At 44.4% G+C, this 263,402-nt stretch overlaps 3 protein-coding genes across 3 annotated transcripts; all 3 read left to right on the forward strand.

Moving 5' to 3' along the window:
* Positions 1-18,710: 18,710 nt before the first annotated feature.
* LOC115167734 (ribonuclease inhibitor-like) lies at positions 18,711-19,604 on the forward strand. Its single transcript, XM_029722376.1, has one exon. The coding sequence runs from the start codon at positions 18,892-18,894 to the stop codon at positions 19,594-19,596; it is 705 nt and encodes a 234-aa protein (XP_029578236.1). The 5' UTR covers positions 18,711-18,891; the 3' UTR covers positions 19,597-19,604.
* A 93,988-nt stretch (positions 19,605-113,592) lies between these two features.
* mafa (MAF bZIP transcription factor a) lies at positions 113,593-236,486 on the forward strand. Its single transcript, XM_029721279.1, has 3 exons — positions 113,593-114,995; positions 129,305-129,375; positions 234,701-236,486. The coding sequence occupies exons 1-2, from the start codon at positions 114,028-114,030 to the stop codon at positions 129,330-129,332; spliced, it is 996 nt and encodes a 331-aa protein (XP_029577139.1). The 5' UTR covers positions 113,593-114,027; the 3' UTR covers positions 129,333-129,375; positions 234,701-236,486.
* On the forward strand, positions 169,385-196,819 carry LOC115167602 (proline-rich extensin-like protein EPR1). The gene is made up of 2 exons (XM_029722190.1): positions 169,385-169,684; positions 194,930-196,819. Exons 1-2 carry the CDS (start codon positions 169,385-169,387, stop codon positions 196,817-196,819), a joined length of 2,190 nt encoding a protein of 729 aa, XP_029578050.1.
* Positions 236,487-263,402: the final 26,916 nt, after the last annotated feature.

The following is a 263,402-nucleotide window of genomic DNA, read 5'->3' on the forward strand; positions in this document are numbered from 1 at the left end:
GGGCAATGGGCAAGCTATATGCAAATAAAATACTGTGTTGTATACTGTAATACTTACCATAGTGTTTTTGCGGTCTACAGTATACTGTAGTATTTACTAGAGTATTCTACAATATAATATACAATTCTATAGTAAGAATTACACATGATTAATGGATACTACCGTGTGTAGTATAGTATTATACAGTATACTACAGTTTACTATAGAATTCTATAGTAAGCAGTGTAGTATCTTATAGTAAAATATAGTATTTTTTTATTTGTGTGTGTGTGTGTGTGTGTGTGTGTGTGGATGTGTGGATGTGTGTGTCAAGTAAGTATCAAAAGTAAATGTAATTGCTAAAATATACTTAAGTATCAAAAGTAAAATTACAAATCATTTCACATTCCTTATATTAAGCAAAGCAGATGACACCATTTTATTTATTTTTATTTATTTATGGTTATCCAGAGGCACACTCCAACACTCAGAAATCATTTACAACGATAAGTGTGTGAATTGGACCATTTTCCTGTCCTGCTAAGCACTCAAAATGTAATGAGTACTTTTGGGTGTCAGGGAAAATTTATGGAATAAAAATGCATTATTGTCTTTGGGAATGTAGTGAAGTAAAAATTATCAAAAATATAAATAGCAAAGTAAAGTACAGATACCTCCCAAAACTATTTAGGTAGTACTTTAAAGTAGTTTTACTTTACACCCCTGTCTGTGCATGCGTGTATATACAGTGGCTTCGGAAAGTATACAGACCACTTGACTTTTTCCACATTTTGTTACGTTACAGCCTTTTTCTAAAATGGCAAAAAAAATTGATCCTCAATGTTTTTCAATTTAAAAAAAATAATAAGAAGAAATACCTTATTTACAAAATTGAGCTCAGGTGCATCCTGTTTCCATTGGTCATCCTTGAGATGTTTCAACAACTTGATTGGAGTTCCCCTGTGGTAAATTCAAATGATTGGACATGATTAGGATAGGCACACACCAGTCCATATATGGTCCCGCAGTTGACAGTGAATGTCAGAGCAATGAGGTCAAATGAATTATCTGCAGAGCTCTGAGACAGGATTGTGTCGAGGCACAGATCTGGGGAATGGTACCAAAAAAGGGAGGTGACCAAGAACACGATGGTTACTCTGACAGAGCTCTAGAGTTCCTCTATGGAGATGGGAGAACCTTCCAGAAGGACAACCATCTCTGCAGCACTCCACCAATCAGGTCTTTATGGTAGGGTGGCCAGATGGAAGCCACTCCTCAGTAAAAGGCACATGACAGCCCACTTAGAGTTTGCCAAAAGGCACCTAAAGACTCTCAGACCATGAGAGACAAGATTCTCTGGTCTGATGAAACCAAGATTGAACTCTTTGGCCTGAATTCCAAGCGTCACGTCTGGAGTAAACCATGCTGTGGAGATGCTTTTCAGCTGCAGGGACAGGGATACTAGTCAGGGTTGAGGGAAAGATGAAGGGAGCAAAGTACAGAGGAGATCCTTGATGAAAACCTGCTCCAGAGCACTTAGGACCTCAGACTGGGGCGAAGGTTCACCTTCCAACAGGACAACGATCTGAACATCTCTGGAGAGACCTGAAAATAACTGTGCCACAACGCTCCGCATCCAACCTGACAGAGCTTGAAAGGATCTGCAGAGAAAAATGGGAGAAACTTCCCAAATGTTTTATTTTATTTTATTTTACCTTTATTTAACTAGGCATGTCAGTTCCAAATTCTTATTTCCAATGACGGCCTAGAAACAGTGGGTTAACTTGTAAAGGTGTGCCAAGCTTGTAGCGTCATACCCAAGAAGACATAAGGCTGTAATCTCTGCTATATGTGCTTCATCAAAGTACTTAGAAAGGGTCTGAATACTTATGTAAATGTGATATTTCAGTTGTTGTTTTTTTATAAATTAGCACAAAATTCTAAAAGCCTGTTTTCGCTTCGTCATTATGGGTTATTGTGTGTAGATGGATGAGGAAATAAACTATGTAATCAACTTCAGAATAAGTCTGTAACCTAACAAAATGTGGAAAAAGTCAAGGGGTCTGAATACTTTTCGAAGGCACTGTATGTGTGCTTTATGACCATGGGTAACTCCTCAATCCTAATGCATGTACGTGTTATGTTGTATGTTGTACCTTAATCAGAGCATATTTACCCACACACTATGAGTGAGCCATTTGTGTAGCATGTCTGACTATCAGAAGGGAATTGGTCTGTGCTTCATAAGCATGTCTACGCATGCCTGTTTCCTTTGCCTTCTCTCAGACAATGCTGCCTCTCCTTTCTCATTAAGACAGAAAAAAACAAATGTCCTGAAGAGGTAACAGGGAGAGAGAGAACAATACCCATTGTGTGTGTGTTTGTGCGCACGTGTGTATGTGTGAATAGATGGTGTACAGATACCCTAGTGTGTGTGTGTGTGTTCGTGCGTGTGTGTGCATGCGTGTGTGTGCGCGTGTGTGTGTGTGTGTGTGTGTGTGTGTGTGTTTGTGTGTGTGTGTGTGTGTGTGTGTGTGTGTGTGTGTGTGAACACACAGCAGGCCCATTTCAGGGCCCTGATTTGATTGATAAATCCTCGCTGACGGTGGAGGAGAAAAGAGGCTCCATATAAATGGGAAATTAGCAGTGAACGTCGTCAAAAATAATTAACTCCCCTCCGCACCGCTGTCCATTAGGCCTGACACTCTGACACGGGAGAGGAAAAAAAACGCTCGTGTCAACTCTGGCAGCCGCCCGCGTTGATCAGATAAACATTTTTTTGTTTTGTTTTGACGCCTGATTACAAAATGATTAGCTGGCGTGCCTGTCTCCTCCTTACCCTTCACCTCACCCGCTGGGTGAGTGACAGATGAGGTGATCCTCTGCTGGGGCCGTGTAAGATGTCTACCTCCGCCTCCGTCCTCAGCACTGCAGCATGGGCTACATGACATTGAGGCTCGCTGGGTTTTAAAAACAGCTATTTATTCAGTTCAAACAAAACCTACTTTTTATTTTATAAACCTTGATGTTACAGAGGAGAAAATGTGTGACTAAAGTTGGTGCATTTTGGTGTATTTTCATTGTGAACATGTGGGAGCTCATGTTGTTGTATTATGCTCTATAAAATGTCTCCCTCAAAAGTGATATTTGTGTTGATGAGAAAACATTTTTGTTGACATGGTCCACTACAGTATTCTCAATTGCAAGTGTATTATTGTGAAGAGGCTGTCCTTATTGTCCAGTTATGGATTATGTTAACCATACTGTTCTATCTAGCTGGGTGAATCATTCATCAAACACTCATGTCCCACACCAACTTTACTCCACCACAGATTAGACACTGATAGTATTCCTGGTGGGACTGTATGCTAGAGTAATAACAGTAGGCCAGAGTGTCAACCTGGATAAGACACAGACTCTGTCTGACTGCCAGAAGACAACTTTGCCAGGAGATATTCCTGAATCATCATAATGTCTGATATAGGCCTACATAAAGTACATGGAAATTGGATTTACTAGATCAGCTTCGACATGGTTTAACTTACTGAATGAAGAGTCCAACTATTTGTGAGGTTATTTTGTTATATTTCTCTTGTCTCTCTCTGTGAGAGGATGCCCTTTAGTTGCTGCAGTAGCAGTAGAAATGTTTTCACCGATCACCCACAAGGCTTTAGGAGCTGATATTTTGATAAGGCCATGATAAGAATTTGATAAGGACCGTATCTTAAATCTGTGGATTTATTGATTTACTGCATGTCTGTATACGGCTGGCACCCTTCTCTCCCTCCTCTCCTTCCTCCCCAAACCATTCTGAAGATATGAGGATCTCAGAAAGGTAAAAACACATTACGTAATAACATTCCCCTCAGGTGTGGGGTGTAAAAGAATATAGGTACAATCAAACTGAAATCAAACTGATAGGACATGTTCACCTAGTCTTTGTATTACCTCTAATTACCTAATGTGGTTGAACTAGTTGAACCACTGAGCGTTAACACTAATGGGTTAAATGAAGGACCTAGTTATAGTGAGGTTATTGAGAAGTATTTTAATGGAACTTGAATGCTGCTACCTATGTTGGTCCCTAATCACCTGTGGAGAGACCTGTAGTACAATTGAATTAAAAGCAAGCTGTCACAAATGCAGGAATACAAATCAATGTGTAAATGGTCTCATAATTATTTGGTGTTTGTGTGCTTTCATCTGCTCTCTTCTGAATATATCATAGTCCACACAATATGGCTCACTGAGCTCAAGGGCATGATAGCTGAACGGTTGTCATCTGTCAGATATACAGTAAACCTGGTCTGGAATTCTTTGGTCCAACTGTACACATTCCCAGAGTTTAGTATAACAGCTGTATGTACCAAGTCACCTTTGAGTAAAATGTTTTACAATGTTTCATACATTTTATTATTGTGTCCTTTTTATAGGGAGGCTGATAGCTGGCTGCTAATAAGGAAACATAAGCAGTAAAACCATAAAGGCAGGTAACTACTGCCCGTCACCTGAATGCTGTCAATGTTGATCTCCATTTTTCGCCAATTACAGTAATAAACAGTATAATTTCGACTTTGGACCTCATTCACACAGGCTGCGATCTGCTGGATCCCTGCCAGAATTACTCTGGGCTACTTGTGCCATAGTAGCAATCTATCACTGTTAGGCATGCATTTACTATTGGTCATTTATGAGTATGGATAGCATCTAGATTAATGTATGAAACTATTTAATTTAAGCATAGGGCTGCTTTCAAAATTGTACACTATAATGGAGACAGCTTCAGAATATGTGCCCCGAAAATAGCTGAAAAAGTTGAAAAATCTGGTTAAAAATTATTTGGGGGCATAAATGGCTTCCATGACATGTAATATTTTGTATAACTACATTTTATAAGTTTTGGTAGTCATAAAAAAACGTCTGATTCCTTGTGAAATGTACGACACCGCGCTTAAATCCCATCTTTTAGAAAATTCAAGGAGAATAACCAATCAGTTAAGTGAATATAAGTGGTGTGATAAGTCATTGTTGTTGTAAGCCTTGGATATCAAGCTAGATAGGGAAATTAGCCATGCAAAAATGATTTAGCTAAGCTCAACTTCAGCAAATTGCATATACATGTATATCAATAAAACAATTACAAGTACAATACTGTCGGCTTTTGATGTACAGCAACTTTCTGCACCAAGGAAAAAGGAAACCTCAACCAGGGAGAGATGTGTGGGTGTCACTTAGCTAGCTAGCAAGCGTTAGCTTTAGCTAGACTTGGCTCACTAAACTTTAAAGGCTGTTTTCTAAGAAGAGAATCCCGTTTAGCAATTTGCAAAGGAGAAAATGCTTGTTTAAAATGTGATTCTATTTACATTTTTGCTACTTGAGATTTGGTTTGATGGGAGTCAGTTGCAATTTATAGTTCAATATGCATAATACAGTATAATATATAATACAGTGTGTTTCAAAATGCAGGGTGACAGCAACTAGAATCACATTCACTCCATTGGCCTTGGGTCTAATTCATTGTGACATATTACTAGAATTGATGCGCCATAGCTCACAGCTTTGCCCTTATCCCAACCTGGAGAGGACCAGAGTTAGGAGCATGTGCAGCAACACATGGAGTTGTTCCTTGGCCTTTGGACACTGATTGCTGTGATAGCTCTGGAGTTCTGGTCACAATTCAGAGCACACTCGTTAAGTTCAGGCAAGTTTAGAAATAATTAACCGTGTTCGAAGTGCATGGAGGAGAATGAAACTTCCGTTCATAAGAAGATAATGACCTGATAGGACAGATAGCAGTGTGCTATCATAAATGAACTGAGAGGGATAGGGAATGAATGCATGCATTAATGAATGAATGCATGAATGAAAGGTATGGCTGGCCGGGTGTTATTAGGCAGTTGGTGATTGGGCAGGTCATCAGTTTAGGAGATCATCAAATAAGCTCTTTGCCTGAGATATACCATACTGTGGGTTTCTTGCATACAGTCACTGGGTTCAACCTGACTTAAAGTTGCACTCCTGAATATCTGAAAAGTGGAGGGTATTTCCATGGAACAGTACAGTGCACCTTTAAGTGCTGCCACTCTGATAGTATGAATTCTAGGACTTTTAGCTTTGACTCTGAAAACCTCCCTTGCAATAGCACAGGGATACCCAAGTCCAGCTCTCGCAGTAGTTGAAAAGTAGTTATTGCAAGCTAACTGTCCCCTGCAATAAAGTTTTAGTAGGTAGTTCCATAAAGGTGAACGTGCTGGTATTTCCTTCTGTACCAATGTGACATTGACCTCTGAGTAGTACTGTTTTACTACATAGTCATATAAGAAGTTAGGTGGTTATATGTTCCCTTCAAGCAGAGGGAATCAGGAGCAGCATTGAGTGTTGTACTTCTGAGGCGATACTGTAAAACCCAATATAGATCCAAATGATAAAAATATTTAATTTCCTTTCAACTTAAATGCTATTTCCTTAAACACTTAATAGGCATGCGATGGAAAACATTGTTGTCATGGGTGTCGTAGGGTTTAGAGAAAGACGCAGCGGAAAAATGTATACTCATCTTCTTTTATTAAATGACAAAGAAGGAAAAAACAAAACAAACACGTATACAAAAAAACCACGACGACAAAGAACAGGCCGGTAAGGCACAAAGTTATACACAGCAACAATCTCCCACAAAAACCCATGAAAAACAAACTCCTAATTATAGGACCCTCAATCAGAGGCAACAATAACCAGCTGCCTCCAATTGAAGGTCCAACCCCAATTAAATAAACATAGAAATACAATAGACTAGATAATACATAGAAAAATACTAACATATAACATAGACTAACAAACCCCGGACAAATATATCAAATACCTCTCTATATAAACACATACACAAAACACACCCTGAACCACATAAATCAAACACCCCCTGCCACGTCCTGACCAAACTACAATAACAAATAACCCCTATACTGGTCAGGACGAGACAATTGTCTAATGGTATAGAAATCTGAAATAAACACTTTTTTTCTCATCAACTTGACCAATCCACATTTTATAATTTTGCAACCATCAGAACTGTAATGAGAAATGGCATCGCTGGCATCTCTGTGCAAATGTTGATACTTAACTTAACTTAAACATTAATACCTTAAGAACTTAATAGGCATGTTATGTAAAACATTGTCTAATGATAAGGATATCTGAAATTAAGTCATTTTTTGTCTGAAATATCTAAATTGATCAACTTGACCAATCCACATTTTTGAATTTTGAAATCAAAATCATATTTTTGAAAGGATCAATTATTTTCTGTGTTTTCTAGGTATGTACAGTGGCTTGCGAAATATTCACCCCCCTTGACATTTTTCCTATTTTGTTGCCTTACAACCTGCAATGAAAATACATTTTTGGGGGGTTTGTATCAATTGATTGACACAACATGCCTACCACTTTGAAGATGAAAAATATTTTTTCTTGTGAAACAGACAAGAAATAAGACAGAAGAACTGAAAACTTGAGCGTGCATAACTATTCACCCCCCCAAAGTCAACACTTTGTAGAGCCACCTTATGCAGCAATTACAGCTGCATGTCTCTTGGGCTATGTCACTATAAGCTTGGCACATCTAGCCACTGGGATTTTTGCTCATTCTTCAAGGCAAAACTGCTCCAGCTCCTTCAAGTTTGATGGGTTCCGCTGGTGTACAGCAATCTTTAACCCTTTCACACGTACCATCACACGGGGTGTGATCGTTCTACAGTGGTCCCTGAAGCGTACGATCACACCCCGTGTGATTAGAACACTCATTTAGAACGCTCATTTAGAACGGCCAGTTTCGAATGACGCAACAATCAACATTTGAGCTGGCCACACTTTTTTTCAGAAACTATTTACACAAACACAGTCCTTACAAAGTTATGTCCAGAATGTGAGCAGTTTATTTTTGGATGCAATGTTCAGATATTCATAGAAGTATCTATAGCATAACACAATCATCCTAACCGGAAAAATGTAGGCTACATTTGTCCTAGCACTGAGGAAAGATTGACGCAACACAAGCGGTCATATTTTCTAACTCTCGGCTGACATAAACTACACTATGAATTAGCCAATAGCAATTACTATGTACAATTAATCACATCACGGGTGAGCTCACCGTTGATGAAAATAATTGAGTAAAACACTTTCTAGAAATCGAAAGTAATCCGACGATTAGTTTCAGCGCGCAGCCATGCTTTTTTACCTCACAGAAACCGAAGATAATAAGAGAAGACAAGATGAGTTGTTGAAGGGGTGTGGTCTACCATCATTCACATCCTACATTCACTTCCTGAAGTTCTCAAAAAATGAGTGAACCCTTACTCACCTCATTTTGTTATAGCATCTTTGGTCCGACAGACAATCAAGTGAAACCCAGAATGCATTGTATGTCAACAAACATGGCTCCATACACAAAGCTGGAATTAGCTTAGCTCATCATAATCAGTACAACCTTCAAAACATTATTTTACACACATACTATGCGCCCTTTACAATTTATGCAAAAATCGGAACGCATTATTTATCACGGGTAATTGAAAAACATAAATAAAATAGTAAATATATCAATAATACCACACAAAACATTTTCTGACAGTGATTTATTGATACAAATTGCGCGTTTAGGCAGTCAATCACAGTAACCTCTCACTCCCACTCTGAGCCATTCAGTGTTGTTGTTTATGTAACAATCACATCCTGGAATGGAGAGAACGTTCGAACATCACGTGCATAAAAAAACTCACGCTGGGGCGACCGTTAGAGATATTTGGAACTCACTCGTGAAAGGGTTAACCTGTCTGGGCTAGGGGGCAGTATTGAGAATTTTGGAAAAAATATGTTCCCATTTTTAACTGCCTCCTACACCAACTCAGAAGCTAGAATATGCATATTATTGTTCATGTTTGGATAGAAAACACTCTGAATTTTCTAAAACTGTTTGAATGGTGTCTGTGAGTATAACAGAACTCCTATGGCAGGCAAAAACCTGACAAGGTTTCAAGCAGGAAGTACCCTGTCTGACAAGGAGTGGTGCGTCTTGCATCTTTTTATTGAAAAGTAAGGATCTTAGCTGTAACGTGACAATTCCCAGGGCTCCGATAGGCTCTCAGAGCCCGGGAAATAACTGAAGGTTTACGAGGGAGCCTCAGGCTGAAACACATTATCACCTTTTGTAAGTGGCTGCTCCGAGGACCTTTGAATGAGGCGCGTGCACGAGTCGCTTCTGAGGAGAAATTTTATTCGGCTGTTTAGGCTCAATGCATACTCCCGGTCGGAATATTATCACTTATCTACGAGTTAAATGGCATAAAAATTGGTTTTAAACAGCGGTTGACATGCTTCGAAGTACGGTAATGGAATATTTAGACATTCTTGACACGCCAATGCGCCATGCGCGGGACCGTGAAGAAGCATTCTGATAGTGTCTAGAACTCACGAACACAACGTCGCTGTTTGGATATAACGATGGATTATTTGGGACCAAACCAACATTTGTTATTGAAGTAGAAGTCCTGGCAGTGTATTCTGATGAAGAACAAGCAAGGTAAGAACATTTTTCTTATAGGAAATGTGATTTTGGTGGAGGCTGACCTGGGTGGGTATCTAAATAGCTAGCCCTGTAATGCCGGGCTATGTACTTAGATTATTGCAAAATGTGCTTCATCCGAAAAGCTATTTTAAAATCGGACATATCGAGTGCATAGAGGAGTAATGTATCTATAATTCTTAAAATAATTGTTATGCTTTTTGTGAACGTTTATCGTGAGTAATTTAGCAAATTGTTAGTAAATTCCCCGGAAGTTTGCGGGGGTTATGCTTTTTCTGAACGTCACATGCTAATGCAAAAAGCTGTTTTTTGATATAAATATGAACTTGATTGAACAGACATGCATGTATTGTATAACACAATGTCCTAGGTGTGTCATCTGATGAAGATCATCAAAGGTTAGTGCTGCATTTAGCTGTGGTTTGGGTTTATGTGACATGATATGCTAGCTTGAAAAATGGGTGTCTGATTTTTTCTGGCTGGGCACTCTGCTGACATAATCTAATGTTTTGCTTTCGTTGTAAAGCCTTTTTGAAATCGGACAGTGGGGTTAGATTAACGAGATTCTTGTCTTTAAATAGCTGTAAAATAGTCATATGTTTGAGAAATTGAAGTAATAGTATTTCTAACGATTCAAAAATCGCGCCACTGGAATTTCAGTAGCTGTTACGTAGGTGGGACGAAATCGTCCCACATACCCCAGAGAGGTTAAGTAATACCACAGATTCTCAATTGGATTGAGGTCTAGGCTTTGACTAGGCCATTCCAAGACATTTAAATATTTCCTTTAAAACCACTCGAGTGTTGCTTTAGCAATATGCTTAGGGTCATTGTCCTGCTGGAAGGTGAACCTCCATCCCAGCCTCAAATCTCCGGAAGACTGAAACAGGTTTCCCTCAAGAATTTCCCTGTATTTAGCTCCAATCATCATTCCTTCAATTCTGACCAATTTCCCAGTCCCTGCCAATGAAAAATATCCCTACAGCATGATGCTGCCACCACCATGCTTCATTGTGGGGATGGTGTTCTCGGGGTGATAAGAGGTGTTGGGTTTGTGCCAGACATAGCGTTTTCCTTGATGGCCAAAAAGCTAAATTTTAGTCTCTGTTCATCGATTACAGCTCAGCATTTAACACCATAGTACCCTCCAAACTCGTCATTAAGCTTGAGACCCTGGGTCTCGACCCCACCCTGTGCAGCTGGGTCCTGGACTTCCTGACGGGCCGCCCCCAGGTGGTGAGGGTAGGTAACAACATCTCCACCCCACTGATCCTCAACACGGGGGCCCCACAAGGGTGCATTCTCAGCCCTCTCCTGTCCTCCCTGTTCACCCATGACTGCGTGGCCATGCACGCCTCCAACTTAATCATCAAGTTTGCAGATGACACTACAGTGGTAGGCTTGATTACCAACAACAACGAGACGGCCTACAGGGAGGAACTGAGGGCCCTCGGAGTGTGGTGTCAGGAAAATAACCTCACACTCAATGTCAACAAAACAAAGGAGATGATCGTGGACTTCAGGAAACAGCAGAGGGAGCAGCCCCCTATCCACAGCAGCGCCTCTTCAACCTCAGGAGGCTGAAGAAATTCGGCTTGTCACCAAAAACACTCTCAAACCTTTACAGATGCACAATCGAGAGCATCCTGTCGGGCTGTATCACCGCCTGGTACGGCAACTGCTCCGCCCATAACTGTAAGGCTCTCCAGAGGGTAGTGAGATCTGCACAACATATCACGAGGGCAAACTACCTGCCCTCCAGGACACCTACACCACCCGATGTTACAGAAAGGCCAAAAAGATCATCAAGGACAACAACCACCCGAGCCACTGCCTGTTCACCCCGCTATAATCCAGAAGGCGAGGTCAGTACAGGTGCATCAAAGCGGGGACCGAGAGACTGAAAAACAGCTTCTATCTCAAGGCCATCAGACTGTTAAACATCCATCACTAACATTGAGTGGCTGTTGCCAACATACTGACTCAACTCTAGCCACTTTAATAATGGAAAAATGTATGTAATAAATGTATCACTAGCCACTTTAAACAATGCCACTTTATATAATGTTTACATACCCTACATTACTCATCTCATATGTATATACTGTACTCTATACCATCTACTGCGTCTTGCCTATGCCGTTCGGCCATCACTCATTCATATATTTTTATGTACATATTCTTATCCATTCCTTTACACTTGTGTGTATAAGGTAGTTGTTGTGAAATTGTTAGTTTAGATTACTTGTTAGATATTACTGCATGGTCAGAACTAGAAGCACAAGCATTTCACTACACTCGCATTAACATCTGCTAACCATGTGTATGTGACAAATCAAATGTGATTTGATTTGATTTGGACAGATATTCCAATCTCCGCTGTGGAGCTTTGCAGCTCCTTCAGGGTTATCTTTGGTCTCTTTGTTGCCTCTCTGATGAATGCCCTCCTTGCCTGGTCTGTGAGTTTTGGTGGGCGACCCTCTCTTGGGAGGTTTGTTGTGGTGCCATATTCTTTACATTTTTTAGATAATTGATTTAATGGTGCTCTGTGGGATGTTCAGAGTTTCTGATATTTTTTTATAACCCAACCCTGATCTGAACTTCTCCACAACTTTCTCCCTGACCTGTTTGGAGAGCTCCTTGGTCTTCACTGTGCCACTTGTTTGGTGGTGCCCCTTGCTTAGTGGTGTTACAGACTCTGGGGCCTTTCAGAACAGGTGTATATATACTGAGATCATGTGGCAGATCATGTGACACTTAGATTGCACGCAGGTGGAATTTATTTAACTAATTATGTGACTTCTGAAGGTAATTGGTTACACCAGATCTTATTTAGGGGCTTCATAGCAAAGGGGATCAGAAAGATTTCTGGCTCCCAGGTGTCCTTTATACAGGTAACGAGCTGAGATTAGGAGCACACTCTTAAAGGGAGTGCTCCTAACCGCAGCTTGTTACCCGTAAAAAAGACACCTTTCCACAGAAGCAATCAATCAGATTCCAAACTCTCCACCATGGCCAAGACCAAAGAGCTCTCCAAGGATGTCAGGGACAAGATTGTAGACCTACACAAGGCTGGAATGGGCTACAAGACCATCGCCAAGCAGCTTGGTGAGAAGGTGACAACATTTGGTGCGATTATTCGCAAATGGAAGAAACACAAAAGAACTGTCAATATCCCTCGGCCTTGGGCTCCATGCAAGATCTCACCTCGTGGGGTTGCAATGATCATGAGAACGGTGAGGAATCAGCCCAGAACTACACAGGAGGATCTTGTCAATGATCTCAAGGCAGCTGGGACCATAGTCACCAAGAAAACAATTGGTAACACACTACGCCATGAAGGACTGAAATCCTGCAGCGCCCGCAATGTCACCCTGCTCAAGAATACATATACATGCCCATCTGAAGTTTGCCAATGAACATCTGAATGATTCAGAGGACAACTGGTGAAAGTGTTGTGGTCAGATGAGACCAAAATTTAGCTCTTTGGCATCAATTCAACTCGCCGTGTTTGGAGGAGGAGGAATGCTGCCTGTGACCCCAAGAACACCATCTCCACCGTCAAACATGGAGGTGGAAACATTATGCTTTGGGGGTGTTTTTCTGCTAAGGGGACAGGACAACTTCACCGCATCATTTGACGGGGCCATGTACTGTCAAATCTTGGGTGGGAACCTCCTTCCCTCAGCCAGGGCATTGAAAATGGGTCGTGGATGGGTATTCCAGCATGACAATGACCCAAAACACACGGCCAAGGCAACAAAGGAGTAGCTCAAGAAGAAGCACATTAAGGTCCTGGAGTGGCCTAGCCAGTCTCCAGACCTTAATCCCATAGAAAATCTGTGGAGGGAGCTGAAGGTTTGTGTTGCCAAACGTCAGCCTCGAAACCTTAATGACTTGGAGAAGATCTGCAAAGAGGAGTGGGACAAAATCCCTCCTGAGATGTGTGCAAACCCGGTGGCCAACTACAAGAAACGTCTGACCTCTGTGATTGCCAACAAGGGTTTTGCCACCAAGTACTAAGTCATGTTTTGCAGAGGGGTCAAATACTTATTTCCCTCATTAAAATGATAATTTTGTAACATTTTTGACATGCGTTTTTCTGGATTTATTTGTTGTTATTCTGTCTCTCACTGTTCATATAAAACGACCATTAAAATTATAGACTGATAATTTCTTTGTCAGTGGGCAAACGTACAAAATCAGCAGGGATCAAATACTTTTTCCCCCACTGTAGGTAGGTAGGTGAAAAATGACTCTGCAGTGATAATAAACAGAGTAGCAGCAATGTGTGTGAATGAATGTGAATGTTTGTGTGTGTGTGCATCAAATGGGGTGGTGCTATGCAACGCATTGGAGGGCCAATAAAAAACCCTTGTATAGGCTGCAACCTATATATAGACATAAACACACTTGACAAAATTGGAAGGAGTCTCTCACTCTTTCTCAACTCCCCTCCTCTCTCTCTCACCCAACCAGCATAGCTGGTTTCCTGTTTGCTCAAATGGGTTGCCCACACACTCCCCGCTCTCAGTGACAGTAAGGCAGCGAGTCAAAGTTGAGCGCCACAACACCACACTGTGAAAAGTGCATTCATGTTACAAGAAATGTTTTGTATTGAGACTGGGGATACAGAGATTTGGAGGGCACTACCTTAAAAATGAAGGCGGGGAATGAGAAAGAAGAGAGAAGAGGAGTCAGAAAAGGAGAGAGAAGAGGGGGACACTGAAGAAAGAAGAGAGGAACCCTGGCTGTCCCAAAAAGAAGAGAGGAACCCTGGCTGTCCCACCACAACGCCACACTGTGAAAAGTGCATTACTGTTACAAGAAAGGTTTCGCATTGATACTGGGTATACAGAGATATGGAGGGTACTACCTAAGAACAGAGGAGAAGGAGAAAGAAGAGGCGTCAGAAAGGAGAGAGAAGATGGGGACACAGAAGAGAGTAGAGAAAAGAGGAACGCTGGCTATCTCAACAATGGAGCGACACTCTCTAGAGAGACTGAATGAAAAGGAAAATGAAGATGCTGAGTTTGTGGACAGGCACGTATCTCATTCAGAGGGTTTCCACGGTGATGCACACAGCAGATCACCTGCTCCAGAAGTGTATGATCCATCAAGAGGTGTATTCAAATATTCACACTGCCCGGACCAGAGAGGAACAAATGAGGGAGCTGTTCAAGGCCTTAAATTCAGGGGGAATAAAAGTCAAATCAGCCTTCCACAGGATCCTACTGAAGACAGAACCTGTCTTGGTCCAGGATCTGGGTGGAGCTACGTCGCCAGCCATGGACCATGATCAACAGACTAGGAGCACAGCACAGGTGAAAGTGGGTGACATTATACAGAGAGTTAAAGAGAAACATAAAGCCAGTCTAAAGGAGAGGTTTGCATTTGTGTTTGAAGGTATGTCAATGGATCAAACACTCCTTGAAAGTATTTACACACAGCTCTACATCACAGCGGGTGGCAGTGGGAGGGTTAATAAAGAACATGAGGTTCAGATGTTAGAAAATGAATCCAGGAGAAACAAACCACCATGTATTCCAATCAACTGCAATGACATTTTCAAACCCTTAAGTGGACATTAGGCAGAACGGTAATGACAAAAGGCATCACTGGCATCGGGAAAACAGTATCTGTACAAAAGTTGATACTTGACTGGATGGACGGAAAAGCGTATCAGGATGTTTATCTTTGTGCTCCCATTCCGAGAGCTGAATTTTTTTTTAAATGACCAGTACAGTCTTCATTAACTTATACATTACTGCCATCCTGAACTTAAAGAGATAACCAACACAAATACATATCTTGGCCGTAAAGTAATGTTCCTCTTTGATGGTCTGGATGAAAGCAAACTTCCATTAGATTTTTGGCAGAACAAGTAGTTGAGTGATCTAACAGAGATGTCATCAGTGGATGTGTTGCTGACAAACCTTATCAAAGGAAATCTGCTCCCAAAGCTCTCCTCTGGAAAACATCCAGACCAGCAGCTGCCAATCTCATACCCTGTGAGTGCATCAACCAAAGGACGGAAGTACGAGGGTTCAAAGACAAACAGAAAGAGGAATATTTCAGGAAGTGTTTCAGTGACAAGCGATTCAGTGAAAAGAAGCTGGCCAGTAGAATCATGTCACAGATAAAGGGAATGAGGAGTGTCTACATCATGTGTCACATACCAGTCTTCTGTTGGATTACTGCATTGGTTTTTGAGGAAATGTTGTGTGAAGATGAGTGATGAGATCACAACTCTGACTGAGATGTACACTCACCTTGTGTTTATTCAGACAAACCTAAAGAATAAGAAGTATGATGGGCAAAATGAGCATGATCCACAAAGAATCACGGAACAAACAAAGGAATCATTCTCAAACTGGGGCAGCTGGCATTTGATGAGCTGGTAAAGGGAATATCATGTTATGTGAGGATGACCTGAGACAGTGAAGCATCTGTGTACTCTGGGTTTTGCATATACATTCTTAAAAAGGTGTCTTTGTGTTATCAGATGAAGGTGTACTGCTTTGTTCACCTGAGCTTTCAGGAGTTTCTTGTTGCTCTTTATGTGTTATACAGCTGTGTGACCAATGTCATAACGTTGGATTGTTTAATGTGACGACAGCTGTTCATCAAATGATTAACTCTTTATATAAATGTGATTAAATTAATCAGGTAATTATTAAGTCAGTAACCTGGGGCACCATGGGAGAGTTTCTATTTCCCAAATTAACTCAAAGAATATTAAAATATCGATTTTACAACAAATTAATTTATTTCCTCTACAGTCTCATTCTGAACGTCACATAATCTGCACAAACCAGAGTCACACTAAATAAATTCGTACCAAATCAAATCAAATCAAAAGACATTTATTTATATAGCCCTTCTTACATCAGCTGATATCTCAAAGTGCTGTACCACACCAATTGAGTTGATTATTTATTTACTAACAAGCTAAAATGATAATATAAGATACACATCCACACAGTCTGAGCTATTGACTAGAACTTAATACACTGAAACACATCCCTAGCGGGCCAACACAATATGATGCGTGAACACAAAATGGGGATTTCAAAAGAGAAAGAGAAAGAGTGCATGAGAGAAAAGCACACGGGTACATTTGTAAACTATGCTTAGTTTAACCCTAACCTTGCTCAGAACTGCTTATGGGTTAGAATATAATGATGTAATTACGTGTCGAAGGTCGCCCTCCGATGGGGTGTCTCTTCGTGGACTTGGTTCGCCTTCTCCTCTGATGACGGCACTTCTTCGGTTACCGGGTGTAACTCTCTGATTGTCCTCACTATGTCAGTGTCCTTTCTTTTAGTGGTCTGTTTCCTCGCCCTTGTTCTGAAAGAGGGATCTTCTGAGGACGGCTAATCTGCCATATAGGTGGTTACAGAGTGGGAATGAAAGCAGTGTAGACACACGATTCCTTGGAGAGAATAACCGGGTGGTCCTGCTTGAATTCACCCTCTGAGACACAAAAAGGTTCCTTTGTCTTCTTCAGCCTCGTGTTGCGTTTTGGGGTTACAACTAATTGGACCTTGGCTGCAGCTCGTGGTCACTTAGTCATAATGTTAATTCTTAACTCACGTTTTATACCCTCGGGTCAGAAATGGGCGTTTCCGTCTTTAGGGCAAGTTCTCTGGGCTTAACTAGTTACGAGGCAAGGTCTGGATTTTGCTCAAATCCAATTTACACAACTAACTTCACATTTCATCTTTACAAAAACTTTCTCTTTGATCTGGACATTTTCCACACAACATGCATTATGCAAACGTCAGGTACATATGGTGAAAACTCTTCAAGTTAGAATGTTGTTTTCGTTATAACATCGTCATTTAACTTTTAATAACATAACAAAAATGAAATTCATTTTCATATTCCATCTATCGTCATTGCTACGATATTGGCTGACAAAACATATTGTCCCAAAGTCCATTTATTGCATGTTACTGTTCTGGGGTAGGTTCTCCATAGGCCCATCATGCATTCCATTCATCCACACTGAGAGGAAAAGGGGATTTTGTCTGCAGCCTTAATATTTATAATGGGTGTGAGGTGTCATAAAACCCCCCATCTCCATACCTCTCGATCTCTTCCCCACTGGTGGGTGTGAAAGATTACATCACATTTACATTTAAGTCATTTAGCAGACGCTCTTATCCAGAGCGACTTAAAAATTGGTGCATTCACTTTATGATATCCAGTGGAACAACCACTTTACAATAGTGCATCTAAATCTTTTTAGGTGGGGGGGGGGTTAGAAGGATTACTTTATCCTATCCCAGGTATTCCTTAAAGAGGTGGGGTTTCAGGTGTCTCCGGAAGGTGGTGATTGACTCCGCTGTCCTGGCGTTGTGAGGGAGCTTGTTCCACCATAGGGGTGCCAGAGCAGCGAACAGTTTTGAATGGGCTGAGCGGGAACTGTGCTTCCTCAGAGGTAGGGGGGCCAGCAGGCCAGAGGTGGATGAGCGCAGTGCCCTCGTTTGGGTGTAGGGACTGATCAGAGCCTGAAGGTACGGAGGTGCCGTTCCCCTCACGGCTCCGTAGGCAAGCACCATGGTCTTGTAGCGGATGCGAGCTTCAACTGGAAGCCAGTGGAGAGAGCGGAGGAGGGGGGTGACGTGAGAGAACTTGGGAAGGTTGAACACCAGACAGGCTGCGGCGTTCTGGATGAGTTGTAGGGGTTTAATGGCACAGGCAGGGAGCCCAGCCAACAGCGAGTTGCAGTAATCCAGACGGGAGATGACAAGTGCCTGGATTAGGACCTGCGCCACTTCCTGTGTGAGGCAGGGTCGTACTCTGCGAATGTTGTAGAGCATGAACCTACAGGATCGGGTCACTGCCTTGATGTTAGTGGAGAACGACAGGGTGTTGTCCAGGGTCACGCCAAGGTTCTTAGCACTCTGGGAGGAGGACACAATGGAGTTGTCAACCGTGATGGCGAGATCATGGAACGGGCAGTCCTTTCCCCGGGAGGAAAAGCAGCTCCGTCTTGCCGAGGTTCAGCTTGAGGTGGTGATCCGTCATCCACACTGATATGTCTGCCAGACATGCAGAGATGCGATTCGCCACCTGGTTATCAGAAGGGGGAAAGGAGAAGATTAATTGAGTGTCGTCTGCATAGCAATGATAGGAGAACCTTTAATCCACACCTTTAATCCACACCTTTCACTCTCGCACTCACATGCAAGCTATGTGAATCACTAGCTTCCATTCTCCAATCTGCAGACTCACCACTGAGAGAGCTTGACCTAAGGAACTTTAAACTGTTTGATGATGATGATTATGATTATTATTATGATCATGATGATGATGATGATGGCAGAATGACAATCCTCCTTAGTTCACTGAAAGGTCCACACTCTAAATTGGAGACACTAAGGCTATACAGATGTTCCCTGACCAAGAAATGTTGTGAAGTGTTGGCATCAGCTCTCAAGGCAAGCCTCTCTTCCCTGAGAAAACTGGACCTGAGTCACGATGACCTGCATGATACAGGAGTGAAATGGCTCTCCGCTGGTCTGCAGAATCCAAACTGTAAACTGGAGATACTAAGGCTATCATTCTGTGGCGTGACAGAGGAGGACTGTAATTATCTGGCATCAGCTCTGAGGTCCAACCCCTCCCATCTAAGAGAGCTGGACCTGAGCTTCAATCACCCAGGAGAATCAGGCTTAAAGGTTCTTTCAGCTAGGCTGGAGGATCCACACTGTAGATTGGAGAAACTCGACATGGACCATAATGAAGAGTTCTGGGTGAAACCGTGGCTACTTAGGAAGTATGCTTGCAAGCTCACACTGGACCCAGACACAGCACACAGACATCTCTTTCCCTCTGAGAGGAACGAACAGGTGAGGGTGATGGAAAATAATCAACAATATCCTGATCATCCAGAGAGGTTTGAACACTGGCCACAGGTGCTGTGTAAAGACGGTCTGAGTGGACGATGTTACTGGGAGGAACAGTGGAATGGGATTGAGACTAAGATTGGGGTGTACAGTGGAATAGGATTGAGACTAAGATCGGGGTGACATACAAAGATATCAGCAGAAAAAGACATAGCCGTCTCTGTAAACTTGGATCCAATGACAAATCCTGGTGTCTTAACTGCTCTGGAGAATATACCACTTGGCATGGTTACTCTGTCTGCCACAACAATGAAGAGGATACCTCTCCCTGTCATGACTTCTGCCAAAGTCGATTCCCCTCCTTGTTCGGGTGGTGCTCGGCGGTCGACGTCACCGGTCTTCTAGCCATCACTGATCCATTTTTAATTTTCCATTGGTTTTGTCTGGTTTTACTACACACCTGATTTCAATCCCATTCATTACATGTTGTGTATTTAACCCTCTGTTTTCCCTCATGTCCTTGTCCGAGATTGTTTTGTTTGTTATCGGTTTCATGTATTTTGTATTGGTGAGCTACGGGTATTTTTTACCCATGTTATTTTTATGTACTTTGGTTTTGGAGTTCGTGTTTGTTTATTCTTTATTAAATAACTCCAGTTATACTAAGTTGGTTTCTCCTGCGCCTGACTTCCTTGCCACCTACGCACACGTCGATGACAGTCCCACCCCCCAACAACTCCCTTAAACCCCAGGGAGACTCCCAATCCGCCAAAAGAGTAGGGTTATCTGAACTGTCCGGCCGGCATTTTGTCCTTCTACAGAGTCTCCTCTGACACAGTGACACACCTGAATACATTCCAGACCACATTCAATCAGCCCCTCTACCCAGGGTTTATGCTTGAGCTGGTGCCCTACTCATATAAATATGATATTGGGCATTGTTAGGATTTGACACCTAGCACTATCCTTCTCTGTTGTACAATTGATTAAAATGAGAAAGAATGAAGGAACTGCCATCATACATTGGCTTTACTAATGTGTCTGACATATCTGTTATACATACCACTGTTTAATTATGGCACTTTTGTTATGTTGTACTTTGTTTATATTCTTATTTGTTATGTTGCTTGATTTGTAAACTGTCTTAAAAGCATTTAAATACATTACAATTTAAAACAACGCTATTTCTCATCCCTTCATAATGGTCAGGTTAAAACTTTATGTTTTAAAAAACAATTTGGATCACATTTTATTTGGTTCACAGGTATACAAGGCATCACATTTCAGTCTAGATTTTGGACATTGTACAAGGGCTAGATGAAATAATATGTCAGTTACAGAGTATCCATGATGCTTCCTCAAAAGACTGGAGACTTTGCATATTATAAATCACCTTGGAAACACACATTGATACAAAATCCATAATGGGCACATCATGTTCAGAATGATATTCAAGCATTCAGGAGCACCACTACAGTCGCCTGTTAGCATGCATTTTGCATTTATTCACCAATTAAAAATGCATTCAGTATGGATTTGGAGGTGCTATGTAAAGCTACAGCGCTCCTGTAAACAGATTATGGTCCTGGGGGACAGCGTGATATTGAATGACTAAATACTATGATTTATGATAATGATAAGAGCCGCAGTGTTCCTACCCTCAGACCCTTAACCCTACATGCAGATTAGAAGAGCAACACTTTGTCAGTACTTTTATATCACATGGAATCATGGGCTTGGCTTTCAAAAAACTTCCCAGTTATGGATATATCTACTGTACGTGTTATCTCAACTCTGTGTAGTTTCCTCAACATTTGCAGGGATATTCCGTTGAAACTAATAATGAGATGTATCTTTGAGTCATAAGGAAGAATGCAGTTGCTATGTTGTAATGTCTTGTAAATATGTTTGTGGTTTGATGGTTGTCAGTCTCATCAAGCCCTTTTGGTAGTTGAAGTTCATAAAGTTGAACTTACAGTACACATGGGACAAAAACATGCGCACGCGCACGCCCACACACACACACACACACACATCACACATATCACACATACTGTACATGCACACACGCACATGTTCACAGGCTGACACACAAATTCTATTTTAAAGGGAACATCAAGCCTAAACCTGAATACCCTGCCCCTCATTGGAGTGAGTTTCTGATCTCCTGGCTTTAGCATGCATGCCGCTAGCAGACACTACGTGGCCTATGTTAAACAAGTCTCGGTGCATGTGAGTGCTCTGCGAGTGTGAGAGAGGTGTTGGTTAAGACCCTGCTCATTTGAATTGACAGGTTGAACGCCCCTCAGAGCGAGGGGAGATTTGGGCCATCACTGGATGTGACAGAAGAGATTAGGGGAGTAATCCCGCCTGGGCACTGGGGAATCATCCACTGTTCAACCTGCTCTTATCATCTGATACTACCAAGCTTCACAGTCGGCGTAATGAATGAATCTCCTAATTTACAACCCGTTCGCTTTGAGTTTCTGTATTCAGCACTCAGAAGGAGACTAAATGTATTTCTGTTTCATTCTAAGGCCCTGCTTTTATCCGTTTAGCTGTGGGTTTGTGAGCCTTTAGAATGAGTGGTAAATGTAATGTAGTTTAGTTTTACCATCAGCCTTACATCAGATCAGCTAATTATTGGGGGTTTTCTGTGAATCCTCTTCTTCCTCTCACGGAGGCCAGAGAATAACTCTAGCTCTCTGACTTAATGCATATTGGTGAAATAATTTACAGGCCTACCATTTCCCATTGGAGCCTCTACTGTAGCTTGCCAATGAAAGCTACTCATAACAATATTGAATATCGATGTTAACCTAGCACATGACAAACACAATATAACATCCTTTGTATAACAGCAGAAACCTCCTGGTGTAGTAATGTAGGTGCTGAACTGCTAGACATAAAATCTCAGATTGAAGTCCCACTCAGACTGCCCCTCAGATTAGCTGTAATACTGTACCTGCAGCTCATAGTGAAACTGAAGGTTTACTGCGATAACTCTTACGTGCTCTTTATCCCACTGAAATACAACCAAGACCCTTTATTCCAGATCCTTGCCTCTTCCCCACCCAGAGATGCCTCTCTCTTATTGCCCCTTCAGAATACCATGCTGTAATCACATGACACGCACGGCTGGCCCTAACAGCATTCTTTTACAGGGTGATAAAATCTAATGACATCTCAAAGGTTCCCAATGCAGAGCAAAGCACAACTCCAGGGAACACCCAGGGCTCACAGTCATCCTCTGACATATAACTGGGAGAGAGTGTGCTCCCTGTCACGCCTGATGTAACTGTGTCTGTACCTGTATGTATGGAGATAGATAGGGGATAGATACATCTGATCTGATCTGATGAGGGTAGTTAGGGAAATGAACCTTTCATTTTAGCAATCTGCAATTACAGTGAGGATACCGTTGTGTGGATGACATATGATCTCTATATGTCAGGTTATGTCAGGTTTATGATAACATACAGGCACTATGACATAGGGTCTCCCCTTTGATAACCTGACTGATATGAGAGGTGGTCTGACTGATAGAAGAGTAGTCTGATTATCTACAGCATATTTTTACCTATATACAGTATGTTATGTTGCTATGTACAAATGACTTTAGCATTGGACCTTTCCTGTGTGATAACCTGTTTTGTCAGTATGAACTGTGTCACAATGATTTGATGGATCCAGTCCATGGAGAGTTAATGTGTTACCTGTTTAGTGTCATGTCATGTGGTCGGTGGTGACATTGCCCTGGTACTCTCACAGAAGTCAACAGCTGTATTAATGCATAAAGGAGCTAATAAATGATACAAGTCAAGATCACCATACTCAAAGGGGTCAAGATCAAAGGTCAAGATCATACCCAAAAGGGTACACCAGAAGTGGTGGAAACCTCTAAGGAAGTGCCCAAAGTGAAGCCCCTGCTCGATGAATGTCTATCTGTCATCAGGGGAATGTGGACAATGCCACACAAAGCCAACATGATGAAACTGAAGTAGGTCATCAGAGGGGCCACACTCAGATCTATTCCCTCCACACACATATTAGATACAAAGACACATGTACACACATACATACACAGACGCACACACATCACACTCACGTACACACAAACGCATACAGCGGGCAAGGTCATGCTCCTGATAGGAGAGCCTGGGATCTGTGGCACGGTGTTGACAAGAGCAATATCCATCAGGCAGAGCTGAGGTCGCCCTGCTGTCAGTGTGTGATTGTATTAAAGCAGGCCGGGCGTATCTGCCGGCTCCAGGAGGACCCCAAGAAGACCCCAGGTGCTTCCTGCTTCCTGGCCCTGGAGGCCCCTCAGTACCCCGACCTACCTACGCCCTGCCCTGACAAACTCTCAGCTGGGCATGGTGTGGAAAGGAGCTGGAGTAACCTGAAGGACAAATAATTGGACTCTCATTGGGTCCATAACTATCGCTGCATTACAGAAGATAATATAAAAGTGCAAATCCTATTCACACACATCGGTTAAAATATAGACGCAGAATGTGCACGCCCATGCACGCCCATGCACACGCACACACACACGCACACACACACACACACACACACACACACACACACACACACACACACACACACACACACACACACACACACTGCTGAAAGCCCAATATTCAAACAATTGTTTAGCTATTTCCCCTACTTTCCTAAGAGTAGAACATCCATATTACACAAAATGTTACAATCATATTAGATTAATAATATTCCAATTAGTCTGTAAGCAATATTGATCGTCTAAACAGAAATGAATGTTTTCCAGCTAAACTTAATGCAGATCTGAGAGGAGATTGGTTGCTGTGAGATGCTGTAGAATGAATGGTTGGAGAGCTAGCAGGCTTTTGCATTGTAATAACCATATTCAGTAAAATCAATAGCCCCGGAGAGGAGGCAATAATACAGGCTAACTGCAGGAAATTAAATCTCACTGAGGGAGAGGGGCCAGGTGGGGGAAGTAAAGGGATTTGTACTGAAATGATGTCATTTCATTACGGAGAGACCGAGTGAGAGTTGGCCCTGTAACATTACATTTTAGACCAGGTTCTACAGCACAGCATTAGTATTATGCTTTTTACTACCATTGCACATTAGGACACATCAAATACAATGATCCATTTATATATAATTACCATATTTATTCTGCCCCTCACAAAAGAGTCCCCTTTTTAAGCTTAGCAGATAGATAAACCCGGTACAGCTACTGTAGTGTTGAAGGATAATTTATTGCCGCCGCTTCGTAGATACAGTAATAGTGACTGAAATGACTAAAACTGAAATATAGAAGGAAAAGACCAACGAGTAGGACTTATTATATGCTAGCTGAATACTAGGCTTAATTCTCACATGTTCATAAACACAGAAATAAGCAGTATTATGCATTAAATTGGATGCAAATAATTCCCCAAAACATGACAAGATCAAATTCACTGAACAGATATCCATGTGGCTAACAAGAAGATTCATAAATCTCATTAAAACGATCACCCGTACAAAATATCATCATGAAGTCAATTAAGAACAAATTCTGATTTACAAATAATGAATTGAATGACAAATGTGTTATGATTAATTTTACTTAGAGACAATGCTTCTACAAAATGATAGCAAGAAGGATGGAGTTTGACAACATCTGAAGCTCCACAGTGTGACTTTCACCATTTTGGAATGTAAACCATTCCTCTTCTACAGGGTTTAGCATATTAAACGAACAACACACATCGACACAGGACATGGGCCTCATGTGGTCAACAACGGAATTACATGATCCCCTGAAGGAACTCAAACCCAACAGCAGGGGCTAGAAAAATATTGTTTATTTTACTCACAGCATTGAGGGAAGCATGTTAACTGTTATTAAAATGTAAGTACTTTAAATTGAATCCACTTTAGACAAATGTACATGTTGAACATGTTTGTAAAATACATAAGCATGAGACCTATTTTGTGATCCAGCTGGTTTGGGGAGAACATTGAGACACACACTGTTATTTCTGACCACAGACCACGTAGAGGCTTGAATGTAAGAGACTCTCTGAATATAAAGGAACAATGAGGGACCAGGAGTAATGTGGAGCTGCCCCTTCCCTGAACAAGTAGCCCTCTCACTCTGCATCGCAAAGTCAACCTGACATGGTTCCCCCTTCTCACCCCCACACGTCTCCTTTCTCCCCCTCACCTCCACTACTCCAGATCTTAATTAAAGCTCTCTCCCCCCACTCCCCCTCCCCCCTCTCCCGACCCCCGTGCAGCAGGATTATGGGATTACAACAGCGAGGTCCACTCCTGTGAAAGCCCACCGCGGCGACCAGCGTGGGCCGGCAGCCCCGTGGCACTCCGGAATTCTTCAGCAGGACTAAGGGAGCCCCGGCCTTTGTGAGCCGAACAGCGGGATGCTCCCGGCAGTCACCCATGTTTCCATCCTTTGGAGAGAGAGTGCTTGCATAAAATGAGTAGCCACGTATTCATTGGATTGGAATTCCATTAAGTAGGAATGCCCAAATTACCCCGAAGAGGTGCGAGGGGTGTGGAGTTGTTGTTCACCCCCTTTAGTGTGGCAGAATTAATAAGACTATTATCCAACAATTACCGCTATGCGCAGAACCCAGGATTCATTTCAGTGGAAATCCGATGCCACTAATTAAAACTGTTGCCATCGCTCCGGCCTGAGAGTGATTGTCTCAGAAGATACATTCCTCACCAAATTACAAAGGCAATTTTATTGGTTGGAAAACTGAGAGCAATTATTTTAACGAGCATAAAGCATTTTCTATTGAGCAATAGTCTCGGCTGATCTAATATTAGCGTCCGTAGCATAAGCAGCAAAATAAAGAGTGTAGCCAGCAGCAGCAGGAGCAGACAGTCAGGGGAGAGAATGAGCCTCCTTCCACAGAGGGCTGTAATCTAGGGGAAGAGTCGGGCCCCTGCTGCTTCTCTCTGTGTGGCCACAGACTGTCTGGCAATGGCCCATACAGCAGCCATTTTTACAGGGCAAAGATTCATGAACACACAAAGACATGTGTACGCACACCCACACATATACAAATAGAGGTATGCACACCCACACATATACACTAAGAGGTATGCACACCCACACATATACAATAAGAGGTATGTACACCCACACATATACACTAAGAGGTATGCACACCCACACATATATATTAAGAGGTATGTACACCCGCAAATATACACTATGAGGTATGCACACCCACACATATACACTAAGAGGTATGTACACCCACACATATACACTAAGAGGTATGCACACCCACACATATACAATAAGAGGTATGTACACCCACACATATACAATAAGAGGTATGTACACCCACACATATACACTAAGAGGTATGTACACCCACACATATACACTAAGAGGTATGCACACCCACACATATACAATAAGAGGCATGTACACCCACACATATACACTAAGAGGTATGCACACCCACACATATACACTAAGAGGTATGTACACCCACACATATACACTAAGAGGTATGTACACCCACACATATACAATAAGAGGTATGTACACCCACACATATACACTAAGAGGTATGCACACCCACACATATACACTAAGAGGTATGTACACCCACACATGTACACTAAGAGGTATGTACACCCACACATATACACTAAGAGGTATGTACACCCACACATATACACTAAGAGGTATGTACACCCACACATATACACTAAGAGGTATGCACACCCACACATATACAATAAGAGGTATGTACACCCACACATATACACTAAGAGGTATGTACACCCACACATATACACTAAGAGGTATGCACACCCACACATATACAATAAGAGGTATGTACACCCACACATATACAATAAGAGGTATGTACACCCACACATGTACACTAAGAGGTATGTACACCCACACATATACACTAAGAGGTATGCACACCCGCACATATATACTAAGAGGTATGTACACCCACACATATACACTAAGAGGTATGCACACCCGCACACACACACACATACAGCCTTAGATTTGGCCAGGTATTGATAGGCCTATGGTTGACTGTCTCTGAACAACTGTATGTTTCCATGTTTTGTGGTTAACCATATCTTATTCTTCAATGCTTCAGTAATGGTAGCTAGGAATTACACATACTGGGTAACTGGTTTCTACTGACAAGAACAAAATCACTAATAACTAATAACTGTCATTTAATGATTGGTTCTTGTTTTTAACTTGTTTGGCCCTGCACTGGTTAATGAATATTTGGTTGGTTTATTAATATTAGGTTGGGAAGAGAGGGACAATATCAGGTGTGGTAAAGCGCTGCTGTTAATTGCAGTTGAGCCTGTGGAATGTTTAGGCAAACACAGAACTTTACTGATATTTTTAGCTTAGAGATTATGTGTAAAACACCGGTATAGCAACCATTTCAGTGCTTGTGTGTGTGTGTGTGTATGTTTGTATATGCACATTTGTGTGTGTGTGTATGCTTGTGAGTGTGTGTGTGTATGTGTGTGTGTGTGTGTGTGTGTGTGCCCCCTCTATGTCTGTATAATTACCGTGGCATTAACAACCAGTATCTATAATTCCCTGATGCAATTAGATGTGTTCTTGACACTGGGGATCTCCCCAAACTTATCATTACTGATGTGCAAATTATACACATACCTCTGACATGCTCCCCAATTAGTCACTTTGTACTGTTAATTAAGGGACATTAATCTGGTGTGTGTGTCTCCGGGAGCGTGGGCTGAGACTGGCAGCACTACAGGATCAAATGAAATGAGAGAGAGGCAGGGGGCCAAATCATGGCACGCTGGTATGTGCTCATTTGGCCTGGGCCAGGCACGGGCCACGCCTCACTGAACACAGAGAAAAGAGCCTGGATGAACATACACAGTAGACTGTTGTATTATGACTGATGATAGGGGTAATGTGTTATGATACCTGTTATGGGTTGTGTTGGCATATAGTATGCTGCTTCATAATGCAGACACTACAGTGAGGGAATGAATCATTTGCATATAAATTAGCATGTATCCTCAACCAATTGACCGGGAAAATGGAATTTAGAAAAATTCTAATCCCTGCTACTGTATGTTGAAAAATACCATAGCATCTATATGTTCAGCTCACAATTCATGACAATAAACATATTCCACATTTCACAAACTCTGTCCTTGTATGACCTGTGGTCTCTGTCCACCACACAGATAAACTGTATCTTACCGCACAGCCCATACTGTACAGCACACGGTATGCTATCCCTCCACAGAAAACTATTGGGCAAATTGAAGCAGATCTCCCATCCACATGTATTCATCAGCCCTCCCACCTCATTCAGCAGTGTCCCTTCATCCCCCATTATATTTCTAATTAGTACAGACCCGCTCATCCAACAGGCACTGTGGTCGGAGGTCCACTGCCAATTTTAGGACAGCCTCGGCCTCAAGCCTCACTGAGGATGCAGCATCACATGGCCTTACACAGCCCACTGTTTTTCTGTCACTGTTCTCTGTGGATGGTGCTGTGGAAGGTGCTGTGGATGGTGCTGTGGACGAAGTGCGATCCATGTAACTCTAGCTGATACGACAGCATGTATTATAGATGAGTGACACTTCGTATTGGAGCTACTCGTTATGGCATAAGTGCTATAATGCATGATAGTTATACCTGTGGGATGGATGTTCTGCATAGTAAGCAGAGTCTATTCATCTAATTCTACATTCAATGTTTCCTAATAGACATAAATGTTACACTCACTGAATCTCAATACACAAAAGTTGCATATTCACTAAGCCTCAATGCATACACCGCTTTTTGATTTGTTGTGTTGCCCTGGGGTGGTGGAGAGAACGGAAATCCATGTAGCGTAATATGTATGGAAAATAAATATGTAACGAGCTGTTTATCTGACTCTGTCCTCAGTCTCCTGCACATCTGGACCCTAAATTACAATGGCTGAAAACAAGGGGAAATTTACTGCCGTCCTGACAGGGTTTCAGACTGGGCACCAAGCCCAGTCCCCCAGTCCCACACGGCCCTGGAGCCCTTACACATGGGGGCCATTATTTGTAAAGTAGCTGTGGTGGCACCAGGGAATGATTTGAGAGGCGAACACGTGTACTGGAAAACATGCTGCCCAAGTGTGTTTACCCGTTCTTATCACATCCACCCATCTGCAATAAGTGGTGAGGAAAGAGCGTGTCATGTCGAGGTTGGAGATACAGAGAGATTACCGAGCCACTCAAACCCCAAAATCTCCGTCCCGCTCCCGCCTGTCTCGCTCCTCAGAGATGGATTATCTTTGGAGTATCGTACGGTACTTGAATGAAATATTCACACACACGTCTTTATCTTTCCTGGCGTTAGCCGGCCCACCACAGATATACATAGTAACTACAGTGGTAGTTAAAGTACACTCGCACAAATCACCGTGCCAGGACAGAGAGGAGATTAGAGGAATGAGTAGTAGTGGTAGAGGCTGTAAGGGGGAGTGGCGGTAACTTTGAGGAATGTTGTGCTCATCATAAAGAGAGAATGGGTTGGTCCTTTGTAGCTCAGTTGGTAGAGCATGACACTTGTAACACCAGGGAAGTGGCTTCGATTGCCGGAACCACACATACATAAAATGTATGCACACATGACTGTAAGTCATAAAAGTGTATGCTAAATGGCATATACAGTATTAGGAAGACATCAGGACAGAGAATATACAGACAAAGAGAAAGACAATTGTGGAAAAAATAGAGAAAATAAATGAAGAGACAGTGAGAGGCAAAGAGAAGGGGAAGAACAGGAACAATTAGAGGTGTAGAGGCAAAGAGATACAGACAGGCAGACAGACAACCAAGAGACAGATCGAGACAGAGAGAGAAGATGAGTGAGATGGGGTAATTTGCCTGGCCCATAGCCCCACAGTAAACCCGTTGGTTGGCCGTGGGTCTAGGCTGTAGACGGACCGTCTCCTTCAAGTGCTGGGTGAATTAAGCTGTGGTTCCTCTGGAGGGCCCCAACCAGCCCCAGCAACGTGCTAAACCCAGACGTTACTTATGGCTACCCACGAGGGCTTAGGCCTAAAGACTTAGGACTTACACTGTGCAGAGAGAGAGTTGGAGAGAGAGAGTTGGAGAGCGAGAGAGAGAGAGAGAGAGAGAGAGAGAGAGAGAGAGAGAGAGAAGATAGAGATTTAGAGGAATACTAAAAGCTCTCATGAAAAAAGCCACAAAAGAAAACCAGGACATGATGAAACATGTGGCCAACACCACTCCCCTGTCCCCTCAACAGTCCCCTCACCATTCCCTCTATTCGGCTTTCGCTTTGTCACGGCTCGACCAAGGTCCCGGCTGTGGTCCGGTGGTGGTCAGGGAGGACCAGCACGGGTACAGATGCTCTCAATCAGGTCCTCCAGACCACGGCTGTAAGGGATAGTACCTCACAGAATGGCGATGAGTAGTAGAGGTCAGCGAGAAGCTGCTTTCAGCATGATGATCATTCCATGACGGAATCTGCGCCATTCCTGACTTTTCCAAATAAAGGATTGGGTTTCGTCCCAGAGAGGGAAAGGATGAGCAGTCCTAGGAAGAGGGAAAGGATGAGCAGTCCTAGGAAGAGGGAAAGGATGAACAGTCCTAGGAAAAGGGAATGGATGAGCAGTGCTAGGAAGAGGGAAAGAGGAATTACAATGGGGCCATCATATTAATATAACCACAATAAGATAATGTTATGGTATCACAAATAAGGGGAGCAAGTGAGTAAGATTATTCAAAAAGACAAAGAGCATCTGTATTGACTGTCCTTAAATGCTCTTGTGGTGTAGAAAATAAAACCACTCAAAGTCATTGCATAAAACGCTGAATATCTTGGCACTAATTACAAGGTTTTTCCTAACAGCCATAGCACTTCTAAATGACTTTGACAGTCACCTCTCCTTGTTAGAACAAGCTCTGATTATTTCATTGCACAATGCTTCAAACCACATCATACACATGCACTTAAAAGGTATTTGATACGGGCCTTCTAGGCTGGTTTGTTAGACTGTGCCACTCATATCAGAATGGGCAATGTGCGGTTAATAAGTTACTGCCTGTGAGTCATGCTCTGTATCCAGCCATACAACATGGTTTGAGCCGAGGCATGCCTAGGCTTTATTGATAACAGGTCTTACAGGGTGCTACCGATGGCTCCATAGTAAACATAAATCATCTTGCTGCTTTTAATAAGACGGGGCATAAGAGAAATGTCAAAGATATGTTGAATGAGCTGTCAGGTCAAGAATGCATTTGTTTTGAGAGGACTCAACGTTTACACTACTGTACCTCATTGTAAATTATGTATGTTGGTAAGTTAGGCACATGGTACAAAGCTCTGGGTGCATTAATGTTGATAAGATTTACATATCAAATCACCCCCGACCCCACTCTGCCATGCAAACCAAGCACATTCAATAACCCAGGTCCCTCATACTCTAAATATTTGCCGTCACTAACTCAATTTATGGTTTAATTTGCTGTATGGAGTCATTTATCGACCAGGAAAGCCTTATTAGTGATCGAGCTCACAGGCCCTGGCCCATCCTACAACGTTTTAATTTATATTCTATGAGCAGCTGGGTCTGACAAGAGACTGATGGTCCCATCACTTGGGCTATGGGGGGCTAAATGACCCCCCTCCCCCAATAACACACCCCAACACTCACCCTGGATGGATGTTAAATTCTTCCACCCTTCACAACTCACCATTTGACTGCTTGACATAGTTGTCTCCATTTGATGTGTTGTCTCCAATGATGTGTTAGTTAGTGGATTTCTTAATTCTTCCAAACATGGTTGTTATGAACAGAAAAGAATAACCCTGTACCCCATCCTCCTGCCTCTCTTCCACCTCTGGAGGCAGAGCATACAGTACATGACACAGAATACATAAACACATGCATTTTCAAACAGCATTGAATTCCAGTGGACTTACTGTACATGACCTTGATATACAAATCAGGTGGGTGGACTGACTAATTAAATAAGATTATCTTACAAAATATAATATTGACAGCAAAACAGGCAATCAAATGACATGGCTGACAGTGGTAGAGTGGTGATCTCTTGGAATTGTGTTTTTAACTTTTGGATATGCCTTGGCTTCTCCCCAAGGGATATCCAAAAGTTAAAAACACAATTCCAACCTTTCAACAATTTAGTGTATATCTCTAACCTCTATGCAATTCCTTTTAAATCAGCATATGAAAACCGTACATAAACAACACCCTTCCATCGTGGTAATTCAGCATCCAAGAGATCACCACTCTACCACTGTCAGCCATGTCATTTGATTGCCCCCATCGGTCGCAGCCGTCAGAGACCTATCTCCTCTTCCTGTTTAGATTTCCAAACATTTCATTTATCCCCAATCATTTCTATGGCTCCTCTCTCCCGCTTTTATCGGCCATCATCAGTCTTGTTTAAAGCAGACATGCAGAAGAGATGGGCTTGCTAGGGGGAAATTGCCCTAGTTTGATAATGAGGTGGTGGAAGTACTGTAGTAGTGGTGGTGCTGGAGGATTGAAGAGGATGAGAAGGGCTAAATAATTAAACTGTACAGGTGATTCATTCGAAGGAAAGGCAACGCGTGAGTTTGTGACAACGCAGCAGCCGGGATGAAGCTTAAATGCACGCGCTGGCTGAAGCTGAAATGGATTGTTCCTAATGGGGAGTCTGTCTTAGCCAAGGCCTTGCTGTGAACATGGGCTTTACCTTGTATATGGGAGGTGTGTGTGCACCTGTGAATGTGTGTGTCTGTGCATACAAATCAAATCAAATTGTATTGGTCACATACACATGGTTAGCAGATGTTATTGTGAGTGTAGCGAAATGCTTGTGTTTCTAGTTCTGACAGTAGAGCAATATCTAACAAGAAATATCTAACAATTCCACAACAATATCTAATGGAATAAGGAATGGAATGGAATAAGAATATACAGTGGCAAGAAAAAATATGTGAACCCTTTGGAATTACCGGGATTTCTGCATAAATTGGTTATAAATTGTGATTTGATCTTCATCTAAGTCACAACAATAGACAAACACAGTATGCTTAAACTAATAACACTCAAATTATTGTATTTTTTCTTATCTATATTGAATACATCATTTAATCATTCACAGTGTAGGTTGGAAAAAGTATGTGAACCACTAGGCAAATGACTCCAAAAGCTAATTGGAGTCAGGAGTCAGCTAACCTGGAGTCCAATCAATGAGATGAGATTGGAGACGTTGGTTAGAGCTGCCCTATAAAAACACTCACAAAATGTGAGTTTGCTATTCACAAGAAGTGTTGCCTGATGTGAACCATGCCTTGAACAAAGAGATCTCAGAAGACCTAAGATTAAGAATTTTAGACTTGCATAAAGCTGGAAAGGGTTACAAAGTATCTCTAAAAGCTTTGATGTTCATCAGTCCACGGAAAGACAAATTGTCTATAAATGGAGAAAGTTCAGAACTGTTGCTACTCTCCCTAGGAGTGGCTGTCCTGCAAAGATGACTGCAATATTGCTGAACTGACTTGCCTAGTTAAATAAAGGTTCAATAAAATAACATAAATACAAATAAAAGAGCACAGTGCAGAAGGCTCAATCAGGTTAAGAAGAATCCTGGAGTGTCAGCTAAAGACTTACAGAAATCTCTGGAACATGCTAACATCTTTGTTGACGAGTCTACGATACGTAGAACACTAAACAAGAATGGTGTTCATTGCTGCACGTCTGAAGTTCGCAAAAGAGCACCCGGATGTTCCACAGCGCTACTGGTAAAATATTCTGTGGACAGATGAAACTACAGTTGAGTTGTTTGGAAGGAACACACAACACTGTGTGGAGAAATAAAGGCACTGCACACTAACATCAAAGTCTCATCCCAACTGTAAAGTATGGTGGAGGGAGCATCATGGTTTGGGGCTGCTTTGCTGCCTCAAAGCCTGGACAGCTTAGTATCACCGACAGAAAAATGAGTTCTCTAGTTCATCAAGACATTTGAAACCTATTGAAGCTCAACAGAAGTTGGGTGATGTAACAGGACAACAACCCAAAACACAGAAGTAAATCAACAACAGAATGGCTTCAACAGAAGAAAATACGCCTTCTGGAGTGGCCCAGTCAGAGTCCTGACCTCAACCCGATTGAGATGCTGTGGCATGACCTCAATAGAGCAGTTCACACCAGACATCCCAAAAATATTGCTGAACTGAAACAGTTTTGTTGTGCAGGTCCACAACTACAGAAAAAGTTTGGTTGAGTTATTGCTGCCAAAGGAGGGTCAACCAGTTATTAAATCCAAGGGTTCACATACTTTTTCCACCAAGCACTGTGAATGTTTACACGGTGTGTTCAATAAAGGCATGAAAATGTATAATTGTTTGTGTGTTATTAGTTTAAGCACATTGTGTTTGTCTATTGTAGTGACTTAGATGAAGATCAGATCAAATCTTATGACAAATGTATGCAGAAATTCAGGTAATTCCAAAGGGTTCACATATTTTTTCTTACCACTGTATACATTTAAATATATGGATGAGCAATGACAGAGCGGCATAGGCTAAGATGCAATAGATAGTATAGATTACAGTATATACATATGAGATGAGTAATGCATGTAAACATGTAAACATTATTAAAGTGGAATTTTAAAAGTGACTAGTGTTCCTGACACGGATTGATCTGTTTTACCTGTCTTTGTGATTGTCTCCACCAACCTCCAGATGTCACCTGTTTTCCTCATTAGTCCCTGGGTTCTTATTTCTGTGTTCTGAGCTTGTCTGTTGCCAGTTCGCCTTGTTTGTCAATTCAACCAGCGTGTTTTTTCCCGTTCTCCTGCATTTCCTCCCGGTTGTGACCCTTGCCTGTCTGGACTCTGAACCCGCCTGCCTGACCATACTGCCTGCCCTGACCTCAAGCCTGCCTGCCACTCTGTACCTCCTGGACTCTGACCTGGCATTGATCTTATGCCTGTCCACAACCGTTCTCTTGCCTACCCTTTGGATTATAATAAATATCAGAGACTCAAACCATCTGCCTTCCGTGTCTGCATCTGGGACTCGCCTTGTGCCCTTATAGTTCCATTTATTGAAGTGGCCAATGATTTGTGGTCTGTATGTAGGCAGCCTCTCTGTGCTAGTGATGGCTGTTAAACACTCTGATGGCCTTGAGATAGAAGCTGTTTTTCAGTCTCTCGGTCCCAGCTTTGACCTGTACTGCAGACCGCACCACCCTCTGAAGAGCCCTGCGGTTGTGGGCGTCGATGCTCTCAATTGTGCATCTGTAAAAGTGTGTGAGGTTTGTAGGTGCCAAGCCCAATTACTTAAGCCTCCTGAGGTTGAAGAGGCGCTGTTGCGCCTTCTTCACAACACTGTTTGTGTTGGTAGACAATTTCAGTTTATCAGTGACACTCCGAGAGCCCTCACCTCCTCCCTGTAGGCTGTCTCGTCATTGTTGGTAATCAAGCCTACTACTGTTGTGTCATCTGCAAACTTGATGATTGAGTTGGAGGTATGCGTGGCCACGCAGTCATGGGTGAACATGGAGTACAGGAGGGGGCTGAGCACGCACCCTTGTGGGGCCCCAGTGTTGAGGATCAGCGAAGTGGAGATGTTGTTTCCTACCTTCACCACCTGGGGGCAGCCAATCAGGAAGTCCAGGACACAATTGTACAAGGCGGGGTTGAGACCCAGGGCCTCAAGCTTAATGATAGTGTTGAATGCTGAGCTATAGTCAATGAACAGCATTCTTACATACGTATTCCTCTTGTCCAGATGGGATAGGGCAGTGTGCAGTGTGATGGCGATTGCATTGTCTGTGGACCTATTGGGGCGGTAAGTAAATTGAAGTAGGTCTAGAGTGACAGGTAAGGTGGAGGTGATATGATCCTTGACTAGTCTCTCAAAGCACTTCATGATGACAGAAGTGCATGCTACGGGGAGATAGTTATTTAGTTCAGTTACCTTTGCATTCTTGGGTAGAGGAACGATGGTGGCCATCTTGAAGCATGTGGGGACAGCAGACTGGGATAGGGTATCTCTCTCTGTGTGACAGTATCTCTCTCTGTATGTACAGACTATCATCTGACCACATATCCAATGACTGTACCACATAAATATGTCACTCATAACCATGTATTTTATTTGTATTTATTTATTTAACCAGGAAAGTCAGTTAACAACAAATTCTTACTTACAGTTACGGCCAACCAAAAGGCAAAAGGCCTCCTGCGAGGATGGGGGCTAGGATTAAAAATAAAAATATTGGACAAAACATCACGACAAGAGAGACACCACAACACTACATAAAGAGAGACCTAAGACAACAACATACCATGGCAGCAACACATGAAAACACTGCATGGTAGCAACACCACATGACAACAATATGCTAGCAACACAACATGGCAGCAGCACAAAACATGGTGCAAACATTATTGGGCACAGACAACAGCACAAGAAGGTAGAAACAACAATACATCACTCGAAGCAGCCAGAACTGTCAGTAAGAGTGTCCATGATTGAGTCTTTGAATGAAGAGATTGAAATTAAACTGTCTAGTTTGAGTGTTTTTGGCAGCTCGTTCCAGGCGCTAGCTTCAGCGAACTGAAAAGAGAAGCGACCCAGGGATGTGTGTGCTTTGGAGACCTTTAACAGAATGTGACTGCAGAATGGGTGTTGTAAGTGGAGGATGAGGTTTGCAGTAGGTATCTCAGAAAGGGGAGAGTGAGGCCTGAGAGGGTTTTATAAATAAGCATAAAACATGTTTTTAAGCATCAGCCAATGGGTCTTGCGACGGGTATACAGAGATGATCAGTTTACAGAGGAGTATAGAGTGCGGTGATGTGTCCTATAAGGAATATTAGTAGCAAATCTGATGGCCAAATGGTAAAGAATATCTAGCCGCTCGAGAGCACCCTTACCTGCCGATCTATAAATTACATCTCCGTAATCTAGGCCATCATTGTAAATAAGAATTTGTTCTTAACTGACTTGCCTAGTTAAATAAATGTTAAATAAAAATTTATAAATACATCATCTAGCATGGGTAGGATGGTCATCTGAATCAAGGTTAGTTTGGCAGCTGGGGTGAAAGAGGAGCAATTACGATAGAAGAAACCAAGTCTAGATTTAACCTTACCCTGCAGCTTTGATATGTTCTGAGAGAAGGACAGTGTACCGTCTTGCCATACTCCCAAGTACATGTATGAGGTGACTACTTCAATCTCTAAGCTATTCTCACGGATGTTGTCCATCAGGTGCAAAGTGTTATCCTGCTACTGTTTCAGTAAAAAAGTTGAGGGATGGGTCTGGAGAAATGTAACCACTCTAAAATTCGTAGACCAAGCAGTGGATGCAAGGACTGACCATCCATTATACCGAAATGTTAGTTTTAATGTTGTTTACATTTACTTTATTTAAAATGATTGGAATTAAACAAGCGTGTATTTTGGGTTCTGATGGGGTATGACAGTTGGACTAAGCTTCAGAGGCATTAATAAGTTATTTTCTTGGGTACATATCATTTATCATTCATTTCTAAGTAAAACAATGAATGTACCATCTGAAAATTGCCCCTTTAAGGCTTGGTGAAGGACATTTGGAACACGAGGTAGTTTTCCACGGCAGAAACATCTTCACATAGCCGTTAGATATCCAACGGGGCATGTTCACGGACCATGTCCATGTTGTTTATCATGTTACGACCCTATTGAACTCCAAGCCAAGCGATGAGTCCATACTAAACATTAACACCAGGCCAAGGCACTTCACTGATAGTAATAGCTCTCCTCATAATCCTCTTTACAAGACCTTTAGGCTCCTCTTTACCTAACAGATGTTCTGCCTGACTACCCTGGACCTGTCTTCTCTTACCTTCCTCGCTGTGTGAAAAGAAGAAATTAGAAATTTCTGATCTAGATTGTATGTCTTTGTAAGCCAGCCATAGTGGAATGCTATGCTCCATTGTGTGGCTTGCTTGTTTGACATTTGGCAGGCATGTCTATCTTTGTATGCTTGTGAAATTAGCATCTGGCAGTATTAACTGCTTTATACAGTATAACACACTGCATTGCATGCCAATCCTGGTTCACATCTCTGACATAGCTACGCTATCTCTTTGGAAGTATAGTCTAAATAACATAATTGGCCAATCTAAACTGCTATGACTTAGCTGCTATGTGGGATGTCTGAATGGTAACTGGTTTAAAATCCTTGACTCCTCCATTCAAATCTCATGGTATCGTTAATGTCCTTGTGTTCCATGCTGTTTTCCTCAGCTGCAGAGAAGCACAGTAAACGTAATCTTGTGACTCTGGCGTGGAGATCCCATGACGAATAGCTAATGAATGTGGGGACATATTAACTGGCCTGACACAGAGAGCTTTGTGTATGTGTGTGTGTGTCTTTTATGCATTGTCTTCTGAACATGCACCTATAATATGTCTGTGTTCTTCTCTGTCTCTTCTGTGTACTCCAACCCTCCTTTACTACACTGTCTGACTTTCTCCTTATCCCCACACTCAATCAATTGATCTGCAGTTCATGTTCAGTAATTGATAAATCTCTGTGACGTTTCATAAAGACAATACAACGATAAAGGATCTGGCTTTAAAAGGAACATCCATATGAGAGGAACTGTGTTCAAAGCTTTTCATTATAAAATAATCAGATTTTATAGAGCACATAGAGCCAATAGACAGTATACACTGAGTGTACAAAACATTAAGAACACATGACAGACATGACATATTCACCAGGTGAATCCAGGTGAAGCTATGATCCCTTGTCACTTGTTAAATTCACTTCGATCAGTATAGATGAAGGAGAGGAGACATGTTATAGAAGGATTTTTAAGGCTTGAGACAATTGAGACACGAATTACAATTTAATAAGTGACTTTGAACTGAGTATGGTAGTAGGTGCTAGGCATACCGGTTTGTGTCAAGAACTGCAACGCTGCTTTGTTTTTCACGCTCAACAGTTTCCTGTGTGTATCAAGAATGGCCCACCAGCTAAAGGACATCCAGCCAACTTGACACAACTGTGGGAAGCATTGAAGTCAACCCTGTGGAACGCTTTCAATACCTTGTAGAGTCCATTCCTTGTAGAGTGCATAGAACTGAGGGTGTTCTGAGGGAAAAAGTGGTATACTCAGTGAATAGTTGTAATGTTCTGTTCCCAGTCCACTGCTGGCCAGTCTCTGCCAGAGCAGGAAGCCCAGGTGATAGAGCTCCTATTGAATGTACATGGAGGTAAAAAGCAGAGGTTATCTGAAATGAGGAGTCCCATATGAAGGAATGGATTTAGCCTGTTTAATCCCTTATCAAACAGACTATACGGCAGGGCCTATTTTTAATCCAGGGGAATTCACTGCCCATTTTACACTGTTTGTCCACCTTGGATCCACTGGGGTGTCCCAGGGTATCGCCACAGTAACCTTGAACAGGGATTGAGGCCCGGGGTTTGTCACCTACTGTAAGTGTTACTATTACTGAGAATACCTCTGTTCTCTCACTCCCTGCTTCTGACTGAGATTTTACTGAATACACCGTACCTCCAGTTCAGTTCAGTAATTATTTATCCATTAATAAATATATTTCTTTCTCAGAAGGAGACAAGAAAAGAAGATTGAATTTCAAATCTCAAATACAGTGGTAAGCTCTCTCCAGCTCTGGCCAGCCCCAGAAAAACTATGGTTTGGTTCCTTGACAATAGTTGAATCAAAATGGGTCCAAAAGGCTGAACCTTTGAGTTACCATACAGTGTGCAGTGGAGTCAACGACACAACCCTGGTAGCAAAGGAGTACTGTAGCATGTACCAGTTTGGTATTCTTAAGCCATTGAAAATACAGCATGTATCTGACTACAGCATTTCAATTAGATGAATCCATTGTATTTATTGCGTAGTTATTTTCCATCAAAATATGATAGGCTATTCATCAATCAAGAACATGTAAGAAAATCATATTTTGATACTCTCTTTAGCTCTATAAAATAATAACTCCAGGCTGAGCCACCTCTATTTGTGCTTTTATCTCTGAATAATTAATTAGAGAATCTGAAATTATTTTGCCATTCATGACCTTGATGGTGTGTACATTAAAAGAAGGGGAGCGGTGTTAAACGTGAAATAAGATGCGAGTGGAGAGGCGGCGTAGCTACATGTCGACACCCCAGAGTAAACAAACGAGTTGGGCTAGCAGATGGGATTACCATATCTCCACTTAACTTGTTTTATCCTGTGAGAATCATCAATATTAAACGGTAAGGAGAAGGAAGAGAAAGTGCTGAGCTATAAGCTTATAGCAGCCGCGGTTGAACCTCTGTGTTTAAAGAAGAGAGAGATAAATGAGAGAACCCTCTGGAATCTCAAAAGAAAGTAAATACCCGTCTTTTATCTTTTCTCCCTGTCCTCTCCACTCAGCATGGTCTCTCCGTTCGTTAACACGTTTCGCTGTCACGCCCATTTCTCCAGCTCTTTCTTTCATATTGTTCAACTCGTTATGATCACTGACAAGTTGTGTCCACTTCTGTCCATCTCCCTAATGTTATCTGTTTGTCCATGCAAAAAGCACACGTAAATATTGACTAGACATATTTGCATGTACTGCATATACGGACCTGCTAATGTTGTCTGTAATTCTATCAGGGCTGTATTCTGCAGCTCTCTGCAGTTCGGACCGTAATGAAGGTAATGAGAAGTGAGAAGTGACCTGTGTGTGTGCCTTTGGGCTAAAAGCCGGTGAATCTGCTGTGCTTGCCTGTCGCGTCTGTGTGTATGGAGGTAGACACTGCCCTCAGGGCTATCACAATCAGCTACTTTGTCTTCTTTGGCAGGTAAATGAGCCAGGAGTGGTACGAGTTACACTGCTGAAACATGAACTTTACAGGATAGAACAGGCGAGCGTACACATTACTGTACACTGTTTCCTCACTGTAAGACACAACACAGGATCCTAAACACAAACGTGCACACACACAGACACATGTGCACAGCCACCGCCACCCAACACACACAAACATGAGGGTCCTATCCTATTGAACACACATCTGGTCGCCCTAGGGCCCCTGGAGAGGTGCCAGGCAGCGAGGGCCAACACACAGGGCCCAGAAGGGGGCTACTGTCCCCCTGCCAGCCCCCAGCTGATATTAGTTATCAATATTTTACTCGCTCCCATTAAACTTTAAAGAGGCTGCGATTAGGCGCGGAAACAAAGGAGATCCTTCATGATATCGGATCACGTGGAGCTGTAAAAGATCCCTTTAAAAGGCTTTATTTAACAATATAAAACTGGCCCAGGTGTGTTAAGCTGTGGGGAGCTGGGAGCTGTGCAGATGCCTGAGGAAGGAGCTTCTGTGCTAAGGCCCTCTGCCAGCTCCACCAGCCCTTCGCCACAGTATGAGCACCATACTTCCTGTCACACACTAAAGGATAGGGCCTTTCAAAGGTAAAAGAGCTAGGCCATAGTAATCCTTTCAGTAATCTCTGAGACCCAGAACAAAAATCTTGGGTAGCTGCGTCATATGCTCAATTAGGTTCTGGGGAGAGATATATGAGATAAGATACTAACGAGACAAGAGAAGTCTACAGCACCCTAAACGGAAACTCTCAGCCGAAGCAAGGGCCAAATGGCCCCTCCCCTTCTGAAATTTAAAAGATGCGAACACCTGCGAAATCGTGATTTGTCCATGTAATCAGTGACAAAATAAATCTGCCCACAGTCTCTCCTGCTTGGTCCTTTAGCTGGGTCCATGCCTAGTATCCACTTCCTTGGGACTAACCTGAAATTGAAGCCCCAGCTCCTTGTCCATACACTTGCCTGTCTTGGAAGAGTAAACCCTGGCTCCAGCTCTGGTAATTATGCTGTTTCTGGGTCCATCCATTCCTCTGTGCACTGATGGTAAACATGTGTTTGTTGTATTGTTGTTCAGAGAGAGTGGGCCAGGGTTGGCATGGATGCTGTGGTGTGGAGAGCTCTCTCCTGTCTTCTTCTTCACGTCTCCTGACCATTGTCATGACGAGCCAGAGCCACAATGATGAAGAATCCCAGAAATGTGGTTATGGTAACGAGAGCGTGCAACAAACAACGGCTCATCTAACCCTTGTTCTCCTCTCTCTCTATCCCTTTCTCTCTCTCTCTCTCCCTCTCTTTCTCTTTCTCTCTCTCTTTCTCATTCTCTCTCTCTCTTTCTTTCTCTCTCCCCCCTCCTCTCTCTCTTCCCCCATCTCTCTCCCCCATATCTACCTTCTATCTCCATGACCCTCTCTTTTCCCCACACTTCCTCCCCCGCCTTTGACTCTCCCTCTCCCTGAATACTCCCCATTTCCCCTCTCTGGCTGCTTCTCTCTTCCTACCCCTTCTCTATCCCTGTCATTTCCTCTGAAACCCATTGAAGCCTTGGAGGTTGAGGGCACTCAGTTCATCATCATCTGGGGCCATGTAAGGTCGCCCAGAAAGATGAGTTTTAAACACAACAACAACAAAGGCAATGCTGTCTGTTACTATAATACATGCAGTCTGTTACTGTAATACATGCAGTCTGTTACTGTAATACATGCAGTCTGCTACTGTAATACATGCAGTCTGCTACTGTAATACATACTGTATGTTACTATAATACATGCAGTGACAATGGCTCCATACACAGTTACAGCCAATAATGAGGAACGCTGTGAGTAACCTCTTCTAGAAAATGATTGTGGATTGTGTTTTTCTGTTTTACTATATTTCCACCTGCCCCAGAGAACCTCAATGGTACAGTAGCTCTGTTTCATCAAGAATGGTGATGAGGTAAAAATAGGTGTGTGTGTGTGTGTGGGGTGGAGGGGGGGGGGGGGTGGTTCTTCTATCCTTGTGTGGACCTAAAATCCCCAAAGGTCCCCACAAGGATACTACAATAAGGAAAATTCTCCCTCGTGGGGACCTTTCCCACATCCCCATGGACAAAGGCTATTTTAAGCTTATTGGGTTAGATTTAGGGTTAGGGTTAGAATTAGGGTTAGGGTAAGGGGTTAGTGGTTAGGGTTAGGGTTAGGGTAAGGGTTAGGGGTTAGGAGTTAGGTTTAGGGTTTGGGTTAGGGTTAGGGTTTGGGTTAGGGTTAGGGTTAGGGTAAGGGTTAGGGGTTAGGAGTTAGGTTTAGGGTTTGGGTTAGGGTTAGGGTCACAGGTTAAGGTTAGGGTTAAGGTTAAAGTTAGGGTTATGGTAAGCGTAAGGTTTAGGGTTATGGGTTAAGGATAATAGGATTTTGAATGGAAATTAATTGTTGGTCTCATGGGGATAGAAGAGCACAATGTGTGTGTGTGTGTGTGTGTGTGTGTGTGTGTGTGTGTGTGTGTGTGTGTGTGTGTGTGTGTGTGGTATGGGGATTTTCCACATGACGACGACAGTAGTACATAAGCAAAAGAAAACATGCACAAAACCAAAACCTTGCACATATTTACTCAGTAGGTGTGTGTGCATGTGTGTGTTTGTGTGCGCGTGCATGTGTGTGTGTGTGTGTGTGTGTGTGTATGCGTGTGTGGATGTGTGTGCACGTGTAGACACACATATTGTGCATTTGATAACATATACATAAACACTGTTCCACTTTTCACAAAAAAATATCCAGGCAAATTAATCTAGTGATGATTTACTGCTTTTCCTCTACTAATATGTGCAGTGAGAGAAAGTTGATATCGGAAAAGCACATTTCTCACAATTTACTACACACGGTCTGCCTTCATGGCCTTTTTCTCTTGCCAGTCTACAATATACATAAAGGGGTTTATTTCATCATTGCACTGTAAATGAAGATATATTAACATCTATTAGGAGCTATGGGCACTTCCACTCTTTAAGAGCCAGTATAGACAGAAATAATTAAGCGGTATTGTAATTAAATTTTCGACTTATTCATTAAATGTATTTTACTGTGCAAAAGTAATTTTGGTTAGAGCTTTTATGGCCTTCTACTCTCCTGATGCCAATGGATCTACTAGTGAGACGCAGACTGACACAGACCTGGGGTTCTTCTCCCTCTCTTCCTTGTTTCAAGGTTTTAAACAGTATATTCCTCACCCTTTCCTTCTCTATTTCCAGCTTCTTCTCCCTCTCCCTCTCCTCACATTAATTGCATGGTTCTCTCCACAAACATTCCTGAGGGAGGTTCTACCCCGAATAGCCGGCCTTCGAGGTTGGATCCCTGGGCCGGCGGCACGCTCCATTTGGCCGGGACCATGTCGGAAAAGCCAGGCGGCAACCGCATAACGACCAGTGTCTGAGGGGCTAATTTTTCATGTTCAAACAGAGCTAGCGCTTGGCGGCTAGCGTCTGCAGACTGACTCCCTGGTCCAGACTGTGGCTAATGCAGGGGTTGTCAGTGCCCTGAAGGGGTCGTAAAACATTGTAACCAAACCCTGGGATCCCCCCTTTTATGGGATATACATCCCCTGGTACTGTATAGGCAGTCATGTTGTATGCTTTAAGTGAAGGAATTGTAGATTTGAGCCAATGTGAGGCACTACGTCTCAAACTTGATCTGTGCAATAGTACAGGTAATTTCCACTGTACTGTTTTGTAAATAGGCATACACAGTATATGTAAAGTGATTTATGGCCTGCACATAAATACAGTACAACACTTATCATGACAAAAGGGATGTAGTGTCAGATCTGAACCTAACCACAGTCTATTCAGCTAGGTATGTGTAATATATCTCTAAGAGGGGACCAAGTTTTGCCCTCAGGAATTCAGACATAAAACTTAACATATGCTCTCTGTTTTGCATGTTTGAATTGATTCCCAATGTTCTGTTGCAAAAAGCATAATGTTTTATTTGAATTGCATATATAGGGGAGCATAAAATTGTGGATACAGCCTCGTTTCAGATCGCATTTCACACAGTCGAGATTTGGTACAACCCCTTGTCAATCTCTGGACAACGAGTGTGTCATTCTGCGGTGACGCTGTGTGACTAAGCACTCAGATCCTCCAGTCTGTAACCTCTCCTCTGACCTCATCTTTATAAGACATAGTTAAGGAGGAGGTGAACCTCACTTGGTGTTACGGAGAGGGGAGGCTACTTTTCCCTTCATGCTCTCCCTTATTGTGGTATGGTATAGCCCATGTCCCTGTATTCTGGCACTCCTGGCTGTCTCTCTGGTGCCTGTCTCTGGACCTCAGCCCGGGCCATTCTATTTAGTGAGAGGGGTTTATTTATTATTTTCTCTGACCTGGGGTAGTTGCCCCCAGCTCCACAGGACCACTGTGGCTTGAGTTCCTCATGTCTTTGTGTGTCTCTGTCTCTCCTTCTTCCACAGACCCAGACTTGACTCACCACTGTTTATTGGCTTGATTCTCTACAGTTTTGCTCCAGCGAACTTCATGCAAAACATGGCTCCAACAGGCAGAAAGACCAACATCCCTAAGCTCAACAGCACATGCTTTGGGCTTTGACTGAGCAGTATGGAAACAAGTTCAGACTTCTTAAGTTTTGAAGGAAGAGAAAGCATGATGTATTATGACAGATTTATACATTTTCTTTGCAGATGTCATTGTGTCTTTACTTTATCCAAACTTAACAGGGGCTCCTGAGTGGCACAGTGGTCTAAGGTATTGCATCTCAGTGCTAGAGGCGTCACTACAGACCCTGGTTCAATTTCAGGCTGTATCACAACTGGCCATAATTGGGAGTCCCATAGGGCGGCGCACAATTGGCCCAGCGTCGTCCGGGTTTGGCCGGGGTAGGCTGTCATTGTAAATTAGAATTTGTTCTTAACTGACTTGCCTAGTTAAATAAAGGTTAAATGAAAATACAATTAAAACAGCTTGAGTAGGTATGGGAGGCATAAGCAGAGTTTAAATAGGTTAGAGAGAGGGGAGCAGGCAACTGTCTTGGAGCACCAATTATTTGTGTGTATAAAAAGATTAAGCCACGCAGATGAGGCTGAGTAAGAAAAATAGACCACATCTATAGTGACCTATATATTCCATTATCCTGCAGGTTGCATTAGAAAAGTGCTTGGCTCGGATGCTCTGGCTGGGTGTGCTGTTTTAGTTACTGGGAAGTTTATGACACACCAGTAGTTATTTTCTTCTTTCTTTGTCGGCCTGTGTGTGTGTGTGTGCCTGCTTGCATTCCCCTAACAAAATTCACCTCTGGTTCTTAAGAAGAAAAGCCAAAGCCTCAGAAAGTCAATGAGGGCAATTCCACACTGAGCTGCATAGCGTGGATTTACAGTATTTAAGATGTGCAACACCTGGTGTCATTTACCAGAAATGCTTCTCTGTGGCTTTCACGTGTGAGGAGCACAGAGTTAAGGCTTCCGTCAGACACCAATACCCAGTCACTCCTTCAAACAGTGACACTGGAATGTATTTATTGAGGTCTGTTTGTCAAAGCTACTGTGTCTGATATACAGGATGTAGCTGGGGTTTAGGCTTTCATGTATGACTTTACAGACAACATCGACCTCAATGAAAGTACTGTGTGGTTTTGTGGAGAGTGCTCGTTAGGGGCAGGGGTGAACATAAGATCCCACAGCATTCAACAGAACTGACTGATTCTAAGGAATCAGTATGGTGAAGATAAAACACATGCACTAGGCATTATCTGAGCAGGTTATTTTGTATGCCTTCAAGCCACGTAATTCCTAACTTTCCACACTCATCAAATGAAATATGTAGCTTCCACTTCCACTATAAAAGACACCCAAGTCACACTGTGTCTCCCCTACAGCGTTCTGAGGGCCATACGTACTGTGATGCTGGAGAAGTGGGACAGGCATTAAAGAGGGAGAGGCATTAGAAACAAACAAGGAACGAGTGGATGTCCACAGTCACGTAACAGTTTAAAAGCAATTTTTGTTCATTGTGAAAGAAGAATCCCACAGACTATCTCTCTCTAGCTCTCACTCTCTGCCTACCTTTCTTGCTTTCTCTCCCTCCCTCCCTGTCTCTAGCTATGTTTAAAGAGCGGTGAGAGGTGATGTGCAGATCATGCGTGTCCATGTCCTATGTGTCTGTTAAGCCGTGCCATACTGTGCTGCAGTCTCCTACAGTCTCCTTCTGCTCATGAAACATGGCGAGAGAAAGGCCATCTAGAAGCTTTTCGGTTGAACCCAGGTAGTTGTGGTTTATTGTCCCTTACCCTCGATGTAGCAAATATGTGGAATCCATTGCAAAAATAAGTCAATGATCTCACTTACTCAGTATAGGTTACAGTATATTTTGGCAATGACACACTGACCCAAGCTACATATTTCTTAGCTACCCGAAAAGCATGAAAAGCACATACTGTACATATACACAGCAATGAGTTATAAATCAAGACAAAATAAAAACTAAAATGCAATTCAACCTAATATAGACACAGTATATCAAGGAGAGTTGAAATCACAGAGTAAGCCATTTCTTGAGTTAAATTGACTCTACTGGAGTCATCTTAACCCTCAACAGAGTGATACACTCCCTGGAGTTAGTGTTGATAGCTGGAGTACTTATAACTCCATTTAGAGACAGGGAGTTAAAGCTATGGAGCATCCACAGATGTGGGAGGGGCATCATTGTCATATTTCTGTTGCAGATAGATTTTTTGAATTGTTCGTTTCAATATCTGTGTTTTTGCATGTACATTGATTGTTTTTGATCTTATGCTACACAATGATATGTAACATACATTTTCCTAAACTAATCTAATCTGTAAGTGGTTGGATTTATTGCAATGCTGTTCCAGTCGACATTATGTAGGTAGTTTCTAACAACAGCACTTTCCTCTCTCCTCTGACATGCATTCTGAATACAAGTTGTTGATGATGTAAAATTGCTGGACATCCTTCCTCTTAAATGGATACCACTAGAGATTGGATGTCACATTGCAAGCCACCATAATATGACACATTAAGAATATGTAAATGAGCCTTTACACCCTTACTCCGAAAAATGGGACCATATAAACCCCATAGGAGTTAAATTAACACTTGTGATAATATTGTAAACACTACTGTAAATAATTAGCTCTAGAATACTGAACAACACTGCAGAGAGTAAAAAAAAACATACAGATTTATTTTCAATGAATACTGTACAGAGTGAAATGTAGAGATAATTATAAACACTACATTTAGCATATACAACTCAGAAAAAATGACTGTGTTGCCAGAGTACATTTTACTATTTTTAGACTGGGACCAAATGTTATCTGTGGCAGAGTTACATTTTCTTACATTTACATTTACATTTAAGTCATTTAGCAGACGCTCTTATCCAGAGCGACTTACAAATTGGTACATTCACCTTATGATATCCAGTGGAACAACCACTTTACAATAGTGCATCTAAATCCTTTAGGGGGGGGGGTTAGAAGGATTACTTTATGCTATCCTAGGTATTCCTTGAAGAGGTGGGGTTTCAGGTGTCTCCGGAAGGTGGTGATTGACTCCGCCGTCCTGGCGTCGTGAGGGAGCTTGTTCCACCATTGGGGTGCCAGAGCAGCGAACAGTTTTGACTGGGCTGAGCGGGAACTGTGCTTCCTCAGAAGTAGGGAGGCGAGCAGGCCAGAGGTGGATGAACGCAGTGCCCTTGTTTGGGTGTAGGGCCTGATCAGAGCCTGAAGGTACGGAGGTGCCGTTCCCCTCACAGCTCCGTAGGCAAGCACCATGGTCTTGTAGCGGATGCGAGCTTCAACTGGAAGCCAGTGGAGAGAGCGGAGGAGCGGGGTGACGTGAGAGAACTTGGGAAGGTTGAACACCAGACGGGCTGCGGCGTTCTGGATGAGTTGTAGGGGTTTAATGGCACAGGCAGGGAGCCCAGCCAACAGCGAGTTGCAGTAATCCAGACGGGAGATGACAAGTGCCTGGATTAGGACCTGCGCCGCTTCCTGTGTGAGGCAGGGTCGTACTCTGCGAATGTTGTAGAGCATGAACCTACAGGATCGGGTCAATCGCCTTGATGTTAGTGGAGAACGACAGGGTGTTGTCCAGGGTCACGCCAAGGTTCTTAGCACTCTGGGAGGAGGACACAATGGAGTTGTCAACCGTGATGGCGAGATCATGGAACGGGCAGTCCTTCCCCGGGAGGAAGAGCAGCTCCGTCTTGCTGAGGTTCAGCTTGAGGTGGTGATCTGTCATCCACACTGATATGTCTGCCAGACATGCAGAGATGCGATTCGCCACCTGGTTATCAGAAGGGGGAAAGGAGAAGATTAATTGTGTGTCGTCTGCATAGCAATGATAGGAGAGACCATGTGAGGATATGACAGAGCCAAGTGACTTGGTGTATAGCGAGAATAGGAGAGGGCCTAGAACAGAGCCCTGGGGGACACCAGTGGTGAGAGCACGTGGTGCGGAGACAGATTCTCGCCACACCACCTGGTAGGAGCGACCTGTCAGGTAGGACGCAATCCAAGCGTGGGCCGCGCCGGAGATGCCCAACTCGGAGAGGGTGGAGAGGAGGATCTGATGGTTCACAGTATCAAAGGCAGCAGATAGGTCTAGAAGGATGAGAGCAGAGGAGAGAGAGTTAGCTTTAGCAGTGCGGAGAGCCTCCGTGACACAGAGAAGAGCAGTCTCAGTTGAATGACCAGTCTTGAAGCCTGACTGATTTGGATCAAGAAGGTAATTCTGAGAGAGATAGCAGGAGAGCTGGCCAAGGACGGCACGTTCAAGAGTTTTGGAGAGAAAAGAAAGAAGGGATACTGGTCTGTAGTTGTTGACATCGGAGGGATTGGGTGTAGGTTTTTTCAGAAGGGGTGCAACTCTCGCTCTCTTGAAGACGGAAGGGACGTAGCCAGTGGTCAAGGATGAGTTGATGAGTGAGGTGAGGTAAGGGAGAAGGTCTCCGGAAATGGTCTGGAGAAGAGAGGAGGGGATAGGGTCAAGCGGGCAGGTTGTTGGGCGGCCGGCCATCACAAGACGCGAGATTTCATCTGGAGAGAGAGGGGAGAAAGAGGTCAAAGCACAGGGTAGGGCAGTGTGAGCAGGACCAGCGGTGTCGTTTGACTTAGCAAACGAGGATCGGATGTCGTCGACATTCTTTTCAAAATGGTTGACGAAGTCATCCGCAGAGAGGGAGGAGGGGGGGGGAGGAGGATTCAGGAGGGAGGAGAAGGTGGCAAAGAGCTTCCATTAGAGTTAAACGTACTCTTTCATATTTGACATTGTAGCTAGAAACCTAAGGGATACACATTATAAACATAAAAATAAAATGCTGTGGCTAAATGAGACACTAAGATGTGATGAAATGAAAGTGGATTCAGCAGGGCTGATGGCAGAAGGCTTTCCCATTGACCTTGTTGAAACACAGGAGCCCAAGGATGGAGCTGTATTTACACCACGGACTGGTAATCTAATGCAAACATGACGCACAAGAGGGCAACCTAAAGAAGTGGAGGTCGGAAAAATAAACGATAGCCACACCACACCGAGGTTTGTGGCTTTACAGTAGCTGCCAAAGCTGAGGCAAACTCAGTAATTCACCCAGATTTCAGTCTGTTAATTCATGGTATCTATAACAGATAGCTATAACAAACGAGCACACACATACACATACACAGGCACGCACGCTTATCCACGCGGACGCACGCACAGAAATTCATACAAACATAGTGGTTAAGGGGTGGAAGATGCTCTACGTCTTAGACTAAAGAAACAAAAGTAATTTCCTTAAAAGTTCATCCCATGGTGGATAATGCATTTGATTCATTGAAATAAGTGCCTTATGTACCATTTATTCAGCCGTGGTTAGCTCCATACATACTTAATGTAATAGAATGATAACCATTCAGAGAAGTCACATTTCCTCCTCTCACATGAAGTGTTCTGCTCTTGTCTATCAGTGCATAGACACTGTTTGGCAATTATGCACCTATTAGGATTAGCGTAGATTAAGCTATCATAGGGATGAGTTTGAACACTAGCTAATACCACTCCAGTTACGGGACAATTATCTTCCCCCCACAGCTCTCTGTGGTCCTCTCCTCTTTGCCTAACTTTATCTGTGCTGGCCAGGCCACTGCCAGACTAGAAACCTGTGAATGTAGGCTCTGGAGGGTGTCCCAATGCAGACCTTTCTGTTTGTTCTCTTATCACAGCTCAAGGGCTCTGATAATGATTGTAAAGTCTAGCAGAAGTCTAGCAGACCTCACAAATAAACAGTGAGGGGGTTATTCATGAGACTTCACTGCCATGCCAAGCATCTGTTTTTAATTTGAAATTATACTGTTATAAGCATAACATATTATATAGCAGTCTGAGAGAGACAGATGAGAGATTTAAAGTGGTGACAAGCACACTAAAGAGAGCATTCTGTAACACCACAGCTTTCTTTGTTTCTCATTTAGTTGTAGTCCCAAAGATTCACTGGCACTCGCATACAGTAGGTCTACACCTTCATTTAGGGAAAAAAGTTAAAGGCGATTTTAAGGCCTCTTTCCAACAAAAACATAAGAAGCGAGACAACTCATAATTATGGCCCTTCAAAGTGCATTACTTGACTCTGGTTAGAACAAACCGCTGAAGCAGAAAATTGCGAGAGCTACCACCACGCTTTCTAAGTGCACTTGTTGGGATGGCATTAATATTGGAATGATCATTTGGCGCGCTAGGCTAATTTAGAGCCTGTGATTTCTCTGCCCGTCATCCTCTCGGCAATCAGGCCATAGTTTCCCTGCCTCCTTACTGAACCCCCATCGCTGGGTTAATAGAGCCGTATCAGAGGGCTATAAACATTATGGAGCTCTCTACTTCAGTCACTGCTGCTAGGCCAGCTCTCTGTCTGTCTAAATGTCTGTCTGGTACAGTAGCTACTGACCCAAGACCAGGGATATTCCAGGTTGAGCCAAGAACAGTGCAACTATCGGTGTTTACAAATTCTCAAAATGTTGGTTACCTCCTGTGCAGTTAGTTGCAAGAGTTCACTTAATAAAAATATAAAACATGTTTCAACATTAAATTCAGTCACTTTTCAAGTTCATCCCAGACTCTCTGATGTGTCCTTTCCTCTGTGTGGAAACTGAGTAGGACAGGCATGGGAAGCGGGTGTGAAGGTAGAGGGAGAGCTGCATTTGAGGTTTAAGGAGAAAGTTAGAGAGAGCCAGAAGCTGTAGATGAGAGTTTTAGGGGAATGGAGCGAGTGGAGTGTGAGGGCCGAACACTGTAGATACGTAGGCATTAGCATTTTTAAGGTGCAGTAGTAAATCCTGCGCTGGAAGTGGAGGGGCAGGATCTGGGGAAATTAACCAGGATTAATGTACTCCCATCGTCACGGCGACTGATAGCGGTTACTACAGTGCCGATGGGGTCACCTTGTGCTGCCTTTGTGTGGTAAAAAGGCAGGGTGGGGTTAGATAGGGAATGTGTAAAATAATGGACTGAGTTGGGCTGCATTCATATTACTGTATATGATGCCTTCCATCAAATGTCAATGCACTTTACATTGTGTGTGGGTAACCCATCTAAACCCAATAACAAGGCACTCATGTGGTTACGTTAATGCCCTGCAGCTGTGCAATACTTGATATGTGTGGTTAGGAAATGTACAGGCCCAGATAAAACATTTAATTGAACAAAAATAAAATAAATAAAATCAGGAAACTCCACTCTGTCTGTTTTCATGCAGCACATTTGAGTTACTGAAAATGAAAGACATAAATATTTATCTTGATCATAGTCAACAACATCCAGTATTGGAGACCTTGCTGTATTATTCTTTGGCAACAACTAATATACACCAGCTGTTTTTCTGTGTCATTCTTAAGCCCAATGTCACTCTGGAAGCCACACTGATGGCCCTGTACATTGTCCTTGTGGGCCGTGCCATGATTGGTCGGAAATGTAAGTTACATTGCAGTTCTCAAGTTTACACTCTTGGCTGGGTGTCTCAAGTCTTGAAGAAACACATGTATTTCTTTGAAAACAACAGATTATCTAACGTATACTAACTATACCTAGTTACTTAGAGCAACAGTTGAAGACGAATCTACCCCATAACTGCAAAAGTATGTGGACTCCCCTTCAAATTAGTGGATTCTGCAATTTCAGCCTCACCCATTTCTGACAGGTGTATAAATTCGAGCACACAGCCATACAATCTCCATAGACAAACATTGGCAGTAGAATTGTCTTACTGAAGAGCTCGGTGACTTTCAACATGGCACTGTCATAGGATGCCACCTTTCTAACAAGTCAGTTTGTCAAATGTCTGCCCTGCTAGAGCTGCCCGGTCAACTGTAAGTGCTGTTATTGTGAAGTGGAAACGTCTCGGAGCAACAACGGCTCAGCTGTGAAGTGGTAGGCCACACAAACTCACAGAATGGGATTGCCGAGTGCTGAAGAGAGTAGAGCGTAAAAATCGTCTGTCCTTGGTTGTAACACTAACTACTGCCTCTGGAAGCAATGTCGGCACAAGGACTGTTCTTCGGGAGCTTCATGAAATGGGTTTCCATGGCCGAGCAGCCGCACACAAGCCTAAGATCACCATGCCAAGCATCGGCTGGTGTTGTGTAAAGCTCGCTGCCATTGGACTCTGGAGCAGTGGAAATGTGTTTTCTGGAGTGATGAATCATGCTTCATCATCTGGCTGTCCGATGGACGAATCTGAGTTTGGTGAATGCCAAGAGAACGCTACCTGCCCGATTGCATAGTGCCAACTGTAAAGTTTGGTGGAGGAGGAATAATGGGTCTGTTTTACATGGTTCAGGCTAGGCCCCTTAGTACCAGTGAAGGGAAATCTTAACCCTACAGCATACATTCTAGACGATTCTGTGCTTCCAACATTGTGGCAACAGTTTGGGGAAAGCCATTTCCTGTTTCAGCATGACAATGCCCCTGTGCACAAAGTGAGGTCCATACCAAAATGTTGAGATCAGTGTGGAAGAACTTGATTGTCCTGCACAGAGCCCTGACCTCAACCTCATTGAACACCTTTGGGATGAATTGGAATGTCGACAGCAAGCCATGCCGAATCGCCCAACATCAGTGCCTGACCTCACTAATGCTCTTGTGGCTGAATGGAAGCAAGTCCCCGCAGCAACGTTCCAACATCTAGAGGAAAGCCTTCCCAGAGGAGTGCAGGCTGCTATAGTAGCAAAGGGGGACAAACTCCATATTAATGCCCATGTTCGACGAGCAGGTGTCCACCTACTTTTGGTCATGTAGCAGTCAGTAGAGAGCGAGAGAGAGCGAGAGAGAGAGAGAGAGAGCGAGAGAGAGAGAGAGAGAGAGAGCGAGAGAGAGAGAGAGAGAGAGAGAGCGAGAGAGAGAGAGAGAGAGAGAGAGAGAGAGAGAGAGAGAGAGAGAGAGAGAGAGAGAGAGAGAGCGAGAGAGAGAGAGAGAGAGAGAGAGAGAGAGAAAGAGAGAGAGAGAGGAGAGAGAGAGAGAGAGAGAGAGAGAGAGAGAGAGAGAGAGAGAGAGAATATGTCATGTTGACCAGTGAACAGCGCTTCTACAGAACAGTTGGATATTTGGAGCGGTTTTGATATGGATGTATTGTTCATTGTGCGTTGTGTAATAACTGCTGGTATTTCGTAACAGTTTGTCTTACCCTTACAGAGATGGTGGCTATTAGGTAGTCTACAGGGATATAACTGTGCCTGCACACATCTGTGTATTTCCTTGAGTGTATGAGAAGAAGAAGGGAGAAGGACCTGTCAATTCCTCGTCTCGTCCGTTCTCTGTGCAGGCGAATGCTCCATCCGTCAGGGCTTAAGTAGTTTTCCGACAGTACATTGACCTTGACTGCCTGGCATCGATTTCCAGTGGAGTCGCACCGAGCGGGGTCGTTACCGCGTGGCCCCGCTATGGGGTGTGATCGGGAACACATTCCCCAAATCCCGATACCGCGCTGCCATATGGCGGTGATGGATCGCCCACCTCTGTAGACCATCAATCCTCACCTGCCGTAACCACGGTGACACCTGTGTCGAATTTATCATCATACACACCACAGACATGGCAGAAAAGGAGAGGGGGTGGGGTTGGATACTAAATAAAGACCCACTTCACATAGGTACACACACACACACACACACACACACACACACACTTTCATACTTATCCTGCACAAACCCATGCTACCATACCCTTCTCCTTGACTTTGTCAAACCCATTCCTTGAAATGAAATCGTATCAGCTGGGGAGTTATGTTTAAATGTAACCCCCTTCTCCTGGTGAGCTCAACATTGTTTAACAATGAAATTGCTGATGTGGCAAGGTGATGTATGAGAAGGTGACAATGCATGTCAGACGCATGTGAATCCAGCTAACCTTAGCATGAGAGGACAGCCATTTAGGGAAAGACGGATGATATCTCCACTTCAAGCACTTCAGCCAGACACAAAACAATAACTACAAGGCATCATCAATAAACCATTATTGATGGGTCTTTATGTGCAACGTAAATGGCATGTATAAACTTCTCTTTTCATGGCAGCTCTATGTCCCGAGAGAGAGGAACCTCAAACGGAGATTCACCGTACTTTAGGTTTAGAAAAAGAGGTCACATGACCTTGCCCATCCACTAATTTAATTAATTATCCACAGTTCCTTGGAACAGCTTTTATGGGCAGTTAAAAATAAAATGGGAGAAAACTAGATTTTTTTTATTTATTTTTACTGCCATGCAAGTGTATGCGCTGTCTCTGACAAAGGTCTAGTCTCCTGTAGGTCTCTGGCAGTGATGCCAAGTACAGAGTTTAGACCTGTGCAGTGATGGGACAGACTGGACAGAGGAGAGGGGCGTCCCACTGTAGCTCTGTGTCTCTGAATAATTAGCTCTCTCTTTAGCTTATTTTTCTCTCCCTCTCTCCATCATAATTTCTCATCTCCTTTCCCCTTCTTTCCGTAAGTCTCCATCTCTCGCTGGGTAATATTGTACCGTATTTTCACATTCAACCTCTCCAATTCTCTTCCCCCCACACACCCCTCCTCCTCACCCCCCTCTCCCTTTCTCCCTCCTCTACCCCCTCTCTCTGTCTCCCTGGGTATTGTCTTGTAGTGAACAGGCTCTGGTGCCATCCAGACCGCAGCTCTGCGCCCAGACCACAAGCCCCATGTGGAGGGGAGCGGCTTACGAGCTCTACCCACCAGGAGAGCACTGCTCACAGGCACAATGCCCCCTTTCACAGGGCTCCTCCATGGGCGTCGCACAGAAACACCATGAGCCAGAGGCAAAGAGAGTCTCAATACACACACATGTACCCGCGTTAACACACATAAACACACACTCACACACATATACGTGCACACATACAGATGCCAGCATATGCATATGCATATACATACAGTACATTGTAGAAGACATCAAAACTATGAAATAACACATATGGAATCATGTAATAACCAAAAAAGTGTTAAACAAATCAAATTATATTTGATATTTGAGATTCTTCATAGTAGCCACCCTTTGCCTTGATGACAGCTTTGCACACTCTTGGCATTCTCTCAACCAGCTTCATGAGGTAGTCACCTGGAATGCATTTCAATTAACTGGTGTGCCTTGTTACAAGTAAATTTGTGCAATGACTTTCCTTCTTAATGCGTTTGAGCGAATCAGTTGTGTTGTGACAAGGTAGGGGTGGTATACAGACGAATGAGTAGGTGTTGGTTGGCCATTGGTACAATACAAACACATGGAGCCAACAGAGAGGGCTGCCGTGTTTCTAGCTCTTAGGAAACTTTGCAGTATTATTAGCCCAGAAAATGTTTTGTGTTATTACATACAGCCGGGAAGAACTAATGGTATTTGGTATTTTATTAGGATCCCCATTAGCTGTTGCAAAAGCAGCAGCTACTCTTCCTGGAGTTGGATATCAGAGCGGTGGTAACTCCCCAGCACTACCAGCATTACAACCAGGCATACGACTTTCCCGAATCGGATCCTTTGTTCGTACCCCCCCGGGGCAATTCAAGTCAAATCAAACTTTATTTGTCACATGCACCGAATACAGCAAGTGTAGACCTTACCGTGAAATGCTTACTTACAAGCCCTTAACCAACAGTGCAGTTCAAGAAGAGTTAAAAAAATATTTACCAAATAGACTAAAGTAAAGAACAATAATAAAAAAGTAACACAATAAGAATAACAATAATGAGGCTATATAAAGGGGGTACTGGTACCGAGTCAGTGGGGGTACAGGTTAGTTGAGGTAATTTGTACATGTAGGTAGGGGTGAAGTGACAATGCATAGATAATAAACAAAGAGTAGAAGCAGTGTACAAAAGGGAGGGAGGAGGGGGAGGGCACATGTAAATAGTCAGGTGGCGATTTTATTAATTGTTCAGCAGTCTTATGGCTTGGGGATAGAAACTGTTGAGGAGCCTTTTGGTCCTAGACTTGGCGCTCCAGTACCGCTTGCCGTGTGGTAGCAGAGAAAACAGTCTATAACTTGGGTGACTGGAGTCTCTGACAATTTTATGGGCTTTCCTCTGAGACCGCCTATGTATATAGGTCCTGGATGGCAGGAAGTTTGGCTCCAGTGATGTACTTGGCTGTACACATTACCCTTTGTAGCGCCTTATGGTCAGATGCCAAGCATTTGCCATACCAGGCGGTGATGCAACCTGTCAGGATGCTCTCGATGGTGCAGCTGCAGAAACTTTTGAGGATCTGGGGACCCATGCCAAATCATTTCAGTCTCCTGAGGGGGAAGAGGTTTTGTCGTTCCCTCTTCACAACTGTCTTGGTATGTTTGGACCATGATAGTTCGTTGGTGATGTGGAGGAACTTGAAACTCTAGATCCGCTCTACTACAGCCCCGTCGATGTTCATGGGGGCCTGTTCGGCACGCCTTTTCATGTAGTCCACGATCAGCTCCTTAGTCTTGCTCACATTGAGGAAGAGGTTGTTTACTGGCACCACACTGACAGTTCTCTGACCTCCTCCCTATAGGTCGTCTCATCGTTGACGTGATCAGGCCTACCAATGTTGTGTCATCAGCAAACTTAATGATGGTGTTGGAATCGTGTTTGGCCAGGCAGTTGTGGGTGAACGGGAGTACAGGAGGGGACTAAGTACACACCCCTGAGGGGCCCCAGTGTTAAGGATCAGCGTGGCAGACGTGTTGTTGCCTAATCTTATATTTTATATATGAATGCTTCCACTCAGTGTTTGAGATCAATTGACAACCTTTACCATGGCACTTCGAGATTTATTTTAAACTGCAAAACCCTTACGCACCACTGCAATTTGTATACAAGGGTTGAATGACCTTCTCTAGTCACTCGTAGGCTCTGTCACTGGTATACTTTTATTTACAAAGCCATTTTTGGTTTACTACCGTTTTATTTGGGCATTTTTATTGTTCAGAAATGTGGTGGGTACTCTCTTTGTTCGCTGGACTTTATCCTGCTAACTGTTCCAAATTTCCGAACTGAATTTGGTAAAAGGGCTTTTATGTACTCTGCGCCATCGTCTTGGAACGTCTTACAAAATACTTTTAAACTGGAAGAACTTGTCCCAATTGATATTTTTAAATCACTGATGAATGATCTTGAGACTGATTCCCTGACCTGTCAATGTTTTTAATTTGCTGTTTTTGATTTTGTTATACTCTTGTGAATTCTATGGTTTTTACTAGATTATTTGTAGTTTTTCATGTTGTTTGTCTGTAATTTTTGTAATGACTTGGTGCTGCCTATCTTGGCCAGGACGCTCTTGAAAAAGAGATTTTAAATCTCAATGAGCCCTTCCTGGGTAAATAAAGGTTTAAATATAAAAAAAGAATCTACCAACTGGGGGCGGCCCGTCAGGAAGTCCAGGATCCAGTTGCAGAGGGAGATGTTTAGTCCCAGAGTCCTTAGCTTAGTGATGAATTTTGTGGGCATTATGGTGTTGAACGCTGAGCTGTAGTCAATGAACAGCATTCTCACATAGGTGTTCCTTTTGTCCAGGTGGGAAAGGGCAGTGTGGAGTGGCATTGAGATTGCACCATCTGTCGATCTGTTGGAGTGGGTCTAGGGTGTCCGGGAGGATACTGTTGATGTGAGCCATGACCAGCCTTTCAAAGCACCTCATGGCTACCGAGTGCTATGGGGCGGTAATCATTTGGGCAGGTTAACTTTGCTTCCTTGGGCACAGGGACTATGGTGGTCTGCTTGAAAATTGTAGGTATTACAGATTCGGTCAGGTAGAGGTTGAAAATGTCAGTGAAGACACTTGCCAGTTGGTCCGCGCATGCTTTGAGTACATGTCCTGGTAGTCCGTCTGGTCAAGTGGCTTTGTGAATGTTGACCTGTTTAAAGATTTTGTTCATATTGGCTACCGAGAGTGTTATCACACAGTCATCCAGAACAGCTGGTGCTGTCTTGCATGCTTCAGTGTTGCTTGCCTCGAAGCGAGCATAAAAGGCATTTAGCTCGTCTGGTAGACTTGTGTCACTGGGCAGCTCGCGTCTGGGTTTCCCTTGGTAGTCCGTAATAGTTTTCAAGCCCTGCCACATCCGACGAGCGTCAGAGCCGGTGTAGTAGGATTCAATCTTAATCCTGTATTGACACTTTGCTTGTGTGATGGTTCGTCTGAGGGCATAATGGGATTTCTTATAAGCATCCGGATTAGTCTCCTGCTCATTAAAAGCAGCAGCTCTAGCCTTTAGCTCGATGCGGATGTTGCCTGTAATCCATGGCTTCTGGTTGGGATATGTACGTACGGTCACTGTGGGGACGACATAGTTGATGCGCTTATTGATGAAGCTGATGACTGAGGTGGTGTATTCCTCAACACCATTGATGAATCCCAGAACATATTCTAGTCTGTGCTAGCTAAACAGACCTGTAGTCTAGCATCCGCATCATCTGACCACTTCCGTATTGAGCGAGTCACTGGTACTTTCTGCTTTAGTTTTTGTTGTAAGCAGGAATCAGGAGGATACAATTATGGTCAGATTTGCCAAATGGAGGGTGGGGGAAAGCTTTGTATGCATCTCTGTGTGTGGAGTAAAGGTGGTCTAGGATTTTTTTTCTCCTCTGGTTGCACATGTGACATGCTGGTAAAAATTTTGGTAAAACTGAATTAAGTTTGCCTGCATTAAAGTCCCCAGCCACAAGGAGTGCTGGTTCTGGGTGAGCATTTTCATATTCGCTTATGGCCTTCTAGATTTTGTTGAGAGCGGTCTTAGTGCCAGCTTCGTTCTATGGTGGTAAATAGACGGTTACAAATAATATAGATGAGAAATCTCTTGGTAGATACTGTGGTCTACAGCTTATCATAAGGTACTCTACCTCAGGCGAGCAATACCTCGAGACGTCTTTCATATTAGACATTGCGCACCAGCTGTTATTGACAAATAGACACACACCCCTACCCTTCGTCTTACCAGAAGTAGCTTCTCTGTTCTGCCGGTGCATGGAAAATCCCGCCAGGTCTATATTATCTGTATCATCGTTCAGCCATGTCTCGGTGAAACATAAGATATTACAGTTTTTAATGTTGGTAGGATAATCTTAATCGTAGGTTGATGATTGCACGTTAGCAAGAAGAACGGATGGCAGTGGGAGTTTACTCGCTCGCCTACAGATTCTCAAAGGCAGCCCGATCTGCGGCCCCTTTTCCTGTGTCTTTTCTTCAAGCAAATTACGGGGATCTGAGCCTGTTCCAGTGAAAGCAGTATATCCTTCTCGTCGGACTTGTTAAAGGAAAAAGTTTATTCGAGTCCGCGGTGAGTAATCGCAGTTCAGTTATTTTCGGTCATAAGAGACGATAACAGCAACATTATGTACAAAATAAGTACAAAAATAAGTTACACAAAATGCTTTTTTTCATCTTCAAAATTGGTTAGGAGAATATAAAACATGAGCCTTGTTCTTCGGCGCCATCTTGTAACAATTCAACTGATTCCAGAGGCCGAACCCAAACAACGCTGGAGAAGGAGAGGTACTCGGAGTGGTCTTTTAGTCGAACTTAGGAAGCGCGCACACCACCCACCACTTCAGAGTATATTACTTGCTAATGTTCAGTCTCTGGATAATAAAGTGGACAAGCTCAGGGCAAAGATTTCTTTCCAGAGAGACATCAGGGATTGTAACATACTCTGTTTCACGGAAACATGGCTTTCTCGGGATATACTGTCTGAGTCTGCCCTGCCAATTGGGTTCTCAGTTCATCGCGCAGACAGGAATAAATATCCTTCCGGGAAGAAGTGCAGGGGAGTATGTTCCATGATTAATGACTCATGGTGTGATTGTGATAACATACAGGAACTCAAGTCCTTTTGTTCACCTGACCTAGAATACCTCACAATCAAATACAGACCGTATTACCTCCCAAAAGAATTCTCTTCGGTTATAGTCACAGCCGTGTATATCCCCCCTCAAGCCTCAAGCCGATACCACGAACTTCACTGGACATTATGCAAACTGGAAAACACATATCCTGAGGCTGCATTTATTGTAGCTGGAGATTTTAACAAAGCAAATTTGAGGAAAAGAATGCCGAAATTCTATCAACACATTGACTGTAGTACTCGCGCTGCTAAAATAGCTCGACCACTGCTACTCCAACTTCCGGGAGGCCTATAGCCCTCCCCCAACCTCCTTTCGGCAAATCTGATCACGACTTAATTTTGCTCCCCCCTTCCTATAGGCAGAAACTCAAAGGACTAATTATCACTGGTCTGACCAATCGGAATCAACACTTCAAGATTGTTTTGATCACACGGACTGGGATATGTTCCGGGTAGGCTCCGAGAATAATATCGACGTATATACTGATACGGTGACCGAGTTTATCAGGAAGTGTATAGGAGATGTTGTACCCACTGTGACTATTAAAACCTACCCTAACAAGAAACCGTGGATAGATATTAGCATTTGCACAAAACTGAAAGTGCGAACCGTCGCATTTAACCATGGCAAGGTGACTGGGAATATGCTAAATACAAAACAGTGTAGTTATTCCCTCCTTAAGGCAATCAAACAGGCAAAACCTTAGTATAGAAACAAAGTAGAGTCGCAATTCAATGGCTCAGACACGAGACATATGTGGCAGGGTCTACAGACAATCATGCACTACAAAGGGAAAATCAGCCACGTCGTGGACACTGACATCTTGCTTCTGGACAAGCTAAACACCTTCTTTGCCAGCTTTGAGGATAACACAGTGCCACCGACGCGGCCCGCTACTAAGAACTGCGGGTTCTCCTTCTCCGTGGCCGACATGGGCAGACATTTAAACGTGTTATCCCTTACAAGGCTGCCGGCCCAGAAGACATCCCTAGCAGCCTCCTCAGAGCATGCTCAGACCAGCTAGCTGGAGTGTTTACGGACATAATCAATCTCTCCCTATCCAAGTCTACTGGATACATAACATAACATCTAACCCAATGTCAACAAAACAAAGAAGTTGATCGTGGACTTCAGGAAACAGCAGAGGGTGCACCCCCCTATCCACAGCGATGGGACTGCAGTGGAGAAGGTGGAAAGCTTGAAGTTCTTCGGCGTACATGTCACTGACAAACTGAAATGGTCAACCGACACAGACAGTGTGGTGAAGAAGGTGCAACAGCACCTCTTCAAACTCAGGAGGCTGAAGAAATTGGTATTGGCACCTAAAACCCTCACACACTTTTACAGATGCACAATTGAGAGCATCCTGTCGGGCTGTATCACCGCCTGGTATGGCAACTGCACTGCCTGCAAACGCAGGGCTCTCCAGAGGGTTGTGCTATCTGCCCAACGCATCACCGGGGCCAAACTACTTGCCCTCCAGGACACCTACAGCACCCGATGTCACAAGAAGGCCAAAAAGATAATCAATGACAACAACCACCCGAGCCACTGCCTGTTCACCCCGCTATAATCCAGAATGCGAGGTCAGTACAGGTGCATCAAAGCTGGGACCGAGAGACTCAAAGGCCATCAGACGGTTCAGTTCTGTTAAATTACCATCACTTGCACATTAGAGGCTGCTGCCCTATATACATAGACTTGGAATCACTGGCAACTTTAACAATGGAACACTAGTCACTTTAATAATGTTTACATATTTTGCATTACTCATCTCATATGTATATACTGTATTCTATCCTATTCTACTGTATCTTAGTCTATGCCGCTCTGACATTGCTCGCCCAATATTTATTTAATCTTAATTCCATTTCTTTACTTTAGATTTGTGTGTATTGTTGTTAAATTGTTAGATATTACTGTTAGATATTACTGTTAGATGTTACTGCACTGTAAACACAAGCATTTCGCTACACCCGCAATAACATCTGCTAAACGCATGTATGTGACAAATAAAATGTAATTTGATTTGATTTGTGTCCAAACTTTTGAATGGTACTGTACACATGCACGCCCACACACAAGCATGTATCAACACACACACACACACACACACACACACACACACACACACACACACACACACACACACACACACACACACACACACACACACACACACACACACACACACACACACACACACACACACACATACACACACACGTAACGGCTAGTTAGTTAGCGGTGGTGTGCGCTAATAGCGTTTCAATCGGGTGACGTCACTCGCTCTGAGACCTGAAGTAGTTGTTCTCCTTGCTCAGCAAGGGCTGCGGCTTTTGTGGCGCGATGGGTAACGATGCTTCGTGGGTGTCAGTTGTTGATGTGTGCAGAGGGTTCCTGGTTCAAGCCCAGGTTGGGGCGAGGAGAGGGACGGAAGCTATACTGTTACACACACACGCACACACAACCCATTATTTAATTAACTCTGATAGCTAAAGAGCTTAATGCTTTGCTACTACTAGAAGAGCCCAAACCTTCTCAGTACGCCCATGCTTTACTCTCTACATCCGCAAACTAAGACATGGATTAGGTGGCATCAAAGGATGAGAAGTAGAACCAATTGATTTGTGTTTTAGTTTTAATGCTTCCTTCCAAAGTAACACTTTTCATACTTTCATATAGCTGAATATGCATAGACATAGATTTGTATATACAGTATTATCAGAATACAAAAGAATAAGAAAAATGATGTGGACTTCATACTTCTGCCTACAATGAATGTGTACTGCATGAAATTATTGTTGGTGTCCAATTACATTTCATTCATATGCAGGATTATTTCAAGACAGGAGTGTCAACCAAGGAGAATGACTCCCCACTCTCATTGAAGCCAAGGCTGACTGCGGTACTGCAGGCATTGTTAGCAGAAACCAGGATCCCCCATTATAGTGAATGGAAAAATGGCAATCTTCATGTGAATAAAAAAATAAATAGAAGACAATCATGGTACCAATAACTTTTTCTAATACACCAGATGTATGTCCTTAAAGTGATTATTTTAAAATCTCACACAGAAGAAGTTATAAGTACAATTTAGTTGCTAATGGCAGCCTGCAGTACCCCAGTCAGCCTTCAACTTGAGTTATTCAATGAGGGGGGGCAGCAGTTAGATAGCCTGTAAAGTCACTTCCTGGAGCAGGTCAGACTGTGCTTGTTATGTCTCCATGAGACGCCTCCTTAGTAAGACTTCCTGGGTTTCAAATGCACTATTGAGTCTGAATGTTGGAATGAATGGTGTCACGTGATCGATGGCTTTGTCCATTCTTTTTACATCCATTGATTGGGAATAAGGGTGAGGTTAGAAGACCACACATGGGTCACAATTTACAATGGCTTCATACACTCTCTCAGGAGCTGCAATAGTGTCAGCATTGGACCGACTGTGATAAGTACATAGAAAAACAGCTTGACACTGTGTTTTCAGACAACAACTGAATGTGAGTGGTAGCATGAGTTAGAATGGGTACACTGAGGTAATAGTGGTACACAAAAAGAAGTGAACATTATACAGTTGCTCCATCCAACCAACCCACAGTCCTAACTACCACATTATAGTTCCCACCTTTCTCTTTGACTGTATTCTTAAAGCCAGGATGCTTTGAAATGCTCCCCTTTGATCCAACCCCATTCAACAGTGGACTGGCCCCCTCTGAGCCCCTTGATTGAGAGGAATAGTCGACAGGACTAATCTATCCATCGGCTGTAGGGTGGACCGGACGGTGATCCACAGCGCCATGCTTTGATAAGGAATGGCTTTGAATGATTCTTTAAACTATCGATTGCCTCTGATATGACAATCACCAGAGCAAGAAGAAAAGGAGAAGAAAGAGAGATAAAAACTAGGCAGTACTAATTACAATACTTAAAGGGTAGACTCATTGATACGTGTGTTTAACTGAGGGGGAATCGCCTTTCATTTTGTCCCAAGAGATGCTTTTTTTAATCATTATTTGAATATTTTTTGCTGTAAAATACCATTTTATAACAGTGTTAATCCACTAGTACTTTTTGATTCGTGAAACCGTAGTGGGAATAAAAAATGTAAGAAGAAAAAAGACAATTAGGCAGCCAGTACATTACAATAAACTTTAGTGAACTGTTAACAGAATATATTTACAAAATAATACATATAGGAGAAGCTCAGCATTGTACACCAGGACACCCTACTGCAACGTGTTTAAACTACTAGTCCTCAGGCAGCGTTGTGGAAAGAAGCTGATGTGTCTCTAGAAATATATACCAAACCTATATTGAGGGTAAGAGCTTGAATTCAAAAACAGTCACACTAAATCTTGGGCAATCTAGTTATTTTCCTTCATATCTGTGGTTTTGGAGTGGTATAGTTAATAAATAAATAAAGGTATCGGGTTGGAGGGGTGGGCACAGGCCATTCCTGTTTCCACTGTGGTGTCCTTACCCTGTGGTCTACTCCTGCCTCCTGCCTGCCCAGTCCGGCCATGGTGGTAACTGCCTCCATCCGCCTGCCCAGCCGTTACTCAGTCCACACAGACTGTAGGGTTCAGGCTAGGAGGCTGAGCCCACCCCCTGGAATAAGACTATAGGGTTCAGGCTAGGAGGCTGAGACCACCCCCTGGAATCAGACTGTAGGGTTCAGGCTAGGAGGCTGAGACCACCCCCTGGAATAAGACTATAGGGTTCAGGCTAGGAGGCTGAGACCACCCCCTGGAATCAGACTGTAGGGTTCAGGCTAGGAGGCTGAGACCACCCCCTGGAATAAGACTATAGGGTTCAGGCTAGGAGGCTGAGACCACCCCCTGGAATCAGACTGTAGGGTTCAGGCTAGGAGGCTGAGACCACCCCCTGGAATAAGACTATAGGGTTCAGGCTAGGAGGCTGAGCCCACCCCCTGGAATCAGACTGTAGGGTTCAGGCTAGGAGGCTGAGACCACCCCCTGGAATCAGACTGTAGGGTTCTGGCTAGGAGGCTGAGACCACCCCCTGGAATCAGACTGTAGGGTTCTGGCTAGGAGGCTGAGACCACCCCCTGGAATAAGACTATAGGGTTCAGGCTAGGAGGCTGAGACCACCCCCTGGAATAAGACTATAGGGTTCAGGCTAGGAGGCTGAGACCACCCCCTGGAATCAGACTATAGGGTTCAGGCTAGGAGGCTGAGCCCACCCCCTGGAATCAGACTGTAGGGTTCAGGCTAGGAGGCTGAGACCACCCCCTGGAATCAGACTGTAGGGTTCTGGCTAGGAGGCTGAGACCACCCCCTGGAATCAGACTGTAGGGTTCTGGCTAGGAGGCTGAGACCACCCCCTGGAATAAGACTGTAGGGTTCAGGCTAGGAGGCTGAGACCACCCCCTGGAATCAGACTGTAGGGTTCAGGCTAGGAGGCTGAGACCACCCCCTGGAATAAGACTATAGGGTTCAGGCTAGGAGGCTGAGCCCACCCCCTGGAATCAGACTGTAGGGTTCAGGCTAGGAGGCTGAGACCACCCCCTGGAATAAGACTATAGGGTTCAGGCTAGGAGGCTGAGACCACCCCCTGGAATAAGACTATAGGGTTCAGGCTAGGAGGCTGAGACCACCCCCTGGAATCAGACTGTAGGGTTCAGGCTAGGAGGCTGAGACCACCCCCTGGAATAAGACTATAGGGTTCAGGCTAGGAGGCTGAGACCACCCCCTGGAATCAGCAAGTAGCCAAGACGTTAGTCATCTCCTCCACTCTTCTGTTACCTGTCTCTCTTCCTCTCTCTTTTTCTATATGTTCTTCATCCTCTCTGACCCCCTTTCTCTTTATCTTTCTCTTCATAATCCTTTCTTCTCTCTCTCTGCCTTCGTCTCCCTCTCCCCTCTCCCCTCTCTCCCTCTCCCTCTCCCATCTCTCCCTCTCCCTCTCCCTCTTCCCTCTCCCATCTCTCCCTCTCCCTCTCCCTCTCCCTCTCCCCTCTCTCCCTCTCCCTCTCCCTCTCCCTCCCTGACTCCCCCACTGACTCACTCCCTCACCCCCCCGTTACTCTCTGCCTCTCTCCCCCTCTCTTCGCCATCAGAGCCTCTGTCTCTCAGCATCGACAGCAGAGTAATTTAAAGTGGTGTTCCCAGGGGCCCAGTCCTTTACATCCTCCTCTAGGAATATGCAGCCTATTGATTAGTTATCAAGGCCTAATTGGGGTGCGATCTCTCTTGCCCTCAGACGCTCCCGTATATGATGGAGATGGCAGGAAGTGGATACTCCTCTGGTGCTTGTAAATAGACAATGTTGAGCAGAATGCCTTTCCATCCTCTCCCCAGGAAAATCTTACTGTCCCTCTCTATTTTTTCTTTTTACACTATCCATTCTTTGATTTTGTCATCATAGTGTCCCTCAAGCAGGCTTTGACTATTTATTCATTTCAGAGCACATTATGTTGAAATATTATGTTGGATTTCCAGTGTCATGTCCAAAACAAACCCATCAAATGAGGAAAAGTGTACATTCACTACAAGTACATTTACATCCAAAGCCAGAAACCCCCATCAATAACTGTAGTTGGAAAGTTGCTCTGAATTCAAGCATCTGCAGAATAGATTGATGTAAGAACTGACCTAGTTCAGGAAGGCTAGCGGCCCGACCTGGCGACACACACACAAAGACCAACAAAGCCCCCCCCCCCCCACACACACACACACACACACACACACACACACACACACACACACACACACACACACACACACACACACAAAACATCTCTCTCTCTCCCTCTCCCTCCCTCTCTCCCTCTCTCTCTCCAGCTCTCGGGTAAGGCTTAGACTCGGCCTCCCTGGAATACGGCGGGCGGCTCCGGCCACAACTCCCACTGAGCCGGAGCGTGGTGCAGAGATCGGCTGGAATGGGAATAGACAGTTAATGGGCACTTAGAGGATGGTGAAAACATTTTCCTCTGGAGAGGCAGTGGTTTGGAGCCATCTCAGCGGGTACTGGTCTGGCCAACTCTCTGACTCTCTGACTCTCTCTCTCTCTCTCTCTCTCTCTCTCTCCCTCCCTTTCTATTTGTCCTCTATCTCATCGTATGTCTCAGCCTCCTCTCCCTCTCGCCTCCTCATTATCCTCCTCCTCTTCCTCATCCTCTTCTTCATCCTGTCCATGATTTTACATCATCCTCCTGTCTGTTTCGTCTCTGCTCTTTCTACCTACTAACATTCTCTTTCCCTCACCTTGTTCACTTTCATCTTTGGCATCCTCTTACCTCCTCATCCTTTCCTCCATTCTCTTCAAAACCTCCCTAGTGGACAGTGGAGATGGGGTGCCTTGGCAGCGACCAGGCCCAGTCTGCTCATGGTTCTCTGTGAGGCGTGAAGTGGAGGAGGAGGCCGGAGCCTGTAAGGCCGATGCCCAGCAGCAATGTCTGGTGATGGGTACTGGCTCTACCTCAACCCCCTCCCCTCCACAGTCTGGCCAGTCCAGACATCTGAGAATGTTGTTAAAAGAACTGGTGTCACCTCAGGATAATCTGAAGTCCTGCAGCCCATTTTCCAACCCATTCACTCACTCAGGCCTCACCGAACCTGCTCCACTGCTGTCCTATTGCTATTCAACCAACACCTCATATAACTTTGGACCCAGCTTCTATTTACAGCATGTTTTACTGTGCGTTTAGTTTATATGTTTTCTTTTCTCCTCTTTCCCCTGTCTGATTTCTCCTCTTCCTCCTAAAAGGTTTGCTTAGACTCGAAGCTCCATGGAAAATGGAGGACAGTCAAGATGAAGATGAAAAAGTGGATCCTTTTCTGAAACACCAACCGACGTGACAAGAAAATGAACTCTCTAATCTAATTTAGGCTACATTTCTTTTAGATTCACTCCAGGGAGCCATCCTCTAAACCACATCTAATGTTAGTTTAAATTTCCACAAGCTCTATAGCATCATCACGACCGAGCTAAAGTCTTATAGCCAGTTTGTCATTACGGCAGTGATCACATCAAGAGCATGTTCTTCTGAAGAGGGTGCCCACTTATCCTGCTGGCCCCCCCGCAAGCACACTATGGCAGGTTTCACACTTTAGAACACACACCCCACATCACAACTGTTCTCAACATGTTGACGTCACTGGCCCAGCTGTCACGACTACGGTAGTGAAGACGCCGGCAAGTCTTTCTAGGCCTGGCTTTTCTGACACAGGCCACATGGATAAAGGGCAATGGTGGATACGGGGCAGTGATACAACTTGTGCACATTAGAGAGACATTTATTTGACAATGATGAAATGCATTTGGTAGTACCCTGATGTAGATCAACATATCTACATATATATGGTTATCCAATGCATTGCAAAATAGAGCTCTACACCAGTCTCAAACTCTTGTCTGAAAAGGAGCATTACAGGTACACAATGTGATAGAGATGAGGTAATTTATATGGGACCATGGTCTGTACAAGAGTGATGGAGAAGAGGTGTCTTTTCTTAAGGATGTATGGAGAGAGACAGAGAGAGATGGACATGCTCTCAAAATGAGCAGAAGGGTCTATCTGGGGGAGGGCAGTAGAAATCTGCCACGGGAGGCAGATGTGTCCAAATGTGACCCCCTCAGCAGACCCATCCAGCCCTAAAGACTATCTAATTGACTGGCTGGTCTTCCTCCTCCTCCCCCTCACCTCCTCCAAGTCCCTCTGGACTGCTGGATGGATGGTGTTAACTCCCAACTGATCAAGCCCCATTCACTGCTAATGAGAAAACGCTTAATGACCATAGAATGTGTGTGTTTGTGAGTGTGTATGTATATGCGTGTGTGTGTGTGTGTGTTTGTGCACTTATGCATGTCTGTTTTTGCACACACGTGTGCGATGCAATGTGCCAGGGTGAGGTTTAAGATGAGGCTTGACCTAATACCCTGTACAATTCCACCATCCCTAACTTATGTTAATTACCCCCCTACACCCCTACCCCCTACGCCCTCCACCCCATCTCACCCCAACCATGGTGAGGCACAGCATGTTCTGTACAGCTCATCAATCAGGATGAAATAGCTGTGGACCACAGAGTCCATCTGGTTCAACAGGTTAATATCATGTACCTCAGAATATTATCCCTTGGTTGAGATCAGCCAGGGATCTTTTACCATTCATTACGTGACAGTTATAAAACATTGCAATGGTTACAAAACAAAATCCTAGATCTACACAAATCGACAATTTGTCAAAAGACAAATTGTTCCGAACAATATCTCTAAATTCACAAATGGGACAGTTCACTTCCATGTTTGATGTCTCCACTGAGACCATAGAGGACGAACAGTACTGACGATTGTGTAATAACCAATGGGTAAAAGGCAGAGACCTCTGGGACAGTGTGTGTGTGTGTGGGGTGTGAGACTCCTCTGGAGGTACTGACTGTAGATCCTCTATGCTGCAGTGTTCTACTGTTCCATATCCAGCTCTCCCAGTGCTAGTGTATGCCTCTGCACGCCTCCACCCCACACTACACAGAGTCACCCTGGGAGGCCCACTGTCCTGGGGCTGGGGGAACCACCACAAATAACGCTCACCAGAACACGCAGAATCTTATTATGAAGTACTACATCAGTGTTGGAGAAAGAAAGAATTTGATTAACATAATCAGTGTCTATTTGTATCAAGAAAGAGTTGGCTTGACGGGAAATTAACGTCTATGTGCATAAGAGAGAGAGAGAGAGAGAGAGAGAGAGAGAGAGAGAGAGAGAGAGAGAGAGAGAGAGAGAGAGAGATAGATGGTGTGTGTGTGTGTGTGTGTGGGGCGGGACTCCCTCATCCTCAATGAAGGTCTCCTTCCCAGCAGATCTATTTATATCGGTTTCAAATTGGAAACATGGAAGTCGGTCTCTGACCACCAGAACCTAAGGAGACCCACAGGACTCCATCTAGCTCTCTTCTCTAGTTTGCTCAGTATCCCCATGAGGGAAAGGAACCAGACACCCATTAAAAAGACCCAGGACACCCAGTTAACAGCCACAGATACCCCCTTTTAGTGCTCCGGATCCCCCCTTAAAATCCCTCATTCCCTGGATGATAGTGTGTCAACTTTGGTGGAGATCAGACAGCAGGCAGCTGGTGGCGGTGGAGGAGCAGCCTGCCCCCTCCTGCCGCAGGAGAGATGGCTGAGAGGAGTCATCCATCACTGCCTGGTGCCTGCCTGTGTGAGGCCCATCCACACAGGGACCCATGGCTAATGATTGCCTGGCTGACTGGAGCTGGGGTTGGGGCTGAGGCCGGGGTTGAATCTTGGAGTTTGGAGCTGGAGCTAGGGCTGGGGTTGGAGTTGGGGCAAATCAAATGTTATTGGTCACATACACATGTTTAGCAGATGTTATTGCGGGTGTGGTGAAATGCTTGTGTTTCTAGCTCTAACAGTGCAGTAATATTTAACAAGTAATATCTAAAATTTCACAACAATACACATAATACACACAAATCTAAAGTAAAGGAATGGAATTAAGAATGTATAAATATATGGACGAGCAATGTCAGAGTGGCATAGACTCAAACACCGTAGATAGATAGAATACAGTATATGCATATGAGATGAGTAATGCAAAATATGTAAACATTAGTAAAGTGACTAGTGTTCCATTATTAAAGTGTCCAGTGATTTCAAGTCTATGTATATAGGGTAGCAGCCTCTAAGGTGCTAGTGATGGCAATTTATCAGTCTGATGGCCTTGTGATAGAAGCTGTTTTTCAGTCTCTCGGTCCCAGCTTTGATGCACCTGTACTGACCTCACCTTCTGGATGATAGCAGAGTGAACAGGCACTGGCTCGGGTGGTTGTTGTCCTTGATGATCTTTTTGGCCTTCTTGTGACATCGGGCTCAGTAGGTGTCCTGGATGGCAAGTAGTTTGCCCCCGGTGATGTGTTAGGCAGACCGCACCAACCTCTGGAGAGCCCTGCGGTTCCGGGCAGTGCAGTTGCCGAACCAGGCGGTGATACAGTTCGACAGGACGCTCTCAATTATGCATCTGTAAAGGTTTGTGAGGGTTTTAGGTGCCAAGCCAAATTTCTTCAGTCTCCTGAGGTTGAAGAGGTGCTGTTACGCCTTTTCACCACACTGTCTGTGTGGGTGGACCATTTCAGTTTGTTAGTGATGTGTACGCCGAGGAATTTGAAGCTTTCCACCTTCGGTGTACACATCACTGAGAAACTGAAATGGCAAGGGTTCAATCTCAGGCTTGAGAGGGGGGTTGGCGCTGAGCTGGGGTTCTGGATGGGAATAGAGTTGGAGTTGAGGATGGGGCTGAGGATGAGGGTAGGTTTGGAGGCTGGGGATGGAGCTAGATTTGGGTTTTGAGAATCCAGAAAATTGTGGGGGTCAAGCTAAGCTCTGGGCATGATTTAGTATTGGTATTAATTCTGTGGTTTGAGACCACTCTGAAAAAGCTACTTAATCATTCTGCAGTCTTCAGAGGTACACAATATACAGTAGATGTCAGTGCCATATTAATTTGGTTTGGTTCGAGCTTTAGTAAAGGTCCTAGGTATTTTCTAGATATGTGTTTGAGCCAATGACTATATGAGTAGAGTAGTCTATATACTCTGGAGGGTTAAGCAGTGAAGAGTGTCTCTTCTTGGAAGGTGTCCTGTTCCACTCCTCCACTGAGGCTGAGAGGATGAGGGGCCGTGTATAGGGGGGAGGGGAAACAGGAGATTTATATCCTCCACTGACACGCGCTGCTCTGGGTCTCATGTTAATGGAAAATGAGATGTTTAAGAGTCCAGGGGAGAAATACAGATCTTCTTAAATCCTGTCTGTCAGCCTATGTAACAGCATCATAAGTATAGCCTAGCATGTTAATGCCATTAATGCCAGTAATATGTTACATTTTCAGCACAGTTTTATCCCTCGATTTCTATATTTTACAGTCTTCTCAGCACAGCTTACATAAAGCCTTATGAATGTCTATGTCAGGTTACGTTCTCTACATAGACTGAGACTGGATGTAGGCCCTAGTGCATCAGGCACTTCCATCGCCAAGAGGCCTACAGTAGCCACAGTAAAGAAGAAAAGTCTCCTTCGTGTATTTGAAGTCATTGGTATGCAACTAGCGACCTGCCATTTCAAACCAGATCAAATTCATACGCAATGGATACCCAGTGTATCGCCACTCAAACACTGTCTTCCCCCTCAACACCCAAACACTGAAAGGTCTGCCAATGAAACACATTGACAAGGCTCTACCTAAGGTCTGGGGGGAAAATACTTGGGTCACAATCCTGTATTCTTTTCCCAGAGAGGTCTGATTCATATTTATTGTCCAATCACAGCCACTCTTTGTTCGTCCGAGCTGACATTCCCAGAATGCCCACATGCCTCAGATGCCTCCCTCTTCCTTGTTTCTTCAATTCTGTGTCTGTTTACTTTCTAAAGGGCTTTTTCTGCCCTCTTTTCTCAGCCCCAACGCCCAGACCTCTGTAGGAGGGGACTGGCTGGCCTCTACCTGATGCCCTGCCACTGAGTACTGTGGTAATATAAGGTTTATCTGTGTCCCTTGCACACTATGATTGAACCTAGAGTATCTAGCTAATATAAGATAAGTTTCTCTAATAATGTCAGTATCAAGATTTGCCTCAATACAGGCATGTACATTTTAATATGACATATTCTACTGCTCTCCCCTAGATAGACCCTTCTGCTCAGTCTATGAGCATGTCCATCTCTCTCTGTCTCTCTCCAATATGCTGCTGTCATGTCAGAGGCCATACTCTATTCTAGGACCCATAAAACACACCAGTTATGTCATCACTAATGGCTAACCCTTCCGTCACCACCACCACCAAGCCTGCAATGACAAGCCTGGAGATGCTTATCACCGGACGGCCCTGTTGTCCAGGCTCTCCCCCCACTAACCCCCCAACCCACCCAAACTAAACCCAGAAACCCTAAAGACCTAAATCAACAGTAGGACAGACAAACGCAGGCCTGTATAAACCAACACAGCCTCCCTTCCTCCTGAACACAAAACCCAATGGCCTGCCTTTCCATGTTAGAGAATGCATTAGGATTTCCTCCAGGAAAGGATGAGTATTCTGTTAGCTAATCCTGGTTCTGTGGTTTTAGCTGGCTAAGCCAGGCTCTAAGTCAGGGTAAGAGTTAGCATCGTGGGGCTGTCACAGAGGAAGAGGTTGATTCTGGAATAAAGATTCACTCTGTTATCATTTTTTGCTGATTAATTCTAATAAATTGTTATAATTGCAAGAGTATCACTGCAAATTGTTTACTTCAGCCAACATATGGATGCACATGACATAAATAATAAGTCTAGCAATTCATTTAATTTAATTTCCCCCTAATTCTTTCCATTCTGGGCCAATTCTTTGTCACTTGATCTGTTAGACACAGTGGAACAATATTCAGGCAGTACTTAGTAAGCGATTTGTAACGTTATAGCCTGCAGATTATGCTGTTTGTACAGCACACAAGGCCTCCTTATTAAATCTCGAACAGAACAGCCCATATCATGTCTTCCCCTGCCTGGCACTCCTCAGAGATACACTCTGCCTCTCATATCTGGTCTGGATGGGGCCCAAAATCCTGCGGCAAACCCAAATTTGTGTAACAAGATCTGGACCCCGAGACGCACGCCTGCCACAACAAATTGGCCTCATGTATAGAGGGAGAAAAGAAGAGAGGGATGGAGAGGGGGAGGCTAGTGAAGATGTAAGCTAGTGGAGGGAGGTAATCTTAGAGCTGCCGTGGCCTGGAGGGGCCCTGCCCCCTGATGCTCCAGCGTTTGGCCCCGGCTCAAATCACAGCCCCTGTGAAGACAAACATCACGTCTGCTTCGATTAGCCTTGCTGCACAGCGCTCCTCTCCTGGTAGGCAGAGCAGAGAGTGGGGGAGCATGGCAGGGTGCGGAGCTTTGTGTGTAGAGAGAGAGTGGAGTTCCCTTTCTGTTTTCTATATTTCAAAGTGAATCTTTCTCAAACCTGTACTTAGATTCACTCGCACATACACTTTGTAGTGGCGTGAGTTGAAGGTGTTTTCAAACAGTGTGGAATCAGATGAGTAAAGGGGCCACAGGGGGATAGGGGGGTTACTGTACCCATTGAGGTTTGGGTGGTGTTGTTCCTTTTATTCTCCAGATGTGTAATGAAGTAGTGTTTTTGACCTGCATGTTTAGAACAGCTCCAAACCAAATGGGCCTTTTGGGGCAAATTTGGCTACCTTTTTTGGCATATCCCTAGTAGTGTGGTTTTAAACTGACATGCACACACACACACACACACACACACACACACACACACACACACACACACACACACACACACACACACACACACACACACACACACACACACACACACATAAATTACCTTTCTCTCTGTATTTCTTCTCTCTCTCTCTCTCTGTTTTCCTGTTTGTGTCTGGCAGCAGGTGTGAGTGTGAGATGTATGTGCCCCCAGTAACGTGAAGCGGCGCTGCCTGCAAATGTACTGTTTCTCTGTAAATCACAGCTTTCTCTTGTCTGCCGTCCAACACACATCCACCTCCACCGTATAATGTTTTCATTTCCCTGGCCATGTTTTCTCTACAATAAAGGTGCAAATGAAATCGCTTGTCCACCTGCCAAAAGAATTACAGCAGCACTGAGAAGTACCGTCTGGATGGCATTGATTTTTGTGTATTTCTTTCCCTCCATCCATTCCTCTCTCTCTCTCTAGTTTAGTTTTTATTTTACTTCAGCCTTATTTATTTAATCATTATGTGGTGCTAATTGGCCTCAGCTTCCTGTTCCCTTCATTTCAGGGGAAAAATAAAAGGGGGCTAGAAAAACCTCCGTCAGAGTGGGACTGCATGTGTGGAGACGGACAGGCTGCACCCAGAGAGGGTGCACCGTGCCAAGGCTCCCCTCAGCAGCCAGCCTGGTCAACAGGGAGCTAGAGATCAACAGAACTGGTCAAAGGGGGCGCAAGCACACCTCATTCACTTTAAATGGCTGAATCCATTCATCCATCCAACCATCCATCTGTCCATCAATCCGTCCATCAGTCCCACAATGTCACCTTTCATCCCCTCACAGCAGTAGTGTCACCAATCCCTAACTGCTCTTTATTTGACCTAGATCATGCACTCTTTCCTCACAGATATGAGACACATCTCTAGATCTGGTTCATATGAACCTCACCCTGATCTTCAAATAAGGGAAATCCTGCCACAGGAAGTGTGTGCTATCAATGAGTTGAGTGCCTGCCTGCTGTTAGGTGATTAGAAAGCCTCTTCAGCGAAACACACATCACATCTCCACCTCACTGAACTGGGTCAGGTCAACTACCAAGCACAGGAAATCAGTCATTGATTTGGATTTATTTGGTTTTACAGACATATACAACAATATGTACAACGTGGACCCAGAGGATAGCTCTTTAAAGTATTAATTAAAACATTTGTTTCCAAAGTGATCCTCGACGGTAAAAACAAATAACGCATATACATTTAAATGAATGTATATTGTCATCCTAAAAAGTAGCACTAATTCCTAACTTAGGAAACAAGCTATAAATGTACTGCATATCATCCAAATCAAATCAAATCAAATCAAATGTATTTATATAGCCCTTCGTATATCAGCTGAAATCTCAAAGTGCTGTACAGAAACCCAGCCTAAAACCCCAAACAGCAAGCAATGCATGTGAAAGAGGCACGGTGGCTAGGAAAAACTCCCTAGGAAAAACTCCCTAGAAAGGCCAAAAACCTAGGAAGAAACCTAGAGAGGAACCAGGCTATGAGGGGTGGCCAGTCCTCTTCTGGCTGTGCCGGGTGGATATTATAACAGAACATGGTCAAGATGTTAAAATGTCCCTATCCCATCCCTATCTTTCAAATAAATACAATCAGCAGCCGGTGTTATATGACTTTGTAGAGCTACTTTGGTCACCTCAGATGACAGTCAGGTTGACTTTGACTTGTACCTTTGATAAGTCTGGCACATTACAGACTTTTATTGTAACAGACACAGACTTGAGTCATAATAAATCAGTGATTGCTCAATTAAACCAAATAGACATTCCTTGTTCCTAATTCCTTCATTTTGTGTAATTTATTGTAGGTTTGTGTTTACATGTTCCAGTGGTGAATGGATATGTTTGGAAAGACCCAAATTGATTGAAACAACTATAAACTACCACTGTAGTAATTTTACTCTCTCAAAGGCAAACTGTCAGTACATTTTTCTATGAATTTAATGGATTTTAATGGAGGGATTTCTTTGCCAAACCAATCTAGTTTTATTGTGCGAGTATTAAAGACTTAAGAGAGTTGACGCACTCAGAAACGGCTACCCATGAAATTCACAGACACAATTGTCCCAGTGACGGCAATGGCCCAACAATTGATTGGATACACACTGTACAGACTGAGCTTAATTTAGTTAAGTGATTTGAGTTTGAGAAACAAATAATATTGTTTGGTGATAATGGGCTTACACAAGAGTAAATACCCACATAAACCTCAGCATCTGTACCAATGTGACATTCTTATTGCGCGTCTCAAACTGTTAGCTTACTGTTAACCTGGTTGACACTAAACTACACACAATATGATATCACTGTAGTACACATCACATCACAGGGGTGGAACACCCCACATGTATCATCATACATTGTATATGGCTCAGAGTACCAGTGCCAGGGTGATTTGGGTTTGGATTACAGTGTTGCTCACCCTGTTGTTAACTTTTATTTTCCCATCCATAAAGGCATCCCTCCCCCCTCTCTCCACCCAACACTGCCGCCCCAGCCCCTCTGGTCCCCCCAGCCCTTCGGCCATGATCGGTCTAAACAGGATCAGAGGAACCAGAGTTGGCCATGGATTAAAGAAGCAACCCTCCCATTCAGGCGTGACACTGCAGTCTAAGGGCTAATTTAAAAAAAAATGATATCATAAACGTTAGTGTTTGTGTGGCCCTCATAGGCTTTGGTTTTCTCAAGTCAAGCAATGAGCTTTCAATTATACTCTATACCGGCTGTCTAATTTGTGACACTAACAACTCCTTTAAATAGGAGATCCAGAGATATCGCTGTCCTCTGTCAAATGACCCCTTGCAAGTCAATGGCCCACTTGATTATCACCATTTTGACACCAATGTAGCGATACTTGGAAGCAGTTTACTCAAAAAGTAGTTGGGAAGCCATCAAACATCAAACCAACCATCTAATGTACACTACCGGTCAAAAGTTTTAGAACACCTACTCATTCAAGGGTTTTTCTTTATTTGTACTATTTTCTACATTGTAGAATAATATTGAAGACATCAAAACTATGAAATAACACATATGGAATCAGGTAGTAAGCAAAAAAGTGTTAAACAAAAAACAAAAAATATATTTGAGATTTGAGATTCTTCAAATAGCCACCCTTTGCCTTGATGACAGCTTTGCACACTCTTGGCATTCTCTCAACCAGCTTCATGAGGTAGTCACCTGGAATGCATTTCAATTAACAGGTGTGCCTTCTTAAAAGCTAATTTGTGGAATTCCTTTCCTTCTTAATGCATTTGAGCCAATTAGTTGTGTTGTGACAAGGTGGGGGGGGGGGGGGGGGGGATATACAGAAGATAGCCCTATTTGGTAAAAGACCAAATCCATATTATGGCATGAACAGCTCAAAAAAGCAAAGAGAAACAACAGTCCATCCTTACTTTAAGACATGAAGCTCAGTCAATACGGAATATTTTAAGAACTTTGAACGTTTCTTCAAGTGCAGTCGTAAAAACCATCAAGCACTATGATGAAACTGGCTCTCATGAGGACCGCCACAGGAATGGAAGACACAGAGTTACCTCTGCTGCAGAGGATAAGTTCATTAGAGTTACCAGCCTCAGAAATTGCAGCCCAAATAAATGCTTCACAGAGTTCAAGTAACAGACACATCTCAACATAAACTGTTCAGAGGAGACTGTGTGAATCAGGCCTTCATGGTCAATTTGCTGCAAAGAAACCACTACTAAAGGACACCAATAATAAGAAGAGACTTGCTTGGGCCAAGAAACACGAGCAATGGACATTAGAGCGGTGGAAATTTGTCCTTTGGTCTGGAATCCAATTTGGAATTTTTTGGTTCCACCCGCTGTGTCTTTGTGAGACGCGGTGTGGGTGAACGGATGATCTCTGCATGTGTATTTCCCACCGTAAAGCATGGATGAAAAAGTGTTATGGTGTGGGGGTGCTTTGCTGGTTACGCTGTCTGTGATTTATTTAGAATTCAAGACACACTTAACCAGCATGGCTACCACAGCATTCTGCAGTGATACGCCATCCCATCTGGTTTGGGCTTAGTTGGACTATCATTTGTTTTTCAACAGGACATTGACCCAACACACCACCAGGCTGTGTAAGGGCTATTTGACCAAGAAGGAGAGTGATGGAGTGCTGCATCAGATGACCTGGCCTCCACAATCCCCCAACCTCAACCAAATTGAGATGGTTTGGGATGAGTCGGACCACAGAGTGAAGGAAAAGCAGCCAACAAGTGCCCAGCATATGTGGGAACTCCTTCAACACTGTTGGAAACGCATTCCAGGTGAAGCTGGTTGAGAGAATGCCAAGAGTGTGCAAAGCTGTCATCAAGGCAAAGGGTGGCTACTTTAAAGAATCTCAAATATAAAATACATTTTGATTTGTTTAACACTTTTTTGGTTACTACATGATTCCATTTGTGTTATTTAATAGTTTTGATGTCTTCGCTATTATTCTACAACGTAGAAAATAGTAAAAATAAAGAAAATCTCTTGAATGAGTAGGTGTTCTAAAACTTTGACCGGTAGTGTATATTCTAAATTTGCTTAAAGCTAATCAACAAAAATGTACAAAGTTATTTTGAATTTAAATGAGGTAGGACTTGTATTTCTTAACGTAACACACAGCAAAAACATTGAGGGGACTTCCATTGTGGAGAACATGCTGCTTCACAGCCATATATAGTCACACTGTCATGTTTTGGGTTACAAGGTTTTTGTCCACAAGGAAACTCTGCACTCTATGTGGCTCCAAATGACTGTTTAACCTCAAAGTGGCTCCTACCTCAGCCACAGAATGTCTGCCTGGTCAACTGAAACACTTCAGCTTTCTGTTATTCATCACAATAGCGATATTATCTTTACTGGAATGACAAAGCCGGCCCTTTGTAGCGTAGTGGATATGCTCACCATCATCTACTAAAAGAGGTTTGATGTCACGTTCAGTATTATAATTATGTTACGAAGACACAAACAGAGACAGTTTCGTATCTGAAATGGGTTTACAGAGTAGTGAAGATAAATAGCCAAATCGACACATCGTGCATTATGACAATCAACCCACAATGTACAGTACGTGTAGCTTTTTCAGCATTTTCATTTAGCCTCACAAAAGTCTGCATCCCTCTTTGAAGCAGTTTTTCATCTTTCTCTCTCTCTCTCTCTCTCTCACACACACACACACACACACACACACACACACACACACACACACACACACACACACACACACACACACACACACACACACACACACACACACCACAGGCCTTGATGGTGTTAATTAATCATTTGTGACTGTGAGCATGCCAACTGAGCTATATTACAGCCAAATGGGCCAGTGCACGTCTCCAAAAAAACACCTTGTGTACACATACTCACACACAATGTGTACACAAACATACACATCTTCTAACTAAGACACATGTGCATTAAGCATCCACAGACACTTACACATCACCCACACAAGCATGAGCAAATGCACAGACACACACACTATGCTTTACCACACTATATGCTTTACAGTCACTTCATTGTGTGTGCACAGAGTAAAATATCTCCCAGAAAAGGAGCATTCAGGGTTTTCTGGCCTCTTATGTTCTGCTGGTTTTGTAATAATCCTGTTCTTCTCTCACGGGGACAGATATCATCAATCTCCAGGCCATCAATCTCTCTGCTGTATATTTTCTAAAGCACTTACGCAACTCTGAACTTGTCTCATTGTCTGCGTGAATTCTGGTCTAAGGTGCAGGTTCTTGCCACCAGCTGTAGAAGGCAAAGTGAAGTTGGCTGGGGCGAACAAGGCAGTGACTGTAAGATTAACCCTTAGCCTCCTCTGCAAACCTTCCCCGCTCTGCTTTGTACCCTTGGTGCACAGGTGGGTTATTAGCTGTGTCTCTCCCCGGAGCGTTTCCAGAACACAAGGAGTTAACGAGGACACTTCCTGTGTTGGCAGCGGGCCCAGGTTCAGGACATGCCTCTGCTCGGAGAGGTGCAGGCTGGGAAACATCTGTGTGGCAGTGTCATAAAGGACACACACTCACAGAAAGACACACAGATGTACGTGCACACACACACACACACACACACACACACACACACACACACACACACTGAACACACAATTTCTTTCTCTATTTTCCCATTTGAAGACGTAAAGATATGGAGATGTGTAATTCGTCAGGCTATGTCAAATCAAGGCCATAATGTTCCAAATGTAGTACAAACTGGCCTACTTCTGAATTATTGCTGGGTTATATGGTTTAAGGGAAGACGGAACTGTAGACTGATGTCACATGTCAAACATAAAATATCCTTAGATGCTAGAACAAGTGGAACCTGCACACAGCTTTCTCCTTGGGTTGAATGAGACAGATTTTACGACTTTCCATGGCTTTGATTCAGTCACTACGACATTACGTCACAAGGACTGCATTCATATAGGCCATAGTACCATTATGTCAACACACTTTCAACTGCATTCTAGATTTTGAATTGAGTCTTAAGCTCTCAATTGCATATTCTTCTACGTTATTACTGTCTCTCAGTCGGGCCTATAATGAGTAAATGGATGTAACCCACAAAGTGTGGCCCATTCACATACCCATACACCATAATGTCTATGTAGGAGTGTAACCCTGTTTTGGAGCGAAGCCATTGGTATATGACTGGAATTGAATGGTTAGTCCCTGTAGAAACTTTACTGCCCTTCTGCTGGTGGAGAGATTTATTTTTAATCTCTCTCTCTCTCTCTCTCTCTCAATGTTGAATGATGTGTTGCTTGGTGTGTTACAGGGACCCTTTGTTTATTTAAGGCCTGGGTTGCCAGACGCAGCGCGGTGCGCCACACTAGATGCCTGCTGATAGGTCCGTGCCCCAGAGCGGTCGACTAAATGAAAATCACAACACTTCAAAACAGCAGGGGACAAAACATCTGTTGCACATAAGCGGTGCTGTGGAGATGTGGAGAGAAACATACTGTACAGTACAGAGGGGTGGTGTTGTATACAGAACAATAGAACCAGAAAAGAATAGAACAGGATTGATTCAGGCTCAGTGATTTTGATTCAGAGGAACACGTTGCTCTCTCTTTCTTTCCTCTTTCTCCTCTCTGTCCTTGTGCTAAGGTGTTGACTGTGTTCAAAGTGGTTGTGATTACAGTGGAGAGGTTACTCAGTAGAGACTGAGAGAGGGTAGGTACTATGTAGTGCAGAGTGGTGCCTCTGGGGTAATGGCTGGGTGGGATGGATGTAGTTTACTGCCCTGTGCCCATGTCATTGTGCCCACTCATCTGCTGCAGGTGTGACTGACTCCCCTAGCTGTCTGAAACAGTGAGTCCTCTCTTTGTGTACCTCCTCCCCCCATCGCTTTGTGACTCTTCCGGCAAGGGTACGCCTTTACCAGTAAAACATCTCTTCTAGGCATCACGCCCCTTTCTCCCCAACTAACCCTATCCCCATCCCCCGACACTCCTAACTGTGGAGAGTGTTTTTGGTCATTAGCTATGGCAACTGCAATCCTCTAAATCAATACTGTTTTCTCTGCTTTTGCTGTCCTGCTACAGAACTTCAACTGGCAAAGATAGAACTCTTACACAAGACCAACAAACGTGTGAAAATTAGTAATACTGAGGTGTGTCAATTAACTGTATCTTCAACCATTCTTATGTCATCATCCCACAGTATATCTAAGCACACACTTCTCACACACTTTAATCTTATCAAAATAATTAGATGCAAACAAACCCATGTGTGGTTTTATTTTACCTAAACTGATGAAAGGCAGTCAGGTGACAGTGAGGTAATATTCATTTACGTGGTTCATATTTGCTCTATTGTTGAAGCCAATCTCACTGCAAAAGAGTGCAGATGGTCTGCCAAATGTTCCACAGTTACAAATATCAAACTATCTATATACTGTAAATACTAGTTTACATTGCCCCTCAATCTTAGTAGAAATAATTGATCTGAACAATGGCCTGGGGGAATGATTTGAGTGTGACACCGTGTCTTTCAACCATCCCAATGACACTAATTTAATGGATCCATTGACCCTCTCTCTCCTTCATAACAAACGGATAGTTACCCCAGTTCAAGACACAGAGAAAACAGGCTGGGGAGATACTGGCCAGTGCAGATAAAGTAAAGGCAGCTAGAGTATGTAGACCTAGGCCTCTGTAGAGGGGACTTGAGTTCAGGGAAAAGCAGACCGGGTCCATATGGAGTTAATCTTGCATTGCCATACCTCCAAAATCACATTGTTGTCACGCCTCCCTTGGAGGTCTGGAGAATTTTCTATTGCAAAAACAGTTTGAATGAAGCGATGATTTTGATTGGATGTTAAATTTCAACCACCCTCCCCCACATGCCTGTGGAAGGGTTGTTGTGTGTTATGTGCGTCACTGTTTCCCGTCCGGGTAGTTGTTGTTGCCTATGCTAGTTCAAGTGCAAATTTTCAAGTTATTAAGTGTGTGATTTATATTTATTGAAATTGAAAGTGGATTACGCTGGTAAAGTCAAACGTCACAACACAATATAAACCGCTCTGGTGACAAACACACTTTTTTTCTTGTCTCCATTCGTCCACATGGCTGCTGGCTGTGCTTTGCTACCAGTGAAAGTATTGTGAAGATTGCCCAGTATTCTGTTTTTGTAAGGACCCAAAAAACAGAGGCAGTGGGACAACATATTCAAGTAAATACATTATTTAAATGTAAAAAAAACTATATATTATTAGCTAGCTAGCTAGCTGGATACAGTAGGCCACTTTGTAGGCTAACTCAACTGATCTGCTACCTAGCTCGCTAACTTTACACACTGTTTAGCTAAGTGAATTAAATGTAATCAGCTAGTTAACTTCCTATTAGCTAGGTATTTATTTGATTTGATTTATTAGTATCCCCATTAGCCGACGCCAATGGTGACAGCTAGTCTTACTGGGGTCCGATGTATAACGAAAAATACTTTACAGACAAAATACTTTACAATTTACATACATTTAAAAACATTAACATGCAGTGTATGTGTGCATCTATCAGTTACACATACAGGTCAGTATATATACACAACAAGTAGGTCACATGGAAGAGAGGAGTTGTGCCATGAGGTGTTTGCTGTTCACTTGCGCTATATAAGATGGAAGAGAGTTCCATGCACTCATGGCTCTGTATAATACGGTACATTTCCTTGAATTTGTTTTGGACCTGGGGACTGTGAAAGGACCCCTGGTGGAATGTCTGATGGGGTAAGTGTGTGTCAGTGCTGTGTGTAAATTGACTACGCAAACAATTTGGAATTTCCAACACATTCATGTTTCTTATAAAATGAGGATGTGATGCAGTTAGTCTTTTCTCAACTCTTAGCCAAGTGAGATTGGCATGCATAGTATTAATATTAGCCCTCTGATTACAATGAAGAGCAAGACGTGCCACTCTGTTCTGGACCAGCTGCAGCTTAACTAGGTCTTTCTTTGCAGCACTTGACCATATGACTGGACAATAATCAAGATAAGTTAAAACTAGACCCTGCAGGAGTGTGGTGTCAAAAAATCAGAGCATCTCTTTATTACAGACAGACCTCTCCCCATCTTATGTTTTGAACATGACAGTTTACAGTCTAAGGTAACAACCACACCATTCATTACCAGATTCAGCTAAGGTCTAGAACTTAGGGAATGATTTATACGAAATACAATGCTCTTAGTTTTAGAGATCTTCAGGACCAGTTTATTACTGGCCACCCATTCCAAAGCAGACGGCAACTCTTTGTTCAGGGTTTCAGTGACTTCATTAGCTGTGGTTTCAGATGTATATATGGTTGAATCATAAGCATCATGGACATTTTGTTTAATGCCAGTGGCAGGTCATTGGTAAAAATAGAAAAGAGTAGAGGGCCTAGAGAGCTGCCCTGTGGTACACCACACTTTATATGTTTGACATTAGATACACTTCCATTAAAGAAAACCTTCCGGGTTCTATTAGATAGATAACTCCATGACATGGAAGAGGTTGAAAAGCCATAACACATACGTTTTCTCAACAACAGGTCATGGTCAATAATATCATAGGCTGTACAGAAATCTAATAGTAAACTCCCACAATCTTATTATTATCAAATTATTTCAACCAATCATCAGTCATTTGTGTCAGTGCAGTATAATGTTGAGTGCCCTTCTCTTTAAGCATGCTAAAAGTCTGTTGTTTATTTGTTTACAGATATGTACCATTGTATTTGGTCAAACAGAGACATTTAACTAGCTAGTAGCCAGTTAGCTACTTCTTGTCACTCGTGCTAGCCTTTACAGTCAAATATCACTTCAGATACATAAATATAAAACATTTTGATATAGCCAGCATTGCAGACCATCTCTCCCCTCTTGCTGCAGCTTTAGCTCAGCTTGAAATAACAGAGAAATACTGTGAAAACTAGAGTGCTGCAAACGTTCTAAAAGGTTTTGTCCACAGTGCTTGTTTTGTTGAAATGTTTTGTCTTAATGGTACTAATCTGGTGAGCACCTTTGCTGCTCCGCCCAAGCAAGGCATTTGCTTGGTTTGACATGTTGTGAGGCGTCAGTGATTTACACTGGGTTCCGACCCCTGTTTAGCTGATTTCTGCCATGGAACTTCCCCAGTCTTCCCATTTCAGGGAAGCCTGGTTAGTGATAAGGCTAATATGGAGTGGACAGGGATGAATGGACATGGTGAGTTTTTCAGACAATGTAGAGGGGTGAGTGATTATTAACATGGAGTTGAACTAATGGCTGACTTAAAGTGATGCAAAAAGGTGCTATATCAAACATTAAATAAAAAAATATCAATTTTATTCAATTGATTGATTAATTGGCTGGTTGGTTGATTAAGTGTTTGTGTCAGTAAATTACAGCTGCAGAGGAAGTGTTTGTGGTTTTAGGTTCGTAGGAATGAACAGTGTGCCAGACATTGGGGTTGTCAGCGTGAGAGAGCACAATGGGGAACCCCAGGCCCACAGGATGTTGTCAGCCCAAGAGAATGAGAATGATGTGACATCACATCCTGTCTTCCCCTCACTGCTTCAACGTATCAAATGCAGAAACGCACACACACACACACACACACACACACACACACACACACACACACACACACACACACACACACACACACACACACACACACACACACACACAAAAGGATGGGTTAAGTGGTTTCCTGCTCAGGAAAACACAGATGTGTTGTCTTTGTTTTCCTCACATCCTGTCCTCTGTCTTTACTGTATTTCACCTGCTCTCTAGGCATTTCATTTCATGCAAACGTCTTTGCAAAACCACCCTTCGATGCAACCTTAGCTTGCTCTTTCATAGAACATTGTAGACTGTGACCCTAATCAGCATTACACTGAAGGTTAAATTGTTGCTGTCCCTCTTGGCAAGGTTGTAAATGAAGATTGGTTCTTAATTGACCTTCCTGCTTAAAATGAGGGATAGAGTGGATTAGGAGAAACTAATGGAAGCTCAAACGCGAGTCTGATCATGCTTTCTTAAGTCACTTTTTCCATGTGAAGTCTTAGAAAACTTAAGGCAAGCATTCCTACTCTAAAATAACAAAATTGTCCATTCTGGATTTTCTGAAGTCCAGTATCCATCTATCTTTCTCTATCTCTTCCCTCAACCTCTCTCACTCTAAGTCCAGTGTAAAGCATTAATGACAGAAGTACCCCACACAGCAGCAGGAAGCCAGCAGGATAATGCACTCCCCTCATCTCCCAGACCCTTTCTGCTCCTCCTCTCCTCCCTCTCTCTCTTCTCTCCTCTAATTGAGGAGTGTAATTTGATGGCACTCGTAACAGAGTTAGAAAGCAATTAGCGTTGGGGCCCGTCGGCATGAATGGCGCAGAGAGCCCACCTGTGGGCCACTTTTTAATTTGGTGGAGTGCTGAATGCTTAGTGCAGGGGCCCCAGCTTTGATATACTCAGTAGATGGTAAATCCTGTTAGCGATAACTCCGCAAACTCCCCCGCCGATCAATTTCCATCTAATCCCCTGGTTAGAGACACACCATGGCGGGCAACAAATTATTAGGGTGTCATCTGGCCGAGGATAAAAAAAAACTGTCTCCTTCACGTAAAAGAGGAGAGGAGTGGAGTGGAGGAGAGGAGAAGGATGGGTGTTTAATTAAAGAGGCTGATCCGTGCTGTTTGTTGAAGAACTAATTGTCTGTGCCCCTGAGGAAGCACTTTCCTCAAGGAGCCTCTCCAAATTACACTGCCGACGGTAAATCCTCACACGTTGCATGGTGGACACCACTACACTAACAGTAGACAAAATAATTAAAAGCAATATGTTTATTTAAAAAACCAAAACAGTAAAAAAATGAATATATTCTCTCTGAGGATATGTCCACATCTTGGAGTCTGTGAGTACTAGTTCTAATTAGTCTGACGTTCCCAATCCGGTCGGAAACTGGGGTGATTCTCCGTGCCCTCAGGGGAGTGTGTTTAACATGTAATCCTGAAGAATGACACTTGACCCAGAACAACCTCTGCCCCCTCATTAAAGCGGCCCCCAATTGCCCCGCCCCCCCACATACCCCCCAGGCCCCTCTCAGTTTCAGGCCTGGCTGCCTGGGTGTGTAACCCAACCTACTCTAGAGCATTGCTTCACGAAGCTCCTCACAGAAAACACATCATCACACAGCGCCTACGTGTCACTCAGTAGCCAACGTGTCAGTGTACCCCTGGGGTTCCGTTTACAGGAGCTATTTAATCTATCTGATTTAAAAGGTAGTAAACTCAGGTTATAATGTTGTTATATTCTAGTCCACTCACGACGACTACACTACGATCTCCCATCCACCAAACAACCCCCACCCCCGATATCGCCCTAGGATCTCCCTAGTTTGTAGCTGCATGGACTTCATGGCAGCACCAGTGACATAGTCAATCACTTTATTTATTACTGGAGGTCTTTGTGGAAGGGTGATTCTAAGGTAAAGGTTCTGTCTCAGTATCCTGTGCTGTGATGATGACTCACCCAGACCCGGCGCCAGGATAAAGGGACTAAGGGGGCAGTTGAAATCGCAGAGGTGACAACATTTGGGATGGGGGGGTTCTTTCATTTGAATTATATTCAATTCTACTTATATACCACAATAAACATAAAGTTAAAATGCAGAGACTCCGAGATCATTGAGTGCTTTTGAAATCTGTAGTCTCTGCTGCGTTGTAACAGCTGGTGCGTGATCAGTCAACGGCTTCATCAATGAGTGCATCGATGAGGCTATAGGCCTATCACACAGTTGAACTCGGAAAGTTTACATACATTTAGGTTGGAGATATTAAAACTCGTTATTCAACCACTCCACATATTTCTTGTTAACAAACTATAGTTTTGGCAAGTCGGTTAGGACATCTACTTTGTGCATGACACAAGTCATTTATCTATCAATTAATTACAGACAGATTATTTCACTTATAATTCACTGAATCACAATTCCAGTGGGTCAGAAATTTACATACACTAAGTTGACTGTGCCTTTAAACAGCTTGGAACATTCCAGATAATTATGTCATGGCTTTAGAAGCTTCTGAAAGGCTAATTGACATAAATTGGGTCAACTGGAGGTGTACCTGTGGATGTATTTCAAAGCCTTCAAACTCAGTGCCTCTTTGCTTGACATCATTGGAAATCAAAAGAAATCAGCCAAGACGTCAGAAAAAAAATGGTAGACCTCCACAAGTCTGTTTCATCCTTGGGAGCGATTTCCAAATGCCTGAAGGTACCACGTTCATCTGTACAAACAATAGTACGCAAGTATAAACACCATGGGACCACGCAGCCGTCGTACTGCTCAGGAAGGAGACGTGTTCTGTCTCCTAGAGATGAACGTACTTTGGTGCGAAAAGTGCAAATCAATCCCAGAACAACAGCAAAGGACCTTGTGAAGATGCTGGAATAAACAGGTACAAAAGTATCTATATCCACAGTAAAATGAGTCCTATATCGACATAACCTGAAAGGCCGCTCAGCAAGGAAGAAGCCACCGCTCCAAAACCACCATAAAAAAGCCAGACTACGGTTTGCAACTGCACAAGGGGACAAAGGTCGTACTTTTTGGAGAAATGTCCTCTGGTCTGATGAAACAAAAATAGAACTGTTTGGCCATAATGACCATCGTTATGTTTGGAAGAAAAAGAGGGAGGCTTGCAAGCCGAAGAACACCATCCCAACCATGAAGCACTGGGGTGGCAGCATCATGTTGTGGGGGTGCTTTGCTGCAGGAGGGACTGGTGCACTTCACAAAATAGATGGCATCTTGAGGCAGGAAAATTATGTGGATATATTGGCTGCAAATGGGTCTTCCAAATGGACAATGTACCCAAGCCTACTTCCAAAGTTGTGGCAAAACGGCTTAAGGACAACAAAGTCAAGGTATTGGAGTGGCCATCACAAAGCCCTGACCTCAATCCTATAGAATATTTTTGGGCAGAACTGAAAAAGCGTGTGCGAGCAAGGAGGCCTACAAACCTGACTCAGTTACACCAGCTCTGTCAGGAGGAATGGGCCAAAATTCACCCAACGTATAGTGTGAAGCTTGTGGAAGGCTACCCGAAATGTTTGACCAAAGTTAAACAATTTAAAGGCAATGCTACCAAATACTAATTGAGTGTATGTAAACTTCTGACCCACTGGGAATGTGATGAAAGACAAATAAATAAATCATTCTCTGTACTATTATTCTGACATTTCACATTATTAAAATAAAGTGGTGATCCTAACTGACCTATTTTTTACTAGGATTAAAAGTCAGGAATTGTGAAAAACTGAGTTAAAATATATTTGGCTAAGGTGTATGTAAACTTCCGACTTCAACTGTACATATCCCAACCAGAAGCTGTGGATAACAGGCAACATCCGCACTGAGCTAAAGGATATAGAGCTGCCGCTTTCAAGGAGTGGGACACTAATCTGGACGCTGATAAGAAATTCTGCGAAGCCCTCTGATGAACCATCAAACAGGCACAGCATCAATACAAGACTAAGATTGAATCCTACTGCACTGGCTGTTCCGGGCGACTGTGTTATCACACTCTCCGTAGCCAATGTGAGTAAGACCTTTAACCAGGGCAACAGACTGATCAACACGATGTGTACTCAGAGCATGCGTTGACCAACTGGCAAGTGTCTTCACTGACATTTTCAACCTGTCCCTGACCGAGTCTGTAATACCAACATGTTTTAAGCAGACCACCATAGTCCCTGTGCCCAAGAACGCCAAGGTAACTTGCCTAAATGACTACCGACCCGTAGCACTCATGTCTGTAGCAATGAAGTGCTTTGAAAGGCTGGTCATGGCTCACATCAACACCATCATCCCAGAAACCCTAGACCCACTCCAATTCGCATACCTCCCCAACAGATCCACAGAGGACAATCTCTTTTGCACCCCACACTGCCCTTTCTCATTTGGACAAAAGGAACGCCTACGTGAGAATGTTGTTCATTGACTTCAGCTCAGTGTTCAACACCATAGTGTCACTAAGATAAGGACCCTGGGACTAAACACCTCCCTCTGTAACTGGATCCTGGACTTCCTGACGGGCCACCCCCAGATGGTTAAGGTAGGCAACAACACATCTGCCATGCTGATCCTCAACAGGGAGCCCCTCATGGGTGCATGCTTAGTCCCCTCCTGTACTCCCTGTTCAACCCAAGCAAGACTCCAACACCATCATTAAGTTTACCGACGACACAGAGGTGGTAGGCATGACAACAATGAGACAGCCTATAGGGAGGAGGTCAGAGAACTGGCAGTGTGGTGCCAGGACAACAACATTTCTCTCAACGTAATCAAGACAAAGGAGCTGATCGTGGACTACAGAAAAAGGAGGGCCAAGCAGGCCCCATTCACATCAACGGGACTGTAGTGGAGCGGGTCCAAACACACCAAGACAGTCGTGAAGAGGGCATGACAACAACTATTCCCCCTCAGGAGACTGAAAATATTTGGCATGGGTGCTCAGATCCTCAAAAAGTTTTACAGCTGCACCCTCGAGAGCATCCTGACTGGTTGCATCACTGTACATATTTTTAAACAACAGCTGGTGCACGAAATCTAAGGAAGTCTCTAGATTTTGCTTGCCTGAAGCAGAGTATATTGCGATAAATTGCAGGCCATACTACTTGCCTAGAAAGTTTTCAGCTATACTTTTCTTGGCTGTTTATTTACCACCACAGACAGATGCTGGCACTAAGACCGCACTCAGTCAGCTGTATAAGGAAATAAGCAAACAGGAAACCACTCACCCAGAGGCGGCGCTCTTAGTGGCCGGAGACTTTAATGCAGGGAAACTGAAATCAGTTCTACCAAATTTCTATCAACATGTTATATGTGCAACCAGAAGGCAAAAATGTCTAGATCACCTGTACTCCACACACTCTTATTTAGTACATATTTTCTAAACTTAAATGTTTCTTAAAACTACATTGTTGATTAAGGGCTTGTCAGTAAGCATTTTACAGTAAGGTCTACACCTGTTGTATTCGGCGCCTGTGACAAATAACATTTGATTTGATTTGTATCAGCACAATGGACAGCGCCCTACAGCTAGGCCGTTTTGGTAATGAATATACTGTAGGCTACAAGATAGATAGGGCAATTCACCAATTACAAACAGCGTACACATAGCTGTCTTACCAAAAGAATGCAAACTAAATGCTTAAAGTTGTAGGCTAGTTATTCATGCATGCAATCCAAAATACTGAATAGCCATTTGGCTTAGAATACTGACAACTTCAAATGCGAACACCCGCAAATGCGAACGAATGGAACAGAACAAAACAGAGGTCCAGGTAGTAGGCCTAGTAAACAAAATATTAGATCCATAAAGGCATGACACAATATATATCTAAATGCTGCAAACAAAAGGCGAATGAAGATCCAAATAACCAAAACATAGCCTACAGCCTACTACAGTGAGATGCAGCCTTGCACAGCTGTCTTTCCAAATAAATAGGCCTATACAGGCCCACTTCAAACATGGAAAATAATTTCCTGAGTAATCGATCATTCCAATTCTCTCCGAAATATTCTTGTAAGGTCCCCCTCAAATGCCAGTTGGATTTATTGAGCTTCCCTCGGGTGTAGCATGCTTCTTCTTTGCTGACTGAACACGTTTGTCAAAGTGGAAAATGAGTTCTCCCATGTAGCTGTGGACACCCCAAAAGTCAGTCCATGTTTCAGTGCATTAAGCACGGGCGGCATAGCGGAGAGAAGTCCAGAGAATCATTGCAGGATACCAAGTGGGGTCCATTTTTTCCCATCTAAAAAGTCATGGCTCTCTGGGTCAAGGGCACACAGGGCCTCCACCAGTTGGCTGTTGCGTTAGCTGAATGATTCTGACATTTCACCAAAAACAGCATCCAAAGTGCTGAAGAACAATCTTTTAAACTAATTTTTTTCTCCTCTCTTCTGCTGGCCTGCTGTACTGTCTACCATGTAATGCTGGAGATTTGTACTTAGATAACATCGTTGTTTGCTCTGGTGGTGCATCAGTGCCACTGGCACTGCACTGTGCCCAAATGTCTTTGAACTCATTGTCGCACCTCAGCTTCTCAACACACTCCAACGCACTGTGGACCACTTTGACTCCAGTGTAAAGATCTGTTGCTTTCGCCTGGACTAATATGTTTGGAAGACTGAGGATTCTGTGCACCATAGTGGCTGTAAACTTAAGGCTGGTATAGATAAACTTAAAGAGATACATATTCCGTCACCACCTTCAGCAGCCCTGTAGCCTCAAGTCTTACTTCTGTGTTGTAGAAATACATCTGTTTCCCCCCGTATTTTATGGAACCAAAGGAGTCACACTTAACTGCCCAGTGGCTTTCCGTAGCCCCACTACACAAACTGTGGCGTGCCCTGTTCATTGTGCTGACACAGCGCAGCAGAGATACAGATTTCTAACCCTAACCCTAAAACTGAGGGGGCTAAAGTCTGAGCTGAGGGGGCTAAACCCCCTTTAGCTCCTTTCTGGAGCTGGGCCGGGCTTGCCCTTCAGTGTCCCCACATCCCGTTACGAGGGGTGTTCCTTGGCGGTCCCCTCGCTCTGCCTCAGATTGGCGTGAAGTGACAAACTGCAGCCAGGGGTAATGGAGCCCATCATCCAATGGCTGAGTAATGAAGAGGAATTATGGATAATGAGGAAGGATAGACCGCTTTACCTGAGAGGACAGATCTTAAAGGACTCTCACCTCCTCCCATCCTCACAGCGGTAAATCTAGGGGAGGAGGAGGCGGTGGTGGAAATGGGGGAATGACAGAACTCACACATGAGAAAGCACACTCAAACTTGTACATTTACAACCTCTTCAACCTCTGTTCTCTGATATTGGAAGTTATCAAGTTGCTGCATTAGAAGGAACATGATAAAATTGGTCTTCTCCACAAAAAAGAAAATAGCAACAAACCCAAACAAGGAGACAGTAACAAACCCAAACACAGAGACAGATAACAAAGATGTAGTTCCTCATACTTCAACTACCAATATGACTGTGCTTTTAAACCTGAAGTGAAGGACAAAAGGTTTATGTTTGTCTCTGAGGCCAGTCAGTGAACTAATGAAACAAATCCGGGGGATAGATTTACTTGGCTGAACCATCAGGGGAACTTTTCATCTGATGATTCCCAGAGATGGTGTCTGATGATGGATGACCAGGGTGTCCAACCAAATACTTACACAGAGTGTCCCAGCATCCCACTGCCCTTTCACTTTGCCTCTCTGGCAGAGAAGTCACTGTCTTTGGCTGGCCTCTTATTCTGGATCGGCGCCCAACCCAGGCACAAATCCCCATTGGCTCACACAAACTTGTCGCTAGGCAGTTTAAGCCAGTGAAGTTTCTCAAACCTCCCCAACTTCCCACAAGCCCCACCTCTGGCCCCTGCTTAATCAAACAAGAGAAGAAGAAAAAAACAAGTTGGAGCTATCCCACATCACTGGACAATGACAGGGGGAAGACAGATGGGATTGTCCTATTGTGAATGTGCCAAAAAACAGGGAGCTAACAGAGCAGACATATACATGTATTTGAATTCCCGCTCCATGTCACTATTCTTTGTCCTCTTGACATCTTTGCTCGTGTCCACAGCCAAATATATTGACCAGTATTTACAGTACATTGTCTCTGAGTGCATTGTCTCTGAGTGGATGGTCAGTTACAGCATTAATCAGCAAAACACAAGTAGCTCTGATGTTGAAACGCTTAGATACTTCGCTATCAATAAAACCCTGGGCTTGTGACCCGTGTGAATACCGTAAATCTGTTCCACTGAAAGTTCTTCTTTCTCCTTCTCACTCACAGCCTCCTTTCTCATGTCCCCATATTATATCTGCTGTCCTATTCCTGATTCTTGGTCCCTAGGTCCTGAGACCTAGCTATGTGTGTCTGTTTGTGTGTCTGTAAGGATGTGTGACTCTACCTGGCACCATCACAGCATTTCCAGGCCGTGCTAATGCCTTTAGCATCCAGCTCCAGCTAGACTGGGACACAACAGGAAACACACTGCTCAGCTGTCACCAAACACTGCCTCTGGTGGCCAGGGGGGTCACGCCAGAACGAAAATAAGAAAAAAGACTACGCTTTAATTTATGCTGCCATTATTTTTCATGATCCCAGAGAGCATTGGACTAGGAGGGATGGGGAACATGGGGGAAGTTGAGGAGGAGAGTGTTTCAAAATCAGTGAGGCAAAACCATTCCAGATACAGAGCGACCGAGGGGTGCTATCATGTCCTATCCTCGGCTCTCTGTTTAAGGAGTGGGAGCGGTGCAGTCGCAGTCTCGCAGATGGTGAACAAATGTTCTTTTGAGGCGGCATTGCACAAGACTTGGTTCTCTTGCGAGGCCCAGCAACGGGCTGGCCTGCTACAGATGGCCGGGAAAACAAGAGACAAACAGTCTGTGACAAAACATGGCTGCTGATAGTGGTGCATGATGCAATGTGGTGGGAGGTAAATGATCGTACGCATCCAGCCATCTGCTTCAATGGGTTTTCCCTTTTGTTTGTCAGTGACTGTGCATTACCAAATCACTTTACGTATTGATCACTATGCAGCAAAACATTTCAGACTTGGCCCACTTCATAATCTTCAGCTTCTTTACTCGTCATTTCATCATCACTTGAAATTCCATTTAGTCTTCTGTTGTTGTCAGCATAATTGCTTGTTTCTAACAGTACTTATTTCCAAGACAAGACCACAAGACACAGTTGATGTCAGAATCACACTAAAGCCCACTTACCGTAAGGTTATTATATCTTGTTACAGTAATTGTGAGTAAAGAGCACGGAGTCTTTTTGTGTCAGAGCAGCTTGCACCGTTTTCAGAAGAAAGTCATGAAAATGAAACAAAAACTTGAGTAGAGCAAATGTTATTTCCATTACATCTGGGATATTTCTGAATTTACAACCCAGGTTTCCCTCACAAAATGGTGGTGCAGACTATTAACACATAATTACGTAGTGCGAAAATAGAAGCATTAGACCAGTGTTCACCCTCAATACTCTTTTAGTTTTATGTGCCTTAAAGAAACTGTGAAAATTGATGGAATACGCCTGGAAATTGTCAAACATAAAGTGGAGTCTCTGTACATGAGTAGACGTGAGAGATTTCTTGTCACCAAACTTCTGGCTGCCAGTTCTTAAGAAGACGGGCCAGATGTCTTCACATAACATTATCATCGCTTAGCACTTCAGACTTGAGATCACCAGTTCTCACTTTCATTAACCTTTTATTGCAGAGGGCTAAATCAGCGTCACACAGAGTGATTCATGGTAGTCTTAACAAATCTACTTTGAAACAAAAGTATATACCTCACACACATGTTTAAGTGCTTAATAAAAAGAAGACATCTGTACTGTCAGATGTATTACATTTTGAGTTTGCATCCCAATATTACACTTTATATACATCACAGAAGAATGAAATATAACAACACTTTTTGACATAGAAACACCGGATTTTTCACCTGATCTTTATTAATTATGAAATTATACCACCTATGTGACCAAAGAGGGTGCTTTTGGTCATTGACTGCAGGAAAGGGCTACCAGCTTTGTGGGTAGAGCATTGATTTGGAACAGGCATGCTTTCTCTCTGTGAACTGCTGTGTTTGGTATGTCATCTCTTAGAGTCCAAATCTAATTGAGCCTGTCGCATGTAACATGGAGCAGAGGAGAGAAATTCATCGTCATAATTGTGGGATTGCGAGAGAAAAGAGTTTCACACATCAAATGGCCTCCAATCCACCCTGAACAACAAGCTCATGGTACCTATAACTGTCCCCCTTCTATCGTTTTCTCTCTCTTCCTCTCCTCTCTTTCACCCCCCATTATAATGACTATTCCATTAACGTGAGAAGTGAGACTACCGAGAACTCTTACTATTCATTGAGTTAACTTTAATAATAAGATTGGACCAGGAGCTCTGGGCGATGGAGGGTGGCCGAGAGGAGAAGGCCCAGAGAGGGTTGCCCTTGTCTGGAAACAGTCGTGTCCATTGTCTGGGGTGAGTAGGTGTTTTGGTCTGGATTGGCTGGTCCCAGTTCTGTAATTGCGGGCTGGAATGTGAGCCCGGTTAGGGGACATTTTCTGACTACTGGCTGTCATTGTTCCAGAGAGCCTCAGAGCTCGATCTCAGCGTTGAGATCTCAGCGCCACTCTGGAGTCATGGCCGGCAGTTTGCATGATGTATTTTTATTAGTTCATTGAGGCCCCTCGGGCTCCATTGGAAGATAGGAGACACTGAGGATCATTTGATTGACTGGTTATCTTACTGGTACAGAGAGTACAGATAACAGCCATGTGATGGGACATCCGCCATGAGAATACTGCACATGTTCATGGGTGATTGTGTACGTGAATGTATCGTCACGCACATAGTAGGGTATACAGTTCTGATTTCAAACTTAAACCTTCCTCAATGTTTTCAGTGTATGAATGCCTGTTGAGATCTACAGGACATGCAAGGGGTACCAATATGTGCTTTGATTTGCATGGCATTTGCATGAAACAGAGAAAGAGAGCAAACGAGTAGGATGAAATGTCCATTCGGTGATTTGGGAAGGGATGGCAGCTTAGTCAACTGTCTCCAGACTTTCAGACATACTGCCAGGAGGCTGAAAGCTTGCTTAGTAGCTGTCTACCCCTCTCTTTCTCATTGATCTCCCATGCAGAACATGTTCTCTCAAGATTCACACACCATCTACATATTCACCTCACATTGTGACATTATTTCGCTGTCTGGTGTTTCATCTCGGAGTGTGCTGATTAGAATCTCCCCTCCACACCGCCCGTTTGAGGAGTCGAGAGCAGAAATCAAGGAAAGGTTCTTAGAAGTTTGTGTGTGTGTGTGTGTGTGTGTGTGTGTGTGTGTGTGTGTGTGTGTTTGTGTGTGTGTGTGTGTGTGTGTGTGTGTGTGTGTGTGTGTGTGTGTGTGTGTGTGTGTGTGTGTGTGTGTGTGTGTGTGTGTGTGTGTGTGTGTGTGTGTGTGTGTGTGGGACATGCCAATGGAGGACAATCATTCTGGTGATCTTATCTCACTAAACAATCATTATCTCCGAACCAATCTTACATGTAGGCCATCACATCCTGCGGATCAAGGTTTTACCTTACAACAGGACAATGTCTTTTCATTTAGACATTCATTTCCTTTTAAAATGTTCATTATCTAGTGTAAATGAGTGTGCATTGCTCTGTTGTGTCCACAGCTTCCTCAAATTACACACATTTTCTTCTGCTAAACATACACTGAGCGTACAAAACATTAGGAATACGGGGCATGGACTACAAGGTGTTGAAAGCGTTCCACAGGGATGCTGGTCCATGTTGACCCCAATGCTTCCCACAGTTGTGTCAAGTTGGCTGGATGTCCTTTGGGTGGTGTACCATTCTTGATACAACACAGGAAACTGTTGAAAAACCCAGCAGCGTTGCAGTTCTTGACACACTCAAACCGTGCACTTGGCACCTACCCCGTTCAAAGGCACTTAAATATATGGTCCTGACCATTCACAATCTGAATGGCACACATACACAATCCATGTCTCTATTTCCTTCTTTAACCAGTCTCCTTCCCTTCAGCTACACTGATTGAATTGGATTGAACAGGTGACATCTATAAGGGATCTGTCACGCTCTGACCTAGGAGAGCTGTGTTTTCTCTGTTTAGCTAGGCCAGGGTGTGATAGGTAGGTGGGCATTCTATGTTTTTGTTTCTATGTTTTGGCCGGGTATGGTTTCCAATCAGAGGCAGCTGTCTATCGTTGTCTCTGATTGGAAACCATACTTAGGCACCCTGTTTTTCCCTGCGTTTTTGTGGAATCTTGTTTTTGTGCAGCTGTGTGTGTGCAGCCCCAGAAGGTCACGTTTGTTTTAGTTTTCACCTGTTTCTTGTTTTGTCGAACTACCGGCACGCTGCGCCTTGGCTGATCTATGACAGGGAATTTGAAGATAGCACTCGTGGCAGGATCATAGCTTTCTCCTAGATTCAACTGGTCAGTCTATGTCATGGAAAGAGCCGGTGTTCCTAATGTTTTGTACACTCATTGTATATCTCTTGGATTATTGTTCAGCTGCATGTCACATACTAAACATTATCTCAAGACTTTGCTCTGCAGACAGTGATTTGCACCTCTCTCTCTTTATCTCTCTCAGTCCCCCGTACACGTGCGCACGTACACAACCACACACACACAGAGACATGCACACACACACGGGGAGACTCATTGTTCCACAGGAAATGCTCTACCCACACAGACAGTAGGCTTGTCTACTCTAGACTTAACCTTATAATAAAGGCCCTACCACTGGTTCAGCTACAGTATGCTTTATGGTAGGTCCTAGTTTCATTAACAAGATATACCTTGACTATAGTCACTGGCCTGGGAGAGGAAGAGAGAGAGAGAGAGGGGGGACCTGATATACAGAGAAAGATTTAGTGGTCTGTTATCCACATAGGGCAGGCACATTGGTCCTATTGAGAGAGAGAGAGAGACCTGATAAACAGATATACAGAGAAATATTTAGTGAAGGAGTCTTTAAATTACAGTTAGTCAGTACCAGAGTAAAGACAGAGCTATAACTTCAGCCTGAATTGGCCTCTCTACCCTTAGAGGTCTTTGGGTTTGAGGAGGCCAGAGGGAGAGCAGCTGCTTTCTCTGCTTCTCGTAAAGACTGAAACAAACACATACACGCACACAGAGACACACAGAGACACACACACTCACACACATACACTGGAAGGGAGGCAGTGAGACTCCCAGTAATGGATGGTGCAGGTGTTAAGATGTTTCAAGTGGGAATTTCCCGAAGCCCATGTAGTATTCAGCAATGGACCACCGTAGTCCCCTCTTAACTACATGTGTCCAGGGGAAGGTTTTTTTACCGTCCAAGCCCAGCACCTGCCCTGTTAATACTGTCTTCCCTTCATGTAACCCTACCCCTCAATTACATCATCCACCCCACAACTCATCCACCTCCCTGCAGAGACAGTAAGGATACATACATGTTGTCATCTGACAGTGTGAAACATGGAGCACTGCAGGTGGCTTGGTTTTTTGGTGGTCAAGATCCAATCATACTATCCATTGGATATGAGATGGTAGGTCAAATTATAGTACTGTACAGTGTTCAGATCAATAGTCTAGAAGTGTCTCTACATTGTCAACTCTGCCTTTGCTATGTTTTAGTGTACAAACAGGGCTAAATTCAGAAAATAATTCTCCTTTGAAGAATGAACCTTCCTTGGTCCAAACTGTCAGAAGCAATGAGTCTATGATTCCAAGGTTCTAATCTCACTGTGAACATTTTATTTCACATATAAAACCATCTATAAAATGTCTCTATCTTTATTTCTGTTATAAAAGCAGAGCAGGGGCCTGAGTGCCAGCCCCTATATTATGCCATGTCTACTGAATGTCTCCCCACCACCCTACTCATTTCATTAGGAACCAGCCACCAGACACTTCAGAGAAACATTCAATTACACTCCGACTGTAATTAAATGTCCCTCAAATGAGTTCATTTAAATCATCTTCTTCATTTGGGCTTCACACAGGATTGCTTGGCTCTGAATAGGGCTCTCAAATGAACATTAAGTCCCTCACCCACTGGGAGTGTTTCAAGGGGCTATGTTCACAATCGCAGTCAGACGACATTTTCTCAAGCTAAGCAAGCTAACAATGGATGGTGGTTTAATAGGGATGGATACACACACACACACACACACACACACACACACACACACACACACACACACACACACACACACACGCGCACACACACACACACACACACACACACACACACACTAAAACACACATGGATAGACGCAAAAACACACACATGGACAGACACGAACACACACACAGAAACACACACAGGTAAATTACAGCTCACACAATGACATTAGGTTCAATATGGGTTAATTTGGTAGCCTTTGTATTTTCAACGTAGCGATTAGTCCTCTAGCACAGGAGACATCGTGTGACATTAGCTTAAATGATGTGTGATTTAACACTCATAATGGGGCGGATCTGTGAGGTGCCAACATCTATCTCCTCACGTCCCCATATAGGCACCAGACACAGGTCTAGGTTTACCATTTAAAGGTTTGAAATACAAAGCAATAAAAGACTAAAATATCACCTCAGATCCCATGATTAGTAAAGGTTGAGTTTAGGGACAGTGAATAACTAATAGGCTCTCTTCTAGTAGACACACATGACTAAATAACACAGTGGAGCTTTAGTTGGCCTCCTCTTGAACTGTCTCTCTTTCTCTATACAATATGTCATGTTTACAAGGACCACAATGCCCACAGGTAACAGAATACAACAAAACACACAGTAAACAAGAGACAGGAGTTACAGAAGTAAATAAAGTAATATGTAGATACTGTATCAAAACAACTTCTCTCTCTGTTCCACTCTGTTAACAGGGTTCACCTCCCACCACACTGGCACAGCCCAGCACAGTCCAACATAATTAATATGATAATTATTTGTGTATGAAAGAACTGTCAATCATGTAATGACCCCCTAGTTATTTTTAAAAGAGGATTCATCAATATTCTCCTGGGGTACATGGAGAAAGGTCAGAAAATCTCTCATTAAGATAGGAGAATGAGTGTGTGGGTGTGTGTGTGTCTGTGTCTGTGTATGACGATATCTGAGAGTACACTGTATCTCGCCACCAAAGGCAAATGCCAAGGGAACCACTAAAGGGAGGTTCTCTGAATGAAGGAATAGGGACAATCCATGTATTATATTTTCCTTACACAATCCAGGTAATGCCACCTCTGCTTGCCTGGCTCTTACAATCAGGTATACCTCACTTCAGAAATTTTAATTCTACACAATCTCTCTCTCGCTCTTTGTCTCTTCCTCTCTCTCCATAAAAGCCTTTATAGGCTAGAGATTATCTATCGGATTCCAGACTTGCACATTACTGACGACAGGGGATGCCTATGTTGCAGTCAAGCCAGGATAAGTGTGCACTTCCCATAGTCAGCGTTGGGCAGCCCAACCCCTGTTCCAGTCTGTCCATGGTTGTTATCAGCCTAGGTCTCATACAAGTGGAAACAGACAGTCAGTGCTGCTGTCAATACTTCAATGGAATCCATGGGCTGTATTGGCCTGTTAGTCAAACACATATATTGTTCAACGTAACAAGACAATCTCATTCTGTTTTATGGAAAATAATCCAAAGGTTGAAGCAATGGTTCAATGCTTAACCAAAAGTTGAAATAATCTACTCTACCTCTCATTTCAATAGAACGTGCAATAACTTAAGGGACTTTTTCACAGGACCACTCTGATATGGCGCAATGATCTCCTAAAATTATCTCACAAGGATATTCCTTACAGTTGTCATTGATGATATAAGAGGTCATGAAGTCACAGAATGAGAAAACATCCAGTGGGAAAGTCATTGTTGACTCTCAGTCACAAAGACATTACCAGATAAACTCTGTTCGTAGATGTTGACAGTGATGCTGATTTCTCACTAAGACTTACTTGTGACAGGAGGTGATGACTGCCGATGCCATGACGTCCTTCAGTATCAAGTAGCAACCATGATCAAGCAACAACAACACACACTCATGCATTGGCGGGAGCATTCAAGGAAAGCTCTTTAGTTTATCTATCTTTCAAATTAGGATAATGGTGAAAACCCAATGTAGATGTAAGGCCATCTTATGAACGAACCAAAAGTGCAAGTCACCAAAAAGAGAGGATATCGGTTAACCCTGGTAATATTTGTCACCCTATCCATATTACTGTAAAACTAACTACATTTCTCAGAAATATGCATCAGTTGCCTACAGTTGTAAAAGTGATGTTACTGCATCTGTAACAAAACATGAGCAGTTCAATCCAATCAAAAAGATAAGCTGACATCTGAATGAAAAAATTGTCTTCAGTGAAAGTGAATCATATGAGATGACCTCAATGCCCATTCCAATAGTTAATGTGTCATACTATTGCGCTTCACATTAACCCTTGAGAATGACTAAACTAATACATCATGTCATTTGCATGTCATTATGGGTAATACACACTCTCCCCTTGGTTGTCTCTGTCTAATACGATTGCTCTACCTTTGCATGTGGAGATGTGACAGTGGACCCCGCAATCTGCAGACCAGAGGACTATCTAATTGCCACAAGTCTGCACGGTCATATTAGGCAGGAGGAATATTCAGTTGGTAAAATATACTGAACAAAAATACAAACGCAACATGCAACAATTTCAACGATTTTACTGTGTTGCAGACAATTGAAATAAATGAATTAGGCCCTAATCTATGGATTTCAAATGATTGGGAAGGGGCACAGCCATGGGTGGGCCTGGGAGGGCATAGGCCCACCCACTTGGGAGCCAGGCCCAGTCAATCAGAATGAGTTTCCCCACAAAAGGGCTTTATTATAGACAGAAATACTCCTCAGTTTCATCAGCAGTCCGGGTGGCTGGTCTCAGACGATCCCACAGGTAAAGAAGCAGGGTGTGGAGGTCCTGCGCTTGCGTGGTTACATGTTGTCTGTGGTTGTTAGGCTTGTTGGACGCACTGCCAAATTCTCTAAAATGACATTGGAGGCAGCTTATGGTAGAGTATTGAACATTCAAATCTCTGGTAACAGCTTTGGTGGACATTCCTGCAGTCAGCATGTCAATTGCCTTTTATTGTCCCTAGCACAAGGAGCACCTGTGTAATGATCATGCTGTTTAATCAGCTTCTTGATATGCCACACCTGTCAGGTGGATGGATTATCTTGGCAAAGAAGAAATGCTCACTAACAGGGATGTAAACAAATATGTGCACAACATTTGAGAGAAATAAGTTTTTTGTGCATATGGGAAATTTTTGGGAACTTTTATTTCAGCTCATGAAACATGGGACCAACACTTTACATGTTGCATTTATATTTTGGTTCAGTATAGTTTGGGACATAGATGTAGTGAAACCTGACACAATACACTATTTCACTGGAACACAATGTCTATGTATATTACCTGCAACATATCCCAGGGTCAGAATGAGTATATCAGTATAATACTATGCTCCTGTTCTAAGGACAAGTAGAATGGAAAGGAAATCATGTGACTCCACTGTGCTGAACTAAGATGACTTCTCATATGGATGTGACTCACTACTCACTGGCATGGAGAAACATGACGATGTTCAGTTTCTTCTTCAATTTTTTCTTCTTTTTATTTTCCATTCCTTCCTATTCCGGCCCATTCCTTGGCCTTCTGATTAGGAGGTGGGCCGCTATTCTAGTGATGGGGTTTGTCTCTTTTCACTGACTCTGATCTTTTCGACTCGTTCGCTCAAAATAAGGAATATTTCGACTCATTACGTTCATTGGGGTCAGTAAGCCCAGAGCACGCTGGACCCCCTACTGGCCAACGATGTACTGAAAACTCGATGATTCAACGAGCCTTTCGTTCACATGTCGTTCACTATACGGGGCTTATTGGAGATGTCCTTTATGACTGAGACTTGATTGCTAGGCATACAAATATGATTATTTATTGATACATTTTAAACAAGGTCTAGTTGTGGCCGCAACCAGACTAGATTGTGAGCACAATATTGTTTGCGAACTGCACCACCCCAAACGATTTGTTCTCGAGTTCGAGTTTGTTGAGAAGAGGCTGTATGTATGTTCTGGTTCAACAAAGCTGTGTCCATCATCACATTCAATAATCAGTTGCATTCATTCGTGCAGTATGTGAGCAATTACCAGTTATCAACATGTATTTTACTTATCTATGCTGCCAGCAGCATGATTTGTTTTACAGTTGTTGGTCGGGGCACATCTCTGGAGCCGCTGAGCCGGAGGTACGCATATTAATCCCGCTGTAGTCATTGCGGACAGCAGGTCCAACGAACAAATAAAATGAACGAGTCACTCAGGAAAACAAATCATGAATCTCGAGTCACTAAAAAGAGTCGTTCAAAAAGAACGAATCACTACTGTAGTCCAATAGACATGCATGTCTGACTCAGTCTTTCACATGTCTGACTCAGTCTTTCACATGTCTGACTCAGTCTTTCACATGTCTGACTCAGTCTTTCATATGTCTGACTCAGGCTTCACATGGCTGTGATAGATTCGCTGGTTTACTGCTGGAGCAGCGCCATGCACCTCACCATGGTGTCAATGTCAAAATCAAAGCCAACAACGCTGACCTCTGGGGTCAACCCCCTGGTCTCCGTATGGCCTCCCTCGCTCCCCTGTCAGACAATGACTGTTTCCTCCTCCGTGCGCCACCAAATATCTTCCCCCTACGGTCACAGCGGCTGTCCTGGAGACCTCACAGTGGAGAGATGGTAATGGTCACCTCTGACCCTGTTTAGTCTCCTCTGCCTGCCCCTCCACTCCCTCTACCCCCTCTGCCCTCTCTCGCTGGGTGACAGATGGATTAAGGTAATTACAGCTTGGCTGTGCCCACATTCTGGTGGCAGGGTGAAAATTGAGATTCCAACGGTGGCTCTATCACTACACTGTTGATGAAACGTCTTGCCCTTCTTAGTGCTTGTCAGTTGGGGTGGAGGGACTTGTGTACTGGACTGGACACCCTATTATGAAACCATAATGCTGCATTCAGACAACATTCATAGTACTTGCAGCAGACCCTATCAGCTCTCAGACTATAAACAGTAGAGACCTGGATAACGCATTCAGATTGGTGTGTGTGTGTGAGTATGTGTGTGGTACAGCTCAGTTTTGGGACGCCTAAGTGACTGATTAAATGGCAGCTCTGTGCCTTATCAACCCCTGGCTACCTCTCACTGAACTGTTGTTGGTTTAATTCACAACCCCCCCCCCCCCTCTCCTGCCACTCCCGTCTATTGCAGTCCCACAGCAAACATCTCACTGACCTGCCCACTCAGTCTCCTCGCTATTTATCACAATACATTCAATTGAAGAACACATTATTAAACAAACCACGCAAGATCTATCAAATTTATATGTCAGAAGTTATTTGTTTAACTATACAAAAACAACTCTGAAAACAACCACAAACCCCCATATCCGTGCTGTTCACGATTGATAAATGAGGGCCAGTGTGGGTAAGAATGAGACAAATACAGTCCTGATACAGTACCTGATCTAACCCACTCTGATAGTCTATGTGTAACTGTGTAAGTATTCAGTGGAGCTGTTAATTCCTGCTCTACTGTGTGTTTAGGGTTAATGATGTTTAAATGTCGAAGAGAGAGAGAGAGAGAGAGACCTGATACAGGTTCAACTGTTAAATCAGGATCAGAGGGAAGATGGTTCAAGGACTTAGAATAGAACGATGACCAATCAACAGCCAAATGTTGTGTGTGTGTGTGTGTGTGTGTGTGTGTGTGTGTGTGTGTGTGTGTGTGTGTGTGTGTGTGTGTGTGTGTGTGTGTGTGTGCGTGTGCGATGCGTGCATGTCCTAACAGTTAGATTAGACAGGTAAATAAACAGATGATGAAATATACTTTTCCAGCGTTTAGCTGGAAGATACTGGATATAATACAAAAAAAATCACTATTATCATAAAACCCCAAGAAACATCATAGAACACACATTTGCCTTAGGAGCTAATCATGCAGTGTTAAAGTGCCCCTTAAGGCTTTAGTTCTAAGGGTCCAAAAAGTGATATGTTAATTCTCCCCATGAATAGTCATTCCAATGAGGGGTCATGTTGACATGTTTTGGTGCTTCAGGGGCTGTGCTTTCTATGACTTCTCCTTATCTTCCATTGTCTAAGACATTCCTAGAGAAACTTCTCTGTACCCAATGAACTAATTCCTACTAAATGCATTTCTAGACAGTATCTTATTGTGTGTACATACATCAAATACTTTTAATGAGCATTTCATTTAACATGCTTCTTCGTCCAATAGAGAGTAGCATTCATGTCATCGATTCTCCATAACTCACTGATGCTCTAATAAAAAGCTGGAGCTGGAGCACAATTATTTTGTGTGGAGGTGCTGACTAACAGCGAATCAACAGGGTGACCCTGAAGAAGGCCCAGTGATGCCGACACATTGGTGTTTTACCCAGTAAATGACTGTGAGTTTATATATACAGTGTGCGAATCTCTCTATTTATTTTTATAGCTCACTGACACTCCACCAAAATATATATTTTATCACACATTCATTACGCTTTTAAAATTAAGGCGTCTTCACCTGATTACATATCTCCACCTACGTATCTGTATTTCCCCTCCATTTTGTCCGGTAAGACAACCATCTTCCTCCTCTCTCTGTCTTTTGATCAGGCTACTTGCTGCACAGTGGTGCTATCCCTTCCATGTAGATCTCTCCCTCTCCGCACTGCATCATCAATAACTTCAAAGACACAAAAGCAGCTAAATTAGGTCTGGCACTTTGTTCTTTCATGACTAATGAGCTTTGCCTTCGCTTGTGTATTAGTCTCGTTGCACTGCTGTGGCTCTACCCCAGGGAACGCCCCACTGCCTTGCCGTGCTGTGTCTTTCCATGAGCAGGTAACCCCAAACAAAAGACTAGAGGGAAAATATGGGCATAGACTCTATACAATAATTTTTGGGTTTATTTGTATACAAGCGTATGAGCTGCTATGGATATAATGGCATCATTTGAGATCACTGGAAACTTGTTTCAGGGTCAGATGACAGAAATCATGTTATTCTATGGGGTCCATATGCAGAATTAGAAGCTAGAGTATGTTGCTTTTGTTTTGCAGCCAGTACTCATGGCCACCACTGTGTGTGCAATTGCATCTGCTAAATGGCATATACATTCTTATTATTATATACTGAATATATACGTATGGTCTCCGATCCTATGCAGGCAAGAATTCATTACTGTTTAGGCATATGCAATGTCCTGCACAATAACCCACTGCGCACACTGACCAAGAGCATCTGAACTCAGGTTCAGGCTAAGGTGAAGCATCGGAGAACAGGGTACCTATCTGTTTTCACATGTATCGAGTGGTTTCATAGCTTGCGGGTTAGCGCTTTCTGAAACTGTACCGCCCTGATCTGTTTCACCTGTCTCTACCCACCTCCAAGTGTCACCCGTTTTCCCCATTAGTCCCTGGGTATTTATTCCGGTGTTCCCTGTTTGTCTGTTGCCAGTTCGTCTTGTCTGTCAAGTCAACCAGCGTGTTTTTCCGTGTGCCTGCTTTTTCTTATCGCTCTTTTGCTAGTCCTTCCCGGTTTTGACCCTTGCCTGCCTTGACTCTGAACGCGCCTACCTGACCATACTGCCTGCCCTGACCTCGAGCCTGCCTGCCACTCTGTACCGCCTGGACTCTGACCTTGTTATGATCTTTTGCCTGTCCACGACCATTCTTTTGCCTGCCCCTTGGATTATAATAAATATCAGAGACTCGAACCATCTGCCTCCCATGTCTGCATCTGGGTCTCGCCCTGTGCCCTTATAGAAGCAGTATTATAACACGTTTTGTATAATCACTCTTTCACAATCAGTCTCATAATTTCTTTGTGACTTTCATGCTTTTTACAATTGAATCTCTATGAAAATGTCTTGCTGATAAGTTCTTGAGAAAGAAAAGCAGGCAAATGTTTTCTACAATTTGCAAAACCAACAAACTCACACACACACACACACACACACACACACACACACACACACACACACACACACACACACACACACAGACAGACAGACAGACAGACAGACAGACAGACAGACAGACAGACAGACAGACAGACAGACAGACAGACAGACAGACAGACAGACAGACAGACAGACAGACAGACAGACAGACAGACAGACAGACAGACAGACAGACAGACAGACAGACAGACAGACAGAAAGACAACACTAAATAAAACTGCCTGAATGAAAAAGTGAAAAACTAATACCTTCTGTTTTCAAAATCAGTTAGTGGACAACAATCTACAGAGCTAAAACCACACAAGTTTCCATGTCTCTCCTTGTCTGGATCTATGCCTGTACAGTATATACAGGGCTGTGGTGTTATCTGGTTATATCTCCACTTGAAATAACCCGTTTTGAATCTTTTCAAGAGATAGATTAGATATCAACACCTTTGTCTTGGCTTGCCTTGAGTACATACTACCTTGGACCAACTAACAAAAGCTGCATGGTAACCTTTGTTAATGTGAAATAAAAATGAAATGATATGTGTGTTAGCGATAACAACATTATCAAATGACAGGGGAATAAGTCCTACTGAAGAAGGTATCTGGGGCATTGCTATATGAAATCCATACTGTCATCTATTTTAGCCTTGTAATGATTCCTATGAAAACATACACAAGCTCTGTTCATCTTGAACGATCTGTAGGGATGAGCATCATCCCACCTGAATGACGAATCAAAAACCATTGACATGAGTCGTCATAGTGATTATGAGTTAGACAGGTACAGTATGACAGCTAACAGGGGGATTTTCCATTGACCATGATCCCACAACTATCAGGGCTAGGGGATTTAATCTCACCTTTGACCCCTTGACTCATCGCCAATAAACAAAGTTCAGATGGTAACATTCTAAACACGCATTGATCCACATCCCACAGTGACATAGCAACAGGATGAGTCCTAGGCTATCTCCACTATTTGACTTCACTGTATTGCCAAAGTCTGTGTGATAGGGCCTTGTGTGTGATTGTGTTTGTAGATCATTGGTATTTCACTTGAGTAACACTGTGGTTTTGTGTTGTCATTGTCAGGTGACTAAACTTAATCAGGGATGGCGTTTGAATGACTTCAAACGCATCTCCACTCATCAAACTGGTTATTGTGCAATGAGCTTTCTCATACATTGGAAGCACTCCCACACTGAGTTTAGACAAAGACTACATTAGTGAAAATGGTGAGGAGAGGGATAGAGAAAGAGAGAAAGAGAGCGAGCGAGAGAGAGAGAGAGATAGAGCAAGAGAGGAGGGGACAAGGGTGTGTGTGAAGAGGGTGACACATAGGAAGCTCTATAAAAAGTACCCAAGTAAAAATTAAAAACAAATACCTTTCTGGAAAATGACTCAAGTAAATGTGAAAGTCACCCTGTAAAATAATACCTGTGTAAAAGTCTACAAGTATTTGGTTTTATATATACTTAAGTATCAAAAGTAAATGTAATTGCAAAAATATACTTTAGTTTAAAAGGTAAATGTATAATGTCACATTCCTTATATTAAGCGAACCATACGGTACATTTTTCTTGTTATTTTAAATGATGGATAGCCAGAGGCACAGTCCAACAATCAGACATAATTTACAAACCAAGCGTTTATGTTTAGTGAGTCCGCCAGATCAGAGGCAGTAGGGATGACCAGGGATCTACTCTTGAGAAGTGTGTGAATTGGACCATTTTCCTGTCCTGCTAAGCATTCAAAATGTATCGAGTAATTTTGGGTGTCAGGGAAAATGTATGGAGGAAAAAGTACCAAATTTTATTCAGGAATGTAGTGAAGTAAAAGCAGTTCGGTGAAGGGGAAATTAAAGAAAAATCTGACCTGAAGTTTGGAACGGAAGTTGGGAAGCGTTGAACTCGCTGAACGGTTATAACAACATCAGACTGATTGGCACTATCCTCTTTCACATAGATTGGCGGCTGGGACGTGAGTTATTTGGCATATAATTTCACTGTGTGCACCCGGGAAGCTAAAAATACCCAGTCCTAGGGATGAGATCATAGTCTTGGAGTTGGAAAGAGACAGAGACTATGATTATAGGCTTTTTGTCACAGGCATGAAACGGCATATTTGTCAACGCCGTGTCAAAAGCGGAGAAAAAGCTTCCCTCCAAATAGTCCGAGGTATGAAGCCCGTGGTGGATCTTACATGATCACTTTATCTATGGACGGTGTTATTATGCATGATTTACCGGCACGCGTAATTAAATATTGTATCATTGCCAAATTTTGCGACAATTTCCTAAAACCAGACTTTTGACCTATAACTTAGGACATTTACGCACCACAAAATGTTTATGCTACTAATGTAGACGAGTGAGGCTACACTTGCAGACTAAATGCAAAATACATACACCTAGACTTTAGGGTAGCAAATCTCCAGAGTTGATGTTAGGTGGTGTGAGTTACTCTATACGTTTAGCCTACTTTACAGGCTTGCATTTGTTGGTTGGCCTATGAGTAGCCCAAACTGTATAGGTAAACGCACAACAAACTTGTGGCAGTGGCCTAAGTAACCAGGCTGTGCTTTAGACCGGGAAACTCTGGTGAAACATAATTTGGTTGGTGAAAACAAAGTCCCTCCTATTGCAGTCAAATAGCCAATGTTATGCTGCGTTTATAACCAAATGGGAAGGTGGTAACTACAATTGTCAAGTCGTAAATATGAGTCAGGTGCATTCAGGTTTTGATGGGACACGCCATCAAACACGGAGGACATTAGGCTTGTGATTGTTTTGCTATGTTTTGCACATGACGTCAGAGAGGTGCAAGTGGGAAACTCAGAGCACGCGGATGATAGGCCTACACGATTTTGGCTCTAGTAATTACCAGTTGGATGGGCGTTGAAGGGGATTTTTCCCAGTCGTATGCTGGTATTTACTAAATTACGAGAAATTGTGAACGAAGCATTATATCACTGATTAGACTGAGTAAATGAGGGTAGGAGGTGAGCATTGTTAAAATAGTTGTAGGGTGGTAATTTGGCTGGATAGTGTAGTATAAAACTACATGTTTAAACTGGCGTGCGCGGCTAAGGTTCGTCTGTGCAATAGACTTCAACAAGTGAGTTGCTCATGACACGCAGTCCATTAAAATCAGAGGAAATGTCTGACCTCTGAACTGTCGAGATAAAGTGCAATGTACAAGAGAGTGGTTTAACGTATGACTTTGGAGCAGGGCCCGCGGAATCACTGCTTTAGATAAAGTTTTTGTATATATAGCACTGTAGTGCAGGTAGGTAAATCTCCGCCTGGTTGGAACACATTGTTCATTACTGAATGACTCCCATGTAACCACTGCTTAATAGCAGCCTATATGAGGGGATGATGATTTTATAGGACCACGTAGGAAGTAAATGTTTACTTGTCTTATGTAACGAATGTTCTACACAATCTAGTGTATATGGCTGATGGAGTGGGGAATGTTGTAGCCTATATTTTCTCCCCCAAAAGAACTTGCAATTGACACGTGATTCATGTGGGATATGCCAGAAATATGCACCATTCACTCCTTTGGCTATTCCCCTGCCAATGTATCCATACTGTCGTTCTAAAACAAATGTACCATTCCTATACATACATTGAAGTATTATTCTTTCCAATAAATAGTCTCGTGCGAAATTGTCTAATTTTGCTTCCGCTGTGAATGATTCTTTCAGATGAAGCAGTTTATTTTGGAGAACGGTGCTTCGATGTCCCCAAAAGGTGGCACTGTTGAGTTTTAGAACGGCAGATGTATGTCTGCTCTCCACAAATCCTTTGTAATTTTATTTCATAGAACTTCAGCACAGAATCATATGTATTCCTGTATTCTGTCACATACTAATACTGTATGAGCCAACGATGTTGTTCATGTAACTAAGATAATCGTAAAACATGCTTATGCATTTTGCTTAGGCTACTGGTAGATTTGACCACTTCGAATTTCAAGTAACACGAACTGTGAAAACGTGTGCATAACCATTCCCCCAATATTTGCACATTATAAATCATGAATACTATGTTTTGATACTTTTGAAACTAATATAAATCCTACCACCAAACAAAAGCGTTATTACGCAATTATTTTATGACAGCAACTAATAATATATATTATTGCTTCAATAACTTCATATTTTGCATATTGTAATTTACATTTGGATATTAAAATGTTACCATTGCCACTTGCAATAACACTAAATCGAACCATAATGTGCACACAGCCTACTGTCTTTTCCCCACCATGAGCGCAGTGAGATAATTGAATGCATATTTTTTTTGTCCAAATGGTAGAATAAACGCCCATTAAAATAATATACCTAAAATGGAGAGGCGAAAGAGTTAAGAGGTTGAATTGCGGCTGACAGTCAGCTGATAGCCTTTGACAGTTGAGAAAAGTTTTGTTTCTGGACTAATATGTTAATTAGCCCATAGATTGTGCGAGCCCATTGGCTCTTCGTCCGAGTCAATTTCCCATTTCCAAACTGACGTCAGGGCGGCTATAAAACTCTGCAATGCTTTTAAACTCATCTGCTGTGATCCTTCTAAAAAATCGCCTACAAGTCAGAGGCATTTTACGTGCGAGGCTACATTTACCCCTCTCCTTCGACATTTCACCCTCTCCGCTTTACGCAATGTAGGCCTATCCATGAAGAAACAGTAATGTGTTAAATGTTAAAAATACCAATTCGCCGAATTTCTCATGCTGAAAGAGGACTCCGCAACTCGCGTGCACGGCTCTGGTGCGTCTGTGCAATAGACTTTGAAAAGAAAACTATTAATTTACAGTTGGAAACACGTCGCTGCAAAAAGGACATTGAAAACCTATTTTTTAACTTTAAGACAAATACGCTTAAAAAGCAAACTGGCTCACGTTCTTCCAAACCAACCCAGTTTGACAGCTGCTCTTCACCCCCTTTGGAGGACTGTCGGCAGCAAGAGGATGGCATCAGAACTGGCAATGAGCAACTCCGACCTGCCCACCAGTCCCCTGGCCATGGAATATGTTAATGACTTCGATCTGATGAAGTTTGAAGTGAAAAAGGAGCCGGTGGAGCCCGATCGCAACATCAGCCAGTGCAGCCGCCTTATCGCCGGGGGATCCTTGTCTTCCACCCCGATGAGCACGCCTTGCAGCTCGGTGCCCCCTTCTCCAAGCTTCTCGTCGCCCAGTCCGGGGTCGGGGAGCGAACAGAAGGCACACTTGGAGGATTTCTACTGGATGTCCGGTTATCAACCGCAGTTGAATCCGGAGGCGCTGGGCTTCAGCCCCGAAGACGCAGTTGAGGCGCTGATCAACAGCAGTCACCAGCTCCAGTCCTTCGATGGCTATGCTAGAGGGCAGCAGTTTGCCGGCGGAGCCGGAGGAGGAGGCACCATGGGCGGGGAAGAGATGGGCTCTGCCGCGGCGGTGGTGTCCGCAGTTATCGCCGCCGCAGCAGCCCAGAACGGGGGGCCCCACCACCACCATCACCACCACAACGGCGGCCACCATCACCAATCACCCGGGGTCTCGTCCAACGGCAGCTCCGGAGGAAACCACCCACACATGGGACATTTGGACGACCGGTTTTCGGACGACCAGCTGGTGGGCATGTCGGTGCGGGAGCTCAACCGGCAGCTACGGGGAGTCAGCAAGGAAGAAGTGATCCGGCTGAAACAGAAGAGGAGGACCCTAAAGAACAGAGGCTATGCGCAGTCCTGCCGCTACAAGCGGGTGCAGCAGCGGCACGTCCTGGAGGGCGAGAAGACGCAGCTCGTCCAGCAAGTCGACCACCTCAAGGCGGAGATCTCCAGGCTGGCCCGGGAGAGGGACGCATACAAAGAAAAATATGAGAAGCTCATCAGCAACGGCTTCAGAGAAAATGGATCCAGCAGTGACAACAACCCTTCCTCCCCGGAGTTTTTCATGTGAGTCTCGACATTATCATGAAAACTGAGTTTGTCAGTTCCCTCATTAAAAAGTTTTCATTGTGATTTTTTTGTAATGGGGCTTACTAGACCAAGAAAACTAATTTGCAAAAACATTTTTCGGTTTTAATTTTTTTGACAACAGGGGTTTACTCAAGTCTGTCAAATAACGGCTTTGAGTTTTGGGGCTTGCAATAGAAAGATGGAACTTTGTCATAATTGTCCTTCATTTTGGAGTAGAAACTGAAACCTGCCATCTTTTTTTTGCTACCATACTTATTATTTGATGCATATTTTTGTCAAGCTCTTTTTCATCATTGTTCATTTTACTTGCAGTGTTTTGAATATGAACTATCATTTATTATTTTTCGAAGTTGTTTTAACTTTGCAATGTTGCTGTATACTATGTGTGCATGCAAGCACTAAGTATACCCCTTGGAAGTTCATGACTTGCCTTTTTTCACCTTTCGACTTTGAAATCCGTGTACAAATACCGGTCAAAAACTGCATCCATCTACAGTAAGAAGACGTTTTTGGCCTTTTTCCCTTTCTGTTTTTGTTCTGCCAAACTCGGAGGACTGCGAGCCTGCCATTTTACCACACCTCATCTCATGCGTTATGCTTGCTATTTTGTGTTAAGCAACAAACAGACTATATTACTCATAAGAAACAATATCCATTATTTTAAAATAGATATGTTATTGAACTGGCCTGCATGCTGGACATGTACGGGTTTTCTTTTCTTTTTGTGCTTGAAAATGTACTTTTATCGGATGACTCCAGCATGGCATTCATACTTGTTTTATGACCTGATCACTTTTTTGGGACAGCAACAAAAAAGTGACAAGGACTCTTATACCACCCCCTTCCCGTGTAAGTGCATTTCAACTGTGTTGAATGATACGACTAAGCGCCCATTTCTATACAGTGAATGACGCATTCCTGATGGAAGTTGTTCGGCGGGGATCCATGTAGCGAGGGAGCAAAAAGGACCTCAACTATTCTAAAAGGAATTATCTATCCCTATATGGGACTAAACTGTATGTTGCTTAAAAGCAGTTTGTGTATTTAAAAAAGAAAGAAATACCCCATCCTTGTGCATTTAACAACTCTGGAATGCTATGGATTTTAATTGAAGTATATGTAGACCTACAGTAGTTGTTATACTCTGTAAATCTAAAAGAGAACATGGATGTGCTACACGGTGACATTTAAAGAAGAATGTGATGTAGATGATTAGGATCATTTAGCTGTAGGTTTCATAAAGTCCTGTGCTCTAAATTCTTTTACTGTCATTGGGTAGGAGAGGTTGGGGCGGCTCCAATTTATACAATTTAACAGTATTGTTTCCATGCATAAGCAGCGCTTTTTGCAGCATGTTCTTGCAGTTCAAGCAGTAGTTTGACAGCTGTAGTAGTGTTTGTCTTCACCTACCACTCACTGTATTTTAAACCAAAGTATTAAATGAGTAGAAACTTCAGCCTAAGTCAGCGTGAACCATGCATTTTGATAATGTATTTTGGACTGAATTGCACTAAAATGTAGTCTGCAATATATCACAGAATGGTTACTCGATTAAGCTAAATCAAAAACGCAGATAGATACCTTTTGGCATTGCTGGATAACTTAATTTTAATAGTTTGTTGTCAACCAGTACTAGATAATTTTTTGGCTCAAACAAACTCATTATTTCCAAGGCAATAATATTATTATAATCAATAATGTCTGGACATTGTTAAATAGACAGGGATTGACACCCTGCTTGATCAAAATGGGGAGATACCATTCATCAATAAATCTTTAAGACATATGTTAATTAAACTTTCCTGTTATATATTTTGCTGTGCAAAATTATTTCCCTCACTAACCATATTATGTGATGTTCATATGTGCTCTTTTTTTCATTTCTTACAATTAAATGAAATGCAATAAATGTATGTAATCGGCCTTTCATTAAGTTTCTCCGTTTTCTCTTGACATAGACCTGCAGAGATAAGGATTGAATGTGGATTTCACAAACGAATTCAGAGTAGTTCATGTTAATGTGAATAGACACAAGGAGTTACATTTGGGGGATTGACTTAAAGTACGCTATATATGAATTGCTATCCATCCGTTTTCGTCAAATTTTCCTGAAGTTGTTCTAGTCTGTGGGATTTGTCTTCATCTGTGCAGATGAAAGGAGGCATGACTCATGCCAGATAATCACATCAGTAACAATTTGTTTGGCTAGGTAGCAACCCTGTCTAATATGAGCTTCATTCAAAACCTCAAACAACATCTTAAATGTGGAACACAATTTAACTTTGAAAATACATACACGTTGTATTTTTGTTAGAGATAAAATCAGTTTGGAAGTTGATGCACCTTAACATTTCTGTGAGCATCTTTACAGGTCAGTAGTAATAGTATTACTACAAAGTTATTCCTGTTTGATTTCAAAAGAAAGAAAGGTGTAAGATAGACAGTCTCATTACTAATTAGACTTTGTTTCACTGTTCAATATTTATTTGAACAAAATATAATTTCATGTAAAACAAAATCCCTCAAATTGAATAAACAAAATGAAAGGTATAGTTGAGGAAAGAGTCAACATTATTTGCCATGGATCAAGCCTCCTGGGTATGTATTTACATTCCATAATTATTTTCAGTATCAATCTATCATTCATGTCATTGATGTAAAGCTTAGTACAATGCCAGTAGCATACGTGTGTGCATTGTACATTGTGATTACACGTTTTATTAAAACTGAAGTGATGCATTTCATCCTCAATTTGAATGATTCATAACAAAAAGGTGAGCTTACTTTTTGTTGTGCTTTCATGCAAAACTATATTATTTGCACATTTATGATTTTGGGAACATCTGGATTTGTTGTAGTTCCACATGTTAGTAGGGCAATGGAAGTATGTCCTTGCATTCGTGTGTGTTTGTCTGTGTCTGTGTGTGGGTGCACACATCTATGTCTATATGCCAAATATGTGCTTGTGTGTGACTATTTTTGTGAGACTATACTCGTATGTTCCTGTGTTTCTATAGATATCTATGTGTGTGTGACATTCCATGTGTGTGTGTTTGTGTGTATTCTGCAACTGCCCAATCCCTATGTACCCCTTTTCACCGTTCTTTCCTCCCTGCCCTCCTCCCCCCTTGCATTTGGCCTAGAACAGAGAACAGACCATGCTCCGAAAGACAGGGGTACACCCAGCAGGCGAAGAGGGCTCTGTCGTGCATGTGAGGGGGCGTAGGAGATGGAGCCAGCGCGATGCATAATGAGTCACCGGGGTAGGCGTGGGCAGATGAGGCACAGTAGCGCTTCTCCCAACCCGCTGTTGGTTTGGCGTTTACCTTATGACCTTTGAGACCTCTTCTGAGGATGGATCTTAATCTTAGTGTCCCCGAGGGGACAGTAACTGAAGATCCCTCTCAATGTGTTTGTCATGTCAAACTGTCCAAGAGACTTGTGTAGGAGAATGGAGGGCATTTTGCTTTAGTGTTCTACAACAATTGGTTAATAAGGACAGAGATATGACAGTGTGAACAAGACAGCATTTTAGGGATTCAATTCAATCTCACTCTCTTTCTTTCCTTTTCGTTTTTAGCAGCACACCAATGCAGCAGTGTGCACATTAAGGTGTGAATGGAAGATTTTGCATGTGAATGTGCGAGTGTGTGCATGCATGTATACTCTGAACATGGATGAGCGGGGGTGAGATCATCTTTTCATAATGTTTAAATCACCTTTATAGTGGTTGGTGTCTCTTTTCTCTTGATAAGGGACAATTTGTAATTTACTGGGGTGGGAGGTTACTGGGGTGGGAGGTTACTGGGGTGGGAGATTACTGGGGTAGGAGGTTACTGGGGTGGGAGATTACTGGGGTGGGAGGTTACTGGGGTATGAGGTTACTGGGTGGGAGATTACTGGGGTGGGAGATTACTGGGGTGGGAGATTACTGGGGTGGGAGGTTACTGGGGTGGGAGGTTACTGGGGTGGGAGGTTACTGGCGTGGGAGGTTACTGGGGTGGGAGGTTACTGGGGTGGGAGATTACTGGGGTGGGAGGTTACTGGGGTGGGAGATTACTGGGGTGGGAGGTTACTGGCGTGGGAGGTTACTGGCGTGGGAGGTTACTGGGGTGGGAGGTTACTGGGGTGGGAGATTACTGGCGTTGGAGGTTACTGGCGTTGGAGGTTACTGGCGTTGGAGATTACTGGGGTGGGAGGTTACTGGGGTGGGAGGTTACTGGGGTGGGAGGTTACTGGGGTGGGAGATTACTGGCGTTGGAGGTTACTGGCGTTGGAGGTTACTGGGGTGGGAGATTACTGGGGTGGGAGGTTACTGGGGTGGGAGGTTACTGGGGTGGGAGATTACTGGGGTGGGAGGTTACTGGCGTGGGAGGTTACTGGCGTGGGAGGTTACTGGGGTGGGAGGTTACTGGGGGAGAAGTGTTGTGTGATTATTATTTTTTTTATTGTGCACAGGGGAGGTAGTGCATTTTTTCTGTGGTTTACATTCCTCATTTTGCAGGTTTTACTATATAATTTCTTCCATATAGCCACATTTCCTCATCTTTTTGCATGTGCCCCCCACTATCAAGGTTTTCTGGTACTTCCCTTACTACACTTTTCTGCACACTTACTATACAGTCAACTCTATCCTGCCCTCTATCCATAGTGACAATAGTGGTAGGTGGATCGTTTGTCCAGATCTGCAATAGGTTAACTAGCAATCATACCACACATCAAGTCATTGAAATCTGCACCAATTTTCTACAGAAATCCACAAGAACATAGAGGGATAGCTGATAGGCATCGGAGAGGCCAGGTGCATCATTGCGCATGAAAGAACAGTAAAGCCATGAGACACGCAGTAAAAAAATATCCCCTATTGATTTTGTTTAGGTCATACAAATTTAATTTACTATATAACAGACGCCCCTCTTCACATTTCTCAGAATAGAAAAAAAGAAATTGTGATTCATTTAATTCATATGAAACTATTCTTTTTAAATCATTATTTTTGACGAATTGAATGATGTGTTTTGCCATTGTAGTAGTTGTGGTTTGGTTAAATTGCGGTGAATCAAATCATAGGAATCAAAATAATCATTTGTGAATCGCAAACAATGAAAGGAAAAAACATAGCTGTAGCGTTCCTTTTGAATTGTGTTGCTGCCAAACCCATTTTGTAGATCATTTAAGTTGATTTGGATATTCAATTATCGGGCATTGCAACTCAATAGATGTTATTAGTCAGCCTGAAGTAAACACTTCTAAAAGTAAGAGATACTGATTTTACAAAACATTAGGAACACCTGCTCTTTCCATGACGTAGACTGACCAGGTGAACCGTGGTGAAAACAATGATCCCTTATTGATGTCATCTGTTAAATCCACTTCAATCAATGTAGATGAAAGGGAGGAGACATGTTAAAGAAGGATTTTAAAGCCTTGAGACGATTGAGACATGGATTGTGTATGTGTTCCATTCAGAGGGTGAATGGGCAGGACAAAATATTTAAGTTCCTTTGAACGGGGTATGGTAGTAGGAGACTGGCACACCGGTTTGACTGTGTCAAGAACTGCAACCCTGCTGGTTTTTTCACGCTCTTCAGTTTCCTGTGTGTATCAAGAATGGTCCACCACCCAAAGGACTTCCAGACAATTTGACACAACTTATTTTTTCAAAAACTTTCCCAGTTAAATGCTGAATGCAAAGTAGGCCTACCTCGCAGAATGATATCATGAATATTTGTATCAATCAGGTACACATTTGTTTTGTATACTCTGGCATCTCATGTGCAGTACAGAAACCTGACAGAAACACTGCTAGCCTAACACAAATGTACTAAAACTGTACTAAAATGTGCTAAAACTGGGACATGCTTTCAATGGTGCTTTCCAACACCGATTAGGGAGGAACCCTGACTGGGACTCAAACCCTGGTTCCTGTGACTGTCATTCCAAAACCATTATACTGTCACAATCCTCACTATATGAGCCGTGATGAGAGTGGCAGGTAGCCTCGCGGTTAAGAGTGTTGTGCCAGTAACCGAACGGTTGCTGGTTCGAATCTCGAGCTGACTAGGTGAAAATCTGTTGATGTGCCCTTGAGCAAGGCACTTAACCCTAATTGCTCCTGTAAGTTGCTCGGTATAAGAGATACTGCTAAATGACTCAAATGTAATGATACTACTCCTACCAAGTGAGTTAACCCTATTGGCACGATGCATAGGATGTTCATGCCAGTGACCTGGTTTCACTTCCTTGTCCTGCCGTTTGGTACACTGGTCTCAGAAGTGGGATGGTGGCCGTGCGGCCAACGGCTCGGACGTGCTAGGGGGCTGAGTAGTCGAAGCACAGGGACGTGCCATCAAATACGGAGGGGGCAGTGTAGAAAACCTTGCTATATGAGCCACGTTACAATTCCCAGCATGTGGGTTAACCCTATTGGCACGATGCGTAGGGTGTTTGTCTTTCACGCCAGCGACCCGAGTTGTATTCCCTGCCCCACTGTTCGCTACAATACCAAAAGGCTGAAATCTCTTGGTGAGGTCCCTAGGTGTTGTACAAAGGTTGTTTGGTATTATTTCAAGGGGTACAACTTTAATTAGATGTTTTTATTAGGATTTTCTTTTTAATCGCTGCCTTGCCTCACTTTATAAATAAATAGATCTGTTATACAGTTAATTACATGTGAATGGCCTTAGGGACAATATAATTATCCTACCTAGACCAGCTTACAACACCACAATGCAATTCATATTTGTATTATTGTTTTCAAGTGAGTACAATTCTACGCTAGGCTGTAAACTGCAGTGAAAATGTAATTTCAATAATGCCGCAAAAGCCCTGTGATTTGAATGTTTAATTCCATTTGGATCAGTTGTGTGTCTACTCTCAACAGATTATAAGGTCTAGAAAGGCACAGTACAGGACAGTCTGGCTGTATTTTTACTTCTGATACAGATGCGCTGTCTGTTGCCGATCATCATTCTCCCAAGTCGTTCTATATAGTGTGAAGACATAGGCCTATGCTCCCAGCAGGCCCAGTTATTCAGCAAAGCTCAACAAGCGTTCTGCCTAGTTTCCAATCCAAGCGGCTATTCCTTGACCTACAACCTAACGCTTCAATATAGCATAAATATTTGTTATTTCACTTTTAAAATGTATTACCTTTTATGGGTGGCATAAACACAACCAGTCACAATGTTTTAATCTGATTAGGCTACTTCAAAAGTATCCCGTAGGCTACCTGCGCACGTTCATCCACTCCACTCTAACATAATTCCAGCCTCCAAACCATGATGAAGCGCTCAAAGTCGGTACTAGGTATGCAATTATGTATTGCTCATGGGTTGTGTGTGGTGCATTGGCACAGAAACTTGTTAGTGAAAAATCGTTGCATATATTTATAATAGTTATAAATATAGCATCAAAACGTTGAATATCTGATTTCCCCCTAGCTGATCATTGTCTGCAGCCGGCTCTGATCGTAGTGTAATGAAACAGACAGGGAGCGAGAGCTCATCCGTGGTGGTCAGAGAAACCTCAACCTTCTGGCCTGTTGCCCTGCCTGTGCCACATTGACTGTGCCACAATACCATGCTGAACTGGACAAGTCCATATCCACAGTTATCAGCACAGGATTGCTACAGTTATTGTTATTTGTGGTGGTAATCATTGTTTTAGAGAGAATTTTATGAGGGGGGGAGGGGGTACATTTGTTTTTACAGTACAAGGGGAGGGTTATGTGAAAATATTGTTCATGTTGGGGAGGGGGGGCGCATATTTTGTTATGACACCTCCAGTTTAAATTCATGATCTTCTCACATTGATGAAACAGTTTGCATTGTATCTCCTCATAGTATCTGTTAAAACTAAGCAGGTGCAGTTTGATCACTGTTAAACGCATACAAATGAGTTAGTTGAAATTAAAATAACAGAATCATTGCATTTCTTCATTGATAGAAAAACGGAAGCATCCACCCTGACATAGACCCGCAAGCCGCCTGATCTCGCTTACATGAATGTTCGCTGCAAGATCAGGCAGGCTTGCGAGGCTACCCTTAACAAGCATCTTCAATAATTCACCCAAATAACCTCCAATGTGCAAGTGATGATGTGTTGCCCTATTACACAGACGAAGAGCCTCTTTAATTCCTTCACTCCGATGGTTATGTGTGAGGAGGAGGGTGTGTGTTGCTTCTGCTGTGGTGGCTGATGTGCCCAGAGCGAGGGCCGAGAGGGGGGCGATGGAGGGGGTAGAGAGAGGGGGGGACTGAGACAATAGTTGGAGCCGGGGCTGAATGAAATGATTTTGCTGATGATTAATAGCGGAGTGGGCCAGCGGCTCCTGCGATGTAGAGATGATAAATTGTGAGTGCGGCTCTCTGCAGCTGTGCCAGGCCTGTGTCTTAGCATGCACACACCACGCAATTTACAGCCAAGCCCCTCTCCTGCTTACTTAGGAGAAACTACTCAATTTATCTAATTACATACGTGTTTGATCCCCGGCCATGGAGATGCCATGTATTGATATATTTCACATTAGCCACACAAAACAACCAACAATTGTTTGCATCATTTTGGGAAGATATTATTTGGCTTTTTGCATCTGCTATTCTGTTCACTGGATTTGAACATTGACTTCTTAATATTTGGCTCTTTATCTTGGCAGAGTGTTTCTTTGTGTATAAGGAGCCTAATTCCTATCATTTTGGGGGAGTGTTTGGAGCTGTATGTTGAGAACGACTCAACCCTCGCTTTCTCTCTCTCTCTCTCTCTGTGTGTGTGTGTGTGTGTGTGTGTGTGTGTGTGTGAGAGAGAGAGAGAGGGACAGCCTTCACTGTGTCTTACCAGATATGAATCAGTCTTAGCCCCCCCCCCCCACACACACACACACACACTCTCTCTCTCTCTCTGTAATTGATTGTTCTGTTCGAAAATAATCAGATGTAGTGAGGATTAGTCCTCAGCTATTGTTTTTTGGATCATGTGATGGCCATTGTCCATAATTAATGATTGTAATATTTGTTTTTATATTCTTTGATTTAACCACAATATATTGAATCTTGGCACATTTGATTGAGGACTGACAGATAAGCGATAGATGCTGTTGCTACAGTGCATGGTTATCTGAGTGATGGTTCTATCTGCTCTCACTGAGGTGTTCATTCGGAGCGATGCAACGCGTTGATGTTTTCCACCTACGGAGGTGGGAGGTGGACAGGGTGGGGTGTTCGCTCAGGGAGCAACACATCCTAGGCAGGGTTCCCGACTCCTCCAGGGGCTCAAAAAGGGCCCCCCAGGAGAGGGGCTCAGGTAGGTTTGTGTGTGTGTGTGTGTGTGTGTGTGTGTGTGTGTGTGTGTGTGTGTGTGTGTGTGTGTGTGTGTGTGTGTGTGTGTGTGTGTGTGTGTGTGTGTGTGTGTGTGTGTGTGTGTACATTTGTCCATGCGTGTGTCTGTGTCTGTGTGTCAGGCTGTCTTTCAGAGGATGTATGGAGGTCAAAAGTGAGAGCGCACAGGGCCGTACACAAAGTCATTAGAGTAATCCCTAACCCAGGGGAACACACTCATTTCCTCTTCTTAGAGAGACAGCTCCGTGTGTGAGATACACACAGCTAACGCTCTACATTATTACTGACTGAATAATATATACTGCCATCATAGCAGCCACTTAGCTCCAGACTGTGTATGTGTACAGAGAGCTCAACACTCACTGCAGTTTTACCGGTCTCCAAATGTGTGCTTGTGTGTTCCAAAGAGTGTAAGAGAGTTTTGCTACAGCTTGTCCGGTTAAGTCACGTGTGTGTATGAGTAAGCACAGTATGTGTCTATGTGTCATTGTTGGTGTGTTAATTAGAGAATCAGGGACTGGTGACAAACCTCTCCTCTGTTACAATATTCCCCCTCTGGGTATTAATGTAATAATTCCTAAATCACACTGATTCCTATATCAACAGGCTAATGATTTAAATGTAGAACACCACACTGCCCTTAACCTGCTTTGGCTCTGTGTGAGAGACATTAGTGTGTGTGTGTCTGTGTGTGTGTGTGTATGTGTGTGCTTATGAGAGAGATAGATCTTGTAGTGTGTGTTTGTGTTGGTCTGCGCAGGCGTCATGACCTTTCACCTCTGTGAACGTCTTAGTTTATCTATGCGTCTGTGTGTGTGAAGGTGCAGAGACAGGGTGCAAGCACACACAAACACACACATACACACACACGGACAGACGCTAGAGTGAGGAGGGCAGACAGGAAACGTGGGGTTGGCGTGCTAACCTGGATTCTCTCTGGGCCAAACAGAGTCCAATGAATAATAGAACACACAGCTTTTGTTTATGCTTTATTTAGACAGCTTAAGACGACCTACCTTCTAACAGGTAAAGGCCATCAACTCTATCCTTGACAAGAACAACCCAGGAGGGTAGACCTAATTGTTTGGATAAAACAGACTCCCCAAATCCAAATCAGACTTTTTATTCAATAGCCATGACACAGTAAAAATTTGCTTTACAAGCATTATTCATGTTGAGTCAAATAAAACAGTATACTGTATGTCATGTAGATTGTATTGAAAAATAGTTGTTTTATCCCTTCACAGAGTGAATGGTGAGGCTTATCCCCTCCCTACTAACCTTCTTATAGGGCCTGCCCAGGTTGGTAGAGGACGCTGGGAGAAAACAGGAAACAGCAACATTACTCACCTCCTATCCTCTCTGAGAAGAAAAGCTTTCTCCCTCCTTCAGGGGGAAACGTGCATCAGGGATCAATTAAGATGCGCTTATTTTACTGGGAAATATTCCTCTCATTTTATCCTCTTTGGGGCAGCAGAAAGTCGAAACTTTGTGCTTCAAATAGATATTTTAAAGGGAATAGGCATGTGACTCATTAGAGAGTTGTCCTTGAGAGTGGCTGGCTGCAGGTTATGTTGATAATGAAGTGTAGCCGTACTCTGAGGGGTAATTTTATATGTCTGCAAATGGAGCTAAAGCAAAGGGACTGGGACTTAAATGAATCCAACACCAGCTCTCTGAGGTCCGGTGGCACAGAGGATGGCAGGACAGAGACCGAAAGAGAGAGAGAGAGAGAGAGAGGGGAGAGAGAGTAGCGGACTTCTACTTTAAAATACTTTCTCTTTCTCTCCAAATGACATCTGCTTTTCATTCTAGAAAAAAACTCACTCAGAAAATAATTCTTAAACAGTATATGTATATATATATTTTAATCAAAATCACTCTGATGATATGAATGTGTTAGGCTTCTCCAATTCCCCCAAAAGTCTGAATAATCTATATGTTTTTTTGGAAACACTTCAAGCCAAAGTAGCCTAGCGCCTCGTTATCCTCATGAGTTATTTAAGTTCATTTTGGAGGCTGAATGTATGTATCTGTTTATATGCTCCTGTGTGAGTCAGAAGCATAAACCAATTATTGCCAAATATACTGTACACCGATATGAATTTAGGAAGTTATTATTAACTCTTCATTACCACCTGTTTTTTGAAGGTTGCAGGGAATCATGTTGACTAAATAAAAAGCACTTCTATATAGAAGGTCCTTGAACGTACCCATCCCCTTCTTCACAGCAGTTAGGGGCTAGTTTGGGTTGCGTTCAGGCATAACATATCTGCATCTCTCTGATAAACGTTTACACGTGCAGTGATTTAGCCGCGCTGACTTTATGTCCTGCTGTGCTCTCTACATCAGCAGACTGCGTCGCCGCTGTTTTCCTGGAGTTTGTCAGAGCTCAGTAAAATTGAGTTACGTGGCATTTATTTGAAAACCCAATAATTTCAGATTTTCTCCACTGCAGTGTAGAGATGAAGTATTTCTTAGACTGTAATTTTTCCACCACTGCTTATTCAGATGTTTCAATTGTAGATGGTTTGTATAAAAGTAAAAGAATGTCAATAATTGTGAATAATAATTTTTACAGAATAAATACGGTGGATTTAGATTTTTTTTATCCTCTACAATGCGGAGTGACACTGCTCAGACTTTTCACACCGATGAGACCCAACACACACACACACTCACACATGCACACACACGCCACACCACTCACTGCAAGTCAAACGGACATTGATCTCCTAACCAAGCAAGGTGACCTCCACTCCTCCCAGAGCTTCCCCCTCTCTTTTTCTCCTCTCTATTTCATACCCATCTCATTCCAACAATTTCTCTCTGTCCGTCTCTGTTTCTGTCTGTCTGTCTGTCTGTCTGTCTGTCTGTCTGTCTGTCTGTCTGTCTGTCTGTCTGTCTGTCTGTCTGTCTGTCTGTCTGTCTGTCTGTCTGTCTGTCTGTCTGTCTGTCTGTCTGTCTGTCTGTCCAGACCCAGCCTGTGTGAGTTTAGAGTGATGCTAGGTCCAGACCCAGCCAGTGAGGCCTCAGAGTAATGCTAGGTCCAGACCCAGCCAGTGAGGGCTCAAAGTGATGCTAGGTGTGGGCCCAGCCAGTGAGGGCTCAGAGTGATGCTAGGTGTGGGCCCAGCCAGTGAGGGCTCAGAGTAATGCTAGGTGTGGGCCCAGCCAGTGAGGGCTCAGAGTGATGCTAGGTGTGGGCCCAGCCAGTGAGGGCTCAGAGTGATGCTAGGTGTGGGCCCAGCCAGTGAGGGCTCAGAGTGATGCTAGGTGTGGGCCCAGCCAGTGAGGGCTCAGAGTGATGCTAGGTGTGGGCCCAGCCAGTGAGGGCTCAGAGTGATGCTAGGTGTGGGCCCAGCCAGTGAGGGCTCAGAATGATGCTAGGTGTGGGCCCAGCCAGTGAGGGCTCAGAATGATGCTAGGTGTGGGCCCAGCCAGTGAGGGCTCAGAGTGATGCTAGGTGTGGGCCCAGCCAGTGAGGGCTCAGAGTGATGCTAGGTGTGGGCCCAGCCAGTGAGGGCTCAGAGTGATGGTAGGTGTGGGCCCAGCCAGTGAGGGCTCAGAGTAATGCTAGGTGTGGGCCCAGCCAGTGAGGGCTCAGAACGATGCTAGGTGTGGGCCCAGCCAGTGAGGGCTCAGAGTGATGCTAGGTGTGGGCCCAGCCAGTGAGGGCTCAGAGTGATGCTAGGTGTGGGCCCAGCCAGTGAGGGCTCAGAGTGATGCTAGGTGTGGGCCCAGCCAGTGAGGGCTCAGAGTGATGCTAGGTGTGGGCCCAGCCAGTGAGGGCTCAGAATGATGCTAGGTGTGGGCCCAGCCAGTGAGGGCTCAGAATGATGCTACGTGTGGGCCCAGCCAGTGAAGGCTCAGAGTGATGCTAGGTGTGGGCCCAGCCAGTGAGGGCTCAGAGTGATGCTAGGTGTGGGCCCAGCCAGTGAGGGCTCAGAGTGATGCTAGGTGTGGGCCCAGCCAGTGAGGGCTCAGAGTGATGCTAGGTGTGGGCCCAGCCAGTGAGGGCTCAGAGTGATGCTAGGTGTGGGCCCAGCCAGTGAGGGCTCAGAGTGATGCTAGGTGTGGGCCCAGCCAGTGAGGGCTCAGAGTGATGCTAGGTGTGGGCCCAGCCAGTGAGGGCTCAGAGTGATGCTAGGTGTGGGCCCAGCCAGTGAGGGCTCAGAATGATGCTAGGTGTGGGCCCAGCCAGTGAGGGCTCAGAATGATGCTACGTGTGGGCCCAGCCAGTGAGGGCTCAGAGTGATGCTAGGTGTGGGCCCAGCCAGTGAGGGCTCAGAATGATGCTAGGTGTGGGCCCAGCCAGTGAGGGCTCAGAGTGATGCTAGGTGTGGGCCCAGCCAGTGAGGGCTCAGAGTGATGCTAGGTGTGGGCCCAGCCAGTGAGGGCTCAGAGTGATGCTAGGTGTGGGCCCAGCCAGTGAGGGCTCAGAGTGATGCTAGGTGTGGGCCCAGCCAGTGAGGGCTCAGAGTGATGCTAGGTGTGGGCCCAGCCAGTGAGGGCTCAGAGTGATGCTAGGTGTGGGCCCAGCCAGTGAGGGCTCAGAGTGATGCTAGGTGTGGGCCCAGCCAGTGAGGGCTCAGAGTGATGCACAGCTCTGCTGTGAGGGCAGGGCTGTGGACCTCTCCAATGGTACCAGGAGCCAAGTCACCATCATGAGCATAAGGCTGTCTACTACTGTAAATGCCTGTGTATCTCACTTTCACATTCTCTCTCTCTCTCTCTCTCTCTCTCTCTCTCTGTGTGTGTGTGTGTGTGTGTGTGTGTGTGTGTGTGTGTGTGTGTCTGCATTAGTACACCATATGCTGTTGGGCGTGTAGATACCCAGCTGAGTTGACTGAAAACTCACTGTCTGCGTACGTGATGATACCGGCAGAGTGTGTGTGCGTGTATTCATGGTGTGTGTTTTGACTGGGTCTTCTGCTATCTGCATTTTCAGGTCATCCAGAAAATTCCTCCATCTGTGATCGAGAGCCTCGCCCCTCCGCGCCCTTGGTCTTGATGTCTGAGGTAAAACACAACTCTCTTTCTCTCGCTCTCTTTCTCTTTCACTCTCTTACTCTCTCTTTCTCTTTCAGTAATGATGTAGTGAGTAGTGTTGAAAAATATGATTATTAATCATATTATTATTATTACCATTATTATTATTCATTTTAAATATTTATACTTTTACAGTCGCAAAACCAGTGTTTTTAATGAATCAGTTTAATTTAATGAATTGTTTTTCAACTTTTCACTATCAACACATTTGAAACCTAATGCAATTTAACATGTATTAAACCAGTCTATACTGTATGTTATCATAACATAATGTGTGGTTCTCTGAAGGGTCCATTACAGCTATGTAATAATGTTTGTCATTCTTTATTCATGAATCTGATGCCGCCACCATGTCACCTCTACAATATCTCTCTCAATATATTTCTCCATTTCATCACTTTATGATGTTCATGGAGCAGTACTCCAGCATGTCCATGTCCCATCCTCACTCTTAATGTACATCTGAGAAATGTAAGGGTCGCCCTGGAAACGTCTACCTGCTGGAGCTATATACTTATCCCAGCTCCTGGGTTCGATGGCACTTTCTATTCTATTCTACTGAACCTGTAGCAACACCCAGAGTAGGGTTCATATACAAAAGGGATCCGACTAAAGAACATTTCTACAGTCGTTTGTAATCGATGCACAGAGATGAAGGGAAACTGAGGCCAATGTTTATCACAAAACCAATTGTTTCTGTAATGGCTTCGCTGATTGTGCCGTGCCGAAACCCATCGACTAATCTGTTAGGAGGGACGCTTCGTTCGTGACTCGTCAGCATGAAACTTGAGCTGCTCTGTCTATGTGGGTGCCCACTGTGACAGAGAAAACATGCTAGTGTGTGTGTGTGTGTGTGTGTGTGTGTGTGTGTGTGTGTGTGTGTGTGTGTGTGTGTGTGTGTGTGTGTGTGTGTAAGTGAAACAGTGTTTTAAGGAGTGTGTATTGACAATTTTATTGGGTGGTTTGTGCCGTGTTTACATTCAGCTGTACTGATCATATCCCGTTCCATCATAAAAGGAGTCACTAATAGCCCCTAAACCCTCCATACCCCTATATGGTACACTATACATTACAACCCCCTTCATACCTCCAACCATCTCCCCGAAACGCCCATGTTCCCTCTGCAGGCATGTTCCCTCATGCCCCCCCCAGGCAGCTCCTCAACGGGAAATCCCTCTCATCCCCCTGATCCCCAGTCTGTGTCCGGGGACCAGTGACCCTACTGCACTCAGTCACTGGGCTTACCCTGTCAACAGGACCAGTAATAGTACACTACCTGGTGCTCCCCTAACTGGAACTCTATTCAGACTGAGGGAGTGATTTGTTATAAGTGAGTTACAGATGGTTAACACACTGCACAAGCAGAGAAAGACACATACAGTGAATGGACAAATCATTAGGTACACCTGCTCTTTACATGATATAGACTGACCAGGTGAATCCAGGTGAAAGCTATGATCCCTTATTGATGTCACCTGTAGATGAAGAGGGGGAGACAGGTAAAAAAATTAAGTCTTGAGACAATTGAGACATGGATTGGGTGTATGTGCCATTAAGAAGGTAAATGGGCAAGACACAATATTTAAGTGCCTTTGAAAGGGGTATGGTTGTTGGTGCAAGGTGCAGAAATTTGAGTGTCTTAATTAACTGCAACGCTGCAGGGTTTTTCGCGCTCAACAGTTTCCTGTGTGTATCAAGAATGGTCCAACACCCAAAGGACATCCAGCCAACTTGACACAACTGTGGGAAGCACTGGAGTGAAAATTGGCCAGCATTCATGAGGAACGCGTTTGACACCTTGTAGAGTCCATGCCCCGATGAATTGAGGATGTTCTGAGGGCAAAAGCGGGTGCAACTCAATATTGAGAAGGTGTTCCTAATGTTTTGTACACTCAGTAATATATATATATATATATATATATATATATATATATATATATATATATATATATATATATATATATATATACATACAGTTGAAGTTGTAAGTTTACATACACTTAGGTTGGAGTCATTAAAACTCATTTTTCAACCACTCCACAAATTTCTTGTTATCAAACTATAGTTTTGGCATGTCGGTTAGGACATCTACTTTGTGCATGACACAAGTAATTTTTCCAACAATTGTTTACATACAGATTATTTCACTTATAATTCACTGTATCACAATTCCAGTGGGTCAGAAGTTTACACACACTAAGTTGACTGTACCTTGAAACAGCTTGGAAAATTCCAGAAAAGGATGTCATGGCTTTAGAAGCTTCTGATAGGCTAATTGACATCATTTGTCAATTAGTGTACCTGTGGATGTATTTCAAAGCCTACCTTCAAACTCAGGGCCTCTTTGCTTGACATCATGGGAAAATCAAAAGAAATCAGCCAAGACCTCAGAAAAAAAATTGTAGACCTCTGCAAGTCTGGTTCATCCTTGGGAGCAATTTCCAAATGCCTGAAGGTACCACGTTCATCTGTACAAACAATAGTTTGCCATTATAAACACCATGGGACCACGCAGCCATCATACTGCTCAGGAAGGAGACGCGTTCTGTCTCCTAGAGATGAACGTACTTTGGTGCGAAAAGTGAAAATCAATCCCAGAACAACAGTAAAGGACCTTGTGAAGCTGCTGGAGGAAACAGGTAGAAAAGTATCTATATCCACAGTGAAATGAGTCCTATATCAACATAACCTGAAACGCCGCTCAGAAGAAGCCACTGCTCCAAAACCACCATAAAAAAGCCAGACTACGGTTTGCAACTGCACAAGGGGACAAAGATCATACTTTTTGGAAAAATGTCCTCTGGTCTGATGAAAAAAAAATTGAACTGTTTGGCCATAATGACCATCGTTATGTTTGGAAGAGAAAGGGGGAGGCTTGCAAGCCAAAGAACACCATCCCAACCGTGAAGCACGGGGGTGGTAGCATCATGTTGTGGGGGTGCTATGCTGCAGGAGGGACTGGTGCACTTCACAAAATCAATGGCATCATGAAGTAGGAAAATTATGTGTATACATTGAAGCAACATCTCAAGACTGGACAATGAACCCAAGCATACTTCCAAAGTTGTGGCAAAATGGCTTAAGGACAACAAAGTCAAGGTATTGGAGTGGCCATCACAAAGCCCTGACCTCAATCCTATTGAAAATTTGTGGGCATAACTAAAAAAGTGTGTGCAAGCAAGGAGGCCTACAAACATGATTCAGTTACACCAGCTCTGTCAGGAGGAATGGGCCAAAATTCACCCAACTTATTGTGGGAAGCTTGTGGAAGGCTACCCGAAATGTTTGACCCAAGTAAAATAATTTAAAGGCAATGCTACCAAATATTAATTGAGTGTATGTAAACTTCTGACCCACTGGGAATGTGATGAAAAAAATTAAAGCTGTAATAAATCATTCTCTCTACTATTTTTCTGACATTTCACATTCTTAAAATAAAGTGGTGATCCTAACTGACCTAAGACAGGGAATTTTACTAGGATTAAATGTCAGGAATTGTGAAAAGCTGAGTTTTAATGTATTTGGCTAAGGTGTACGTAAACTTCCGACTTCAACTGTGTGTATATATATATACACTGCTCAAAAAAATAAAGGGAACACTAAAATAACACATCCTAGATCTGAATGAATGAAATAATCTTATTAAATACTTTTTTCTTTACATAGTTGAATGTGCTGACAACAAAATCACACAAAAATAATCAATGGAAATCCAATTTATCAACCCATGGAGGTCTGGATTTGGAGTCACACTCAAAATGAAAGTGGAAAACCACACTACAGGCTGATCCAACTTTGATGTAATGTCCTTAAAACAAGTCAAAATTAGGCTCAGTAGTGTGTGTGGCCTCCACGTGCCTGTATGACCTCCCTACAACGCCTGGGCATGCTCCTGATGAGGTGGCGGATGGTCTCCTGAGGGATCTCCTCCCAGACCTGGACTAAAGCATCCGCCAACTCCTGGACAGTCTGTGGTGCAACGTGGCGTTGGTGGATGGAGCGAGACATGATGTCCCAGATGTGCTCAATTGGATTCAGGTCTGGGGAACGGGCAGGCCAGTCCATAGCGTAATGCCTTCCTCTTGCAGGAACTGCTGACACACTCCAGCCACATGAGGTCTAGCATAATCTTGCATTAGGAGGAACCCAGGGCCAACCGCACCAGCATATGGTCTCACAAGGGGTCTGAGGATCTCATCTCGGTACCTAATGGCAGTCAGGCTACCTCTGGCGAGCACATGGAGGGCTGTGCGGCCCCCCAAAGAAATGCCACCCCACACCATGACTGACCCACCGCCAAACCGGTCATGCTGGAGGATGTTGCAGGCAGCAGAACGTTCTCCACGGCGTCTCCAGACTCTGTCACGTCTGTCACGTGCTCAGTGTGAACCTGCTTTCATCTGTGAAGAGCACAGGGCGCCAGTGGCGAATTTGCCAATCTTGGTGTTCTCTGGCAAATGCCAAACGTCCTGCACGGTGTTGGGCTGTAAGCACAACCCCCACCTGTGGACGTCGGGCCTTCATACCACCCTCATGGAGTCTGTTTCTGACCGTTTGAGCAGACACATGCACGTTTGTGGCCTGCTGGAGGTCATTTTGCAGGGCTCTGGTAGTGCTCCTCCCGCTCCTCCTTGCACAAAGGCGGAGGTAGCGGTCCTGCTGCTGGGTTGTTGCCCTCCTACAGCCTCCTCCACGTCTCCTGATGTACTGGCCTGTCTCCTGGTAGCGCCTCCATGCTCTGGACACTATGCTGACAGACACAGCAAATCTTCTTGCCACAGCTCGCATTGATGTGCCATCCTGGATGAGCTGCACTACCTGAGCCACTTATGTGGGTCGTAGACTCCGTCTCATGCTACCACTAGAGTGAAAGCACCGCCAGCATTCAAAAGTGACCAAAACATCAGCCAAAAAGCATAGGAACTGAGAAGTGGTCTGTGGTCACCACCTGCAGAACCACTCCTTTATTGGGGGTGTCTTGCTAATTGCCTATAATTTCCACCTGTTTTCTATTCCATTTGCACAACAGCATGTGAAATTTATTGTCAATCAGTGTTGCTTCCTAAGTGGACAGTTTGATTTCACAGAAGTGTGATTGACTTGGAGTTACATTGTGTTTTTTAAGTGTTCCCTTTATTTTTTTGAACAGTATATATATAGTATATATATATATATATATATATATATATATACATAATTAATTGTGAAAAGTATTCAGAAATATCACTTTTCCAAAATAGCCTGAAATGGGATGGCACAATCTGTGGTCTCTATCTCTATACGCTATACTGCTAGATCGAGACATTCCATTATGGCCCTTAGTGTGTCCAGTGTTATTTCCCTGATTGTCTCTAAGTGGGGCCTGGGATCAGTAGCTGGCCTGTCTCCAGCTCCACTTAACTTCAGCAAAGAGGGAGAGTGAGAGAGTGAGAGTGAGGGAGGACAAAAGGCATCAGGGGAGACAAGGACAAATCATCTTTAGATGAAGTGTTTTAAATGCTCCTCTTCTCCTCCCATGTCACCACCGTGAATCAGGTGACCTCTGCTCACCTGCACAGGATATAAACAACGCCATGTCAGAGAACGGACGGTTGGCGAGTGGAAGCGAGGGAAAGTGGAAAACCATGAGGGCGTCCATCTTACTCGCCACCATGTGTTAAAACATCGTACCGCACCCTGACTACCTGCCAAACCTCTTACAGCTCGGCTTGGCCCGGTCCGGTCGATGGCCGACAGTCATCTTGGTTTCCGTCTCTCCTCAGGCGACTCCGGCTAGGCAGTGTCTTTGTTTTATGCAAATCCATGCATATGAGAAGGGATGGGGGAGGAGGGGGAGTGCAATGAGCAGTCTGGCCACGTAGCTCCAGGAGGACAGGCTGAGTGATGGAAACAAAGAGCCAGGGTCTGACTGTCCTTGCCTGGGAAAAAGAGTCCTGACTGGCTGGAGCGGGCCAGCCACCACCAGCCACCAAAACACAGGTGTCACCATCTGAGCCTCAGACACGATTGAGTGAGTGAAAGAATAGATAGAAAAAAAAGAATGCCTTTCGTGAACTAACACTCACACTTTAATTTGTATCTTTTATTTTATTGTATTAATACAGTAGCTCTGACTTTGCTGATAGCTACTTTATTGAGGAAAAATGTACTTACTATGGCTGTGATATGTGGCTGTCCCTCCTAGCTACCTTAAGATGAAGGCACTACCTGTAATTCACTTTGGATAAGAGCGTCTGCTGAATGACTAAACTGTCAAAATGTACATGTAATGAATACAGGAGGAATCATGGAATAAGGGCTACTGTGGCTGTGTGAGGAGAGGGGTCATGGCTGAGACGAGTTTGTCCTTTTGTTCTAGTGTGTCTGTGTGTGTGTGTGTGTTCAGACCTGACTGGGAGGACAGCAGGCAGGCACCTTACCCTAGTGGTGGCCCTGGCAGAGGGGGACTGGAGTTCAACACCCAGCAGGGGGAAAGAGACCCAGAATCTGCTGACAAGGACAAAGTGACAGGTGTGTGTGTGTGTGTTTCTGTGTGTGTGTTTCCGTGTGTGTGTCTTTCTGTGTATGTGTGTGTGCACACACTCCCATGCTTATGAGTTGAGGGCTGAGGAGGATGAATAGGCTGGCTTATGTGCCATTGAGTGTGTGTGTGTGGTCAGATGTGGAGCAGGGTCTAACGGACAGGGAGGGCCACCACCCGTGGCTGTGTGACCGTGTGACAGTAGGATGGCTTGGGTCAGACTCGCTGACTCCGTTTCAGCCACACACAGCACCCCTTTCACAAAGACACCCATCTCACGATCACTACAGAGTGAGTGTGTGTGCCTGTATGAGTCAGTTTATCACCCACGCCACATGCCTGATTACATGTGTGTGTATGACACAACACCATCCTCTCACCCTCACCACTTCTCTCTAGCTGCTCAGCAGTGCTCTCCTCCCCTCCCCTCCTCTGTCCCAGAGCGCTCACTCTATTTCTAGTTGCCATACAGGATGTTGGCCTCCCTAGACGAGGGAGGGCAGATGAAATCCATCCAGATTGACCTGTCACACGGAAGAGGGGAAAGTGATGGTGGGAGAGGGGGCAGAGAGGTGGGGGGGAGCAGAGCAGGGGTACAAAAACAACCCCTCCAACCCCTTTCGCTACACACGGGTCAACAGTTGAGGGTGATTTATTTACATCAGGACCGGGGCGACATGTTCCCCCCCACCCCACAAACCCTGTCCATCTCTCTCTCTCTCTCTCTCTCTCTCTCTCTCTCTCTCTCTCTCTCTCTCTTTCTCTCTCTCTCTCTCTTTTTCTCTCTCTGTCTCTCTCTCTCTATCTATCTATCTATCCCTCTCTCACCCTCTTTTCTCCTCCACATGCCTCTCAGAAAGGAGTGAGAAACTGGAGAAGTGTGCAGTAGGAGTGAGTCTATATTTAGCATGGATAACCGAAGACACTGTGGTCTGGCTTTAAGGTTAAAAATATAGATCTCCATGTACAGCCAGCTGGGTACAGTAGACGTCACCCACTGTCAGGCACCATGAATCATGATTACTTTTCCCCTCGGCCCAGCCTGGCCCAGCCTTGGGCTCTGGGCTCTGTTATAGGCTCTGTGGTCCTCTTTAGTCTCTACATCATAGACTGAGAAACGTATCTTAGACCCTTGCCTTCAGACTAGCGTTTTATAATAGGCTCTGGGAATCTCTAGACCTTTATCTCTGTCAGAGAGCGCAGGGCATAGGATTTAAAGACTATAAGACTGTACTCAGTGACATTAGAGACAGAAAATGTTTGACAAAGGGTTAAGAATGTTAGCAGTGTGGCACATACACTGAGTGTACAAAACATTAGGAACACCTTCCTAATATTGAGTTGCTCCCCCTTTTGTCCTCAGAACAGCCTCAATTCGCCAGGGCATGGACTCTACACGGTGTCGAAAGCGTTCCACCGGGATGCTGGCCCATGTTGACTCCAATGCCTCCCACAGTTGTGTCAAGTTGGCTGGATGTCCTTTGGGTGGTGGATCATTCTTGATACACACAAGAAACTGTTGAGCATGAAAACACCAGCACTGTTGCAGTTCTTGACACAATCAAACCGGTGCGCCTGGCATGCACTACCAAATCAAATCAAATCACATTTTATTAGTCACATGCGCCGAATACAACAGGTGTAGACCATACAGTAAAATGCTTACTTACGAGCCCCTAACTGACAGTGCAGTTTAAAAACATACGGATCAGAATAAGAGATAAAAGTAACAAGTAGTTAAAGAGCAGCAGTAAAAAATAACAGTGTATACAGGGCCAGTACAGAGTCAATGTGCGGGGGCACCGGTTAGTTGAGGTAGTATGTACATGTAGGTAGAGTTAATTAAAGTGACTATGCATAGATGACAACAGAGATAACCTGTTCAAAGGCACTTACATATTTTGTCTTGCCCATTCACCCTCTGAATGGCACACATACACAATCCATATGTCTCAAGGCTTAAACATCCTTCTTTAACCTGTCTCCTCCCCTTCATCTATACTGATTGAAGTGGATTTAATAGATGACACCAATAAGGGATCATTGCTGGATTCACCTGGTCAGTCTATGTCATGGAAAGAGCAGATGTTCCTAATGTTTTGTATACTCAGTCTATATCTTTCTACTGTAAATAGAGGCAGAGGGAAAGAACAAAGGAGTACTGTTCAGTACCACCAGGGTTTCTGCTTCCCCCTCCTCTAAGCTGGACTGGGCTTGGTTGTGAAGTGGTGCTAGATTTAGCCCAGGGCGTATGGGCATAGCTACACTTTGCAAATTATTTTCCTGTGACATAATTCTCCACATGGCACTCCTCTCTTCGTTCCCAAGCCTAATAACAAAGACTCAGCAGTAATATCCTAGTCAGCCCCACACAGTGTGTGAAGGACCTGGGTAGTGTAGTGTAGTGTAGTGTAGTGGAGGAGGTATGGCAGGGGTAGGGCAGAGCAGTGTAGGCCCAAAGAGAGAGACACACATATCACCTGGGTGGGAGGAAGGACACAGGTGGCGGACAGCCCCTGTGTCTGCACAATAACACTACCATTTGCTTGTTAGTATTGTTTTGTTTATTTAATTTACATTTACATGCAGCTAAAATAGCACCAATTGCGGATACAGTCCCTAGCATGTAGAGGACTGAGAGGGGAAGGCGTACTAGACAGATACATTTGTTTGTATCAGATCAGCATCCTGCCCAGTGGGCTAAACTGTGGAGAGCTACTGGACATCAGAGGTCTCTTGAAAGAGCACTTACTGGTGAAGGCCTTGGAACAGACACCACTATTAGTGGACACTGCCTGGAAGCCTGTACCTCAGTCTATAGCTATGCAGTCCACACATTAGCCATTGGCAAGGAAACTCTGTACATGGTTTTAAAATCCAGAAAGACGTCCTCATATAAACTCTCTAATATGAGAAGGACTCTTACCACAGTCTCTCTGTCTGTCTCTGACTATGTCTGTCGGTCTCTCTCGCTCTCTCTCTCTCTCTCTCTCTCCCTCTCTCTCTGTGTATCTCTTTCTCTCTCTGCATCTCTTTCTCTCTCTTTCTCTCTGTCTCTCTCTCTCCCTCTCTGCCTCTCTCGACTGAGTCTCTGTCATTGCCCCTTCTCCTTCTATCGTTGTTACATCCTCCTCACACCTCAATGACAACCCTCTCCTTCTTCCTGTTGTGTACTTCTTTTAGAACAGTACACCCTGCCTCCTTACCCCATCACCTCCAAACGTCTTCCTTCTCCTCCTTTTCCTCCTTAGCAAACAGTACCTCCCTCCCTCTGCTCCTTCCCAGAAAACCTTCCATCCGTCCCCTCCCTCACTACCGCCCTAGACGTCACCTTTCTCTCCTTCCTCTTCCCCTCCAAACCGCACCTGCCTCCCTTGTCCTCTCTTCCTCTCCTCCACTCCAAACATCAGTTCTCCTCCTCCTCTCCTTCCCCTCGTTAGCTTGATGAATGGCTTCACTGCAGGGAAAGTGCTGATTTTCCTCCCTCTGTCTGATTTTTGCTGGCTGTTATTCATTTCAAACACTCAGAGAAAAGCAAGTGAGTCAATCAATAAGGAAATGAACACACTGAACAGCATTGGCTCTCACAGTTATTCCCCCTGTGCCCATGTCCTCCACAAGCCCAGACTGCTGTTTACACACATGCTGTATATGTGTGTACATATATGTTTCTATAGATTCCCTCTATAGCTGGTGCACACTTCACAGTGTATTATACTCATATGAATGAGATTGTATTGGGCAGGTTGACTTAACCAATTATAAACCTCTGTATACAAGATTATGGCATGGTATTCGTGATCGTCCATAAACGTCAATGTGACTTAATACGACTGACCCAAACCTAAGCAGAGGATTTCTTAAGATGATATACACAGTGTCTGGTAATGTGGAGTTCATTAAGACACACTGAAGTGACAGAGTCCGTGTGTAGACTAGTGCATATGTGGACTGTTGTATCCTGCACTTCCAGGGAAGGAGAGGTGGTAGCACGGAGATGTGGCAGAGCAGAGCAGAGTAAACAGACAGAGAGAGCTGCAGTGCTCTCTGTCGTAGTTTGTCTTTCACACTAACACCATCTAAAGCCATCAGATGACCTCCACGCGTCACAGAAACTCCCTCAGCCATTCCTGAAGGAGGGGGACATTCAGACGGTGAAGGAAGGGAAAGAGGGAGGGGAGAGAGGAAAGTCTGCTTCCAGGCCAGAGTTATTACGGCACATTAAAGGGGATGGTGTACACAATCCGGCCATAGCTTTATGTCTAAGTGCACATTAGTTATAGTCCACTGTTAATGTTCTGTGCACAATCCTTTATGTAATAACCCCAAACACATAATGAATGGCCTAGCCGCTTTAGTGTGGTCCGACATTTTTAGTGAGGTCAGCTCATTTAATGCATTGCTATACAATTTTAAAACTCTAATATGCTATTTGGAGAACACCTAATACTAGCAAAAATAACCCCAGCCATTATGACATTGATTGCTGTAGCTTCAATCTCCTCAGTCGATCTACAAACACATAGCCTGCTAGTTATACAATTAGCTTCTACACATTAACTCACATGAACTCAGCATTGGGATTAAAAACTATAATTTAAAACATACTGAGGGATCTGTTAGCAGAAAAAGTATTTTATTAACAAATTTCCTGCAATTCTACACATTTTGCGATGACTTATGCCAGGTTAATATGATATCTGAGTTAGAGTGACTAATAAAATCAATGTGAACCCCCTGGAGGGCAGGGCCCCTGGGCACGTGGCCTCCATGCCAATGTAAAAAATGTGAACTGACATGAGCTAATTGAGGGACTATCAGTGAGTAACATATAACAAGAGGAAAACTGCTGCAACCAAGTTTCCAATTGCACCTTGTGTTTTCTAGTATTTTAATTCTCAACAGTAAGTTGAGAACCTGACTTACTGAAATTCTTTTATACAAAATGGCCGAGGTCCGGACCTCATATGTAGCTACGGCCCTGCCTGCTTCTCATAGGTGATAGAGATTATGCAAGAGGTGAAGAGGGCATTCGTCAGCATTATTTATTTCATTTTCTAATTAACACTGTTGTCAAAAAACTCAATATTATCCTGCCCTCCGAGACACGAAATACAACTCGGCAGATATCATCACCGTATTTACAATGCGTTGAGATAAACGTAATCTCGTCGTCTGTAACTAAAAATATACGCTGTAGAATCACACGCTCTTCTCAATTGTGTGGTCTGGCTAACACTCCCACTCCGCTACCAGTCTCGTCTTTCAGGTGGTTTCTGTAATGATAACAATATTTGGTATCAAATTAATAAGCGTTCTGCTTGGTTGAAGCCAGCACTCTGCTGCCCAACCCGCTATACATTTAAAACAAACAATTCACTGGTAATGCATCTAAATGAAGTCATATTGTTATCAGCTCGTATATTTCGGAGGTTCAGCTCGTAAATCAATGTGTGTAAATTCAGCAGAATGGGCTACTGAGGGGACGGTGAACACCCCAGGATTCTAGTTAATAGAGTAAACAGAGCGAGAGAAAGAAGTGGATAGAGAGAGGGAGAGAGAAGGAGAAGAGTAAAGAAGATTAAACAGAAAAACATAAATCAAGAAAGATTAAAAGAAAAAGAAGCATCATAGAGAGGGAAACAGAAACAAGATTTTGAAATGATGACACTTTGGGTGTTCATGCAGCAGGCATTTGTGAGAGAGAGGCCTAAGAGAGGGAGAGGAGTGGGGGACAGGAGGGAGGGAGAGGAGTGGAGTACAGGAGGGAGAAGAGTGGGGGACAGGAGGGAGAGAGGGAGAGGAGTGGAGTGGGGGACAGGAGGGAGAGAGGGAGAGGAGTGGAGGACAGGAAGGAGAGAGGGAGAGGAGTGGGGGACAGGAGGGAGAGAGGGAGAGGAGTGGGGGACAGGAGGGAGAGGAGTGGGGGACAGGAGGGAGAGGAGTGGGGGACAGGAGGGAGAGAGGGAGAGGAGTGGCGGTCAGGAGGGAGAGAGGGAGAGGAGTGGGGGTCAGGAGGGAGAGAGGGAGAGGAGTGGGGGACAGAAGGGGGAGAGGGAGAGGAGTGGGGGTCAGGAGGGAGAGAGGGAGAGGAGTGGGGGACAGGAGGGAGAGAGGGAGAGGAGTGGGGGACAGGAGAGGAGTGGGGGACAGGAGTGCGAAAGGGAAAGGAGTGGTGGACAGGAGAGGGAAAGTTAGAGCTCTGATGCCTTTTCCCCTTTGACCTACTGCTGTCCTTTCTATGACCATGACTAATGGAAAACAACCCCCTCAACCAGGAATGCCTGCCTGCTACTGTTGTGGACCCTGGGGAGTGGAGAGGTAGAGAGAGATGGATGGAGGGAGTGGTAGAGACAGAGGAGGAGAAGATGAGGAGAGAGTGTTTTGTTGAGGGAGAGATAGAGAGGGAAGAAGAGAATGGTAAGAGGTAGAGAGGGAAGAGGGGAAGAAGTAGAGGGTGTGTTTTGCAGAGGAGGGTGAGAAGGAGGGGGGAGGAGAGGAAAAGGAGGGAGTGGTAAACAGAGAGGAGGAGAGGGGGGAGGAGAGTGAGGGGAAGGGGTAGCCTATATGAGCAGGACCAGCGGGGGTGGTGGAGCCTGTATGTCTGCTTCATGCCTCTCTGAGCCCAGACATAACCATTGTGTTTACAAGCCTCAGTTGCTCTTACTGTTAAATTATTGGTGTGAGGGACGCATGGAGGGGAGGGAGGGAGGGAGGGGGAAGGGGGGAGTAAATACTTATCTTCTCTCTCCCTCTCTTTCAGAGTTCTGGTTAACCAGGCTTAAGAATGCTCTTTGTGTTTTCTAATGATAGACTCTGGGTACTGACTGACTGAGCCTATGAGAGACCCTAAAGACCATAGAGAGACCATAGCCTCAGTGACTGAGCTCTCCAGAGAGACGGAGGGAGAAGGAAGGCTCTGTTTTGAACAGTGGCTTTACTGGACCTCAACTGAGATAGAGGGGCTATGGAGGTCCCATGTTGTCTCCCATGCAACTAGGGCAGGCATGCCATGTAGTGGAGCAAGACATACTTGTACACTAAATTACCAAAAGTATGTAGACACCTGCTTGTCAAACATCTCATTCGAAAGTCATGGGCATTAATATGGAGTTGGTTCCCCCTTTGCTGTTGTAACAGCCTCCGCTCTTCTGGGAAGGCTTTCCACTAGATCCGGCCGTGATTGGGAGTCCCATAGGGTGGCCATTAAAACACATGACCAAAAAGATAATCATGGGAGACTGAGTCTCAGGGCTGAAGGAAACCTTTCACTGCGTGTGTTTGTATCTCTCTCTTTCTGTGCTGGATGATGCTCTTATCATCATCTACTCTGGCCTGGACATTGACTGTTAAAGGAGAGCAGTGAGTTCGCCATCTCAGATACTCTCCGGTTGCGAGGAGAAGAGTGGAGTGCAGCCTAGAATGACATTTTCGTTAACAAACCACAATGAATTCTGGAAGAAAGAAAAACAGAAGGAGATACCACTCTGGCCGAAAGTATCTCTGTCTTAACTTCTGTCTGTCTGGTTGGATGACACTAATAACTCCTGACAGACCATAGTTAGCTCAGCTGGTCTCTATGGATATGAGTTGTCTGTTTGGGTTAGGGTTAGGGTTAGGGTTAGGGTTAGCTTTATTCTTCTTTACTTGGTACGGCTCTTGTTTGTAAACACAAATGCATCACTTCCTCTAGGTGTGGCCTGGAGGGAGAATGAACCACGCTCCGCACTGCTTTCTTACTGAGACAATCTGCCCCATGTCTTACACACGATACACACTCCCCTCTTATACACACTGGTCTACACACTTCCAACTCAACTTACACACTACCTGTTCGCCTCGCCTTGAGGGCACATTATAGGACTCTGCACAGACAATAGCCACACAAGCCCCTGCAGATCCCTCCCCCAGTCTTACACACATCCAATCTGTATACACAGACACATCCTCCCTATTAGTAATATCAGTCGGCTTCACCATCTCAGTCTTACAGCAGGGGATTGTCTCAGGACAATGAGTGCTCAATATTGCTGCTCAATTTGCACTTACTGCTAGGGTGTAGGAGAACACCACCTTGGGTAGCTAGCCATCTCTCTCTCTCTCTCTCTCTCTCTCTCTGACTATTTAGACTCTCCCATCTCATCTGATTAGATGCTGTTGGGAGAGGCGTGTATGTCCCATCAGACATTTAGATCCTTACTGGTTAGATGTGTACATGTTGTAAACAGTTGTTGTGTTCAAGTTAGAGAGGAAGAGAGGGAGGGAGAGGGAGAAAGATAGGAGGAACAAACATTTCCTCAGTTCCTGTGGCTGTAGTGTAATAGTTGTGGTGATGACTAGTGACAGCTGAAGGAGCAAGGGAGCCGGAGAGGAGTATCACTCCAAAATCCCCCAACAACAGAATTTTTTTAATGTATTTTTTATTTCACCTTTATTTAACCAGGTAGGCTAGTTGAGAACAAGTAAGGAGAGGAGAAGAGAAGGAGAGGGATTTAGGCTAAACTACTCTCTCCTAGCCTGTATCTCTCTCTCATTCTCTCTCCCTCGTTCTCCATCTCTATCTCTATCCCATACGCACACATGTTCACACCTTTGTAGTTTAATACTGTTTATTGTAAAGAGTGTTTCATTTATATATCAGTGAGTTAAGCATTATCATAGTCATCTGGCCAATCAATAATCCTGAATATTACCTCTCTGACTGGACCCTAGGTTCTGTATTAGAAGCATATTAATCACATACTGTACCTCATGCAGGGGAGACTAATGAGGGGACAAGCGCTCATAATAATGGCTGGAACGGAGTGAATGGAATGGCATCCATTTGTTTGATGTATTTGATACCATTCCACTCATTCCTCTCCAGCCATTACCACGAACCCGCCCTCCCCAATTAAGGTGCCACCAACCTCCTGTGGTGTATATGCACATTCAGATCTCATCCTCCTCTTCCTCATCGTCTTCTGGTATTATCTCTGGCAGAATGTTCACCTCCTATTACAATAAAGAGAGGGTGCGTGTGCGTGTGTTTGTACAATCCGTGTGGGCCTCTTTATCTCCTGGCCAGGGTGTGAGCACATGGAGGTCAGAGGCAGGGCTGGCTGTGTCTCCATTCCCACGGCTGCTGTCTCACAGCCACATTGGTCACAGGAGGATGAAAAGACTATGGATTTTTCCTCTTCTTTGCATTCTCCGGAGCAGGCAGATTAGACAGGAGATAAGTGGAGCCTGGCCCATTCAAAGCAGCTCTAAGCTCAACACTGTAGTGCTGCCTGAACCGTCTCTCTGGTTCTGGGAGCAACACACAGGTAGGCAGGCACATCCGCAGAGCATTCAAACACACACACACACACACACACACACACACACACACACACACACACACACACACACACACACACACACACACACACACACACACACACACACACACACATGCATTGAAACTCACACACAGGTAGGCAGGCACTCTTGCATTTAAACTCACACACAGGTAGGCAGGCACGCATGCATTGAAATTCACACACACACACACACACACACACGCATGCATGCATTCAAACTCACACACAGGTAGGCAGGCACTCATGCATTTAAACTCACACACAGGTAGGCAGGCATGCATGCATTGAAACTCTCACACACACACACACACACACACACACACACACACACACACACACACACACACACACACACACACATGCATTCAAACTCACACTCAGGTAGGCAGGCACTCATGCATTCAAACTCACACACACACACACACACACACACACACACATACACACACGCATAATATGCACACACACACATGGAGGAAGGCATGCATGGACAACACACTCACCGACACATTCTCTCTCTCTCTCTCTCTCTCTCTCTCTCTCTCTCTCTCTTTCTCTCTCTAATAAAGCTTACTTTGGTTCAAAATGTGGGCAAACTGTATATGGGTGAAACACTGACCTTGTAACCTTGGATGTGAATTTTTAAGTGAGGAAGCTGAGCTTGCTGTCAACACATTCACACACACTGACTGTACACACACATACAAAAATAACAAACATTCCCTAGCATACACTTATGGAGACTGACACATACTGCATGTCGGCAGACACACAAAATGGGAAAAACATGAGTTATAGAGAGAGAGAAAGGGGAGGGAGACGTATGGGTGAGGGAGAAAGAAATACAGAAATATTGAGGGAGGTAGGCAGAGAGAGAGCAAGAATTCATAGGCCCGTTGCCCTCACAAGCAATTAGAATAATTTCAAATTAATATGAAAGCATCCGCTGCAGTCTTATCTGCATCCCGAGGAGAAGGCTCTCCTCCTCCTCAATCAAAATGCATGAGTGGCCTCCCTGACGGAAACACTGACACCCTGCCATATGCTGGGTTCCTCTCTCTTTTCCCTCTCTCTTCAGCTCGCAGCTCTCGCCCTGTAAAAAATACTACAAATCCATGCACATAGACAGGTTGTCATACAGAGAGAGCTAGGGAGATGCTGTAATGTGGCTGTAACTGAACTGTCTCTGAGCTGTCTTGTTCTTAATTGTATTGTTCTGTCTTTTTTGTAAATCTTGCTTTCACCTCAGCTGAAACTATTTCTGACTGCAGGCTGTTCGGTTGACCAGTGTCAACATTGTCTACATAGCAGTGGCGTGTATTCATTGATGCCAAGGGAAGCCAGACTTCCCCAAAACATTGACCAAGAAAAAAAGAAAAAACACAAAATAATGTATCTTTCGTCTCTGTGTTTCATAAATGACCAAACGAATCAACGCCCCTCTGTCTCAGTAAGTGTAGCGTATCTATCTGATGCTGTCTGGTCAGAAAGAGTATGACATTGTTGCTGCCTCTAGCATTGAATTCAAAGGAAGTCAGCGAGCATTAGGCCTCCCTTAATTTAATAAAAAAAGTATAAAATAATAGCCAGTCAGCTTTGAGCTAAACTGAGTGAGCTCAGCTGTGAATGTCCTGACGCACCAGACCAATCACATAACAAGCCAAACGTCATTATTGACAGAAAAAACGTGTATTGTTGTATCTCGTTGTGTTGTTGGCATCCGGTGGCTAGCTTGCTAGCTAAAATCGTCTCTTACCTAAATTAGCTATGGATGGAGATAGGGATTTGGACTTGTGGTTTTACATAATTATCTGTATTGGTCAGTGATTATAACAGCGATTCTGATCCAACCATAAATTCATGCACTGTGCCCTTGGCCTGAGAGGATGGACGTTCAACATATAGCTAGATGTAGTATGCTAATGTTAACTAGCTAGCCTGGCGTATCGTTGCCACTGAAAGGAAGTTAGGCTAGTGAGCAAGTATTTTAGCCATAGACCGTTTAGGCAACATGAAAGAGGAGGATGGTATTGGCGTGATCTCTACAAGTAGGGTGAGTTTTTTCTACTTGCACACACACACACACACACACACACACACACACACACACATACACACACACACACACACAAATCAGTACCATGGACAGACACATCATATTTAGCTTACATTGATTGGACTAAATCATTTTGGGTATCTTTTAGTTGTCACTGTATTAGACGAAGCAGAGGTGATTTGATGATGTTGAAGTTGAAATGGTGCTGGAATAGTGGAGGCAGGTCCTATTTTCTTTGTGACTTGCGGTATCTCTCTGTGGTTCTAAATCAGTAGTTGTTTAGTAGTCCGAAAATGTTGGAAACTTTACCTTCCTTGACCATGCTGTAGGTCATGTAACTGTTTGTTACATGCAATATGTTTTGTGTATTTAACCGGACAGATGTTGCTCTCCTGTTTTGTGATTAAACAAATGTGTGGTTGAATTTATTCTGCCACTGTGTCTTCTTATTGTCTCGGACTTTTGCCTATATATCACGGTGTCAAGGAATATGAACTAACAGGTTATAGAGCAAACAACACAGTTATCACAATGCAAAGGTTGTTACAGTGAGGGAAAAAAGTATTTGATCCCCTGCTGATTTTGTACGTTTGCCCACTGACAAAGAAATGATCAGTCTATAATTTTAATGGTAGGTTTATTTGAACAGTGAGAGACAGAATAACAAGCAAAAAATCCAGAAAAATGCATGTAAAAAGTTTTATTAAATGATTTGCATTTTAATGAGGGAAATAAGTATTTGACCCCTCTGCAAAACATGCCTTAGTACTTGGTGGCAAAACCCTTGTTGGCAATCACAGAGGTCAGACGTTTCTTGTAGTTGGCCACCAGGTTTGCACACATCTCAGGAGGGATTTTGCCCCACTCCTCTTTGCAGATCTTCTCCAAGTCATTAAGGTTTCGAGGCTGACGTTTGGCAACTCGAACCTTCTGCTCCCTCCACAGATTTTCTATGGGATTAAGGTCTGGAGACTGGCTAGGCCACTCCAGGTCCTTAATGTGCTTCTTCTTGAGCCACTCCTTTGTTGCCTTGGCCGTGTGTTTTGGGTCATGCTGGAATACCCATCCACGACCCATTTTCAATGCCCTGGCTGAGGGAAGGAGGTTCTCACCCAAGATTTGACGTTGTTTTCTTGGTGACTATGGTCCCAGCTGCCTTGAGATCATTGACAAGATCCTCCCGTGTAGTTCTGGGCTGATTCCTCACCGTTCTCATGATCATTGCAACTCCACGAGGTGAGATCTTGCATGGAGCCCCAGGCCAAGGGAGATTGACAGTTCTTTTGTGTTTCTTCCATTTGCGAATAATCGCAACAACTGTTGTCACCTTCTCACCAAGCTGCTTGGTGATGGTCTTGTAGCCCATTCCAGCCTTTTATAGGTCTACAATCTTGTCCCTGACATCCTTGGAGAGCTCCTTGGTCTTGGCCATGGTGGAGTGTTTGGAATCTGATTGATTGATTGCTTCTGTGGACAGGTGTCTTTTATACAGGTAACAAACTGAGATTAGGAGCACTCCCTTTAAGAGTGTGCTCCTAATCTCAGCTCGTTACCTGTATAAAAGACACCTGGGAGCCAGAAATCTTTCTGATTGAGAGGGGGTCAAATACTTATTTCCCTCATTAAATTGCAAATCAATTTATAACATTTTTTACATGCGTTTTTCTGGATTTTTTTGTTGTTATTCTGTCTCTCACTGTTCAAATAAACCTACCATTAAAATTATAGACTGATCATTTCTTTGTCAGTGGGCAAACGTACAAAATCAGCAGGGGATCAAATACTTTTTTCCCTCACTGTATATGGCTTTTTCTTCTGGATTGGCTTACCCACTCACCACTAGATACATAGTAAAGAAGATGTCAGCCATTTACAGTAAATGTAACCGTTATTTCAACATATCCACCATGTAAAATGGTGACAGTCATGTGATAAAGTTGCAGGGTGAGGGTATTGTTGATGGAAAGATGTATTTTTTGTAATCGTGTGTGTGTGTGCAGTATGTGACCGTGTGTCTGTGTTTGTGACTGTGTGAAGTGACCGTTGCTGGTTTCTGGATGTTGGGCGACGTGTGAATCATTGGTAGGATGTGTCGTTCACACACCACTCAAAACTGCCATCATCGGCGTTTGTGTGTGTGTGTTTGTGTCAGGGGGGTAGGTAGGTACTGGGGAGCCAGGCTGAACTACTCAGATTGAGCAACAAAAAAAAAAAAAATATATATATATACAGAGTAGAGTACACACTGGGCATGGACATTACCTAGAAGTGTCAGGGCATACTGAACACAATCTGATGTCACAATCTCACCCACACACGCACACACACACACATACACATACACAAACCAGTGGCCTAGCCAGAAACTCGTTGGTGGGTGGGCCTGCAGAAATGTTGGTCCAGTTTGGAACAGTGACAAGTAAAGATCACAATATATACACATGCAAAAGGCTCTTCTGAGTTTATGTCTTTTCGACTACTAGTAGACCTACACATTCTAGTAGTATCTCTCTCTCTCCTGTGAATCCTTCTGTCTTTGTACCAGGGCAGGCGGGCAGGCAGGCAGCTTGTCTCCGTCTGCGTCATTAGGGATCCTGCTCGTTGTCACGGACACACAGAGGGCATTCGCTGCCATGTGTGGGACAGGAAGTGTGTGTGGCGAGAATGACATAAGCAGAGCGCAGTGCTCTTCCCTGGCACTGTCATTTCACTACACCTAGAGTACATATGAGGGGTCAAGGACACACACACACACACACACACACACACACAAACACACACACACGTGCAAACACACACACACACGCATTACTATTGATACAAGCGAATGCGATCACAAATAGTCTGTATGTGTGAGAGTGTGTGTCTGTGTATGTTTTGTCTGTGTGTATATGTCTGTGTCCACACACACTTGGCAGCGGCGGGCACACACACTGTGTGTGTGCTGTAAATAGGTGGTGTGTGTTGTGGGTCTCTGCTGTGTTGGGGCCAATTTTAGAGCTCACGCAGGAAACCAGGCCACTCTGACAGCCATGCACCCTGCCAGCCAGTACTGAACACAACACAACACACCAGCTCCAGAACCTTCTGTATCACACACACCGATACATACACACACACACACACACACACACACACACACACACACACACACACACACACACACACACACACACACACACACACATTTTTATAAATGTTCCCTTCTACTGTACCACCGCTACTCCACAATTTCCTTCTACCATTTAATTTCTCTGATATTCAATCATATATTTTCTCTGTTGCCTGCAAATGCTGTAGCATGGCTCTACTGTAATCCTGCTTCTCTGAGCTGTGCAGAATCCTTCCCTGGAAGGACCTTGAACTAGAGACCCCCTGCTGAGCCACTCCGGGGTCCCTGTCCCCCACCTGTCTCCCTAGCTGCCTTTAGTACTGTACATGGCTTTCTGCTCCTGCCTCCCTGCCTGGGGATTTATTAAACATTTACAGCCTCGCTAGCCAGGATGCTTTAGTCAGTGGCTTTCTCTAGTAACCTACCAGACTCTACCCTCACGGTACCACAGTGAATTTGTCTGCACCTCCAGGTTTACCAATTATCTGACGATCAGCAAAAAATGTATGTAACTTTGTATACGCTTGTAATGGTTAAAAACCAATGATCTTTTAGCTGCTAGAAAGCTGTTTTAGTTTGGTACAGCATGGTCACAGAATTTACCAGTTTTGAATATTGTTGAATATTGTTATCCTGTATTACATTGTTCCACCCCTCTAATACTGTGGCCAGTCATGCTCATGTGGCCAGGACAGGCATTGTACTGCAGCAGAGAATAATTCCCTTGGAGAAATTCCTTCAGAACACAGTGACACACTGATCTGAGCTCAGTCGGATTGGGGCCTAAATGAAGCGAGTCAAAAGAGTCCCATCCTAAAGGACACCACAATGGCTGCTCGTCTACATCAGAGTTGTGGTAGCGCTAGCACACAGCTCTTCAAAGGGACAAGAAGTGGAGTTCCAGTCGCCAGCCTCTCATATTTGGGTGGGAGATAAATTCTCCTCGCCGCTCCTGCCTCTCTCTGTAATTATGTGCATGGTGATGTGCTTTTTACAGGCTGCCTAACAGTGGGGAATTATCTGGTAGGAACAGAGCCCAATTAATTGTGGCACTTTGCAGGCGTACTTGTGCGAAAACATTGTAATGACACTTACCGGGAAATTGGCTCCCGTTGAATATATTGAATAAATAAAGTCTGGAGGTTAAACAACCTTCACGACGTCACAGAATAAAACGGCTTCAGAGTATCTCTGTCTATCATTCTCTCTCCTTCTCTTTTTCTCTTACAGTCTCTCTCTGCATATGGAGAGAACACAAATCCTTTCCATTTTCCCTACAAGACTGCAGTGTGTATGTGTGTGTGTGTGTTTGCATGTGAGCGTTTGTTAGACACAGAGACGGAGATATATCTATATATATTTTCTTTGTAAAAAAAAGTATGAATTGGGTATCAGTGGAATGCTTTAGGGTAACTGAGAATGATAGCAGAGGTTTATAAAAGGAAACAGGACCTGTTTGGGGGTCAATGACAAGCTATGTCACGCCACAGTGAGTGCCTATTGTGGGCCTGTGAAACAGCAATGCGTCAGCACTTTGAGAGAAAAGCACCTTTTGTTTTTGGCCTCACTGGGGGACAGTGTGGGGATCTGCCCAAGCTCACAGCTTTGCCCACACTCCACAATCATCCCATTCAGAAATATTTTGATTGATCCCAAGTATGTGTGACATGATATTTAATCAACACGTCATGTGATGTCATTTTTCTCATTTACTTTTGAGATATTATTCATGTACACTAAGTGGCCTCAATTGAAATCTCAAGTGAGTTTGTTTTTTAGTATTTGTATTTGTAATCTTGTAACCATGAGACTCAAATGATGATGTTATGCAGGCTATGGAAACATTGACCTTTGGCCCTGGCCTTCTCCCACAACTACTGTACTGCCCCATTAGGTCCTTGTAGAAGTCAGTGATAATCTCTGTGTGTGTGTGTGTGTGTGTGTGTGTGTGTGTGTGTGTGTGTGTGTGTGTGTGTGTGTGTGTGTGTGTGTGTGTGTGTGTGTGTGTGTGCGTGTGCGTGTGCGTGTGCGTGTGCGTGTGCGTGTGCGTGTGCGTGTGTGTGCAGACATTTGTGTATGTGCGTGTGTACCTACTTACTGCTCTTACATCAGCATGTTTATTAGGTGTTCATTTGGGGTATTTTGATGTGCTCGACAGCAGACGACAGATAACTGGTCAGTGTGTGTTGTGTGTGTGTGTGTGTGTGTGTGTGTAAGATAAGGGCCCACCATAGGCCCATTCCGCCGATCGGTATCGGCATGGCACGTACAGTAAATGGCAGAGGAGTGGCGCGCCTGTCAGCCGGAACGTGTGCTTGGCAGGCGGCGGCTACGCTATTAACGAGCGCTAACAGTTTTATTATTAGAAAATAAACGGTGCGCTGCAAAACTCTGAATGTTATTAGCACCTCACCATCTGGGTCTGACAGCTGTGTTCAGACACCACCATGGCTGTAGTGCTGACGGTGTAGTCTGAATTCCCTCTTTCTATCTATGTCTCTCTCTTTCTATCTACGTCTCTCTTTCTATCTGTCTCTCTATGTCTCTCTCTCTTTCTATCTATGTCTCTCTCTTTCTATCTATGTCTCTCTTTCTTACTGTCTCTCTATCTATGTCTCTCTCTCTTTCTCTCTGTCTCTCTCTCTCTCTCTATTTATGTCTCTCTCTCTTTCTATCTATGTCTCTCTCCCTCTCTCTTTCTATCTATGTCTCTCTCTCTTTTTATCTATGTCTCTCTCTCTTTTTATCTATGTCTCTCTCTCTTTCTATCTCTCTCCCTCTCTCTTTCTATCTATGTCTCTCTATGTCTCTCTCTCTCTTTCTATCTATGTCTCTCTATCTGTCTCTCTCTCTCTTTCTATCTATGTCTCTCTCTCCCTCTCTCTTTCTATCTATGTCTCTCTATCTGTCTCTCTCTCTCTTTCTATCTATGTCTCTCTATCTGTCTCTCTCTCTCTTTCTATCTATGTCTCTCTCTCTTTCTATCTATGTCTCTCTCTCTTTTTATCTATGTCTCTCTCTCTTTCTATCTCTCTCTCTCCCTCTCTCTTTCTATCTATGTCTCTCTATCTGTCTCTCTCTCTCTTTCTATCTATGTCTCTCTATCTGTCTCTCTCTCTTTCTATCTATGTCTCTCTCTCTCTCTCTCTCTCTCTCTCTCTTTCTATCTGTCAATTCAATTCAATTCAAGGGGCTTTATTGGCATGGGAAACGAGTTAACATTGCCAAAGCAAGTGAGGTAGATAATATACAAAAGTGAAATAAACAATAAAAATGAACAGTAAACATTACATATACAGAAGTTTCAAAAGAATAAAGACATGTCACATTATGTATATATACAGTGTTGTAACAATGTACAAATGGTTAAAGTACACAAGGGAAAATAAATAAACATAAATATGGGTTGTATTTACAATGGTGTTTGTTCTTCACTGGTTGCGCTTTTCTTGTGACAACAGGTCACAAATATTGCCGCTGTGATGGCACACTGTGGTATTTCACCCAGTAGATATGGGAGTTTATCAAAATTGGGTTTGTTTTCGAATTCTTTGTGGATCTGTGTAATCTGAGGGAAATATGTCTCTCTAATATGGTCATACATTGGACAGGAGGTTAGGAAGTGCAGCTCAGTTTCCACCTCATTTTGTGGGCACATAGCCTGTCTTCTCTTGAGAGCCAGGTCTGACTACGGCGACCTTTCTCAATAGCAAGGTTATGCTCACTGAGTCTGTACATAGTCAAAGCTTTCCTTAATTTTGGGTCAGTCACAGTGGTCAGGTATTCTGCCACGGTGTACTCTCTGTTTAGGGCCAAATAGCATTTTAGTTCTGTCTCTCTCTTTCTATCTATGTCTCGCTCTCTCTCTCTTTCTATCTATGTCTCTCTCTCTCTTTCTATCTGTCTTTCTTTCTCTCTCTCTCTTTCTATCTGTCTCTCTGTCTCTCTCTCTCATTATATTTGTTTTGTTTCATACCTATACAGGTTGTATTATACTCATGTATCATATTAATATATATATAAATAAATAATAAGAAGAATACTACTACTACTACTACGAATAATAATTATAATTATTATAATCAGTATATTATCATTTGTATTGGTATTACACACATCAAGGCACACAGATAACAGCATTATTTTAGTAGGATCACAGAGGGATATTGGTATGGTGCAGGTATTTCGCTGCCTGTGACCCCCCCAAAAAATCGAAACCAAACTGCAGGCTCTCTTTAAAAGGCCCATCGTCCTTTGTTTTTTACAGGCAGGCTGTGAAAATAAAGCGCTGTGATGTTTTGTCTGTAAAGCCCTACTAAAAACTCTAATACTGACATTTAGAAAAAAGTGAAACTGCAGAAGCAAAACCACAATAAATGATCAGGGCTGTTCACACTGGAAACCCATCTGCTGTGTGTTAAGGTTACCAGTGTACCACTCTCAATAAAACACATTTACACAGACAACAAACACAGCCAAACACAACATCTTAAAGATGTGCAAAAAATGTATTTATCTTGTTTATTTTGATGGAAATGGCACCATAAACTATTTTAATCAAGCTGTAATAAGCAAGATGATGTTTCTTGATATGATGAAGGAGTTCAACGGTAACGACAGGTTATGGACAGGTTTTAAATGACATCCACTGTGCTCTTGACAAGAAGTTACATTCTGTGTCTGTCTTTATTGATTTGTCGAAGGCATTTGACACCGTGGACCATGCTGTGTTAGTGCAAAGGTTAAAATGTTGTGGAATTACTGGTCATGCTCTGTATTGGTTTATAAATTACATGTCAAATCGTACACAATGTGTAATGGTGGATGGTTGTAAATCTGAGTCCATAGAGTTGTGCTCAGGTGTTCCGCAAGGTTCTATTTTGGGTCTACTGTTGTTCATTTTGTATATCAACAACATTGGGGATCATATTGAAACAGTGGATGTTCATTTTTACGCAGATTATACTGTTCTTTATTCAAGTGGTAGTAGTTTATCTTTAGCTTTTGAAAATGCCCAAAGGGCATTTAACACGATACAACATAATCTGTATGATTTAAGCATGGTATTTTCAAATGCCAGACATGTTACTAATAATGTCATTGCTACATTGGCTGGACATACTATAGAGCAAGTCAAAGTGTACAAATATTTGGTTGTGTGGGTTGATGATAAGCTGAGCTTCACTGTTCATGTGGAGAACTTGATAAGGAAGCTCAAGTTCAAGCTCAACCGGCATAAGGCTTGTTTTTCTTTGGAGACCAGGAAGGAGCTGGTAAAATGTACATTACTGGCGGTTTTAGATTGTAGTGATGTTATATATATGCAGGCCTCAACCACTACCCTGAGAGCACTTGATTCAGTATATCATGCGGCCCTCAGGTTCAATATCAATCAAAAACATCTAACGTCATTGTGATCTCTACAGCGCTGTTGGCTGGTCATCATTGCCCTTGCATAGGCTTAAACACTGGTATGCACTGATTTATAAGGCCATACTGGGTAAAATGCCATTTTATCTCTGTTCTTTTTTATTCAGGTCAGTAAGTAAATATCAATTACGGTCCCATTCTCATTTGCTTTTAACACCACCAAGAATTAGAACAGGTCATGGTAGAAATAGTTTTAGTTACTCAGCTCTATGGTCCTGGTATTCTCTCCTGAACATTTAAAAATGTGATGATCTAGTTTCATTGGTGGAGTTTAAACACTTGATCGATGTAAATATCATAGAAGAGTGTAATTGTCTTTAGGACAGCTGTTTTTTAGTCAAGACATTCGTGTTTTTTTATCGTAATTGTCACGTCCTGACCAGTAATAGGGGTTATTTGTATTGTAGTTTGGTCAGGACGTGGCAGGGGGTATTTGTTTTATGTGGTTCGGGGTGGTGGTTTGTTTAGAAGGGTGTTTGATTTATTATTTCCGGGTTTTGGGTTATGTTCTATGTTTTTGTATTTCTATGTTCTCTCTAGTTTAGTATTTCTATGTCTAGGTATTGGATGTATTGGGTGTTGGACTCTCAATTGGAGGCAGGTGTTTTTAGTTGCCTCTGATTGAGGGTCCTATATATAGGTATGTGTTTGTATTAGTGTTTTGTGGGAGATTGTTTCTGTGTATAGCTTCAAGCCTTACAGGACTGTTATTCGTCGTTGTTTCTTTTTGTGTACGTGTTTATTTTTGGTTCACCTTCTTTGCCAACTAAATAAAAAAAAGAAGATGAGTGCACATTTCCCTGCTGCGTCTTGGTCCGCTTTATCCGACGACAACCGTTACAGTAATATGTAATTGTTGTACTGTATGTGTGTCTGTAGTTTTGTTTAATGTTGTGTTAGTGTATGTAAGTTGTTTTGTCTGAAACTTGGTTCCCCCTTCTGCTTTTGGACCGGGTCTCTCTTGAAAAAGAGATGTTATCTCAATGAGAAAAACCTGTTTAAATAAAGGTTAAATAAAAATACAAAAATAATATGATGACAGGTCATGACCCAATTGGGTGACTATGTCAGACGTCCGTTCATGCAGCGTGGAAAGGCCCCCCTATAGGTTCCCATCTCGGGCTCCATAGAAGAGTTGCTTGCAGTATGTTGGGGCAAACCCCTGGTGCCCTATAGTGCCCGTAGTACCCACCTGATGGTTTCAGGAAGTAAAGGCGGTAGGCGTACTATCAAACGTCCCGTTACAGGTTACACCCACAGTGGCATCACTAGTGGCCTCATCACTATCACTATAACTATCACTTTCTGTTTTCTCACTCAGTGTTAGTGTGTGAGACACATATATAGTATGAATTTAAATTGCTTTTTTTGTCGCTCCATTGCATTCTGTATACAGTAAGTATATTTGCATGTGTATACAAACCTGTGTCTTTGTGTGTGTGCGTGCAATGTGAATGCAACCCTGTGTGTGTTTGTGTTATCCCTCCCGCGTGTGTGTCCTATCCTCCTATCCCACAGCATCTCAGGGCTTTATTTAATCAGATAACCTGCTACCACTGGCCTGCAGCGAACCCCATGATTCTCCAGGCTCCTCATGTTGCCCCCTGGTCCTCCAGAGAAACCCCAGCTAACGGAGATGCCTCCAGACACACACACTCTTACTGCAGACGCTGCACAATACACTCCGTGTCTTCCTCTCTCTCTCTCTTCCTCTCCTCCAGGAGAAGAAAGCACGTTTTATCTTTCTCCGCTAACTCTGCTCCCACTCCTCGTATAGGTATCGTTCTCTGCTTAATCTACATGCATAGCTGCTTACTTTTCTCTTATTTAGCAATGTCACGTCCATGTAGCGTGAAGAACTCTGGGATGCCATAGAAATCCATTTCACATACAGATGCACAGGGGTAGAGAACAGTGAACGGAGAGAATAGGACATGAGAGAAACAGTGTATTTTCAATTTCAAGCCGACTTTTTCCTATTCTGCTGTTGTTATCGTCTTTCTGATGATATTTTTTTGATAGTTTTGTCTCTGTCTGATACTTTTGGAGTAATGCTGTATTGGTAAATCCAAAGTGGATCTGTAACAGATAAAAAGTTGAGAATACTGAAGCAGGGTTTACCCGAACAGCTTCTACCCCCAAGCCATGAGACTGCTAAATGTTTAACCAAATAGCTACCAGGACTATCTACATTGACCCTTTTTCCACTAACTCTTTTAACTCATTACATACGCTGCTGCTACTGTTTATTATATATCCTGTTGCCTAGATACTTTACACTGTAAAACAAATCTAGTTGTTTCAACTAATTATTGATAAGTAACTATTATTATTATTATTAGTAAGTTTACTTAACCATTTGGTCCAAGTGTTACCTGAACTAAAAATAATTAGTAGCAGAAAAATCGGAATGTGATGAACCAAGAGGTTATGAGTTCAAATCCCAGGGGAGGACATGTTGAATAATAATGACTGTATACATGCACAATGTAATCATGTGTGTCAAATATGTAAGTTGAAAGCATTGTACTGTAAAATAAATTGAACACCCCCCTTCCTAAAATGACCTCAAAATAATGTTTACCACCAAAAATATGAATTACTGTCGTGACCCACTGTTTATAAACGTCGAAATCGACTTGTCCACTTCAGCATGCTTTTGTGACACAGTCGATGCCATGCAGGGCTACGGGCCAGAATGGTTGAGGGTTCGCCAAACACCACAGACGAGCTCACTCTCCCTGCCTGTTTCCTTATACTACGATCAGAGCTGGCTGCAGGCAATGATCAGATGTTCTACATTTTGATGCCATATTTATAATTGTATAAAATATATGCAACAAATTTTCCACCAACAGGTTTCGGTGCCAATGCACCACACAACCATTAAACAAAGCATACCGATTTCGGGCACTTCAATATCATGGTTTGTGTTTTCAACACCACAGTAAATAGACTATGTCAATCTCGACAAACATGAAATACTTCCTACCTTGTAGGCTTACCCAGCACTGAAGGCTTGGTTTGACAATCTCCTATTGTCATTCAACTTTTTGGTGTTTTGTGACAGATGTCTCTTTCCTTTCCTGGCCACTGCACGGATTGGATTGATTGACAGATTTTATTTGTCAGTAAAAAAAATATGTAAATCTAATGTATATTTTTTTTTACAAGTGACCAGGATTGCACAATAAAGTCGGGGACTTCCATTGTGGTCCCTATTTTGTACATAAACACATATATCATTACATAGATACAGACACATTACAGAGATAGAGACGAAAAAATGCTCAACCTCCAGATGAGTACGAGGCTGGTAGCTTATTCTTTAGATGTTTGTGGCTGCCAGTGAATAAGGCATAGTCAAAGGGACACTGGACTAGCGCAGCTAGGTTGGCATCCAGTTGGCAACAGATTTTCATGCGAATATTCTAAAATCTTCATAAAAACAATATGCCATTTCAGAGTTTCCTTTAGGAAAGTTTGGCGCCAGACAACATGACAGGGAAGATTTTAATTTACCGGACATTTTAGGAATTTCACGGACATCCATGTGCATTCAGATCCGACCTGGCATGTATGTGTCCTTAAAAACAGCTATAACAAATGACAAAAACCCTATTCCTTGTGTTTCGATGTTGAGCATTTAGGCTACCTTCCTAAAATAATAATTGTCCACCTCATGGATCAGCTGTCAGAGATTTGAGTATTAAATAGATACTATATATATATATATATATATATATATATATATACATACACTTAGGTTGGAGTCATTAAAACTCGTTTTTCAACCACTCCACAAATGTCTTGTTAACAACCTATAGTTTTGGCAAGTCGGTTAGGACATCTACTTTGTGCATGACACAAATAATTTTTCCAACAATTGTTTACAGACAGATTATTTCACTTATAATTCACTGTATCACAATTCCAGTGGGTCAGAAGTTTACATACTCTAAGATGACTGTGCCTTTAAACAGCTTGGAAAATTCCAGAAAATGATGTCATGGCTTTAGAAGCTTCTGATAGGCTAATTGCATAATTTGAGTGAATTGGAGGTGTACCTGTGGATGTGTTTCAAGGCCTACCGTCAAACTCAGTGCCTCTTTGCTTGACATCATTGGAAAATCAAAAGAAATCAGCCAAGACGTCAGAAAAAAATTGTAGACCTCCACAAGTCTGTTTCATCCTTGGGAGCAATTTCTAAATGCCTGAAGGTACCACGTTCATCTGTACAAACAATAGTACGCAAGTATAAACACCATGGGACCACGCAGCCATCATACCGCTCAGGAAGGAGACACGTTCGGTCTCCTAGAGATTAACATTCCTTGGTGCGAAAAGTGCAAATCAATCCCAGAACAACAGCAAAGGACCTTGTGAAGATGCTGGAGGAAACTGGTACAAAAGTATCAAAAGCATATCCACAGTAAAACAGGTCCTACATCGACACAACCTGAAAGGCCGCTCAGCAAGGAAGAAGCCACTGCTCCAAAACCGCCATAAAAAGCCAGACTACGGTTTGCAACTGCACATGAGGACAAAGATCGTACTTTTTGTAGAAATGTCCTCTGGTCTGATGAAACAAAAATAGAACTCTTTGGCCATAATGACCATCATTATGTTTGGAGGAAAAAGGGGGAGGCTTGCAAGCCGGAGAACACCATCCCAACCCAACCGTGAAGCACGGGGCTGCCAGCGTCATGTTGTGGGGGTGCTTTGCTGCAGGAAGGACTGGTGCACTTCACAAAATAGATGGCATCATGAGGTAGGGAAATTATGTGGATATATTGAAGCAACATCTCAAGACATCAGTCAGGAAGTTAAAGCTTGGTCGCAAATGGGTCTTCCAAATGGACAATGAACCCAAGCATACTTCCAAAGTTGTGGCAAAATGGCTTAAGGACAACAAAGTCAAGGTATTGGAGTGGCCATCACAAAGCCCTGACCTCAATCCTATAGAAAATTTGTGGGCAGAACTGAAAAAGCATGCGCGAGCAAGGAGGCCTACAAACCTGATTCAGTTACACCAGTTCTGTCAGGAGGAATGGGCCAAAATTCACCCAACTTTTTGTGGGGAGCTTGTGGAAGGCTACCCAAAACGTTTGACCCAAGTTAAACCATTTAAAGGCAATGCTACCAAATACTAATTGAGTGTATGTAAACTTCTGACCCACTGGGAATGTGATGAAAGAAATAAAAGTAGAAATAAACCATTCTCTCTACAATTATTCTGACATTTCACATTCTTTAAATAAAGTGGTGATCCTAACTGACTTAAGACAGGGAATTTGACTTAAGACAGGGATTAAATGTCAGGAATTGTGAAAAACTGAGTTTAAATGTATTTGGCTAAGGTGTATGTAAACTTCCGACTTCAACTGTAGATGTACAGAAAGAGGCTAATTTGTTCATTTTCTATCAGACTATTTTTTATATAGTTAAGCATTATATTGTTAGATTGTAGGAGTAACTCTGGTAGGCCTGAAACAGACTTCCTCACCTCAAGTCCAACTGTTGGAGTCAGTTGGAGTGCTGGAGCGTACTGCCTTCATATCATAGGCCTGCAGTAGCTAAAGCTTAATAAACGCCACACCATACCAAACCTTCACAAACGCCTCTAAACTTTATTAGGGTAATATCAAAACTACGAGCAGAAGATTGAATGTAAACCAGGGGGAAAAAGTTTGACAACCCTCCTCTATATTGGCCCACCCCTCCCCCCAGGTACATTTGACTGAATTTTTGCCTACGTTTTCTCAAGTTGGAGCTAGGTTTGAGCCAACTCATTTGTTTTAGTTCAGGTAACACTTGGACTTCAAAGAGGTTTATGAGATCTGTCATGACTTTCGCTGAAGTCGGTCCCTCTCCTAGTTCGGGTGGCGTTCGGCAGTCGACGTCACCAGCCTTCTAGCCATCGCCGATCCATCTTTCTTTTTCCATTGGTTTTTTCTTGTCTTTCCTCACACCTGGTTTCAATTTCATCAATTACATGTTGTGTATTTAACCCTCTGTTCCCCCCATGTCCTTGTCCGGAATTGTTTCTTGTAGTGCTTGTGTACGTTATGCTGGTGGATACTGTGTTTTGTTTGACCCATTCATTGATTGTTCTGTTTACGGTGGTTTTTATGTTTATTAAACGACACCGTTGTCAATCAGTTTTCCCTCTCCGGTGCCTGACTTCTCTGCCGCCAGTATGCACCCTGTTATAAGATCACACTGCTGCTAGTCTGACAGATCTCCAGGCCCTCCCAGGCCCAGGCCCTCCCAGGCCCAGGCCCTCCCAGGCCCAGTTTGGAGAACAAGCCAGGGGGAGCCCAGCCCAGCCCACCACAGCTCCACTTACCTGGCATGGTGCTGGAGAACAAGTCCACGGGTCAGAGGTTATGGAGGTCAAAAGTGTGTGGGCGGGGATGGAGAGGATGGTGTGTGTGCAACTGTGCGTGTGTGTGCACACATATATGTGTGTGTGTGTATGTGTGTGTGTACGGTACATGCATGATTGTGTGTGTGCGTAAATGTCTGTGTATGTATAAAGTGGGACTCCAGGAGGCATTGTAAAGACGCAGGCAGGGAGGCAGCCCAGGAAAGGGAGAATTCACAGGTTTGTCTCAGAGAGAACACAGACCAAATGAGTCACTCTGGCAGCAGACAAAGACAATGCAGTACCTCAGAGAATAACGGGAGATGGTATTTCCCCCAACACAACATGATAGACTGCAGGCAGAAAGGCTTTTATGAATGACTCTATCAAAACACCAACTAGCCCACCAACCACTTTCAATTAAAACACCAAAGTCACTGTGTGGTTATACAGACATTATCAAAGGCACCTCTGTGTATTATCAATCTCCATCTAATGATGGGGAGAGAGAGAGAAAACATAGTGTGTGTTTGTGTGTGTGAGTGCCCAAGCACATGCATGAGTGTGTGTGTGTGTGCAAGCTTTAACGTGCACACGTGTGTGCGTGTACTGTGTGAACTGTAACTCTCTCTGCGTACAGTATGTGTGTGTCTGTGGTTAATGTGCTTAACTTCACTTAGACCACATATCAATGTGATGGCTGGTGAATACCACATAAGAGAGGAGATATAAAGCAGATAATTGTTGAGATCAAACAGTTCTTCCCCAGGCTAGGCAGTAGACAGGCTAGGCAGTAGACAGGATATGCAATAGACAAGCTAGGCAATAGACAGGCTAGGCAGTAGACAGGCTAGGCAGTAGACAGGATATACAGTAGACAGGATATACAGTAGACAGGCTAGGCAATAGACAGGCTAGGCAGTAGACAGGATATACAGTAGACAGGATATACAGTAGACAGGCTAGGCAATAGACAGGCTAGGCAGTAGACAGGATATACAGTAGACAGGCTAGACAATAGACAGACTAGGCAGTAGACAGGCTAGACAATAGACAGACTAGGCAGTAGACAGGCTAGACAGTAGACAGGCTAGGCAGTGGACAGGCTAGGCAGTAGACAGGCTAGGCAATAGACATGATAGACAGTAGACAGACTAGGCAGTAGAGAGGCTAGACAATATACAGGCTAGACAATAGTCAGGCTAGGCAGTGGACAGGCAAGGCAGTAGACAGGCAAGGCAGTGGACAGGCTAGGCGGTAGACAGGCTAGGTGGTAGACAGGCTAGACAGTAGACAGGCTAGGCAGTAGACAGGCTAGACAGTAAACAGGCTAGACAGTGGACAGTAGACAGGCTAGGCAGTAGACAGGCTAAACAGTAGAGCGACTAGACAATAGACAGGGTAGACAATAGACAGGCTATGCAGTAGACAGGCTAGGCAGTAGACAGGCTAAGCAATGGACAGGCTAGGCAATGGACAGGCTAGGCAGTAGACAGGCTAGACAATAGACATGCTAGACAGTAGACAGGCTAGGCAGTAGACAAGCTTTAATGTGGAGTGGTTGTAAATCAGCTGACCTCAGATCAGAGCTTGGTCTTTAAAAGCAGTCCACATGGACCAGATTGAGATACAAATGGATGAGGAATGGCATTGATGAGAGGTCTGTGTCACTGTCTTGGTGGAGAGCCAGGGAGTAGTGTGAATTGTGTAGTGTAACTCTGACAGGGCTGAATGAACACTGTCGGTCTGACAGGCTGTACCTTCCTCTATATCTGACTCTGTCCCCTCTCTCCCCTCCCTTCCCTCCTCTCCCTTCCCTCCCCTCCCCTCTCGGGTAGGTCTTCCCACACAATAACCATAGTGAAGTAAATTACTCTGAGTTTACAATGCACTATTCAATCACCCTCTCAATTCCTTCTAATCTTTCTATGTACCAGCCTAACAGAAATGCCAACAGAGGTCAATATTAGGGTCAGCCAAGCACGTTCAGACTTTTATAACCCAGCTTACAAAGGCCTCTAACTAACGGTGCAGTAGGAAACTCTCTCAGTTCTCTTTCAGTTCTCTCTTTCCTCTTCCTTTCCTCTCTTTCCATATCGCCTCCCCTTTTCTTTGTTGATACCCATTCTTTAAGATAAAACAAATCTTTCTCCCCCTCTTTCTCTCACTCTATCTCTCTCTTGCGCTCTCTCTCTGTCCGTGGAACATACTTCCCCCTGTAGCTGATCTGCTGTGTGTGTGTGTGTGTGTGTGTGTGTGTGTGTGTGTGTGTGTGTGTGTGTGTGTGTGTGTGTGTGTGTGTGTGTGTGTGTGTGACAGTCTATTAATGATGGGACGGCAGCTCCCCAGACAGCTTTATAACAGTAATTCCTCCCTCTCTCCACCACTGCCAAATTGTTCTGGGGAAGAAATAGGAACTAATCTTGTCCACTGTCATCACAGTACAAACTTAGCCACACAAAGCCAGGAATCCAATCTTACCTTCTACACTTGAAATAACTCTGTGTGCTATATATTGTATTAATCTCTGTGCACTCTTCTATTATCAGTGTAATACCTCAGACAATAGACGTTTTGTTTCTTTAGGAGTATTTATCTAATATTTGTTTAGATGGAAAAAAGAGAGGGGAAAAATGTTGCATAGAGAAAATGTTATTACATAAATGGACTATGCAAGACAAAGACATGCGTATTATCATAATTAAAGTGAAACGGACCATATGGCGAGGGAGAGGAGCTGCACGTAAACAATCACAGTGAAAGCCTCTAAGTGAACAGAAAAGCAGGAAAGGCTCATTTTTCAACCCGGGATGGAAGGAAGCACTGATGGAGCTCCCAGAGCACAGGGAGTGGCTAACTAACCTACACTTCTCTGCAACCTTCCCCTCCCTTCCCCTCCCTTCTCCTCTCTTCCCCTCCCTTCCCCTCCCTTCTCCTCTCTTCCCCTCCCTTCCCCTCCCTTCTCCTCTCTTCCCCTCCCTTCCCCTCCATTCTCCTCTCTTCCCCTCCCTTCCCCTCCCTTCCCCTCCCTTCTCTTCTCCTCTCCTCTCCTCTCCTCTCCTCTCCTCTCCTCTCCCTCCATCCCTCTGTCCACTCCTTGCCCTGGTCCCTGGGTTATGTGTGTCTCCAGGAATAGCTGCCACGTGGGCCCTGCAGCGCTGGGATCTGTTCCCTAAACAGGAAGCTGTTATATGGTTACAGTTATTTCTGTTGTCTGTCTGGGGATAGTTTTTACTGCGCTCCGGAGGATCAATAATTGTCATAAAAAGCCTGCATCACCCCGTGCCCTCTGCGAGTGGGACGGCCGAGTTGCTGTGTGTAGGTTAGGATGGTGTGTGTGTGTTTGTGGTGATGTGTTTGTGGTAGGAGGGTGTATGTGTGTAGGTTTGGCTGGTGTGTTGGGAAGGGTGGCGTTTCTAGCACATGAAAGAAGCAGATATTTCCTGATTCCCCCTTCCCCGCTGATAAGTTGTCTCAAAACATGCCATGCTTTGTATATCATGTGTATTTGTGTATCTTGTAGGCTCTTCCTTCTGCTATAGGCCATGACCTGTCTATGTCTCCTTGTCACTCCTCTAGCTCTTCTCTGTTGTTGCTTCAGTCTGCTTCTCTATCTCACAATCTGTATCTTTTCTCTGTCTACGTCTCTCTGTCATTGTCTGTCCTGTAGTTTCATGCTCCTGCCTCTCCATGTCCTGTCTCAGCCTGTCCTGTATTTATCCTATAAGCTGTCAGTATGTCTATCTATCCCTTAGTCTGTCTGTATGTATGTATGTCTATCCTATAGGCTGTCTGTATGTACGTCTATCTTATAGTATGTATGTATGTATGTATGTATGTATGTATGTATGTATGTATGTATGTATGTATGTATGTATGTATGTATGTATGTATGTATGTGTGTGTGTGTGTGTGTGTGTGTGTGTGTGTGTGTGTGTGTGCGTGCGTGCGTGCGTGCGTGCGTGCGTGCGTGCGTGTGTGTATGTCCTATAGGCTGTCTGTATCCCTCAGGCAGGGCACTGTGCTGTACTTTATCTCTCTGTCTCTACTACTGCTCCCAACACTATACATACACACACACACTCCACCCCCAGCCCTGAGTAGAGGGTACGATGGTCGAGGTAACCCCCCCACCAACCTCCTACTAACATGGTTCCTAATGACAGGGGAGGCCGTCCTTGGTCCAGGTAATCACAGCCTCTGGGCCTGTGTGTGTGTTGTAAAGTGGTGCATCTGTAAAAGGGAAGGGGTCCCTCCCTGTGTGGCGGGATATTAGCCTAAGGGATGGATGTGTTTTCTGGAGGTGTATTAGCCAGAGTGGTGGATGTGTTCTCTGGAGGTGTGTTAGCCAGAGTGATGGATGTGTTCTCTGGAGGTGTGTTAGCCAGAGTGGTGGATTTGTTCTCTGGAGGTGTATTAGCCAGAGTGGTGGATGTGTTCTCTGGAGGTGTGTTAGCCAGAGTGGTGGATGTGTTCTCTGGAGGTGTATTAGCCAGAGTGGTGGATTTGTTCTCTGGGGTGTATTAGCCAGAGTGGTGGATGTGTTCCCTGGAGGTGTAATATCCAGAGTGGTGGATGTGTTCTCTGGAGGTGTGTTAGTCCGAGTGGTAGATGTGTGGTAGATGTGTTCTCTGGAGGTGTATTAGCCATAGTGGTGGATGTGTTCTCTGGAGGTGTGTTAGCCAGAGTGGTGGATGTGTTCTCTGGAGGTGTATTAGCCAGAGTGGTGGATGTGTTCTCTGGAGGTGTATAAGCCAGAGTGATGGATTTGTTCTCTGGATGTGTATTAGCCAGAGTGGTGGATGTGTTCTCTGGAGGTGTATTAGCCAGAGTGGTGGATGTGTTCTCTGGATGTGTATTAGCCAGAGTGGTGGATGTGTTCTCTGGAGGTGTGTTAGCCAGAGTGATGGATGTGTTCTCTGGAGGTATATTAGCCAGAGTGGTGGATTTGTTCTCTGGAGGTGTATTAGCCAGAGTGGTGGATGTGTTTTCTGGAGGAGGTGTGTTAGCCAGAGTGGTGGATGTGTTCTCTGGAGGTGTATTAGCCAGAGTGGTGGATTTGTTCTCTGGGGGTGTATTAGCCAGAGTGGTAGATGTGTTCTCTGGGGGTGTATTAGCCAGAGTGGTGGATGTGTTCTCTGGATGTGTATTAGCCAGAGTGGTAGATGGGTTTGTTCTCTGGGGGTGTGCTGAGTGGTGGATGAGAGAGGACAGGGAAGAGGGACAGAAGGACACAGGAATTAGCCCCTCCCCTCCTCCTGTACTGTGACCGTTGACCTACTATCCACCCCCCCCCCCCCCCCCCCCCCCCCCCCAGACGCCTTGTGTGACAGCTCTGACTAACCCTCCTCTCGTCACCTCGTCCCTGTGGTACCCCTCCACCTCGGTGGCTCCAGTATTGACCCCCTGTGTCAGCCTGCCAGCCCAGGCCAGGGCCCCACAATGGCCCCAAAACATTAAACATTCATGGGGGAGAGAGTGAAGGCGAAAGCCAGGCTCCGAGTGTGGCCTGCATTGGCCTAAAGACTGCCTGTAATACTACACCTCTTCTCACACTCTCCTCTCCTCCAATCAGTTAGACTAACTGTGTCTGAATGATGTCTGTGATCAATCAGAAAGAACAACTGAATCTATTCAGATCAATTGGAGGTTGATAAGTAGGTTCTTGTTGCATCCTGACAATCACACACAGGACAACGTGACTTCCTGGAACTGGCTCTGTGCGTGTGAGCAAACGTGTGAGCGAACGTACACACGAGTGTGCGTGCATGAGCCCTGTCGCAGCACACGGCTGTGTGAGAGGATGTGGTGGGAGGTAGGAGAAGACAAGTTACATGTCTTTTATTATTGGTTACCTCTCCAAAACGCTCAGAGATAAGACCAATATCACCCTTTCTCACAAAAGAGGTCTCTGTAGTGCAAATCAATTCTCCTCTTCCTGTTCTTCTCTTTTAGACAAACACACACACACGCACGCACACACGGACGCACGCACACACCATCAGAACTACTAGTGGTTATAGTACCTCTGTCAGAGTCTCAACAACTGGTTGTTTAGGAGACAGATTTGTTTGGGTTCAGTTCTTATACTCAGTGTTGACGAAGAGACCTTAAATATATATAGCTCACACTTTACAAGTCTATCATCAACTGACTTACGTTGAGATTCATTCAACACAGCTAATTGTTGATTTTCTGTTTGCACTCGAAGCACAGAGGAATGCTGTGTTACTGGCTTTTAATGTTTGGGATTTATTATCTAAAGGGCTTCTACATATCTGGATCAGCTGTCTCTGGGCTTATATTGCCTCCCTGCTCCTAGCTGAAACCTTAACATGTTTTATCCCTTTCATTAATTAAACTCAGTGTAAGTCAAATACCAGAACTCAGTTCAGGGCCAGCAGAATGTCCGACAGAGAGAGAGTCAACAAAAACATATCAGCTGAGCGCCAAAGAGAATTGGGCCAAGGAAATGTATTTTCCTCTCATCCTGCCCCATAGCCCTGCCCCATAGCCCTGCCCCATAGCCCTACCCCATAGCCCTGCCCCATAGCTCGTCTCCTTAGCCTTGCGTCACAGGCCACATGTGCTGGCGTCCAGCCGTGCGAGGCCATGCCAGGATCTGTTAAGTCCATGCTGTAAATGTATTTATAGAGTGAAATGATGTGAGCCGTGCCCGGGTATCAAGCACGTGAGAGAACGGATGACTGTAATGTGTGTGCTCCTTTTTATGTCTGTGTTCTCCATTGTTTATGTGTGGCTGAAGCAGGCTTGTGTTAATCAGGATCATGGCTGATTATGCTGCCGTAGGGCATAGTGGGTTTATGGCTAGTGCGGGGCTGGCCGTGGGTCATGTTGGCTGAGGGGAGTGTTGGGTCCTGGGAGTGTCTGCTGGCATGGGTTAGACCAGACCAGGCTCCCTCTCTCTGCCCTGCCAATGGCTATCACCAGCCACAACACCCTCAGGACTACTGCCCAGGAATACTGCCCAGGAATACTGCCCAGGAATACTGCTACAATGTTCTCTTCTACACTGGTCCGGGCACTGTACTTAAAACAGGGGCCACACATATTCTTTAGGGCTCATTTTACTACTAGAAAAGCTTAGAAAAGCACTTCTAATAATACAGACAAAAATATGGTTGTAATAATGAAATCGAATAGGAACTTCTGGCAGCTGGGGACGGGACGGGACGGGATGGGACGGGAAAGAATGGGACGGGACGGGGGTCGGGACGGGACGGGACGGGGGGGATGGGATGGGACGGGGGACGGGACAGGATGGGACGGGACGGGACGGGGGGATGGGACGGGACGGGACGGGGGACGGGACGGGATGGGGGGACGGGCGGGGATGGGACGGGACGGGGGACGGGACGGGATGGGACGGGACGGGATGGGATGGAACGGGATGGGACAGGGGGGGACGAGGGGGACGGGACGGACGGAGGTGGGGGGGGGGGTGCGACCGTTGAAGATAGACGCTATCTCAGGGGTCAGTAAGACCTGAACTAAGCAACACAGAATGTGAGAGATGAAAAACAGTACTTAAACAACTCAAACTAATCAAAAATAACAAATAAAGAGACTATATAAATATAAGTAACTAAAATAAGCCATATATATTCAAATATAAATACATTAAGAAATATCATCTCACTGCTACATTATTGTGAAGTTCCTATAATATAAGTTGTTTTATTTTATATTTCAACCAATCTGATAAAGTAATCTGTAAAAGAAACCTCTTCATGCTACATGCCATTTAGCAGATGCTTTTATCCAAAGCATTTCTGAGGTCTAATAAAACTCCATCTTTGGAAATGAGCTTGAATCCGTTTCCCCCATAACGAGCTGCGTGGAAATCACATGAGAATATCATCTAATCACAGTGCCTTATAATCACACCTCAGAGCAACACAACATGCCAGGCAGAATAAATAAGAAGAACTAAATAAATGATCAGTGATTGTTTGGCTCTAAGTGCAGTTAGCTCAGCTTCCTGATTTAGTCGAAGCCTTCAGCCATCCCTCAGCGGAGGACTGGTCTTAGCGGAAGAGAATCGGCTAAAAAGACCCATTTGTCTTTATACCTTCAATATTCGATGAGAGACGTTAATTGCACCGTGCTGAAAGAAAAGGAGGGAGGAGGGGAGGGATAAAGGGAGGGAAGGATAAAGGGAGGGATATACTGGCTAATGGTCCGTAGGGGGAAAAGAAAGGAGGGAGAAAAGAAAAGAGGATTTATATTAGAAAGTTAGAGCATATCCTCGGGAGGTTCCTTTCTCCTCACCCCGTGTGTGTTTTTCTTTTACCTGTGTGCGTCTCTAAGCGCTAATGCTCATTAGCCAGTCTGTGTGATGATAGCTCAGGATCACTGGTAGCGTCAGCTAGCGACCATCACCGCGAGCACTCTGGCTAAGGAGAGAGGCTTCCAACGGTTACATACCACTCAGCTCTTGTCACCCGGAATTGAGCACACTCCTTAATTCAGTCTTTCTTGGTTTTTTTGGGGTGGGGGGTTTTACCTCAAAAGCTTATTGGAAAGATATCAACGAATGAAGTCGCTCAAGGTGCACCGCTTTTCATTTTTAAGAGGAATTTAGAGGATGCATATGCATTAGAAAAGTCTTTGTGTGGAGAAAGTGCCAGCGCAGCACTTCACTTTTCCTTCTTCCCATCCTTCCTCTTCTACTCTCTTCTTTCTCTTTAATCTAGGGCTTAGTCCTGATATCTCACTCTGTAATTATCATATCTCCTGGTCCTCACTGATCTGGAAACAGTGGATAAGCATTATCAATTTGGCCTAAACGTATGCAGTGATTCCACCTGTCCAATCAGTTAGAGCAAGGACATTGGACATATTAGACAAAGGGACACCTTTCAGATATTCCGCTTCACCCAAGCGTTTTCAATTATGAAGCCCTCAGGTCCTCACAGTGCTGTAAAGGTTGGGTGCAGTCGCACTTACCGACCACACAGGGCAGTGTATCTGATCCCTCCACCCTAGAGCCTCAGGGCAGGCACTTGTCTCCTGTCAGCTCAACTCCACCCCCCACACCAACCCTACAATCAACCCTTCACTGTCCGCCCATCTACAGCATACTACTGGTCATAAGCTATCTTCATTAATCATGTGTAGTACAGACTAAAGCTATAAAGACGGGGTCCTTACCACTAAGGGAACAGCGTTACCTGTATTTAGCTTTGAGCAGTGTGTGCGTGTGTGCGTGCATGCGTGCGTGCGTGTGTATGTGTATGTGTATGTGCATGCTTGTGGTTTGGTCAAATTAGATTACAAGGCAGCAATCATGCAAGTTTGTTTTATAATTTTTTCTTCGACTTACGCATGCGATAGCGATATTCATAAATACACAATCACAGCTCACAATCACACAAAGACATTCCCTTTTGATGTATGCATGAGTGTGTCCGTGTCTGCTTGCAACCAGCATTCAATATCCTATTGCCTCTCGATGTGTGTGTTTGAGTCTTTTTATTAAGTTGTGTGTGTGTGTGTGCATGTGAGTGTGATTCTGTGTGTGTTTGTGTATGTTATTGTGTGCTCACTACTGCTCCGGTTTTGTCTTTGGGGATCATTTACAACTCTCAACATTTTTATAACAGCCCATTTGGTGCTATTTATATTGATCACACAGGCTGCCAAGCACAAGTACTGGCTCTGAATACAGGCTTCTCCTGAATCACACCATTTCTCTGTCCTCGGCCCTGGACTGCACTGTTATGTTATGCTCTCTCTCTCTCTCTCTCTCTCTCTCTCTCTCTCTCTCTCTCTCTCTCTCTCTCTCTCTCTCTAAAACAACTAGCTTCCTCTCTGATGCTTACAGCCCAGTATACACGGCTACATTGCATCACCTCTCTCATAAACCTAGTGTGTCTCCAATGGTCTCAATGACCCTGTATGTTTGTCTCGAAAGGGGAAAGGAGAACGTTACACTTTACAGATGGCAGAAGGATCGTGTTGTGGCTTGCTGAGACGATTTGTCATAGATCAAGCTTGGTCTTCGTTTGGCATAGAGGCATGCATGTAGGCTGTTGCACTGTATATCACTCAGCCCTGTATCATGTTCACTAGAGGTGCTGTACGTCTGTGCCTCAGTCTGCTAGTGGCATGTCCCCATGTGTTTCACTCCTTCTCTTTTTTATCTCCTTCGTTCTCTTTTTCTCGCTCTCTCTTGTTCTTTCTCTCCCTCTTGTTCTCTCGCTCTTTCTCGTTCTCTCTCGTTCTCTCTCTTGTTCTCTCTCTTGTGATGGGCATATAATTAAATGTTCCACGTCCATGTCCCTGCTGACATTCACTCTGGGTCTCAGTGTGGATAAGATGTACGACATCAAAAGCTCCTTTTTATTATTCTTAATTGAATTATATGTTCACACTGGTGATTGAGTCACACTCACATTTAACTGCAGCCATGTATGGAAGTTGTGAAAATAGATGTCTTTATTTGTCCGGGGTCCATATGCTGTATGAAGTGACAATTTGAATGGCATGAATGTGTTATGGTGAACTCAATACCAGTCTGGACACATACCTGTATAATACCCTTTTCCCCCTCACTAATTGGGGAGAAACCTAATACTGGGCTCTATTAATAGGACACTCTGCTCAGCTGTGGATGAGTGTCCCTGTGGTGGGGAAACAACATTCCGTCCTTAAGCCTGACCCCAGTACAGTGGTTAGTGACCACATTATAAATCCTGCACTTGGGCCCTGCTACAGTACCTTGAGTGCCATCGGACGCTTTAGCATGTGTGTGTGTGTGTGTGTGTGTGTGTGTGTGCGTGTGTGCGTGTGTGCGTGTGCGTGTGTGCGTGTGTGCGTGTGTGCGTGTGTGTGTGTGTGTGTGTGTGTGTGTGTGTGTGTGTGTGTCCGTTTGTCAGTTCCACTGTAACATAACCTGGTGTAGAGGGTTCTGTTTTGGTCAGGCCTCATGGCTCGCTGTGGTCCTGGTGGCCTTCGAGCCTCCTCCACTTGTCCCGAGCCGGAATGTGTGAAGAGTTTGGAGTGCCTGGAGCGGCTGGCTTAGAGCTCCCTCCCTGTTGTGGAGACACTCAAGGAGGCTCTCAATGCTCCTGTTTGTCCCAGTGGAAAAGCAGAGGGAAAACAATGAAGGGTTGGGCACCCAGGGGCAAGGCAGGGCGAGGCATCGTCAGCTCTGGTGAAGGGTATGGGGTCAAAGGTGAGGATGAGAGGGGACAGGGGCAAGGGAACAGAGGAAACTAGGTTTGGCACCCTCTTAGATCCCAAGAAGACTCTTAAAGAACAGCAACATCATCTTTGTTTCTTTCCCCTCTTTCTGGTCTCCTTCTTTACTATTTTCATTTCCTTGTCTTGTTGTCCCTGGTTTCTTTTCTGTTTCTTTTCTGTCTTTCATTCTGAAGGAGAATGATGATTTAGGTAATGACTTCATCTGGACTGTGCATAGTGCAGGGTGTCTCTGGACTGAGTGCATGGTGCAGGGTGTCTCTGGACTGAGTGCATAGTGCAGGGTGTCTCTGGACTGAGTGCATAGTGCAGGGTGTCTCTGGACTGAGTGCATAGTGCAGGGTGTGTGTCTCTGGACTGAGTGCATGGTGCAGGGTGTGTGTCTCTGGACTGAGTGCATGGTGCAGGGTGTGTGTCTCTGGACTGAGTGCATGGTGCAGGGTGTGTGTCTCTGGACTGAGTGCATGGTGCAGGGTGTGTGTCTCTGGACTGAGTGCATGGTGCAGGGTGTGTGTCTCTGGACTGAGTGCATGGTGCAGGGTGTGTGTCTCTGGACTGAGTGCATGGTGCAGGGTGTGTGTCTCTGGACTGAGTGCATGGTGCAGGGTGTGTGTCTCTGGACTGAGTGCATGGTGCAGGGTGTGTGTCTCTGGACTGAGTGCATGGTGCAGGGTGTGTGTCTCTGGACTGAGTGCATGGTGCAGGGTGTATGTCTCTGGACTGAGTGCATGGTGCAGGGTGTATGTCTCTGGACTGAGTGCATGGTGCAGGGTGTGTGTCTCTGGACTGAGTGCATGATGCAGGGTGTGTGTCTCTGGACTGAGTGCATGGTGCAGGGTGTGTGTCTCTGGACTGAGTGCATGATGCAGGGTGTGTGTGGGTGAGGAAAGGCCTCTCTGGTTTGTGGTTATCTCCTAGAACAGCACAGTGCAGTTAGAGTGGCATCAAAGACCAAGCACCTTGACTTGAACTATTGTATCTCTGTCTCTGAAGTGCAGTGGGTTTGCACATGCTGGCAGTTTAAAAGCCCTGTATCCTGTCCTATCAAAGCTTTATGAGCCCAGGGGGACCGTAAAAAGACAAAGGCCTCCTGGCCTTGGGCTGGTCAGTGGGCCAGAGAGGGCTGGGGAGGACTTGGAAGGGTTGAGGAAGGCTGGGGAGAGCTGGAGAGAGCTTGGGAGTTTTGAGGAGGGCAGGGATGGGTTGTGGAGGGCTGGAGAAAGCTGGGGAGGGTTGGGGAGGGTTGAGGTTTGAGGAGGGCAGGGGAGGGTTGAGTAAGGCTGGGAAGGTTGAGGAGGGCTGGGGAGAAAGTGAGGACCGGAGAGTTCAGTCTCATCAGTCTTCCCAGATGAACTGACATGATAATGGATTGTAGGATCACTTATATAACACACATCCAACTCCTGTCCAATCCCACACACTCCCCATAACTCTGTTGACCACCTTGAGCTTCCTGTAACATTCCCAAACTATTCTCACTTCCAAGAAAACATGCACATGCATGTGCAAGCACGCGGACACACACACACACACACACACACACACACACACACACACACACACACACACACACACACACACACACACACACACACACTCTCTCTCTCTCTCTTTCTCTCTACTGTGATTGTTTCCAGCCTGAGACATACCTGTGTCCAGGTTGCTGACAGATACATGGGTTGGTGTGCGTGTTTGTTTTCTCAGTAGGGGTCTTTGGGCTGCAGGAGGAAGCCATGCTAGAGATATCTATGTTTGGACAGACATTAGTGGAGCTGAGAGAACACACACTACTCTAAAGACCACTGATATTACAGGATGTGTGAACCGCCACAATAACACTCTCTAAAGTAGGGATTGTGCAGAGAATGTTTTTTATTCAATTTCTTTTGAGCAAAGAGAAAATGTGGTCTGTTGTGTGCACTACAGCAGACGCATGACACATACACCTTCACACAAATTCATGCATTTTCATTTGATCACTACTTAATTATGATTCTAGCTGGCTGACTTCCCTAGCAGGTGACGTGTAGTATTATAGTGAGTGATAATAGCCGGCTCATCCTCTCAGCTAATGAGTTAATGGGAGCAGGGTGATGGTGATATCCATCCAGTACAGGGAGACGTAGAGCCGTGTACAGCCCACAGACAGCTTTAGACACAATGGGAACACTCACAGACAGGCCTGCCTGCCTGGGCATCTGCTTCCATAGGGATCCCACTGAGTGAGAACACACATTTAACCATCTGTAGCTCATAGACACACAGGGAACAGAGGAGGAGGAAAGTGGAGAAGAAATGAGTGCTATTTTGGATGAGTTGCAAGAGGTGACGTCTTTAATCTGTGTCTGTGGGAAGAAAGTTTATGAGAGTGGATTATTGAACGTGTGGGATGGTGTGTGTGTGTTTGTCTCTGGGGGGAGGTGAAGTGTGTGTATGTGTGTATGTGTGTGTGTGTGTGTGTGTGTGTGTGTGTGTGTGTGTGTGTGTGTGTGTGTGTGTGTGTGTGTGTGTGTGTGTGCGTGCGTGCGTGCGTGTGTGTGCATGTATTCCTTAAAAGTCGTACGTTTTAGTCTCGACTTACAATGCATTTGTAGTCCGCTACAGATGAGCCAAAACTAGGTACTAAAGACACAATGGCAAAGAACTAGTAAAACACAGTAGAATCACACCCAGCTGTCATGATGAAATGAGATTGACCTAACTGAAACACTGAAGGCCACATGACTCAATGGCCTGTACTGAGCAGTGTGTTCACGCACTGTTTCTGGAGAGGATGAGCGAGCTTTCCTTTGAAAGCCTCTGACAGTAAGATGTGAATCATCAGTCTTTTCATCAGAACATCACGCCCACCAGGGACCTCGGGAAAGTGTTGTGACCGATCCCGCTCCCTGTATTCAAGTAATCTGTGGGCCAACCAAAACCTCACTCCCTTTTCTACATGACACAGCATTGCTGTATAACTTCGGCTTCTGGAGAGTGCAGCGTTCAAGTGAAGAGTAAATGGTAAAGCCAGTTCCCTCAGTTACATTTACAGTATTTACATGATCATCAACCATGACCTTAATTATATGAAGTAAGTAGTTGTTTTTACTCTGCTTGTAACCTTAACAAAGGTCAACTCTAGCGCTCCCGTTAACCCATCTCTTTCACACACCTCTGAAGCTCTTAAATAAACAGATAGTAGATTTCAAGGTGTGCCTGTGGTGGAGGTGGTCATATAGAAGCTCAGAGGTGTGTGTGTGTGTGTGTGTGTGTGTGTGTGTGTTGTGTGTGTGTGTGTGTGTGTGTGTGTGTGTGTGTGTGTGTGTGTGTGTGTGTGTGTGTGTGTGTGTGTGTGTGTGTGTGTGTGTGTGTGTGTGTGTTTGTTGGCACACTTACATTACCTCTCCCCACATCAAAAGTCAGCAGCACCTGCTTTTGCTTTAACTGCCACTGTGCTGCCAATGTCAACAAACACACACACACACACACACACACACACACACACACACACACACACACACACACACACTCTCTCTCTCTCTCCTTGCACAACACTACACAGGGTAAAAAAACCTGCAAAACATACTCAGCATTATTCAAATGAAATTGACACCTGCGTGTGTCCCCCTTAGCTAAGCATCCCAGACAATAAAGCATGGGTGGGTTTGGGTATATTTTCTGTCTAAATATGCCAGGCTGTTTTGGCATCAGCCAAACCAATAATGTGACGCACATCAAGGATGCACCTCCCCCCATGCAGTGTGTATGTAAATAAGAACAGTTAACATCAAGTAATGGTTAAAGGAAGAGACTAAATGAGTAACGACCAGAAAAAGGAGTGCAGGTAAATCAAATCAAAGTTTTTTGGTGGCGTACACAGTTTTGCAGGTGTTATCGCAGGTGCAGCGAAATGCTAGTGTTTATAGCTACAACCGTGCATTAATATCTAGCAATACAATAACAATACACACACTATCCAAAAGTTTGTAAAAAATAACAGTTGCAGACACTTGCATTGATGGAAGCCACAATCTATCTGCAAATTAGGGGTACAAGACAGAGGCCGGCTAGTGATGACTGTTTAACGGTCAGATGGCCTGGAGATAGATAGGTTAGGTAGTCATATTACAATGGATAAATAGAGAGAACTACTGTCTTCCATTCTAAAAAAGGACAAATGGGACAGATCATGATCTGATTGACCAGTGTGACAACAGTCTGACCACAGCTCTACTCTAACCCCTATTTTCCTGTAATGTTTTAACCTCAGTGGACTGCTCAGGCCCTGCAGGTCCCCTCCCAGGTCCCCTCCCAGGCTCCCACACACTGCAATCACAGGTAGTGACAGAAATAAACTCAATGCAACTGATCCATGTACTGTAGTGGTTCTGATCCCATTTCAAACCAGCCTATACAGTTACTGTATCGGATGAAGATGGAACACATTTCAAGCAGAGCCAGGTTTACTCATACAGTAGCCTAAAGCTGTTTGACTTTGCGCATGTATCGCAGCGTATACTCCTATTACATCAATGCCAGTGTGACTGACCCGGGACGTGAATGTCCGATATGAGCAGCATTTTCCCGGAAATGCAGATGAAAAGGAATCTATTTCTGCCTCTCCTTCCTGCTATGCTCGGGCAAATGGGCACACTGATGGTTCCATAAACCCAGATCACGTCTATCTCAATAGCCCAAAGATTCATGATTTTCAAACTGTCCTTCCTGTGTGGTTTCGGTACCTGTGCCAACCCTGTAGCATATGACTGTCATTGGCTGCTGTTGCGTTGTGTTTGACCTTTGACCTCTCTCTACAAAAAAAACCCCATATATAACAGCCCTAGTCACCCCCCTGAGTGACAGGAAATGATGTGCTGCTGCCGTGGCCTCTGCGCTGCTGAGCGGTGTGGTTAGGGGTGCTGTGAAACAGGCAGCTAGGAAGAATTACCAGATAATAAACGGTTATCATGGCTCAGGAGCGAGAGAGAGAGAGGGTGAGAGACAGTTGTATGTTTGTGTAAATGAGTGTATGTGAGAGAGAGTTTATATGATAGATAGAGACTGAGACAGAGAGAAAAGGAGTGAAAAATTAGAATCAGATTAGAATACAATATGTTCATCATTATATACTTATGTTACATTATTGGACATCATTTTTGCCTTGTTGATGGACTACTTTGTGCATATTTATTTATTTGTTGACACTCAGCACTGGATATACAGATGTATCCAGAATCCTATCTATCCACTGTCACATACATTATACAATACAACTTGTACTACCACACACATATTAGAGCCTTGTCATGAGCCTCTTTGTGCAGTTCGTCTGTGGTGCCACCGATCTTCTCTCCTTCGCCCGTACATGTTTTCTGTTTGACTGTCTGTTCTCTGTCATCCTTCCTCCCTCTCTGCTCTACTCTAAACCACCACGCTCCCACACAGAACACTGACTGCAGCCCAGCAGCTGAACAGAGAAACAACAGGCGACCTCAAGTTTTAAAGAGACAGGAAGCTGAAGTAGCTGAGAGCAGGGTGCCCATGTAAATATGCATGTTACATGTCAACCATACATTCATTTGATACGTACTTGATAGCTTATGTTTTGCCTGTGCATCCTGGTTTCTCTTCAGCACCTCTCAGAAGACTTCCAGGTGAAAGGAAACTTTTCAGGTTGCTTTTGTGCTTGGTGTAATGACTCTACTGGAAGAGACAGGGACTCCCTCAGTTACTGTGAGATGAACAGTCACAGACACCTTGCAGGGGCTAAGTCCGGGAGCTGTCTTCCAATATCTGATCTCAGAGCAGTTCATTAGCGCGGCCTGTAGTTAGCTATCCCCACATGACCTGGGTTTGACTAATATCTGGTTCTGATTTGGATCAGACATATCACACACTCAGTTTTCATCCACAGACACAGCTGGTGATAACACAAGCCACTGTTGTTGAGAGAAAAAGAGACAGAAAGAGAGATTGAAAGATAGATAGAAAGAAAGAAAGATTACGAGAGACAGCGATAGAGAGAGACAGAGCGAGACAGAGTGAGAGAAAGGGAGTTAGGGAGAGACAGGAGATAGTAGAGTATAGCTCATGTGTGTCTAAGGGAATGAGACTAGCATGGTCTATCACAGCCCATAATAGCAACATGCACTGTCCCATTATGGGCTGAGTTTGAGAATAAATCAAATCCTCTAACCCCCCCCCCCCCGTTCAAAGCATTACCCTGTCAAACCTAATCTAACCTGCTCTCCCCTCCCCCACTGCCCTCACCCCCCTCCCTTGGCGGACAAAGCCGTTCGCTGCCTCAGGCAAGGGCTGGGAACACAGGAGCAAAGTTACAGCCGAGAGAGCGGTAGACTAGCTCTAGCGTTGACAGGAAACCTCACCAGTGTCTGTGTCTCTAGTCTGTAGAACCCACAATTCCCATGGATAACCTTAAGATCTGGACATGTGAAATGACTGCTCCGGGGTCACCCAGCATTGCTTTGGAAGCCAATTAAAATATATTGCCCTGTGAAATGATACTGTTGTTTGTTGTTCCCAATAGCCTTTAGAAGAGGAGGGAGATTGTAAAATAGATGACAAATTCTTCAAGTATCAGCCTTTCGACTGAGAACTTTAGTGCCATGAAGAATATGGCTAAGAACAACAAGTGAATGGCCTTTTTAAAGCGACCACTGGTAAAGAGAACATATCTGTATGATGTCTTCTGCATGTCTCCTCTGTGTCTGTCACTCAATGTGGTTTCCACCACAGGACACAAACACCTATTCCCATAGGAACTATAAGGCTAGCCTCCATGACAGCACAGTTAGGGGACAAACATACCAGCAGACATTCAACACAGACCTAGAGTCAGTTGGGGGTTTTACTAATCACGGAGATGGCTTTGAGGTGTGATACTGATCTTAGAACAGTGCTTTGACTTAACTTGTAAATTAATTCTAGTCTGACAGGCCTTGAGTAGGGCCAGACTCATTGTCTTGGGAAATAATTACCTCAAGCATTCAGACATGATTTAAAATAAGAAAACATCCTATAGAAATGATTAAACCTGAACCAAACACTGTGGGAAACAAGAGTACCTACCTATAGTTATATTGATTTAATATGCTCACAAGAAATTATGAAAATACTCCATAGATTCTGTCTGACACTAGCTGTCAACTTCAAACAGGGAACTAGTGAGCACATGCACAGTGAGTGCACCAGAGAGGCTGTTACAGGATCTGCAGGTGTAGACATGTACAGACTCTCTCAATATCATTTATTACATGCATGACTGCACATATTAGTTGTTAGTGGGCATTCATCTCAACATTTCTCATCTAATGAAGGTAGCTCATTTTGATTGAGTATGACATGTTAAAATGATTACACCAATCACAGATTCATTGTAATGTGATATGCGATTCAATTTACAGTCTTTTAGGGCCATGCATCCGCAATGCATCTGTGTTCTTACCTATTTAGTAAAGATAAAAGAGTTAAGTCCCCTTCAGCGACAAGGACAGGGACAGTGACTCAGTGACAGGGCTTGTGTTACGTGAGCACTGTCTCACACCAGGTTTGCACTTCCGTTCTCACTTAAAGACAAGCCCCATTGATCCGTTGGAGAGGAGGGATAGAAGCTGTGTGTTTTTCCATGCCTCCCTCCAGTGCTGAGGCCTGCAGACTGCTACTCTCTGTGTGGAGCTGCGGCTGCAGTCGGGTGTGAGACAGCCCTGCCCGTGATGACTGACAGGCCTCGAAAAGGGATAATGTGTCTGGCCTCAGTGCCAGTGCAGCACAGTACAGCTCCAAGTGATCAACACTGGCAACATGATCCAGAGACAAGAGAAGCCTCTGCTCTGCTCCTCCTGACACAATGCAAACGTAATGCACCTCCGCAACGCCTCACTCAGATCTGACCAGACTTGCTTAAACAGTTCCACCTTGATCTAGCCCAGATCTAGTTCACCTCAGCTCATTACAGCCCAGCCCTGTCCGATTCAGCTAAGCTCAGCCCAACTGGGCTCGTCTCGCCCCCTCAGAGGAAGCCATCAAATCTTACCACCATCTGTCTGCTGTCTCCTGCTTCACGACAGGGACTCTCCACCACTATTATTGCAAAGGCCCTCCCTATTCAATATTCCCATTCAGATGACAGGACTTTTGCATTCTCTCCCTTTAGGAATATTTATTGGAAGTTTATTTTATTTTATCTGTTTTTTATTACTCGTCTTGTGCAAATAGGCCCCCTCAGAGTTGCTGGGCCCCTGCCCTTGCCGTAATGCCAATGTAAACATGGGAAAGTAATTTGAATTCTAACAAAGTATAGATTAGCTGGTGACAGTTTGTGGCATGGGCGATTATTTCGAAAATAATCCTGTTTTGATATGCATCGGCGTCCCGGCAGGAATTTTCAATTTGTTTTCCCATTGCCGGATGTAAACAAGCTCCCAATGTCTCCTTATCACTGAGACGCACGGACGGGGAATGAACGTGTGTCTGTCTCCCACCTCTCCCCTCCCCCTTCCTTCCCGCCCCCACATCCTTCTCCTCCGCTATACTGCTCAGCGTCTGGTTTGAGTCGCTAAGAAGCAGACTCGCTTGTCTGGGTTTCAACAAGTCCCTTTATCACGTGCAGGTAGAGGGGTTTATGTATGTACCTGCAAGTCATTTGTAAACATGAAGTCCTCAGAAACGCTCCTCCTGAATATGTTCTGCTTGAGGAGTTTCTGCCCATTTCCCTGTGTGAATAGGCAAATGTGCAGCCTGGCAAAATGGCCCCCTGTAACTCAAAAGAAACGGGCGTACCCACAAGCCTGGTGTATGTGATAAATGTTTACAGAGTTGATTGTCGACTGCAAGTTATGGAGAGAATTGATTGTTTATTTGAATAACAACAACAACAAAAAACGGTCAACTTTAAATTAAAGTTCCAAACTTAGTCAAAAAATATTGAGAAATGATGGCGGTGTAACGGCACTATTTGTGGTTCTTTGTTGCTGGTAATATCTCGCATTTGGCTCTTCGTCATACCCTCCAACTATTTAGGACGTGTTGACTAATTTCATAATGTGCAGTCTACCTGAGTGCAGGACTTAAAACCACAGACTAACAGTGTCAGAGAGAGAGAGTCACTGTGGCGCTAGAGCTGTTGACTTTAACCTTCCTTCATTTGGCAGGAATGCCAAAGGGGCTATTTATCTCGCTTTGTGATTGATTGCTCCTGCCTGAAGCTCATCAGCATGTTGCTCGTCATGTCTTAATGTTTATCGGGATTATGCGAGGATAAACATTGTAATCCTCAACGTGGTCCGGGACTTCCAATTACCCACGCTCCTTTATCAAAAATAAGGTCACCGTTGATTTAACCTATTAATACAACATAAGCCAACTGGCATCCCTCTCCTGCTAATTTCACCGAAGTTAGGCCTGACTGCGGTTGAACTGCACCCACCCACCAGACACCCATCAGCACCCAGGGCTGGAGCATGGGGACTCGAGGTGACCCTCTAGATGCCCCTGCCTCATCGGGAGTGGGTGTTTGATTAGAGGTGACCAGGCACGCAATCCTGCGGTCACTGCTGTTACCCAGCCTGGCCACCATAGCGTTAGCGATAGTGCCGGGGTGGACGTCCAGTCCGTGCTGACAGTCTGGATCGATGGGGGACAGATCGCTTTCTCCTCCAGCGATCGTTACGATCCCGCCCCTGCGCTCAGGTAGCTAGAGAGGGGAGCTGCAGGGGGTAACAGGACTGACTGAGGGACACACAGGAGACTAGAGGTGATGGGGCTGATCACCCAGACATACTGTCTGCTGTCCTTACATATTTGAATGTAACATAGTGGAGGTACAGTAGTTATGAAGAGGAAAGAGTCATCTGCCTGATGACACCGTTACCTACTGAGACTTTTGATCGTTTTTATTCAGTGATAAATCACAATCACAAAATGTATATTTTTATTCTGTTTTTAATGTTGTGTTCTATATATTCCAATCCACACTGCTGTTAGCATATTTACCCTTAGTGGGATGAATCAAGTATCTTGAATCTAATTTAATGAAACACATTATCTGTTCGGCTGAAACATGATAGAGCTTCATGGCCTGGCACATAAGTAAAGGCTACAGAGCATACTGACTCCGTATCAGCCCTTCGTTAATCTAGTCTAATACAATCAAAGCCAAGCGCTGCTTTCACAGGCAAGAGTAAGCACGCCTTAAATTACAATACAGAGGAGTGGAAATCATTACTACCTTTAATGTTCCCAATCTAATTGAGGCATTAATTTAAGCAGAGAACTCCACTGAGGACGATTCATAACTGCTTTTTAATTTAGAGGGGCCTTCAGCAGGAATGAGGAATATCACAGGGAATAGCCAGTCAATGTTTCCTGTTTTTTCTGGATATAAAAGCCCCTTGACGTTCTGGGAGGCTAGAGAGGGGAACTGCACAGCGGGAGAAAACCCTTGCCTGCCCGAGAATACGCACACATACACATACATACACACATGGGTGCGCATACACACACACACACACACACACACACCCACACACAGACACACACGCACACACACACACACACACACACACACACACACACACACACACACACACACACACACACACACACACACACACAAAGGCTGTGGCTCCTCTGGTGATTTTTGATTTGTTTAAGCGTGTGTGTTTGAGTGTGTGTGCATGCTTGTGTGTATGTGCTGTTGGCGTGCCTCGAGGCTCCTCTGTCGCCTTATCAGTCTCAAAGTAAAAAAAACATGCTTCTCTAAGCTTGAATCAAGCGTTTAGATATATCTCAATTACTGCAGAATCACTGCACTTTCAGGAGAATGTGAAGACTGGCTTGATGATGTCTTTACAGAGTGGCAGTCAGTATGTATCTGTAGGGAGGCTGATTGAACCTGATGTCTGACTGTTGTCTCTGAGTTGTGGTTATGAGCAGATTTCTTCTCTCTCATTCTTCTCTGATGCAGTTCTGGTGATTTCATTCACACACAGTACAGAAGAATCTAATATTCCTCTGTACAACAGCGCATCATGAAAAATAACAGTTCTAGTGAGTAAGGAAATATAATGTATGACTTTTGACATTACATAATTATTTGAATATGTTTTTAGACAGGCTGCAATCTCTTGTATCAATTTCATACCCATTGCAGGGACCAGTTACCCCACAGAGCCAGAAACCTAAGGGACCCTCTCATACACACACACAAACAAACAGTGCACCACACACACACACACACGCACACACACACACACACACACACACGCACGCACGCACGCACGCACGCACGCACACACACACACACACACACACGGACCTCTAGGGACTTTGTCACACTGATACCGTCACGGTTCCCCCGTGGCATTAGTGTCACGCATGGCATGCCATCTGGAGTGGGGAGAAGGGTTTGTTCAAAGACTGTTTGAGCTGAGTGGTACATGCTTTGACCGTGCGGTTGACCATCTGGGCTGGCACGGTGAGTATCACTAACTTTGAGCTGCCTGTTCTGCAGAAAGGGGAGGAGGGGGGAGAGCGAGAGGGAGATAGCTGCAGGGTTAAGAGCAGTCAGGAGCTTAGTGGACATATTGATGAATGTATTAGATAACGCTGGCGTTCCCTTGCCTGCCTACTGGGGTTTTGTCATTCTCTTCCAGAAGCTGTCCACAGTGCAGAGATCCTTTATTCTACCTCTAGTATGAGACATAGAACAACTCTGTATCTCTTCCTCCCATACTGTACCTGTTGATTCTGCAGCAAATTTACAAAGGAAAGAAAAGGCATTTTGGGGGGGGGGAAAACACATGGCAGAGTGTTTTAACATTATCAGCCTCACTGGTGCAGTCTGTATAGACGGGTTAGCTGACAACGTCACGAAAACGACGTGCACGCTTCAATGGGGCAGAAATCCTTGTGTTGTTGTGATTCTGGATGGTCAGATAGCTAGCAACAATGACAAGAAGCTGCCATGTGGGGAATCCTAGGTGTCTCGTTACAACTAGTTTTACCTTGTTCTTGATACCATAACTTGTTTTGAGGTGTTTTGACTGTTGCCACGTCTATGCTAATATGGCAAAAAAATTGCTAGCTAGCTAACCAACAACTGTAACGACATATTTGAGAGACAACGAGTGCTCATTGTGCAAACTAAATATAGTTTGCATGTTGTCAACAATCTAAGCCAACCCCATCTGTTTTGCCCCATAGCTGCGCATGACTGGGTTTTGTTGCTAAACAACCAACCCGCCTATTGAAGAGTTGTTTCTATTGTTGTGTATATTATTTTATGTGTGTATGGATTCATCCTCGTCCATGCTGATTATGTATTAGTTTAACAGTGCTGGTGAACTGTATAATAGATACAGGAGCATGAGCTAAGAAGCCATCTTATTTCTTCTTTTCACCGTGAGCTGGCGATAGAAATGTACTGACATCAACACTAATAGTTCATCTTTAATTTGCATATCAAGACACCATCCAATGTTGTTTGCTCTTTTAGCGTGCGGGCAGAAAAAAGTCTGTAACAAGCCGCTTATTGGCTTTAAGGCCGTTAAAAGAGGAAAGGGGATTTTTTTTAATGCTAAAGCAGGGATGATCAAAAGTAAGCCCATCTTATTATTCAGTCTCTACTGCTAAGGGTTGGTTTTACTAGCGGAGATGAAGAGGAGGATGGGGGAGAGGGGGTTGGAAATGGTAGCAGAGGAGGGTTACATCTTAGGAGGGTTAAATCTGTACCAAAGTCCAGGACTCATGCTTTGACCCCCCGGGCCGACGGGTGTGCTTACCCGGCAGGAACACTTATCCTGGCAGGTGTGTGTGTGGCTCTGAGTAGGGCTGTGGCAGTCACAAAATGTTGTCAGCCTGTGATTGTCAAACAAATAACTGCCAGTCTCTCTGTAATAGACCGTTAATTAACATTAACACATTTAGCATCTCCTGGCTTCCACACATAGCCTACAAGCCGCTGATGCAGACCTTTGGAACATCTACATTTTAAAAAGTATAATAAATCCATGTAATATAGCCTACACTTTCACAATAAATCCCTAATTTATTTTAGACAGGTCTAAAGAAGCATGATATAAAGAAAATGTAGTCTATTTCAGAAGAACAGAATAGCCTACTCTGAGCTGTCCTTATGTTAGGTCCTGATCTGGCTATGCCAAATGGCTGTGGGCTACACAAATTCATTTAGCAGACAAGATTTCATTAGAATTCTGTGGCATTATTTGATAGTATGAAGAATACAATTGAACAAGCATATTTTCTCCAAACGATTTGAGGAAGTGCAAATTCGGCTATTCTGTGTTGAGCGGTTAACAAAGAAATAGGTACTCCTATATGCTTAATTTAGAGTTATTAATTTAACTTTAGTTGTTCTACAAACATTGGGCTATATGTTTTGATTTTGAATACATTGTAAGGCCGCATGATGCGACTCTAATGATGATTTGAAAAAAGTATCTTGAAAGACATGAACTCTGCTTTGTTTTTTGCGCAAGTTGTACACACTACATCAATCACTCATTCACAATTTGACAAACACTTGATAATGCCTAGAATTTCACTGCCTGGTATGGCAGTTGTGGGATGCTGTCACGTCCTGGCCAGTATATAAGGTTAATTGTTTTGTAGTTTGGTCAGGGCGTGGCAGAGGGTATTTGTTTTATGTGGTTCAGGGTGGTGTGTTTTTGTAAAAAGGGTGTTTGATGTAGTATTTCCGGGGTTTTGGTTTATAGTCTATGTTTATGTATTTCTATGTGTAGTCTGGTGAGTGTGTTTCTATGTTGTGTTGATTGGGGTTGGGACTCTCCTTTGAAGGCAGGTGTTGTCTATCTGCCTTTGATTGAGAGTCCCATATATTGAGGTGTGTTTGTGTTTGTGATTGGTGGGTGATTGTGCTGTGTTGAGCTTTGCTTGGCCAGACTGTTTGTAGTTGTTCGTTCGTTCGTTTCTTTGTTATTTTTGTATGTTCATTTTTGAGCGTAATTAAAAATCAAGATGAGCATACACGTACCTGCTGCGTTTTGGTCCTCCTTCACCGACGACAACCGTGACAGATGCGCTAGATCCCAAATTAATACAACCACTAGCATCAAAAAAAATTTCGTTTAAAATGTTGATAAACTATCATGATATTTCTTCACATTTTAAGTGCAGCAATGCGCACATGGTAGTACGCTATAAGGGCACATTTTAGCGGAAAACACCATTATCAAAAGTGACCGCAAATGTATTTTTCCATGTAATGGTGCATTTTTATGGTGAAAATGATCTTCCCCAAACATGAAACTCAAACGCTGCTTATGTATGCCAGTTAGGTTAAACACCCCTTGTAAAGTGGATTAATGTGATTAATTTAAAGAAGTTATTTGGCCACTAGTTGTAATACAAACCTTATTAAAACCTATAGGCCTATGGGCTAGGCTACATGAGGTGTGCGACTATAATTAGAAAAAGTCGCAAAAAAAGGCATTGTTTCCTATGCTGGGCATCATTCACAAATGATAATATAGAATTCACAAGTGATAGGCTAATATTGTCACCCATCAGACTATTCTTGATTTAATATTGTCTTTACATGTACTAAATAATATATGTGTGAAATTTGCTTTGATTTAGAATGGACCATTATCATGCACCTGTATCGAAACAGGGTCAGCTAGAAAAAATACATGTAATCTATGCACTTAAATCTGGCTTTTCCCCGTGGTTTATTTTCATGCCAGCCAGCTAGTCTACACTCCTGTTGTAAATATAAGCAATGTGCTTAATATTAGGAAAGTTGAGAAATAAATATACTAGGTCCAGCCTATAGAAAGCTGAACCTCTTATTTTTAGTAGAGGCCATCTCTCTGTTTTCTCTTGCAATTGCATAGCCTATTGAAATGTTGCGCAACATGTGCTCATGGGCTCTCATGAAGTGTTTGATTAGATTTTTGGATACATTTGCATTGATGTCAGAGTGATTAGAGGGACAATAGAGTGCTGAGTACAAGGCAGTTAGGTAGGCTACGAATGACCATCAGCAGCATCAGAGTTTGGAGAAGCCTAATTACCGTGACTAAACGGTGTGGCGGTCACGAGCAAGTGCAAGTGCTACAGGGAAAAAAGAGATATCTCACACCACTACGATGGGTCTACAGGTGGCCAGATCCGCTCCCACCCACATGACTTTAGTCAGCCGAGAGGAGATATCCACTTCCCCTTAATATTTGATAGTTTCCTTCAAAGGTGTCCAGCTGTCTTTACTGATCTCTGCTCTCTGCTGCTGTGTCTGGGCCGGGTTTGGCGCTAGTCGTTCAGACTTCTCGCCTGTATCCTGCATGGGGATAGTGTTACCCTTCTCCTCTACCTCTTCTTCTCTCCTCTCTCCTTCCTCTGCTTGCGCTATCGCTTCTATCTCCCCTGGCCTTCATCGATCATCACAGAATGCACAGTTAAGCTCAACAGAGGACGGTCGCCCCCCACCATGCCCCTCGGTTAGCGGGTGTCTACCAAGAGAGAGACCCTTGGCTGGGTCAGGCGTAGGGGGAATTCCCAGAGTGGGTGGATGGAGGGAACCAAGGAATGAAGGGGGGAGAAGGGCTTGTCAGGCAAAGCTACGGCTGGTCAGATCGTATTCACGGCATCCCAGCGTTCTTGATTCCCCAGGAGGAGTCGAGTCCAACTGGCATTAACATACAGTATGAAGGCATTCTGGCTTCTCCCACCGTATGCAAAGAAAACCAATAGAAAACCAACAGGAATAAAAATATATATATAGCCAGTGTCCAATTACTGACGAGCAAATGGATGGAGGCTTTTTTGGAGAAGTGGATGAAATCTAGGAGACTTCAAAGACAAGGCAGGGTATAAAGTTCCCAAACACTTCATGAATATTGCAGTATTCCAAAGTCACTCATCCTGATCTGAAAGATAGAACTTCTGAGGATCGGGGCCCCCTTCCTTACTTACAGTAGCAGAGTGGATGGCTAGTCCATGAACTATTTAAATACACACGAAGATGTGAGGAGGCAGTGGCCAGCATGCTAATGAAAACCAGACTGGATCCATAGAGAAGCCCTCTGTTACTGATTACCCACTCCTATCCTCTTCAGCGCTGCTCTCAGGGAGTCAAGCTTGGGGTGGAGTCAGAAATATATTGATATTCTGGACTCTCGTTTTATCAGTTATAAAATAATTTTCTGGACTATTTTCTTCTTATACTGAGGTCAAAATAAATGTTTGTGTGTGCATCTGTTCACATACATGTATGTTTGTGTGCTTGAGTATGTGTGTGTGTGTGTGTGTGTGTGTGTACATACAGTACTATTACGCCTTGATGCATGGATGTGTATCTGTGTATATCAGCATAATGAGCACAGCTGTTTGTAACAGAAGTGTCCCAGAGTCTGAAAGTCAAGACAAGTAACAAAGGGACTAAAACTCACTCTAGAAGTTGGCCAATACCACAGTGTCATCAACCCCCCTTCATGTCCCCAGTGAGAGTCCTCTACCATCCACTCTTGGCTGTCCTATCTTAGGCACTGTGCTAATGAGAAACAAACCATATTTTTAACACTGTGAGGCCCTGTGGAAGGATCTGGTTCAAGGCTGAAGGAGCCACTCCCAGGGCGTGATGCCAGTTTTTAGTGTGAGGGACGGGTGACAGTACTTCACTCTGTCAGTTAGAGATTTAATATGTTTGTTTTTTTGCGTTGTTTGTTAGAGGTTGGCAGGGTGTGATGGGTGGGCTATGGTGTGCTGGGGATGTTAGTGAGGAGTAGGATGTCTTGGTGACTGGTGGCACTCTCACCGACACCCTATATGGGCATGGTGGGTCACAGGGGTAAGTCAAGTCTGGAGAGACCCAAGGCCAAGGCCACCAGATGGTAAATATAGAGATAATATATTTGTGGGACCAGGACTCAAAGCTTCTACCAAATTGTCCCATATACACAAAGCAACAAGTGTATTCAGTTGTTCTGTGAGACTGCAACATATTTAATTACTTATGCTATGTAGCTGGCAGTAATGAACCAGTCTGCTCCTCTTGTCTCCATATATACATAAATAATATGACTCATAGAAAAACTGAACTGCAGTTGACAAATCCAGTGTTATTCCTGTTGTCCTATGTGATTTAAAGCCCTGTCTTAACTCTACAGCTCTGTATCCTCAGTCTCCAGACCTCTAGTATGTGAGACCATGTCACAACAGGCCCATGGTACCCACAGGGAGAGAGGGCTAAGTGGTTGTGAGGACTGGGAAAGGGCCTGGGTAAAAGACTAAAGACTTTTCAGAGGAGCTCGCTGCTTTGCACTGCACTGCTCCCACTCTTCTCTTCAGATCAGCGCTCAGTCGCCCCAGCAGAGTCAATAAGCTGTTTGTTTTAAGTGCCTCTCTCGCTTTCATTCTCTCTCTCTCTCTCTCACTCTCTCTCTCTCTCTCTCTCTCTTTCTCTTTCTCTCTCTCTCTGTATCCCTCTATCTGTATTTGCTCTCCTCTCGCTCTCTCTCTTTCTCTTTTTTTTCTCTCTACCTTTCTCTCTCTGACTTTCTCTCTCTGACTCTTTCTCTATCTATTCCTCTGAAGCGGTGTTCAGTCTTGCACTGCGGCGTGGTGCTACAGGAAGCCGTTTAGAGTTCCCATCCTCACCATTGTTCCAGCCTGTTCTACTCAGAGGCGACTGTTATCCTTCTAACCAAGCTCTCTGCCAGGTGACAAATAAAGATTTGTTGATAGTTTTCCCGCCTCTGATTAAAATTGCACCCGGGAGGTTTGCACGCTTAACTTGTGGAATGTGTAATAAATTAAAAACAACAATTTTGCTGACATGGTGAGATAGACGGGGAGACAGGGAGTACATGTGTGTGAGGGATGGGAGCAGGGTCGTGTGTGTGAGGGATCGGAGCGGGGTCGTGTGCGATGATGGGGAGAGGGACGGGGGTGAAGCAGCTTCCTCTCTCTCTCGTTCTGTTATCTCACTGTTCCCTCTCTCTGTCTTTCCTGTCGCTCTCTCTCCTTCTATCTGTCATTCCCTCTGTCTTTCATCTCCTCCCTCTTTTGGAGCTCTGATGGAGGAGTACGTAACGGCTTTGCTAAATGGGTTCCCCTCCTAGCCTCCTCGCCTCACTTAGATAAAGATTGCATTTCAATATTTCAGGAGAGACATTTTCATTCATCGTCCTTGCTAAGAGATAACGATTAGATGTATATTGCTCCGGTTCACATAAATCAACTTGTTTTGGGTACACTCCAAGTACCCCCCACCCCTTCCTTAGGCACATTCTCACTCCTCAGCCAGCAGTGTGTTCAACAGATTTTGCATTGACCATTGACTGTTGGCTTTAGGTGCAGTTAATTTAGGGTGTTGTGAATGGCCAACTTTGAAGGGCAATTGATCGTTACAATCAAACGTTTCAGTCTTTTACATGATAGTAATTATAGCAATTGATAATGAACATTGGAGACTATTTACAAAAAGAGAAAGGCTGGGCCAGTTGCCCCATTGAATATCATAAAGTATGTCACTCAGTCCATCACAACATCCACTTCCTACCTGTCTGCTGACATGGTTTTACAGCCCTATACTTCACAACTGAAGCTCTCTGTCTCTCCACCTGCCAATATCCAGCATCGCTGTGGCCTAATGGACACACAGTAAAGACTGAGCCCATTAGATCCCATTATAGAGCCATGGGAGAGAGGAGAAGGGAACAGCCAGAAGCATCCCACTATGGTCCTGTGATCATTCAGGTTTAGTACCAAACATTTCAGAAAGTTTACTAATCCTGTCTTGAACATAAGGACATGGTGAAACAGGTGGTAGTGATTTGTAGGGGAGAATCTGGGTGTCACAGTGAAATGTGTCCGCCTCCATCACCACCACCATCTCTCTCCCCTTGTGAAATATGAGCCAAAGTGGCTGTATGAGGTTCATGTAATTGTAGAGACCACAGTATGGACGGAAGTAGAACTTCTGAATAGAAGAGACTGATAGGAGGTAGGTAGATGGATAGTGACACATGCACACACACACACACACACACACACACACACACACACACACACACACACACACACAGTTGAAGGGGGAAGGGTAAACTGTACCCAGAACAGACCTCTCCTCTGCCCTCTCTAGCTGAGACTCTAGCTGTTCCTTGACCCTTGCCAGGATAAGCTGCTTTTGGATAATCAATGGACACCAGTTAAATGTAATTGCCATGTCACAATGTCAGGGACACCATTGATTCACCATTGTAGTTGTTGTGGGGACTGTCCTGGTAAGAGGATTATGGAGACCAGATGTCCTTGTTTAGTCCTGTTACAGTCTTACTTTACCCCAGACATGTTGAGGCCAGACAGGCCAATTTAGTCATTTAACGTACTTCTGCTATTGCCAAATCCCAAATCGACCTCTAGCCTTTACCCTGTAGGAACTTTCAGTAGCTCTGAAAGGAGTGGGTAGGTGTTATCAATATTCACAATAGGATAGCCACAGCTAGGCTAGGTGTCAGCTTGGCTATAATGCCTACGCATATACAACCTGCATCTAAACAAGTGTATAGGGGTTAGAGGCTAGGGGTCAATTTAGGGTCTAGGGGTCAGGTTTGGGTCTAGGGGCATTGGACTGTATGGGTGCATGTTTTCTGAAAAATGGAGGCGGCTTAGATCACTGGAGATGTCTGTTAGGGTCTATTAACATGGTGAGAGACCCTGGTGCTAAAGCTACAGGCCCAGATGATTACAACTGTAAGGAAACCCATATAGCAGCGAGCGAGAACATGTGTTACAGCAACATTACGTTATCATGTGAGGTTAGAAACATGGCCCCATAATCAGGAGACAGTGCTGCACTAACCTACCGCGTCGCTGTTTGCAGAACAGTTCACTATAACCTTCATGTAAATAATTGAACTGCTATTGTGAATTATTCATCAAAGTGCCTGTAAAACGAAGGTAGTAGCTCTCCATAGGGCAATATATTATTTTGCTTTTATGTTCTTTACAGTAGTGACTACATGTATTTATTGTAAATGCTATTAAGGCATTGATTTACAATATATTGTTTATTGGTGGCAGGCTTAATGCATATTGCATGTTTGTTCATGGACATGTATGGGCCATTTACATAGTCATAAAGCACATTTCTGTTGCCAGTATGTCTACAGATATGTAAATACATACAGTTCACAAAGACATTAGAAAATAAAGGTAGCCACACATACAGGACTGTATATGGTAGCAAATGACTTTGCAATGTGGTAACAACTTTTATGTTTGGATCAATAAAAAAATGGCATAACATGAATTAATTGTATAAACCGGTAACAGGTCAGGAGAGTGGCTTTCAGTTCAGCTTCTCAGGATGAATAGAGATGCACTGTAGTGATTGTCATCGTACTGTAACGTTCCTGTACTACAGTAGGTTGGATGTTTCCGTGCAGCAGTGAGAGCTGGTCCTCAGGGCTCTATGCAACCTGTGTCCTGTGGTGAGTGGAGCAGCACCAGAGAGAGAGGAGGTTAAGATTGATTTGCACCTCTTTATAAAGCTGCCGTGTAGGCCTCCGGCTCACACCACTGCAGGGCAGAGAGAGAGAGAGAGAGAGAGAGAGAGAGAGAGCGAGAGAGAGAGAGAGAGAGAGAGAGAGAGAGAGAGAGAGAGAGAGAGAGAGAGAGCTGTGATGGTGATGAAGAGCCAGATAGTGAAAAGGCCATGCGGGATATGAACCAATCTGCTTCCTCTTTAAACCCCCAAACCTCAAGCTGTCAAGCTTTTAAGATTCATCATAAAGCCACTACCTGCCTCTCTCCCCTACCTGCCCCCCCCTCTCTCTCTCTCTGCTACTCTTCCAGGCTTTTGTCGCTGTCACCATCTCTCTTCGCCTTGACTTATGTCCCCCCAGGCGTCCCAGAGATTCCATTACCTCTGCGTGCATTGTGGGAATGTTAGGTTCTCCCTGTACGGAGTGCACGCTGCCGTCACCACGCCGTCTCGGATTGATGGGCTGAGGTCCGACAGTGACCTGGCTGACTTTCACTCTTAGCAGGGACTCAGAGAGACAGATTTACATGGAAGAGAAATAGAGGGCTGATGTGGTATGGGCTAGCCGGCGCTAGGAAGGCTAGCAGACACCACATCAAATCATATTTTATTTTATCTGGGTACACAGAGAGGAATGGCTTATTTTGAGGGTTGCAGTCAGGAGAAAAGAAGATGGGGTGTTGTGGAGGTCTGGTATAGCTTGGCATGCTGTGATTAATGAAATAGTGTTTTGTTTGTATATATTTCTTTCAATTACCCAGCAAGCTTACCATTTCCGAGAACTTCTTTATACACGCCCTCGTGCACTTACTTCCAGACTCCAGTTGTCTATGAGTGTGTAGAAGCTGTTTTTCTTCACCGGGGCCCAGAGAGCTCCTCGCTTTAGCGCTGTAATCAGGGCCTTGCCTCTGTCTGTGTTTGTGTTAGTATTGGACCTGACAGCCTCTCCACAGGGGAGGGGCCTTGAACCAAGAGGCTCCGAGACTCCCTCCTCGGCCTTCACCTTGCCCCGTCCTCACCCACCTCTTCGTTCCCCTCCTCGGCCGCCCTCCTCTGCTCCCTCTTCGGCCCCCTCCTCGGCCCCCTCCTCTGCCCACCTCCTCGGCCCCTTCCTCTGCCCATCTCCTCACCCACCTCCTCACCCACCTCCTCACCCACCTCCTCGGCCCCCTCCTCTGCCCACCTCCTCGGCCCCCTCCTCGGCCCCTTCCTCTGCCCACCTCCTCACCCACCTCCTCACCCACCTCCTCGGCCCCCTCCTCTGACCACCTCCTCGGCCCCCTCCTCGGCCCCTTCCTCTGCCCACCTCCTCACCCACCTCCTCGGCCCCCTCCTCGGCCCACCTCCTCGGCCCCCTCCTCGGCCCAACTCCTCGGTCCACCTTTTCGGCCCTCTCCTCGGTCCACCTCCTCACCCCCTTCTTCGGCCCCTCCTCGGCCCCTTCCTCTGCCCACCTCCTCGGCCCCCTCCTCGGCCCAACTCCTCGGTCCACCTTCTCGGCCCTCTCCTCGGTCCACCTCCTCACCCCCTCTTCGGCCCCCTCCTCGGCCCCTTCCTCTGCCCACCTCCTCACCCACCTCCTCGGCCCCCTCCTCACCCACCTCCTCGGCCCCCTCTTCGACCCCCTCCTCTGCCCACCTCCTCGGCCCATCTCCTCGGCCCACCTCCTCAGCCCACCTCCTCGGCCCCCTCCTCACCCACCTCCTCGGCCCCCTCCTCGGCCCAACTCCTCGGTCCACCTTTTCGGCCCTCTCCTCGGTCCACCTCCTCACCCCCCTCTTCGGCCCCCTCCTCGGCCCCTTCCTCTGCCCACCTCCTCGACCCCCTCCTCGGCCCAAGTCCTCGGTCTACCTTCTCGGCCCTCTCCTCGGTCCACCTCCTCACCCCCTCTTCGGCCCCCTCCTCGGCCCCTTCCTCTGCCCACCTCCTCGGCCCCCTCCTCGGCCCCTTCCTCTGCCCACCTCCTCACCCACCTCCTCGGCCCCCTCCTCACCCACCTCCTCGGCCCCCTCTTCGACCCCCTCCTCTGCCCACCTCCTCGGCCCATCTCCTCGGCCCACCTCCTCAGCCCACCTCCTCGGCCCCCTCCTCACCCACCTCCACGGCCCCCTACTCGGCCCACCTCCTCGACCCCCTCCTCGGCACCCTCCTCGGCCCACCTCCTCGGCCCCCTCCTCGGCCCCCTCCTCAGCCCACCTCCTCGACCCCCTCCTCTGCCCACCTCTTCGACCCCCTCCTCTGCCCACCTCCTCTGCCCACCTCCTCTGCCCACCTCCTCGGCCCCCTCCTCGGCCCCCTCTGCCCACCTCCTCGGCCCCCTCCTCGACCCCCTCTTCGACCCCCTCCTCTGCCCACCTCCTCGGCCCACCTCCTCAGCCCACCTCCTCGGCCCCCTCCTCACCCACCTCCACGGCCCCCTACTCGGCCCACCTCCTCGACCCCCTCCTCGACCCCCTCCTCGGCCCACCTCCTCGGCCCCCTCCTCGGCCCCCTCCTAGGCCCACCTCCTCGACCCCCTCCTCTGCCCACTTCCTCGGCCCCCTCTTCGACCCCCTCCTCTGCCCACCTCCTCTGCCCACCTCCTCTGCCCACCTCCTCGGCCCCCTCCTCGGCCCCCTCTGCCCACCTCCTCGGCCCCCTCCTCGACCCCCTCTTCGACCCCCTCCTCTGCCCACCTCCTCTGCCCACCTCCTCTGCCCACCTCCTCGGCCCCCTCCTCGGCCCACCTCCTCGGCCCCCTCTTTGACCCCCTCCTCTGCCCACCTCCTCGGCCCATCTCCTCGGCCCATCTCCTCGGCCCACCTCCTCGACCCCCTCCTCGTCCGCCTTTAACACAGCCCACTAATCACAGCATAGGAAACCCGACCAACCAAAAACAAACATTCACTGCAGGAAATACTGGGAGAAGAGGGTCGGCCCCTAACGGCATAGGTCACTGGGGCTTTTTTTTTTACAGCCGGGCCTTTATGGAGTCGGATGCCAGAGATGGACAAATAGCAGGATATTAGCTGTCAGCAAGCCAGGTAGGAGCCAGCGGCTGACGGCCCGTTAATAGTCTGTTTGTTAGTGGGGAGGAAGAGGCTCGTAAAAGTGGAGACTCTTATCTGTCGAGGACCCTGTGTGTGTGTGTTTGTGTCACAGTCGCAAATCCGAGCAGTCTATAGACTGCTCAGCCCAGCGGCTGCAGTTCATTAGATCAACATAGGGCTTCAATTGCTACTCTTGGTCCTCTAGCTGGACATATCTACAATCAGATATTTTACTATCCCACTAATGGTTAAAGTTGGGATTGTGCTAGTCTAATCTGATCGTAGAGCTGTGTGTTAAAGGCCACCTCTACCTTGAGCACTGAACAACCTGCCATGTACCCAGCCTTCCCACCGGAGGCATCCATTTCATGTGTGTCTAAAATACTGAACAGATGATTTGTCAACACACTAAATACATCTTCAGAGAGGGAAGTTGGGTGAAATGTGTGGGTGGGATTTTTCTGAAAGCATAATCAGTTCATCCAGCCATGTTTTATGTCCTGACAGCAACGGCGGTCTCTTTCCGCCTGAGGAGCGCCTTTGGCCACGTTCTCCTGGTCCCTGTGCACACACCTTTAACGACTTCTGAAATGTCACTGAATGTCAGGCGGAAGGATAAAACCAGTGTGAGTGTGTGTGTGTGTGTGTGTGTGTGTGTGTGTGTGTGTGTGTGTGTGTGTGTGTGTGTGTGTGTGTGTGTGTGTGTGTGTGTGTGTGTGTGTGTGTAAGCGGCAAGGACCTGCTTGCTAGTGATCCTTGGTGGGGTTTTAGTGCAGTATTGAGGTGATACTGCTGTTCAGGGTATCTCTGTTCAGGTGTGGCCCAGATTTCACCAGGCAAGCTGGTTGGCTGGGGCCATGATTGCATGAACATGCTACTAAGGAGCAGACTGAGGGAAGAGCCTTATCAGTTGTATAACAGTGAGTGAATACCGCTTTCATCTTAGCTACACAGAGGTAGTTATTGTATTTCTTCTTGTAGAGGGTGTAAAATGACCTGCTACACACAGTGAGATTTTCTAATCATATCAGCTTAAAGCTGCAATATGTAACTTTTTGGGGCCAGCCAACCAAATTCACATAGAAATGTGAATTCTAGATATGCATTCTCATTGGTAGGTCTGTTCTATAGGCACTATTTCTATGCTTACCATTCTTAAGTTTAATTTTTGCGTCTTTTACTTTCAGTTTTGTACACCAGCTTCAAACAGCTGAAAATACAATAGTTTTGCTTATGGAAAATATGTTTCACAGCGGTTTAGATGGTACAATGATTCTCTACACTATACTTGCTTGTTTGTCACATAAACGTAAATTAGGCTAACTATTAGAATTTTAGCAACCAGGAAATAGCAGAGCGATTTCTGCATAGTGCACCTTTAACCAATGTCCGATAAACCAACCAGGCACCCCTCTCTATCTCTTACCATCTCCTCTGTGTCTCTAGCTGTGATCTCGCCAGCACGCTGTGTATGATCTTGTGTGAGCTCTCCCTGTCTGTACTGTGAGCCCTACAGCTGTGTGATCTCAGGCTGTGTGCAAACACGGCAGGGTTTCTGTTAAGCCCAGCAGCGTGAGCCTGTATCAATTACGCTGCCGCAGCGATACGGACACAGCCGGCAGTTGCTCCGCTCCTCACAGACAAAGAACCAGCGTCAGTGTCCGCTCAGTGTCCACTCTCTCTCAGCTCTATGACCAAAGGAGGGGCCCAAAGACTGGCTAACCTTCAGCCCAGTGAACAATTCACTTAAACTACAGTAGGGGGGATGCGATGGAGGAGAGTGGGTATAGAGAAAGAGAGGAAAGGAAAAAGTGAGGTGGAGAGGGAGGGGAATTGGGGGTTAAATTAAATAGAGAAGGAGGGGAGGGAGAAAAAGAGAGAGGTGGCCAGAAGAGATGAAGAGAGAGATAGGCGGTAGAGAGGAAGATGTAGGAAGAGAGGGAGGAGGAAGAAAGAGAGGAAGAGGAAAATAAAAAGAAACAGAAGAAGAGAGAAAAGCAGTGGCTTCAAAGAGGAAGGTCATGACCCGTGGCCGCTTTCACCCCGTACCTTTGGCAGTAAAACTGAGAGGCCCAGTTCTCCTCAGAGAGACATAGATCTGTGTCTCAGACCAAAGCCTGGTGCTATAGATGTCCTTTAAGCCATGCAGCTCACTCTCTACTATCCAACTCAATCCAATACCTCTGTTCCTGGCCCTTTACTCAATACTACACCACTGGGCAAACTAACATCATTGAATCTTAAGAATGGATGTGTGTGTTTGAGAAAGGTTTCTTAGGAAAGCACTGTCATGCATAATATGTATGTTATTACCTTGGTGAGCTCATGTTTAGAGGCAGGGACTGGCTTATCAACCAGGCAGACTGGGGGTTTAGGGTATGTTAATGAGAGGGGTAAATGGCAGGGTTTGAAGCACTACTTCCTATTGCAATTTCACACTTGTCAGCTCCCGTGAGGAAACTTCACCTTTACTGGGGCGAGCAGAACAGAGCAGAAGAGAGCAGACCACTCAATGGAGAACCCACACAGACAGTATGTCTAGATGGTGTAGGTGAGGTTTATAGTTTTCTCTCAGGTGTTTCCATGTAATTGCAGTGGATTCTGAGGCTCATTATTAAACAGGTAGACATTTTACTGGCCAAGTATGTTTCTCTTGACATTGGAAAACACAAGGATACTGTATTGTGAGGCAGGCAATATGGCTAAGCGCATGGACAGGCATGTCAGATCTGTTATTCCTATCAACTGGTGTAGGTCTTGGTAAGGTCAGAATAAGGTCCATTATTCTAGTTGCCATGGTAAACATGGCAGATTAGTAGTTTATCTCTACAGTGACCTTCAGTAGTCATCTGTTGTCAATCTCATCATGTAAAATAGCCTGAGATTTTAATAGCATATGTCTAGTACATGATGAGGCTGTAAAGTCACGGTCAGGTGTTGTTAGGATTGGAAGTATTCGTCTCTAAATCACCCCTAAATATGTGTGGGTGAGTATTTGTGTGTGTGTTTGTGTGTGCATGCATGTGTTTGTGTGTGCGTGTGTGTCTGTCAGTCAGTTCTTTTACACAGTTTGTGTCGTTAGTGAGCGGTCACCGTCAGGGTCATAAAGAGGGCGCTGTGTAAATATTACCCCTCCATGGCGGGCTGGGGGAGGGAGAGGGAGGGAGGAGAGGGTACAGCTTGCCCTGCGTATAGATCATCCTCGGCCTACACACTACACACACACACACACACACACACCGTTCCCCCTTCGCCCGGTGTCTTCGCACAGACGCAGCATTCTGATGGGTGTATTATAATTAGTGTCTGAGGTGGAGAGGTGAGGAATACAGACGCATCCTTGTGACATTCATTACACACAGCCCTAGAACATATGCTCATTATGGCCGTGATTGAATTCATTAGGCTGTGATGTGGACAACTTGTGATTAATAATTTATGTGTGTGTGTGTGAGTCTCATGCACCCATGTATTATGTGTGTGTGTGTGAGTCTCATGCACCCATGTATTATGTGTGTGTGTGTGAGTTTGCGTGAAAGGGCAACTCCCTCCCGTCCTCACACATCTTCCTTGCACATACCACACAAGCATATCTGTGTATGCGCACATGTACACAAGACAAACCAATAGGACACTGGGTTATTTCGAATGCATTTGTGAAGTATTTTGGGAATGTGCCAGAGCATGTTTGTGGCTTGTAGAAGGTGAGGTCTGTGAGTGCAAGTGACAAGAGTAAAATATTCAATCATTCAACACTAGTGAGAGAAATATTTGAGAACTGATTCGACCATTAGCCCACTTTTTGATAAAAAAAAAATCACATTCATATATGAACATAAATACTATATTTTGTGTCAGTCTGACACAATAGGAAGAGGATTGTTGAAAGATAGTATCTCATTATTAGACTGGGGTTGATCTAATTGAGGCAGACATGTTGTTTCAATAATATGTAGCCTATTTCAAACTGAAATATAGTCTTGAGTGTAGAACACTAGTCTACTCCGCTGCCTAATCCTTTATGGTACCGTTGTCCTCGCTGCTTCTATCAACGAATCATGCTCTCACTCTGTTGTCTGCAGCCTAACAGGGAGGAGAGCGCATTTGTATCTGTGTTTCTGAGTGTGCATGCATGCCTGGGTGTGTGAGTGTGTGAGAGAGAGATGGAAAGAATAAAACAAAGACAGAGAAGTACAGATAGAGAGCGTGAAAAAGAGAGAGAGGGAAGGACAGGAGAGCCTTCTCGGAGGACCTTAAACAAACTGACTAAAGTAGGCTTGTTTTCTGATCAGGCACAGCCAGGAGAACACTCTGAACAGCCACTGAGGAATTACCCAGTTACTGTCTGTGGAACTGCAAGTGCTTTTGGGACTGTGGAGTGTCCCCAGCTAACAAACCCCACACTCACAGACAGACCGAGTTGCTAAATGGCATACAAATACTAGTAGTAGACACACTCTTTGACTGATACAAATGATAGGCATGGCTAAATCAAACTCTGACGTACAGATGAACACACACACACACACACACACACACACACACACACACACACACACACACACACACACACACACACACACACACACACAAACACACAAACACACACACACACACACACACACACACACACACACACACACACACACACACACACACACACACACACACACACACACACACACACACACACACACACACACACACACAGTAAGCCAGGTAGATCATGAATAGCTTTGTCTCAACCCACTGAGTGTCTCAACCAGGTAACTTGAAACAAGCACCAAACAACACATTCTCACTGAGGCGAAGCAACCACCTTATTCCTTCTACTGGTTGATATTTAGTGGTGTCTGTGATCTACGTACTGTAAGCAGGTTTCCCCATGTAAAGATGAGCTCAAAGTTAGGTCTCATGATGTTGCAACACAAACACACCCAGAAAATTCACCTTAATTAGGTATTTCCCTCCCAAGTAAAGTTCATTTCAATTAGTCCCACCTGGGCCCCTCTTCCAGCTCCCTGTGATTTGTCAATGCCCCAACTTGTATTTAGTGCATATGTGGCAGTCACAGCACCACTGTGTTTGTGTACATGTGTTTATTTGTGTGTGTGTGTGTGTGTGTGTGTGTGTGTGTGTGTGTGTGTGTGTGTGTGTGTGTGTGTGCACGTTTGTGTGTGACCTAGAGAGAAGGGACTCCTGTGCCCTTGACATTTCCTTCTTGTACTTGTGATAAATTGCAGAGGTTATTTAATTGTTCTAGAGAAGGAGAATCTTACAGTCCTGCTTTTTTCCCAAACACACACAGAAGATGCACAACGTTTCTGTTCCCCAACTGCTCTGTTCTGAAACACAATGTGGAAATCCACTCCCTCTGTTTGTTTCTCACATTTCTTTTTAGATTTCAGCCATTCTGTTTTCACTAAATGTTGTGCCTTTCTAAACTGTAATTAGCTCCAAAATAAAGAAGAAGAATTCCTAGTTTGGTGAATATATTAAAAGAGACAAGAACAGACAACGCATATGATTATTTTTGTGTTCAGAACAGTCGACCATTCTGACTTTAGTCTAAATACTCTGAAGATGGTTCTGTGCGTGAAAGCGTTAGATAGCCTTATAGTCTTATGTTGGCCGCTGAGGGTGTACTGAGGGTGTACTGAGGGTGTCCTGAGGGTGTACTGAGGTGGTACTGAGGTGGTACTGAGGGTGTACTGAGGTGTTACTGAGGTGGCACTGAGGGTGTCCTGAGGGTGTCCTGAGGGTGTCCTGAGGGTGTACTGAGGGTGTCCTGAGGGTGTACTGAGGTGGTACTGAGGGTGTACTGAGGTGGTACTGAGGGTGTACTGAGGTGGTACTGAGGGTGTACTGAGGGTGTACTGAGGGTGTACTGAGGGTGTCCTGAGGTTGTACTGAGGGTGTACTGAGGGTGTACCGAGGTGGTACTGAGGGTGTACTGAGGTGGTACTGAGGGTGTCCTGAGGGTGTTCTGAGGGTGTACTGAGGATGTACTGAGGGTATACTGAGGGTGTACTGAGGGGGTACTGAGGGTGTACTGAGGGTGTACTGAGGGTGTACTGAGGTGGTACTGAGGGTGTACTGAGGTGGTACTGAGGGTGTACTGAGGGTGTACTGAAGGTGTCCTGAGGTGGTACTGAGGGTGTACTGAGGTGGTACTGAGGGTGTACAGAGGGTGTACAGAGGTGGTACTGAGGGTGTACTGAGGGTGTACTGAGGTGGTACTGAGGGTGTACTGAGGGTGTAATGAGGTGGTACTGAGGGTGTACTGAGAGTGTCCTGAGGGTGTACTGAGTGTGTCCTGAGGGTGTACTGAGGGTGTACTGAGGTGATACTGAGGGTGTCCTGAGGGTGTCCTGAGGGTGTACTGAGGGTGTACTGAGGTGGTACTGAGGGTGTACTGAGGGTGCCCTGAGGGTGTACTGAGGTGGTACTGAGGGTGTCCTGAGGGTGTACTGAGGGTGTCTTGAGGGTGTCCTGAGGGTGTACTGTGTCCGCCCGTCCGTTTTGTGACACCCTCACATGGGCAGATCAATCTGCTGAAAGGAAACCCATCAGGTCACCTTTGGAATTCATCATTTTTGTGCACGTAAAACGAAACGGCCCGTGATGGGGCGTATGCTAAATTTAGATTACCTATATGCTAACGTATCTCTCTCCTAAAAAAGGTTTCATGGATTATGCTGAGAGGCCAAATCCATGTTCCTGTCCTTGTCAGGTCATTTCAAAGACCCGGACTGTTCTGTACTTGGCAGCTTGGGTGACTCTCTAGTCAATAGATTTAAGAAGAATGTGTACAGTATGCATTTATAATTGTGATCCTTTAAAAATCTACAAAACACATTGAAATGCAAGTCAGCAAAACATGAATGAAATAAAATACAAAAGTTCATTCATAGAGGGAGAGAGGGTTTCAACATTGGCATGTAAAGAATAGAAGTATCTCCTTTGGTTCCTTCAGAAAAAAGGAAGGAAAGAAGGCAAGATATCAAGAAGAAAAGTTTATAAGGTAAAAAAAAACAGGCATTGAGCAATCACCCGAGTTTGACTTTGTTTGTGTGTGTGTGTGTGTGTGTGTGTGTGTGTGTGTGTGTGTGTGTGTGTGTGTGTGTGCGCGCTAGAGCGTGATACAAACTGGTTTAAGAGATTTATTACGTCTTGTTTGCATGTATGTATATGTGGGTGTGTGTGTGTTTGGTCGCTTGCAGAGGTTTCAGATGCTTAGCGTCTCTTGTTTGCACACAAGCCCCCTGTGATTATTGTGAGCTCTAGACGATGCGCACGGTGCTGCCTCTGCTCTCAAAGCAGATTCATTTGCATAGCTATCACTGCAAAACCCTTGAGTCTTAAGTGTCACATTTGTGTTCCAGACGAGAGATCATAACGACAGATCATCTTCATTTGTGTTCCAGACGAGAGACCGTATCAGTGCATGCAGGCACAGGGTAAAAGAAAACAGCTCTACAAGTCAAACGTTCAGTACAGTACCATCAAACGTCTGTGAATGTGAGTCCTATGGGGGTGTATTTGCGGCAGTGAGGTGACTTTTCTACAACAGTCAGGAATTTCAGAGCAGTTAGGCCCAACTCATGCCCCACCGCAATCAAAGTCCGGCACTACGATTTTTCTGCAGTTGGCACACAAAAAGTGCCTTATCCGAGCATTTGCTAAGGCGACAAAATGAGCCGTTTCTTATGTGTTTGTTAATTAGTTTATTTATTTATTTTGTTGTTGTTGTTTTTTTTCTGCTGAACACAGCTGGTCAGGCCCCTCCATGCAGAAAGGACCAGTATGGCTCTGTCTGTAAATGGGAGTCCAGGGGCCTGAGACAGAACGCAGGGAGAACCACCCGCAGAAATTTAGCATGCGATAGCTCCCAGCGGGTGTCATTTGGGGACCAGAGCAGAGAGTTGCTTTTTTTTCCTCTTTCTTTTTTTCTCTTTTATTTCCTGAAACTGTGAGCAGGTTGGAGAGCTCAACCCTGGCAGCGGTGCTGACACAACCACTCAGGGATGGCTGTAACAGCTTTCTTAGCACAGCACCTGCTATTGAGCAGTCAGAGAGGGAGGGAGGGAGGGAGGGAGGGACAGGTAGGGGGGAGGGAAACTCAATTGTAATCTCAGTACTGTCACGGTGCTGAACGTTGGTAATTCGGCTGCTGTGTCGGGGAGCGTCCCAGACTGCCACTACCTCAAGATTGAACACGCTGTCTAACGCCACGCTATATCCACCTATACAGACATGTTACACCAGGCTACCTGTACTGATATGTTACACCAGGCTACCTGTACAGATATGTTACACCAGGCTACCTGTACAGATATGTTACACCAGGCAACCTATACAGATATGTTACACCAGGCTACCTGTACAGATATGTTACACCAGGCTACCTGTACTGATATGTTACACCAGGCTACCTGTACAGATATGTTACACCAGGCTACCTGTACAGATATGTTACACCAGGCTACCTGTACAGATATGTTACACCAGGCTACCTGTACAGATATGTTACACCAGGCTACCTGTACAGATATGTTACACCAGGCTACCTGTACAGATATGTTACACCAGGCTACCTGTACAGATATGTTACACCAGGCAACCTATACAGATATGTTACACCAGGCTACCTATACAGATATGTTACACCAGGCTACCTGTACAGATATGTTACACCAGGCTACCTGTACAGATATGTTACACCAGGCTACCTGTACAGATATGTTACACCAGGCTACCTGTACAGATATGTTACACCAGGCTACCTGTACAGATATGTTACACCAGGCTACCTGTACAGATATGATACGCCAGGCTACCTGTACAGATATGTTACACCAGGCTACATGTACAGATATGTTACACCAGGCTACCTGTACAGATATGTTACACCAGGCTACCTGTACAGATATGTTACACCAGGCTACCTGTACAGATATGTTACACCAGGCTACCTATACAGATATGTTACACCAGGCTACCTGTACAGATATGTTACACCAGGCTACCTGTACAGATATGTTACACCAGGCTACCTGTACAGATATGTTACGCCAGGCTACCTGTACAGATATGTTACACCAGGCTACCTTTACAGATATGTTACACCAGGCTACCTGTACAGATATGTTATATCAGGCTACCTATACAAAGATTTTACACCAGGCTACCTGCATAGAGAAGAGACAAATCTCTTCATTTATATAGGAGACACCAGGCTACCTGTAAAGAGAGAGACAAATCTCTTCATTTAGATAGGAGACACCAGGCTACCTGTAAAGAGAGAGACACATCTCTTCCTTTAGATAGGAGACACCAGGCTACCTGCATAAAGAAGAGATGCATCTCTTCATTTATATAGGAGACACCAGGCTACCTGTAAAGAGAGAGACAACTCTCCAAATGTCTTAATTTACACCAGCCAGGATAGAGCTTCTCTTTCACACCAGTATCTGCTCACTGTGGCTTCCTTCAAAGGCCTTTTTAATTGTTATTTTCTGCTCTTCCAATGCATAGAATTGCCTTTTCAATCTTGCTTCAAATAACATGTGTATCTTTCTAATTCCCCTAAGTAGCATGGGCTCTTGGAGGGAGACTTGTCTGCAAAACTATGTTTAAAGCTGTTACTTAAGCAATGTTTTATAATGATTGCTTACAGTATCTGAGACCTTACTTTCAGATAATAAAATCTGTAGAGAATGAGGAGGAAATAATAGAAAATGTATGTCTTAAAGATGTTTTCCTCTCAGGATACAGTATCAGACAATAGTTTGCCATGTGTGGCGGAACGCCAAAGATTTTTATATGTTGATGTACTGTAATGAAGACATAACAGAGATGGGAAAATATTGAAGTAAGTAGCAATATTGCAATTCATCTCCACAGCTAGTCATCTGAGTATCGCACGCACGCACTCACACACACACACACACACACACACACACACACACACACACACACACACACACACACACACACATACATACACAGCATGCAGCTGTCCATTCAGCCGACACTCAGACGTCCCACTGCAGAGCAATCAAAATGGATTGAACCAACTCCCCCCCCCACCCCCCAATCAGATATGCCTGCGATTGGTGTTTGTGATGATCAATCCATAGTAAAATAACAGAGCATAAATCTGATACTGTTGTTCCAACATTTTTAATAACATAGATTTGAATATTGCCATGTGCGTTGGAGTGATTCATTGGTGAAAAAGTGCTATCAGGCTTGTATACTGTACATGTCCAGAGTCCTGGTGGCGCGCCAATAATGCCATTAACTGCATTGTTCAAACTCATTATGAGATGAGGAACACAATAATAATCACGGGACTACAAACGCATCATTTCTCCCACTGAGCTAATCACTTCTACTGTTATTAGTCTCTCTCTTTCTCCCCTTCTCTCTCTCCATCTCTCTCTCTCCCTCTCCTTCTCTCTTCCCTCCTTCCTTCCTTCCCTCCCTCCCTCCCTCTCTCTCTCTCTCCCCTTCCCTCTCTCTCCCCCTCTCTCTCTCGTAAATTGCAGGGTGTCTGCTGTATAAATCCCATGGTGTTGAATTAGTATTGTAATTTCTGGGTATCCCTGCATACCTTGCCAGGGCGGACCTTGGAGTTATTAATCTGAGGAGACAGGTGCCATGGAAACAATATGCTGAGCGGACGCTCGCTTGGCCAGGCGGTGGGTACTGGAATGACCCTGCCCGTGCCAAAGTCCTCAGTGCATTCAATTAGAATTACAAGGCGTGCATTCAATTAGAATTACAAGGTATGGACGCGGGCCCAGCCTCAGTGAATATAAACCAGCTATAGATCACAGATCGGCTCGCTGCTGTTCATGTTGAGAGGAAATGGTTTTAGATGAGGAGCTGATCACTGTGGCCATAGGGAAGTAGAAAGTAATTCATGTACAGTACCAGTCAAAAGTTTGGACACCTACTCATTCAAGGGTTGTCTTTATTTTGACTATTTTCTACATTGTAGAATAATAGTGAAGACATCAAAATTATGAAATAACACATATGGAATCATGTAGTAACCAAAAAATATGAAACAAATCAAAATATTTATGCCAAGAGTGTGCAAAGCTGTCATCAAGGCAAAGGGTGGCTACTTTGAAGAATCTCAAATATAATTTTTGGTTACTACATGATTCCATATGTGTTATTTCATAATTTTGATGTCTTCACTATTATTCTACAATGTAGAAAATAGTAAAAATAAAGAAAAACCCTTGAATGAGTAGGTGTCCAAACTTTTGACTGGTACTGTATATTTCAGAATATACCTTTATAGCACATTACTGACAGACACACACACACACACACACACACACACACACACACACACACACACACACACACACACACACACACACACACACACACACACACACACACTCAAATACACACGCCTAAATGTGGCCCACAAGATAAGCTACGCTCACAATTGCAGCAAGCTTTAAACATGAAACAGCAGTAGCCAAGCATTAACAGTGAATCGTTGTGCTTCTGCTGCCTTCGTTGACTGCACTGAGTGTTATTTGAGCTCTGTTGTTTTCTGGACGGCCATAATGTGTGATATGGAGTGGATACTTCAGTCGTTTACCTCCTCTCTGATAGCACAGCTGTTAGAATGCACATATGGCCCACTGACGAACATGACAGATGAAACACTTTGTCTGTTTGCTTTTGTTTAAGCGACGGCTCCTCTCCTAATACCAGCCTTTTAAGTGATCAAAAAGACCCAGCGATATTTGATGTTGACTGCGGAGAGAGGGAGAGAGAGGGAAAGAGAGATAGAAAGAGGGAGAGAGAGAGAGGGGGAGAGAGACCATGTCACCCATTGATATACAACTCCAGTCTTCTGTCACACAAGCGCAATGTCTGTTGGGAAATAATGTGACAGCTTGCGCGCCACACAGCTCTGTGACATGATAGAGGGAAGAAGGAAAGGAGGGGGAGGAAGAAGGGAGAGAGTGATGGGTGAGGGAGCGAAGAGACAAAAGAGAGAGAGGAATAAAGTATCAAGGGAAAAATGAAAGACAGAGAAAGAGAGAGGAAATAGAGAAAGAGAGAGAGAGAAAGTGACAGAGAGAGAGAGAGAGAGAGAGGGAGAGGAGCAGGGAGAAAAGACTGAATCAATTCAGTTGGCCTGTCCCTCCAGTCTCCAACATGTCATCGCCTGTCAGGATGGATTTAGAATTCAGGCTTTAGAGAGAGACCTTTCATCGATGGCCTGCATGAACACATTCACTAAGGTCTCAATGACAAACATCAGCCACGCGGTCAGCAGACGGTTCAACCCCATTGTGACCAAATCACTGGGAATTACTGTGTCACAGACCCCTGCCTAGATTGACTTGCATGTGATCTGTGTAATAGTGTTTGGTGAGGGCTTGCATGAGTGATTCAAGTACATTCGGTTTGTCAAATGTTCTATTACGTTTGAACAGATTTTGTTCCACCATTAATCATTTTGAAAATACATCACTAGTAAGTCTAACTTTTCAACTAAATTTGAAGAGTATTGATTTGAAAGACATGTCACAATATAGAACTATAATTGTAGTACTTGAAATCAGTGCTGAATTTCACCCAGGTCTGACACTTACAGTACACACAGCATGCCTTCACATCCTCCACTAGAGATCCGGGCTGAGCTGGGACTACCAGGGGAGTGTGGCAGGAGTCCAGGCCCAGAGCGGCACACTTTCTTTGGGAAGGGGAGGGTGAGGTGTCAGGCTGCCTGCCTGTAGAGGGGGATGAGTAGAGGAGAACAGAGAGCAGGGTGCGTGAGAGCTGGAGTGCCTATGGACAGGGCCATTAGGAGAGAGGAAGAGAGCCAGAGAGATAGAGAGAGAGAGAGGTATGAGGAAAAGGGGAAAGAGAAAGAAGGAGAGAGAGCAGGAGAAATAGAGAGAGGAGAGAGAGGGATAGTGAAGAGGGAGGGAGAGAGAGAGCGGGTGAATATATCGAGTCATTAGGCATGCGTTTGTGGGAGACTGACTCCCATATGACATTGCAGGGTGGCAGTACACAGCTAGCTTCTGTTCCTCTTCCCAGTAAACAGACAAACAGATTGGTTCGTTTGCATTTCACTCCTCTGGGCGACCCATCATTAGGGTTCTGGGGAACACTTTAGGCCTTTCTCCTAGCTACTCTCTCTTGGCTCTCCTGAGAAAGAATATTGCTCATACTGTATTTATTTAGTTTTCTGTGTTTTGAAGAGAGTTTCCGATTGAGAATCAGATACACTATGTTGCCTCCTGTCTCTGCCATTGACAAGCAGAGAAACAAAATGGGGAAATGATAATAATCATGAGAGAGGCTAGACAGGACCCAGGGCGACTGTGCATGCGTGCGTGTGTGTGCATTCGTGCATACATGTGTCAATGTGTGTGATGCACATGCATTTGTGTGTGTTTATGAGCGTCTGTGTTGAGGGCCAGAGTCATTGTTTACTCTCATAGTGAATTTTCTCCATGACACCTCAGCCAGTATCTCTCCCCATTATGTTTTATAGTGTAGTGTTTACCTTGGGCCGAGGTGTGGAGACTACAACAATAGACAGTGTAGAACAAGAGGCAGAAAGTGCTGCTCTTGGCCCAGTATCAAACACACACGTCTCACTGAGGTAAGATTGGAGAGTCCGACACGTTCCACATTATATTCCTGTTCTTCTCCGTCAGACATTGATGGTCCTGGCTGGCCCTATACTACACATCACCAGACTCTTCTCTTCTCATGGCACCGCTGGCTGGCCCTATACTACACATCACCAGACTCTTCTCTCCTCATGGCACCGCTGGCTGGCCCTATACTACACATCACCAGACTCTTCTCTTCTCATGGCACCGCTGGCTGGCCCTATACTACACATCACCAGACTCTTCTCTTCTCATGGCACCGCTGGCTGGCCCTATACTACACATCACCAGACTCTTCTCTCCTCATGGCACCGCTGGCTGGCCCTATACTACACATCACCAGACTCTTCTCTTCTCATGGCACCGCTGGCTGGCCCTATACTACACATCACCAGACTCTTCTCTTCTCATGGCACCGCTGGCTGGCCCTATACTACACATCACCAGACTCTTCTCTTCTCATGGCACCGCTGGCTGGCCCTATACTACACATCACCAGACTCTTCTCTCCTCATGGCACCGCTGGCTGGCCCTATACTACACATCACCAGACTCTTCTCTTCTCATGGCACCGCTGGCTGGCCCTATACGACACATCACCAGACTCTTCTCTCCTCATGGCACCGCTGGCTGGCCCTATACTACACATCACCAGACTCTTCTCTCCTCATGGCACCGCTGGCTGGCCCTATACTACACATCACCAGACTCTTCTCTCCTCATGGCACCGCTGGCTGGCCCTATACTACACATCACCAGACTCTTCTCTTCTCATGGCACCGCTGGCTGGCCCTATACTACACATCACCAGACTCTTCTCTTCTCATGGCACCGCTGGCTGGCCCTATACTACACATCACCAGACTCTTCTCTTCTCATGGCACCGCTGGCTGGCCCTATACTACACATCACCAGACTCTTCTCTTCTCATGGCACCGCTGGCTGGCCCTATACGACACATCACCAGACTCTTCTCTTCTCATGGCACCGCTGGCTGGCCCTATACGACACATCACCAGACTCTTCTCTTCTCATGGCACCGCTGGCTGGCCCTATACTACACATCACCAGACTCTTCTCTTCTCATGGCACCGCTGGCTGGCCCTATACTACACATCACCAGACTCTTCTCTCCTCATGGCACCGCTGGCTGGCCCTATACGACACATCACCAGACTCTTCTCTTCTCATGGCACCGCTGGCTGGCCCTATACTACACATCACCAGACTCTTCTCTTCTCATGGCACCGCTGGCTGGCCCTATACTACACATCACCAGACTCTTCTCTTCTCATGGCACCGCTGGCTGGCCCTATACTACACATCACCAGACTCTTCTCTTCTCATGGCACCGCTGGCTGGCCCTATACTACACATCACCAGACTCTTCTCTTCTCATGGCACCGCTGGCTGGCCCTATACGACACATCACCAGACTCTTCTCTTCTCATGGCACCGCTGGCTGGCCCTATACTACACATCACCAGACTCTTCTCTCCTCATGGCACCGCTGGCTGGCCCTATACTACACATCACCAGACTCTTCTCTTCTCATGGCACCGCTGGCTGGCCCTATACTACACATCACCAGACTCTTCTCTCCTCATGGCACCGCTGGCTGGCCCTATACTACACATCACCAGACTCTTCTCTTCTCATGGCACCGCTGGCTGGCCCTATACGACACATCACCAGACTCTTCTCTTCTCATGGCACCGCTGGCTGGCCCTATACTACACATCACCAGACTCTTCTCTTCTCATGGCACCGCTGGCTGGCCCTATACTACACATCACCAGACTCTTCTCTTCTCATGGCACCGCTGGCTGGCCCTATACGACACATCACCAGACTCTTCTCTCCTCATGGCACCGCTGGCTGGCCCTATACTACACATCACCAGACTCTTCTCTCCTCATGGCACCGCTGGCTGGCCCTATACTACACATCACCAGACTCTTCTCTTCTCATGGCACCGCTGGCTGGCCCTATACTACACATCACCAGACTCTTCTCTTCTCATGGCACCGCTGGCTGGCCCTATACTACACATCACCAGACTCTTCTCTTCTCATGGCACCGCTGGCTGGCCCTATACTACACATCACCAGACTCTTCTCTTCTCATGGCACCGCTGGCTGGCCCTATACTACACATCACCAGACTCTTCTCTCCTCATGGCACCGCTGGCTGGCCCTATACGACACATCACCAGACTCTTCTCTTCTCATGGCACCGCTGGCTGGCCCTATACTACACATCACCAGACTCTTCTCTTCTCATGGCACCGCTGGCTGGCCCTATACTACACATCACCAGACTCTTCTCTCCTCATGGCACCGCTGGCTGGCCCTATACGACACATCACCAGACTCTTCTCTTCTCATGGCACCGCTGGCTGGCCCTATACTACACATCACCAGACTCTTCTCTTCTCATGGCACCGCTGGCTGGCCCTATACTACACATCACCAGACTCTTCTCTTCTCATGGCACCGCTGGCTGGCCCTATACTACACATCACCAGACTCTTCTCTTCTCATGGCACCGCTGGCTGGCCCTATACTACACATCACCAGACTCTTCTCTTCTCATGGCACCGCTGGCTGGCCCTATACTACACATCACCAGACTCTTCTCTTCTCATGGCACCGCTGGCTGGCCCTATACTACACATCACCAGACTCTTCTCTTCTCATGGCACCGCTGGCTGGCCCTATACTACACATCACCAGACTCTTCTCTTCTCATGGCACCGCTGGCTGGCCCTATACTACACATCACCAGACTCTTCTCTTCTCATGGCACCGCTGGCTGGCCCTATACTACACATCACCAGACTCTTCTCTTCTCATGGCACCGCTGGCTGGCCCTATACGACACATCACCAGACTCTTCTCTTCTCATGGCACCGCTGGCTGGCCCTATACTACACATCACCAGACTCTTCTCTTCTCATGGCACCGCTGGCTGGCCCTATACTACACATCACCAGACTCTTCTCTTCTCATGGCACCGCTGGCTGGCCCTATACTACACATCACCAGACTCTTCTCTTCTCATGGCACCGCTGGCTGGCCCTATACTACACATCACCAGACTCTTCTCTTCTCATGGCACCGCTGGCTGGCCCTATACTACACATCACCAGACTCTTCTCTCCTCATGGCACCGCTGGCTGGCCCTATACTACACATCACCAGACTCTTCTCTCCTCATGGCACCGCTGGCTGGCCCTATACTACACATCACCAGACTCTTCTCTTCTCATGGCACCGCTGGCTGGCCCTATACTACACATCACCAGACTCTTCTCTTCTCATGGCACCGCTGGCTGGCCCTATACTACACATCACCAGACTCTTCTCTTCTCATGGCACCGCTGGCTGGCCCTATACTACACATCACCAGACTCTTCTCTTCTCATGGCACCGCTGGCTGGCCCTATACTACACATCACCAGACTCTTCTCTTCTCATGGCACCGCTGGCTGGCCCTATACTACACATCACCAGACTCTTCTCTCCTCATGGCACCGCTGGCTGGCCCTATACTACACATCACCAGACTCTTCTCTTCTCCTGGCACCGCTGGCTGGCCCTATACTACACATCACCAGACTCTTCTCTCCTCATGGCACCGCTGGCTGGCCCTATACTACACATCACCAGACTCTTCTCTTCTCATGGCACCGCTGGCTGGCCCTATACTACACATCACCAGACTCTTCTCTCCTCATGGCACCGCTGGCTGGCCCTATACTACACATCACCAGACTCTTCTCTTCTCATGGCACCGCTGGCTGGCCCTATACTACACATCACCAGACTCTTCTCTTCTCATGGCACCGCTGGCTGGCCCTATACTACACATCACCAGACTCTTCTCTTCTCATGGCACCGCTGGCTGGCTTGATTCGTTTATTTTATGAGGTGGGATTTTTTTAGTGTGAAAGAAAATATGAAATGTGAAATAGTGAAAGGGGAGGTTATAAGCTGACATATGGAATTGTTTTAAGATGGTCATGCCATGGATCACTTAGTTATTTGATTTAGAATTTTAGGACCCCTTTAGGTATCAAAAAATAATATGGCATTTCTGTGTTTTTATTTTTATAAATTTGCAAACATTTCTAAATACCTGATTTCACTTTATCGTTATGGGGTACTGTGTGTAGATTGATGAGGCTAAACATGTATTTCATCCATTTGAGAATAAGGCTGAAATGTAACAAAATGAGGAAAAAGTGAAGAGGTCTGAATACTTTCCCGAATACACTGTACTGAACAAAAATATAAACGCAACAATTTTAACAATTTTACATATAAGGAAATCAGTCAATTGAAAGCAGTTCATTAGGTCCTAATCTATGGATTTCACATGACTGGACAGGGGCACAGCCATGGGTGGCCCAGCCAATCAAAAGGCGTTTTTCCCCAGAAAAGGGCTTTATTACAGATCCTCCTCAGTTCCATCAGCAGTCCGGGTGGCTGGTCTCTGATGATCCCGCATGTGAAGAAGCAGGGTGTGGAGGTCCTGGGCTGGCGTGGTTACACGTTGTCTGTGGTTGTGAGGCTGGTTGGACGTACTCGCAAATTCTCTAAAATGATGTCGGAGGCAACTTATGGTAGAGAAATGGACATTCAATTATTTGGCAACAGCTCAGGTGGACATTCCTGCAGTCAGCATGCCAATTGCACGCTCCCTCAAAACTTGAGACATCTGTGGCATGGTGTTGTGTGACAAAACTGTAGATTTTAGACTGGCCTTTTATTGTCCTCAGCCCAAGGTACACCTTTGTAATGATTATGCTGTTTAATCAGCTTCTTGATATGCCACACCTGTCGGGTGGATGAATTATGGGTTTTGTGGACAAATAAGAGAAATACGCTTTTTGTGCATATGGCAAATTTCAGGGATCTTTTATTTCTGCTCATGAAACATAGGACCAACACTTTACATGTTGCGTTTATATTTTTGTTCAGTATATATATATATATATATATATATAAACAATTTTTTACACATATTTAACCCCATTTTTTGGGTAGGCACAAAACTACCTCCATACTTCCATTCATTTTTTAAACCGGTACCGGTTACCTCCAGACAAGTCCCTTTTCACAGTGGGGTCACATTAGTTTGTAGCCCAAATGGTTCAGACGCTACAAATAGAAGTTGGCATATCGACGGTTCCGTCTTTAGACGAGTCCCGTGGGGCTTGTGGGGATCGTAGAGCATAACGGTGACCATGTCACAGGCGTCAAAGTGAGTAGACCAAGGTGCAGCGTGGAATATGTTCATCTTGAGTTTAATGAAAGAAAAGAATGAACACTACAAATTAAACAAAAATTGACAGCAGACAGTTCCGTCAGGTGCTTACAACTAAACGGAAAATAACTACCCACAAAAAACAAAGGAAAAACAGGCTGCCTAAGTATGGCTTCCAATCAGAGACAACGATAGACACCTGCCTCTGATTGGAAACCATACCCGGCCAAAACATAGAACACAAAACATAGAATGCCCATCCACCTATCACACCCTGGCCTAGCTAAACAGAGAAAACACAGCTCTCCTACGTCAGAGCGTGACAGACCACCATCGTGTTTCTAAGAGTCTCATCTTTCCATGGAGTATTAGTTATTAGTTAATAGGCTACAGCCGTTTTTGTGAGAAGACGGATTTTCAGGATGTGTCATGGTCTGACAAATATCGCTGTAGCTCGGCCAACTTCCACTGCAGATGCAGAAGACAGCCATAGGTGGATGCGGTGGATTGAGATGCAGCCCATGCACAACACAAAATGTATCTCAAGCTTAAACTTGATGGGGTCTTTTTTATTATGTTACTTAAATTGACGCACCGGTGCGTCAATAGACTCTAGGAGGTTTTACACACTTCCAGATAACGTCTAGATGAAGTTGTTTTTAGTAGAATTTTGAGCTCCATCTAGAAGTACAGTTCTTGAAAAGATGATTATCGCTGGGCCTTGACACATTTGAGAGCTATTTAGGGATGAAATAATGATGGAGGAAGTGCTAAGAGGCAAAACTGCCAGTTGGGTGGAACACATTTTCCTCTGTTCTCCAGAAAGGAGAGAACCAAAGTCTGTGTCCTAAAAGGCACTCTAGTCCCTATATAGTGCATTACAAAGGTAGTGCACTATATTGGAAATAGGGTGCCATTTTGGACGCATACATAGTGATTCTGTCACCACTAAGGAGAGGAAAAAACCCACCATGGGGATTAATCAGTTCAGAACCTTATCATGACCTGACTAACACTAACTTTAGCACCTACTATAATTCTCTCTGTTTTCTATCCCTCTGTCACCTGTACTCCCTCTTTTCAAGTGTCTATTCAGTTTGCTTGCTCTCTCGTTCATGTCATCTCTCCTCTCTTTCTTTTCATGTAATCTCTTTCTATCTCTCTCTCTCTTTCATGTCATTTATCTTACTCTCGCTCTCTCTATCTTTCTCTCTTTCTCTCTCTCCCTCTCAGTTTATTCTATGTCTGTGTGGCTGGCTGTTGCAGGGTGAGTGATGGTGTCCATCAGTGTAGTGTGTGTGTTGTAAAACAGTCAGCCGCTGACAGATTGACTGAGACGTCCAGCCCCTCAATCACCAGGCTCACAGAGAGGGAGAGAGAAAGAGAGATAGGGAGAGAGGAAGGGAGAGAGAAAAAAAGAATGAGAGATACGCAGAGAGGAAGGGAGAGAGAAAGAGAGATAGGCAGAGAGGGAGTGAGAGAGAAAGACAGAATGAGAGATAGGCAGAGAGGAAGGGAGGGAGAAAGAGAGAATGAGACATAGGCAGAGAGGAAGGGAGGGAGGAAGAGAGAATGAGAGATAGGCAGAGAGGAAGGGAGGGAGAAGAGAGAATGAGAGATAGGCAGAGAGGAAGGGAGGGAAGAAAGAGAGAATGAGAGATAGGCAGAGAGGAAGGGAGGGAGAAAGAGAGAATGAGAGATAGGCAGAGAGGAAGGGAGGGAGAAAGAGAGAATGAGAGATAGGCAGAGAGGAAGGGAGGGAGAAAGAGAGAATGAGAGATAGGCAGAGAGGAAGGGAGGGAGGAAGAGAGAATGAGAGATAGGCAGAGAGGAAGGGAGGGAGAAAGAGAGAATGAGAGATAGGCAGAGAGGAAGGGAGGGAGGAAGAGAGAATGAGAGATAGGCAGAGAGGAAGGGAGGGAGGAAGAGAGAATGAGAGATAGGCAGAGAGGAAGGGAGGGAGGAAGAGAGAATGAGAGATAGGCAGAGAGGAAGGGAGGGAGAAAGAGAGAATGAGAGATAGGCAGAGAGGAAGGGAGGGAGGAAGAGAGAATGAGAGATAGGCAGAGAGGAAGAGAGGGAGAAAGAGAGAATGAGAGATAGGCAGAGAGGAAGGGAGGGAGGAAGAGAGAATGAGAGATAGGCAGAGAGGAAGGGAGGGAGGAAGAGAGAATGAGAGATAGGCAGAGAGGAAGGGAGGGAGGAAGAGAGAATGAGAGATAGGCAGAGAGGAAGAGAGAGAGGAAGAGAGAATGAGAGATAGGCAGAGAGGAAGGGAGGGAGGAAGAGAGAATGAGAGATAGGCAGAGAGGAAGGGAGGGAGGAAGAGAGAATGAGAGATAGGCAGAGAGGAAGGGAGGGAGGAAGAGAGAATGAGAGATAGGCAGAGAGGAAGAGAGGGAGAATGTGATGGAGAAAACAAAGAAAACAGGTGAACATGGTCAACATTTTAATGAATTTAATTGCCCAAATAAAACGGACCTTTAAGCTCCAGCCACAATAAAACGAGTACATAAAAAAAGAAAGAATGGAGAAAAAAAAGATTGATAGGGAAAGAAAGTGTTGTTCTGTGTCATTTCGACAGCTGTTGATTCAAAGAGAAAAACTTTATTGGGTCCAGATGGTCCCAGTCAGTGGCAGAATGAGAGAGCTGACTCCATTGGCTCCAGCCATGTGTTTCTCCTCCTGATCGAAATTAAAATGGTAGTTCGTTTGTCACCGCTCACTACACAGCTTAAAATGTAGCCCTGAAACGTTACTTAGCGATAATGCACCATTCTTACTCAAAAGCCTGTTTTTTTTACTTTTACAGTTGGAAGACAGAAGGAGTATTTCCTTTTAGATGAGATTTAAACTAAAGACATGCAGAGTTTGCCCAACTTGAAGCAATACTATTATTCTAGTTTCTGAGGCAATATAAGTATTGTTAACCATCATTATCCCTTCAAAACCAAAAAACATGGCACCTTGACCTTTTCACTGGTAATGATATCTCTGTAGTCATTGAGTCAGTGAGTTGGTCTATCTATGCACCCTATTAGAGGTAACATGCAGGAGTAGTGTGACTGTAGTCAGCCTGTATCATGGTGTGATGAATGTATTTATTGAAGCCTTCTGATGCCTATTGATCCTCACAGCCCCTCTTCTTAAAGACACAGTCAGAGATCAGCTCAGGACTGAAGCAGTGTGTGCTAACTAAAGCTCTGCTACCACATAACACACACACGGACACACACACAGACAGAGGCACACACACACCGCAAACTAGGTGATGAACACACTCACTCATCGGTTGAGGCGTGGAAAGGTTAACTGTCACAAGTCAGAGACGACACACACACACATACACCCACAAACGCACACACACCCAAGCACACACACACACACACACAATTTAGAAAGGCAGTAGCTTACGGGAAATGAAAGATCAGACTGGAGGGTTGAGAATATGAACAGTCACAAATTTAAATGATCACAGGAATGAGAACTTGACTCATGGTGACAAAGAGATCACACAGAACTGGCCATGATCACAGTTAAACACACACACATGCACACACACACACACCCACTCACTCACACGGAGGGCATGTTAAACAGAGACGTGTCCGTGACCTGTGCTTGTCTCACTCGGTGGTACCTTGGAGATACCACGGCAACCTCCAGCTCCTAGTAGCGCCACGGTAACTGTGACCTTGACGACCGTGGCATCGCGTAGCGCTATGCAGCCAAGCGTGTTAAGACATATTATTAATGTTTCATTACAACTGCCCTAACCCAGGCCTCCACTCCGCTCCCAAGGAGTTACACATATCCTTTATTTTCCTCTTAATCTCTCTCTCGTGCTCCCGCACTCGTTCTGCTGTTCTCTTTTTCTCTCTCTCGTAGAGAAGCAGAGTGATGGATCACTCATCCAAAACGAATGATCACATTTCTGTGAGCTCTCAATCTTACTTTCTCTTTTCCTCCTCTCTCCACCTCTCTCTTTTCTGAGCTTTTCTATTTACCCTGTCTCTCTCACTTTCTCTCTCCCCTTTCAAGTAATATTTGACTTTTGCTTAATTCTCAGAGGAGAGGCAAGGGAATAGTATAATAATTTAGGGATGTTAAATGGTAAATTGTTGCATAAAAAATTTGATTAGTGTATTGTTTTTTCACAAATTAAATGAAGAAAAAAAATGTCAGCAGGAATTTCATCAGAAAACAGCACTGATCCAGATATCAGAGAATGTATTATTATCAGTTTGCATAACAGTCACTCAGAATTCATGTGCTACTTTTTAAGAGCAAGGTTTCTTTTCCCACTCTGACCACAACATGCTTGGAGAATCCTCAGTAAAAGAGAAATCACTGGCCCAGATTTGACTAGCCTGTATGGGGAAATGAGGCACTGTGTGGAATGGGGTAATTGTTTGCATATGGGTCATTGACTGTGAGACTGGTTTAGATTTTCAAGAGGGCCAATGAGCAATAAGCCAATATAATTGACTTATTTCACAACGATACTCATTCTGTGTACTGGCCATGCTAACAACCTATGAGCAATCTCCAAATTATATATTTCAACAGTTTTATTATGACACGCACAATTTCATTTTAACAAAGTGCCTTTTGAGAAGGTTCCACGGTTCATGTGTTGTGGAGTTTTAGAGCTGGACGGCTTCTTGACATATTTTAGTTCCCAAATTGAAATTATAAATATTTCCACTCGGTTCAATTCAGGTGCCGGGTCACAACCATACTGTAGTATCAGGACATCAACAATAGTATTGTAAGAATGGAAATTAAGATGTAATTTCACAGATATTTTGTCCCATAAACTCCTCATCCTCTAGTCTACAGCCTAGTCTGCAGCCTAGTCTCCTCTAGTCTACAGCCTAGTCTGCAGCCTAGTCTACAGCCTAGTCTCCTCTAGTCTACAGCCTAGTCTGCAGCCTAGTCTCCTCTAGTCTACAGCCTAATCTGCAGCCTAGTCTCCTCTAGTCTACAGCCTAGTCTGCAGCCTAGTCTCCTCTAGTCTACAGCCTAGTCTGCAGCCTAGTCTCCTCTAGTCTACAGCCTAGTCTGCAGCCTAGTCTCCTCTAGTCTACAGCCTAATCTGCAGCCTAGTCTCCTCTAGTCTACAGCCTAGTCTGCAGCCTAGTCTCCTCTAGTCTACAGCCTAGTCTGCAGCCTAGTCTCCTCTAGTCTACAGCCTAGTCTGCAGCCTAGTCTCCTCTAGTCTACAGCCTAGTCTGCAGCCTAGTCTCCTCTAGTCTACAGCCTAGTCTGCAGCCTAGTCTCCTCTAGTCTACAGCCTGGTCCTGACGTTTGATTGAATTTAATGTTTTCTTTTTGTTAGATCTTTCACTAGGTGAAATCTTTCAGATATGAAGTGCACTTAAGGTCATCTCCTTCTTAATTTAGAGATGTTTTTTGTATTTTGGATAATCAATATTAGTATTTTCAAAAAGTAGTATGATTGGATTATTATACTACCGTCATCAAAATGTCATGAATTGTAACCACTTTTAAATGGGATTACATCCATAATTTCAAAATCTTACTACATTGAATCACAAATCATTTAAAAGCCCATTTCATAGAGAATGTTACAAACTGGACTGTATGTAAATGACTTTAAAGAGATGGTGATTGGGACTAAGTACAGGTAAATCGTTCGCGTTCAGTGTCTAAATTCAGTGTCCTTGTCTTTAACTGCCATTTCCCAAAAGTCAGACTCTTCCCAAACGCCAACAATTTTTTCTCAGCCTCAGAAGCATCTGCATTCACCAAATGTTGTGTGGTCATACTTAGGCGTATTCCCCAGACGTATACTGTAACATAGGTCATTGTTGATATGTTGTAAATGTTTTATTCTATATTTACATTTTCTTCTGAAAAATGAATTATCCACAAACAGTCCGGTCCTGCAATGTCTTAACAAAACGAAACAAAAATATTTAGTCTGACTTCATCCAGTGTCCAGAATAAAGGTATTTGCGTGAGGTGAAATATGTGCATATTTAATTAGATGTTGCCTAATTCGCATATTTTAATACAACATTTCATGTTTTTATATACAAAAATGTATATTTGTGTCTGGTTAAAATTGACCCTATTAGGGTGTGGTGCCTGGCCTTAAACCTATGAATAAGAAAACATGGTTCGGCCATTAGTTCATTTTATGCACTTTTGCAACTCATACTGTTCATCTGATGTAGAAACCACAGCGGTTGAAACAAAATGCATGAAATATGCACATAAGGTAGCATTTCTTGCATTCATTCTGATAGTAATCTTTTCTGAGTTTAGCAGAATTCCTGCAATTAAAATGTTCAAAATTGAACTTCTTTTAGACTCACTGGGCAGTAAAATGTTATTACGGTTGGAGAAGTAATCTATACTAGACGTGTACACATCAATATGAGCACATATCCATTCGTTGATTTGAGCGTATTTCTGTGTGTGTGTGTGTGTCTGTGTGTGTGTGTGTGTGTGTGTGTGTGTGTGTGTGTGTGTGTGTGTGTGTGTGTGTGTGTGTGTGTGTGTGTGTGCGTGCGTGTGTGTGTGTGTGCATGCGTGCGTGCGCACGTGCGTACTGTGTGCGTTCTTGTGAATCTGTGTGTTTATGCGTGTGTGTGTCTACATCGGTGTGTATGTTTCCGAACAGACACTGGTGAACAACTGCAGATTGTGAAACACCAAGTGGGCGTGCTACACTCTATGATCTATGGTACGGAGCTCATTGTTACTGTGTTCTAAAAATACAGGATCTGATTGGGTAATGTGTGTCTCTGCTCTCTGTGGTCTCACTAACAGTACATTTAGTCTGGCCGACAGAACCACACTTCTCCAGAGTGTTCTACTTTCAAAATATCCCTGAATTAGGGAAGATAAGTCCCGTGTAGTTCCCCCTCCCTCACCAAACATATTAGCTGAACATTTCCACACACCGAATACCGGCTGCTCTGCAAAGGCCGTGAAGAGTTTTTTGTGGGTTTGTCATTGTAGTAACGTAAGATACTGTAATCAAATGCATGCAAGATTATTGCTTGAAACATTAACGTTAAGGTCATTTGTCACGTCCTGGCCAGTATAAGGTTAATTGTTTTGTAGTTTGGTCAGGACGTGGCAGAGGGTATTTGTTTTATGTGGTTCAGGGTGGTGTGTTTTGTTAAAAGGGTGTTTGTTTTAGTAATTCCGGGTGTTGGTTTATGTTTAGGTATTTCTATGTGGAGTCTAGTGAGTGTATGTCTATGTTTGGTTAATTGGGGTTGGGACTCTCAGTTGAAGGCAGGTGTTGTCTATCTGCCTTTGATTGAGAGTCCCATATAGTAGGGTGTGTTTGTGTTTGGTATTTGTTGGGTGATTGTTCTGTGTTGAGCTTTATGCTTTGCCAGACTGTTTTTGTTGATCGTTCGTTTCTTTGTTATTTTTGTATGTTCATTTTTGAGAGTAATTAAAAATCAAGATGAGCATACACGTACCTGCTGCGTTTTGGTCCTCCTTCACCGACGCCAACCGTGACAGAATCACCCACCACTCAAGGACCAAGCAGCAGAGGAAGGAGCAGACGGTTTTCGAGTTGGACTGGCGGGAGAAGTGGACTTGGGAGGAAGTTCTGGACGGGGCCGGACCTTGGCACCAGGCTGGGGAGTATCGCCGCCCGCAGTGGGAAATTGAGGCAGCCAAGGCAGAGAGGCGATGGTACGAGGCCAGAGACGCGCTGAGGGAGAAGCACGAGAGGCACCCCCAAGACATTTTTTTGGGGGGGCACATGGGTAGTTTGGCTAGGCGAAGGAAGAGCCGGAAGCCAGCTACCCGTGGTTATATGGAGGAGCGTATTGGGTGGAGAGCGCTATGTTTCGCTGAGAAGCGCACTATCTCACCCATACGCACGCACAGTCCGGTGCGAGTTATTCCAGCCCCTCGCAGGTGCCGTGCTAGAGCGGGCATCCAGCCTGGTAGGAGGATGCCTGCGCAGCGCATCTGGTTGCCGCTACGCCTCCGAGGACCAGGCTACCCAACTCCCGCTCTACGCACGGCTACCATCAGGCCCCTGCACAGCCCAGTCTGCCCTGTGTGAGCACCCCGCTCGTACAGGGCTACTAGTTCCATCCAGCCAAGGCGGGTTGTGCAGGAGGTAAGATCTAGACCGGCTGTGCGCCTCCATAGCCCGGGGTTTCCAGCTCCTGTCTCTCGTGCGGACCCGGAAGTGCGTCAACCCAGTCCGACTCGTCCTGTTCCCGCTCCCCGCACTAGCATTCAAGTGCGTAAACCCAGCACCGCCAGTCAACAGTCGTCAGAGCTGCCCGCCAGTCAACAGTCGTCGGAGCTGCCTGCCAGTCAACAGTCATCGGAGCTGCCTGCCAGTCAACAGTCGTCGGAGCTGCCCGCCAGTCAACAGTCGTCGGAGCTGCCCGCCAGTCAACAGTCGTCGGAGCTGCCCGCCAGTCAACAGTCGTCGGAGCTGCCCGCCAGTCAACAGTCGTCGGAGCTGCCCGCCAGTCAACAGTCGTCGGAGCTGCCCGCCAGTCAACAGTCGTCGGAGCTGCCCGCCAGTCAACAGTCGTCGGAGCTGCCCGCCAGTCAACAGTCGTCAGAGCTGCCCGCCAGTCAACAGTCGCCGGAGTGGCCAGACTGCGCTGAACTGCCGGAGTGGCCAGACTGCGCTGAACTGCCGGAGTGGCCAGACTGCGCTGAACTGCCGGAGTGGCCAGACTGCGCTGAACTGCCGGAGTGGTCAGACTGCGCTGAACTGCCGGAGTGGCCAGACTGCGCTGAACTGCCGGAGTGGCCAGACTGCCCTGAACTGCCGGAGTGGCCAGACTACCCTGAACTGTCGGAGTGGCCAGACTGCCCTGAACTGCCGGAGTGGCCAGACTGCCCTGAACTGCCGGAGTGGCCAGACTGCCCTGAACTGCCGGAGTGGCCAGACTGCCCTGAACTGCCGGAGTGGCCAGACTGCCCTGAACTGCCGGAGTGGCCAGACTGCCCTGAACTGCCAGACTGCCCAGACTGTCCCGAGCTGCCAGACTGCCCAGACTGTCCCGAGCTGCCAGACTGCCCAGACTGTCCCAAGCTGCCAGACTGCCCAGACTGTCCCGAGCTGCCAGACTGCCCAGACTGTCCCGAGCTGCCAGACTACCCAGACAGCCTGGAACGGCCTGAGCCGGAGCCACCTCCAGAAATAGGTGGGTTGGGGAGGGGGGGTGTAGCACAGTGCCGTCGTTGACGGCAGCCACCCTCCCTTCCCTCCCTTTAGAAAAGGGGAATTTTTCTTTTGGTGTTGCTTGGGGTTATTTTTTGTTAAGGTGCTTCCGGGGTAGCACCTTTAAGGGGGGGGGGTACTGTCACGTCCTGGCCAGTATAAGGTTAATTGTTTTGTAGTTTGGTCAGGACGTGGCAGATGGTATTTGTTTTATGTGGTTCAGGGTGGTGTGTTTTGTTAAAAGGGTGTTTGTTTTAGTAATTCCGGGTGTTGGTTTATGTTTAGGTATTTCTATGTGGAGTCTAGTGAGTGTATGTCTATGTTTGGTTAATTGGGGTTGGGACTCTCAGTTGAAGGCAGGTGTTGTCTATCTGCCTTTGATTGAGAGTCCCATATAGTAGGGTGTGTTTGTGTTTGGTATTTGTTGGGTGATTGTTCTGTGTTGAGCTTTATGCTTTGCCAGACTGTTTTTGTTGATCGTTCGTTTCTTTGTTATTTTTGTATGTTCATTTTTGAGAGTAATTAAAAATCAAGATGAGCATACACGTACCTGCTGCGTTTTGGTCCTCCTTCACCGACGCCAACCGTGACATCATTATTGCAGTGCAGATAGATTTTATAAACTGTCAGACCTGCATAATGTGTTACAGGAGCTAATTGCATGTAGATGTAAATGCATGTGTGTGTGGTTGTGCTTTCTTCTCCATGTGTGTTTGATTAGGTCTGAGTCTTGTGTTGAGAGATGAGCGGACTGGCGATGAGATGGATGACTAACAGCCACACACAGGCCCACCTCGCTCTCCTCTACCTCACATTGTACAAACACATGAGTCACACAGGACAGCGACTCAGGGCCTGGTTCACTGCTCGCTGAGCCCAGATCAGTGGAGGGACAGTCCTCTACAGTCTACCACAGCAGGGGCAGAGGGAACCCTGATTGGGACGTGGATGTGCTTTTTATGTCTCCAGAAAGGGTTTCAGCACTAGCTTTTGTTCTTTCTCCTAATAATCTCAATTTGACTTAATTGTACCTATCCCTTCTGAGCTTGATATTTTAAAATGGAAAGTTGAGAAGTATCATAACCTTTCAGATGAACAGAGCTGTGTGTCAAACCCCTGCCATTTTGGCTTTGGCTGTGTGCAGTTTCCTTGGTTGTAATGAGCTGTGATATTTAGCTGAGGCAACTCTTATCTCTGGCTGGTTGTAGGTGTTCCTACATAGGCCTCTGGGTCACTCCCTCCCCAACACCTACACCAAGCACTGTGAACACAGCCACTGAACAGAGGCAAGGGAGCGTTACGGCAAAATAAGACTCAGATAAGCAGAAGGTCATCTGGAATTTTCCACAAGTCGAATCCTCTGTTCCGTTAACCTTGTAGGGTGGAAAAGAGCACAGTGTTCTCATCGCAGCCGTATGCCGGCCGCACCCGTCTATTTCTCTTTTGTTTTCTCATCTTCAATTGTGTTTTTCTGCCTCCGGACATCACATCCCACCAGCACGTTTCATTCATCTTTGGATCAGGGACAGGAACAATGCCAAAACAGGAGAAATCATTTTATTGTACACTTCTGCAATTTAATTCATTAACAGTTTTTGTGTAGAATGCATTACGTTTCTGTATTCAAGTAAAAACAAATATGAAGAAAAAAGGCAATTCAACTTAAAGACGTATGTAGTTGGGCTAAAACACCAGAATTGTGTGTGTGTGTTTGTGTGTGTGTGTGTGTGTGTGTGCGTGTGCGTGCGTGCATGCGTGCGTGTGTTTGTAGAGACAGAAAGAAAGAGAGAGAAAGAAGACAGAGAAACAGATGCTCTGTACTTGGTGGCTATCTGCAGTTAAACCACAGGCATTTGCATCGCAGGAAGTGTGACATCCGTGTGCATATGAGAGGGACAGTCCCAAGACAAAGACAGTCAACAACCCACTTCGATTTTTTAAACACACAAACACATACACACGTACGTAACAATGGTGTTTGCATGATATAACACCACCTCCATGTGGTATCTGGTGCGTTTATAGTGATACAAGGTGGTGAGAAGTAAAAATGGCTTACTGTGCCTAGGGATGTTACAGTGACCGTATTACCGCCACACCGGCGGTAACAAGTCATGAATTGCAGTCAAATTCCACATTACCGTTTAGTCACAGTAATTAGGCTTCTCCAAGCTCTGATGCTGCTGCTGGTCATTAGTAGCCTACCAAACTTACTAACTGCCTCGTACTCAGCACTCTATTGTCCCTCTAATCACTCTGACATCAATGCAAATGGATTCAAAAATCTAATCAAACACTTCATGAGAGCCCATGAGTTCATGTTGCGCAACATTTCGATAGGCTATGCATTTGCGGGAGAAAACAGAGTGATGCCCTCTACTAAAAATAGGAGGATCAGCTTTCTATAGGCTAGACCTACTATATTTATTTCTCAACTTTCCTAATATTAAGCACATTGCTTTTTTTCTGCCAGTGGTTTTATTAATTTGAGATCTATTGCATCCCACAACTGTCCCAGACTATGTTTGGAATATTTATTTCTCGCACAGAATAGGTCGACTTTTGTACTATGGGGGATAGTAGATTGACATAGGCTAGTGCTTTTGCTGTTTGTTAGGACTACTCATCTTGTTGGCTGACGAAAAATAAATGTGGACCGTTCTTCCAATATCTTCAATATGCACCTTGGAATTGGATAAGAACGCTCGCAGTTGCGTCCCTGATGTGTCTATCTTCACTTATAGCCTGTGAGAAAGACCCGTTCACGTGACGGAGAGCCATGTGAGACGCTTCGTATTGCGCAGCACACTCAGGGAGAAGGGCACAAGGCAGCACTCCCGGCTGCAAAAGGCATAGATTTTTTTAGGGTTCAATACGGCCACAAAGGGGATGCCGCCATGAAATTCGAGGATTATCAAGTGCTTGTCAAATTGTGAATGAGAGACTATTAGAGTGTTTTCAGCCTGCGCATAAAAAACAAAGTAGAGCTCATGCCTTTCAAGCAACTTTTTTCAAATCATCATTAGAGACTCATAATGCAGCCTTACAATGTATTGAACATCAAAACAAATAGCCCAATGTTTGTAGAACAACTAAAGTTACATTATAAATTAAGCATATAGGAGTACCTATTTATTTGTTAACCGCTCAACACAGAATAGCCGCGTGTGCACTCCCTCAAATCATTTGGAGAAAATATTTATATTTCATTCAGCTTTGTTCAATTGTATTCTTCATTCTATAAAATAATGCTATGGAATTCTAATCAAATCTTGTCTGATAAATGAAATAGTGTAGCCCACAGCCATTTGGCATAGCCAGATCAGGACCTAACATAAGGACAGCTCAGAGTAGGCTATTCTGTTCTTCTGAAATAGACTACATTTTCTTTATATCATGCTTCTTTAGACCTGTCTAAAATAAATTATGGATTCATTGTGAAGATGTAGGCTGTATTACCGTGAAAGTTATTTGCATGACAATCACCTGCTGACGAAATTGTGTGACCGCCACAGCCCTAACTGTGCCTCAATATTTCTGGTAAATGTGGCACACTGGACATGATGCAGACAAATTAATAACACATCCGGTCGAAAGAACATTTAAGTGGTTTCAATTGATTTAGTTTAAATCCTCAGACTGTGACAAAAAAGTCCAGTTAATACATCCAGTGTTTTATGTTAGATATGATATCAAACCCATTTTCACTCCCTCCAATAATTATGTATTATTTCTCCAATCTGCTTATTACAGGATATCCCGGCCACTTGCCATCTTTCACAGATCAAGACTTTATGGACCTTTTTAGATGAAAAATTATCAATACAGGAAGAAACGTCAGCAGAAATGCGGTGACACATTGGCAACGCCGAGCCACTATCCATGCCAGCATCAATAATTTAGCCGCCAGCTCATAACTTATTTTTTTTAATGCATAATTGAATCTGACCAATGTTTTCTTCAGCCGTTAAAATGTAGAGCAATTTTTAAACAATAAAAGGAGTGCTCCATTAAGTCTTTTATTGGCTTCTCTTTCTCTTTTGCATAGCATATGTACAGTAGATATATAGCTCTAGACACTGTAGCAGCCATTCCTACTATAATCTGTGCATCTTAGCCTACAGAGGTAAAAGGGGTTGTATTTATTTACAACTGTTTGCTTTCTCCAGTACCTTAACTTGCTATCCATGTAGAAAGTGTGGTGAGATAGATAGTCTGCACTCACCTTTTTATAACTGTGGTTGAAAAGGGGAAGAGGGTCTCGTTGAGGTGAAGTGTGTGAGTGTGTATGTGTGTGTGTTTGTGCGTGAGTGGGTAGGTGTTTGTATGTGTGTGCACACCAGTATGTGTGAGAGCGCCTCTGTTTGTTCCTGTGTGTGTCTGCCTCTGTGCACCTGTGTGTGTCTGAAATAGGAGGTGGAGGTGTCACAGTGTTATTTTAGGCCCATTAGTCTTGGGTTTGCGTGACTAGGGCTGGAAGTGGGGCCGTGGAGGGCTGACTTAGCTGAGCTAGGTTTTGGGTGCAGTAGGGGAGGATTGTCTGACCTCACCCTGGGTTCTCTCTACTGTAGTCTGCCCTGCTGTGCTCCAGACAGACAGACAGACAGACAGACAGACCGTGTGACAGTGAGCAGCCAGCGCTGCTGAGATGGTTTTATGCACAGTGAAGTGTAACGTGAGCAGAGTTATTCTCAGCTACTCCGTTTACAGAAGAACAACAAGCGCTGAAGGACGAGTGAGAGAGAGAGAGCTCACCTTCAAGTGCTCCCTCCCCTCGTCCAGACGCAAGCACAAACACACAGACTAAAGCATACACACCAATACAGTATAGCTATGCACACACCTGCACATACGATTGCACACATACACACACATACACACACGCACACACACACACAAATGTATTATTACATTTGTTTCAACAATTGATTGAGAGAAAGGTGATGTATGCATTTTACATTCTCATTATAAATGAAATGAGGTCATAGTGGGTGCATTTTATGCTGCAATGTTTTATATGAAGCTGCTAGTATAACAGACAGAGAGAGAGAGAGAGAGAGAGAGAGAGAGAGAGAGAGAGAGAGAGTTGAACGGCAAAAGGAATCGTTGCTCTCTTGGCCCCGGCAGGCAGTGGCGACCCTGCAACAATTCTCATTTGTTTTGCAACAGAGCTTAATAAATATTGATTTACTATTTTAATTACATGCTAATCTCAAAACACATAGGTGCCAGCTTTATGGGTCTCTCAAGACATATGGCAAATTTCCTCTTTGCAAATATTTATTAGTGACGTGGTCCAGAGAGGGCTATAAAAGTGAATAGTGATCATTAAACAGACAGTAACTGTATACAAGTGTCAATATCAGCCATGCCAGTGGACAGGCCAACCAATCAATTGTAATATAATTGCGCTGCCCCTTTAAGGACTATGTAAATCAAGTAAGGAGATAAAACTGCTCCAAAGTTGTTACTATGGAATAGTTATGATGATTAATAGTGAATATGCTGCATAGGTAGGTTGAAGACATTACATTAGAAATATGTTTTAAAATTATGTACTGAGGAAGTCAGTTCAGCTGTGTAAAAGAATTATGAGTTTTTGTCTCAGTCTAATTCCAATAAAATGCTACATTAAATAAGAAAACAATTACTAAAATACAAATATAACAAATTTGAAGTATGAAATAAATTTGAACGCAGGGAAACAAATATATTTGTTAGCAATTGTTTCTCTCCTCTCTCTCTCCTTTCTCTCTCTCTGCCTTTCTCATTTTCTCCCTCCTTTCCTAATCCTTCCATCAGTGAGATATATTGAACCTGAGACTGCATTAAGGTGATTAGAAAGCCGAGATATTAAGGGGAAAGCTTGTCTTTTTCAAAGGGGAAAAGCCATGAGTGAGTATGAGTAAACAACTTACTATTCATCTCCTCAGTGTTTCATTTGAACTAAACAAAATGGACATTAATTAGTATAGTATATAGTATTTTTGTTGTTGGTATTACGCATATGTGAGTATATTTGCGTGTGTGTGTGACGTGTGTGTGTATATGTGTGTTTGGGAATAATCTTTGCGCTGTGCAAGGTTTGCATGGTTTGTTCCTCAGATCAAGGTTACTAGTGTAATTGAGCCTTAACTGGACCCAAAGCTGAAAGAGCAGAGAGAGCTGCATTGATTAGCTATGAAACGGTTCCAATATGGCCGCTCAATCAGGCTTCGCGAGCAGCTCCCTCAGGACTTTGATTTCTCTGTCAAACAACAATCCTGGACCCTGGCCTTCAAAGAGAAACGCCATCTTTGTTGTTGTTTTCCCCAATGTTTGAGCGATGTCACCCGGGTCGATGTTATCCTTGTCCATAAAGACTCTCCCACACCGGAATAGCCACAGAAACAGCTCCAGCTGGCCCTCTCCACGGCAACGGCCAATACTGGTCAATCCCCCATGGTGACGGATTTGCATTGTGCTCCTAAAGAGGCCTGTGCAACACATTGACAACATTTAATTCTGTAACGCAGCTCACATTCTACCCAGTGGCTTCAGCAGCACATCATTACATTCTGCAGCTTTCCCTCTCTCCTTATCTGAGTGTTGACCAGGACCACTCTGTCAACAGTGTCTATGACAGGACCTGGTGCAGCTTAGCGTAGTGTCAGAGGAGTGGTGCTAGTGAGAGGCTAACCGTCTAACCGTTTCTGCTAATTGCCTCATTAATGATTCGCCGGTGTGAGCCTGCTCTAGCACTTCGTTGTGGGGAGCAAATTGTTCTGATTGGTTTGCCTCTGTCAATTATTGATGAGGCAAGCGAACTCAAGTGCTAACACCTGGCTTTGGTGCTGCGGAGTGGCCCACTGTTCCCATCACTGGGTAGCTGTATTGTTCACACTGCTAGAGAATTGTGTTGCTCCCAAACGCAGCTTACCTCTTAGCCAGGGGTGTATTTAGGACTGTGTTGGTTCTCTCAGAGTGCATGAGTGTAGCCCTGGGGCAGTGACTGTGATCTCTAGTTCTATGGATACAGCACAGTGAGGTTACTGGATGGAGACTTTACTGGGTGATTCTGAACAAAACTAGAACAGAAAATGACTTTATTTAGGAGGCCTGGGTCAGCCCAAAATGCCACAAGTGTTCCAACTTCAATTCATTATTTATCAATTATGCTTTAAGATACAAATGTAATATATGTCAACAATACTTCCTCCAAAGGACCTTTCTATGGGTCCTGTTTATTCTAGTTTTGTGAGGAATCACCCTTCTGTACTGGGACAAAGCAGTAGTTGTTTTTTCTGAATCCGGTATGTATCCTCACAGGGAAGGCCACGTGTGTGTGCTGCCCTGAACCACCTGCGTATGTTGGGCCTCAGCCGGAGAAAGAGAGGCTTTGTTTGTGAACAAGTGACTCACCCGGGACATACTGATATGGTAGTACACACTGATGCCTTACTCTCTCCTGTTTTCATGTAGGAAATCATGCCTGACCATTTTGGAAAATGTAAAGAGATGATGATGAAGGTAGAGGAGAAGGCAGGCAGTGATAATTATTACCACCTGAGATTAAAGCTAAATTATAAACTGGGTAGTTTGAGCCCTGAATGCTGATTGGCTGACAGCTGTGGTCTATCAGACCGTATAACACAGGTATGACAAAACATTTATTTTTACTGCTCTAATTCCGTTGGTAAACAGTTTCTAAAAGCATTAAGGCACCTCGTGGGTTTGTGATATACTGTATGGCCAATATACCACAGCTAAGGGCTGTGTCCAGGCACTCCGCATTGCGTCGAGTGTAAGAACAGGCCATATACCACACCCCCTCGGGCCTTATTGCTTAAATATCACACATGGTATACAGTAACCACATCATTATAGGTTATCATAACGAGAACAGGGATTTTAGGATCCTAGGATTTTAGCTAAGAGTTGTTTCGAATAGCTGTGTGTGTGTGTGTGTGTGTGTGTGTGTGTGTGTGTGTGTGTGTGTGTGTGTGTGTGTGTGTATGACTTCTAATATTTTTCCACAGTGTACTGTTCTCCTGTCCTTACATTAGGGTCAATAAATGGAGCTCCAGTGCCAGGTAGCTGTGTTCTCTGTCTAATGGCCCACCCACACACAGCCCGTATTAATCATCCCAAACCTCTACTCTACCTGGGGGGTAGGAAACCTTTCAAGCGTTTTTTCAGCAAAATATCAACCCAAAACACTCTCTCACAGTGGCGTGACTGCCTGGCTTTAGAGAGTAAACACAGGTTAGATAAAGGAACTGATGTGTCAGTTATTGATGTGTAGTGCTCCTTCACTGTGGGCCTGTGTGTAATCCTTTGTTGTTGGTCATGTTGTTATACACTGAGAGTAGAAAACATTAAGAACACCTGCTCTTTCCATGACACAGACTGACCAGGTGAATCCAGGTAAAAGCTATGATCCCTTATTAATGTCACTTGTAAAATCCACTTCAATAAGTGTAGATGAATGGAAGGAGACATGTTAAAGAATGATTTTTAAGCCTTGAGACGATTGAGACATGGATTGTGTGCCATTCAGGGGTTAAATGGGCATGACAAATGATTTAAGTGCATTTAAAGGTGGTATGGTAGTGGGTCCCAGGCGCATCGGTTTCTGTCAAGAACTACAACGCTGCTAGAATTTTCACGCTCAACAGTTTCCCGAGTGTATCAAGAATGGTACACAACTGTGGGAATCATTGGAGTCAACATGGGCCAGTATCCCTGTGGAAAGCTTTCGACACCTTGTAGAGTCTATGCCCCGACAAATTGATAGGTGTTCTTAATGTTTGGTATACTCAAGTGTTTTTTTTGTGTGGCTCAATAATGGCTCAAGGACATCAGAACTGACCAAATAGATACTGTAGGATGCATTCTAGAGATGAATATCTCATAAAACTATAAACTTCATGAATATTATTCTAAAGACTCAAACCCAGAGAGTGATCTTTGACTGAGGGGTTGTGTTTAATCCAGAGGTTAGACTCATCCGTGCTGTTAGTGAGCGGCCTCTGTAGCCATCTCTGTCTCTCTGGCCTTAATTGAAGCTGATGAAGGAGTCACCCCCCATGTAGCCGCCGCTGTCGCTCAGAATCTCAGCGTCGATGCAGTCAGACCGTACACACTCACAGGGTGGTCACCGGCCCTTTGTTTTTACACAGGCACCAGGAAGGGCACCACCATCCCAAATAACAGTGAGTCAGCCTGTGTCATGGCTGTGACACGGTGGGCCCAGTGTCTGTGGAGGTTATGGAGGGGTCCCTTCGATGCGGGCCTCTCGCTCTTTCACTAACAGTCATGGTGTGTGTCTGTTTGTGTGTGTGTGTGTGTGGGGGGGGGGGGGGGGCACAAAAGGGACACACAGATGGGTGGTCTGACTCATACACATTTAATGACCTCTACTGTCTCTCTCTCTCTCTCTCTCTCTCTCTCTCTCGCTCTCTCTCTCTCTCTTTCCTTCTCCCTCTCTCTCTCGCTCTCTCTCTCTCTCTTTCCTTCTCCATCTCTCTATTGTTCTCTCTCTATTGTTCTCTCTCCATGTCTGCAGATAACCTGGCGACTGAACGCTGATGACTTAAGAGTGACTGACCAATGGCATGAGGAACCCCACAAAGCACAACAACATTTAAAGATGACTTCACTGGAGAAGAAGAAAAGACCCCCTAAAAACCTTGTAGAGAAATGCTTCAGAGCCTCTTCCTACTCCCACTTCCCTCTCCACTATTTTACCTCCAGCTTTTTTGTAAGAAAACAAAAACAAAAACAAACAAAACACTGACTCAAATGATGAATCAAGATGATTGACAACATCAGAAGAATATTACGGGAGAAACTATTTCCTTTGTATGGGGGGGGAACCAAACTTTGATGCATGTTACTGTAAGTAGTTCATCTAAATCCTTTTTCCCCCAAGTGGGATCCTCCACTAAGAAGACTCGTCCAAATCCAGTGGTCCTGATTTAGGATAAAATACACAAGCAACCCACCTCCTCCCTCTGAAATCCCTTACTCTATCTTCCCTATCAGAGGTCATTGTAACTACCATTGACAATATGTTCCTCGTTTTAGAGAACTTACTTCCTGTATCATGTTGGAGTTAGTTGGACTGTAAGACTACTATAGTGTATACTATTTGCATAATGAACCAGTCTTCCTTTCCAATGGACATGAGTGATGTACTATAGCATGGATCTGACTTTACTGTATTCCTCAGTATGCTTGTAGATCACAAAACTCATAATTGTGGATAGTACAACGATTACACCGTTTTAATCCTAGATTCCTATCTTTACCAGGCAGTATTAACTTACTGTATACCAAGTAGGGCATTTTGTTGACCTGTATATTTGACTAAATGCATAGAAATGCAAGTAATAGCTCATTGTATTATTTGAATACCTGCAGACATATTAGGGAAACATTTCTGTCTATAAAGACAATGGGCCTGTGACTGAGTCATATAGTGTTGACTATATTATGAAGGTATAACCCAGAATAAAGTCTTAGAGAGTAAACATACTATAGTATCCTCAGCAGGGGCCCCGCTGCATCTATGTCATGTGTCTACCTGAGATCCGTGGGCGGCCAATCTTGTATTTTGTTTCTTTCTTTGTTGTTTCCTCATCCCTTTTGAATAGCTTGTACCAATGGCCCCTCTGGGCTCTGTACTGTGGTCTCTCTCATGGATCTCTCATAGGGCAACACATGTCCTCAGCTAAGGCAGGTGTCTCTATCTCTCTCTCCCACATCACCTGGCATGGTTTAACCAGGTGCTTCTCTGTATGACCAACAAGGAGAACGGAACATCACAGTATGATTTCAAGGTTGCAGAAACCATATTGACTTTTGACCTATCTCAAACTGTCTACTGAAGACATAACAACAACCAGACAAACTACATCTGGTGGTGCAAGAGAGGATACTGTGCATGGAACGCAACGCACGCAAGATAACCTGAAAGCATCTTCATCCTCTTGCATCCTCTACCTATCGATGTGCTTCCAGGACATACCTGATACCTAAACAGCCCCTCGCCTGCTCCCACAATCCTCTCTGCTCCTCCTCTCGCCCATCCCAGAGACTCGTGAGGCGAGCGCCAGTTGATCTGTTTATAAACGTTACGGATGGACGCTCATCGTGACGGTTAAAAACAAACAAACACATACACATACACACGCACATACACCCACCCACACATACATAAACACTCTCAAAGGGAGACAAGTGGAATACAGTGGTGTATGTATGTATATTCTGTATGTATAGAACCCTCAGCTGTAAGTAGTACATGTTGACATGTTGATGAAAATATGCATTGTGATCATAATACCTACTGTAGACAGGCTGGTGGCCGTTGATTCAGACAGAGGAAGAGACACTCTCTCTAATCCAATGGAAGCACTCTATCTTATGTTTTCAGGGTACATACTCTAAGTTTCCTTAATGACAGAAAATATAATGTGATGGAAATACTGTTCCTTTTAAAAAGGACCTCCTAAGCAAAACCACCGAGCTGAATGGGTTTTAAGCACTTTGATGGGATGCATAACCCCCCCTTTGATGTCAGAAAGAACCTGGCCAGAGTGAGAGAGCAGGGGGTGTGGAGGGTGTAGGGGGCAAGGGGAGGGAGGGAGGGCAAACTGGGGCGCTCCAATTAAGTGGCAGTGCACAAAGTGGCGTGGGGCGCCCTGCCAGGAACTGTCTATTCATCCCATGTCAAAGGGATTTACACATCTCAATGAGTCAAGAGCACTGCCAGGGCCTAGCAGCATGGGGAACAAGGGAGGAGAGGAATACAGGAAAAGAGGAGTGCAGAGGAAATGAGAGATAAAGGCAGAGATGTAGATCGACAGAGAGGAGAGAGAATGGCAGAAATGTAGATTGACAGAGAGGAGAGAGAACAGCAGAGATGTAGAGTGATAGAGAGGAGAGAGAAAATGAGACAACAAGGAAACAATGTGACAATGTTGAAGTTAAATGGTTCCCACATTTAGGAATGAAGGGCAGCATTTCAGACAAAACCCAACATTCTCTCAGCTAGATCTGACCAGACAAAATCTGCTCTTCTCTCAGGTCATCTCCACAACTCCTCTCCTACCCTTCAGCCACAGAGTTCACTGACCCCTCCACCCCAGCTAGTGCCACTTCCCCACAGCCCTTTGACCTCACGTCCTATCTGGGGTTGACTCTGTGTTAATGAACAATAGCTCTAAGCTTAACCAGATGTTCAGGCTAGCCGTTAAATACCTGTTGCCCTTACACCCCAGCGATTCCTTTATCCTTCCCCAGTGCAGCTGCACTCTCCCTGGGCTGGGCTCCACGTGCTTCAGCCCCTCTATGGAGGGGGCCTCCACACAACCTGACTCTGCTCTGATCTGCTCTGCTGTCATCATCTAACAATAGCAGTGCTCACTGACTGATGAATCATGGCTTTAACATAGGGACTGATGAGGATTGATGAGGATTCATGGGCTTCGGTGATGACAGGTCTGATGCCAGGGGTGTTGATGGTATGGCAGAGACATCATAATGAAGCAACTATTTGGGTTTACATTGGCTTATATTGTATGTTTCATAAAATTATACACAGACCAATCAATGCAAGTGAATCATGAACAGTGGCTCTCCAGTGTAAAGTATTACCAAACCCAAACCAATATTTAACAGTGGATTAAACAATGGGAAGACATCAGAGACGGAGAGGGATGGACATAGACTGTGACCAGGGACAGTTAAGGAAGAGTTGGCCCCAGTAGGAAAGTAGAGTAGAGATAGAAACCAGTTCAATTTGGTAAACCATCTTCTTCCCTTCTCCCCTGTGTGTGTGTGTGTGTGTGTGTGTGTGTGTGTGTGTGTGTGTGTGTGTGTGTGTGTGTGTGTGTGTGTGTGTGTGTGTGTGTGTGTGTGTGTGTGTGTGTGTGTGTGTGTGTGTCTGCCTGCCTGCCTGCCTAGGGGGGAAGCAGTAGTAGTAAAAGGCGTTTGATGTGTGTATTAGCGCCTGTCTTTGCGGTCAGCGCGTACACAAACACAACATCAAAAGGAGGATGGGAGCGGCGCTGCTACCTGGCTCTGTGGTGATAAGTTAATGCAGATCTGTTAGGCAGAAACGTATTAAAGGATGAAGATGTCAGTCACACACACGGCAGGAGACATCACGTTGAGCTACTGTTGATGTCCTCCCGAGTTTGAAGCTTTCTGATTTCGCCAATATGAAGCGAAACAATTTTTCTGAGGAGTTAAAGAAGGTATAAGTGACAGAGACAGTTGTGATCCCCCCTCGCCTGTTAGAAGAACACTGTTAGTGTGTTTTTCACTGAGATAAACTAGCAGACTGCACACATGCCGTTTTATCAGAGTATGACCCTGACCACGACATTTCCCAGAAGCCTCAGTGTTATTCACAGGTTTTTGTAGATGCTCACACAGACACACGCATGCACACATGCTCTTATACACAAACACTGACGGGTATTAATGTGTCTGACCCTCTTGTCTCACCACGCCCACTCATTCACGCACACACACACACACACACACACACACACACACACACACACACACACACACACACACACACACACACACACACACACACACACACACACACACAGACACCCGTACACACACTCAGACTAATCTAAACAACAGGACTGTATGTAAACAGATCTGCAAAATAATGGATTCTTCAGTGTGCAAACAATAAGTTGTTAGCGTATTCACAGATCAAAGTTATGTTACCCAGAGTGCCACGCTGGGGGTATATTAACATGAGGGATATTTGGGAGGATGGAGGGAGGGGGGGATAGAGTGCTGTCCTGATTCAGATTTACCCCTTATTGGGCACCCCTTACCTCTTCCTTTATTTATTTCTCTCCTCCACTCCAATACATACACAGACCCTGCATTTAATCAGGCTCACCCCTCCCCCTCTTACTTTATTTTCTCTCTCCTCTCTTCTCACTGCTCATTCCTTCTTTCATATGTCTTCTCTGTCTCAATCCCCTTCCTCCTCTCTTTCCTCTCCCTCCTCCTCTCTTTCCTCTCCCTCCTCCTCTCTTTCCTCTCCCTCCTCCTCTCTTTCCTCTCCCTCCTCCTCTCTTTCCTCTCCCTCCTCCTTCTCTCTATCACCTTTCCCATTTTCTTTCCTCTCTTCAATTCACCTCTCCTTTTCTCCTCTTTTTATGCTCTTTCCTCTCTTCTCCCTTTCTCCCCCTATCCCAGACGGAGGCAAGCTATTGAGGTGAAGCACTCCATCAATCTCCCTGGTGAGAGAGAGAGAGAGAACGAGAGAGAGAGAGAGAGAGAGAGAGAGAGAGAGAGAGAGAGGGAGGTGAAACGGACCCAGAATCTTGTTTTTGGATTAAGCAAATAGGGGAGTGGGTAATATAGGGCCATCAGGCTGCTTGGTGGGTCATTTGTCAGTCCTTCGCACGGCCACACAAACAAGAGACAAGAGGAGAGGGAAAGTCAATTACCACTGTCAGTGGAGAGGGGGAGAACGAGAAAGATAGAGGGAGGGAGCCATATCCACTTTCATTAGAAGCCTATGTATCCTCTAGCCAGTGTTCTGCAGTGACTACCATGGCTTATGCATGTGTCAAGTCACATCCACAAACAAACCACTAGACCATTCCAGTGTTGTGTCTGTTAGGATAAATACTCTGTACCTTATTTGCTTTGGCCTCGTAGCTTAACAACTTAGCTGGCCTGTATTTGTTTTATCACCTAGCTCCTTCTCTTGCCAGGTTAATAAGTACATGCCTCTCTGGCTATACAGTTCATTAGTGTGATGGCTAGATGGCTAATGTGTGTGTAGGGTAGGCTCCTGTCCCATTGGAGCAAGTGCACATAGGGGCGGTGTGGCAGAGCAAACAGTGGGGAAGGACAGAGAAGAGGAAAACAGCTTATAAGAGAGACAATGTGACTGGTCATTTAGCTAATGGCAGTGATGTAATAGTGAAGCCGGTGCCTCCTGTGATTCTGTGGACTCTAGGGGCGTAGTGGTGTGTAGTGGTGTGTTAGAGCAGACGGTCACATAGGGGGACTGTAGAGAGACCTTCCAGTGTTGTGACTGGACATGACACACACACACATGCTCACGTTCCAACGCATGTCTGTATCTGTGTGGCGTTTTTGGGTTGGCTCTGTGATGATTAGGCTTGACCTGAGACCTGAGACTGACCTTTGGCCGGACAAGGTATTGGCAGTGAGGTCACAGGATTACTGTATAGACCTTCCCCTCTTTTAAGCCAGACCCCCGTCTGCCTCCGTTGCTGTCCCAGGTCAAATCAACCTCATAATGCTGTACCACAGTGGCAGGGACAATGAGACTACCATACTGCTGTAATGTCATCAAAACAGAGTGGTGGAGCCTGGCTTAGGCTACTGAGATAATGAACAGAGGGTTTAATATGGTGATAAAGCTCCCATACCCCAGCTTGACTAACTGATTGGATTGGGCTCAAGGGGGCCCACTAGCCTCACATCAACCCCCTTGACCCCTCACCGAGCTGGGATCGGCACCCAAGAAGATTTGAGGGTCTGGATAGAATCGGATTAGCCAAATGGTCCTGACGTGATGTAATTGCCAAGGGACTGACCCCTGTGTAACACCATAACCATAACAATGCTGAATCCTCAGCATCTTGCCTAGTTAAATAAAGTTTAAATAAAAATACAAATCTGATTGGCTTATAAGGAGAATGTTGTTCCTGATTTCCCAGTAAGGTTCAGCTAGGGTGACACGGATATGTCATGTGAGGTGTCATATTTAGCTATTAGCTAAATCTGGTCTGACACATGTTTTCTCAGTGCTTTGAGACTTATGTTTTTGTTGTGTATTGTCCCTGCCAAATAAACTTCAGAAATAAGAAAATAAAACATAAAAAGGTTGTCGGTAAATGCATAAAAGCCCAAACCTGGCTGAGGTTGTTATAGGGGAGGGAACTTCTAGAAAACCTGAGTTCCCGCTCGAGAAATAAATAAATTGTGGAATAATAAATCGCCCAGAGACAATGGACAGGTGGCATTTCAGGCTGCGCCGTTTAGTCGTGCAGTCTGCTTTCTGACAGCTTGATTTAGGCACCTGCAGCCGAGCCAGAATAATTGAGAGAGAGAGACAGAGACAGAGACAAACAGAGAGACTGAGAGAAACAGAGAGAAACATAGAGCGAGATAGAGAGAGACAAAGATAAACAGAGAAACAGAGAGACAGAGGGAGAAGGAAAAAGAAAACCAAGACACACAAATCTTTATTCCATCTTCAATTCTCAGGCCTGAACTGCACTGATTGCAGAGGATACCATTCTACCACTCAAATGGCTGCACCCAGATCAGCTAGATGAGGTGGAATAAGGAGCTCTGCCCATTCTACGTCACTGTGAGTCGTGATGCCCATCTGACTCAGGGTCAGGTGCGTAGAGTGGTCACAGAAGGGATTGAGTCACCCCTCCACCGTCACAGCCACCTGTGCCTGGCCCTTTCTGAGTCATATAGGACTCATTGGGGGCAAGTGGATTAGGGTGCAGAGAGGGGGAGTTTTGGGGGAACTTTGGTGGGGAGAAGGGGGGTTGGCATAGGGTGTACCCCACTGAGAGATGGGTGTAATCCCTCTGTATTAAAGCAGTGAAACCTTGTCAGGGTCCAGAACATTCTCCCAAAAACCATCCTCTTCACCCCTACCCCTTTTCATGCCCCCCAGCATACAGAGAGTTAGAGCAACACGGCGGGACAACCATACGCTTTCGCAGGGTTTCCTAAAACAGAGTGCCCCCCAACTCAATCAACATGTATCATTAAATTCCCACAAATAAATAATTGTGATAAAATCTTTATTACCAATTGGCTACATACTATGAAGTTCAATACACCAATATTCACAATAAAAAAAATTATTTTAGATTGGCCTCTATTTAGTTTTAGGGGTAATATTTTGCTGTGGTTATGTCCCTCCTAATCTCGAGGTCAAGCAGTGATTATTTTTTACCCAATCTGTTTTAAAAGTATTGCCGTTAGAGGACAATTAAACATTTACAGCTCCTGGTCTAAAGCTGGTTTAAAGCCTGTTTCAATAAGCCCCACCTCCTCTCGCCCGCCCAAGTTAATTTGCTCTTCCCCCTCATTTCAATTTCACTGTAGTAAACGTCTTCCTTATTCCCCATGAGGGCTTCCATGGTGAGGTTTTGATTGTCCAAGGGGGTGGGCTGTGGTGTTGGCTGTGGTGGAATCGTCAAAGGGGTCGTCAAAGCCTCAGCGATGCTTGCCGGAGTCTTATTGCCGTGGCAATCTGCCCCCTGCTACTTGGCCTGGGTGACCCCAGTCAGAGATAAGCTTTATGGGATGGCCCATTAACATGCTGGGCAGGCCACCTCCCTCGTTTATCAAAGGCGCTGCTGTGAAATCAACTGTTTAAGGACCCCCAGTGAGAGGATAGCGCTGCTGATTGCCTATATTAGGGCCTGGCTTGTAAATGAGGCGCCCATAGACAAAGAACCTTCAGTAGACTAGAGATACATATAATTATATGCTAGTGTTATTCTCACTAACTGAGCAATATATTTAATGACTACTGCAATAGCCGCAAGAGGGTTGGCATTGCAACCCCCAAACCTGAAAACTCTGGGGGAGGATGTATGTGTTTATCCACGTCTTCCATGTACAGCATGAACCCACAGAATACAACAATCAAACAACACCTATATGACGTTACACGTAGTGATGTTAAAATATATATGTGTCTATGTATGGCTATATAAATGTCCACTCCCATGATGCTGTATCTAAAGAACTCAATAGTCTTCCTTTCTTTCTACCCTGTCAAGGCTTCCTATGGTCCGGTAGATTTCATGTTGTTCTGTGGCTGTTTTGTGGAGATGGACATGTTAGCCATGTTAGCCGTGGAGTAGTGTAGCCTCATGTTAGCCACGTTAGCAGTGGAGTAGCGTAGCCTCATTTTAGCCACGTTAGCCGTGGAGTAGCGTAGCCTCATGTTAGCCACGTTAGCCGTGGAGTAGCGTAGCCTCATGTTAGCCACGTTAGCCGTGGAGTAGCGTAGCCTCATGTTAGGGAGGTGAGGCTGCTGCAGCATGGTCCGCTTAAAGCCTGATCACTGGTGAAGGCCTTGTCAATATGTCTTCCGTGATGGATGGTGATGGCCCACCACGTCTTTGTACACAACAGGGGGCCCAAGTGTTTGTCGCCTGAGAGATAGAGGGAGGGAGGGAGACAGGGAGGGAGGGAGGGTGCGTGCGAGACTCAGCTTAATGTCCTTCACCAGTGCTGTGCATGTTCTCCCAACTCTGTGCTATTTGCTTTTCCCTTCACGGCACGGTTAACACCGTAAATTAACCTTTCCAATCACTCTGTGCTCAGAGTTTGGTGCACAACACAGACAGAGACAGAGATGGAGAGAGAGAGAGACAGAGAGCGAGAAAGACACAGTGTTACGCAATGCGATAGCACTGACTTGAGAGAGAAAAAGAGAGAGAGACAGAACATTCTCTTTTATGTGCATGTCCTGTGTACTCTGCAATATGTCCGTATCAAGCTGCTTCTCTTCACCATTCTAGAGATGTAAATGAAACACATGAAAGATGATGTGCTGTAGAATCCCCCCTCCTTGTAGCCCATGTCTGTAAATAGAATGTAAATACCAAACAGCTATGCATGCTGATATACTAGCAATTCGTTCAGGTACTTTTGTAATCCAAGATTCTCATTTGGCATGTACTGAAGAAGAAGAAAAAATCTAACAAGAAAATGAAATAAAAAATAAACTATAAAAATGGATACAGTTTGTTAAACAACTTCAAAAACTGGGGGATATGTCTTTGCTGTTAATGTTTTCTTACTGATACTTAAAATGCGATAGCCTGCCATTATTAACAGTGCTCTGCTCATGTTACTTGTTACCTGTTATTATGTTTGTTAAGATAGGGTTGAGTTAATGTAGGCCATGAACCTCCCGTAGGTTAGTGGATTGTCTAGGTCGGGGTATGATCGGAGAGCGAGGGGAGGGGTGGAGAAAAGCTCTGACTCATACTTATCATAGATTATTTCAACTCCATTGCACGTTCATATACATACTCTAAAATGAATTATTACATATCCTTAGTCGCTAATTCAGCCAATTAAATGCCATGGCCAAACGGTTTCGCTTGAAAACTACTAGTTGAGTCGGCAGGATCTGAGAGCCAGATTGAGCTGCTAATTTGATTTATTTAACCAAAAAGAAAATTCACCAGCTTCAAAGAGTGGGCCGCTTTTTAAAAGGTACACATATGTTTCTAACACGACAACACAAAATAATACTACAACAAAGCTCAGAAGAAGCTTGGTAGAGAACAACTTTGCAATGTTGATTCACTTCACTTATAAATTGAGGGTGTAATTAATTAGTTACTAATTACTTGCAAGGAGAATTAGTCATTTAAAACTTGGACTGGATGAGTCCTGTGTTTCCATTATGGTCTTTGCAAATGCGTGGGTATATTGAGAAACAAGCAATGATTATCAAAAATTCTAATTTGCCTCGGCCCTAGCGACTGAAACGTTCTCAGAGGATGAGAAAAGAGGAAGGTTGGTTGGATGAGAATGTTTTTGTTTTCTAAGAGTGTTTATTTTCCACCATGTTAGAATCTGAATCCCATGGCGCTCATGGTAGATGGAAGTGTCTAATTTTTAACCTGTGCTAAAGATATTTTAAATTTAATAAATAATCGTTGTAACAAGACAACTGCTGTCTGTGTCATAGTGTGTGTCATATTTTTGTGCAGGTCTAGTTAATGATGGTCTATACATATGCCAGACTGTGTGTGTGTAGTGTGACTTCTGTAATATTTTTCCTCAGTGTACTGTGCTCCTGTCCTTACAGTAGCGTCAGTAAATGGAGTGCGTGTGTGTGTACGTGTGTCTTTCAGAGTGTGTTTATATCTGCGTCAGCGTGTCTGCATATGTACTGTATGTACCACTGAGTGCGTACGTGAATGTGTGCATGTGTGTGTGTGAGTCGGTGCCATAGTGACGTCCCATCAGGACAAGATAAACATGGACGTCAGGCTCTTTCAGGCCATCCTCCATTCATGCGAGCCACTCAACCAGGCAGGATGGGATTTGATACATAAATAGCCAAATGGGGCCCTCAACCCTCCACTCTGGGCTAATGCTCCTTCCCCAGGGACCTGATAGTACCCTCAACCCTCCACTCTGGACTGATGCTCCTTCACTAGGGACCTGAGAGGACCCTCAAACCTCCACTCTGGACAAATGCTCCTTCACCAGGGACCTGAAAGGACCCCCAACCCTCCACTCTGGGCTAATTATCATTCACCAGGGACCTGAAAGGACCCTCAACCCTCCACTCTGGGCTAATGCTCTGTCACCAGGAACCTGAGAGGACCCTCAACACTCCATTCTGGACTAATGTTCAGTCCCTGAGTAATAAAGTGGACAAGCTCAGGGTGAGGATCTCCTTCCAGAAAGAGATCAGGGACTGTAACATACTCTGTTTCACGGAATCATGGCTCTCTCTGTACATACTGTCTCTATCCATACAGCCAGCTGGGTTCTCAGTACATAACATGGACAAGAAGAAAGAACTCTCCGGGAAAATGAAAGGTGGTGTATGTTTCGTGATTAACTACTCATAGTGTGATTGTGGTAACGTACAGGAACTCAAGTCATTTTGCTACCCTGATCTGGAATACCTCACTATCAAATCCCAACTGCATTACTTCCCGAGAGAATTCTCTTCGGTCATCGTCCCGGCCGTGTATATTCCTCCTCAAGCAGACACTGCGACAGCGAACTACACTGGACTTTGTTCAAACTGGAATCTGCATATCCTGAGGCCGCATTTATTGTAGCTGCGGACTTAAATAAAGCAAATCTGAAGAAAGCGCTACTGGAGTTTTATCAACAAATCACTTACACTATTCGCTCTTCAAAAATGTGGGATCATTGCTACTCCCCCTTCCGAGAAGGCTATAAGGCCATCCCGCGCCCTCCTTTTGGCAAATCAGATCACACCTCCATTCTGGTCCTCTCTTCCTATAGGCAGAAACTTAAACAGGAAGTACCCTTGGTCTAGACTGTTCAACGTTGGTCTGACCAATTGGAATCTATGATTCAAGATTGTCTTGATCACGTTCCGGGTTGCCTGAAAGAATAACATTGACGTATACACTGACTCAGTGACCCACTGAGTTTATCAGGATGTGCATAGGGGATGTTGTTCCCACTTAGAACCTATCCAAACCAAAACAACGTGGATAGATGGCAGCATTCGCGCAAAACTGAAAGTGCTAACCACTGCATTTAACCATGACAAGGCAACTGGGAACATGGATGAGTACAAACAGTCCAGCTATGCCCTCTTGAAAGGCAATCAAACAGGCAAAGCATCAGAACAGAGACAAAGTGGTTGCAATTCAACGGCTCAGACACAAGACGTATGTGGCAGGGACTCCAGACAATCACTGATTATAAAGGGAAAACCAGCCACATCGCGGACACCGTTGCCTTGCTCCTGGACAAGCTAAAAACCTTCTTCGCCCGCTTCAAGGAAAACACAGTGTCGTCACCGCGGGCAACCGCCACTCACGTGGACTCTGACCTCTCATTCTACATTTACATTTACATTTACATTTACGTCATTTAGCAGACGCTCTTATCCAGAGCGACTTACAAATTGGTGCATTCACCTTATGATATCCGGTGGTGCATTCACCTTATGATATCCAGTGGAACAACCATTGGATATCCACTGGATATACATCTATATCTTTTTTGGGGGGGAGGGTAGGGTGGGAGGGTTAGAAGGATTACTTAATCCTATCCCAGGTATTCCTTAAAGAGGTGGGGTTTCAGGTGTCTCCGGAAGGTGGTGATTGACTCCGCTGTCCTGGCGTCGTGAGGGAGCTTGTTCCACCATTGGGGTGACAGAGCAGCGAACAGTTTTGACTGGGCTGAGCGGGAACTGTGCTTCCGCAGAGGTAGGGAGGCGAGCAGGCCAGAGGTGGATGAACGCAGCCCAATTCTCCGTGGCCGACATGAGTAAGACATTTAAGCGTGTTAACCCTCGCAAGGCTGTCGGCCCAGATGGTATCTCTAGCCATGGCCTCAGAGCATGCGCTGACCAGCTTGCTGTAGTATTTATAGACATATTCAATCTCTCCCTATCCCAGTCTGTTGTCCCCACTTGCTTCAAGATGTTCCTGTACCCAAGAAAGCGAAGGTAACGGATCTAAATTACTATCGCCCCAAAGCACCCACTTCTGTCATCATGAAATGCTTTGAGAGGCTAGTTTAGGATCACACCCTAGACCCACTACAATGTGCATACCGCCAAGAAAGATCGATGGATGATGCAATCACCATCTCACTGCATACTGCCCTATCCCATCTGAACAAGAGCAATACCTATGTAAGAATGCTGTTCATCGACTACAGCTCAGCCTTCAACAACATAGTGCCCTCCAAACTCATCATTAAGCTCGGGGCCCTGGGTCTGAACCCCGCCCTGTACACCTGAGGCCTGGTCTTCCTGACAGGCCGCCCACAGTTGGTGAAGGTAGGCAAACAACACCTCCGCTACACTGATCCTCAACACGGGGGCTCCACAAGGGTGCATGCTCAGCCCCCTTCTGTACTCCCTGTTCACCCATGACTGTGTGGACACGCATGTCTCCAACTCATTCATCAAGTTTGCAGACGGTACAACAGTGGTAGATCACCAACACAATGAGACAGCCTACAGGGAGGAGGTGAGGGCCCTTGCGGAGTGGTGCCAGGAAAATAACCTCTCCCTCAAGGTGAACAAAACTAAGGAGCTGATCGTGGACTTCAGGAGATGGAGCATGCCCCCATCAACATCAACTGGATCGCAGTGGATAGGTTAAAAATGTTCAAGTTCCACGGCATGCACATCACAGAAAAACTGAAATGGTCCATCCACACAGACAGTGTGGTGAAGCAGGTGCAACAGCACCTCTTCAACCTCAGGAGGCTGAAAAAATGTGGGTTGGCCCTTAAGACCCTCACAAACTTCTACAGATGGACCATTGTCGGGCTGTATCACCGCCTGGTACCGCAATTACACCGTCCGCAATAGCAAGGCTCTCCAGAGGGTGGTGCGGTCAGCCCAACGCATCACTGGGGGCACACTGCCTGCCATGCATCGACAGCACCCAGTGCCACAGGAAGGCCAAGAAGATCATCAAGGACCTCAGCCACCCGAGCCACAGCCTGTTCACCCCGGTACCATCGAAGGTGGAGACAGTACAGGTGAATTAAAAAAACAGAGGAAAAAAACTGGTGGCCTGCATCTCCAGTACCCTGCCCTGAACTTTAGTCACCATCACTAGCCGGCTACCACCCGGTACTCTACCCTGCATTTAGAGACTGCTGCCCTATGGACATTGTCACTGAACACTGGTCACTTTAACAATGTTTACATACTGTTTTACCCACTTCATATGTATATATTGTATTCAATGCCTATACTATTTAACTTCTGCTGTACACACCCTTTCAATCAATATACTATCCATAATGTCTATACATCCCATCGTTTACATTTATATTACGGACACAAGCGTTGCTCGTTCTAATATTTCTATATTTCTTAATCCTTTGTTTTAATTTGGGGGATTTGTGTGTATTGTTTTGTATTGTTATTACTGCACTGTTGGAGCTAGGAGGATTTTGCTACACCCGCGATAACATCTGCTAAATATGTGTAAGTGACCAATATAATTTGATTTGACTGAATGCTCCTTCTCCAGGGACCTGAGAGGCCAGGGGCACTGGGGACCTCATAACCAAATCAATGGGTTCTCTCTCTCTATCTATCTCTATCTCTCTCTCAAATTGTGTTTGATTGTATCAATAGTCAGGCACTATTGATACTGGGTCACATTTCAGTGAAGCTCTCATCCTTAGTGTACAGTATGTGGCCCCAGTGAGAATCAAACCCACAACCTTGCCGTTGCAAGCATCATTCCCCACCCAAGCTATCAAGCCACTGCTACTCATGTTTGTTGCTTTTGTCACTATACAGCATGTCATCAGCCGGAGACGGATGGGGATGTTCGAACATAGTATTTTGAAGCTAATCAATAAGATTGCTCCTCCCCCAGCACCCCCCCCCCCCCACACACCATGCTAATGGTTGTGTGAAGGTTATCAGTGTCTTCATTCATTAAAAGCCACTCACAGCTGAGAAGAGGGAGGAGGGGGTGGTGATTGGGTGTGTTTGTAAGTTTAAATAAATCGCTTATGAGAGGACACATTCAATTAGTTATTTCATTATACCCCTAGGTGTAATCAATCGGCAAACCCGATAACAAAGCCACATCAATTTGCCGTGCCGCTCCAGCAGACATTTCTCCAAATGATTGAAGAGCATCTCTGTTGAGTGATGCTTCCAATGAGTCCTTCTCTCTGCTCTGCTCACAACTAAGTGGAGATGGAAGTTTAGCAGCAACCAGTATCACACATCTGGGTTTTCAATATGATATTTAAGGTAAATCATTTAAGTTAAATCATTAGCGTTCTAATTTTCAAAGAATGACATTGAGGTTTCTAGGTTATTTCTAATTTCACTGTGAGAAAGATATCTCTTTCTCTCCCTCTCTCTCTTTCTCCCTCCTCCCCTTCACATATAGAGTGATATATGGCAGAGTAGAAGCCTTTCTCTTTCTTTCTCTCGTTCCCCCTCTCTCCCCCTGCACCCTGCAGCGTAGATAAACAATGTGCGAGTGACAGTCTCTCATCACTCTGGTGGCTGAATCTCTGGCCCTGACCTGATAACATCGAGTGTGCGTGTCACCTGCCAAGTGCCTTCTGTCACACTTCAATGGCAACCCAACAGCCAGAGTGTGGGTAGGGTGGTGTATGTGTGTGTGTCCGTGCATGCATGTGTGTGTCCGTGCTTGTGTGTGTTTGTGTGCTTGTGCATGGGGGTTTATGTGTACATGTTGGCATGCCAGTACAGACCTTTGTAGGCTTGAGTGAGGGTGAACGTGGCAATGGGGGGTTTTGGAGGTATGCCAGGAAACTGAGAAGAAGGGGGGAGGGGGAGGTGTAACGACCCAAATGAGAAGGACTTGTGCAGGCACTGTGAAACTATCTCATTTTGTGGGCTCTGCTAGTCTCATTCTCATGTTCAGAATGGACATGGTGATCCGGGAACGCAATTATTTTCACCTATAAAAGGAAACATATGCCAAGATCATAAAAGTTCTTATTGGACAGTAATTTATTAAAGCAAGTCGTAGAAATGGAGAGAGGTAGGGCACATAGCTTCAATATAAAGGTGCTTTTCTGCTTCTCATTACGGGCCTAAACGCCAGGAGAATTCAATAACATACTGTCTGGATGTAGAGTGAAGGGGATGAGCAAAGTAGGAGATGTATTTTCTTTATGGGGATCATGGTTGAAATGGGATGGTAATCCATAAAACATTCTATGGCCGGTCGTATCAGACATTGAGGAACAAAGTGTCCATTGTCCACGGTGTGTGTGAGGAGGTGTGCATATTTGGATGTCAGTGTGTGTGTGTGTGTGTGTGTGTGTGTGTGTGTGTGTGTGTGTGTGTGTGTGTGTGTGTGTGTGTGTGTGTGTGTGTGTGTGTGTGTGTGTGTGTTAGTGTGTGCTCTAATTACTTGTAATCAACCACCACAGTTAAAGAATCACCCAGACCAATGTCATAATCTGTCCCACAATTACATCCTTATTGGACTCTGAACTCCTCACCCTCATGTGTCCATTGGTTGCCTCTGTGGGCATCTCTTCCAAATGGCAAAACGTCACTTTGTGCCAAGCTTCAATGAGGAGCTTGAGGAACGTACCCATGCCGAAAGAAACACTACACAGATACAATCTGTATTCATGACTGGATTGGATTGGAATTGCCACATTCTCCAATATTGGAGAGTGATCTACGGTAAGTGTGTGTGTGTGACTGTGTGTGTGTGTGTTTGTGTTTCTATGTGTCTTGTGTGTCTATTGTACGTGTGTAAATCAGTGTAGAGCTTGAATGCGGTGGTGAATGAGCAGTAATACAGCTTCATTGTGATCCACACAATGGGGAATGATGTGGATTAGCCAATGGGAAGCATATTGTATTGAGGAGCTTATCAGCATCTTCTCATTATCTAATACAGTAAGTGGAGGGTAGCTAATTGTGTCGGTGCATGGTTTGACACAGAACAATGGTTTCCTATGTACCACTGTTCATCTGCTGAGGAGAAATGAGCGATAAAGGAAACATGGCATTGTCTGGGTTTATTGTAATGGTAAAATTCAGTTTTTGTTAATGTAAATGATTGTAAATGACTCTGGTTATTCTAGACAAGGCGGAGGTTTTGCATCCTTTAGTGTGATAAATACCAGCACAAATGAAGGAGAACAAACAAAACAAAAGCAGGAAACAGACCATTGTGTTTGGCTTGCTGGAGGGGAGGGCTTATCTACTGTACAGTGTGTGTGCATGCTTAATGATCTATTCTGTGTGTGTGTTTGGTCATTCATACTTGCTAGACGAGGAAACTGGAAACATAGAAGGTAGGGCAAACACACTAACACAAACAATGATGGCGTGTATTGAAGCTATACAAATGACCTTTGACCCTAAGAAAGGATATGACATTAAATCAGGAACACTCATTTTGTTGGCGAGCGTCTCCCTTGGACAGTCTCCTTGGGTACGCGTATCCCCCATCCCTCTCACTCCTTCTCTCTCTCTCCCTTTCTTTCTTTTAAGGAGGAATGATGTGCCGGCCCATGGAGATAATAATGATAATGGTAGTCCTTTACAGGGCTATGTCATTTAGCCCATGAGTGGCAATCACAGATCTACCATTCTGAAGACCTTGACTATGTAGGGACTTGATTACCTTGACCTTGTCTGACCCCATGGCTGTACATTCAGAAGAAGAGAGATACAGACCCATAGAAGGAAAAGTTAAGCAGGGAACACACAGAATACAATGAGATACCAGCATACTGGCTGGCTGGCTGGCTAGCTAACGCTACGTGTATGATCTGTGTAGTAATGTTATTCATATCTCAGAGCCATTTGCATTGCTAGTTATAGCCTAATGTTAGCTAACTAGCTAACATTGAACCTAGCTAGTTGGTTAGCTTTAGGTACCTGTAGATTCATGCAGGGTAGTAACGTTATGAGTTGGGATTATGGTTTATTGTTTAGCTAGCTAGCTACATGTCTAAACAAAAGACGACACTGCAAGTAACCATTTCACAGTACCGTTTACACATTCTAACAAGCTAGAAATTAACCTAAAACACTGTTTAGAAAGTTGTGTGGTTTGCTAGATTGACATATACTATATATACATGTACAGTTGAAGTCGGAAGTTTACAAACACTTTAGCCAAATACATTTAAACTCCGTTTTTCACAATTCTTGACATTTAATCCTCGTAAAAATTCCCTGTTTTAGGTTAGTTAGGATCACCACTTAAGAATGTGAAATGTCAGAATAATAGTAGAGAGAATGATTTATTTCAGCTTTATTTCTTTCATCACATTCCCAGTGGGTCAGAAGTTTACATACACTCAATTAGTATTTGGTAGCATTGCCTTTAAATTGTTTAACCTGTTGACCCCTTCTAGAGAGGATCCCGTTAACGGGATCATTTGACAAAATGATCGAAATTCAAAACAACAAAAAATCGAATAATTTCAATTTCTCAAACATATGACTATTTTACACCATTTTAAAGATAGACTTCTCGTTAATGCAACCACATTCTCCGATTTCAAAAAGGCTTTACAGCAAAAGCAAAACATTACATTATGTTAGGACACCACCTAAACAAGAAAAGCCACATAGCCATTTTCCTAGCAAGGAGAGGCGTCACAAAAACCTGAAATACAGATAAAATTAAGCACTAACCTTTGACGATCTTCATCAGATGACACTCATAGGACATCATGTTACACAATACATGTATGTTTTGTTCGATCAAGTTCATATTTATATCCAAAAACTGCATTTTACATTGGCGCGTGATGTTCAGAAAATGTTTAGCCTCCAAAACATCCGGTGAATGAGCACAAGGAGCACACATATTACAGAAATACTCATCATAAACGTTGACAAATTATATAACAATTATTTAAAGAATTATAGATATACTACTTTTTAATGAACTGCTGTGTCAGATTTCAAAATAACTTTATGGAGAAAGCACATTGTTCAATATTCTGAGTACATAGCTCAACCATCAATGCAAGCTATACAGTTAGCCACGAAGTCACATCGTCAACAAAACTCTAAAATAGTGTTATAAATCTTTTCTTACCTTTGCTGATCTTCGGCGGAATGCACTCGCAGGATTCCCACTTCCACTAGAAATGTTAATTTGTTCGATGAAGTCCATCATTTATGTCCAAATACCTCCGTTTTGTTGGTGCGCCCAGAACACTATTCCAAAGGCAGGAGACGGGGGTGCAAATAAATAGACGAAAAGCTCAAAAGTTCCATTACCGTTTGTAGAAACATGTCAAACGATGTTTACAATCAATCTTTAGGGTATTTTTTACGTAAAAATGCGATAATTTTCCAACCAGACAATAGCGTATTCATTCCAGAAGAAAAAGAAGGAACGGCGCGCTCGTGGGCTCGCGCATCACCAAGTCCCTTGTCCTCAGACAGGCCACTGATTGACTGAGCTCCTATATTCTGCCCAGTAACAGGAGAAGGATGAAAAAACTTTCTGAAGACTGTTGACAGCCAATGGAAACCTTAGGAAGTGTAACATGACCCCTTAGACACTGTAGTTTCGATAGGGATTCAAAAGCGAACTACAATTCTCAGATTTCCCACTTCCTGGTTGGATTTTTCTCAGGCTTTTGCCTGCCATGAGTTCTGTTATACTCACAGACATCATTCAAACAGTTTTAGAAACTTCAGAGTGTTTTCTATCCAAATCTACTAATTATATGCATATCCTACCTTCAGAATCTGAGTAGGAGGCAGATTAATTCGAATGTGAAAACACTGCCCCCTATCCCCCTATGACCTTGGGTCAAACATTTCGGGTAGCCTTCCACAATCTTCCCGCAATAAATTGGTTGAATTTTGGCCCATTCCTCCTGACAGAGCGTGTAACTGAGTCAGGTATGTAGGCCTCCTTGATCGCATACGCTTTTTCAGTTCTGCCCACAAATGTTCTATGGGATTGAGGTCAGGGCTTTGTGATGGCCACTCCACTACCTTGACTTTGTTGTCCTTAAGCCATTTTGCCACAACTTTGGAAGTATGCTTGGGGCCAATATCCATTTGGAAGACCCATTTGCGACCAAGCTTTAACTTCCTGACTGATGTCTTGAGATGTTGCTTCAATATACCCACATAATTTTCCTACCTCATGATGCCATCTATTTTGTGAAGTGCACCAGTCCCTCCTGTAGCAAAGCATCCCCACAACATGATGCTGCCACCCCCATGCTTCACGGTTGGGATGGTGTTCTTCGGCTTGCAAGCCTCCCCCTTTTTCCTCCAAACATAACGATGGTCATTATGGCCAAACAGTTCTATTTTTGCTTAATCAGACCAGAGGACATTTCTACAAAAAGTACGATCTTTGTCCCCATGTGCAGTTGCAAACTGTAGTCTGGCTCTTTATGGCAGTTTTGGAGCAGTGGCTTCTTCCTTGCTGAGCGGCCTTTCAGGTTATGTCGATATAGGACTCGTTTTACTGTGGATACAGATATTTTTGTACCTGTTTCCTCCAGCATCTTCACAAGGTCCTTTACTGTTGTTCTGGGATTGATTTGCACTTTTTGCACCAAAGTACGTTCATCTCTAGGAGACAGAATGCGTCTCCTTCCTGAGCGGTATGACGGCTGCGTGGTCCCATGGTGTTTATACTTGCGTTCTATTTTTTGTACAGATGAAGGTGGTACCTTCAGGCATTTGGAAATTGCTCCCAAGGATGAACCAGACTTGTGGAGGTCTACAATTTTTTTTCTGAGGTCTTGGCTGATTTCTTTTGATTTTCCCATGATGTCAAGCAAAGAGGCACTGAGTTTGAAGGTAGGGCCTTAAAATACATCCACAGGATGACCTCCAATTGACTCAAATTATGTCAATTAGCCTATCAGAAACTTCTAAAGCCATGACATAATTTTCTGGAATTTTCCAAGCTGTTTAAAGGCACAGTCTCAACTTAGTGTATGTAATCTTCTGACCCACTGGAATTGTGATACAGTGAAATATAAGTGAAATAATCTGTCTGTAAACAATTGTTGGAAAAATGACTTGTGTCATGCACAAAGCAGATGTCCTAACCGACTTGCCAAAACTATAGTTTGTTTACAAGAAATTTGTGGAGTGGTTGAAAAACAAGTTTTAATGACTCCAACCTGTGTATGTCAACTTTCGACTTTAACTGTAATCCCTTGTTTGCAGTGGAATCAATGTCATATTGATCACTGAGTAATTATATAATCGTATTGGTATTTATGCCAGATGAAATTAATTTCCATACATTCATTTTCTTTCTAATAACTGTAGTTCATCTTAAGTAGTGTGCATGATCGTATGAGCTGGTATAATAGAGGTAGACAGTCTTTAATAATATAAATACATTTCATACATAATAGCATTTCATTGGGAAAGGTTCCAAGTTCATCTTGTTTCTTTCACTGTGTTCTCATTGCATTAGATATAGTATGTTAATTCTGAAAAGAGCGGATAGCGGATAAATTATTTGAAGTCCAGCAATGAACTTCATTAGTCACAGGCATGCACAAATGAACACAGACACACCCAAGTGCCCATACAGTAATAATGTGCATGTGTGAACACACATGTGAGCATGCAAAAACACCCACACACACACACCCACCCACCCACCCACACATGCAAACACACACACACACGCACCCACACACGCACGCACGCACGCACGCATGCACACACACACACACACACACACACACACACACACACACACACACATACACACACACACACACACACACATAGCCCTTGGACATGTCTCATTAAATTCAGGTGAGCAGATTCATTAAAACGTTATTTAAATCCCTCAGGACTGTAATCTGCACCACTGGTGTGCCTGTCACACACACGCACGCACGCACACACGCACAGACACACACAAACATACACACACTCAAGAAAACTGCATTGGAAGGAATGGTGTTGGAAGAATTTGCAGGTAAGCAGAAACATTGGTGTGACCTGTATACACAAGCACACCAACGGGGCAGTCACCGCAACTCTGGAATACACTACCGGTAATACAGTAGGAAACACCTCCACATCTGTCATACTCCAGTCTGTTTAATATCAATACAGTGCAATCTACCTCTACCAAGGTTGTTCTCTCCAATGCTTTACATTCAAACAAGAATTGTGAATGGTTCGTTTTTTTCTCAATTTGCAAAACCTTGGTTCCTCCAGACTCCCCCTTGTGTGTCTCAGAGTTGACCTTGTGTGTCCCTATCCCCTTCCTCCCCCACTCTCATACCCCCTTCCTACCCTCCCTTCCCAGCTCCTATCCTCCTGCACAACCACAGACCTGACCTTCAGTGGGCCTGTAATTGGTGTACCAGGGGTACGCTTTGTTAGCCTCGTGTAATTTCTGCAATAACTTTACTGATTGCCTGACACTGTCCTACACTGTGAGCCGCTCCGCCATGCTACACTGAGGATAAATCAGAGAGGAACTTAGCTGGAGCTGAGAGGAGAGGTCACACACCATGGGGCTATCTAACGACTCAGTGGAATTTTGCCACATTCAATTCACTGAAAATGTAGTATGGTTTTGACTTTATAACAGAGAAGTAGATGGGGCTTTTATGTTCAATTCTATGTAGTGTTTGGCTCTTTTCTGTTTTTATCTCGTCGTTCTTGAACATCATGTAGAGATTTTCCAGCAGCGGTTTCTAAAGGTGACACACACCTCTACAATACATTGAATCCAACATTGAAAAACAGGAGTTGAAACCAATTCAAAGAGACTCTATGGTAAACGTCTTTAGTTCTCACGTTATGTTTATTTTTAACTTTTCTGAGAAAGAGTGTATGACCTCCCACTCAATGCTGGGGATTCTAAAGGTGTCACCATTGACAAAGCTGATATGTAGGAGTCACGTTTCACTTATTCTTCTTATTGAACATTTTCCCACCTATTTAAAAACAATAGGATAGAAACTGAAACGTGAGGCGTGGTTTGGTACAAGATTTCAGGGGGAAATCATGAAAGACATCGTGAGATGTAAAGATAGTGAGCAAATGTTTTAGCATTTTTTACCACATTTGCTTTTTGACATTTACTGATGATGGATAATATTGTTAGGTCAAAATGTTTTTATGATTTCACGGGTGAAAGAGAATATAAAAATCAAAACATAATGCAAAACAGCATGTTCTCAGTCCACCCACCCAACACAGTGAACAGGCTCTGAACAGGATATGAGAAAGAGAGAAGGTGAGAAAAAAGAAAGAATGAGAAAGAGAGAAAAAAAAGGAAAAGGAAACCATCTCGAGTGCGTGCTGCGAGGCCCTCTCCTGACCTTCACCTGGGTGCCGAGGCAAATTGCATTAGAGAATGACATGTCATTCATCTGGGCTGTACTTGGAGGATCATTTAGCTAATTTAATGATTCATAAGTTTAACACCTCTTAATAATTTCATTTGGCCCCCTCGTGATTGAAATCGTGGCGAGTGAGCTGCGTGCGCGGCGCACGGAGGGAGGCAGATGAGATGAGCTTGGCTGTCTGTCTGGATGTTGGAGGGAGATAGAGGATGTAGGGAGAGCAAAAGAGAGAGAGAGAGGAGAAGAATCTCCCGGAGGATGGTAGATCAGTCTATTACCAGCCTGACCTTTTCCCTCCTCTGGATCCACCATTAGAGGGGAAATGTGAAAGTAAAGCATTGATTAACACAGTTATCCAGCCTGGTAGGAGAAAGACAAAGGAAAAATATGTTCATACATTAGGAAAATGCCCTGCATTATTAATGTAAGGATTTGTGTTAAGTGGAGAGCCATGGCGATCCTGTTTTATATGGGAAGTATAGTGAGAACTCACACTGGCAATAGAGAGGGGATTCAAATAGAAGAGGACTACTGTGATATTTACTTTAAACCATGGAGGGAAAAGGCTGTTCATACCATTTGATGATTGCAAAAATGTCCTGAACTGTTTCAGGTTTAGGAAAGTAATGATCTTTGCCTTGATACCTTGATCTGCGTGTAAAGATGAACTGCATGGCAATGCGGTGGGCCTTGACCTTCTATAAACACTGTGTTATTACAAATGACAGCCGAAATATTGTACATGAAACTCTCAGCAGTTTCCAAAGCCTTACAAAAAAATGTTATCAATGAGTCAAGTTGCATACATGCAACTATTACATAAATATAATGAATGAAACTGCATGGTCAGGAACTTGTATGAACATTGTGGGACTTTTTGATGTTTCACGTTCACATTTCACACCGTTTCTTATAATGGTGAATGTATTGTGACATCAGCTTGGAACAATCTGTACCGCAGAGTTGTGTAAGATCACCTAACTAGGCCACGGTGCTGGTAAAGAACATGAACATATTTAATAATATGGGTAATGGTGTCATCCACTGAAACTCATCACAAACTGTCGGTTTGAGGGCAGGTTGGCATTTATTGGGATGACTCATGTACTGGAGGCAGCTCTGCATAGTCAACTAGCCAGCACAGCCACAAAGTCATAAAATCTGTCATCAAACCTAACCTTAACTCTGACCACACTGATAACCTTATGCCTAACCCTAACCTTTTATGAAGACCCCAGCAAAAATGATTGTTTTCATGAATTCTTACAATGTATAGCCAATTATGACTTTACTGCTGGCCCATGTAGTGGAAATCTCTCATCTCTGCCTCCAGGACAAGATTTATCCCAATAAACGTCAACCTGCTGTTTGTGCAACCACTGAGGACAGACCATGGCTGCAAAGAGAACAGAACAGGCCAGGGTGTGATATAGGCTGATAGTCAGAGTGAGCTGACCACAGCACGTTGACTGATACCTCGTAGGAGGAGAGGAGAACACAGAGCTGAAGGTTGAGATGGTGGTGGTGGTGACACACACTCCTCCGGTCGGTAATACACTCCTCTGGTCGGTAATACATTCCTCCGGTTGCAGTTATGGTTGCAGTTTCGGCTCAGCGCTCGTGTTTGTCTCAGATCTTCTACTCTCGGTTCCCAGGGGTTAGTGACTGTGTGATGGCCTACCATGAGGTTCACACTATCAGAGCCATATCAATACAGATTTCCTGGTCTGTTTTGACCTCTGGAATGAAAAAAGGGTTCTAGTATAATTGTCACTTGAGGGGACAGTGATTGCATGTGTAAAAATGGCTCCATTGTATGATGGGTAAAATAATGAGTGTGAACATTTCTTCTTAAGATAACTTTATATTATTTCATAAACTGTTTTACTGTGACACTTTGTGCATTAATAAGTACATGAAGTCAAATCCCATGCCAATAGTTATAACAGAGCCTATAATGGCTTCAAGAATGAAAACATGCTAAAAGGCACCTTGCAGGCCCTTGGCCCCAAACATTCAGATCACAATGCATTATATCAGCAGCAGCTGCAGATGAGTATAGGACAGAATCATGTACAGCACAGAGTCCAATTCAGATTGAATTTAAATGGGATTTTTCCATTTCTCACCATACGTCTCACATCTCCTTACAAGCCCACCGAAGCCTATTAGCTTTGACCTTGTCTGTTTGCCATTGACTGTTCTCTCCATACCTCGTCGCCATCTCATTCTCGATGACCCCAAAGACACAAGGTCAAGACAGACCCACCTACATTCATCTCAGTCTCTTTACAGAGACCAGGAGCTTGGTGGTTCGTTGTGTTAACACGCGGGGCTGCCAGAACAGTGGAGGACCTCCAGACAACCTTGGTGGGCCCAGCTCCAATCTACCCATCCAGGACGTGATGCTTATCTCCAGTTTAGCTGGGAAGAGAAGAGAGGACTCCAATTTTGTGGGCCCTATGTTGTCATGATGGACAAAGAGAGTCTATTAAGTTCATGATTTAAGGGTTTGCAAAGATGAGATGCTGAGATGCTATGTGTCAAAACAAACCAAGCCACAGCTGGCACCTGTGTGTGTCCACGTGTACGCACACATGCTCACATTCCATCTGTCAAGGCATCAGATATCCCTTTCACCATAAACATCTGCTTTATAGCAATGTATCTCTCTCTCTCTCTCTCTCACTCTCTCTCTTGTTCGCTATCTTTCTCTTTCTCACTCACACACATATACAGTACGTGTATGATGCAGAGACAACATCATCTTTATATGATTCTCATAGCATACTGGCTTTTGGTTGCGTGTTGTAAGGTATGTGAAACAAACGAGACCAACAACCACACTTTAGCGTTTTCAACTTAAACTTTATGAAGCATTTAGCTCTGGATTACAGAACATGCAAGTCCAATTCACTTTGAAATCCACCCAAATGTTCTTTTTGTAGGGAGATCAAAAAGCACTGTAGCAATTTATTTGCAATAAACTTTCACTGGGTCCCACAGAAATGCAGCTCCGCGGACCTCCGACTATTCATCTTCAAAACAACCTGGCGTGTCTATGCTCATGCCCACAGAGGGAGGGAAGCACCAGAGGGGAAATGGCTGAGAACTCTGTAGTGGTTTTGGTGGGAGACCCTCGTGTAGATTGTGTATGCACTTAAAATGCATCTGTGAAACTCCAACCTATGTAAACGGCTCAAGAAAATAAACACGTCTTCTATTACAAATAAACGTTGGTATGGAATACAGACGCGGGGCCGCAGTCTTGGCTTTGGTGACTACCTGGGGAGAAAAATGAAGTACAATTTTTATAAATGGAGTTTTCTTGGAAGTCAGGGGAACTCAGGGGATTCTCACTTTGAGGGTCTTGGACATCAAGGGTGTGTCTGGCCTGTTTATTAAGGCAGGTTCCCAACAACCACAAAACCCTAGCCAAACACCCTTTACTCAACAGACCAAAGCCCCCTAACTCAACAGGGTGCACCTGGAGGACATAGAACCCTGTGTTTAGCTCAGATGAATCTGTAGACCTTTTTTCAACACCTCCTCCATGGTGCATGTCATTTCTCTCCCCCCTCAGAGTATGCCTAAGCAGGGCTGGAGAGCATGGTAGAGTTAAGCACAACAGTGAAAAGCTACAGTGTTAAAGAGGACAAAGATGATAGACACACACAGACACAGACAACATTACAAACACGTATACACGCACTCCTTGTTGATTAGTGCTAATTGCTGTTTAGCTGGGATGATTATTGCTTCTGTTGAAGTGAGTGGTGTTGAAGTAGAAGCTTTTGCTGATTTGATGGCTGTTTATGGGTGTATATATCCAGGTCTGTGGTTGGCTGCAGCTTTGGCCAGTATTTAGCTACTCATTTCTGTTTTAATTGCTTCATCTCTTCCACCTGTACATGGAAGAAGAGATGGAAAGGTTTCTCCCCTCTCGCTGACGAACACAGCAGGCCAGTGACAGCTTCCTCCTGTCACAACTCTGACTTCCTGTACAAACAGTGCCTCATTAAAATCACCACCCTGGTCTGTGGGCGGGTCTCCTGGTCCTCCCCTCCAATTAAGCGCAGTCAGGACTGTCGCCGTGACGACTCCCCACTTTGAGTTAAAAAGCAGGCGCTCTGGGAGCTAACGCCGTGTGTCAAAACATAATTATGATTTCACCCGATACCCCTGTCCAAAACTAGAGGGAGGGAAAGAGGGAGAGAGAGAGAGAGGAAGAAAGAGAGAAAGAGAGAGAGCAGAGAGAGAGCAGAGATAGGGCAAACTGGACTGGTGGGTGAAAGCAGTGGAGGGGATAATGAACTCGGAGGGATAATGAGAATATTAGACCAAAATGTGCATGTCGTTCCTCCCACCCTTCTCCCCGGGTTTGTCCTCCAAATTAACTGCATTATTTATTCTGTGTACATCTGGCCAGGGCAAGGGTGTGTTTTCCACGTGTCTGTTGACGCTTCGCCTCTCCGCTCTCCGGGGCTTAGTCTAGCAGCAGGGGTTAGGGTCAAAGGTTAAGAAGTCACAGCCTGCCGCTGTAAAGGATTCCAGGAGATGACAGAGCCTACACGTACCTATTCACCCTTGCACTGACAAATACAAATGCAGACAAACACACTGCGTATGCAGGTATTATACTCTGGTGTTATATGTGAATTCTAGGTCCTGTCGACCCCCAGATTGAGCGAGGGAGGAGAGGGAAGAGAGGGAGGGTGTGACGGGTCACAGATTACCCTGATATTAAATCCCCCCCTCCTGTCTGCATCACGTAGTGGCCCACCACTCACTGTGAGATCACCACTGCAGCTGGCACTCAGTCTGGCTTGGTGGATGTCAAGGATGGCGGTCTATGATGGCTTTCTAGGATGCCTGTATGTGTACCATCTTTAGGATAGTTGAAATGGTGAAATGTACCATTAGCACTCATTCTCAATAATTATTCACATCAGACTGGTACGCAAATATGTGTCAGTTGAGTTTCTCTGTCAGTCTGGAGGTTTGGTATCCTCATGAAACAAGGACACAGTCCCTTCCCTCCTTTCCTCCCTCCCCCTTCCCACAGTTTTGCCCTTCCCTTCCCCTACTCTCCTCTCCCTGGTTGGGGTGGTGATGGTGGAGGTGCTGGTGGTTTTCGACAGAAACAGACAGGTGTTCAGGTGTGTGATGTTTGACATGTTCACACAGCGTGTGTTCATCACAGGGAGGAGACATGTTTGACAGGCCTGACTCCCGCCTGACTCCCGCCTGACTCCCAGGCCATGATTACATTATCTCTGTGTGTGGATCTGAAGGTCAGGGGAGAGAGCAGGCAAACATACAGGCAAACAATGATGCAAGGCTGGGGGTGTGGCAAAAACCTGAACATAAAACATGTCAGTAAAAATCCTATTTTGTGTTTATTTGCAAAAACATATTTTGGAGTTTGAGTTTCAGATGAGAATATGGTCACCCTGTTTAAAGAATGAGTGGTTGTTGTTTTGACAAGGAAATGCAAAACAGCGTAAATTAATGGAAAAAAAAGAAACTGAACGCACACACTCACACATGCTCACACACGTTTACCATGAGGTTTTTACCACTCACTCAAGTCACTGTAAGGTAATGATTTGACCTTCAAAGACAACATGACAAATATTTCATTTTGGGCACCAAAT

This window comes from Salmo trutta, chromosome 29 (assembly GCF_901001165.1).
Source record: "Salmo trutta chromosome 29, fSalTru1.1, whole genome shotgun sequence".
In the NCBI taxonomy this organism is placed as follows: Eukaryota; Metazoa; Chordata; class Actinopteri; order Salmoniformes; family Salmonidae; genus Salmo; species Salmo trutta.

Bases quoted from the DNA above. Each gene is read 5' to 3' on its own strand.
- LOC115167734 (XM_029722376.1), top strand. From the start codon at position 18,892: ATGACAATCCTCCTTAGTTCACTGAAAGGTCCACACTCTAAATTGGAG.
- mafa (XM_029721279.1), top strand. From the start codon at position 114,028: ATGGCATCAGAACTGGCAATGAGCAACTCCGACCTGCCCACCAGTCCC. The intron at 114,996-129,304 runs GTGAGTCTCGAC...CTGCATTTTCAG, and splicing joins TCCTCCCCGGAGTTTTTCAT to GTCATCCAGAAAATTCCTCC.
- LOC115167602 (XM_029722190.1), top strand. From the start codon at position 169,385: ATGAAATCGAATAGGAACTTCTGGCAGCTGGGGACGGGACGGGACGGG. The intron at 169,685-194,929 runs GTGGGGGGGGGG...TGGACCTGACAG, and splicing joins GGGGGACGGGACGGACGGAG to CCTCTCCACAGGGGAGGGGC.